The 243,793-nt window shown below is 44.8% G+C and overlaps 2 protein-coding genes and 2 long non-coding RNA genes across 7 annotated transcripts; 2 read left to right on the top strand and 2 right to left on the bottom strand.

Annotated features, from left to right (window-relative positions):
* Positions 1 to 6,573: 6,573 nt before the first annotated feature.
* LOC146766238 (uncharacterized) lies at positions 6,574 to 12,398 on the bottom strand. The gene is made up of 3 exons (XR_014958112.1): positions 12,279 to 12,398; positions 10,742 to 10,888; positions 6,574 to 10,644 (listed from the first exon to the last, which is right to left on the bottom strand). It is a non-coding gene; the product is annotated as an uncharacterized LOC146766238 (long non-coding RNA).
* On the top strand, positions 10,547 to 23,554 carry LOC146766237 (uncharacterized). Its single transcript, XR_014958111.1, has 4 exons — positions 10,547 to 10,664; positions 10,773 to 12,781; positions 14,259 to 14,431; positions 17,048 to 23,554. It is a non-coding gene; the product is annotated as an uncharacterized LOC146766237 (long non-coding RNA).
* A 2,950-nt stretch (positions 23,555 to 26,504) lies between these two features.
* On the top strand, positions 26,505 to 109,909 carry SLC25A26 (solute carrier family 25 member 26). 4 transcript variants are annotated; one of them, XM_021551006.4, is made up of 10 exons: positions 26,505 to 26,606; positions 30,989 to 31,145; positions 32,690 to 32,799; positions 45,803 to 45,907; positions 47,091 to 47,138; positions 84,652 to 84,696; positions 95,548 to 95,617; positions 103,510 to 103,574; positions 104,978 to 105,051; positions 109,445 to 109,909. In XM_021551006.4, exons 1-10 carry the CDS (start codon positions 26,574 to 26,576, stop codon positions 109,539 to 109,541), a joined length of 804 nt encoding a protein of 267 aa, XP_021406681.1. In that variant the 5' UTR covers positions 26,505 to 26,573; the 3' UTR covers positions 109,542 to 109,909. The 4 variants fall into 4 exon arrangements, with proteins under 4 accessions (XP_021406681.1, XP_021406688.1, XP_085446453.1 ...); XM_021551013.4 differs by lacking the exon at positions 109,445 to 109,909 and adding an exon at positions 106,720 to 107,061; XM_085590327.1 differs by lacking the exon at positions 84,652 to 84,696.
* Positions 109,910 to 116,471: 6,562 nt separating this feature from the next.
* Positions 116,472 to 204,547, bottom strand: LRIG1 (leucine rich repeats and immunoglobulin like domains 1). Its single transcript, XM_021551253.4, has 19 exons — positions 204,033 to 204,547; positions 168,739 to 168,810; positions 163,723 to 163,797; positions 146,260 to 146,397; positions 145,103 to 145,246; positions 142,756 to 142,899; positions 141,790 to 141,933; positions 137,247 to 137,390; positions 133,479 to 133,559; positions 128,508 to 128,579; positions 127,144 to 127,215; positions 124,994 to 125,157; positions 122,767 to 123,087; positions 121,858 to 122,139; positions 120,471 to 120,890; positions 119,082 to 119,204; positions 118,335 to 118,481; positions 116,952 to 117,224; positions 116,472 to 116,813 (listed from the first exon to the last, which is right to left on the bottom strand). The coding sequence occupies exons 1-19, from the start codon at positions 204,530 to 204,532 to the stop codon at positions 116,623 to 116,625; spliced, it is 3,507 nt and encodes a 1,168-aa protein (XP_021406928.4). The 5' UTR covers positions 204,533 to 204,547; the 3' UTR covers positions 116,472 to 116,622.
* Positions 204,548 to 243,793: the final 39,246 nt, after the last annotated feature.

The following is a 243,793-nucleotide window of genomic DNA, read 5'->3' as shown; positions in this document are numbered from 1 at the left end:
GGGTGTTCAGGAAGCTGGGAGCTTAAAGGATGAGAGGGGACAGACATTGCATGGTCCACACAAAACTGGGAGGACTGGTGGTGTGCCAGATGGTTGTGCTGTCCTTCAGAGAGACCTTGGCAGGCTGGAGAAATGGGCTAACAAATGCAAAGTCCTGTGCCTGGGGAGGGACAGCCCCTGAACCAGAACAGGCTGGTGCTGCTGGGCTGGAAAGCAGCTCTGCAGGGAAGATCCTGCGCGTCCTGATGGACACCTGAGGCAGCAGAGGGACCAGAGACAAAGAAAGCCACGGGTCTCCTGGGCTGCCAGCAGGTCAAAGGAGGTGCTCCTGCCTCCCAGTTCACACTGGTGAGACACATCTGCAAGGCTGGGTCCAGCACTGGGTTCCCCACTGCAGGAGAGACGTGGGCATGCTGGAGTGAGCTCTGTGAAGGGCCATGGAGACACTGAAGGGGCTGGAGCATCTCACTGGTGGGGAGAGGCTGAGACAGCTGGGGCTACTCAGCCTGGAGAAGAGGAGCCTTGGAATCAGTGTATGCAAATACCTGGTGGAGGAAGTAAAAAAGACACAACCAGACTCTTCTCTGTGGAAGAACAATGAAATGCACTGAAATACAGGAAATTAGACTTAAAGGTAACAAACAACTTTCTTACTGAGAGCAAGGCTGAGCACTCAAATTGGCTGTCCAGAGAGGCTGTGGTTTCTCCTTCCTTGAAGGTGCTCAAAGCCCAGTGGGACACATTCCTGGGCAACCTGCTGTAGGTGACTCTGCTTTGAGCAGGGACCAGACAATCTCCAGATCTGCCTCCAGCCTCAACCACTCACTGATTCTGTGATTTTTGCTATCTCTAAGGCAAACTGCTTCCATTACTTTCAGCAGGGTAAATTTTGTCTGCAAATGTTTCTGACATTTTCTGAATTTCTACCAGAAAGTGGTGTTCACTCTTTTCTTTCAGGAGCAATAACCATCTGTCCCAAGTCCCTGAATGAAAGCTTTTACCTCTTATCTGTAGGTATGGTGGGAAAGAAACAGCAAAGACTGAAAACAGCTTATTGTTTATTAATGTTTGACTGAGTTTACATCCTTTCTGAAAGTCTGCAGCCTTGTGTATGTGAACTATTCTCTTGGATATCCTTCCTATGGGTATAAATATCTCTTTTTTTAAACTCTTCAATACATTCTTGGCCTCCATCAGAATTCCTGGGGGCAAGAAATCCCTAAAAATGTGTTATATTAATACAAAATATATTACTTTAAAAAAGTCTGAGTCCAGGTGCGATTGATTGTGCAAAGCCTTGCTTGGATTTTTCCAAAAATGTGACCTGAGGCCTAGGGCTGGAGGAGGGCTGTGATTTGATGGTTACCTGACCCCTGGCAGAAGAGTGAGATCCAGGGAGACTGACAGCAGCAGCCTCTCGTTCCAGCGTTGCTGATTTTCTGGTTTTATTTAAATTGGAAAGGGGAAAGGGCTTGGGAAGCTGCCAGTGTTAAAGCTTGAGTCACTGACAAGGTAAAATGTGCTGGAAAATACAGCCAGCTCTCCTTTCAGTCACTTTAAAGCTGGAGCTAAACCTCTCCTGCTACAGGGAGCAGGTACAGGGAGTGTGGATTGCATTGAGTCCTGGCCCTGGGAGGTTGGGAAGAGATTTGGTGTCTAACATCAGGCCCAGCCCTGCTGCAGGAGGGGATGGCAAAGGGATTGACTGCTTTGCATTGTTTAATTGTTTAATTGCCCTCAGCACTGCAATCTGCAGCACTTTGCTAAATTATGGCAAATGTTCAGCTTTATTTCTTTGTGAGAAACAGCAGCCAGTAATGAAGTGGAGCATTTAGTCAATGGTGATAAATAATTTCTTTCTTAACCAGAAAACCAGTGGGGAAAAAAGAGCCATAGCTGAGCAATCAGGGTCTTCTTCTTTTGTCTCAGATAACATCACCAACAAGAAAACAGGAGCTTTAAGAAGTCGATATCCACCCAGGAGTTGGTGCACCAGAGCAGGTTTTTCTAGACTTGACTCTGCCATCTCATGTTTAAACCTCAAGCCTATTCTCTCTCGGGCATGCATTACAAAAGAGATTTTAGCTCTCTGCCCACATCACACTTTCTTCCCTCTTGCTTGAGCCTCCTGCTCTTGGCACAGGCAGAATCTCCTACAGAAACAGATGTTTCCCTCTTGCCTGTCAAGGACACGCTGCTCTTGGGTGAGGTTTTCTGCTTGCTGGTGCTTCCAGCCCAATGGGTGAGCCATGCTCCCCTCTGGAGCTCCCTTCTCTCCCCCAGGAACCCCCTGCACCCCTGAGCAGCCCTGTGAGAAGAGACTGACAGGAACAGAAGTGTCCTGGAGCTTCTGCTGTCTGTCAGCTTGAGAGTATGACAGGGCTGGCCTGGGATGTGTTAATCCCCCTGTATCAGAGACTGATTTGGCTCCCTGTAAATGCTTTGGCTGTTTGCACTATCATGAGAATTTCCACAAACAAAGGGACCTGCTGGCACCCCCTGGCAGGGCCAGGGAAAGGGTATCAAGAAAACACAGACTGCCTGCAGAAACTTGCTCATGGCCCCACCAGCAGCTTTCGTTGTGACTGGGGACCCTCAAGGTCCAGCCTTTGCTCAGAAAACCTTAAATGTTATGTACAAATTGAAAACAGGTGAGTGAGATACCCTGTAAGCCCTTGCTGGCTGCACAGCAGCAATTTTGAGTTCTGTTAAGAACAGACCAAATATCTAGGGATGCTGCTGGCTGTGCCTCTATCCTGGGTGTTTACTCATTAGTTCTTTGTGTGCTCTCCCCTGCAAGGCACTGCTATCAGTGTTTGGAGAGAGGCTGCACACCAGTTACTGCACTGCTTCCTCTGCTCTGTGCCTCATTAGTTGTAGCTCTTGGCATGTTGATAAAGCATTATCTCCCAGATAAGCTGAACACACTGCCTGGTTGTCTCGACTTGTGCAGTAGCACTTGGCCTCTGCCTCTGTGGGAAACAGTGGAGAGGGCACACGATTAAATTACCTCCTTGCAGGTACTGCCCCTGTAGCAGCACCACAAGCACTGATGGCTGAGAGGGGATTTGAAGATGAGCACCTGAAAGTGTCCAGGTGTCCCCTTGCCAGCTGGGGACAAATGTTCAGTGTCCTGGACTGGCAGCTCAGCAAGGGACAGCAACAGCCCTGGCTAACAGAGAGCTGTTCTGGGCTGGGAAACAAACACCAGCTGGGGAGGGTCATGCTGCAGAGGACACCAAACAAAGGACCCCTCTATACCTGATTTCTTGGGACCTGGGGGAATTTGGTGCTCTCTGGGCCACCCAACCACTCTGCCTTTCTGCAGCTCTTTGCCACTACTTTTGGGCTTACCCAATATCCAAGGAGTGGGAGCACCTGGGCTCTTGGTGCAGTCCAGAGCACATCATGAGGGAAGCTGAGGCTGACCAAGGTTTGAAACTACTCTTGGTATGTGTGTGCCAGTAAAGCAGCACGAATCATTGCCTACGAGCCCTCCATGTGTTTTCTCTGCTGCTCCTGCACTGGTTTCCCAGGGCAAACACCAACACAAAACATGTGGGACCTTTTCTGCAAGCCTCTCAGTGATGCATGGCTGTCAGCAGAAGAATTAATACAGCAGAAGAAGCTGCACAACCATCTGTAGCACTGACAGAAGCCAGGCTTGATCCATGAGAGCACTGTATGTTTTCAGCAAGGATCAGAAAACCAGCTTAGCAAGAAGCAAAACAAAAGAGCTCATCATTTAGTACCCTCATCTTTCCACTCTTTCCCAGGATATGTATCTGGACCCTGTAAGGTTCTACGTTTTATTTTATTCAGCTGTTTAGAGGATGAAATATCTGAGATCCCTACTGCAATGAGGCAAATGAGACAAATTCACAGGTAGTGCCACTGCAAAGGGCCCAACACACCCTCAGGCCTCAGAGCAATCCATGTTTGGTGATGTCTGCAGATGGCTGAAGTGGCTCATCTCCTCCCCAGCAGAAGTGTTTTATGCTCTCCATAGGCGGAAAAAAAAAGGAGAATAACTGCATAAATTACCACTGGAAGCAATCTCTTCCCTGACATTCTTCCCTCAGCTCAGCTCCTAAAGGACCAGTATATACTGACTCTAATCAGGCTCGTCTGCTCGTGTCAGGAATTTCAACAAGAAGGAGAGGAGATTTCTGCCTCCCAACCAGCAGAAAGCCTCCTGCAGCAGAGATTGCTCCCAGGAGGCTCAGGCCCTTTCCCTTCATTGATCAGAGGGAAAAGTCACTCCCAGGCATTACCCACTAACTTTGGCCTTTGTTTTGAGCAGTATAAGATTCCAACTCCCTCCAGCTTATATTTTAACAAGGCTGATTTTCAGCTGGGAGATGCCTGGTGCTGCCTGGATGTTGTCCTGCTTCTCCCATTGCCCAGGCTGGGTTGAGTGTGACCATCTTCATGTAACACCAGCCAGTGTAACCACAGCAAATGGCAGAGCTCCCCTATTCTCAGTGCAGGGAAGGAGGACCATGAAAATGCTCTTTACAAGTTTCCTGTCCTAATCCAGCGAAAAATCGCTCTCATTGTTCACTGAAGTTATGGAATTGCAGGGGTTTGTACTTTCCTTTAAAGAGCTTGCAAGCCCTGCAGAGGCAGTGCCTGTGTTCTGTGTTTTAGCACCTGCAAAAACCACTCAGATCAGCAACTTGCCAGAGCTACAGAATACATAAACCTGGTATTTTTGCATCTGTTTAGTATGGGCTGTTAGTGGGAACCAGCTGAGTAGGTTCATGTCGTTTTTGCAGGAGAAAGCAGATGACACAAAATCCCTGTCCTTGTATTTTTAAGAGAAGGCCAAGAGAAGCCACTTCTCTCTCTTGCATAAAACATTCAACAGTGCCCAACTCATTATTTGGCACATTTTTTTTATAAGTTTCTAGAAGCAATGAGTGCCCCTGGGAAAAACTGCAGCCTACCAGCCCTGAGATGCTCATTTGGATTGAGCTGTCCCCTCCCACAGCTTCAGCTGCAGTGGGACCAAGCAACCCCTTCAGACTGGGGGTGCATTTAGAACTGCTTTCCTTCCTATCACCTGGTACTTCCCAGCACTCCCAAAAGCCTTGAAGATCTGGGAGCTGGGATGAAGCAGAAAAGATGAAATATTGAAATATTGAAGTATTGAGTTGTTAAATGTTGTCTGAACGTCTGGATCATGCCACTCGCAACCTCACTTGGAGTGAGAATATGATATTAAATTGTGAGAATACTGAATTAAATTGTCTCCTTTTTCTACTTGGGCACCACCTGCTGGCATGTAATTAAATTAGCATCATCAGCCAGATATTAAACTCTGCAGTCCCTGAGAGTATGCCAGGTTTTTTTCAGATTATTAAGCAAGGCAGAGAGGAGAGTTTTTTAATCACCTTTTTCACACCCCATACCAGCACTTAGTTACTGTAAATATAACTCCTTGTAAATCCCTCATCTTTAAGTCTGTGTTGGAGAGTTCTTATGGTGAATGTCTGCGGGCACAACTTGCTCTTGGCAGCAGGGATAGCCAGGGATGTGCATGGCACAGGCATAGCACATCTCAGCTCTCAGCACTTCTCAATCCACCTGCTGAGCACCCCTGGACCTGCCAAAAACACAGACAGGACCAACATGGGACTGGAAGGGCAATCAAAGAATGGCTTGGGCTGGAAAGAATCTTAAAGCCCATCTTGTTCCACCTCCTGCCATGGCAGGGACGTCTTCCACTATCCCAGGGTGCTCCAAGCCCTGTCCAACCTGGCCTGGGGCACTGCCAGGGATGGGGCAGCCACAGCTGCTCTGGGCACCCTGTGCCAGGGCCTTACATTCCTATAACCCCAAAATATGAAATCATGGGACTGAGAAATACCAGCACACCTTCCCCAGGCATCCCAGAGGGAGCCACAGGATGAGAATGTCCCAGGGAGCAGATCCCAGCATGGGAGAGCTGCAAAAGGAATACCAGGAGAAAGTGGTCATTCCTAGGAGCTCAGGTTTCTGGGAGTTTTAACTTCATGTCTGACACAGATTCCTCTTCCTTTGCAATGTTTTATGCAGGAACAGGAATAATCCTCATGCTCAGCAGTGAGAGCCCATTCAGGCCTGGCAGCATGGAGCTTATCTGCAGTCTTGAGCAGTGGTTTGCATCAGCTGCTGCTCTGCTCTTGGCAAAACATTCCCTGCAGCCAGGGCTGGTTTTGCACAGGTACAAGTGACTTCCTACCAGCTTCTTGCAGCTGCAAAATGGTGAGTCAGGGCAAAGGAGAGCACAGTCAGAGAGTGAACACAGGGACATATTCTCAACATGGGGATCAGCAACTCCTCCTCTTCAGGAAGTCATGCATGCTGCTGTCCTTGCAAGAAGGAACAGACAAGTTTTCTGGCTGGTGACTCTCCCCAGGAGTGCAAAAAAGGGAAAGGGCAGCCAACAGAGCCAGCTTCTTTTCCCTAGGCACCCAAAATCCTGTTGTGGTGCATTTATTGGTGGTGGGGGAAGAGATGACACGTAGTACCCAGTGCTCATCCTAAGATACTTCCTACTCAGCTTTTGGCTGAGAGCTTCACAGCTGGTTCCCAACATGCTGTTCTGTTTTTCCACATTGAGGGGAAAAAGGATAACCAGGACTTGGATCTGGAAGGCTGAGGGGAAATGAGAAGTGACATCCAAATTCCTCATTGCTTGCAAGATGTGTGTACACCACAGGAGGAAACAAGCCAAGAAGAAATCAAATTAAAAACTGCTTGTGAGAAATTATGCTGAGAGTGAAAAAGCTCCAAATTATCATTTTTGCTGCAATCTGCTGTTGAAGGCTTGTGGTCTCACAGGACCTTTGGAGCAATGGGACAGCAGTGTCAGGTGGCTCTGCAAAGGGTAGGGAAAGCCCTGTGAGACATATGGGAGCATTTATATATCCTCTGCCTTTAGCTGGCTGCAGAAATGTGTGATTTTTTATAGATGGGGAGGCTTTTGGGAACCTCAGCCTTGCTGCAGGGCAGATATTTGTCCATTTTCTTGGCCATGAGCTCAGGGAGACAAGAACAGCTCACTGAAGCCAACATGGGTGTGAAGCTCCCCTGGACTTAAGGAACAGGTTCCCATTGGGATGAGGCAATCTCAAAACTTTATCCCAGTGTAAAATCCAGCTTGCCTGAGCAGCCACCTCCCATTTCCTCCACATGGGATGCACATACAGAGCACAAGAACAATAATGCTGAGAGGAGAGTGCACGGCCAAGCACACCCCTGCCATGTTCCAGCCCCTTTAAGAGGCCCCTGGATGAAATGCAGCCCTTACCCCAAGCAGGAGAAGCCCCTGGGAGAACAAGAGTGGTGGAAAAGCAACTTTTGGGACCTGAGTTGCTGGTGTGGGATGTTCCTGGGGTAGCCATGGAGGGAAAGGCCATCCTGGACCTGACCTGAACTTTTCAATCCTGATACCCTGGCCAGCTTACTAAGGACACAGGGCTCTCAGCAGGGCTTTATTCATTAGCTCATTTACTCATTAACTCATTGGTAAAGAGCTTGAACAAAAGCCCTGCTTTCAGATAGCACCATGGTGCTTATAAGCCTCTGCAGAGGAGAGAGGCCCATGGCAGTGAAGTCTTCCAAATACAGAACTGTCCCTTGGGGGCTGCACAGGGATGTGACCTGCTCCCCAGGAAAAGCCCTCCTGGCACCAGGGGATGGGAGATGAAATCTAGTGAGAAGGATGAGAAAGGAGGGTAACCAGGAGACAGCAGAGTCACTCGTTTCCCTCTGCTGAAATGTCTGCTGGCATAGGGATCATTACAGAGCCACACATCTGGTAAGGAGACGTGCAGGTGAACATCATTGCCAGTTTAAAGATGGCAAAAGAAGGCTCAGTGCTGGCATCTACCACCACTGTATGTTACCTTTTCCAGCAGCATCTTTCTCAGGAGCCTTCTGAGAAGGCAGAGGACATGGTCCAAAGCCTCTAGATAAGAAATAAGGATGCCCAGTTTAAATTGAATTTCTGTTATTAAAGAATACAATTCACTCAGAAGGTAACTGCAAAAAAATTATCATTTCCTGGAGGATTTGTTGAGAGAAATAGCAGCTTAAGGCAACCAAAGTAGAAATGCTTCCTCCTTTATCAGGCAAGGGAACAGAAATCCAGGCATTTAAAGCAACTTCTGAGAAGGACCCTACAACATGTAGGATGTGTAGAGCTGCAGGTGGGATTCATACAGAAGGGACCTGAGGCTGATGACAGGATTTTCTGACAGTCATGCCTCTCTGCTTTTACTTGGCAGCCCTGTGCCTGCTTTGTGACATTCAGAGCTGTTTCAGGTCCTCACATGGGTGTACTTGGTAGAGCTGCAATTTCTCTGCTTCATTCTCCCAAGGGGGAGTGATGCAGCTCCTGGTGGCACCAGGCAGTGGCCCTTGGAGGGGAACAAAACCTCTGCCACCTGCAAGCCTGCCTTGCTTTGTCCATAATGACCAGCACAGGCAGGAGTTGAACATGCCTCCAAGGCAGCACACGAGAAATAAATAACCAGACAACAGTGAACAGGACTTTAAAAATGGTTTGTGAGCACTAAGACTTTCCCATATAGGCTCAGTCCAAAAACTTCTCATACAAATTTCAGTGAGGGTTTTACCCTAGTGAAAATACAGTGAAAGGCTCTTTTTTATATGTTTTTTAAAGTCTGTGCAATCAAAAAGCTCTTTGAAGCTCAGAAATTGTAGACGTTTTCTAAAAACATCTGCTTCTCCTTTTCTGCTGTACTTTTCCTCAATGCAAAATGAAACCAATCAAATTCTTGTTATGGAGGGGGAGGCAGGATGGTCCTGTGCTGACAGCCAGGGTTATGGGCTGGGACTGCCTCTACTGGGAGGGCTTGGTGGCACCTGCACAAAGCAGCAGTGCTGGGTTTCCTAAAGCCAGGCTCTGCTTCCCCTCTGTGATGTGTGGGATTTGAGCCAGCATGCTCAGGCAGCGTGGCTGCAGTTGCTTCTCCAGCTCCTTGCTGTTCCCAGCCATGGAGCTCAGCTCCCCAGCCTCTCCTGAAGGGCTGCATGGAGAATTCTTTCTGCATGGCTGATGCTGGAGGACACATTTGCCTGCTGCTTCCCAAAGCTCTGTCTCAGGGAGCTTTTCCTTTGGTTCAGCTCCATCTGTGATGGAAAGGAGAGCTTGATGGATGGCAGTGTGGCCACAGAGAGCCCAAGGAGCTGCCACACCATCCCCATGCCCCTAGCAAGGGAAGAACATGCTGGCTAGCCCACAGCCATCACATAGATCACTGTGAGTTTACTGTGTTCAAGCAAGCTGGAGAGAACAGCTGTGGATTTGTAATTTAAAAGCATTTTAATGGGAGGAAGCTCATTTTTCCTTGCAAAAGCAGAAGCTCAAGGAAATATTACAAACTGTGAGCATTACTTTCTGCTTCTTTCACAGCAGGTCTGAGCCATCTCATCTGGTGCATTAAGAAAAAATTATTTTAGATTTTCTAAAAAAAAAAAAATACAACTCAAACAAACCAGGAATGATGGTGCAGCTACCTTGCTGCTTCTCTCTGGAGATAATTGCTTAATAGGAATATCTCAGTGCGTCAAAGAAAAATATAATAACCAGGCCCTTTAGGTCTTCTCCCCAGCTGTTACCTACAAGGCCCCACAGCTGCTGCCAGTAATTTTTAGCACCCTGGCTCCTGATATGCCACAGTTCAAAAATATCATCTCCACAAGCAGCCTCATTGTGTAAGAAAACAGTCTATACTAAGCTGAAGTTGATTCCACACTGACAGCCAGGGTTGCAGGTTTGTGTTCCAGGAGAATCTGAGTTGATCCAGCCTCAGTGGCAGCCAGGGCTGGCACCCACCTGCAGGTGAGGGGCAGCTTTTGTGCAGGTACCTTTCTGCTGAAAGCCTAGCAAGCACAGGCAGCAGGGATCAAACATGCAAGGGGAGAGAGCTCAGGGTTCCTCAGGTGTGGTTTTTCCACCTGAACCCCTGGGCTGAGCAGCAGGTGAAGTGGAAGGAACAAGCATCCAGGACAAAAGCACATCTTCAAGAGGAAGCACATTTAAGCAGAGGATAAATTGGAATGATGTAATTCTGGAAAACCTGCTCAGAGGCAGTTCTAGGGCAGGTGAGGGGATCTCTCACTGTGGCCCTGTGTTCCCATAATTGCCCAGGGCAAAGCTGGTTTTTCAATCAGCATCAATCAGCCTTTCCTCAGGACCCATACCCCTGCACTGCATGTGACTCCTGGGCTGAGGACTATTAGAAGGGCAGGGGCAGCCACAATATCACTCCTTTGCTTCCTCAGCCCTTTTGTCTTTCTGATGTCCAGTCCCAGCTTTCAGTGATTCTGATTTTTTCAATGGCATCCCAATTTCTGCTCTTCTCAAGACAACTTCAAATAGCTCTTAATCAGATCTCCAACTGCTGCAGCTGCTGGCTGCAGACTCTGTGTTTCTCCAAGGGACTCATTCTCATCCTGCTGTGCCAGAGAGGGCACTAAAAGCAGAGCAGAGCTCCTGGTCCATCCCCTGGTGTGATCCTGGGCTCTGTGCTGAGGTTTTTCCTCACACTGGAAGTGGGAGCTGGAGACTCCTTACCCTGGATGTCTGATGAGAGGCAGCATTGATGTGCAGCATCTGCAGCCTAAAAACTATTTGGGAAAATTAAATGGTAGGAGGTGGGACATTCAGTGTAAAATTCTGTGCTCAGCTTAAGGCTGAAACTCAGTTTGTTCTCTATTAACTTACCTGATTTCTTCCCTCCCCATTACCCTGACAGGTCCATCAGAACAGTGCAGCTGAGTAGGTTTCTGTATGGAGACATGAGGAGGCAGGATTGGGCTTTCAAAATGGGTACAATTGATGCAGCAAGCAAGAAGTTTGGGGAAAAGAGACCTAGAAGTAAACCAGGAAGATTTTAGGATAAAGATTCAACCTCCTCAAACCACACAGACCCAGAAACACAAGGGAAATAATTTTTCACGTCAAAGAACTAGAATGATGTAAAGCAAACTGCAGCGAAGCGTGAGCTGCATCTAGCGGCCGAGGAGAACAGTGCTTGGTTTGGAGGAGCGGGCCAGCCTGGCAAGAGGAGTAACAGCCAGCCAGGAATGGAACAAATATTTCTGCCCTTGCTGCTCCCAACAGCAATCCTCCTGCCTGAGGAAAAGCAGCTCACACTGAACACAGCTCAGCATTCTGAGCTGCACCCGTGCTGGAGGTGCCACAGGTGCCTCCTGACCCAGGTTTGCAGCATCCCGCAGAGCCTGGAGGGGATCCCGGTGGGATCAGCTGTGATGAAACCAGGCTGGTGCTGCTGCACCACTCCAAACGGAGCAGCGTGGGCAGGAGATTCGAGCAGAAAGGCAGGAAATGCAGAGCAGGCAGTTTCATGCCTTAGTGAAGACACCCAAGAGCTGCCAGCGTAGGCTGAGCCAGTCCCTGCAGCTTCACATTCTGCTCAGGGCTGTGCAATCCCTCATGCACAGTATTAGGATCCTCTGCATCTCCTCCTCTGGATTTTGACAGTGTACTGATAACTCAATTTGAAAGCCAAGGTGTTTCCTTGACACAGGACTGCCTCTGAACGGAAGGCAGAGTACATCAACCCAGGGCACGATTCATTACCCTCAGCTCAGAATGTATAACATGTCAGGGATAAAGCTGTGAAGTTTTGATTTATACAGGCTAATCAAGCAGAAAGCTATTAACCGAGGGGCAATGGATTATTAAATAAAATGACAGGAGAAACACTGACAAAACACCTAGTTCTGACTCTTGGAACATATTGCTCTTCTTATCTGTCCAAAGTCTTAGCTGTGAAAGTTAAAACAATCTCTCCAGCTCAGATACAATTTTAAATACATTGAAGACTGGGTCCAGCATCTATTTAAGCATTTAGAGCGTGGCAAGTAATTTGAAACTCTGAATAATATCACTGAAGGGCTTTCTCAGAGTACTCAGTGAGTTCAAAGACCAAGACCTGGACACCACCTGCTGCAAAACTTTCAGTAAATTGCCCTTGACTGACAGCAGGGTCAGTTTTGGGGACACAGCCCGGAGGGATGTGGCACAGCACATGACAGAGTACAAGAACAATACCTATGGTCTTAAATACAATGCTCCTACTCGAGCAGGTTGCTAACGAAGCAGAGATGGGTTGATGTCCTACAGCATTTCTCAGGACAAATTTGACCATAAAGCAAAAAAATCTCCCACCATCCTGCTCTTGCTAATTCAGCCTATTTTCTCCTATGACCCTCCCCAGGTTTCCCTTTCCTTCTACCTGGGTCAGACTGTTTTTCTAACTCACTGCCAATAACCAGCTGACTTTGGAGATACTTTCTTCTCTCCTATCCCAGCCCCCTCTGAAAAAAGAAAAAGACACAACTTCTCTGTAATATTCTCCCATCTGCCTTTTTAAGGGATTGTCACTCCCAGGCATGTCAGTGATTGACTGATTCTCAGATGATTCAGGCTTCAGCTGAAGAAGGGAGGGATCACTGATCCATCAAATGTAAAGCTGAGCACAGTTACCCAAAGAGTGTTTACCAGGCTGGGCTACAGCAAGTTCTGCTCCAGGCCAAAAGGTTTCTCTGTTGAGAAGTGCTGCTGTATGGTGCTCTTGGAGCACTGCAATAGGATGGGCTGGAAAGAAATAGTTGCATTTTCACTTTATGTTTGCTCTCAAAGATCAAGGTACAGCAAAGTTCTGTAAAATCACTTCTAATCTTGCAGTGATTAGCCTTCAGGATGAAGGAGTGGTGCACTGATTTTTCCTCTTGCACAGTAAGTGGATCTTAAGCCTTTCCAAGTATTTTCCTTAGTTGAAAGAGTTCTAATGTTCTAATCTGCTGCTACCAACCAAGCCCACAATTTAAGTTCTGGCTTGTGTTTTGTTGTTCATATAAGACAATTCTGTTCCCTCATTTTCATGGATGTCTAAATACAAAGACAAACACAAAAACTGATCCTAGTGACTTTGGAGTCACCCTGAATGTTTGGTATCCCAGACTTTCTGCAAGGTGTTCAAGACTCTGAAAAAACCCATCTAGCACATTTTCCTGTGCCCAGGGAAGTAGTTTCCCCTTAGTATAGTGACTGGATTCTTGCTCCCTTTGTTTCACAGAGGGGTTCTGCTGTCACAGGTACATTAGTGCTCTGTCTCCCCTTTATATCTATTTTCTTAATCAGCCTGAGATCTCCTGTTGGTTTTAAGCTCTGAAATAATCTCCTGGCATGCCTAGCCTGAGTGGCTGTGTGGCTTCTGGGGACTTTGGGAACCACAGAAGGGGGGGTTTGTTTGTGTGTGTATTAATAAGGGCACTAACAGGTGGAAGGAGAGAGAAAGGACATGATGAACTCTACTGATATCACTCCCGTGCTGATAGAAACAGTCTGTGAATGGTCACTCAGCTTCTAGTTGGTGGGTATCTGTGGCAAGAGAGAATGTTGGTGACAAATGTCTCAAATAAGCTTTTCTCTTAAATCAATAAAACTACTTTCCTTTGAAAGGGATTCCTTGGCTGCTGCCACACAGTTCACATTGAGAGAGAAAAGAGCCATGGGTTTAGATGTCAACAATGTCATTTTAATGTTAGAGGGAAGGACTTGCCTCCATGTCAGTCCTGATCACATTGTTGGCAAGACCAGAGTGAGGTGTGCCATTGGTTGTGACTGTCTTTGCTGGGGAAAGTCTCTTCAGTGCTGGCTGATGAGAGAGTTTTGCTGCTCTCTGACACTGCTGCAGTCTTGGGCTGGCAATTGGCACCTTCAGGCCTGTGGGGAGACACTGAGATCTGCCCCAGTTTCCTGCCAAATGTCTGTCCCTGGCTCCAGTACAGGGGATTTTTACCTGTCCCTCGCTGCAGAGGGCTCTGCAACCCAGCAACTTTTGCTCTACCCCTTCATCTCCATAGCAGGAACTGTTTAGCTTTCATCCTGGAGTAACAAAATGTACTTTGGTCCAAATAATTAAGCAGTTTTAATTTTCAAATGGCTTTATCAGAGAAGGACCATTAGATGTTCTGGGGATTACACCTGGGGTATCTGAGCTGCAGACGTTTGAGATTTCTTCACAGTCCACTGGAGAGCATGTTTTAAATGTGCTGAAAATGAAAGGCTAGTGCTCTAAAAAGGGTTCAAGAGGATTGATATATTCAGCCTGAGGATGTCAAGACAACATTTTGTCAATAATTTGAAGAAAGAAGGTGCCATTATGGCTGCAGTATCAAAAGCAATGTAATGGCTCTTTTTTTGCAATCAGCAGGTTAAAGGCTTGTCTGGACTGCAGTGTTTCAGTGGAAGATGTGTATAATGAGCCTGGTGTGGTGCAGTCTGTCACAGCCCATTCAGTGTCTGCAGCGAAGCAGAGCTGCCTCAGCGGTCCCCAATGCAGTATTCTTCTGGCTCAAAATGCTGTTGCAGCACATTGAAACTGTAAGTGGGGGAATGAGAGGATTGTAAAGCATATTTAAGCACAGGTGTTTTCATAGGTGAAAGGGGGAACTTCTTGAAATTGTTTTGGAAAGTGAAATAAAAGTCAAAAGCTGGAAAAAGGCTTTATTAAAAAAAAAAAAAAAAGCATTTAGGGTTTCATGGCTTCCCATTCCCAGCCAGAACAGACTCCTCTTACTCCTCTTCCCCTTCAGGCAGTTTTGTAGGGGGTGCAATTCACTTGGTAGCTCTTTGGACTTGCTTTTCCAGGTTGGGCACAGCAGGCAAAGACTGTAGTTTAATTAGGCTGATATTGCTGAAGTCACCTGCCCCTTGCTGAAGGAGACTGGGCAGAAAACTGTGAGGCTGGGGTTCCAAGGAAGCTTTTGATGCAGGAAACCTATTTTAGAGGAAAGCTACCTCTTCTGGCATCCTGGAGAGGTTCTAAATATGCTCACTACACCCTACCCGGAAATGTGAAGTGTCCTCAAGTGTGGCTGGTCCAGCAGAGCTCTCATGATCCTCTCCCATGAAAGCTAAAGATGCTCCTAAGGCAGTAAGAGATGCCCTGTGTGGCACTGAGGCTCCACACTTCATCTGTGCCAGTTTTGCTGAATATCCCTGGTGTGCTACAAGAGCATCAATGTGATTTTCAATTTTATTGGATTTTTGAGAGAAAAGTATGGAAACCAAACACATCACTTAAGTCTTGTGAGAGCTATTACTAAATCAGCTCACGAATTTTTTCCCCAGGATTGTGTGCCTAGCTGAATTTTCTATTACAATTCAAGAGGAAAAGGAAGCTGGCATTGTGTGGCCTTCAGTCTCTCTTCTGTTTGTACGTGTGTCTAGGGAGATGAATTATTTATGATAATGTAATTATAGAAGTGAACAAACAAGCGTGTTGTGCGTTTTTCCCCCAGAGAAGCTGCAGTCTGTGACGGGGACACTAGATGGTAGTGTCAGCCCAGGAACAGTCCAGTGATGTCTGACAATGCTGTGACACTAAATCCTCGCTCTTTCTGTGAGGTTTGCTCCTTGCAACACGAAATTTGAGGAGAATAGTTGGGGTGATGTGGTAACATTATTCTGACCCAAACTTTTTGCAGTTAGAGTTGAAATCTGTAAACTATTTCAAACTGTTTTCCAGAAAATGAGATCATGATTCTGATAATATTTCAGTTAATCATTACTGCTCTACCTGAAAATCAGTGAAATCTCTATTTCTGGTGGTATGAGCACAAATTCTGATCAAAATGAAACCCAGGCCCTTGATATCTCAATCACTGACACCAGTGATGTTAAGGAAGATTCACAGACATGTTCCTGCTTGCTTTGTTCAGTTATATTTTAGTGTGAGGTTAATAAAAAGTGCACATGAGATGTGAAAATCACCATTTTTAATTATTAGATATCATAGATTGACTGAAAAAATTGTCTAATTTGGACTGGGAATAGAATACAAGGATAAATCAGGTATATGTTACTCCTACTGTGACCAATTTCAACAAATTGCAAACTAGTATTGATTTCTATACATAAACTATGAACAAAAAAGAATTACAAAACTTCTCAGCAGCCTAATTCAACCAAAATAGAATGGCATTTGGGATAGGGATGCTCTGCTGATGAAAATAAATAGCAATAAAATAGTTTCTCACTTGTAATTTTTATCTAATATCCCATCAGCTTTGTAATCCTTTGCAAGTGTCATCCAATGCAGTACCTCCAATGCAGAAATGTGCAGAATTAATAAAGAAGATGCCTGGATGTGGAATAACTCATCTTTCTGAAAGGTTTTGGTTTGATGGATGATATTCCATTGATGAAACCATAAAATCTATTAATTCAAAAAGTGAGTCTTATTCTTGAGTTCCAGCAAAAGAAGGCCCCAGATTCATACCATGAATTTATCTTTATCCCAACATGCATCTTCAGCTGTGAAACTGTGTGGTTGTGTCACAGCACTTCTAACAGGAATGGCTATGGAGCTGCAAACATGTGGATTAGAATAAAATCTGGTTTAATACTTTGCTTTAAACAACCTTTAAACACCTGAAGGAGAGGAAGGGAGTAGTGGGTGTGAATTGCCTGGCTGCACATAAAAGGAACACCGGGAGGGCTATGTATAGGGGTGACTGGATTGCTGTGAAATAAATGGGCATGGCAAAAAGCCAAAATATAACAAATATTCACCAGAATATTTGCTATAAACATCCAGAAGATATGGGTTTTTCTGGAGATCCTTTCTGTTCTGTTGTCCTGTTCCTCAAATGATACTGTCCCAGCATATGATAAAAATTAATATTTTTTAAGGAAAGTGGAAGGAGAAAGGGTTTCTCACTAACAGGTCAGTCATCACTTGGCACTGAACAATCTTCCTTTCCGATGATTTGTTTGCTCCCCTGGTTTAGATGGAATGGGTGGATGGGAGAGCCCACAGGGATGGACATTGTCAGAGCACTCCCTGTGTGATCCATCCATAAAAACACAACTTCCCAGTGCCGTCCCAGTGCCACTCCACCCCTGTGGAGCTGGTGTTGGGTCTCTGAATGCATCTGCTCAACTCTTCCACATTTTGATTGAAATTGGGAGTTCTGATCCCTCTTCCCTTGACAGGTCCTGTGTCTCTCTCAGGTTCAGCAGGAAGTAAAACCCAGCAGGATGTTCCTTGCCTTCTTGAAGAACTCTTCGAAGTGTTGGACTCTCTTTTTTCAAAGGAATTTTGAGCAATCTGTAACTCCTTCATTAACCTACTCTACTGACCTGAGAATTTCCTACTAGGCAAGTGCCACTGTAATTTTTAGGCTCAAAACAAGTTTGTTGTATTGGTTCTGCATAGATGTATGCCCTTGCCAAGGGTGGGAGGATGTTTCTTTCAGTCAGAAGAGGGTATTTCAAGTTCAACACAGACTTTGTCAGTGTGGAGCTCAAATTTTTATCTACTTGTGCCCAGTCGTAAGCAAGAGCAGCTCTATCTCTTCCATGAGAAATATTTCTATTTGACTGGTATCATAGTTTGAAAAGAAACTAAATTGAAAAGCAGGTGCTACATAAAAAGTTCAGGAAGACTTTCTGTATCTTCAGATCAAGATGAACTTAGATAAACTTAGATTATTAAAAACACAAGCAGCATTTATCTTCCTCTTTTGACTTTCAAATTAACCTAAACTCACATAACCAAATCTGATGGGAGTTTATTTTCAGCTGTAGAGTTCACCACAGACTTAAAAGACTAAACCCAGAATCAAAACTGTATATTGTGGACTGCTTCTGCTGCAAAAGCTTCCAGAGCAAAAGCCTACTTTGGTGAAAGGGGGTTGTAAACTAAGAGAACAGTTAGAAATGCAGAATTGGATGTTTCTCATTCAAATGCAATAAGGATTTGGATCCTTTCTCATTCCCTTTGAAATGCTATTTACCTACATCAGAGTTTAATAAGGTTAATATGTTAGATGCTCCCCCAGTGTAAATTCTATCAGTGGGAAGAATACTGCCTGAATAAAGTCCTCCAGCTCTATTCATTTGCTTTCAATGTGTCAAATTAATTTTGCCACATGGGTAATAAAAGCTGTGCTTCTGTGTATTTCTGTAAACATTGTACAATTTAGAAAGTGTTTATGATTTCTTTCAACAATGAAACTTAAACTGCGCGCAGTCCAATACTGGTGAGTAATTTCAGAAGTGACTGAGGCATGTAATTGAGTTTGTCAGTGTAATTGTATTTTGGAATAAATAGTGGTGTGTTTTTTTCAGTTGTTAGCGAGTCTCGTATTTAGTGTGCTGATTAATTCTATTAGAGGAGTTAATTAGACTGAGGAGGTGGGGGTAAGGATGGATACAAATCACTTTCAAGCTCTGCATTTAACTCAGAGGTGATTATTCTGTGCACAGAGAAATGCCTCCTCTCCCTGTTCTGGACTCACGTGTGTGATTAGAGCTCATCAGTGCAGCCCCATGCCTGTGACAAGGACAGACAATGAGTGTGGATGCAATTCTCTCTCCTTTCAAGTATGAACTTCCAAATTAAGGCACTGCAGGTTACAGGGATGACCAGACTTAAAAATAATAATTTCCTGTGCATACTCTGGAATAATAAAATAATTACAGTAACTGTATTTCTGGCACAGCCTCCTCATATTGTTTCCTGTAAAGAATAAAAGGCAATAAGAAATAAACAGGCTTCACTTAAAGGCACTCTCTGGCTTTGCAGGGTTCAGAAGAGCTTGGGCTCCAGTCTTGACATGGGAGTTTCAGAAAGGGAGGATGGAGAATTAAAACAGCCTCCTCCAAAGTCAAAATATGCAAAATAAATATACACACAATAGATTTTTAAGCAGCAGTTGGTGTGTAATTTTTTAATTACCTGGAATATTTCCAATCAAACACAAGATACTGTCACAAGAGCATTAAAATAGGCCTTGAGGCATCAACTGAGCTGCAGAAAAAGTCAAGGCCCTTTATAAACCAAATGTACATGTTGGAAAATGGTGTAATTTTCTAGAAAACAATCTGTCTCAATAGGCATGAAGGAAGGACACTGTCAAACGAAACAGTGGTCAGGAGCACACAAAAGCCAGCATTTGGCACATTTGCAAGGAATTGTGATGCTGTGTCAGGGAGCTGTTCCCAGGCTGCCTGGTCAGGCCATTACAGCACTGTCAGTAAAATCACCTCTTATCTCCCAACTCCTTCCACGCAGATAAAGCAGCTGTGGTCAGGGCATATTTTAGTAAGATTCAGAGTGGTAACATCTGGCAAATTCACATGTCACGCACTGCTCCTTGCCCACGTACAGAGCCCCTGTTCCCAGAGCTTTTTGTTTCCCTTAGATAAAATGGCTTTTCTGCAGCAGAACCTGAGCCAGAGGTTATCAGCTGGGAATGGCAACGCCTCTCACAATGGCACCGCAGGCAGGGACCATCAGGGACTTTCAGCAATGGGAAACCTCACATGGGAAGCCAGCTCTGATAATCCTGCTGAGAGGAGAAGAGCTGGTGAGTTTCTCTCTACAAAACAGAAGGAAAAGGAAAAGGGCCCTGGAAAGTCACAGGAAGGTAAATAAAAACTTCTTGTCAGCAGGCTCCTTCCGCTGGTCCTGGGAAGGACATCTCGGCTGCCTCTCACCAAAGGGCTGTGCTCCACAACGTCAAAGAAAACAAGGAAGGGGGTCAGGATCTCTTTGAGATCTCAGCTTGCTGGAGACACTGGAAAGTCTTCTGGACAGAGTTAGAGTAGCTGTAAAGGCCACTCACCTGTACCAATAAAGCTGTTTAGTTTGGGTTTGATGGTGTGTATGGACAGCCTGACAGATGCAGCTGGGTGTGGACAGAGACCCACTCCCTGATCTTCTGGAGCTGCTGTTTCACACCTCTCCAGGGGCTTTGCTTTGGGTCTGACTTGCAGTTAACAGGAAAGGGAAAGGGAAAACTGAAGTTAGACAACCTTCCTCCCCATTGCTGACCTCCTCTTTAGGAGCTGTCATCCCCATCCAGCCCACTCCTGTCCCCAGCTCTTTAGAAGGGAATATGGAGCAGGATTTCATGTGGTCTTACAAGAGAGCAGTGTGGAGTGATGGCAAAAAGGGATGTGCAGGAGTTCTGGGACAGTCAATGTGCCCCAACAGCTATGGGAGCCTGTGCTCCCTCCAGCCCTCTGCTCCCTGTCCCTACCCTGTCACCCATGTCCTTTGGTTTCTTTGTCCTTCTCTGAGTAGCCTAAGAAGATTGAGAAACTCTTTTTTTTTAATTAGATTATATTAAAAAGGAATTATATCAAGTACAGAGTGCCAATCACACAGCTCATTTTTCTTAAAGCAAGCTGTATTATTTTTACAGTTTATGTTAAAAAGATAACTGTAGTTTGCATGCCAATGTTCAGCTGTTCAAATAAACCCCTTAGCTCCTTTCTTTAGTGACATCTCCCAACAGGGGGATTGTTTCAGCCATGATGGCTGCTCTATATGTCCACTCCAAGCACTTTCCATCCACTCCCTGGGATATGGAGATAGGATTTAGCTGATAAAAACTCCAAGCTAACAGCTGTCAAAGAACTAATTTTTAAAAAATACTGCTCCATGTCTGTCCAGAAATAATTGCAGTTTGTTTCAGCCAGAAGGCTGATGGAGTTGAGCAGTGGAGGTGAGGGTCACCCTTGAGCTGAAGCCACAAACCTCTCCCAGGAGTCAGGGCCACCATCTCTGCAAAGCACTGCTGGGCCACAACATTGCCATGGAGGACTCATCCAAACCCATGGAACAGGGAGGAAAAAGTAAAGAAAATCCTCTTCTGCTTGAGTCTTTTCTTACAAAAGTCCATCCAAATAGCCCAGGGGTCATGCTGAGCTTGCACCAGGACGGCCTTGATCTTGTACTGGTCCATACTGGTTGGGAGGGGAGGGAAAGCAGGTCCAGCACTAATGTTGCATCCACACTTCTCCTAGGAGGGATAACCCACCTCATGTTTCACTAACTGCAGCAACAACCTTTGGAAGAGACCAGGCCTGTTAATACTCTTTTTTTTCCTAAATCACCAGAATGACTGAAGCAAAGCAGTGGCTGAAGGAACCATGTTTCCTGGTTCCACCCACTCTATGGGACTATCAGGGAGGCTCCTCTGGGGTAATTTGGAAATGCACAATTATTTGGGCAGCTTAGAGCCATTCTGTTGTAAACTTTTTCCTTAGCTCTGCTTCCAGACTCAACTAAGTCATTGCATTGGCCCACAAAATGAGTTGAGAACAGATGTGAGTAATTCCTGTGTCAGGGGGTTGGATTATAACCACAACTACAGGCATAATTAAGATTTTCCTTCATTTCTCTTATGAGCTAAAATGGAAATATTAGATTAACTCAGCTGTGCTGTAAGACTAACTGCAGAGGGTCTGAAAGACATGTTCATGTGTAAAGGTCACTGCATTGCCACTGGATCATTATTTTACTTACTGTACCCAGTAGTTAAAATGTGTGTTTTCTGTCTTTTCCCAGGCCTTTCATCTTCAATTGTCCAGGCAGCCAATAAGGCATAATAAATGAGGAGCATCCAAAAGCTGTACATCTTAAGGCTTTCTATCATTATGCAAAATCTATATCATCATTAATCACTTTTTTTCTCAATGAATTAGGGGACTCGTGTTTCTGCTGCTAAGTACTCAAAAGAGTTATTAAATTTATGGCTGTCTGGTTCCCCCATCTGTTTCCATAAAAATTTACTGCAATTATTATTTCAGCAGAATTTCTAAACCCCGCCAGACTTAAGAATAGGGAATACTACTGTAAGCATGAGGGGGAGCTAATGGCATATGAGTGGCAAAAATCACCTAAAATCCAGATTAAACCAGATTTGCCTGTATTTTGCATGAGGGTTAAGGCAAGAAAATGAAGACTGACAAAATTAGGAGAGCTGGAAAAAATCCTGCCCATCCAGGTCCACAGATGTCCACTGCTGGCTAAGTATTAGGAAAATATTTAGTTAATTTTAATTTTTCTGAAGGAGGCAGATCCAGAATCATGTGGGCAGAGGTTTGCAGCAAAGCTGCTGAGCATACAGAGAGGCCGTGGGGCACTGGGGTGACAGCTGGAGGCAAGTACCAGTCCTGGAAGGAATTACTGGGAACAGGACTCTGCTTCCTCATGCCAGGTGTCAGGGGGCCTCTGACAGGATTTTACTACACCAAAGCTGTGGCCAGGAGCATTACTGCCCTATCCCTGGCAGAAATAAGCTGCAGAATATAAACCTGTGCTGCTGCAAGAGTCTGGAAGGAACCCTCACCTTAGAGTGTGCACACCAGGTGTTGAAGGAGGCTGGTGACAAGGCTGACTCCTGAAGAAGGACTGGGGTCACACCTTTCTGGTGCCTGGAGCCACGCTGCTCTCCTGCACAGGAAGAACGCTTTGCTCTGCATGAATTTCATGTCTGTGGGTGTTTGTAATAAAATGGGACAAACAACATTTTTATGGTCAAAGGGCTGTGTTTTATTCCTCACTGCCACGATATGCTGTGGTGCATCACAGCCTCTTGGGTGCTGTATATGGTCATACCACTGAAGTCCCCCTTCAGATGGCATTCCTGGCCCCATTATGCACCTGCTTATTATCCAGTTAGGGGGATCCCTGAGTCTTTATTTTGACTGTATTTATGCCAGGATAAATTTTTTCAGCTGATAAATTTCCATCTGCTTTTATGAACAGTGGGATGGGCTTTTCCTTCTCAGGAAGGAAAAGTTGTTGGGTGTTGCCCAAGCTAAAGCAAAAACGATGATCCAAGAAGGATTGACTGACTGGAAGGGGTTGGCTCTGGTGTGCCTGGATTGCCCAGAAGAAAGATAATGAAGAGAATGAGAAGAGCAATTGCTTCAATAAATAAACTGGAACATGTGTGAGACCAATACCACTGGGGGCTGATATATGCCAATAAGTCTGTTTTTAACATCTGCTCTTCAGCAGCCTTAATATGTTATGACCAGATCAATAAATCTGCTGCTGCTGCTGTCAGATATCCAACAGCAGCCAGAGAGTGGGGAGGAAATACACATAAAGAATATAACATGTTTACATATTCACAGGTCCACACATACAGGCATTTCTGTGCAGGTGCATTGTTGTACTAGTGGAAGGATTAATGTGAAATCAATGCAAAATGGTGCTTTAGTAGCCCTGATAAAGAGAAGCCATGAGTGGCTGATACTCACTGCCTGCAATCTCTTGTTCTGCAGAACATAAGCTGAGGGTTGCTGTGTTGCTGTCAGCTCATATCCCACCCAGTGCACCCAGAGATGCAGTATGCTCCTTACCCTACCACAATTAAAAGGCTCTTTATCTTTACCAAGAGATAAAAAAGGTGCTGGAAAGGCTGAGGGAAGCAGGTGAGGTGGAGTAGGCATAATGGCAATTTTAAAAAGCATTCTTACCAACCTGCAGTCATGGGCAAGGAAGGGCAGAGAAAGAAGAGCAGGGGACAAAACAGAAGATGAAAGGAGGGGCTAAGCAAAAAAAATTTGGCTAGCAAGCTGCTGTGATGCTGGCAGAGCCTACACTTGCAGCAGGATGAACACAAGTGTTTGTTGTCTCCTCTGCTTCAGGGTATTGCCCCTGCAGTGCCTGGGACAAACCACAAACCCCATGTGGCTGCTCCTCAGCCTCCCCAGCTTGCCCTCCAGCCCCTGAGCTCCAGCCACAGCTGGACTCAGGCCTGGGAGAAGCTGAAAATAGGGCTGACCACGAACATCTGCAGTTCAGGTGCAGCCAGGCACTACCTGTGCAAGGTTCTGCTGGGCCCATCTTCTTCCCTCACAGCAGAGCGATGCTGGAGAGCACCCACAGCATTTTCTTGCAGGGAAGAAAGGATGCGAGAAACCAGATCTCCTTCTTCACTCAATTTACTTCTCAAGCCCGGGGGGAGTCCACTGAAGGACTTGGCACAAAGATTGATGTCTGGCCTATGGCATTAAGCAGAACTTGTTCATTTAAGACAGGACAGTGTTTTGGAAGAATAGAAGGTTGTGACCTCTCTGATGCAGCAGCAGTTCTCCTGACAGAAGGTGATAAATAAAGGAGTCAGTGCCACAGAGTGTGTCTGAAAGCTTTGCAATGTGAAGAATGCTTGCTGTGACCCCAAGAACCTTTACATCAAGAAACCTCCTGGGCACATGGGGGTAAAAAGGTCTTGTTTTAAGTGCTGCCATGGCTGGGTTCTGGGGGATAGCAGTGAGTCCAAAAGCCCGCTTCATTTAGTGCAGATGTCTGATTTTTTCCCTTAATATGGCTCCAATGTGCTTTATTTAATGACAGACATGGACCTGGAAAGTGAGGAACTTTCAGCTTTTGAGTTTATTTAGCCACTCAACAGAAAACCATCTGGAAATGGTAGACTTAAGATTATTTTTGTTTCTGTGTAAATAGCAGGGTTCTTTCAGAAAGCCAGGTGTTCTGATGGGTGTTACTGTAATAACTGCTCACAGTGCAATCATCCCTATATTACAGCTGGAATATGGAACTGTGGCTGCTTCTTCCAGAAACCAGGAACAAAGATTTTGTAGAGTCACAGAATAGTTTGGGTTGGAAGAGACTTTAAATATCTAGTTCTAACCCCTGTGCCATGGGAGTTTTCAGGGATTAATTCCTAGGACTGCAAACTGGCCTGCCTTAGACTTCAGGTGGTCAGACATCCATACTGGGGACAGGTGCCAAAGGACACCACTTGTTTATCAATCCTGGTATGAAACAAGCAAGTGTTTCTTAATAAGCACAATACAGCCCAAACTCAAGTAGTGATAACTCACCAGACTACCATAAAAATTGTGAGTTAGAGACAGAAAACTAAGGAGCTGCCTTAAAAACCCAAGGAGGCTGAGAAATGCAACAAGCTTGTGTTCTTTATAGTTTTGCCTGTAGAGCTTTGAGCTTTTCACTCAAAATTAAAATGAAGATCAAATAAGATGAAGGCTGCTCTACCATCACCTGTCTCTGGGGACTGAGGCAGCTCAGAAAAGAAATCACAGGGTTGAAGGAGAATTTGCTGGAGCTGGCAGTGTCACTTTCATGCCAGTCAGGGTGCTTGCTGTGGCAGATGTTACAACTCAGGTCTGCACAGTGCTTGCCACCTGCAAACACCCTAAGCAGCCTGATGGAAAGGAGCTGAGCTGGATGTGAGGCATCATCAGATTCTCAAGCATCCAAAACTCCAAAACTCCACATCCAAAACTCATCCCAAGAGACGTGCTTGCAGCCAAGGAAATCTTGGAATTGGAGCCTTCCTGAATTTTCTGGTTCTGCACACACTGAAGTGCTCTCCAACATTCAGCCTTTCTTCCTCCTCTAGAATCACATTTCCAGTAATTCCAAGTGTGGTTTCCTGCTGGGTGAGGATTGCGTGAGGGCTCTGTGCCAAAATCCTCTCTGCAACTTTTGGAACCTCTGATTAATTGGATGCCTTTTGTAGAAAGGGGGAGAGCCAGTGGGACACGAACACAAAATGCGAAAGGGTTTGGGATGCGGGTGAAAAATGGCATTTTCCATGGCAGGAGAGCCAGCAGAGCTCTTGGGAAGAGGCAGCAGTGATGCCCCTGGCCAGGAGGGATTATTGCTTTTGCTGTGAAGTGTCCTGGCTGTTCATTCCTGGTTGGAATTCCTGAATATTCCTGGTTGGAACATCCCTGGGGGAACACCCCATGGATGGTGTGAGAACCAGCACACCAGGCTCTGTGCTGCAGACCATGGGTACATTTTAGGAGCTCTCTAAACACATAAAAACTTGAGTTTCTAAAGGAAATATTCTTTATTCCCCACAGAGCGCAAGGTGGAAGCTCCCACAAATGGAGCACTCCAAGGGGTAAAATGTTACATCTATTATATAATAAAATTTCATGAAGCCACCTGAGATATATTCTCCTCCTGCCTCATGCACATTTATTTGTGTAACATGATCTTACGCAAAGCCGGAAACACAAACTTTTATTGTAGAAGTTATCTGACGTCATCAGTTACACAAAAGGCAGAAAATTCATCCTGGACACAGAAAATTCAGCTCGAAGGCATCAACATCAACTGAGGAAAAACTCAATTTCAGGATTTCAGAACTCTTTTTCCCTCAGGATTTCAGCAATTTTCCCCTCAGGATTTCAGGACTCTTTTTCCCTCAGGACTTCATTACTTTTTTTTCCCCCTCAGGATTTCAGGACTCTTTTTCCCCTCAGGATTTCATTACTTTTTTTCCCCCTCTGGATTTCATTACTTTTTTCCCCCCTCTGGATTTCAGGACTCTTTTTCCCTCAGGTTTTTTCCTTCAGGATTTCAGGACTGCTTTTCCCTCAGGATTCCATGACTCTTTTTCCCTCAGAATTATTATTTTTTTTTTCCAGGGCACATGAAAAAACTGCTTTGCAAACAGATCCCATGCACCTCAGGGGCTGCAGGAAGACCCGAATGCGGCTGTGCCGGCGTTGCGCGGCAAACCGCCACCGAGCACGGACTAACTAATTAAATGAATTGATTAATTAACGGCTCGGCGCTAATTGCTGCTCGCTGTGCGCATGCGCCGGGCCCCGCGCCGGCGCGGCCGCGCCCACGTGACCGCGGGCCGGGGCGGCAATATGGCTGCGGCCAGGAGCGGGCGTGGGGCGGGCGCGGCGCGGCCCCGCTGAGCCCGGCATGGAGCCCCGGGACTCCTGGGCGGCCTTGGCGGTGAGTGAGCGGGCCCAAAATATGTCGTTTTACCCGGTGTGCAAGAGCCCGGTCCGCAAACGGAGTAGAGGTATTTTTAGGGAATAAAAATTATATGTATGTATATTTTATATATATATATATATATACACACTATATATATATATATATATATATATATATATATATATATATATATATACACACACACACACTATATATATATATCCACACACTATATATATATATATTTATACCTATATATATTATATATATGTTATATATTTATAAAATATACATATTTATATTGTGTATATATACATCTATACATTGATACATATATATTTTTATATATACACGTATTTATTTTTATGTATATATGCACATATATATCTTATATATGTGTATATATATTAAGAATATATACATTTTTCTATATACTATGTATTATATATATGATATATTATATATAAAATATATAATATAAAATATGTATAATATATGATATATGTAATATGTGATAGATAATATGTATAATATGATATATGAAATATATCATATAATATATAATATCTAATACTATATATAATATATTACATATATAACATATATAACTATATAAATAGTATATGTATAATGTATACTATATATATTATCTATAATATGTATAATACATACTATATATATATATATATATATTATATAAATGTATATCTATTTTTTCTTTGTGCAGAAAAGGTCGCTGGCTCACAAATCCACAAAAATCCAGCCGTGCCACCACCAAAAGTTGTTACTATTTCTGCCCTTTACTCAATAAAAGCATTAATGTTCATTGGTTACACGTTGCACAGGTTTTCTTATTAATTAGTTTTGTATCTTCTGTTGGTTAATGATTCTGTGGCTTGCCATGGTAATTAATTTGCAGGCTCAGTCTTTCTCATCCTTTTGGCTGCTGGGTTTCCTTGGTTGGCAGCTGTGATGTTTCCCTGCTGGAATTACCTTTTCCCCAGTGGGAGCTGATTCTGAGGACTGCCTGTATGAATTTCTTCCTTTTCTCTGGGGCTTTGCCAAATGTCCTCATGGCCCATAAATTAAATTCTGCATCCTTTGTGTCAGCCATCAGTGGTGCATCCTTCTTCCCAGTGTTTCTTACTCTCCCTCTAGGTCTGACATGATTGAAACATATGCAGCCCTGAACTTCAGCAATTCTACTGACAAGTATTTTGGCTTTCTAACACATGGACATAGTGAAAAACGCCAGTCACTTGGTTTTAGAATTTTTAAAAGTTTATTAATAATAAAATGGTTATAAAAATAGTAAGACAGAGTAATAAAAATTTAGAGTTAGGACAGTTACAAGACAATAAAAAGCAAAGAATTACAGATGTCTGGGTGTTTTTGGGCACTAAGCTGCCAAAAACATGCCTTGAACAAAGGAATAACCCTTAAAAGCAATAGGCTGTTGCATATTTGTATACCTCATACATAATGCATAAATTCCTTGCAAATTAAGAATTTTTCTGGTTTTTGTCAACTTCTTCCCCTTAATCCTGGTGGTTCCATAAAGACAGAGAGAAGGTGGAAGAATGTCTTTTCCAGTAAGGAGGCCGTAACTCTTTATGTGCCCTTTCACTGTTATCTCTGTGCAAAGAGTTTCTTGATTATGTCACCTCTTTCTTGAGCTAGTTAAAAAGTATCTTACATAACATAGTTTCTATTTTAACATCATGTTATAACCTAAAAATATATTTAACACACTACTTCAGAGAATTAATACAGCATAACTTTCTAACATTACACATATAATATTCATTGTAATATTTGCAAAAAGCCAACCATAAAATATTAATTTTTCACAGGCATCACAGAGAGCCTGTTGGTTCCTCTGTTTCAACAATTAAATCTCCTTTGTTGTTGATCAGGCTTGAAAGTTACAAGGCTTTAACATTAAAGAACAATCTTTCATAGTAAAAATTTTATATATTCAACGTTTTGCCAATGGCCTGCCTGAGCAATACAGGGTGGTGAGCTGAGCTGAGGGGTGGCCACAGTTTGTGGCTTCAGCAGTCACGGGGAGCCCCTGACCCTGTCTGGGAAGCATCCCACCCTAAAATCTGCTTTTCCAGCTGTGGTCTCAGCAAGGGGGTGAAGCCCAGTAACCACAGCTGGGGACTCCCTTGGAAACACCCAGTGCTCGCTGTGGGTTCTGTGTGGAAAATCAGGGATGTGGTGCCTTGGGCTGGTGTGGGGAAAGCTGCAGGAGAGGAGAGTTCAGCTGCCTGCCCCCAGTGCTCTGAGGCAGATGGAAGTGAGCACTGGGGTCGTGGTTCCATGTGCTGGTTTTGCTTGATCATTGTGATGGAGTTTATAGGGTCATTGAATATCCTGGGCTGGAAGGGACCCACAAGGATCATCCATCCATTCCTGCTCCTGGCCCTGCCCAGGACATACCAACAATCCCAGCCTGTGCCCAGGAGCATTGCCCAAACTCTCCTGGAGCTCTGGAAGCCTTGGGACCGTGCCCATTCCCTGGGCAGTGCCAGCACCCTCTGGGGTAGAACCTTGCCCTGATCCCCACCCCAACCTCCCCTGGCACAGCTCCAGCTGTTCCTGGGTCCTGTCCCTGATCAGAGAGCAGAGCTTGGAGCTGCTCCTCCACTTCCCTTGTGAGGAAGCTGCAGAGCCCTGTGAGGTCTGATCCTCCTCCAGCTCCTGGTGAAGGTTCTTTTGATAACCCTGATTACTGCAGCTGGGGAGGAATTGTGTCCTAGGTGCCTTATGAACCAAAAGCCATTTCTCTTTTCTGCAGTTGCTGCAAACACACAGCTATTGTCACCCACTGGCAGGTGCTCTGTTAGCTACCTCATGAATTTAAATGACGTTTAAGATACAGAACTTTGAGAACTTAAAGAAGCAATTAGTAACTTTTGATTCATGATTTAACAGATGGCCAGATTTAATCTGATTTAATCTGATCAACGCTATTTTGAGCAGATAAGGATTTTGATGAAAAAGAGTGAAGAAGAATCAATGCATTCAAAATAGCCAACTAGATTAAAAGAGTAATTAACTTATTGATTAAACCTTTAGTGGTAGATAGTGAACACCTCTCTGAATCCTCTGTTACCCTGAAAAAAAATATCAGAGTAACACACATGTGATTTGTTTTCAGGCAGAGTTAAAAATATGTGCAGTTGTTTTTTGGGTGCTCATCTATATAAGGTAGGCTTCAAACTGTGTTTTCTGAATAATGTCTCATAATGGATTAATTTAGCTATTGATGGTGGATTTTTAATCAGTTTTTCTGTTTATTTCAACCTTTTCCTCATGTTTTTGCAAAATAATTATTTTCTGCAATCAGCCATGTTATGGGGTAATTAAAAAAAAACCAAAAAGCCCAGTCATCTAGAAGTACAGACAATGGAAAAAGATTGAGCCCTAGTTGAATCAATTTTTTAGGGTTTTGTTTTATGATTTCTTTGGATAAAATCCTTCCCCTTTTCTTTATGACTTTGAAAACTCCTTTATTTAATATGATTTCCAGTACCTTAAGGGAGCCTACAAGAAAGTTGGAGAGAGCACCTGGTGACAGGACAACGGGGAATGTCTTCAAACTAACAGAGAGTAGGTTTAGATTAGATATTAGAGAAAAACTATTTACTCAGGGGGTGGTGAGGCCCTGGCACAGGTTACCAAGAGAAGCTGTGGCTGCCCCATCTCTGGAAGTGTTCAAGGCCAGGTTGGACAGGGCTTGGAGCAACCTGGGATACTGGAAGGTGTCCCTGCCATGACAGGGGGCTGGAACTAGATCTTTAAGGTCTCTTCCAATCTATACCTTTCAATTATTTGACCATTTTTTTTTCTTTCTATAGGCTTTTATAAAAATAAAAAAAGAAAAGTTTACTTTAGGCTTTGTTTGACAAAGGCAATGAGGGAATGTGAGCACTTTGAATGAAGATGTTTGCTGGAAAAATGAGAATGTGCTTTCTAGAGATGCCTAAGGTGGGGAGCAGAATTGCTCCAGTCTTTTCCTGATTTAATCAGACAGCTGCTGGAGGTGTTGGTCATTTTCTGCTGTCTCTTCATAAGTGACATCCACTGTCTGGCTTTTCTGTGGAATGGGGAAGTGTTGTATTGCTTTGTTTGGACTATTTAAAACACTGATATTGTTTTGAGAATGCCTTAAAAATGGTTTAGAAGTTGTAATATCTATTACTTTCTTTTGTTGAACCCTCCTTGTTACAGCTGTGGAAGCTGTTGAGTTGTAAGGCAATAATTTTATAAACTGACCTCAGGGAGGATACAGTCAGCAGTGCTTTGGCTTGCACATGCCTCAGTTACTCACCCAAGCACCACTTATGTGGGAATATTAATGCACTTTTCTCCATGGTTTTGTCTTGTAGGCTGGTGGAGTTGCTGGTGTGTGTGTTGACTTGATCCTTTTTCCCCTGGATACTGTAAAAACAAGACTTCAGAGTCCTCAAGGATTTAGGAAAGCTGGTGGTTTTCGTGGCATCTATGCTGGCGTTCCTTCCACTGCAATAGGATCCTTTCCAAATGGTAAATTTTCTTTGGATGATACTTTGTCTTCTTTAGTTAGTAATTTATGTCACATAGGACATTTGTCTCTGTGACTTCCTCTCCAATGGATGTTGGATTCTGTAAGTCCATGTCCAGCTGTGAAGAGCACTTTCTAGAATTTCAGCATTGAGCAAGCTTGAGCAAGACTGGAGTGAAGGCTGCTGCAGGTTTGCTCTGAAAAGCAACTCTAATTCCTTGGAAGCATTCCTGGATATAAGCCTGTCCTTACTTACAGGAGCACACTGAAGCATTTCTGGGTGCTGAGGAGGGCTTGAGTCTTGCTTCTCCTGGACCCTAGTGTCATGACCCACTCTTTCTTGGCACTGGAAATGAATGGAACTTCAAAGTGCTTGAGCACTGCAGGTGTTTGAGTTAATTGCCCTGGAGATGCTCTGCTCATCTCCCTGAAACAGCAACTGCTTAAATTGTAAAGATATCAGAATACTTTTGAAACTAAGGCTTTACAAAAGTAGATACTTTTAGTCCCTGCAGAGAAAAGGCATCTGAAATTCCTGATGCCTTTGTCCATTTTGTCTTTGTAGGTAGGGATGAAAAAAGAGCAATCTGTGCTGTCGGATGTAAATGTTAGGAGAACTTTGCTGACAAATCCACTGACACCTTCAGATGTTTGATGTCCTTCATAAGGTGATATAAAAAAATTCAGTTCTTTATCTTGGCTGCTCTGTTATCTCCTTTTGAGGTGATAAGCATCTTTTGATTAGCAGAAGGCAATTCACATGGCCCTTCTCTACAATTAAAATCTGTTCCCCCGCAAGACATGTCATTTTTTTCAGTATTTACATCTCCAAAATCTGCACTGTAGTTTTATCTTTCCAACGTATGACTGAGAACTGAAATTATCTTTAGGAAAAGGAATAACCCTTAAGGTGTAAGTGCCTTTGTAGTTGACGGTTGCAGTGAATAAACACAGCTCAAGTTGCTGTGCTCAGTTTAGTTTTGTGCATTTCTTGTTCACTGCACAGAACTTTTACAAATCCTTTAGAAGCTTGAAAAAAATTTTATGGAGCTAAATTCAAAATATTTAACTGACAATAGTTAGGAAGAAGTTACTAATTAACTGCTACTGAAACAGTTTTGCACATTGAAGGATAACAGAATCAATTTATGTATTATCAATTTAGGCTTTTTGGGGTTGTTTTTCTTTTCAATAATCAACTGATTTGTTTATTTTTCCCTTCCTCCCCTCCTCAAGAAAAGGACCATTCATTCAATTCAACCAAGAGACAGCCCTTCTATCTATGGATATGGAAGATACCAGTTTTTCAAAGTGTGCTGGACATCCACAGCTAATTAAATCTTTCTGTAGGTCACTACTAAATGTGGCCTGGAGTCCTGAGACCTTCAATATTAATGGGAGGTTTGCCAGGGTAGCCAGAAACGTAAACTTCTGAAGGGATTTTCTCACAGATTCTGTTGATACTGTTGTACTATTTTGATGTAAAAATATTACAGCCCAGTGGTGGTGGAACAGTGCAATGATTGCATGTATTCTTGAATTTCAGCTGCTGCTTTTTTTATCACCTATGAGAATGTGAAATCCATGCTGCCCCATGGATCTTCCTCTTACTTGGCCCCTGCAACACACATGGTGGCTGCCTCCCTTGGGGAAGTGGTAAGAAGGAAATTCATCTATTGTGTGTCCAGGGGAGGGGAGGAAGCCATTCAGTTGTGGAAACTCGGGTTTGGTGTCATATCTTGTGACAGTTCTTACAGCAGCCTGGTTTGTCACTGTTGGCACAGTGTCTGGGGCTGGGTGTTGAGCTCTAAACACCCCATGCTCTTCCTGCCAGCCCTGGCCACCTCTGCTCTCCTGGTTTTGGCACAGCACTGATAAAATGGGCTGCAGATTGTCTCTACAGGTTTGAGGTAAGGAAATGGGCTGTATGGAAAACAAACAGTCTTTTCTGGCTCTTTTGTAACTTAAGCTTAGCTGATGGCATGGTGCAGAAAAATCTGTTGTGTTTGTGGTTCAACTGTCTGCTTTTATTAACTGACTTTTTAATTTTCTTTCCTGTGGGGGCTTAGCTTAGCTAAGCCACCAGGAGAGTGGAGATGCCATTTATTCAGCTGAACACCAGGTGCCTCACTACTACAGCAGCACAGCCTGGCTATTCCCCATGGGAAGCAGCTCAGCTCTCCCTGCTCTCTGTGGAATCAGCTTTGACATCCAAGTAATATTCTTCTGTGGAAAATGTTACTGATTAGATTGAATGAGATTTAGCCAGGAAACTTAATTTAACATACCAACTACATGAAGACAGATGAGTGCAGCACCTATAACCACTCTGGTAGGGGTAGATAGGAGGTGATAGAGGTAGGACTGGGTGGGATTTCTTTGTGTTGCTGCCTCAGGTGGATTCTTTCTGAGCTTGGTTAGAGCCTGTGCCATCAGGTTGTAACTTCTAACTTAAGGCCATGCACAGAACTTATTTCCATGAAGATTCTCTAAAGGCTATTAAAAATCAGCATGAGGTTGTTTACCACCAATGCACAGCCCTAAAACTCCTTGTTTGCCTGATGTGTCTTGGAACAGCAGATCCAGGAGGTGTTTTGAGCTTCTCAAGTGCTGTTGCAGAATCAAGCAAAATGGCAATGAGGCTCATCAAGAGGTGCCAACACTTTGCAATAAAATCCACCAGAAGAAAAAGTCTCTTCTTTGTGGAATAGTTTATTCATGGTACACTCCCTGTGCCTGTGAGAATCCTGTGAGAAAATTGCAACCCAGTAATTGAATCTGCAGTAGCCAAAGCCCAGTTGGCTACAGATGACTCTTTCCAACAGAACCTGTTGCCATTTGTTCCCTGTGCTGGTCTGTGACCTTTACAGCTCAGGCACTTGCTGGATTTGTGTTGGGGCTGGTAGAGGTGGTGGAGCACAGGTAAATGAGCTGCTCAGGGCTGTCTCACGTGCTCTGGCTGCTCTGAGGCCAGAGAAATGTGTAATGGTAGGCACTGAAATGGCAGAGTGGCTTTATGGTGTGAGAATTACAATGCTGTAACAGCCATTTTCCACCCCATTTTCCTGTTTTTGATAGCTTTACTTCTCCTCTTGGAGTGATGGGTGTGAGGAGAGAACTAAGCTCTAAAATAACTGATACTTGATATTTAGAGATAGATATTTAGAGATTTGCTACAACAAATCTGTAATAAAATACCACAAAGCAAGACCTTCTCATATATGTTTTATGTGAAGTGTTAGTTGAGCAACAGAAATATATAAACTAGTCCAGATTGCATCAGAGAGAAAGTTATAATTACAGTTTTATTGATTAGTCATTAAGTTTCAATCAGGGCATAACCACTGGGACTATTATTTTGTCAGTAATTTTTTTGATAATATGTACTTTTTTCCATTTTATACTTCATGATTTAAATTGCTTTTAAATGTGAAGCATTAAGCTAAAGACTGTCATATTAGGATTCTTAATGCATATCTTTGCATTTCCACACTGTTTTTTTACAAAACAGAGAAATTAAAATTTAGAGCAAGAAAGTGTTGATGCATTTCTAGGTTTGCTGTTCCTTCACTGGTGAGTATAAATGAGTCAGATACCTTCTTGTGCATCAATAAAATGTGAGTTTGTGCAAATCTTAAACGTGTGTGTGCTGACTGATTTGTGTTTTGAATGTGATCTGTTAAAAATAATAAAATAGGTAAAGAGGAAGAGATAAAAATGTTGCTTCAAGATATGATAGAATACATGTGAGAAATTGGTCAAATGGGAACTTCTAGTTTTTTAAAACAGCCACTTTTCTGTATTGTTTACAGGCTGTGGAAATTTACAGGAGAAACAGTCCCCAGGAACTGGTTTGGTCCATTTTTCCAGTTCCAGGCTGGGAGAGACAAAGCCAAGCAATAAAAAGGCAGGAGTAGTAGCAGTGTTTGTTGGTTTGTTTTTTTTTTTTTCCTTTTAGGCAGGAGGAATATAGAAAGTTAATCTCATCTCCCAGAGTGAGATAAAGTACATGCACAATCTGACACTGCTAAGCATAATTATTTCTTCCTACAACTGAATCTCGCTGTATAGAGACTCTAACTATCCCATGATATATTAAAAACTGCTTACAAAAGCACATCCAAAACTCTAGAGGGCAGATACATGTTGTATCATCTCATCAAGGAAGGAGAAGGTTGAAGGATACATGAGTTTTCAATGGGGGAAAAGCCCTTATTATACCACTTGTGTAACTGAAATCTGGAGATAGAAAACACACTTACTGCATCCAGGACTTTGGAATTTTTCATCTTGACTCTGCTTTGCCCTGTATGTTTAGTCTGCCTGTATCTTTAGAGTGAGCTGCCAAATGTGCTTGGAAAACATGATATCATAGGGAGTGGAAAGGAAAACCAGATGTTCTGGAATTTTACTTTTAATATTCTAAGGTGGTACAAGTAACTCTGAGAAGGAGCAGCATTTTTAAGCTCCTAGTGCCTATTTTCAGTAGTAACCAGGTGTGTCTTGCAGGCCCAGAGTTAACTGTACAGATTTTTTAATGTCAGTTTAATATGAGTGTGTATATTAATTACAAGCAACTTTCCTGCATAGAAGTTCCCCCTCTGAGCCTCTCCCACCAAGCTCCTGCAAATGTGATTTTATGGGACAAGTTTAAGATTGTTCCTGTTTGACCAATGAGGTTTCACTCAGGAGTGCCGAATTCAGCACAGCTAATTTGGATTCAGCACAGATAATTTTACATCCCTTTTCCATGGAGATGAGAATAAAGTTGTTTGGCTCACATTCCAGAGAAGGGAGCTGACAACAGCCCATTCCCATCTAATATTTAGATATTGTTATGGTTACAATATGAGCTTTGCAGGATATTAGTGAAAGTTTTGGGTTGTTGCCTGTACATTGTGGGTTCACTCTTATCTTTCTGACCTTTTGTTCTCGATTAGCTATTTTGGATGACATTGTCTTTCTTTTTTTTTCCCCTACTTTGCAAGACAGCAAACTACCTTGACTTCCAGAGAGGAAGTGTAGGGGAGGACTGAGGGCCAGCATGGGAGGGAGATGTCCTATTCTTTTGGCAGCTGCTGGGAATGACCCTGGCTCTGGATCTTCACCAGCTGAGGTCACTGAGCTGCTTTTGTCCTTGTGCAAGTTTTTAGAGTACTTCAGGATTAAAATTTTCCATTTTCAAATCTGGAGATTTGAAAAGCTCAAAAATTTGTCACTTCAATGGGGAGAGGGGATCATGTGACTCCACAGGGCAAGGTGAGGACAGGTATTTCAAGGTGAAATTCCAAGTTCACTTGGAATTCCAGTGTGTTACCACTTGAGTGACTTCTGTGATAACAGCAAAGTGTGTGGTTCATCTATGATTAGCATCTGACCCTTCAAATTAATAACTTTGGAATTTTTTTATCTGCTGTTGGGTTGTATCAAATAGGAAAACTTCTTAATGCAGGAATTATCTTTCTGGGGATTTAATTTACCCTTTTCTTCTAGTATGAACTTGTTATTAGAAGAAGCAAGCTCAAATCAAGCAAGTTTACAGTTTTGGAAATCATTATTCTGTAAAATGACATTTGAAGTGTGCTTTTAATTCCTACAAAAGAGGAACATGTATGTTCTACCTTACTTTATGCTTGTGGGGTTTTTTTTCTATATAAAGAGGGGCATTCTAGACATGGTGGACAACACTGTTGTCTGCCTCTGTCCACAAATCACCCACTTCATCCCTCTGCCCTGGCAGTGTTGCTTGGAACAGTTAACTAGTTTCAGTTTAAGAGAAGAGTGGGAATCTCCAAAAGTATATTGGTGTGAATTCCAGGAGAGTAACTGGCTAGGTCAGAGAAGAAAGTTGTTATTAATGCCTGTTCCGAGGAAAAGGCAGAAGCATGAGTCAGACAAATCTGCAGAGTAATGGAATGAAAATCTCCAGCAGGGTAATTGGCCAGGGCTTTACAGCATGGTAAGCTCTGGAAGATCAACTTGCAGGAGCCCAATCTGACAGAAACAAGGCAGCCACTCACATCAGACATTAAGTTAAGATTTTAGGTATTTCAAACTCTAAAACTTGCAGTGTTGGAAGATGTGACTTTTCAGTTCAACAGGAAAGTTGGACACTCTAGGGAGAGCTGATTTTATTTCAGCAAAGAAGCAATAAAGTACTTATGTCTAGACTTTGGGCTAATGTCTTTGAATATTCTAGCTCTTTTCTAAAAACTGAGCTAATAAATGGACAAAACTTCGTTTTGTTCTTTGCATCCTATCTCGTCTTAAGCAGTGTGGCATGTGCTGGCAGATTATAAGTAGTGTGCAAATGACAGCAGTCAAAGTGTGATAGGACCTTTTCCACAATACTGAAACTTTTTTTTTTCTATTTTCACTGATCAGTGCCAGTCATTTTAGCTGTGAGTGTGCCTTTTGTGCTGTGCAAATCTGGCTGCACACAGGCTTTGAGATAGGGAGTACTCTGACCCTGGCAAGATGAGCAGTGGTGGGGAGTACAGCAATGTAGGTGGTCTTCTGAATTAATCGTGGTGGGGTTTGAAATATTCTTAAATTAATCTATGTGAGGTCAGGTCTGCAATACAGATGCTGTGGGATTTTTGCCAAATCCTCATGCAGAAGTAATGGTTAGGAGATGTTGGGAAGGTGAGACTGCTGCCTTTGAGAGGTAGTGGAGAAAGAACAGAGAACGGATGGAAACTCAGAGCAGAGGTTGGGAATTGGTTGTAAATAAAGATGAATGGGGACATGAATCCACAAATGCTGCCAACAAATTCATCATGCAATTAGATGCTGAAACAGCTAATTAAGAACTGTCAAATCCCTAGCTAGCCACCCACACTGAACTTCTCTTGTATGCTCCATGCTAACTGCATCTTCTTCATCAGCTGCTCTCCCCACCCTGCTTTGTGTTACCTGCTAGGTTCAGGGCTTAGAGAACATGCTGCTTTCAGTACAGCTTGATGGTTGTCATGTCTTTTGATCACAGGGCTGATAATCAGTTGATTTAAAAGTATTTGTAGCTCAGAGTATCTTCAGAGGAAAGAAAATTTGGATTAAAAAGTTGTAAGTGAGAAGTAAATAATTTAAAAATATTTCCTGATGGATTGCCTGACTTACTGTGCAAGTCAGTTTTGGAAATGTTTGAGACACTTTGGAATAAACTTACCTTAACCAATGTTCTATGCAGAGTTTGTCAGGGATAAGTCTGAATAGCTCCATATGTGGACAAGCCCGTAATTCTTCAAGTGAAAAGGCTGAAGGAAAGAGTAAGGGATCAATTAAAGGAAAAATACTTAATAAAATACAATGTAGTTGAAATTTCCATGTTCTGGGCCAGTGTAACCCCAAGAGAGTGAGCAAATTGCAAAATACTAGTCTTCTTTCAACAGGAGACTTAATGTGTTTTCAGAAAATACTGCCTGTGTTCTCTTGCCTGGAATCTCATTACTGTCTGTCCTCCTGTAACACAGCCTGACCCCACTTGGCTGCTTGGAAACAGTTTTATGCTGGATGGGATGCACCACACCACTTTTGCTGAAAGAACGGTTTGGCTGCTGGATTTAATGAGTTCTTAAGCCTTTTAAAATAAATTTAACAGACTTTCATGCTGAAAGTGTTGCTGGAATAGATCGGATCATGCAGATGGTTCTGTACATTGATTGACTTAAGGCTCTTTTTTTTCTTAGGTTTTAAAGATTTCTGTCTTTAGATACGGTAGTAATTTATGATTCAAGCATCCACCAGGTTAAGGAAGATTTTTTTCAACTTATTCAGCTGCCTGATTTTACTGCTTGAGTTTAAACCAACTGCTTGTGATTACACTGGGGAAATTCAAAATCTCTGGGATGCAGTTTGTGCTGGAGTACAAGAGGTGTGTAACATCAGGCTACTTCTGGTAGGTTTTAGGTCTAGTTTTAAAAAGGAAACAAAACTCTACATTGCTTAAATGTTAAAAGACCAATGTTAAAAGATTTATGCAAAGCACATAAACTTTCAAAACATCTGCAGTGAGAAGTACTTCTGCAAAGAAGTTTTTAGTATCAGCCCTGTCAGATTCACAAACTTTATCTGTTCTCTGCCTGTCAGCTGATGTAACTGGAGTAAGATTTCTCCTTTCTGTGAGCAGAGCTTGGCACAAATTCCCACTGCTGGAGGACAAAAGCTTTCTGAGGTGTATCTGACATGGCTAAAGGAAAGGTAGGCAGGGAACCCACAGCAGGGTTTGCTGGGAATGGATTTGGGCAATTGAAGAGCCATGTGTGGGGAAGGAAATCTGAGAGGGGCAGAAGTCCAATAGCCCAGAGAGGGTTCCAGAAATGATGGATGAGGAGCCAGCTGGGGATTTCAGGCAGCTGAGGTGGAAAGGCTCAGCCAAGATGGCCATTGTGAAGGAACAAGTGTGTGGTGGTGTAGATGATGGCTCTGAAGCAGGAAGGAGGCAGCTCTGGAAAGGAATAAAACAGAGCTGTCATAGATTTGAAAATGACAGGATGAAATAAATCTGCAAAACAGCTCTGCAGATTCCAGGTAAAGCCATCTAAGGTGGGAACATGGAAGAAGTTGAAAGTGTTTGTGCAGAAACACCAGTTTTCCAAATGCTTGTGACATTTGGTCCCTGTGAATGGTCTCATCTCTGAAATAATATGTTGTTAAGCTCTGGGAGGTGCTGAGATCTGAGGGATCTTGCTGGGTGAGATTGTTCTTTGAAGAAATGTTCCCTACCAGCATACAGGGGAACTGCAGTTAAATTAATGAAGACCTTGTTGTGTCAGTCAGAGGAAAAGATGGGACAAAGACCTTGGCATTGTCTAAACTTTCCCAACCAGAGCCCATTAGTCAAAACTTGTTCTCTCCATGGGGTTTAAATTAGGAGTGGAGTCACCTGTTGATGACCCCAGCAGCTTTACACAGGACTGGGTTTCACTGTGCTGGAAGGGCACTCTGTGCTGTGGGGAGGAAATTAAGATTTAGCATATTCTGAGGCTTTGTGCTGAAGGTGAGCACTTTCCCTGGGGCTGGCATTTAAAGAGAGTGGACAGTACATGTAGGGGACAGTTTCTGTCATCCCTGGAGGCAATTCCCTCATTAAAACAGGAGTTAACACTTCAATTCTGGGTTCTCTGTGCTCTAGCAGCTAACACAGCCTGCTGACAAGCACATATAGAAGGACTTGTTCACAACTGCAGTTGTGACCCACAGTGAATTACTGACCAGACAAACTTGTATTTTTGTTCTGTCTTTCTCAAAAGGGCAGCAATTATTTAGATGAAGGTTTATTGGTGGTTGAAATGTTTTGGGTCTGTGATTGCAGCAGTTCAGATGCTCTGTCCAAGGAATATATGAAACCATATATATGAATATGAGGATATTTCGTGTTCCTCCTCTTTTCTGCTCGTTTTCCTGGTGGTGGGGAGGGTGAGGCAGTTCATCTTCCATCTGCAGCTCACAGCTTATGTTCCCTGCTAGCTGTTTCCAACCCTAGAGCTGTGACCACAGTTAGAAGCAGTTATTTGGAGGATGAAATACTTTGCTAATCTCATAATATTGCATTCGTTTTTCCCTTTGTTGAAGAGGGGCATCCCAGGGAGAGCTGAAGAACCAAGCATAAATTTACAGAGTTTGGAGAGGCATGGAAAACTGCAGTGCTGAATTCAAGTTTTGTTGAGGGCCTTTGATATGAACCAAGAGGGAAATTTCCCCTTTATTCTCCAGATCCAGAGGAAATCGGTGCAATTTAAAATTTTTAAATTTTAAACTTGCCTATTATTTTAATAATTCAGTTATCTGAGAAAGGGAAAAGGACGTTTTTCATGTTTCAGATTAAAAATAGTACCTTCCTACTTAGAAGGGGGCATTTGACATAGAAACTGAGATGTTCAGATTATGACATATTAACCTATTTTTAGAAGCAGCATTTTTTTAATATTTAAAAAACCCCTTGAAACAGAACACACAGAAAATCAGCAACAAAGCAAACTTGAGCTCCAAGGTAGCTTTTGTCTGCAGCAGTATAGTCAGGGCTAAAGCAGGTTACACTTAAAAACCCAAAAAATCCCAATTTATTGCTGCTTCTCTTTGAACAGGATCTTAGAGTTGTTCTATTTTTCTTGCTTATTTTACATTCTGTTCAGCAAGCAATCCTTCTGACCTTCAGAAATGGGGTGAGAGATTAGGATAACATATGTCTTTTGATAAATCATAGCATCTTTGTTGTTGTCATTTTTGTGCAGCAGCTTTTCCTCCCTAATGGGTTAGTGATTATTTTGCACAGGTATTGTGAGGTTTAGCCTAAAGTTTCTGCTCTCTGGATGCAAAATTTTATGGTGTCATAAATAATATTATTTGATTAAGAATCAATTTATGCAAATGACATTTAAGAGAAACTGCCCCAGGCATATTCCTTTAGTTTTGTGATAAGTATTGAAATAATATGGGGAACATCAATTAAAGCTTCCCAGCCTACCCGGGCAGATAAAGTCCCTAAAATTAATATCCTGTTTGAGAAATTTAAATATCGAAATCCTTTAGAAAGGTTTTTAAATGGTTTAAAGCTGAAACAAAATACAAGATTTCTGGAGCTTTCTCCATGTTTCTCTACTTAATTTTCAATTAAGTAGAGAATTTAATAATTTAGCTATGCAAGGCAGAGTTTTGCTCGGAGTCACTGAGTGCAGGTTCCTAAATCACAAATTCCAGAATAGGGCTTTGTCCTGAGTACCCTTCTCCTGCTGTGGAGCAGAATGGCTGGCTAATTAATAAGTGGGAAAATATTTGGTCTTGATGCTCAGTTAAGCCCAGGTTAGTGCAGAGAACAGTCCAGCTCATTAGCCAGGAGCTCATCCTGCCAGAAATGGGGCTCGCTCTTCAGCAGGCTCTTACAGCAGGGCTAATATGTCTCTTGATAAAGATAACAAGTGCTCAGACTTGATGGCTGGGGGAGCTTTTGGGAGTGTGAGTCAGACCATCAGCTGTTATGGTCTGACCATCAGAATTTATGGGCAATTCTGACCATCAGAAATTATGGCACCTGCTCTGTCCTCTTCCAAATATTCCTGGGTACAACTCGTGCACAGTTAGTGGTCAAACTGTAGTGGAGGTGCCTAAAAGCAAAATGTGTGTGTTATCTTTGATTCTCTACCAAACCCTACAAATCCAGCCAGGGGGAAAACACTTTTCCTGGAGTACAAAGGGTGGAAGGAAAAGGCTGTTAATCCAAATAAGATATGTTAATATTTGGATCATAATATGGCACTGAAGACTAGGAGTTGTATTCTTTTCTGAAGATGTTGGCATTGTCCCTTTGCCCTGAGCCTCTGTGTAAGCAGAACTATGCCCCTTTTGTTCTTTTTTATTATATAAAGAAAAGTGCTGGATATTGTGCTGAATTAGATGAATCTGCCCGATTCTGAACAGCTGCTCCAACTTTAGGTGGGATTGGCCCCATGCAGAAGTTCCAATTTTAAGATCAGGTGTTTCCAGTAAACTTAGTGAGCCCATAGGAAAGGCTTTGGGCAGGTTCCTGGTGCTATTTACAGCAGATCTGATTTTCTGTTTGCTACAGCCACATTTATACTGAAACAAACTGTTTCAATTGGTATGTATATATATATATATGTATATGTAAAGTTTCTTGGCACTTTGGAGACTTTATTTGCACTGGTCATTCTTCAGAACAACCAGGACAGTCTGGTTCCAACATAAATCCCACCAGGAGATGGCAGCGTTGGTTCGTGCAAGGGGTACCCAAAAGTTAAAACGCTTTTCCCTCGACTGACAGTGGAAAGGAATTACCTTAATTTAATTAGAACATACACGGTCTTAGCAATACATAGATAAATGTTAATGAAATACACCTGTTTTTAGCTTTTGTTCCTGACTGGCTAATGCAAGTCAGTAAATTAAAATTAAATTTAAAATGCACTTAGGTTTTTGTCTGGGTGCTGGAGTCACCCTCTGACCCAGTAAATGATTTGAGACAAGGATTTTGAAATTCAGTACCCAGTTGCTCAGAAGTGATCATAGCATTAAAAAGATGGAAAGGTAATAGGTGCTAATATTGTAATTTCTGCACACCTGCTCTGTAAACTATTAACAGCTTTGCTTGTAGCTGTAAAATCAGGTCTTCCTATAGCTTAAATTTGAAAATTCTTGAGCCTTTTGTTTCAGTATTATTGTCTTCCTGCCCTTGTGGTATATATAGATGTTCATTGACAGTGTGCTGCCTGACCTGGTAAATAAAGAAGGAGCTTATAGGGCAGCACCTGAACTTTCCCAGGATCCTGATTCAGTCTTTTTGCTCCCATCAAAAGATGGGAATAGCCCCTGGCTCACTGGGAAAATGAGTGTGGCCCCTGTCAATGGGGTGCTGTTGTCTGATGCCCTAATGTCAGCTGGGGTGGCTGTGAGCCCACTGCTGGACCCTCTCTCTGGCTGGCTCTGGATGTTCAGCACAGAGCTCATTTGTCACAAGGTCACCCCCAAATCCAGCAGGATGCACCAGGAACACCCTGAGCCTGGTGGCTGTATTGTGCTCCTCTGTGCCAAGCAACAGGCTACATCTGTGTGAACTCCAGGAGATTAAAAAGCAGTTTCTCCCTGGGACCTTGGTGATTAGGGAGCTGATTGTTATTGAGCTGTGTTATTGTCAGTGTTCCATGTCTGTTAATCCTGTGGTGGATGCAGGTGGAAGTGTGAGTGTGGGACCTCACCCTTCCTGCGCCAACTGCTCAAAGCTTTCACATCTGAAAATTAAAGTGTGGACTCTCAGTGCAGTGTTGCCATACTGGTGCTGCTTGAACAGCCTTGCCCCAGAAAGCACAGCCTGGAGAGGTGCATTGTGTTCTCTCACCTTGGGCAGGATTACCTGGAGGGTGCTGCAGTGATGGGATCTGAGTGTGAGAGAGTTGAGATTCTTCTGCACCCGCCAGCCAGGCTGGTACTTTTTTAATAAGATACATGTGAACTTAATCTTGCATACTTCCCTTCAGAGCCCTGCTCTCCACATCAAAAGCCTGCTGGGGTTGTTGTTGATAGGTGCATGTGTAGGAACAAACAAGGTAGCACTCTGTAAGTTCAGGAGCACAGTGGAAATGTCACCGTGCAGTTCTGATGTTGGCAGCTGCACCTCGTGGCTTTTTGAATACCAGAAGTGCCCTGTGGAACCAATCTGACAGCACTGCCCAGGTGACATGAGCCTTTATTTCCTTTCAGAACAGCACAGTGTAATCATTGTTTTTGTTCTTGTGCAGCCACAGACTCCCTTGGAAGCGCAAATTCAAATGGAAGAAACATCAAAGCTAATTTGAAATGAATGCACCCCAAGTAGTCGGGGGAAATGGAGACATTACTTTGTAGCCACCCTTCTCCTGCCAAAACTGCAGCACCCCAGATGTCAGGAAGCCACGCTGAGCTCTTTGTCTGGTCTTGATTGACTAGATTGTTTTCATCCCAGCCTTTTTAAAGCTTTCCTCCTGCCTCCATATTTTTAAGGAATAAAAAGCTAATATAAGGACACGGAGTGTTATGAAGCATGAAGTTCTATAAATATTTATGCTGAACTATCAAAAAAACTTGACAGTTCTTATTTTCTTGACAGATTGGGGTCACTTGTTATTTTTGACCCTGAGAATTGAAGAGCACATGGAGTTAGATCTGTTTGTAATGACTTTTGGATATTGTTGTCCAGTAAACTTGTATGAATGTAACAAGATAACAGATTTTTTTCTTGGTATCTTTGTGAAAATGAAACTTAAACCTTGTACTGTTTTACCCACAAATGACCACTCAAGTTACTGTGTTTGTGCAATCTCCAGTGAATTCCTGTACTTTCTTTGGCACACATGGATTTCCCACTTAGCTGCTTGGTTTGCCACTTCAGATGGACAGCTTTCACCTGGGCTGCTCTGCACTTGAAGTGCTCTGTGATCACCTTTGTGTCTGGGAACTACAGTGTGTTCCTGAGCCCAGCACAGGGTGGTCTCAAGGCAGGCAAAAATCTGGCAAAGCCCTGTGGGATCTGCAGTGTTTTGTCACCTGTCCCATCACTGCTTTAAATATCCCTGGAGCCAACTGCAGACAAACTCTGCCTAAAATTTTAAGTGCTGATGAATAGGCATTTTCTAGAGAGATGAGAGGCTCGTAACTCCCACACTTCAGGATCCTCATTCTGTGAAACGATGTGCACACAAGCTTAACCCCTACCTCAAGCCAAAGCGGCAGGTGAATATTTAAAATCCAAGCCTGGCTTTTTTCAGCAAAGCTGGAGCTTTTTGACAGCAGCCACGTTATTACATCCAGCTGCAGAGTCCAGTAAATTCATTTTGCAGGAAGGGATCAATCCAGTGCTTTACCTTGAATGAAGCATGGTGTGTATTTTAAGGTAAACCTTGGAATATGTTGTGTCTAAAGCTGACCAGAATGGCTCCCACTATCAGTCACTAGAGGGCACAAAGGAATTACCAAAGAAAGAAGTTTGTTGGTCTTACAGTCCTGAATCTCCACTTTAAATCTGTGAAAGTGTGGGGGGAACAGTCCTGTGGAAAGGGAACAGTCAGTTCCTGTGACTGCCAAAAGACAGTGTGGATTCAAATTTTGGTTTTATCAATGCTTTTATCAACTCAAATCTACTGCTGCTTTCAAAGTTCAGGTTCTTTCGCAGGTTGCCTGTCTCATACGGGTTCCATCCGAGGTTGTCAAGCAACGGGCTCAGGTTTCTCCTTCCTCGAGCACTCTCCGGATTCTCTCCCACACCTTGTACCACGAGGTGAGTCCAGAGCAAAATTCCTCAAAATTTTCATCCTTCCCACTCAGTGCCATACACATCCAGAAGCATCCCTACAACTTTATTGCAGTTCTGTGCTTTCCCAGCACTTTTCCATCTAGTCTCATGTTATGATCAAGGAAACCAAGCCCCCACCTCCCCCGGGGCATGCTCCAAGCAACTCTTTTTTTCTCCTCCTTTTATATGGGATACCTACATTTAAAGATGAGGGGGAAAAAACTAAAAAAAAGGGATTTAGCTTCCAGATTCCAAAGCTCTGCTTGTATTTATGCAAACAGTCCTTGTCTAGGGCAGCAGCACATCGAGTCTGTGTGTAGTTTGCTGAATGGTTCCCAGTTTTTGAAGCAGGCTTTAGAGGGGATGTCCAAAAGGCACCATTTCAGAGAGGCTCTGCAGGAGCCAGGAGGAATTCTGGAAATGAGTGCTCATCCAGTATTACTTACTTTTGAAAAATAAGGGCCTTTGTCTTCTTTTCAGGAGTTATATTGATCCCTCCTGTGAAACCCTGTTCATGTCTGTTTTAGCAGAGTTTCACAAGGGGGGATTTTCAAGCTGTGTTCCATAAGAGAAAGCAGCTCCTGAAAACAGTGTGAGGAAAAATATTATAATACATTTTCTGAGTGTAAAACCCAGGGAAAGGAAGACATAAATATGACCTTCAAATGATCCACTTGATTTTTATTTGCTTTCAAATGGAAACTGTTGTGATAACCCTGCACAAGAGGGTCACTAGAACTTCTTTCTCTGACTTGATTATGCTTTAAAAGCTGATTCTGTCAAAACCATATGTTTTTCCTTTTCCATATAGCTGGCCAGAGAACCATAAGCCTTGCCAAATACTTAAGTGCCCTATAATAATAAACAACATAATTTTATATACACTTATTTTATATAAGTTTTAATTGTCTTGAGTATTTTCAGTTGGTTAAAAACATAAAAACATTTGTCTTGATAAAGGCTCTGAATCAAGGCTAAAGAGGTGAAAATAAAACCCTCTGGCACTGTAAATAATCAAATACAGTATACAGTGTTATAATCACTACAGTCAATTTGAAGCTGAGGTGTGACACTTTAAGGCTGTAATGCTTGCCTCATAATCACCAATAAATTGTGGTCTTTGACAAACTCATTCCCCTGGATGATGCTTTCTTTTGTTGCTTTACAGGGCATTCAAGGACTTTATCGGGGTTATAAAAGCACCGTACTAAGAGAGGTAAAACACTTGTCTTTTTCTCTTTTAGCTTTTTTTAAATTGCTTCCTTTGCCTCAGTTTTCTAACAAGAGACAATAGTACAATTGAGATTAGTTGCTCTAACCTTAAGCTCTAAATCCCAGCATATTTCATTCTAGGTAAGTTACCAGCCTGTAATTTAAATAGAACACTGATAATGAGCACTAAGAAAACCTTGGATACATGGAAAAATTAATTTGCCATCCTCTCTCCCAGTTCTGTTGCTGCTGAATTGAAAAAGGATGGAAAGGTATATGTTAACATGAGAAAACCATAAACTAAAGTACTGGAAACTTTCTCAAGTCTTGTGATTGCATCATGTGAACTATATATGCCAACAATGGTGAACTGGTGGCATCAGGCCAAGTTTAGCACAGACAGATTTAGGCTTTCTTTAAATATATTCGTCAGCAGATGCCAAGGGATTGTTTGTCATCTGTATATAAAGAGGATTGTGCTCTCTCTATTTTTTTCTTATTTTTTAATGCGTGAAAGAAATGCATTTAGTCTGTAGATTTGATATGGCATTACTTAACTCTGAATCAGAAGTATTTCACTGTTAGGAAAAAAAATAGGGCTAAAAATATTTTGGCCCACTCAGATAATAGTTCCTAAAGTAAAATCTTGTCATAAATGTACTGTGAATTCCAGGATTAGTGTCATGGAAGTGCTTGATAGGCTGTGTTAACTGGGGGAAGTTTATAAAATAAGTAGAAAAACCTACTGATAAACTCCCTGTTTAAAATTATTTCAGTATCAGATCCCAAGAGATCATCTTTTGACAAAACAGAAGTTGCACGATGTGCATGTACCTGAAATAGAGAGACCAACTGGTTCCTAGGAAAACATAAAATCACAGGAAGGTTTGGGTTGGAAATGACCATAAAACCCATCTTGTTCCACCCTCACCTTCCAGTATCCCAGGTTGCCCCAGGCCCCAATGTCCAGCCTGGCCTTGGATGCTTCCAGGGATGGAGCAGCCACAGCTTCTCTGGGCACCCTGTGCCAGGGGCTCCCCACCCTCCCAGGCAGGAATTCTCTCCTGGCATGTGGCTGGACACAGCCACTGGTGTCCAGGAAGGGCTTTCCATGGCTCATTTTTGATCTGGTGTGTGGGTTTGTCTTCTTATCTAACTCAAGTGAATAAAAGTTAAGTTTGGATACTTAAAGGTGCGTTTGGATCTTCCCTCTTTTGTTTCAAGCACAGGCTCGGATCTGTGGTCTGTGTTGTCATTGGTAATAAAGCCAGTTGCAGAGGCTTTTTAATCTTCATTCAGTAGCTCTGCTTTTTAAAGCCTTTCTTCATGCTGAAAACAGTTTTCAGGACAGTTATGTTGGCCAGCTCTTGTCACAAGCACAGAATAAAGATGGATATTACCTAAAACAAGAAACATCAAACTTGGTGTTCCTTAAAGTTCCTGACAAATGCCAATGCACTGCAGTTTATTGTAACAGTTTGAAGAGTTAAAAAAATTAGTTATTTGTGCAAAGATGACACCTGCTTCTCTGAAATGTAACCCCCACCACAGCTTTGTCCTGTACTTATTTTCTGGCTCACTAAACGTGTTATTCACTCAGATTTCATTTGCTGACGAGCATAAAAGGTGAATGAATACGAATAATTTTGATTTCTCAGAGGGGTTCTGAATAAATGAATAAATTTAGATGCCATTGAGTACAGATTTTGCATACTAACAGGTAGATAAAGCACATGGTTGCTACTGTGTGGTATTCTCCTTAAAATTTGTTTTGACATATGTCAGGGTGGTAATTAATTTGCAGACCATATTCGTGGCACAGTGTGTGACCCTGCTGAGATAACTTTGTTTACTCAAAATGGCAACACTTTGTTGGAAATTTAATGGGAGTCCTCTTCATTATGTGTATTCATAAAAGATCCTTCAGAACTGATTTCAGTTGAAGTATTGCTTTTTGGAAGAATCTGTCCAATAGAATGAGAAATAAATTATTACTAAATGAAATGTGCTTTCTCTTAAAAATGAAGCAAATCATAGGTGATGTTTAAAAAGTAAAAGAAAAAATCTTTGAATTTAACACTGTTAAGATTGTTGCATTTTTCTGACACTAAATTTTGTAAAGCAATGTCCACTCGAATAACAGCTTTTTGCACCTTCAGCTGGAGCTGTTGTAAGTCTGACGTTTAATATTGGTATTTTTCTTCTCTTTGAGTACACTTCTTCCTTTAGGATCTTTATTTTCAGATAAAAATCTATATTACTTCATTATTAGGCACATCTTGATAGCTACATAGCATGTATCAGGTGGTACTTAATTCCAGCTGACTTTCATACTTACAAGGTTTGTTTACATGCTTTGGTTCTCTACCTACACAAACCCCTGTGTTTAGTTATAATGGGGTGGGAATTTTTGGATAGAGGGTCTTCAATACATTAATTTTCATTAAAAAAAATGGAAGAGTCTGGGAATATTGATGCCTTTCAGATTATTATATTCTTGCATTGGCAAAATTCTTGAGCTGGAGTTTAAGAAAGATTCATTTTAGCTTTTACATTGGGATAAAATTTTGTGTATTATAGCAAGAAGATTTCTGGACAGGGATCTGCTTGCCAATTGATTGAATTTCAGTGAAAATAAGTCTGTTTATAAATGGAGTGTGGTGTGGAAGCCTCATCTTGCTTAATACAGAAGATCTCTTCAGGACAGCCTTACTCTGCTCCATGTAATTGGCTTCAGATGCTCTGCTGGTGCAAGGTTTCATCCTTCAGTTTTGATTCTCACTCTGACTTATCTCCTTTATCTTCTCAGAATGCTTTCTGAGCAGTTGGATATTAGAAGGGAAGGAAGATGGCTAAATGCATAATGCTTTTGGAAATAACTTTGAGTGAACCTCCAGGCTTGAAAGTTTTGGCTGTGACTCTTTTCACCTTTTTGGTGCCTCTTCTCTCACATCTCTGTTACATTTTGGTCTTTACATCTTCCTTTGATGAACTAATCCTAAAATGGAAAGGGAGGTGAGGTACAGTGCATCATTCTGTTGGCAGCAGAAGCCTGAAAGAGACATCTGTGCTCCAAGAGGAAGGCTTTTGTAATAAAGCACAAAGTGGGAGTATGGTTATTAGGTTGCTCAATGAGACTTTGAATAAATGGCAGAAATCAGAGGCTGTGAAATGATGTGGAATTCCCATGATGTCATTTCCAAAGCAAATCCAAGTGAGAATTGCCCCTTCCAATGGCTGTAGTGTACCAGTGTGCAGCACTGTGGAAACTGGATCATGCTACTAAGATCAATCAATGAACAGGTAAATTTATTCACGTTTTCCACAACAGAGAAAAGTTAACTGGTAAAATTTCCAGCCATCTCATAATAAGGCAGGAGCAGACTATAAATCCACTGCAAATCCTTTAGAATTCCTAAATGGGAATGGACTTCTGCTGCTGAGATCTTATATAGGCAAATGGAGCCAGATTTTTAATTCCTGCATAATTCATTTTATTAAGTATGACCAAGTAGAACATCTGTTAAAATTCCATAATGTTCAGTTCATGGGAAAAAGAAAGAAACCCCTGAGTTCCCACTGGAGCTCTTCCATTTCCGTTCCTGTTACAGGACTCCAGCAGATGGCTTAGAGGACGTTATTGTCAATGAGGGGACAGCACAAAAGAAAAGGAAACTCCAGTTCCCCTCTGTACAGTGAGTTCCTTCACTGGCATGTCAGTGTGCAGGTTGCAGCTTCACAGTAAATCTGGTGTCCCTTCTGTCCTGAATTACCATGGTTTGGAAGTGAGTGAGTCCAGAGTGGGTGTTCTGTGTGCTTTTAATCCAGTTTGTCACTTGTGAAAATATTGCAGATGGCCTGGCCTCTAGCTTGGAAGTAGATCCAAAAGGAGCTAAATTCATATTAAATTTTCTTGAAGACAAAGGGGATGGAGAATGACTGGCTGTCTGTAACTCACAGATGCCTTGGAAGGAGACAGAGAGTCACTTTCAGATGTCAGTCTTGGCTGTGCAGGTAGCCCTGGCTGAACCTGTCCTCTTAGACTTTTCTGAGGCAATTCAAACTCTGCTTGTGTTGAGTTCAGGTGGAGGTGGCAGTGATGCTTTAATTGTTGATGTTGTTTCAGATCTCAGAGCTGAGTTTGGAAGGAAACCCCTGACAAACCTGACCCCACCTGGGGACCACACACTCTTAGCTTTAGGTGAGGTAGCCCAGTTGTCACCTTGGGCAGTCCCAGTTCTTTGTGCTAGAACAGCTGTGGGTTGGTTTGGGGTTTGTGGGTTTGTGTTTTTCCCTTCAGTATGTGCAAGGCAGAGCCCTGAGTGGATAAAGGCACTGCTGCTGTCTTGGGAGGGAGGGAGAGAATAACTTTGGGAGGAGAGGGAGGCCAGTTCAAAGTGGGCTGTGGCAGCAGTGTGACCAACAGCAGCAAATTGCAGAGAGCCAAGCTGAAATAACAGGAGGGGGTACTGCTTGTTGTATGTGTTCCACAGAACTGCTGTCCTTTTACAAGGTGTGTCTCAAAAGGGCTGTGGAGGACCTGCAGTGCAGCCTTTGCAGATGAAGACAGAAGTAAAAAACAAGCAAAAAAACCCAACAAAAATCCCCACAAACAAACAAACAAAAACACAACAAAAAACCCTCTAAAATATCTTACTGCCTGGGAGAGGGAAACTAAAGCAGCTAGCAGCAAAATGGGCCTTAAAGGCACACCTGCTTGAGTTTCCCTGATTTTAAAGGGTTGGTGAACAAAGGATGCTGAGGAGGTTTGTATAAAAATTTAAAACCCAGCTGAGATATGTTGACCCTGTTGACTGAGGGTTGGAGGGGATTTCTGAGAGCTGAGCTCAATAGGGCACTCTGCAAACAGGGAGTTTGTTTATCCATTTAAGGTAGTTTTGCATGCTTTTCTTTTGTTAGGACATCTTTATATAAATATCCTGTTCTCTGAGCTGTTAGAGAGGTTTTTTTTTTTTTAAGTTTATCTCTGTTGCTGTAGGACAGAAAGAATGTTATTAATACATTCTTTCACTTGCACAATTAAAACTTTGATCTTTTGTCATTCTCTGTGTATTACAGAGCAGATGTCGATAGAAATAGGCAAACAGGACACTATCTTAATACAATATTTGGAAAAATAAACATCCTCCTTAGTGAAATATGTGCAGTATCTGTCTTTTGTTACCTTCTGGAAAACCAAGCTGGCTTTATGTTATTTTGTGAGTCTAGATAGGTTAGGTTTAACCAGGAATTTGCCAGGCAGGAGCTGTAACACTGGTTTTTGACTTTTATTGAGCAGCCAGCATTTCTTTGGCTTGGGTGTTTCTGTATAGAGCATCAGCAGTCTCATGAAAGGCATAGGGGCTGTAAAATGGATTAAAGAGCTTTGTGGAAAACTGCAGCACTTACGTGACTTCAGGATTAATGGGAGGAAGTTGAAAAATAAATCCCTGCTTCCCACTCTAACATCATTTTCTCTTGGAAAGCCCATCACTGGAGATGTATCAGCTCTTCTATCACTTGCATCGTCCTAGGTATCAATATTCAGGTGATTTTCATTTTGAGGGGTCTTTGAGGGTTAAAGGAAATTCTTGAGGGGTGGGAGCAGGAGACAAGTTGGTGCTCTGGGATAAGGCCTCAGGCACACCCTAGTTTGTGACCTGGAACAGCAGTAAATGGGTAAAATGAATAATTCTGCTGCTATAGATTGTGCTCATTACCTTCTCCCTGCAAATGCTGGAATAGTACTTGGAGATGAAAATGGAGATCTCACAAAGCAGTTGTAGATGACTTTTACAGACTACAAAATAACCCTGGTTTTCCTAATTTACCAGTTGTGGGAAATAGGTTTTGTGACACGCCTGAATGGTGCACAGAATCCTAAAGCAAATTCCTTGACGTTTGGATGGAAGGCATGAGATTTTTTTGGCCTTTTTTTGGTCAAGGATGTTTACAACCAAGATGTCCTGCTCGAACACTCTCTTGCTCAGGCCAGGTGCAGTATCCATAGAGTGGCCAGAAGCAGAATTCAGCATCCTTGGTGCTATGGATGTGCTGTTTGCCAGTGGAGCACACAGGCACTGCATCTCTCTGACATCAGTGGGTATATTCAGATGAAAAGAATTCCATATATGCAGAGTATTCCTGTATTTTGAAAGCTTCAGCCCTGCAGCTGGGGTCTTTGAACAGAAAACCACTTGGAAAGCCACGTGCACTCGAAGCATGGTGTGTGATTTGATAATGCAGATTCTTTCCAGCTCAATGTGGGTGCAAGCAGAGTCTTGCAGGAAGCGTGTCCTGCTCCAGGCTTCCAACAAAGATACCATTTCCATACATTCCCAAAGCAGCTTACTAAAGTGTTTCTGCAAATGCAGCATTCATGGTGTAGGAATGTGTTTTGTGGGTGGGTAGCAGCACTGTGGGCAATAAGTTGGGAAGAAAATAATAGTATGAAGAAAAAGTTCTGTTTTTCTTTGTGCTGTGATATTTTTGTTTCTTTCGTTGATTTGTTTTTGTCTTTTAAATGACCTAGGAACTCTATTTGCTACACTGATTGCTTTGATTTCTACATGTTTCACAATGGTTTGAATTTTTGGCTGAGTGGTGGCTTTTAGTTTTAATTCCTCAGCTGCATTCCAACATGGACAACTCTATTTTGTCTCTCTAAATACTTTCTGTAGGTCTCAGTTCCTGTTTTGCTAACCTGTAGAGTAATCCTGCTGATGGCTGGAGGGTTGCTGGGCCACATTTGGTGAAGGCCACATTTTGTTGCTGGGTGAAGCAGCTTCTGCATGGGTGTGCTGAAGTGGGCAATTTTCTAACCCCAGAAAGATATATATGTGTAGGGCATATATTTATATAAAATATGTACAAATATGCACATGGATAGTTCTCTATGTAAAATATGCTATTGCTTTTAATGATTTCTTGTCCAAAGATCTTGGACTCTCTGAAGCAACTAGTCCTGTAAATGTGTGCAATTGGTCTGGAACAGCAAGCAATTTAGCAATTTCCTGAAAGTACAGGACTGTTTTTCAAGGATGAAATTTTTGCCTGAAGGAGACCAAAACATGATTTTACAGTGGAAGACTTCCACTTGCAGGATCACGCTACTGTCAATATTAATAGCACTTACCTGGTTTTTCATACTTAGGGTACTATTTTCTGGTTTCTCTCCACCTGCTAAAAACAGAAGCACGGTTAAAGGAATCAGAAATCGGATACTTGAATCTATACCCAAAGATTATGGTGAAAGTGTGAAAAAGAAACCAGATCTATGTAATTCATCAGTTTTGCTAAGGAGTGGAAGAATGTCTAGAGAAACACTTGTGAGAGAGTGCCACAAGAACAATTCTTCCAAGTGTTTAAGACACATCATATTTCAGCTATTTTGAAAAGCTACCTGCTTATTACCTAGCAGAAAATAGGAATTGATCCCACTGTTTCGAGTGCTGCAGAAGTGCCCCTCTAAGGAGAAAATACTGAAAGCCATACCTCGCTTCAGGATATTTTAAGGGCCAGAATTGGCTGATTTCTGCGGATGGAATAAATGAAACAGCTTTCTTAGCGCGGTCAAAGGGAAATCTCGGCGGTGCGGTAGGAGTTCACCCTTGCAGTGAACATTTTGGGCAGGAAAAGGGAAATCGGTGAATTCCCGCGGCTGTGCACTCCCCGCGCTCGGCCAGCAGGGGGCAGCAGCGGCCGGGCGGATTTTGGGGTGAAATCCGCGGATTTGGGGATCGATGCTTTCAGCCCGCCCCGCGCCCCCTGCAAAGGCTACCCAGCATCTGAGATGTTGCCGCTTTGATGCTGGGAACTAGCCCTGCTGAATTTCTGCTTAGCTTGGGAATGATTTTATGGGCTCCTATTTTTTTTTTTTTAGCTTTGACGAGGTTTTTATTTAATATAAATTATATAAGGTCTGTAGCCCTCTCCATGTATTCTTACCCCATGGGATAATGTCTGTGTGCCATGAAGAAGAGAAAGGAGGATGTCTGATCCCAAAAGACTTCATGGGCTGTGTAATCATCTATTTCAAATTTTACCTCAGCATTGCTTTCTGTTAGTATTCTGCATTTCTTTAGCTTATCGCTTTCTAAGAAAAATACAACTAAATTTATAATCTTCGGGGTAATGTGGTGTGTGCCTTAATTTGAAAATCTCACATCACTTCTTAGTGATAATATATTTGGAAATGCAACTATATTGCATTGCATATTGTGGGAGGTGGAGCAGGGTGGTAACATGATATTAATAATTTTTATAGAAACTTAGGTAAAACAGGCCTGGTGTGTGCACTGCAGATGGAAATAATGCTATTAAAGCAGGCTCTTATCTCACTTTTATTTTTCTGTTAATTTTATGGAAGCCAATAAAGCATACACTCTGCACATTTTCTTGCTTTGTTGGTTGAATATGTAAAAATTGTGTTCTTGCTTTTCAAAGCCAGCAGGTCTAGAGTTTGGCCTGAGTGTTTTGGCATGACTCTGCAGTGCTGGGGTTCCTCTGCCAGATCTGGCTATCCCAGGCTTGAATCTTTCCCAGTTAAAGGCTGCTAGTGATGCACAATATGTGACGTGGGTAGATTTCTGTCCTGAGGAGACTGAGGCACCTCGATGCTCCTTCAGACAGAGCAAAGCCCCAGAACAGAGGGAATCATAAGCCAGGATACTGCCCCAGCCAGTACATTGTATTTTGTGTTTGCATTTGGCATTGTACAGTCTCTCAATGTAAAAGAGAGGGGCAAATAAAGAAGGTTCCATGAGCATCAGAATAAATAATATGCTCATACCTCAGTGGAAGTTTATCTGCTCCCTTCTTGCTTTTCCTGATATGAAAATGTGAAGTGCAATAAAACATCTTAGGAGGCTTATGAAATACAAGACCATAAGGCACTTAACTGAATCTTGTCTTGCTGACTTTAATGTACTGAATGCCAATTAAAGCAAAATTTAGCCCATTATTAATTTTGCTGCTGGCTACATACCTCAAAAGTTTTAGGTGGATGTTTCTTAGCCCAGCATTTTGCCTCCTGGCCTGTGCAGCTGTGCTGCTGATATCTTTTCTATTTCTGGAAATGACCCATGCAGCTGGGTCAGTTTGTTTTAGCCTCACTCCTTGTTGCTGAAGTGGAATAGCACATTTCCCCTAACTGCATGAAATCCAGGGTAGACAATCTTGATAAATATGATTAATGGGCCTCTCTGCTTTGCTGTGCAGCTGAAGGCTTCCTGAGATTCTGTGTCAGCTGGGCAGCAGCTCCCCAAACCAACCCTTACATAGAAAGGTTCAATTGTATCTCAGTGTCTCAGGTTCAATTATATTGTTGAAGGTATTCCCTGATTTTGCTGTAGGAAAGTCTTTGCTATTGAAATATAGTAATAAGAGATGGAAGATGTATCATTGTCAGGAAAAGCAGTTCATAAAGTATGGCTGAGTTTGGATTTCTTAACTCAGTCCTGTTGCCCAGAGGTTTGTTTGTTATGGTTCCCAAGACAAAATTTAAATCTGGGGTTAGTGAGGTGTTGAATTCTTTGTTCAGCAGGACAGGAACTATTACAGGAGACAGTGACAAGTGGTGGCAGCTTTGAGTCAGTTCTAACCTGTCAATACTTGGCATATATTTCTAAGTTACTGTTATGTTTATCTCCCATAATGTGACTTAAATAGGCTATTCATAGAATTTGACAGAAGATGCTTTCTGAAGTATTGTCAGAAGGAAAACCAAATTAGTATCATATTATCTTGGTGAAAAAGGTTACCTAGAGACTCCAGCAGTTACACAACTACTCCTTCACAAATGAAATTAATATGGGGTGAAAAATCCCCATAAAATAAAATGTGTGATTGATATTAAGGATCACTGAGCTTGCACCTCTCTGTTAATCAGGAAGCATCAAATTTGTGAGGGTGTTCTGCAAATTAGCCTTAAAATTCAGAGCCCCTGCATGTGGGAATTGCTGGCTGCAGCACAGGCTGGATCCATCCAGCTTTCCTGATGACTGCTCTGCCATTGTAATTGCAGCACAGCAGCACTCTCAATAATTGAGTACAAGACTTAATAGCAAATAATCCTCTTGAAGTTGTTCCCCCTACATTGCAATCAGAGGAGAGCTTTGTTAAGGCATTAATGAACAAATTAGCTACTAAATACTAGTAATAACCTATTTCCCAAAGATTGCTTTTTAATTATAGCCTAAGCTGCGTGATTCCTGAAATCACTTCTTTGGCAAACCAGTGTTTGTGATAATTTCCAGCCACAGTAAGTAATTGCCAAAAAAAGTAGTTTTTAAGTCTTCAATGATATCTGAACAGACTTTGCTTTTATATTCCTGCCTGCAGAAATACTTTATCAGTGTTTCTTTTCACTGCTGCTGGTATTTCAATTTAAATGTATTAGGCTGTGCTCTGAAATTATTGTTTTACTTCCATGTACAATATGTGGCTTCATTAGATTTTTAGATAGTGTAGATATTTTCTCACTTAACCATTACAAGAAACCTTTCCTGTGACGGAGGTGGAATTAACCACTTTATTTTTTTTAATGCATTCGTTAATGCAAACTATTTGCTTTGCTAATCTGTGTCGCAGTAACTAATTAGAAAAGTAAATTATGTTTTGGCTTTGGCAAGAGGGGTTGTTTTTGTTTTATTGATTGTTTTTCCCCCCTCAGATTGTCATTCCACTTCCCTTCAAACCTGACTTTTTTGTAAGGGAGCACAGAAAATTGGCACGTGTTAAGCTTGATAATTAGTTCAATATAGTGACCAATTCTGTGAATTACGAGTTCAAAGCAACACATGGACATGGATGAAATCAGATTTTGGCATTTCTCACTTAGTTGTTTCAGGACACTGCTGGAGCTTCTTTGATCTGTAAATAACAACTGTGGTTCAGTGTCTTGCTTAAAATACATCAAACGCATTCATGACTTTTGCTTTTACATGTAGATCTGTCTTCTAGTTCCAGTTTTGGAGCAGACTAATAAAGCTGTTCATGTTTTGAGATTTCCTAGAGAAAGCTACTGAAGATAGCTCAACTCTTTCTTTATATTTTAAGAAAAGCAGCAAAGACTTCTCTGGTGTGATGTGCACCCCAAACTACATCAACAGATGCTTTGTGAAGTCAAAAGTGACCATTTCCTGTGGTGCAGATCCTCTACAGCCTGCTGGCAATGCTTGTCTTCCTCTCTTCTTTCAGCTAAAACAAGTGAACCAAGGGTTTATTTTCTCTGTGCCATGTGGTAATCCCATTTCCCTGCTGTATCTTGTATAGATCAGTGTTTTTGCTAGTTCTGAGCTTTTTTTGGGAGTTGAACTGTGCTGTGCCAGCTAGCAGACAAGCAGCTGGAGATGACCAGGCAGGCTCCATTTGCTACTCCTGAAAGATACACAGAGGTGCTGCTTAGTTCAGTAAGAGTCACTGCCTTGCTGTAGTTGGGTAACTGCACTGCCCCGGGCTTTTTACTGGTGGCAAAAGAGCTGTGTGATTTCTTGGTAGCAAAGGAATGTGGGGAATTGTGGCTTCTTGGTGTTTTGCCATCAGCTTTCCAGCTGACAAACTCCGTTCCTCTAATTTGACTCCCAGTGCTTGGCTTAGAAAAATTCAGCATTCAGGGATGGTGCAGTGGGGTTTTTCTGCTCCAGAGCTCTGTAATTGCTCGAGTTCCACACAAAGTGGAGTAATGAGGGGTTTGGAGTCTGCTGAGGTACAAAGTTCTTTTCCTATACAACCCTTAATACACAGATCAGTGAAAATTCAGTGCGACCCTCCAGCTCCCCTCAAAAATCATAAGCCTGAAACTTAGCTGAAAGTCAAGCTTCTTGTCTAAGCACCCCTGTCCCTTTTCTGGGGTCTTTCTGGTTATAATCCCTGGATATCTCACACGTGGAGCTTTTATTTCTGTGGTGGCAGGAGACAAAACCCAAGCACAGGCAGGTTACTTTTTGCCTGCCTCGTGTTCTGTGCAGTATCTTGTCTCTCCTTGGGAGCAGCTGTGAATCCTCAGGGCAGGCAGGAGGTGGGAAAGGTGCCCTGCTGTGCTCGGGCTCACAGCTGGCAGCTGTTGCAAGACAAGCATTCACCCTCCCTTCAGTGAGTCCTGTTCTAACCAGCACCCCTGACAAAATGACTGTAGAAATAGGTACTACCAATCCTAAACTTCCACATTAACTCTTTTAAATGCAGCTGGCTTAGAGTCTCCTTACATCAATAACTGATATTTTATGGGGGAGGCAGCTTATTTTTACTATAAGGGAAAACAAATTATCCTTCCTAATGATTCCCCATCTCTTTCCCTTCAACACTGTGCTCCAAAACACACTTATTTATTTCTGTATCCTGCCTTGCAAAGCATCATCTTACACAGAAAAACTTTGAATCGCTGAGAACCAATCATGCTCCCATCACTGTTCTCCTGCTGACTTCCCTCCAGTAGAGCTGTGGGCTGACAAGTTGGGTCAAAATACAAGCCCTGCATGGCAGAGGCTTCTGCAGGGTGGCTGCATGATGTTCTCTTACCTCTGTTGCAAAATCTTTTGAAAATCACAGCTCATTGTCCAGAAATAATAACCAGAAGAGCATCTAACAAAGCTGTGGGCAGAGAAGATGTTTCAGAATGAAATTCTCACCATGGAAATTCTTGGCAGCTTTGGCAGAGCTTCATCCCACAGCTGTCCTGCTCGTGGCAGAGGTTTTCACTCCTGTATCAGGCAGGTAAAAATGTACACATCCAAAACCCCCTGAGTTATGTAGGTATAGTGTGATATTCCCCAAAGTATTTGCCTTTTTAGTGCTCTGAAAAATATGCACCTTTTCTGAGTGCTTACACTCTGTCCTAAAGTGATAAGTAGAAATTCCATTTTGGATTCACAGCTCTGTCACCTATGCTTTCTTACTGTTTTTTCATTTTGCTCGAGTCTGGATGTGTGTTTAATTTGTTCATTTTGAATTTTAGATGATTGAGAGATGCCTATTCTGAATATTTAATGGTACTAACTGTTATTTTGAGGGCATGTAGTGTCTGAAGGAATGCAATTATAAACTAAGCCCAGGAATTTCTGTGGCAGGTCAGGCACTTCTGGCCTCAGCTGTCATTGACTGGAAGAAGAATAAAGCTCACAGTGCCTCTGCAGATCACTGAAGCATCCCCTTCCCTGATGTTGTGATACAGGTCATACACTCTGTTGAGAGACAATATGAATGTGCCTGATGGGTAAAAGTTCTCTGGGTAAACTTGGATGTTACTGTTTCTTCTCACCTTTTATGATCCACGTCTCTCAGATGGATGAGAATATGTGAAGTATGAGCTGCTTTGAAAAAACAGAAATGTGTATACATCTAACAACCATGGGAAAAATGTCTGAGGTGTGAACTGGATGCTGTGGTGAAGTTTCAAACACCAGCCAACAAAAGAGCCCTGATGTGTTTGTTTTCATTCCTGTACTTTTGAGAGCCTATTTCATGATTGTTGATGCTTGTTTCAGAATTTTAGGAGGGAGTTTGAGGAAGGCAGGGTAGCTGTATGACTTAAGAGGCTGGTGAACCACCACGGCCTCTGTGTCTGAGAGCAAACTCACCCTGCCTTAGTAGTCCAGATGCCTGTGAAGGAAAATAAATTAGGAAAAACAGCAATTAGAGAAGAATTTTGAAGGCAGTTAAATCTTAATTCTTCAGGTTGGCAAATCACGGGGAGAGAATTCTGCCCAAGTTCCCACTGGGCTGTGCCTTGTTCAGAGGGGTGAAAGGCAAGATGCAGAAGATCTTCAGTTCTTTGTTTTACTCTAATATTTGTGTCAATGTGTGGCAGGTGAACATAAGTTGTGAGTTGGAATTTATCTGGGCATTAAGTTAACCTCTGACTCACCCCAGCAGTGGTACAGCATTACAGATGTAGCCTTCAAGGAAGGATGAACAAATTTCCTAAGCCATTGGGCACAAACAAAACCTTCAAAATCAGCCAAGAATACCTCCTTGTTCCACTGTTGTGTCACCCCTCATGCTCTGGGATGTATTTATTGTGGGTAATGCTAGGAAAATTCAATCTGTCCGTTTGTGCTCACAGTGACTCAAGGTACCTCTCCTTGTTTTGTCCAGCTCCTGTTTAGTTCTGTGTCCTAGAAAAGATTTCCAGACCACCAAGTGTGATGAATCTCAGCTCAGCCTATGAATATCAGTGGTTTGACAAATTAACCTCTTTTGTTAATATACTTCAGCAGAAGGGAGCATAAGGAAGGGAATGCAAAATCATGGTTTTCTTGACAGTCCCAGCTGTTTGGGAATCAACTAATTCAGGCCACAGGAATCTTGTGCATTACTGAGTGACCTGAAAAAAATGTGTCCTCTCATCTTTGATTTTATATTACCTTCATGCTTTCCCAAACCCCATCAGACACACAGAGCTCCCACTAACAGTGAGGAAGGAGCTTAGAACTTCCAGAAAAATTAAGCTGAAATATGTGAGTTGGAAATGGATCTTGTGTGTGTAAGGGAATTGGTCTTATTTCTTTTCCTAACAAAACAATTTCCTTTCTCTGGATTTCCCCCATGTTTTGGATTTAGAAGGGGAGCAGAGCTGAGTAGTAGTGGAAGGAAGAGACCAATCAAGGATCCTTTAGGAACTTTGTCCCAAGAAGCTTGCTGGAAGATCCTTCATGGGTTGTGAGGCAGACACTGAACCATGGGACTTCTTGCTGAGGTTCATGTTTGACCTCTCAGTCCCCTTGGAAGTGATGGTCTTGAAAGAAGATGGCCTAGAATGACTTAATGTATTTATTTTCCAAAGGCCCGTGAATTGCCAACATAGGGAATACTTTTACTGTAACAAAATACTGTGTATTTAAAGAGAATGCCTTCCTTTTCAGGAGAAATGTGACCTTGATTAAATTATTTCTATTTTTAATCAACTTTAAGGTCTCTGAACCTCTGAAGTTCTCAGCAGCTGTTCCTCAGATGTCTCATGGCCTCTTGGCCTCACAGATTTCCCCATCTCCTTGGGAGCACTGAGGACTCTGAACAGCCACAGCTAACATTTTGTGGCCAAGAACGACTCAGTGGTGCCCTGAGCTCAGGAAAGCATTCTGTAAATGGTCTCCAGAGCTTCCCCACAGAGGCTGTGTGTTAGAGAACCCTTCTAAAGGGCACTTCAGCCTCAGTAGTTGTACACTGATCCCCAAACACTGCATCTTCTTTCTGCTGCCAGACTTTCTTTTGTGCATGATGTTTCCTCTGAGAGCAGAATGCAGGCAGAATCCCTTTGCCTCTTGCTTTGCTCTTTCATCCAACACCACAAACCAGAGGTTTAAAGCAGCTTCACCATTTATTTACACAGGTCTGCAGCAGCCTTTTGTTTTCTTTGTTTCAGCTGTGGTTTTCCCCTCCGCTGTGTTTTGTTCTGTATTCCGTAGGAAACTCTGGAATTTTGTTTAGCTGCCTGCATGCAGCCTCCCTGTGCATCCAGCTCATCACCTGCACGTGGTGCAGTTCAGGACCAGCATCCTGCTCCCAAAGCCATGCTCCCTTTTCTTTACTGGAGTAGCTCTGCGAGCAGCACAGCCACAGTTTCCCATGCATCTGTACCCACAGCACCTCTGCTTCCCTGCTGTGCTGCCTCAAGCTCTGCTTTTTTGGCCCCAAAACTCCCCCTTCCAGCCCTGAGCTGTTGGTTGAGCAGCTGGTGCCAGGGGCTGGGCACTGCCCCAGGTGCAGGTTGCCAGCCCATTGATTGCCTGGCCAGCAGCACCCACAGCTGCTGACTCCTTCTGCAGTCTTTCCTGCAAAGTGGAGTTGCCAAACTGAGTCTCTTGGCTCAACCAAGATGCCTACAGATGGGTTTGAGGCGTTTCTTTGATGTTCACATAAGTTTTAGGAGCTCTGTGTTTGCTGCTGCCCTATTTGCCTAAAATCAGATGATGAGTTCAAAAGCTGAGGAGGAGGGAAGAAGAGGGGAATTCGTGCAGCACTTCAATAGCAAAGCAGTCTAAAAATGGAGCTCTGTACACTCAGAGACAAGCTGTCTCTGTCCCCATTGAATGGCTCCTGTTCCATTACTTACTGGTACAGCAGTGAAATAATTCATTTTAGGGTGACATGATAAGCATATAGTAGAGATAGAAACCTTAGTACTGATTAAGTATTATTATCCCAGTGATTAACTAAGTTTACCATTGTGTGGTTGCAGCTGATGGAAAGCAAAACCCAACAAGGCCAGTGAAATTAGGATCAGGACCATGTAATAATAGTATTACTAATTGGCAAGGGCATTGGGTTTTACTGTATGAATCAAATATTGCCATTTATTGTGTGTCAGGTATCCATTGAAAATACGTGGGCTGCAGTCCAAATACCTGTGGAGATTAACAAGTTGAAGTTTAGTTCAGGGCACTCCTGGCACCACTGAGGTATGAAAAATGAGGAATTCTTGCTGGTGCAAAATGTCCTCAGACTTCATCTATGCAGATGTCCTTTCAGGAATTGTTATAGATAGTCTGTGACCAAACTGTGATGCACATCTGAGGCCCCACTTTCTTTTTCCTGCTAAATATGAGACTTTAATTGAAGATTTAGTTATGGAATTCTGTCTGTATGAGCAGAATTCCATAGTTTATTATAGTGAAATGCCTGAAATATCAAGGCAAAAAAAAAAAAGTCTATAAAGGAGGATCAGGGAGTTTAAAACCAAGATATTAGAATTGCATAGTGTTGTGTGAGCATTGGGTTATTGCCTTTTAACCACTGAGAATCAGATTTGCAAATGATGTGTGCTTGCAGAGGTGGAGTCTTTCCATTGTTGGTTTATCTACAATTAATTGTATCCATGCCAGATAACGGTCACAGGTACTTGAATGGGATTAGAAATCTTCTTTTTTTTAAGAGGTATCTGGTACTTTGCTGCTTTTAAGCTTTAGCAGTCAGTGGGGTTTTATGTAAATCTTTCAATGTCATTTCCACCACTGGTGATCTTATTTCTGACTGCAAGCACAACTTTTTAATTCTGTCAAAGGTGTTTCTGTAATTAAATTTATAGTGCAGCTTAATAACAGTTCAGAGAACATAAAGCTCCCAATGTGTTTTAGTTCTATTTGAAAATGGATACCTAGGCTAGAGTTTGGACCAGAGACAGTAAAACTGGATAGTGATTTGAGACCCTAAAGTTTTTCTGTTCGATCACACCCTGACATTTCGTGGCACTGGGTTGGAAAAGATTTTTGTACAAGCAGGTTTTGAAGTGTTTTAATACATTGAGAAAAAAAAAAAATCACAATGAAACAGAACTGTTGGCATTTCTGTGTATCAAAAGCTGTTCTGCTCTCCAAGCTCCTGTTAACTTAAGTGTGAACTGCTTGACTGAGATGTTTGCAAGGTCAGGCTGCTTTCAGGCATGGAGATGGAAGATATCCTGGTTTCCTTACTTGATGCAGAATGTTGAATTATTAGGAAGTTTCCAGTACCTTGTCTCTCTCCTTCTTGTATTTTTCCATGAGAATAATCAGGAGATAAAAGAAGTTTGTTGCTCAGCAAAGAAATTATTAAACAGTCCTTTGACTATTTAAAAGAAATTACAGCATTAGAAAATCCTGTTGACCAAAAGTATTTTTCAGGTTTTAGGAACTAAAGTATCATTAATATGGACATAGTCTAAATGCCCAGATGCCACAGCTTGAATAAACTTTTTGATCAAGGATGCAGGTGTATTTTTGGATGAAAGAATGCAGCATTGAGCATTGCTTCCTTTTTTAGCCTGAGCTTTACCCCAATATATCCTTTAATGCCTGTGCTCAGACTAACAGAAAACCTTTGATTACCAGTGCCTATAAAGAGCAGATGGTATCTTCTGACTGTGTTTTAATATGAGTATGGATTGAGGCTGTGCATATTTTAAATCAACTGTGTCTGTAAACTCCATTCATTGTTACCTGTGCTTTGAAGAACTTCAGATATTTAATATGGCTACAGACATCCCATAAATTCTTATTCACCCCACCTGCTTCCATGTGCAAAGTTCCTGCTGTTACAAGTAGAGCTTTGATGAATATTTCGATTGCAGTATAAAGTTCTTTCCTTCAAAGATATGGATTTTCCTCATGGAAAAAGCTTCGTTTCTGTTCAGAAACACAAGGAGAAAAGGACTGTCTTATGCCTGCAGCTCTCTGGCATTGCAAGTAGGATGGGAATGAATAGTTATTCCTAGAGCTGTAAAAAACAGCCAGTAAAGGCTCCTATTACCCCAAAAGATTGGTCAAAAAAAACCCCAAACTTAGTCTGTGCTTTAGATTTTTGGTACTAAAGCCATCTCTCCATAGCTCTGTGTTTGTGACATGCTTGTTAATCTTGTGACCTTCCCTCCCTGCTGTCCTCCACCTTTCCAACCATCCATCAAAAGTCCCAGTTACAGGAACCTGGCTGGGCTTTCTTTGTTTTCCCTCTCCAGGAATCAGCTATTTAGAAGGAGATAAGAGTTTTACATATGCAGCTGTGTGAAAACTACAGCACCCTTTTCTGAAAGGGGATGTTTTACTGCCAGCTAGAGGTTTTAATACCAGCTAGAATTCAGCTTTACAGCATTACATCAACAGGAGCAAGGTGGGAACACAAGTGGCAGCTGAGGGCTGAGGTTTCATTAGTGATTTTGAATGTTTTTCCTGTCTTTGTAAAGCTGCAGGGTTCTTGGGACAGCTGTGTGCCCCATATCTGGCCAGGAGGTTTATAGAATTTTAGATTCATCAGTTATCATCTTCCTTGTCTTTCTTCACAAATGACCTCTTTGTGAGGCTCTCCAGTAGAGAGCTGTTTGATCAGAGTTGACTTTGTGAGGTCTCCCTTACAACTTCCTGGCAGACATCATAATTTAATGGGTTAATTTTATCCTGGAGCATTTGGGTTCCATGGAAAATCTCTGGTATGTGTGTACATACACCCCTGTAAGAGGAAAGCTGAGATCTTGCACCTATTAAAGATGTTTGTGCTGCAGTGCAGGATCTGACCTTTTACCATCCTGACAGAGGGCTCAACAAGAAACCTGGATCACGTATTTGCTGTTTTAGGCTTCAAAACCAAACTGGAAATTTGCAGACATAATATGAATATTCTCTGTGTTTCTGGCAAATAAGATCCACAGGTGAGATATATTCTTAAAGAAAATGCTTATCCAGAAGGTTTTTTCCTTCAAGGAATTTTATGCTTCTGAGTTATTGTGAACAGAAAGGGGTTGTGTTCTCAGGTGGACTTCATGTGTGTTCTCATTGCACATCTGAGCTGGCACATTATGTTTGGGTCCTTCAGCCACTGCTGGAATATGAATAATCCACAGAAACCTGATCAAAAGCAAAGCCTTACTGTTAACTGACTGTCCTCTCAGCAAAAGGTCATCTTTGAGCTGGTGACCTTCTAGTCCAATGGGCAAGATGAAGGGCTACCATTTTTCCCAGATGTCAGATCCAGAGAGATTGAGTGCTTTGCTTGAGGTTATGCTGTGAACTTCCTATGCAGTTTGGGAATTCTCCTCATTGGCAGAGCAGTTTCAGAAATGAAATACCATCCTGCTGCCTCACTTAAGGGTTTTTGTTGTGGACTAACAGTTGAGCACACACGTGGCATTTTGCAGGGCGCTGAGGGTGAAGCTGTCACACTGGCTGGCTCTGCTAATGATCTCCTCTGAAATTCAGTGTACATGCGTGGGGACTTCTCTCCTGCCTTCTTTTAAATCCCAGAATAACAAAGCCCTGTAGCTCAGGCTCCTGCTCCACAGAGTGCCTCAGACTACACTTGCACAGACTCTTAGGACTGTACTTGTTTCCCACAATTTTCTGCGTGTTTGTCTCTAAACGAACCATGAAATGATTCAGTGCCTGCATGTGGTTTTAATAACAAGCGCATGTGGGCAAATGAGAAAATACAGAATGTTTGACTGGAAGTTTCCAGCACACACCATGGGTTAAAATCGAAGTAGGTTTGTTGTCAGAGTTGGTTAATTACTTTGGGTTAGATGATATTTTAGATGATATGTTTCTCTCTAACCTTGTAACAACTGTTGAGTGGTTGAAGACTCTGCTTAATTAAGGGCAGATTTGGAGCAATAATCTCCAGCTTGATCTTTACTGGGATCTGATTGTTTTTCTGGGAAGTTTGTGTCACGTTGTTGGTTTTTCGGCTTTTTTGTTTGGCTGCTGCTGTTGATGGGTTTTGGGGGTTTTGGCTTTTTGAGAGAGAAAGAAAGTGCAGCAAGTAGCTTTCTGATTGTGTTTAGCTGAGAGTTGTGTCAAAGGCTTATGCTTCCACATCTTGAACACTACAACTTTTATAGATCCATCATGGCTACAGGTACTCTTTTCAGAGTCCAGAGCAATCCTCCCTTTGCCACATATTCTCAGCTTTGCAAAATGCTTGTGAAAAGACTTTGTGTCCCTCATTATTACTTTGTTAGAGTGAAATAAATTCTGAGATTTTTGAACTCTTCTGTTCTCTTTTCCCACCTCACACATGTTCATCTGTGATGTTCCCTCTTCCATGCTTTACTGAAGGGAGATTTACATCCCACTGCCTTGAGATCAGAAGAAATTTGTTGCCATCAAACAAGAGGATCTTCTCAGACTGTTCTGAATTTCTGTTCCCAGACTTGAAGGGTTAATATTGGTTTAGACTTAAACAGATTTTTCTAACAATCTGACTTAAGCTTGCTGATGAAAAGCACAGTGAGAATTGCCTTTGGCAGTCTTTGATGTCCTTGTGCAGGAAAGGGGGGGAAGAGCAATGAAAAAGCACACGAAGGTAAAATGATAAATAAAGACAAGTACTTGAAAATTTTCTGCAAGCAGGAGAAGAAAAATCTGTTCCTATGCTCCTGATGAGGAGGTGAAGAAGTAATGACTTAAATTGCTCTGGGGAACTATCCAACAAAGCAGCACCTGAGCTGATCATCTGTGCAGTCCATCCATCAGGAGAGGCTGCTAAAGCAGGTTAGACAGCCTGGCTGGGAAGAGGCCCTGCCCTTGGTCAATGGCCTTCAGATCTTATTTTCTCTATCAGACTGTAATTTCTGTGAAAGGCAGGTGCAGTTGTAAGAGAAAAAGAAATGCCAGGAGCAGAGCAATTCCTCCTCTGACAGCTGCACTTTAGGTGTTGTGTCGAATAAGAGATTTAGGTAAAACAGGTGGATAAAGACCTTAGAGTTTGTTAAATTCCATGTTTCTCCACTTGTGTTACTGGGAGAATTGTTTTTTCTCTGGAAGTTTTTTTCACTGTCTTCAGTGTCAAACTCCCTGTGGGCATGGAGGTCCCTGAACTTGGTGCATAGGTGTGTATGCCTTAGTTTCTTCCCAGGCATCTTGGAGCACCAAATCTGCTTGCAAAGAGGAGCTGCATGAGTGTAGGTCTGCTGGAAGCTCAGCTCAGTGTAGAGCTTAGAAATGACAGCACAAAAACTGTGGTAAAATTTGCTGTAAATCCTTCAACCTTTCTGCCTTACTGTGGTTGTGGATCCCACCCCAGGCAGTCTGTGCCATTTCTCACCAAGCAAGGGCTGTAGCATCCAGGCAAATACTTGCATGTTGCAGAAGGGAAATGCACTTCTCTGAGGCACAAACATCCCAAGGTGCAGCAGATGATAACACCTGTATGCAGTTATTTTATCTCTGGGCTCATCGGGCCTTAGGAGCGGAGCCATATCTTAAAGGAGCTGTCACAGCAATCCTTGTTTGCCCCCAAGGTGTCTCCTGAAGTGCTCCTGCAGGTAATTAATCACCTAATAAAACATATTCTTTGACAGTAGGTGGAATTTGGAAATTAATTTGCACCCCTTAAATGAGGCTCCTAAAACTATAATTATCACGAAAGAGAGAAACTAGCTGTGTCAGGTGTGTAAATGATTTATTTATCAATAATTAACTGTCACCATAGTGGCACTTAGCTTGCAGTGTCTGTCTACATTTCTTTAAGGTGAATTAAGCAATGGCATTTGTCTTCCTTCCCATATTTGCAGGTCTTAGGGCAAATCTTCAGTTTTTTGTGAAGTGTTTGGTACAAAAGTGACCTGTAACAATATTATAGCTGCCTCTCCAATGTTCTCTTTATTGTGTGATCACATTTTGCTGCCCCATCAATCCCTGCTGGATGCCTTATCCACTGAAGAGCCTCTGGCCTCACCAGAACTTGTGGAGCCCAGCTGGCCATTTGGATTTCTCATTATCTCTCCAAATGGTGGATTTTGTGAGTTGGATGCTGGTAGCAACAGGAAATAGAAAAGGAAGTTTTAACCCATTGGCTGGACTGCATATGGAATAAGTTACCTGGAATAAGAGGAAATCCAAGATATCTGATTCTCTCTCTCTTTTTTTTTCATTTTTTGTGATAGAGCTTTAAAGATGTAGGTTGTGAGAGAGCAATCTAAAAAAAAAATCCAGATAAATGTGAGAATAGTAACATTTTAAAAGCAAATAGGTTACAAAAATATTTACCCTCAAATATACCCTTTCAAAAATGTGTTACCAAACTGTCTGACTGTACACTAGAGCATCTGAAGACTTATTTTAGCTGCTTGTGCAAAGGTGACGTGGACTTCACTGCAGCCTTCCCTGCAAAATTGCCACTAACAACTGTTCTAGTTGCTCCAGCTGAAATGTATTTGTTGCTGACAGTGTAATTGGCTGGCTTCAAAGGCCATACAGTGCATGTCATCTGTGGGACATGGAAGAAAATGGTCTCATTATTGCATATTAATCCTACATTATTGGTGCATTTATTTCTGGAAAAGTCCAAGAGGATTTCTATTCATTTGTGTCAGACTGGCTTCTCTAATGCACAGCTCCAGGGAAGGGCCCTGCCTCATTATTTCCCCCACACTTATTTGCTTGAACTTGAGTTGACTTGAAAAACGTGTGAGGGTGCTCAGCATCACTAGCTTGATTCAAAAGTTCTGCAGACAGTGAGATTTCTTGAGAAAAAAATGGAGCAAGGGTGCAGTCATTTACTGTGCCCTTCTGATTTACATTTTAGCTGTGCCATTTCCTGCACCAGGAGTGACTTCTGCTGCAAAGCAGAAAACACAAATAAAAGAGGGTGCCATTAAAAAAAAAAAAAAGTCCCTGTGGTGTGATTAGATTGGCAATGCCATATTGTATCTGTGAGAAATGACAGATTGCAAACAACTTGTGTGAGCAAAAAATAGTTGTGATGCTGACTCCTCACTGAGGGGTGTGAGTTGGAATAATGCTCTGCAAAACCCTTGCAGTTTAAACTAACATATTTCTTCTTTTAAGTTTTACCAAAGGTATTTGTGCTGTATTGCAGAGGTTTTTGGAAGTGTGCTGGAAATATTTTTCAAGCAAACCAAGTGGCAAAAATTAAACGCTCAGGAATGCAGCTGAAGGGGCAGTCCAAGCACCCTGAGCATGTCCTGGTTTGCTTGAAATATGGTTGCCCTTTCCAGGCACTCAATTCATCTTGAGGCCAATTTTAACAGTGCTCAGTGCAGAAATGGCTGTTACAACATGCCCTGAACCAGCTCTGGTTCAGCTTGTGTAAATTCTACATGTGGGGTGCTTTTGGAGCTGACAGGTGGAATTTTATTGTGATCCTGTTTAACTATTCTACCACAGGAAAGGCTTTTGGAATTTATCTTACTGAGTTGCTCTGTGTTGCAAGGCAAAAGAATGAGATTTTTACTTTTGTTGTTGTTTTTTTTTTTCAATCACATCTTGTAAAGGCTCTTGTTCAGGGTAGTATCTCCCCAGTATTCAGCTGTGCTTCCCAGCTGGTCTGTGGGCACAAACCATCATGTCAGGGTCTTTTCTGTCTACAGGAAATTTCCAACATAACAGGCTCTTTTCACCATGTCCATCAGTGTTTCAGAATGAATTTGGGAACCTTCTTTCCACCTCAGATTAGTCCTGGGCCTATGACAATGATAATGGAAATTCCATGCCCATGGCAAGGGGATTGGAGTGAGGTGATCTTTAAGATCATTTCCAACCCAAACTTTCTATGGGTCTATGACTTCCAGACAAACTCAGGTCATTCACTGGCATCAGATCAGCTGAGTTTCTAAAATTGCATGTGAGAACACAGAATCTGCACAGTTCTGCAGGTTTCATAATTCTTTTCATGATCCCGAAGCCCACTGCCAGCACATGGTGATACTATTTAAAGAAAGGTGTTAATGGAATCATATCCTTTGATTGAAAGCCACAGTTGATTTTTGCTCTTGTATGAGTTCTGCAGATTTTGGTTGTTTTGTCTGAAGTGGTCTATTAGCACTCAGCCTGAGATAAAAATTGCTTTTTAAGTGAAGAAAGGATTTTGGCATGAGTCAGAAAATCCCAGGGAAGATAAATGAAAAGTGTAATTAAAATGCCTTAAGGTTGAAACATTACGGGAATTGTAATGTATAGCTTGGTAATCTCATTAGAAAAAATCCTGGTTTAAGTCACCTGGTTATATTATATGCTGCTAACACCAGTCTGCTCCTTTTCAGCCCAAAAAGTTGCAAAATTATACTGTAAAAGCCACTTGCTTTGACATCAGCAAAGCAAGTGTACTAGGCAGTAGCATGGCTTTCCTTCCTTTTCTCTTTGGTTCTTAATTTGCTTGGTAATTTTTCTTTGCTGCACTGCCTGGTGCCCAATTCCATGAGTCCAAGCTGCTCTGCAACTTCTGGGACACCATATCTTTGATCAGGATCCATATTTTTTATTTCAGATGCTGCTTCACAGTTGTGTTGAACTAATTTAGGCAGATATATCCCAGCCAGGCTCAGGGTGGAAGGAGCATTATCAGTGCATTATGGGGACTGAGTAGCACCCAGAATAAGGCACCCAATCCATTCACGAGGCTGCAGGAATAGAAACAAATCTAGAAACCTAAGGGTAGGTTTCCCAACAAGTTTCTACCCTATTGTCCAGTGAAAAGGTAAAATTTCAGGAGATTCCTCATGGCTAGAGAACATCTGACTAGTTTTCCAAGCAATATTTTTGCATTCAATTTTCTTTCCTCTCAAGTAATGCCTGTTAGCATGAAAATTATTTAATTGCTGACTGCTTCTCAGCTGGAAAACAATATATGTAAACAATATATATGTAAATCCCCTTGATTTTGTCAAAATCCTGTGCCTACCCACACAACTTGAGCCATTGCACTGTGAGTTTTGTGAAGGTACCTGTGACAGCAGGGAACTGGCAAATCTGCTGTGATGGGCATTTGACATGGCTGCAAAGCCAGTGAGGAAAAGAAATCATCTCAGTCAAACCTTCTGGGTGCAGAGTGGCTTTTAAATGAATTTAAGCTGTGAGAGCAGCATTTCCCATCCCGTGGCATTTCCCATCGCGTTCCCTCTGGAGGCCATGCTGCAGTGGGCGTGCAGCTTGGCTTTCTCCTTCTGGTGTCAATGTTTTCCACAGAAGGAGGTTTCTTAAAGGGAGCATCAGTGCAGCAGATGCTGTGCTCAGATCTGCTGTGTGAGAGAGGAGCAGTGGTGGGATCTGATCCCATCGTGGGGCCCTGGCGAGGCACTGCTTGGCTGTGATGCTGCAGCTTCTTGGTGGAGCTCCAGTTGTGTTGTTCCCTTGGCTTGTCCTCTCTTGGGTGTTTGAGGTCACTTTGAGCTCCTCACTGTATATCTAAAGGAACACACAGAAAAGATTAGACTGTTAGCTGGCTTTTCTCATCAGTCACCATGTTGGTTGCAGCCCCAAATTAGCAGAACACTTTGTTCAGGCATCAGTTGTACAAAACACTTTGGACCAGCTCCAGCTCTGGAAGAGCTTTTAGATTAATGGGAAGTTGGGAGTGTGAAGAAGAGCATGGAGTTTTGAGAATTTGTGTTTGGTATTTAACATCTTTAAAGGTTTATCTTGTTCCCATTCAGCAACAGTGAAGGCTGTTGTCATGGTTAACCCCAGCTGGCAGCTCATCCCCACATGGCCACCAGTGGGATGGGGGAAGGACTGGAAGAGAGAAATTGAGAAAAACTTGTCAATGAAGATACAGAGAGTTGAACAGGTAAAGCAAAAGCCAAGCAAAGCACAAGGAATTAATTCACTGCAAGGACAGGCAGGTGATCAGCCATCCCCAGGACAGCAGGGACATCACACCTAATGGGGACTTGGAAGACAAATGCCATCCTCTGAACATCCCCCCTTCCTCCTCCTTCCCCAGCAGGACACCACATGGTCTGGGATGTCCCTTGGGTTGGTTGGGGTCAGCTGTGTGTCCCCTAACTCCTTGTGCACCCCCAGCCCACTCTCTGGTGCAGGAAGGGCCTTGTCCAGCAATAACTAAAACATCCCTGAGTTATCAACACCTTTTCCAGCACTAATCCAAAACACAGCCCCATACTGGCTGCTGTGAGGAAAATTAGCTCTAGCACAGCTAAGCATGTGCTTAAGTGCTTTGCCAAACGTGGAGGGGATGATTTATACTGGCAAAGTGGAAACTTGGTAGCATCTCCTTTGGAGATCACAGCTCCAAGCAGGGTTTCATAGAAGAAGCATGAGCTGCTCTCATGCTCTGCAGTTCAGTTCCTTCAGGCCCTGCTGATAGCCCAAAGCTACTCCTGGGCTGTGTGAACAGGACTGCAGGATGAGCAAATGAAGAAAATAAGGGTTTCTGTGTGCTGGGATGTTCCAGTTGTTTAATTGTCTCGCCCACCAAAGCACCCTTGTTCCCCTTGATCTTATTCCCAGGATTTGTAGCCTGGCACACTTTCCTCCCATCCAGGCTGGGTAACCAAGTGTGAGAATTTGTTCTGGTTTAGCTTTATGGTTAAACCTTGTGCTTCTGAGAGATTCTCGAGGCAGACAGAAATGAGGTGCCTGTATAAAGTCATGCAAAGGAGCTCAAAGGCTTATGATGAAAGCATCTTCTCCTTAACTGGATTAAAACAAATCATTGAGAGTCGTGGCTTTTATTTCCACAGTTCCTATACTGGTGATGCCATTGTACAAGGAGGGTTTAGGCTCTTTTGAAGCAGCCTAAAGAGGTTCCTGAGAGCAAAGCCTCCCTGCTCTGTGCACGCTGGATTTCTGCGTGCAGCCAGCCTCGCTGAGGTTTTTCCCAGCTTGCTGACAGGCAGGAAGCTGGGGGATGCAGGCTTTCCCAGGGGCTGCATTGCCATGGATGAGGCTGCACGTCCACACCTGGGAGGGCAGCGAGTCCCAGGTGGCCCAGCAGTGTCCAACCAGACATCCTACAGCTGCTACCTTGGGGTGGGGGTGGAAGAAATGCTCCATTAGGAGCAGAGCAACTCTCCAGCTGCATCAGCAGGGAGGTCTGCTGGGTCCAGGGGGCTTCCTGTTTAAATAGTTACAGAGTCTGCAGAATTGGTTAAACTGTCAGAAAAGAATTATAGAGGGTAAAAAAAAAAAAAAAATAATAAAGGAACCATCCTTCCTGTATCTGTACGTGCATTGTCTAACTGCTCCTTTGGGATCAACCAAACGCTTGCTGGGATTTTTCAGTTCACTGTAATGAGTTTTAGATTAGGTCTTTTGCAATATAGAATCAGATTAAAGTTTGTGGAATTGTAGCTGCAGTGCAGGAAAGTTTTAATATGTAAAAGTTAAGGGAAATCTTTGTTGTAAGGTAGTAGGTAATTTCACTTCTGCAAGATCATGTCCTGTGGTTGAGGAAATGCAATGCAACTGTTTATTAAAACAGCTGAAAAGGGCACCCACAGAAGGAAACTTGGCAAAGCCCCACTTTGTGAGATGCAAAGTTCTGAATCTGAAGGAAAATACCTTTACATGCACAGTATTTCCTAAATTTGATGTTAGTCTGCATTCTTTCTCTCTGCCACATGATGGAGATAATGGTGTAAGATACACAAACTGCTGCACAGCCTTGCCCTTCAGGGAAAGAAGTTTCAGCTTGGTTTATAGTAGTTGTTCCATTAATGTTGGCTTTGCACTAGCATTGATGGGGTGGTTTTCTCAATAGTATCCATGAAGTTTTTTGCTTAAAACAATGTTTGCTCACTTGTTCTTCTTGGTACAGTTTGGGTTTTTCCTTTTTTCCTCCACAAGGGCAAAGAAGCAGGAATTGTCTTACCAAATAACCAAGGGTAGTGATGCAGCAAAATACTGAAGTCTGTATTTGGCAAAACATTAAAAAAAAAAAAAAGCTTGGTTAGCTTACATTAATTCTGTTGGGACTTAAAATTGTACTTAAAAGTTAATGGTTTGGGCTCAGATATCATTAAGGCTGTTGTGTATTTCTGTAAAAGCAAGGAATTTGCAGCAGTTCCTGTTAAACAAGTTTTAAAAAAGGAGATCCTAGAGCCTGCTCTCACCACGAGTGCGATCTGTGCATCCTGGTAGAATCCAGATCAGTTGATTTTTGTGTTGTGCTGTAGAACCTTTGCATCTACCCTTTCCTCTTTTCTCCATCTTTAACATCAGTCCTGATCCGGAAGCTGTCAAAGCCACATATGCCAAATTCCCAGTTATTTCCATGGCCTTTGGATCAGGCCAATATGCAAAGGCAGAGATGGATTTCCTCTTGGAAATTTTTTTTAGTGATACTCAGAAAACTCCTGGAAAGAGATTTTTATGGTGAGAGCTGCTGTATGATATTTGTAATCATAATGTAGTAATAAGACATTTGTAGCAAAAGTAGTATAGGCTGAGATACATCCAAGATGGGAGAAACACATGTTTCTTCCCAGTCTTTTTTTTTATTTTATTTTTTCTTGTGGCTGTTACTCTGAGGACAAGAGTTCCTTTGCTGATGTCAGTGCAATTACAGCTGCACTGTTTTCCATTTTTTTAGACTGAATACTTGTTGGATGAAGCAATACTCTCACTCCTCTCCACAGATCCACCTGCCTTGTGAATCCAACATGCTGTCTTTGATTCGAATCCTGGGTTCAGCTTTGGGCCCCTCACTACAAGAAAGACATTGAGGGGCTGCAGCATATCCAGAGAAGGGAAAGGAGCTGGGGAAGGTCTGGAGCACAGGGAGTGGCTGAAGGAGCTGGGGGTGCTCAGCCTGGAGGAAAGGAGGCTCAGGTGGGACCTTCTCACTCTCTTCAACCCCCTGGAAGGAGAAGCCAGGTTGGGATCAGTCTCTTCTCCCAGGTAACAACTGCCAGGGTGTGGGAATCCAGGGCTTCCCTCTGGCTGCCCTGGCAGGTCTGGGACCCTGGCAGGGGTCAGGAACCCCCCTGGACAGAGCCCCCAGAGACACTGGCTGTGATCTCTGCCCATGGAAAAGAGTTTTCCATCTTACAGGATGAATTACAAGCTCTGAGTGTTTGATATAAGTAATAATTAAGTGTGGCACGGGTGCAAAAGTAAAATTTTAGGATTCTATATAAGGGGTTCAAAGGGGACAAGCTGGAGGAAATTGGGTGTGCCTTGTCCTTTTTCTCCTTCTTCATGCCCTCCATGTCTCACTGTGGTGTTGGCATTTTTCTGTTGGTTCAGGCTGGGGACACACTGTCCAACGTAGGTGACAGATATTGGCACGTTCTTGTAAATGCAGCCCAGGGAGTTTCTGGTATTTAATGTTTGTCACATCCCACTGAGGGCAGAGCCCCACACGCTGCCCTGCAGGACAGAGCTGGGCAGGGCAGCAGAACATGTGAGAGATAAACAGAATAAACAACCTGGAAACCAGCACAGACCAATTATGGCTTCTGCTTTGGTAGCAGGGCAGAAAGACAGAGACTTTCTACAATCTTGGGATCATCAATAACACAGATCCCAACACCAGGGGGAGAATAAAAGGCCTCAAGCTGCACCAGGGGAGGTTCAGATTGAAGAGTAGGAAAAATGTATTTACTGGAAGAGTTGTCAAGCATTGGAAGAGGCTGCCCAGGGAAATGGCTGAGTTGCCATCCCTGGAGGGATTCAAAAGCATGTAGATGTGGCACTTGGGCATGTGGTTTAGTCATGTGCTTGGCAGTGCTGGTTAACAGTTGGACTCAGTGGTCACAGAGGTCTTCTCCAACCTAAATGATTCTATGATTTTGTGAATCTATGCTGTTTGATGAATTCCTTGTGCTTAGGTTCTTATATAACCTCCAAAATTCTCACTTGAGGAATCATTCAGCTCTGATACTGCAAATCCTCAGTCAGTGCCCACTAACAAATGGTTTTTCTTTGATTAGAGTGACCAAGTTTGTATTTAGAGGCTGTTCCTTGATAGGTACCTCCCACAAGGCATTTAAAAAATTATATTTACATTTAAATGTGCCATATATGTAAAATACCCATTAAAATGCTCTCAGAGTCAGGGAACTGACATGCTGCCCAGACTGTGTGAGTGTGCACCTACGGGTCGATGTAATAACTCCTCCAAATGTTGGGAGTTTTTCCTCAGAAGACTTCTTCCAGAAATGCTGCTCTCCATGCTCGTGGGTTCTGCTCCTGTTTCTTTCATGAGAACAAAGATTAGTCCTTCATGCTCCTAAACTCAATGCATGTGCATGACTTAAAGGCATTACCTACCAATAAATGGGAGATTAGCTGCGGCTTGTGTATTTCCTGATCAGTTCAGGTTTTTTCAGATGGCTCGTTGTTATCCCGTTTCCTTTAACGATGGGACACTTTAATGAGTTTGCCATCTGACATACATCTGCTTCCTGTTAAACAATACCTTCATTCTTCTGGAGCTGCTAAACTCATCTTTTATCCTACAAGATTTTTATCTGAGCCCTGCAAACAGCATGTACGAATTGGTGTCAGCATGTTCATTTACTTGCTGAGAGGTTTTCTTAATATGTTGTTGAAAATTAATAGCAAAAGAGGCATCTACTTTAATGCTTGTTTGTTGGAAAATGGGAGAACATGGATGTTATTTGTGTAATTAGGGGCTGGTCAGTCCAGCTCATGTTTGAAATCCAATAAAATCGACTTTTGTGGCTGACAGTATACAATCTCTAATAATTACTCTGTTCTCCCAGCAGAGTAAGAAAGGGCTGGTTCAAGAAGGGGTTGGGGGTGGGATTTGAGGCTGTTAATGTTGTTTCTTTGAGAAAAGAGCCTTCAGTAGCTCACTGATGGTCTGTCTCACGCGTGTGCAAAGTTAGGGCTCTGTGATCATCAGCATCTCTTAAATCAATCCAGCCTGCATTGAATTTGTGCATCTGCCTCAGCGCCTCCCTTTTTCCCATGTTTTGGAAACATGCAGTCGTGCTGGATCTCTGACTATGTCTTTCCCCTTCACTGGTCAATATTATCCCTGAAGAAAAACTTTTTTTTTTCTTTATTTTTCTTTGCTTTTTTAATCACAGAACCTTTTTTTCCTGGAGGGAAAACTGAATTTGCCTTTTACTTATCTTTACTACATAATATGCCATATATGTTGCTTTTATAATGACTGTGTGATGTTATTTGAGAGGAAATGTCAATGTGAAGTTCTGCCACACAGGTCCAAAGGACATCTGTGAGAATGGCTTGTAACCAAATTAAGCAACCCTGTGGGGCACATAATGTTTTGTCTAGGAAAGGAATTTAATTCCAACCATTCACATATGCCAGGTGACAAGTGGAAATACTTTGGGGTTAGAGCTGGGGAAACGTAGGAAGCAAGGTGCAAATATTTATTTGAGAGTTAGCAGATGCCTGAACTAGAAAAATAACTATAATTCAGGAATTTTATATTTCTTCCCCTTTCTAGCTTGCAGTTTTCTCCCAGGGTTAATGTTATTTGCTTGAAAATGAAGGAATTGCTGATTAATTCAGATGGCTGCTGGTGCATGAGCTGAAACTTTTGTTTTAATTGCACACTTGGCATTGTTGAGATTGATGTTTCTACCACCCTAAACGCCATTCCTTTGCCTCTGGCAGTGCTGCAGAGCTGGTGTTCAACACTGAAGGGCTGTGAAAAGTTGTTTGTTGCAACTGGATAGTTTTCCCTGTGATTGCTGAGCTTCCCATGGGGTTCCACCTCTCTGGCTTCCTGCAGCCCTACAGGAAGGTGCTGTGTGTGAACTTGGTCCTTCACTGTTTTCCTTAAGGAGTTGAAGCCAAAACCTCTCCCCTGGTCATTGCTATGCCAACGTTGTTAAACTTGCCTGAAAAGCTTTGTTTGTTTTTGCATCAGTGTTTATTAACAAAGCCCTCCATCATTTGTTTAACATATAAACTTGTCTGTTCTTTCACCACTCTCCCAACCTTCCATCTCACAGAGCTTCAGGAACACAGCTTTGACAGTCTTTCATTCATGTTAAGATTACAAATTATCTTTTTAAAATTCAGTTTCCTCATGGAGTCTGCAGTTTTTCAAGGAGGGCCTGGGAGACAATATTAATTGAAGCTTTGCAAGAAAGTAAGTCTGTTTTATCAGCTCTAGGGTATCCCATTGATGATGGGTCTTAAACACCTTCACCTTCAGTCAGTAGAAAAGCTGTGAAACCTCCAAATCTTGATGGTAGCTATTGCTGTGACCTCTGACCAGAGGCCAGGCTTGCCTCATTTCATGCTGTCTTTTCAAAGCCCATCCTGGGGAAAGTATATTTATAGCTGGAACATCAGTTTGTCCTAATCCAGATGTATTGGGCAAGTGTGTGAAGAATTTTAGGAGGGCAAGACACTGAACCAAATTTTCTGGGATTATTAACAGAGATGTTTAACCTCAGTGGGCTGACAGGGTTGTTTTATTCTGCTTTAACCTGAACCTATTAAAAAACCCTTCTATCCTTTATAAAGAAGCTAGAAAAAAAGGAATTGTTAAAGGGACTTAGGTAAATGGAAGATTGTTCTCCTGAAATTTGCTGTGTATGCATTCTTAGAAAACACTATATTTTTGCTATTCAGAAGTGGGTTATTAGACTTTTATTTGCAATTACAATGGAGAAGGCACAATTTGGCACAGCAGCTCAGCAGTCCCCATAAATACAGACTTGGACAGTGATGGCCCCTCTGTCCTTGTCACAGTGAGTGCAGGTGACAGGGGGGTTGCAAGTTTGAGCTGCCCCTCGAGGATGAAATAGGTTCTCCCTGAAGTGAGCAGATGTTCTTGCTGCTGGCCTTTGTGATATTCATACTCTCAAAATCCTCTTTAGAAATGTTTGCTTCTCTCCCATTGCTGTTAATGTAGGGAACAGTGGGGGTGTGGGTGAGAGCAGTTTCTGGGATGGAGGTGCATTTTCAGGGACACTGAGACAGCTCCTACAAGGTGAGCCTGTTCCTCCTCTGGCTGTTTATGCCAATCTCTCCTCCAGTATTTACTCTAACGTTTATAAAAATAGATAAGTCTTCTGGAGAGCAAAGCCTGCTGAACTGGGGACAGGGAAAACCTGAATAAACAAACATGTGCCACAGATTAGTAAGAACATCTGTAGGTTTTATATTGTTTTGAGAACGCATACCACAGTTTTTCAATTCTTAGGCTTTTCTAGTTGCTCCTTTTCTTTCTGTCTCTCTCTTTTCTTCTTTTTAAATATATTGCTAATAAAGGTTGGAGGTAGGAAGCACAGCTGGACTCTGCATGACATGCCACTGTTTAATTTCTAGCTCGGAGGATGAGAAGAAGAGTAGTTTTATTGTATCCTAGAAGAGAATAAAGCCACATGCAAATTCCAGCCATGGACATCTGTTTCCTCTTTGTGTGAAAGAATTCTCATATTTGGAAGGGAATCCCAGTTCTGAAGGGGCTGATGAGGTTTTTGGTTTTTTCTTTTGGTTCTTTCCCCCGTTCTTTGCCCCTCCTTCAGCTTGCTGCCCTTGCTCTGGCTGCTGTTTTCCTCGGGACAATGTCAGCTTGCAATTTGCCATCAGATATCAAAAGGGTGAACTTTGAGTGTTATATATACACAATACTTTAAAGTGTTGTGTTGTAGTTACAAAGAGCATTATTGAGTTCCTCCTTAAATTTCTTTTATTTAATTAAACACTGTTTGGTGGGAGGACTTTTGCTCTGTCATCAATCTTCAGTACTTACAGGTTGGTATTTTTCTTTAGAAGTGAGATGTATCTGCTGCTCTGGCGGGGAAGTGCAGCTATTTCTAAAAGTAACTTGTTAAACAGAATAACTTAAAATACTTTGTATCAGGGGAATTCAGTAGATGTGTAGAAATAAGCATCTGCAAACTTCATTACCTTAAGTTAGGCATCAGGTGCTAAGGACTGCAGGGACTAGAGTAAATGATAATTTCACTAACCTATAAAACATTTTAGAATAATTATTTGCAGCTGTCTGGGGACTTTAAATTTGCCTTTTGTGTGTGTTTAAGGGTTGACACTGATGAGCAAACAGCATGGTTATATAACATTAGGCCAGACATGAGAACTGGTACTCTCTGTCTATTTTATATTAATGTCGAATGAGGGGTTGGTGGAGCTTGCCAGGGTTTCATATTTGCTGGCAGCAAGTTACCCACATGTGTGGACCACATTTTTATTGTTGCCTTAGCCTATTTCAGGCAGAAATATCTCTCCCTAACAGGGTGTGATTCTGTTCATTGCTGAAGAGCTTTTCTTTTAAGGAGCAAAATGCAAAAAGGAATGAAATGCTGTAAGTGTTCAAATTAAGAAGTGTCCCCAGACTGCAGGATTTTGTCACGTCTGCCGTGGTGGAAGAATAAAGGGCAATAAGCCTTTAGAAAAGGATTTTTCAGGGTGGGATGAGCTACCCTCGCAGAGCTATTTCTTTTTGCATATATTAATGCTACTTTTGGGTGTGGGCTGTTTAGTCTGGGCTCTTAGGGAGACGAGGCTTATGCAAGCAGGGTGTTTGCACACATGGACACACAGCAGCCTGCGCAGCCCTTGCACACCGTGGCCACGGAAATGTGGCGCAAGGGCAGAGGCTGCGAAGATAAACAGGAGCTCTGATAACTTTCTTGAAAATATGTGTGTGAAGGGAGGATAAAGGTGATTAAAGGGTTTGAAGGAAGGCTTTCAGTAGCAGCTGAACTTTCAACAAGGGCTGTGGAATAGATCTCGAGAATAAATGTGATGGAGGTCCCCGTCACGGGAAGATTGCCGAAGGCGGCTTGGAAATGATTTGGCTTCAGAGAATCTGATGACAAAACCCAAATCCGCAGGAAGACAGACTCCCTTTCATTCCAATACCCATGAAATTGCTTGCGTGGGTTTTGTTTTTAAATCAGGATGTCAGGATCCAATGGGTGAGTGTAATAAATGTAGGACATCTCCTTAGGATCTTCTTAGTGCAGCAAAGATGCTGCTGCTCTGCTTGGTGGCAGTGGTGCTTCCTATTTTGCTTGGGTTTTGCAAGTTTTTAAACTCTAGTAAAGCGTGACTTAGGAGTGTTTGAATGTTTAAACCCTTATCCTGCAGTCCTCCCAGAGAGGAGGGAGCCCAGTGGCTGTGCAGGTCACCCTGACATGCATCTGAAATCTGCATCCCATGGGGAATGCATCCCATGCATTCCCTTTTCCCCATGGGGAAAAGGGAAACTCACAATCCCCATCCAGCCTGGGCTGCCCCTGAGCAGGACACAGAAAGCAAACACCACTAACACTTTTTCAAACAGCACTTTGAGCAAATTTCCCCTTTGATTGAAATGCTTCAAGCTAAGCAATATAAAGGGGATTATGTCACAAGCTTCCCTTGTTGTCTTATTAACAGCTGCTTAATTTTACCACTCATTCATGAGCATAAAAAAGCAAAACTTGGAGGCTGTATTTGAAAGCTTGTTTTGTTTGGTGTACAGCTGGATACAAAGCATTTCCTTTTTTCTTTTTTAACAAATTTGAAGCAAATGTATTGGTTATTGTTACATATTTCTCCCTATTTTTTTGGTCTAGATGATAGAAGATTATGTTGCTTTTCATTTTACATTGCAGAGAAATCATTCCATATAATTTCAGTTCAACAATGCTGCAGTAGCACGTGGGTGTGTATATATCTTCTCATAAATATATTACCACATATCAGTGCCAAAGAGCTGGGCTTTTTCACCCAGTATTAAAAATGAAATTTAATTGCTACACTAGAGTTTCAAGACTCTGATAAATAAGAGCCATGTCTGACCTTTATTGTGGGGCTCTGAGATGCCACCAGGGATATTGCTCGTTGTCCAAGATGACAAACTTCCTCTGAGATTTCAGTTTGTCAGCTCAGTGTACAGCAGTGACATTGATTTCTTCTCACTGCCATTTCCTGCCTGAATAGATAACAAATTTTCTGTGGCAGGTGTCTGTCAAGTTTAGTTTTGCCTGGCAGATTAACTTAATAGACTCATTTATTAATCATTACTTGCAGCACAGGGAAGCAGACAATACTCTTTGTCTCCTGTGATGTTGAATGGATGTTCCATTTCAGATTCCTTTGTGTAGTCTGAATTTGGGTTTAATAAGCCATTCATATCTCTAGTGAACATTTTTAACCTGACATCACTCAGAGCAAAGCTATCTGCATTAAATAAGCATGATCCATTTTGAGTGTCGACTCCTTTTCATGGCAAAAGATGTGTAAGTGCTTTCTGAGACTAAATAATTTGATATATGAACTGCCAAATCAGCCTAAACAAGGGGGGAAATTAAGAAAGATAAAAGTAGAAGAAAACAGGTAATTGGAGGAAGATTTGAGCCTGGGGTTGACTGGCTAACAAAGTGGAGGAGATAATGCAGCTTTAGAAAGGGGCAAAGCAGACCTGCAGATACAGCTGTAGGGCAAACCTAGGACAGGCCAGTGCTTTCCTGGAGACCCTTCTCTCTTCTCAAGGAATACCTTGGGACAGATATTCAGCCTGGAGATAGAAAGGCAGAGTTGGTACCAGAGGTAGATATTAGACAGGACTTCTCTGAGTGGTGAAGGACAAGGAAGAATTTAGTGGAGGGCTTTGCCGAGGAGAAATACCATAGAAGGCATAACCTTGGGAAGTGATGTCTCTTGTTGCACAGTGTTTCAGTGTGCTCACAATGCAAACTGACTGAGGAGCTGTGAAGGACATGGAAATGCACTCCTGGGACAGGTGGCAGCAGGAATGAGCCTGGACAGAGACACGGAGGTCCCAGTGACAGGAGAACCCCGTGTCACAGGCCACGGGAAGCACCAAGCTTCTCCCTTTTAGCTGGGTTGTGGTAGCTCCTCACAACCTGCTTGTGGTTCTCAAGGGAGCTGGCTCCTGGGAGATCATGGGACAAGTTCAGGAAGGTTTTTGCAGCCGATGCCCAAGTGCAGAGCCCTGGTTGCAGCACAAGAGCTCAGCATCTGTGAGAGTCTGCACTGCTGAGGATGTTTTTTGCCAAGCTGTGTTCCTGGCCTTGGGAACGTGTTTCTTGAACCATCCTCATGGCTTTCTTGGCTGGCTGACAAACCAAGAATGTCCCTGCACTAGATCACACTGCTTATTGCACTTCTAGGCCACCCTGTAACAATACATTAACCTCTCAGCAGGGAATGTGATAAACAAAGTAAAACTGCTTTAGTGAAACCAGTCATTTAATGGCAGCATACATAAAGTGTCCGTAAAGATTTGTAAGTGTAATAAGCTGCAGTTCACTGAGAGAACAATAACTGTTCCTAATTTAGCCAGTTGAGGAACATGCTAACCCAATTTACTTTTGTAACATTATGTTGTTGTTGTTTTTTTTTTTTTTTCTTTTCCCACCTCTCCAGATTCCTTTCTCTCTGGTACAGTTTCCCCTCTGGGAGTCCTTAAAGGTAAGTTCTCTTTTAGTGGTGGAAATATAAGTTATACATTTTGCAAGGGCTTCCCATGGTAACTTATGTAACTGCATTATTGTGATTATGGGTATCTTCAAGAATCAGAAATTATATTCCAATTTACCTGTGCCTGTGAAGATCATATGCCTGAATATCTGAAAAATAACAGGGAATATCTAACCACTGATCTATGGCATGCAGGCTAGATTTTACTCCCAGCATGCCGGAAATTTTATCTTTGGCTCTAACTTTTTTTACTGCTAAGAAAGAGTGGGAACCACCTTATGTTGTGTGATTTTTTACATTTATTTTAATTTTTTTAGTGTTTTTCTCTTCATGGTAAAAGAAAATTGCCAATGAAAAAAACTTTCCGCCTGGTTTTGTAAACTTCACTGAAAAGATATTTTGATTGGCTGCATATACTTTATTTTAAGGTCATTTAAAGAAGGTGTCAATGGGTGATGTTTTAACAGTGCAGTTGTTACCATGGTCAGAGTCAGGATCTAGGGTTTTAAGTGGAGGATTGGATTTGAATAATTTCTCCATCCCTCTGTATTTCCTTGAACTCACTGCAAAAGATGAAGTGTTTTTCAAGTACTTGGAGGTCATGGGGTGGAAGCACAGAGAATTATTCCAGATCATTAAAAACATTGCAGCAAAATATATTTATGAAAGAGGAGCTGGAGAGAGAAACTTTCTTCTTGGTAGGGGAGCTGGACTTCTGAGCAAGCTCAGCACAGAGACCCAAAGTGGGTCCTTGTGTGTTGGATTGGGACAATCCAATGCGTGTTTGTCCTCTTGCTGTGTGTCTGTAGCTGGGGCTGTTTGGGGGGGACAAGCCCACAGAGTGAATATTTGCATGTAGAGGCTTTAGGGAATTCAATTTAAAGGTGAATCCACAGGCAGGAGGAGCATGAAAATCATCAGGAGCTTTTGCAGAACTGAGCTGTGCTCGTGGAGGATTCTGTGGGTATTTCGTGAGCTGCTGTGGGGTCTGGGCATCATCCCACTGCTCAGGGGAGCTTGGGCTGCCTTATTAGGAATCTGCTTCCCTGCCAGTGTCCAGGAATGGCTTTCTGTAAACTCTTCAGCAGTGGTACTGGCCCAACCTGCTAGTGGTTAGTGCAGCAGCCGTGGCTGGGAGCAAGAGGTGGCAGTGCTTTAAGGGTAAAAGTGTGGTGTTCATGCCAAAACCACAGAAACCAGCAACATCATGTGGCTGTTTGCAGAATGTAAAGTTGTTTTAACTAATGTCCACGTAGCTGTGACAGTAAAATGTATTGTTTACATTACAGGCTTTAAAGAAGACAGTTTGAATTTAGCTAACTACAGGAGTGAGTCACTCAGGATGAGGCATCATGTTTAATCTAAGGAGGTCAGTGCAGAGCTGAAGAGAAACAAAACTTGTGTCAGTTTGTTCCACAAACCTGTTGCATTATATTCTTCTGATGTGAAGTCGAGAGTAGAAAACTGCAAAAATTAGTCTGGCATACTCAGTCACTTTGGCTCAGCACAGGGAGAGAGCTCAAGGCTTGTCATATCAAAGCCAGGCAGTGAAAGCAGAATACATTTTGTTTATCTGAGGGAAGCTCTTAAAAATTGTCCTGACAGTATAACAAAGGACAAAAATCATTATGGTCCCATCAAGAGGATGGATGTGGCCAGTAACATCACTGGAGTATGGTGGAGGGTGTAGGGCTCCTCACGGGTGCACAAAGGGAGCATGAACAGACAGTAATTACAAAGAAATAGAAATGCAAAGGACAAGAGAAAAGTGGCACAAAGCCTGAACAGAAAAGAGTTATTGAGATGATGCCTGAGGGACTGTTCTGCACTGGATTAATGGGATTACTTGAGAAAGTAACTGTGGGAGCAGTTGTGTATGATGTGTGTGGGCCATCCCACTGAGGAGAGTAGAACAAGAGCTGTGGCTGTGTCATTTTTAAAACCATTTGTGTGAAGTGAAATAAGCTGATGGAAGTTAGACTCAGTCCTGATTCCCTGAACAAGCTAATCACCATAAAAATGAAAAAAATCTTTCCACTGTGAAAGGACAGTTAGAGAGGCACATGGAAGAAGAAGAGAGGTTCCTTTTCCTTCAGATATGTGCTGACTGCAGCCAGCAGCAGGGTGTTAAGCTTAAAGAAGCCTAAAGAGGCTTGTCAGAGGTGGCAAATGGTGTGTTTCTACATCCCATTTTCTCTATCTGCTTTACTCCAAGCTGCTCTGGTTATTCCTTATGCTTTATCACAGAGTTTACATGCACAGTTTTCTCCTGTCTGTGCATGTGCACCAGCTGTCCCCTGTGAGAGCAAACCTGCATGCCATGCACTGAACTCTGAAAAGAAGAGAGAGCATTGTATAGATTGCTGAGCTATAAGGTTACGTTGGCTGTGGGTGCTGGCAAAGGGAGGATTGCAGTAATTAGCAAGAAACAGATACTGCTTCAAATCCAAGCATTACTGATCCTGACTCAGGTGAACACACAATTTAGGAAGGGGCAATAGTCTCCTTCCTTAGTTCACAGTGACTCAAGAAACAACAGTAAAGAAATTATGGTGCTTTTAATTGAAAAAAAAGGGTTTTTTAAATTTATTATTTTTTTTATTTAGGTAACATCCACTGCTATAAGATGTGCTTAATGTCCTTTCTCTTGCCAAGTCCATTTTTCCATATTTTGTTTGAGGCACAGATTATTGCTATAAACCAAAAGAGAGAAGGAAACTGCTATGGTGTATCAGATTTCAGGATTTTCTAATCCCTATCTAGGGTGAGTTAGTGTAGCTCTTTTCTATCTCTTAGTCCAAGCCATACAGGCTGAATTCTTCTCAGAGTTCAGGGAAAGAAAGGATGTTACAAATTTTATTCACTTTCTGCCACACCCATCCTCAGAAGAGCACCATGGTTGAATATTACTGTGACAGTTTGATCAGATTTAGGTTCTTTTACATGGGGTTAATGCTTCTGATCCCATCTCAAAGCCAAGTGTCCCTGAAGAAAGGCAACAGAGCATAGATGTGGTGTGCTTCCCAAATACCAGCCAAGCACAGAGCCTTCCATATTAGTTCAGGTTTTGGAACCAATGTTGTAAGACTGTTGTATATGTTGTATACTGCCCTGGAATTTCCAGGGTGCCTCAGTAAGTTGCTTTGGAAATACTATATGTGTGTTCCTTACTGTGGGAATTTCACATTGTGGGCTGTGTATTTGGCATGAAATTGTTGTGGGTTACAGGAGCCTGGTGCAGCTCCTGTGTTCACCCTGCTGCCAGGGCTGTGCAGGCTCTGCTCCTCTGGCCCTGAGGACCCCATCCCTCTGCCTTGTCTTTTATTCTCTTCTGTTCAGACATTTTATTCAGCGCTTAAAATCATCATATCCGAGTTCCTACCAGCAGCACATCAGTGATTTATCATTTGTTTCATGTTTTAATCCTTCTCTTTTAGAACTAACTGAAAAAAAACCAAACTTTCAGTTCTGCTGGGGGGCTCTTAGAGAAATAAAGGGCATCAGGTATTTTGGTTTTTTTCAATAACATATCATTTTAAAACCCTACAGAAAATTAAGAGCCTCTGGTTAGGTTTGAGTCCAGAAACATTTTGTCAAAAATGCCTGTTTCTTAATGCTCAGTGGAAATGGTCAGATCCCTTGAAGTGCAGTGCTGTAAGATAAACCCTTCTCAGGTGAAACAAGACTCAGTCCTCTTGGGTTTTATATTTCTGCATCTTGGCTGCACTTCAGAGTCTCTGAGGGTTACTCAAATGCAGCTGTACAGGGAGAATGGTCTCTTTATAGACCAAATGTATTGTATGTCTGGAGAAAAGGCTCTGGTAACCAGCGAGGAGGGAAGGAGCAGGCAGGACAGGAGGACATAGGTCTCAAATGAGTGGACTTGAAAAACAAAGGGGTTTTTGTTTAGGTGGTGGGTTTTTTTAAGGAAAACAAACCTGCTATGCTGGGAGGGTTTTGTCTCTCTCATTGGACAGGTCTGACTCTTAAGATGAGACACTTGGACATTGCTAAGAGTGTGGAACATCAGGGCCAGCCAGTCCTGTCCCTACAAACCCAACCTTTCTGGGAGGGCAGGCACACACTGTGCTGCTCTGCTGGCCCAGGAGCTTCAAAGAAAGATCAAAATCTTCAAGTGACCACGCTCAAGGTGATGTGTGACTCTTCTGGCACTCAGCAGGGCCAGGATTTCCCTCTTTGTCTCACTGCTGAGCAAAATTTAGAGCTCTTAGACTTTCTGCAATTCTAGCGAGCCCACAAGTTTTTTTGTCACTGGTTTTAGCAATAAAATAAGTTTCCCAAATCTGTAGGTTTCACAAATTAAAAGGTGTTATACAAAAAGGGAATGGGGAGAGTCCAGCCATTCCTCTGTGAGGCTGAGAAAATGGGTTGGGTCAGAAGAGGAATTCCATGGGCTGGTTCTGAGCTGGTTTCTGGGCATTTGGGATGAGGTCCTTTGTTTTCTGTTCAGGTGCAGGTGTCACTGTAGGCACGAGGCACGTGTGTGAAGGGGATTGTGCATGTGAACTGAACCATAGGTCTAGAGGACAATGGCACATGTGCTCATTTGCTTGGTTCTCTTGGTTCCTCTCTGCAGAGAACTCAGCTACAGGGGCTGGGATAGGCAATATAGAGTGTGAACTGATTTTAGGGTCAGATCAGCCTCGCTCTTGGCCATCAGTGCAGATAGATTCTGAGATACATCTTGAAGCTTGCTGTGCAATGACTGCTTGATGGCTTTCTGTGGAGGGTCAACACTCTAACCTTGGTTGAAGCTCATTGCACCTGATTTTTAATGTTAATAAGAATGAAAAGTTTACAGAATACTTCTGCCCAACAGCTGGGGTTCTCAGCAGTAATACCTGTTTATAACTCCACCATTGAATCAATAAACCACATGCTATTTCCCTCCTAAAATTTACAGTCAGATCTGTTGCTGCTTAACAGGGCAAGTAGAAAATAGAGGCATATAGCCAAACTGGGCCTTAAATGGATCTCTACAGGTAGGTGACTGTTCTCCTTTTTTCCTGGAGAAGCAGTCTAGTATTTCTTTCCTCTGTGCTCAGCTGCATGTAAGTCAAGAGTAAATGAAAGCCAGGCCCAGCTTTAAAGTCATTTCCTCACAGGCAGTGCAGTAAGTGTTCTACCATACCTCGCTCCCTCTTGGGCTTGATTTTGGGATTAATCCTGCTGGTTAAATAACACTGTCTGCCATTTGCTTAGGTGCTGAAGCAGGAGAACAGCTTTGCTCGGGGTGTTGGGGGCGGGATGTAACGTGTCCATGCCATGAGCAGCGCGGCTGCATTTTTCTCACAAAGGAACAATGCACCCAACAGCTGTTGAGCAAACAGCCCTGGCTTTATTGCTGCCACAATAAGTGTCATTCACGCCGTCCTGGGGCACAGCCCGAGGAATGCTGCACACCATCTGCACCAAAGGGAGAGAAACAAATGCAACCCTTGCTCACAGCACTGCAGGCACGTTTGGGAAAAGTCAGATGGCCTCAGATCATCAATACAGCATTTCAACAGAGCAGAGGAAAACAGGCTCACACAGTCTATAGATACAGAGCCAGATTGTGATGCTCTTGGTCATGCCCAGGCCACAAGTGGTTCTCTAGAAGTTGCTAAGCTTGCCAGTGACATCTGGGGATATTTGAATATCAAAGATTTGATTTGGACACTGAAATTGCTCAAGAATCTTAGCAGATTTCTGCAATTCTTCCATGTAATTTATTCACATGCCCCTACGAAGCACAGATCTATTAGGTAAGAGCAGTGCAGGTGCTCAAGAAAAACCCTGCTGGCTTTAAAGTGATTTTTCAGAAGTGCATTTTCCCTCCCTATATGTCCCTTTGTGCCATGGAAACTGAGTGTAGCTGTTCTGCCTTGCCATGGGAACGCTGTTTCGAAGAACATTTCCTTTAACCAGGCTTTTAGCACATCCATTTTGATTTACATCCAAATGGGTCACAGACATCAATGCAGTATTATATGGGCAGAAAAAGGGAATGAAATGCTTTTAACATGAAAAATATGCTCTTGCATATAGGCCAGCTTTTGTTCTCTTTCAATTTATCTAGGATTTGGGTGGGTTTAATTCTAGGACTGAATTCAGTACTGGCATAAGTGAGCACAACTCCATTAGTGCAAATGGAGTCTCAGCATTTATGTCAACAGTGAACTTAGATCATTGAATTTTTCCCATGTTTGGGCTTGCATGTTTCCTGCAAGATAATATACACATGTACTTGCCCATATGCTGCACATATGCACATAAAAATCCACTGAGGAGGACATTTGGCTCTTTGCTCCACGTTGACTTTATGTATAGAAACAGCAGTCAACTTGTGAAGTTTTTGCTTCTCCTGTAGCTAATGTGCCATGCATCTATAAGGGTCAGCCATGCAGAATGCCACGTTGTGAGTAAAACCCCTAGCAGGAAAGGCAAACATAAAAATTGCTTTTCTTTCCTCAGTCTGCAGGACCTCACATGCACACAGATCCGTGTGATTCATTTGTACTGATTTTTTTCTCCCCTGTTACCATGAAGTTGGACACTGTTGTGAACAGAGGGATACACAGAGATACTATAGATACTTATCATTGGAATGAATTGTAATATTTATTCAGCTGCAGGCCTCAAGTGTAATGTATGCCTTGAGTTCTGCTGGCTTGAAGAATAGCAAGGCCAAGGCAGAGATGTTTTATTCTCTGCAATGCCTCCTGCAGCATTGGTGGTGTTGGGCTGGTCATCAGGTTTGAGAGATGTGGAAGTATTGCATTTTCCTGGATTACCAAAGTGTAGATGTCCTGAATATAGACCATGACCTGGCTGTGTTGGGAACACAAAGCTGACAGCTGATTTTTGCCACAAACTCCTCCTATAAATGTGTGGCAAAGGTGACAGGCATGCACAGGTAAGAGTTGTGTGCACTGCTCAATGGTTATTGCTCATCTGGAGGCCAGGTGCCCTAAGCACTGAGGAGTCTATATTTGTGGGCACTAAATACTTCCCCCCCAGTATTTAAAAGCAGAGGTAATATTTTCCTTATTTGTTGTTTTTTTTTTAATTAGATTGAAGGGCCTTTGGTATATCTTGAGAGTGACTTTTCCAATGCTCACTCTGCTCAACAAAATGGGATGTCCTTGTTTTCTCAGCATCAAAAGAGCTAAATAACATTTGTGGTGAGAATTAGGGGACACTGGCCTATGGAGCAGGATGAAATGGGATCTCTAGGAAGAAAAGTAGGGCTCTGCCCATGTATAAAACTTGACCCTTCTCTGTGAACATTATCCCTGTGGATAATTGGAAATATGCAGTTGGGTTTCCCACTGTGTGCCATCCCCTGAGGCCACACCCTCTGTATTACTTTACATGCTGCAGCAATGCACAGCGAGATTTACATATATATCACAGAAAAGTGTTTACAAAAAAAATTACCATGTGATTGAGCTGGGAAGCTGCAGAGGGCCCCAACTGTATGAGTTTCCATGCACTTCAGCCAGAAGATTTATTTCCAATTTGTTATTCATAAGGGAAGAGAGAGAGAGATTGGGATGGGGTCCTTTGAAGTGGAAAACAAAGTCTTCTATTCAGCCTTCAGCTTAATAGAATACACATGACACAGGCTTGGCATGGCGGCTGCTTTCATGTAACGTGCTCCTTGTCATTTTGCTTCCCTAGGCTGTGAATGCTAGTGGGAATGGGAATTGCCCTGGAAAAGTCAGGTTATCCCCTGCAGCCTTCTGCTGGTGTGAGCAGGTAGAAGCCTTTTTGGTGGTGGCAGTGGGGGACCCAGGCTGAGCCAACTGCTGCAGTCGTGTTGGGGCTGTGCTTCATCTTGCAGGAGCACGTGGAGAGAGAGCAGTGTTGTTGGAGCTTCTGCAGGCATTACATGGCCACTTCTGCCCTGTTTTGGAGCCTCTCAGCTGTGCCCCTTGGGCTCTGAGCTCTGCCTGACCTGAGCTCTCACCATTATCCCCCTGAGTGGAAGGCTCTTCTGCTTCTGTGCAGCACCTAGGATGGCAGAGCGTGCCCTAAGCACTGTACCACTGCAATAACCAGCAGTTTTGTTCAAAGTCAGTGTTTTAGGGAGATATGTATAAGGATCCTCTGTTTCTTTCCAGGAACAAGGCCCTGGTTTTATATTAATCTACACACCCCTAACAGCTTCTGTGCTTTGCCCTGTTGTAATGGTATTAAAAACCTGCTCAAAGGGCAAGTGTTTCTAAAGAACTTACAGGCTGACTTGCCACAAAGCCTGTCAATCAGCTGGTCCATGGACTATGAGAGAAAACATGTGTGACCTCCAGCACGTCATTCTGGCCCACAGCATCGTGTGGTTAGAAGGAATTTGGACTGGAGTCTTGCTGGTCCTCTTGGCCCTGTGACACTTGTTCCTCTTGGCTTCCTCCAGGATCATGTCCTCGTGCCCTGCTTCCCTCTTGCTCTTCTGCATGTTCAGGTTTGGAGCTCTGAGTGAATCACCGAAACTGGAGATGGAAAGAAACACATGAAGTCATCTCATCCTGCCCTTGCCAGTGCAGGATTATTCCCCACAGTTCAGTGCTGAGTGCCTTCTCCAATCTATTTTTAAATGACTCAAAGGAGAGGGCTTTCCTCTCCTCCCTGGGGAGGCTGGCTCCTCGGTACGGTAGACCTCACTGTTGGGGAATTTGCTTCCTGTTCTCCAGCCTCGATTCTCCTTTTCCCTAATTTAATTGAACTGTTCCTGGCTCCACCCTTCTAAAGCATTTTCCATATTGCATGACTGTTGCAAATACCTGTTGTCAATTTGCAGGCATAATGGATGGGAATTCATTGCTGCTTGCCTTGCTTGGCAGAGGCTCTTTGTGCAGAGCTGCCCTGGGCAGCCAGCCTTTATCAGAAACTAGATTTTAGAGCTACATGCCAAGAAATCAGAACGACCTTTTCCTTCTTCTTTGGACAATGACATTAACATAAAACCCCATCATGACTGAGAATGGCTTCTGGCAAAGCCATGAATGTCTGTGTTCATGGGCTGGTTTTCCTCTTAGTCCTCCAGCAGCTCTTCCACAGCACATTTTTACATGGCAGCAGTAACTGTTCTGAGTTCTTGGGTTTAGCTGGAGATGTACAGATGTTTGGAGAACGTTTAATAAAAAAATACAATAATTCTGTTTTTACCAAAAGAAAGCTGCGGCTCCAGCAGCTCAGTTTTTAAGCCCTGGATTTCAGTTCAAGGTTTATTAAGCACCTGAAGTGTTTTGCAGATGGGTGCTGAAGGTGGGATTTAGGCTTTGACAATACCCAGATACTCTGGAAGGTAGTTTGTCTATGGGAGCATGTCCTTCTTCTATCAGGACTGAGTTGCAAGAGAACTGCGTGTCCGAAGACTGTGAGTTATTCCAGAAAAGCATATTATGGTTTTGAAGAATAATGAATCTCCATTTATTTATTTATGAAATGAAAATCAGTTTCTGCTGTGGGTGACAGTAGAATAGCAGCCCATACCAAAAACACCAGGAAAAGAATGGCTAGCATTAGAGAGGCTGGAAGCCCTTTAGTGCTTTCGTACAGCAGAGCTGCAGCTATTTAGCTGTGGCAGGGTACCAAACAACATTGTGGCTGGCCATTGTTGCTTGAACAGTTTGATTTTTAAAACATTCAACTGAAATACAACTGCCAGCCAAGCTGGAAGAAGCGAGTCACGAGGACAGCATGTTAAATGAAGAGTCAGCAAAGGAGAGCAGAGTCCTGCTCCAGTGGAAAGTGCAGACCAGGACTGCAGACCAGGAGCCCAAGAGCAATAATCTCAGCCTAGCACTGCTATCCAGTTGCTTTTGAGAACATTTTATAGAACAGAAGTAATATGACTTTAAAAAGAAGGAGAATGCCACAGCTATGAAATAAAAGTGCTGATTTCTCAGCGGTGGGCCTCAGAAGGGCCGTGGATCCCATCCCTTTTTGCTCAGTACTGATCCTCACATCATAAAGCAGAACCCTCTCCTCCAGAGAGCTTCCAGTGTGAAGTGTTCCAGGAGATGAGAAAGGGGTGATGGGGCAGGGTGCAGGGGGGGAGAGCACAGTGTAGCTGCCAAGGAAAGCCTCTCCCAGCAGACACTGGCCTTTGCTGCTGATACTCACTGGGCTCATCAAATTGTGACTTGAGAGGTGGGTTTGGAAGGCATTGTTCTTTTTGGGACTTTAAATGTGTGTTTAAATGCTGCTGTGAGGAAATGGATGGGAGCAGGGTGTGTGGGAGCCATGGAGAGGAGGGTGTGTGGTCCCTAAGAACGCCAAGTGAAAAACAGAGACACACCTGCTTTGGGATGTAATGGGAGTGATAAGATTAATTCCTTAATGATGGGGGTTTTTGGGGAGTGTAAGGGGAAGGGTTGCTTTAAGAAATGCAGGGGAGCAAACAGGACTTGTATCTCATGGAAGTGGGAGCTGTTCATTTTAAAAGGAAGCCTTTTGTACATCTGGGCCGAGCTGATATTGGTTCTTGCACGCCGCCCTCACGCTCAGTGTTTTGCTTTGTGCTGTTTTATCTGCCAAAATGAAAATAAATTCACAAAATATTTGCAAAGTTGCATGGCCACAGGCTTAAATACATACATATGAATTCCCTGAAAGCAATTTGCTTCAAGCCCTCCTCAGTTCCAGACGTCTTTCTCACTCCATCTGCTTGTTCAAGTACACAAGTTCCTTGGGAAAAATCACTTATTACATCACTCAAAAATGCCACAAAAATAGCTTTTCACTTAAGTTCCCATCCTCAGAGTTAACTCACATGGGGATCAGATAGATTCAAACATTTAATAACTTTTTATTTTCCTTTCTCTTTAAACACAGGATCTCTGGTCATGGAAGCAGGGTCACGTGGTGGATTCTTGGCAGTCAGCAGTCTGTGGAGCTTTTGCAGGTGCAAAGGATTATATGTTATACTGGGAAAGACTAAAGAAGAAAGGGAAAAATGTGCAAATCTATTAAGTATAGCAGAACAGCATTCCTTTGTAATTCAAGTTTGTTTAGAAGAAAATGGATCCAGTTGTTGTTTGGAAATCAGAAAGTCAGCAAAGGAAAGAGAAAAAAAAAAAAAGACTTAACGAGGGTGTCTGTTTGAAAGACAACCAATTTGTTTTTGACAAATTTCTGTTATTTAAAATCTGTGGGCCTGTCAGTCAGGCTTTGTGATTATTTCAAAGTTGATTTGTAAAATCCTCATCCAGGAGAAACTTCTCTTGGGTGGGGGTTTGTGCAGCTGTTCGCTCCGAGCACTTCCCCAGGGGCTGAAGTGATTGCAGAGGCCGTGATTCACCATTCCTGTGACAGCTCTGACAGCCACCTAGATTAACTGGAGGCAGGAGAGCAGAGGGCCAGCGCTGCTCAGCCTGGAGGCAAAAGCCTTCCGCAGCAAAAAAAACCCAGAGGATGAAACATCTGGGCAATCTCCAGACACTACAACAAGAATAAAGGGTGGCAGAATACAATACTGCACTATTTATTACCAAACAAGCCAGAAGTTAATTGAATTCTTCAGTAGGCTTCTTGCTTGATTTTAGCCTACTGTACTTGCTTCCAAAAAAACAAAGAGGGAAAAGAAATCAATTAATGACTCATCAGTATAGCTGACAAGTTTGAGGGAGGAGCGATTCAGCTGTCTTAATAGAAAAAACAGATTAATAGTAAAGGAATGGATAGCCAGAGCTTTTTCCCCAAGGAGCTAAAATACATTTTGAGATTCCAAACCAGTAACAGAATATGTGGAAAAAATAAATCCCGTTTAAAGAGAAATGACAGCATTTCTTGAAATAGAGATTATCAAAAGCAAAGCTTGTTCTTTGATAATTTACAAACTCGGAGCCATTACATTGTATGTAATAAGTTCTGTTAGGGGAAATGAAGTATTAATAGCAGCAGAATTCCAGCAGAGACTGAGGCTTCATTTTGGAGGGCACTGAAACTGGAGGCAGCGTGGCTGGAGCTGCACAGAGTTAAGCAGATCGGGTGTGTGAGCAATGAGGGAATGGTTGAGGTAGAACTGATTCCATTTTGGGGCCAAGGGAATATTTTAGGTGACCTCTTGTAGTCTTGTCCAGCTGTATTTTTTCTGTTTATGCTGATGGGAAGGGAGTTTTATTCTGCTTAAGATCCTGCTGCTGGATTTTACACCGACTTCATCAATCAGTGCTAACAAAGTAACAGCGAATGAAGCGGGTCGTTCATTTTTGTTTTGAAACAAATCAAACTAACAGACTAAAAATGCTTTAAAATGCAATCTGTATGTCTGCAGGTGTGATGGTGATCATTAATTTACCACTGTTGATTTCTTTACAGTTAGATTGATACAAAAACTGTGTTCAGGCATGTTCAGAGAGCTGGAAAGGTTATCTGATTAACCCAAAGCCTTGCAGAGTAATTTCCTGAGGTCAAATTTGGTGCCTCAGTTGGGAATTTAGTGCAGTGCCTCCAGTTCCTTCTCTGTATGTCCTGATTCTGACCAGTTGTGCTTGGACTTGGTACTATTTAATGGATGTTCAGCAGTGTCTGCTCCTTGTCTAGCAGAAGGAGCCTCCAGAGGCACAGCTGTGCATGGACATGTGCTCACTGTCCTTTGGCACATGCTGGGGACATCCACACTTTGTGCTGGAGGAGACACCAGGTCCTGGAGACCCCAGCACAGAGACTTCCAGGTCCATGTGGTGGTAGATGAGACCACCTAGGCTCTATTCCCCAAGCACAAATCTTTGCAGACTAGGAGTCTTATTTTGTAGATCATGTTGTAATTGGTGAGGATAAATATTCTCTGTCTTACCTTCCTCCAGCCAGCTTTTTCTTCTCTGTTGTCTCCCTATTATTTCTTTTTCACCAGCAGCATTGTAATCTTCCTTTCTCATGTGTCCTTTGAGGATTTGCTTCAAAACTCAGGAGGTTGAGCTCTTTTGGGATCAGAACCTTCCCTTCTGTCTCCATTGTCTCCCTCTGAGACAATGGTAACAAGCTGGCTCTGATATCGATCTATTCTGGTACAGCATCCATTCTATTTCACTGAAAATATTTAGCCTTCTTGCTGAGGGGAGGCAGTGGAAAAATAATCTCCTGCATTCTGAACAATGGATTCCAGAGTTAAAAATTATTACTACCTACATGAAGCTTCAGATGAGGGAAGAAAAGGCCAACCAAACTCTTTATCCCTTTCTTTGCATCCCAAAACGAAAACAAATATAAAACCTCACCAGTACCCTGTGAATAAAACAAGATGGATGTGTGCATAGAAGTGATTTTAAGTCACTCTGTTATTATCCTTAAAAGGAGAATGTTGTCCAAAAAACAACCTTTGCACACAGATATGCCCTCAAATGCCACCGTGGTGGTGGTGGGATGGTGAAATCACACAGACAGGCTTTTCTCCTGTGTTCTTTGCTTGAATTCAATACTTTCTAAAAATATGTTAGAGGTCCTGAGGGGCAGGGTAATAAGCTGAAAGAAACTGAAAGAAAAGTCCTGTTTAGCTTCCCTTTATGGCACACACACACATATGTGTGTGTCTGTATGAGTTGGTTATAACTATTTGATGAAGGCAGAACCAAGAGCAACAATCTGTTGAATTCCATCCCCAGTGCCTGTGAAATGGCAGCAGTTTCAGCCCTCATATGTAAAATGGATGTATGTGATCCATGGGCTTTTAATGGAAATGTAATAGGCATGAACATAAATATTAGAGATTCAGAATCCTCTCTGACTCATCTGTTAATAATGTAATCCCTCAAGGCCTTGTCCAGCTTTATCATCATCTTTGGTGTGTTAACAGAGATGTTTGGAGTATTTGGGGAGTGGGAAAAGGTGATACATGAGCAGCTGGTGGGGAAGAACCCAAGGGTATATCTAAATGAGATTTTAAGCTTGGGGTTGTGTTTGAACCAGACCTTGCCTCATGTCTGAACTGTTTGGACACCACCCCAGATCTGGGCAGGGCATGGAGGCAGAGGAGGGAGGCATGTCCCCACACAGGCATGATTCTGGTTTCACCCCATGCTTAAGTCTTCTCTGGGCTTAGACTGCCTGGCTGGAGCAGCCCAGCCCTGCAGTGCAGCCAGGCAGGCTGTCCCAGGAGAGTTCTGGGTTTCCTGTGTTCTCCATGCAGGTGGGACAGTGGCAAGGAAATCCTGCTATTGGGTATTAGCTGTTGGAAAAGTACTGCCCTGGAGCAGCGAGGTGATCCCCAGCTTGTCAGAGAACCTGAATATCCATTTAATGTGGCTGAAAATTGCCCCATTAAGATGCATTCTTTCTCACTGCCATAAGAAAAAATGTGGTTTAACATTAATAATTAATGTTCTGTGGTAACAAAGTCACCAAGAATGGAGGTGCAAGTCCAGTGAGTCATAATGCACTAAGGAGAGCTTTTTGCACATTAACAGGGAGGATTTCCCATCACTTTTGTTTTGATCTAATCAGCTCTGACAAGATTACACACTGTGTCTAAAAGCCTCTTTAACTCTATAGCTCTGAATAAATTTTTGAGTAGTTCTCAAGATTTCCCTGCAGAGTCTGCTTGGAACATGCTGCTAGCCCTGAATTGGTTAAATCTCTGGAGGGAGCAGTGCTTTGTCCTGGTATTTCTGCTGACATCCAAAGAGGTTCTTGGATCACTTTGCTCTGCTATGGGCAGGTGTCGTTCCCACGCTGATAAAGGACCAGAATAAACTTCCTCTTAAAAAATTCAAATGATACCAATAAAATAAAAGTTCAGATAAGAACTTATTGATTGAAGAATTCTGAAAAATTGGAAATCAGTCAGTGTAAAAGGAAGCTATGAGGTTTAGCACTGGAGCTGAGCCACTCAGTTTTTCAACCCATGTCTCGGTTTTGAGACAAATTTCAGGAGAAAATATCCTGGAATGAATGTTTCCTCTAAAGAGAAGGGCTCCAATAATCCCTTTTTGCCAATGAGAGACATGAATACCAGGGTGAAAGTGAAAAAACCCCTGTTTATTAAGAAAAAGCAAGGTCCTGGGTAACCTCCAGGTGTCAGTACAGAAAATAATAATGAAGAAAGCCAATAGTACAGTTTGACCTGAATAATTTTTCTTTTCCTAAAATGGGCTAATCACAACAAGGAACAAATTCCTGTCTCTTGAAATGAGCTTGACCTACAGTACAGGGCTGGTATTGCAGAAGGGAGAGCAGAATTCTGGCCATATGACAGGAACTCAAACTCAGGGAGAACCCTGCAGAAAAGGTGAGGAGAAGTTAAAATGGTACAGAAAAGCAAGATGCCAAAACTGAAGGAGAACTTGTCTTCCTCCCTTTATAGGATCTTATTTGAGGATTGTGTCTAAGTACCTGAGAAACATTTTCCTGTAGCAGCAAATTCTACAGGCTGTGAGAACCTAGGGTTGTGTATTGTTCCCAGCTGAAGTATTTCCCTCAGTTCTGATGCTTTTATTTGTGTGTGACAGCTAAAATGGTAGAAAACGCCAGCAGCAACCTAGGGGAATGTTTTAGGTCTTCAAGTCTTTTTAATTCTTATTGCCAAATAAAGGTAAATCATTCTCTGCAGATGTCTGTCACCAGCACTTCCATCAAGGACTGGTCACTGGGAAAGTGTGAGTAGCAGGGGGATTTTCTGTTTAACACCCTGACTTGGTAAAGTGTGAATATACAGTGACCATTGTAACTTCTTGGGAGATGGGTGATGAATTTTCCACTGCTGCATGAAGGTTTATTTTCCCAACAGAGGAATTTGTCACTCTGCTAGAAGTATTAATGAGCCAAGAGCCTTCTCTCATGTGAAAATCCATCTTTAGCCTACTTGCTGAGCCCAAGTCATCCCCAGCTCTGTCTAGGGCAAGGGAGGAAGGAGCCTTCTCCAAGAGCGAGTTGGTGAGTGAGCCTGGACACAGACTGACTGCAAAGGTGCCGTTTCCTCCATCAGCTCTGCAGAGAAATCAGCATGATGTAGGAGTGGGAGGCTCCATGTGTTTGGGCCTTTCTTGTCCACATGATACTCTGATGCTTTTCCTGGCTGATGATTAGTGGAGCAGACTCCAGCCTCATGTGGCAGCTCTTGGTGAGTTCAGTGACAGCTGGAACTGAATGATTATTAAATAATTAAGTGATTTAAAGATCTGTTGGGCCCTATTGTGGATATTAGTGCAGTGCACAGCCCTCCTATTTTCAATTAATAGACTGGCTTTAACAGTTTGTGTCTGTTGTATCAATCTGGTGATTGGAAGCAGTCAAATTTTAAGTTCCTTTATTCTCTTCCTATATACCTGTGTACTAAGTTTAAGAGGTCACTCTAAAATTATCTTGGACACTTAGAGTTAAGGCTGGAGAACATTCATTTTGTCAGAATCTCTGCCTTCAATAAAAAGCAGTCCCCAAAAAATGCTAGCTTTAATCTCATGTTTTTGTCAAGCATATACAAACTTGCTTTTAATTTAGCCGCTATCCTGCTGCTTGTTGTGCTTATGAAGCATTTTATTGTTGCTGTTGCCATTCAGAACTGATTGGTAAATCTGTACCAAATACTTCCCAGTGATGGAAAAAGAAACATTGAAATGTTAATAACGAAAGAGTAGGGAAGATCCAGATGTCAGTTGGGGAAAGAATGAAAACCAATCAGCCTTGATTAAACTTTTCAGATAAGAATTTGGGAACATCATGCCAGGATAAATTGTGTTTGTTCTAACCACTCTATCAGCCAAGACTGAAGCTGCTGCCAATAAGAAACTCTCAGGAATAAATGCATAAAAAAAGTTACAGGGATCTGATAAGGGACGTAAGTTAGTCTGATTAAAGTGTTGCCATCAGAGCTGGGTGATGCTTTAAGATTTTTTTGCTTGATACAGGCCTGACAACCACATGGTTCACTGTTTAATTTTAGCTTGGTCTGTGGGCAAAGGAAGGGCTTCTACATCCAGACTTGTAAAGCCACTATTTTCCATGGAGATTATTTTTACCATTCTAAAAATACATTGCTGACATGAGTGCCGAAGTTTCTACCCGGACCATTCTCAAAGCCTTTTGGTCACTTACGCAAAAACTGGCTCACAATAAAAAGATTTTCTGACCTTAAAGAAGGGCCAAGAATGGACTGGAATTTATTTTAACTTGCTCATAGTTTCTGCCTTGACTCCTTGAATACAGCCCATTTTTCTGCTTTTTAGTGAGGTATCACTGCTAGAAAGCTTCCGGCAGAGTGAACCACGTGGGCCAACCTTATGGGAGTGCAAGCTGCTCCTAAAACCAGGCATTTTGGGCTGCTCACTAACTCAACTTTCCTGCTATTCTTGTGTGAGATCCAGGGGACTGCACATGTGCCTTACTGCATCTCCTGAACTCTCATGGGACATTCCTTAATTAACTGTAAGAAGTCAAGTAGGGTGCCAGCTGGCCCAGCCTCCTCTGTCATAAAACAGGGGTTGAATATGTTCAAGTTAAGGTGGTTGAGAAAGAGAGATACAGGTAAAGCCAACAGGGTTGGTTTTTTTTTTTTTTCCATTACTTTACAGATTTTAGAAGAAATGCTCTTTCCCTTCTCCCATCCCAAGAAAAGAGAGATCAATTTTTCTACATTCCATAAAACTTGGAACAGAAATAGATTATTTTTAGCTTATTCCCTGGGTACTGTGTAGGCTTCAGTCTTTGGAGTCACTTTGTTCCCAGCTGTAGCAGATAAAGGATTTATACAAGCTCCAGAGAAAAGAAAAAAATTAGGAGGAAGAAGAAAGATTTCAGAACAAGCCTCTTGCTCTCTTTTCTCCCCCCTTTCTTCCCCTTTCATTCTTCACTTACTGCTGCTCCTGCATTTTAGAAATTTCCTTCACTTTGGCTCTTCCTCAGTATGAATTGCTCTCTTGAAATATTTTGAACAGATGAAGGAAAGATTAGAATTGATTTTAGGATGTGGAAATCCTGGGAGGAAAAGCAGCAGAGCTGGTCCCTAGATAGCAAAAGAGGCCAGGCTATAGTCACAGGGTTAAAATACAGAGCCAGACTCACAGATTTCGGGGTGAGACATGCAGATGGATAAGCTGAAGATTTCTGGCTTTCAGGAGGAAATCCACAGCTGAGCTGGCTGTGGCAAGTGACAGTAATGAGCTCCAAGGGTGAAGTTAGGGAGTGAGTAGAGAATAAAAATGCCTCTGAGGGTAAGATGGCACTTGTGACAGCAGACTTCTGACAATGTCCTAAGACCCTTGGGTAGCTTCACATTGTTGTTATCCAAAGTGGAGCTGATTTAAACTGTTGGAGATGAGCTCCATCCCAAACACTGACTTGTCTTTTTTTCCTTGGAACAGTCCCAGATCCAGTCTGTGTGTGTCTAGTGTGTAGCCCAAGCATATGTGTTTCAGATGCAGAGCATGATTCTGTCCTTCCAGCATTTAAATGGTCAGACTTTAATTCTCTGTGCAGAACACAGCGTGATTGCTTTATTTTCCCATCTCTGCAAATGAGTAAGCAGGTTTTTTTCCTTCCAAACTTGCTGTAGATGTTGGAAGTGGAATCTGTTATCCTTACAACCTTCCTATGTTCATATATGTACAGAGTCCAGAACAAGAAGACAGTAATGTCCCTGGGGGTGTTTGGATTTACAGTTAAGCAGCAGAGAGCTGTTTCTAAAGTCAATACACAGAAACAAAATGTCTGTGTACAGACCTTGTACCTGGGCTCTGTCGTGAGGGAATGTGCTGTAGGCATTAATAACAGAGCAGTGTTGACCACAACCCTGGGAATTATAGGCAGTGTGGCATTCATATTCACACAACAATGTCTCACTTGTGCTTGGTATTTTAATTTTCTCAGGTGGATTTGCAGCTGCAGTCACCACACCGCTCGACGTAGCAAAGACAAGAATTATGTTGGCAAAGGTAAGAGGGAGGGAGGCAGGCCACCAGACAGGCCAGGGAATGGCCTGGGCATTCCAGGGTTTCTGTAGGGTCATTACAGAATGAAATCTAGCACCTATTAATAATCATTTCTGCTCCTGTCTAGGAGGCAGGAGTAGATGTGAACAGGCATCGCATGCAGAATTAATGAAATTGTTGTGTTCCTTTTCTTGAATGCTTCTCTGGTCCTTTCCCAAAGGAGATGTCTGAAACAAACCTGGGCTTGTGCTCAGCTTCCAGAGTCTCATGCAGTGTCTTTAGGAGAAAAGCCTTGCAGAGTGAGAGTTAACCCAAAGTTAAACTGCCCATCAGGGATTTATTCCACCGTTCTGATAATTCAGAACGTGTGTATGTCTTTTCTGAGGAGGGCTTGGTACTGGATTTTCTGTTGTAAGATGTTAAACTATAGAGATTGTGATGGCCAACATCTGCCAACCAGGCAGAAGGAAGACTGCTTGTAAGATCAGCAAGTTTAATAAGTTTAGAAATTGCTAGTGAGTCTGGTGTTCCCATCATCATCTCACTGACCCAGGGCAGAGCTGACAGCCACCAAGCTAAGAGCCCTCAGCAGGTGGATGTTCCTAAAGCCTTTCCCAGCTCTGAAAAGAGCTGTTGTGTCGGTGAAGGATGGGCATTCTGGAGTTTCTGTGGGTGTTTTTACCCTCACTTCTCTCAGTTTGGGGTGTTGCTTGTTGCTAACAGCTGAGTCACATGTGCTGTGTTATCTGTCATTGCTGGGTTGTGTCTGCTGCAGCTTCTTTGTCTTTGGGTAGTGTTGGTGATAAACCTGTAAAAACTGGGTTTCCTTTATCTCTGCCTCTCTCCTGAGCAACCAGGTAAAGAAATGAGGGTGCTTTGAGACCACTCAGTTTCTATCAGTCCTTTCACATTAAGAATTCACACATGGAATTTAAGTGTCTCTAGTCCTTCAGTTTGTCCTCTGTTTTGCACTCAAGACAATTTTCACATGCAATATACTATTCAGAGTGGTTTTTTTGTGTTGTTTTTTGTTTGTTTGTTTGTTTGTTTGTCTTTTAAATCTAAAGGAGCTGCAAAGTCACTTGGTGCTTTGAGAGTGTGTTTTTATTAAGGTCTAACTGCAGTGCCAGCTGCTGGATATAGAGCTGAGTGTTGTGCAGAAGGGACTGGCTGCCCAGTTCTGAACTGACCAGCTCTGGGACCTTGATTGTTTTGTTCTTCTGTGCCTCTGCTTCACTGTCTGCCCTTTTTGTCATTCCTGGAGATGAGGAGCTTGTGCCTGTGCCTGGGGTAAGGAGGTTATTCAGATGTCTGTAATTCCTGTCATGTAGCACTAACCAGGCACAGGAGCTCAGTGAATAACTAAACCTCTGCCAACATTTTCAATCTCTCTCTCTGTGGTGCAGGCTGGTTCCAGCAATGCCAGTGGGAATGTTCTGGCTGCCCTTGGTGGCATCTGGAGGACACAAGGCCTGTCAGGGTAAGGACGTGCTGCACCTCAGGGGTTGTGCTGTGTGTTTTAGGGGGTGTGAGAGGATGGGGTGGGATCTGTTTCTGTTTAAATACTGGCATACAGAAAAGCCTTTTGATTGCTGCACACCTGGGCAGGGAGCAACAGTCAGGTAGCCAAGAACAAATCCCTCAGGGAGGTTGAGTGTCCTCACCTTAGCCCTGGCTGGGGGCAGTGTCCAGGGAAGAGTACAGAAAAGAGGGCATTGTTGGGAGTATGCCCAACCTCCAAGCCCAGCTCCAGGTGTCAGAGGCAAGGGTGATTTTTTTTTAATATATATTTGTGTTATAATATATATATATTTGTGTTAATAACCCATGATGGACTTTTCCCTGTAGATATTTGTGATTTGTATCCCTTTAAATTCAGGCACATCTCGTGGCAGTTTCAGCAGTGTCATTTGAGGTGCCAGGGAAGGTCAGCATAGGCCCCACAAGCCCCTTATGGACAGTTTTTCCTCCTCCTGGCTATTTCTTGCAGATGTGAAAGCACCAGCAAGGTCTCCTCTGTTCCTTTCAATTCCCCATTCTTGTTGTGAAGCTCAGTGTGAGCAGGCAGTGCCAGTGTGGTGCCAGCAGTGGGGACAAGCTGAAGCAGAGGGAGGAGCTGCAAGCTTTGAATCTCCTCTTAGGTCTGGCCTTGAGCACGTGCCCCCAGATTTTTGCAGTGTGCAAAAGTGCAAGTTTGAGCCAGGTTTGAGTACAAAGAGTAGGTCTGAGCAGCCACAGAGCAGCTCTCCAGGGCTTTCTGCTGTAGCCAGAGTGGAGAAATGTTCTGGGCTTTCCTCTGACCAGCTGAGGAAGTCTTTGGTGATGTCCATCCAGTCTCTTAAGTGCCTCCCTTTGTCCAGTCCTGAGACAGAGGATTGCTCTCCTGACCTTGGAGCAGTGTGGAACAGAGTCTTCTGCTGGTGTTTCTAGAACATTTTGAATGTGTCAAAATTATTACTGATTTTTACTGACACCACCCTATCCTCTTTGAGTGTGTGTCTTACACCAGTAGTTGGCCTCTGAAAGTAAATATATGTTTTAACTTCTTCAGTCCATGAAGTTCAGCCTGTGCTTCCTTCAGCAGGGCTCATGTCTCACCCGTTTTTGGGCTGGAAGAGAAACAGAGGGATTTTTGGAAGGTTGGGACTTTTCCCTGTAGTTTTCCCTAGATTTTTAACCCTCCCACTCTTTCAGGGCACTGTTCTAACCTTTGTTGCCCAAAGCACTGTGCAGAACACAGCTTTGCAGGGGACAGCTTTCTCTGAACATCTGATCTCTGCTTGCCCAGCTAATAAAAGTTCAACCTTCTTTCTACACATGTGGGAAATAATTCAAAACAAATTGCAGGAAGTTCCTGAACACTGATTCCAGGAAGGCATCCAGCTGTGCCCCCTGGCAGCTCTCGGGGATGGGCTGTCTCAGGTTTGCCCCTTGGAGGGGACAAGTGATGTGGCAGGGGGTGACTTTGGGCCCTGCATGGCTTGGTGGACTCTGTAGCCATGTTTTGAAAGGGACTGGGAGAAGTGAGGCCATGTCTGCTGCTGGTGGAAGCTGAGCTCTGAAGGGTGTGAAGAGGCATGGATTTGACTGAGGAAACTCCCCCCAGCCAAGAGCAGAAAGTAAAAATGTATATTTGTGCTCTTTTCAGGGTGTTTCAGCAGTGCCCTTTTCTAAACAGCCCAGAATTAAACTCTGCTCAAAGATAGCACCAGTGGACTAGGACCAAAGAGAACACAATTCAGCTGAAATCAAAACAATAAGAGATCTGGAGAAAAAGTAACGTGTAAAGGAGGCCAAGCTGCGTCAGCTGCGAGGAAAAGGAAGAAAGTCTTGGGAAAAATAAACGCAGAGGCTGCCATGCCTGCTGCCAATTATAAATCTATTAATCAAAACCAATAAAAGTGTCGGGCTTTTTTGGCCAGTTACAACATGACATGATTAATGGCTCCTCTAATAAATCTCGTACTTGAAGAGGAGGAATTTTGAGGGCAGAAAGACGCATTGCTTATTGCCACCTTATTAAATCCAGAGCACAGGGCTCAGCTTCCTGGTCTGCACCTAGTAAATCCCTCTGCTTCATGCCAAGAAATTCCACATCCCTTTCTGTCAAGGGAGAGCCAGGACTGGCAGGGGTTGGGATAGGGATGGGGTGAGTGGATCTGTGAACCTCTTTGCTCTTGTCAGAGGAGTAGAGGAATCATTCATGGGAAAGGGAGTTTGCATCTTGTCTGATGGCTTTTCACACAAGGATATAGTGGTGTTTGAAAGCCATGGATGAAGCTTCACAATTTATTGGTGAGAAACATGAGGGTTTTTGGAGTGCTGATGCTGGTGAGGTGCCCTGTGTAGAGCTGGGGATGGAGCTGGTGGTGTTACACCAGGTGTCCTCCCATGAGCTTCCTAGCCTGAGTAGAATTGGCACATGTGAGGTACTGATTTAATTTTGAAATAACAATCCCTCGACATAGTTTAGTTTTATTTGTTGAAGTGTGGGTTATGAATCTTGATTTCAGTGGAAAAATACCAGAAGGGCACATGCCTCAGCAGTAACAGCACATGCACAGAGAAAGCCTCTGTTGCTGGGCAGCCCTCGAGGAGAGGAGAGCAGAGAGAATTCTCTTTGGGGAGTAGAGAAGGGTCCCATCTCTGGGGGAATTTTGCCTGGCAGCCCAGCAGAGCAGAGAAAGCCTCCAGCACTGGGCTGCAAGATACACCCAGTGCTTTTTTCAGCACTGGCCCCTCTGTGCTGTGCCCAAGCTCTGCATTGCCTTGCCCTGTTTTCCAGGGAAGTGGTAGAATCAGCATCCCTGGAAGTGTTCAAAGCATGTAACTGTGGTGCTTGGGGACATGGGTTAGTGGTGGGCTTGGTCATTTTGGGCTTGTCCTTTTTCAACCTAAATGATTCAGTGATCCAAAGGGTAACTGCAGAGTCCTGTTAGGAATTGAGGAGTGGCAGAGTGCCAGGTGAAGTCTGCAGACAGCGACCAAATCCAGCTAGACAGCAGACCTCTGCCCACCAGAGTGGTTTCAGAAATAAACCAAATTTACCTCATCTGCTGCTGGAGGCAGGCATAGCCCAGCAGAGACCAGTTTGGTCAGACCTGCCACAGAGCTCTGCTCTTTGGATCTGGGACCTCCCTGCAGCTGCTGAGCTCTGCCCTCACGCTGAAAGGGAGCCCATGGGGGAAGCCTGGATTGGAGAAGCCACGGGTGGCAGGTGGGAACAGGAAACCAGGAGAAGCAGGGCCAGGATTCTTGGAAGTGCTGGTCAGTAATAGGGGTTGCCAGGGATGCAGCCTCTGGGTAACTCAGTTATGGGCCCCTGTTGGTGTAATAGCTGTGTCTCGAGTGGGCTGTTCTGGAAACGAATGTCTGCCCCTGCTCCCGTAATGAGGCTCCCTAATCCAGCAGGAGAGGGATGCTGTGTGCTGCTCCCTAGGATTTGCCCTATCAGTGCTCTGTCCATACATGCCTTGTACAAATTACTCTGTTTTAAAGCTGTCATTATGGTAATAGGCCCAATTGCTGTCTAGTAAAGCCATAAAATGTTTCCATCTGCCCGTGTGTGCTCCAGGCTGCTTAGCAGAGCTCATTACTGCCAGAGGTTTCCCTGTGCAGCCAGCTCCTGAGCAGCCAGGTCTCACCAGGAATCACAGCGTGTCCCACCCTCTCAGCAGGGACCCTGCAGTGCTTGGGAAGGCCAGGGACAGCATCCCTGTGGAGCTCAGCCAGGCTGCGTGCCACAGATCTGGAAGGGGGGTGGGATGCCAAACAGATTCGAGGTTACTCCTTGCTTGCCACAAAGGAAGCCTGTAACCCTCTGGGAGGGTACACTGGCCTGTCCTGAGGTTGTTAAACCAGCTGTGAGTTTAGATGTATCAAGGAATTGGCTTTGCACGAGATGAAGATCAGGCACCTAAAAAGGGTGGCAGCTGAAGGTGCCACAAATGGAGCATTTCTGCTCCCTCAGGGCTGTTGTGTGTTCCTGGGAATGAGCCACTGCAGTGAGCAGGGCTGGCTCTGCAAGGGGCAGCCCCTGGCCCGAGAGGCTGTGGGGAGCAGTGGAGGACGGGGGGACAGGGTGTTCCCACCTCTCTGCAGCTCTTTGTGGCCATGTGCCCACGTTCCACGTGCCTGAGCTCCCCATTCCAGTGGTCCACAGTGGCCTCTGCCTTTTCCTTCTGCACCCGAGAGTGGAGAAGGGTTAAAAACCACAAGCCTTGGGAGTGCTGTGTTAGGGAAGCCCAGACAGATTCCTGCAGTGAGTAGCAGGGTGGGATTTAAGAAGGCAGCAGGAGAGGGTTTTTCTTGGCTGTGCTGTGCGAAGCCCCTGCATCCGCTCCCCGCTCAAAGCGCCTTTCCCCTGCCCTCAGCTTGTTCGCAGGTGTCGTCCCACGGATGGCAGCCATCAGCCTGGGAGGCTTCATCTTCCTGGGCACATACGAGAAGACTCGGCAGCTGCTGCTCTGAGCCAGCCTGGCCCATCCTGCCGGGGGAGAAGCCACCGAGGAGGAGGAGGAGGAGGAGGAGCTGGGCTGGGAGCAGAGCCTTCCTCCCGCACCCCTCACAGCAGCTGTCCTGCAGGCTGAGAGCCACTCTCCCTGCTAGAAAAAAGCAAATCCCCCAATAATCCAGTTTCCCAAACATGAAATTTTCCCGCATGGGAAATGGGTGAGGTAATTTTGGAAGAGTCGTGCCAAAAAAGTAATGTTTGGGGGGTAAACAGCTAATTACGGTGGCTGCAAAAGGCATTATTAGAACTCCTGCAGGGAAAGTGTTTTGGAAAGCTCTGGCTTGGGGGCTGAGTGGGGATGCTGAAATAAAGCAAGTTTTCATCATTCAGTGGCACCTGCCTCATAACAGGGGAGGGGAAGGGGCTGATAGAGTTACAGCCTGCTGCCCTCCAACAGCACCGAAAGGATCCTGGCTTGGGAGAACTCTTTGTAAAAGACAATCATCCATTTGTTTCTGATTCGAGCTGTGTTTGTGGAAGTTTATATTCCTGTTTATACCTACAGGTGCTCAGCAAGCATTCCTGTGTGGGAGCCAGTGCAGCTTTATTAATCACACTCATATTTCTCCAGTAAAAGCACAGGCTTGTATTATTTTACAGCTGTGCGTGTGCAAAGACACGGAGCTCTGCCTTCTTCTGGTCTTCATCCCTCAGCAGCTGAAGGATGGAAGTGCTGAAGCCTGTGGGGGAGAAGCTGGGAGGGCAAGGCAGGGAGAACGTCAGAGTTCTGCTGCTGCAGGGGAGGATCCTGAGGGCTCTCGGGGGTCTGCTGGCAGGCAAAACTCTGCTGCTGTTCTCATGTAGGAAACAGAAGCTGCAGCAGCCAGAATGGTGTGAGGATGAGTGTGATGGAACGACCTCATTGGAATTACTCAATGTTATCACCAGGCTCGGTGCTGGGGGTTTACAGCACCAGCTTGGCTGATGCTGAGGGGTGGCTGGGGAGGTTTAGCTGTGGAGGGTGTTTTTGGGGCAGGCAAAGCCAAGGGGCTGTGCTGGGTGGTTGTTTCCTGTGTGGGAATGGTGCCACAGGGCCCTGGGATGAGCTGTGCCAGGTCACTCGTCCTGCTGGCATCCTCCCTGTCATCCCAACACTGATGTGCTGCCCCAGGGTGCTGTAGTTTACCTGTGAGGCTGTTCCCATCCTGAGGACAATGTACAGGTGTTTGGAGTCCAGGGAGAGGGAGAACAAATGCCAGACCAGGTCAGTGGGACACAGTGACACCAGAGCCCCTGCCCAGAGTGCCTACAGCACAGGCTGGATGTTTTATTACAATGCTATATTGTAAATGCAGGCAAACCCAGTGGGAATGTCTGACTCAGTTCAGAAGGCTGAATGATTTCTTTATTATAACTATGCTAAAATACATTAATATACTATATAAAGGAAGATACTAAAACTGCATACCTACTTGTTCTAACTACTATAGCTGACTAACTCACAACTCCTGACCCTTTTAAGAGTCCAACCACAGGTGGGTTGGATTGGCCATCAGCTCAAACAATCCTCACCTGAATCCAACCAAGCACTCACTCCAGGTAAACAATTCTCCAAACACATTACACGTGGGAAAACAAGGAGCAGAAATAGAAATTGTTTTCTCTTTCTTTCCTCTGTGCATCTCTATGAAAAATCCTGAGAGAAATGTGTTTGCCACACTGCTATCCATGACAGAGTAGTAAAACTTTTTAGAGGCCAAAACTTAGAAAATAATTGGCAGACAAGTAAAACATACAGAACAAAGGACATCATTCTTAAAAATAATCTTCAATTAAAATGGGGAATTCAGCCAAGTCCCGTGTTGGCTGGTTGGTAACACTACTCATTACCATGGCTTGGTGAAGCTGTGCTTCCTGCCACTTTGAGGCTGTCTCTTTTGACATTCTATATATACATATATCACATTCAATTTTAGGGGCTGGGAAGGGAGGAAGATTTATTACTCTGTCTCAAAAACCTATCGAATTTTCTATTGAAGCTCTTTAAACATGGTGAGGGGGTTAGCACTGCAGTTGATGCTTTTAATTATTTGAGCTGTAAATAATCATCTTTATGTCATTGGGTCCAAATGGTGCAATTTTTTGTTGTTTTTATTTAATATTGCAGAATCAGTTTTTGTCATCACCTTTTTTTTTTTTAATTAAAATAAAAAAACCCAACCAAAACCCAGCCAAGCAGCTAAATTGTTTTAGCCAAGCTAATGTGGGAGGGGACAGACCTCAAGTGATTGTCCTTCCTCTGTGCCAGTGGCACAGCTCTGCACCACAAGAAGGCCAAAGGTACCTGGGGATCAGGTAAGTGACAGCAGGTGGCCAGGACTGCTCTGCATGCACCAGTTTGCCTCATATGGATGAAAAGGACATTTTTAGTTTTGGGAATGTGGGGAGAAAAAATAGACCAAAAAATGCATGGATTCCCCTATGAATGTTTGCCTTAAGTTTTGGCAATGTTTTCTTTCAAGTTTACCAAAATTCAATGTAGCCCATTACTAGGATAAAGTGGGATAACAAATTTTATACCAGGCACCAGCCTCTTAAAACCTCTCTCAATTTAAAAAAAGTTTTAACTCCTAGATGTGTTAAGGAGCTTTGAGTATTCTCAGACAACCTGCTTTATACCCAAAGCGATAATTTCAAGGGCGAATTAGTTTCAATTTTTAAAAAATCAACAGAAGCTGAATTGAGATTTTTAGTTAAAGCAGGAATTCAGGCTTATGTCCAAAGCTACCTCTGGAATTTCCACCCAGGGTGGGGTTGGGGTTTGGGAATACCAGAGGTGTTCACAACTGCAGCTGGGTCTGGTGCTGTCCTGGCCCTGTTTTTACTTGCACACACACACACACACACACACACACCCCTCATCTGTTCTGTTCTCTGCCAAGATAGGGGGACTTGCCAGATACTAAAGCAAGCTGATGTACTGGAAATGTATTTCTTACAAGTTCTGTATTGTATTTTTCAATCCAGCCCCAAATTCCACCCCATCCACATGCCAGGCTGTCAGAGCCTCACGCTGTTCCCCAGGATCTCATGGCCCAATTTCAAGAGCAGGTACTTTGGCAGTTTATCTCCATTTTCATAAGAGAAAGACAGAAAAGAGATATAGCAATGGATTAGAATTTTATTTAATTTTCAACTGAAACTCCCAAAAGTTCACTCTCAACAGATCAGCCGCAATATTATAAATGAACCTTTATTAAAGACATTTCAATGCCGTTTGTTAGACACTTCAATATCTTACATGTTTTTCAATGTACAACATTGTACCAAATTCTCTAATAAATAAATAAATTTGTACACAAAAGTAATACTTCCTCTTTCACATTGCCTCTTAGAAGCAGCAAATTCACATATTTAGTGGAAGTCATAACATTAGGCAGTTAACTTTATTCAGAAACATTATTTTCAATGTTAACATGGTAAATATGCATTTGTATGTGCACTGGTGATGACATTTCTGCCAGCAAAACGAGCCCATCGAATCATTCCCATCTTCCCCATGTCCCTGGTTCCATGAGTTAGTTCTGGAGCACTTTTCCCTTCAGCAAAGGGAAAACTGTGCTCGGTTTGTAATTTTCTGACATCCATTTCCTCTGCTCTGAATAAACTTGGCACTCAACATAATTCGCCACCTGTCTCAAAGTGCAAACGTGTCAATAGTCAGGGACTGGGACAGACAGGTACTGGCTGAATTATGCCTGGCTTCATCCAGGGGCAGCTGCTGCTCTCCCTGACCCTCAGGTCCTTCCCTTACAGGAGCTGGTGGCTCCTCAAGCTAAGGCTGGGTAGGACCAGCTTGTAATAAAACCAAGGGGCAGCTTGGAGCCACTCCCTGAAACCCCACAGGTGCAGCAGCACCGGGGCAGATCCCTCAGTGATGGATCTAAAGTGAACATTGAGGTGTTTCTGCCCTTGTCTCTGCTGCTTGTTCTGAACCAGTCCTGGCAAAGGTGGATTCCCAGACTTGGCCCCAGTGGAACTGGTATTTGAGTTGCTCCTAAGGAAAAAAGTAACAACGCCCCCTCCCACCCATGATAAACCTGCCCCAAAGTAGTCATCACCAGAGTTAGCAACCTCATGTTAGCAGAACTCAAATCACAAAGAACTGGGAGTCCTCCATCCACAGGTACCAACAAACACCAACAGAAAGCAACCTGTCTATAAATAAACAGCATCATTGTGAAGTCAGAAGTGACAAAGATCTCTTTGACTGAGGTGGGCATTTCTTTATACTCACCCCCATTAATGGATGGACTTAAAAGACCACATAAAAACATCTGGGACATTTCCACTTAAATGTCTATTCAACCATGAATCCACAGTTTTCCTTATAAAACAAGTGTATTTCCAACTAGCCCAGAACTCCTACACAAGGCACCATAACTCACTTGAAGGTGATATTCTCATCTACAGAGTCTGGCTGTTCAACTACAAAGTGTAATATTGTGTTGCAGGAAAAAAAAAAAAAAAAAGTATTGGATGAATTAGTGATACAGCTGTCCCCTTAGGAGTATAGTTTAGTTTTGTTGTCAAAACAGCTCTATGGTTTCAAACCCCCCCGGAACAGATGTGGTTTTTGGGTGTGAAAATACATTATACTGGCACAGGTTATTTATTCTAAGCAGGGCAAGGCTGGATTGCTGCACACACCTCAGACAGGTAGAGCTGGGTCCCTTTGGGAGGGGAAGGGCCTGTGGTGAGGGCTGTGGTTCTCAGTGCTGTGCACACATGGCAGGTAAAACCTCTGTGATGACGTGTTTGAGAGGTGCACTGTTATGAGACCACCCCTGGTTTACTGCACAAGTTATTTATTTTGGTAACAACTTCTTCCCAGTCAAAACAGCCTTTTCCTCTGGTTGTTTTGGGGCTCTGCACTGTTGAAGAGTTATTTAGTGCCTCCTGTGTGGTCCACTCTAAAGTCTCACACAGTCACAGTTCAAATACTAATTTTTATAAAGTTTTGAAAAAATAATGGAATTTTAAGTTCTTCCACCAACAGGAAAATATCAGGTTGCTATGTAATTGCTCATTGCTTTTTTTCTTTATAAATTTCATTTGACACAGTTAAAGATCTCTGTTATTAAAGGTGTTAAGTACAATAAATTTCTACGGGAAAGGAAATTCGTGCTAGGTAATCCAATTGAATTACAGAAAATCTTTGGTTGGAAGGGGTAGAATCACAGGATTAACTAAGTTGGAAGAGACCTTTGAGATGATCAAGTCCAACCTATGGCCTAACACCACCTAATCATCTAAACCATGGCTAAGTGCCAGATCCAATCTTTTTCTGAACATGTCCAGGCACGGTGACTCCACTGTCTCCCTGGGCAGCCTATTCCAATGTCCAATCACTTTCTGTGAGGCAATTTTTTCCTAATGTCCAGCCTAAACTTCCCCTGGCACAGCTTAAGGCTGTGTCCTCTTGTCCTGTCACTGGCTGCCTGGGAGAAGAGCCCAACCCCACCTGGCCACAGCCACATTTCAGGAGTTGTAGAGAGTGACAAGGTCACCCCTGAGTCTCCTTTTCTCCAGGCTGAGCACCCCCAGCTCCCTCAGCCATTCCTCACAGAGTTTGTGTTCCCAGCCCCTCTCCAGCCTCGTTGGCTCCTCTGGACACATTCCAGCATCTCAATGTTCCCAAACTGAGGGGCCAGAACTGGACACAGCACTCGAGGTGGGACCTCACCAGTGCTGAGCAGAGGGGCAGAATGAGCTCCCTGTTCCTGCTGGCCACCCTGTTCCTGATCCAGGCCAGGATGTCACTGGCCTTTTGGCCACCAGGGCTCATGTTCAGTCAGTGCCCCCAGGTCCCTTTCTGCCTGGCCACTGTCCAGCCACTGTCCCCAGCCTGTACCACAGGGGTTGTTGTGGCCAAAGAGCAGAACCCGGCACTTGGATTTGTTGAACTTCATGTTGTTGGATTTAGCCCATCTATCCAGCCTGTCCTGACCTTAAAGATGATCTTGTTCCAGCCCCCTGCCATGGGCAGGGAGATCTTTCATTACTCCAGGTTGCTCAGAGGTCCATCCAGTCTGGACACCTACAGGGATGGGACATCTGCAGCTTCTCTGGCAACCTATACCAGTGCCTCACCACCCTCACAGCAAAGAATTTCAATTTCTTCTGTATCTAACCTAAATTTCCCCTTTTTCACTTTGAACTCATTACTTCTTACACTGAGGGCACCAGAACTGTGTGCAGAACCCCAGGTGGGGCCTCACCTGAGTGGAGCAGAGGAGAAGAATCTGCTGCCCACCACGCTCTGGATGCAGGCCAGGACATGGTTGGATTTCTGGGCTGTGAGCACACATGGGCAGGGCACGTCCAGCCTCTGACCCACCAACACTCCCAAGTCCCTCTCCACAGGGCTGTTCCTGGTCACTTTTCCACCCAACCAGTACCTGGGATTTCCCCAACCCTGATGTACATGGTGTAAAGGAACTTCCACTGAAAAGAGGACAATCCCTTTGGAACAGTCTGGCTTTTACAAGTTTTGTTTATGCATTTAAGGCACCAGAATTATTTCTCTCACAAAGTTTAACAGCAACCTGATACTGAAAACAATATTGCCAAAATTGTAAAATTTCACTCAGTTTTCCATGCACTAAAGATTAAAATAGCCTCTGTAAAAGATATATATATTTTTTATATATATATTTATATATGAAAACTCTTATGTACAGTTGTATCAAATACTTTTCTCTTTACACAATAATCCCTTGCATTTATGTGCTTCATATGCAAGTTGACTTTTGAACACTTCATACTTCTCAGGGAAGTTTTAAACTATGTACAATCAGATGACGCTCGAACAGGAGTTTGTTCCCCATACAAGCTTGTTTCTCATACCTCAGTTGGTTGCCTTTGCCAGGCCATCAGTTCAAGATTCGAGGTAGAAGTAAGTAGCCTATATACTCTGTGCAAAAAAAAAAAAAAAAAAATTAAAAAAGTAATAGTGTGTTTGTTGATTTGCATGTGGCAGTCAGTCTGTGCTCTCAGTCCAGAGCCCTGTTGGGCAGCTTGGGCTCTTGAGTGGAGTCACGGGGCTTGGGCTGTGGTGCTGTTGTGCAGGAGAGCCTGCTCCACCTCTGCTTCCCTCTGCAGATCCAGTAGTGCTGGGGATATTTCAGGAAGCACGTTCAGCTGCTTTAATGACCCTCCTGCAGGTGAAGCTCTCACCAGATTCAGGTTGTTAAGCTCTGAAGGCTTTGCTGCTGCTTGTGAAGAGCCTGCAAAACCCCAAAGGAGCAGCATGGTTAGGTGATGCTCCCTAGAGGTATTTCCCAACCCTAATAAATCTATTCTATGCTCAAACCATCACAGGGTGGTGGCCCCAGGGCCAGAGGTGACCCCGAGGAAGGACATACCGTGCGTGTCCGCGAGCAGCGCGCCGGCCGTGCCCTCCGCCCTTATCCTGTCGTGGTTGCTGGGGTACAGGGTCCCGTTGCAGGGCTGAGCATGAAGAAGGCTGGTGCCTGCACCCCTCTTCCTGTGGTGCTCCCTGCTGCTCAGTGCGTTGGGGTGGGTGTTTTGGGTGTTCTCCACAGTCCTCAGGCTCTCCGAGTCCTTGGGGTAGATGTGGACGTTCACGCTGTCCGTGCTGCCGCTGCACTCCGTGCACACCACGGGCAGCCCGTAGCCTTTGGGGGGAAAAGGGAAAATTAACAAGGTGAGAGGAGCAGCTGGAAGTGGTCAGCACTGGAGCACACAAGTCATGGCAGGAAAGGGCAGTTCTGTGTAGTTCACTGGGGGAATCTCTCACTAAATAAAGTGGGCACCTTATGGTATTGCACACCTGCCATCTGTAGCCACCATCACTCAAGGTAGTTCCAGTTAACAGCTTTAGTTAGTTAGGGATTCTTTTTCACTCCAAAGTACTTGTAACTTTCCTTTTTTTTTTCTTCTTTTTTTTTTTTTTTAATAAACTATGCATTTATTTCCTTTTCCAGACTTTCTAATCAGGGTAGAAGTGCAAAGTGGAACTTTACTGTAGCTGCTTTAAAATACCAAGTTACCTTTGTTATTTTTGTGCTGCTGCTCTACAGGGAGCAGCATCAGCTTGCACTGTTATCTCAACATATGTTATTACTGGTAGTGAGAACAACAGATGAGCAGAATTCAAAGCAGCAAGGAGTTTGTAAATGTTGAAAGTTAATTTCCTTAGTGCACTCAACAACTTTCCATTATTAAACTTTACATTCGTTTCTTCTGGAGAGAAAATTTGTTTAATTGGTTGATTTTCTGTGGCTTTTACAATACAGTGTGAGAACAGAAAGCACATCTAAAAATAGAAAAGTATGAGTGGAACACCATAGAAATTGGCAAAGAGCAGAGGCAGGTGTAGTGCCCAAAAAAACCTTTAAATTTTCAAAATAAATTAAAAAGCTGAGTTTTGAAGTCAACAGCCCTTTTAAATGAGCATGAAAAAAATTTAACACTTTCATTTTGAAAGTGCTCTCATAATTTAAGAATATTTCAAATCAAAATTCCCATCAGCCAGCTGCACAGAATGGCAATTAGGAGCTTTACTCTGCCTCTTTCTAATGGTTCCTCCAAGTCCAACTATCCAAGCTTGAGAGAGGATCAAAGCAAGCAGGAGAAAGTAAATTTTCTGTGCTTGCACCTGAGAATCATTCTGAGCTTTTTTTTTCTCTGAAGGTAACAATTTCTTGTGTAAATGCTGTCTGACTTGGAGGGTTTTGTGATCTGTACAAACACGAAATGCCTTCCCAGATTAATGGGTTTTGTACCTGTCTTATCTGGAACAAGCATTCCATCGGCCATGTCCTCAGTTTTCCAAGTGTCTTTATTATAGCTGATACACAGCTTGGGCTGTCTACAACCTACAGCAGGAGCTTCAACATCTGGACACCTTCCAACATCAGCCTGACACATCCCTGTAACAAACAAACCATCTGGGTAAAGATCACAGCCATCTGCTCACAGTTAAATGACTTGTTGGTCTTACTTACACTGGAAAAGGGAGAAAAAAATAGAAATAAAGATAACAGATAATTTTCAGCCAACATTTAACAGAAAAAATGCTGCACAATCTCAGGAGGATCTTAGTTCAGAACTCTCAACTTCTCCTTCCTAATGTGCTGTGTTTAAATAGTGTAAAACCCCAACATTTAATTTCAAAGCCTGAAGGCAGGGACAGGCAATGTTAATGTATTTTCTGGTATGACTGTGGGTAACACTGCTGCCAAAAAAAGAATCCAAAATTAGCAAAAAAACAGTCCTTAGGGCTTGACTGAGCAGTTTCTGAGGCAGTCAGGAACACTTTCTGAGGCTTGTAGGAACACTTACACCTGGGAGAGGAGAGCTCTGTGAAGTCAAACACAGATCCCTGCTCTGCATAAATGCAGTAGTTACATTATAAAGATCTCTCAGATAACTCAGAACAAACACAAACACAGAAGCACTCCAGGCTGAGATTTCTACCTCCCATATCAAGTTGAGATGCAGCATTAGAGGATAATTAAACCATTTCTCACCGTTGCTGTCAATGTGCCCGTTGGGCTGCTGGGTGTCCACTCCGATGGCCACGTCCTGGCGCTCCGACAGAGTCCCCTGGGAGGACAAGTAGCTTGGCACATCAGGAGGCACAATAGTCTCATCTAGAGCAATGGGAGAATGGAAAAATCAATTCCCAGGCAGGATTTTCAAAGTAAATTCACATTTTCAAGGGGGATTTGGGACCAGATCTAGAACCAGTTATTTTCTGTAGGTGCACTGGAAACTGAACTGCCTAAATATTCCCTTCCCCTCAGAAGCCTCACTGCTGATTTTTCAAAGTTTAAAGCTGTGGGAGAGAGTGCTGATAAACAGAGTGTTTGCACAGTGACATGGTCAGTACCTAGTAGGTGGGGTAGAACTATTTGTTCAAAGTAAATCCTTCTCTTTCCCCTGAAATTCAGTCCCTCCTTTGACTTTTACTTCTGCCTCCTGAAGTGAGGAGGAAAAGTATTCTGCAGAACAGGGTGTTTGATTCTCTTAAGCAGGAAATAAGTCTTAAACCTCTTGGCTTTCTCAGTTTTCTATCAGGCAATTTCAGTTTCCCTTGCCACACAAAACCAAGTGAAACTCAATTATATCGAGCACGAAGCCTTGGATTTTGAGGACTAAAAAAAGGAGTTATAAAATAATCCCACTCATACATCACACTGCTAATAGGCTATTCAAGACTTCCTACCTAGCCCATATCCTTAAAAATCCTTTTGTACTCTATCTAAAGCTAAGCATAATGTGGGAAAGCTGGAAATTCCAAGCAGGCTGGGAAAGTCTTAGGCTGATTCTTCCATACTTCTCTTCTGTTCAGAGGTTGCATAAGGAGGGCAGGAGACTTTATTCTCACTGCAACACTTATTTCAGCACCAAATTATCCCCTCTGAGTATCAGGAGAAAGCAATAAATGCTAATTCTTCCTCTAAAAAATAACAGATACCCCCCAGTTCATCAGGGGTAGCTCTTATATGCAACATGGAATAAGTGAGTCCAGCTCCCAAGTCTAATTTTTCAAGTTTTGACTTTGAAGTCTTTGAAAATACAGATTTCAAAAAGTAAGACAGGTTCCCAGCATCATGGACATCATCTAGATATCCCAAAAGTTATCATTTCTGGTCATGGAAAACCAAAGTAGCAAAGCAATGGCTGGAACTAGTGCCAAATGGAAAAGACCTTCCTGAAGAGCAAGCCAAGGGGAGAAATGCAGCTCTGAACATGCTTCAGCAGCAAGTGAAAGCTGGTTCCAGCCCTGTGAGCCAAGAGAACCAGGGAGATAAGCCAGCTGCAGTTCCAGTGGACTGTGGGGCTCCCTGACGAGCAGGCTCAGCCTCGGTGGCAGCACGAAAGGTTAGAGGGGGGGCTCAGGACACGGCAGCTACCTGTGTTGGTGACACTGTACTCCTCACTCTTCTTCCTGGTCTGGTAGATGATGCAGACCCAGACCAGGGAGGTGAGCACGATGCTGCAGACCACGGCGATGGTGATGATGCCCACGGTGGTGCGGTCCTTGCGGCAGCCCAGCGCCTGCAGGATGCTGACGTGGCTGTGCGCGCGCTCCGTGCCCAGCGTGTTGGACATCTCGCACGTGTACTTCCCCGCGTCCTCCAGCACCACGTTCCTCACGATCAGCAGCTGGTTGCCCGAGGTGAAGTGGTGCCTTTCTGTCACCACCAGGGGCTGGTCACCTTTCAGCCAGGTGATGCGGGGCGGGGGGCTCCCTGTGGCTTTGCACTGGAGAGCCACGGTCTCGCCGACGGACACCACGTGATCTTCCAGCGGGTGGACCAAGGATGGTGTCTCTGCAGGACAGCAAACACAGAAATGAATGTTTAGGGACAGCGTAACAACAGATTTAACAGCACTGGATGTTCCTCGTGTTCCTGCTGACACAGCAATGCTCCAAGCAGGCACGTGCTCAGGAATATGGCAGCTGCACACAACAGATCTAACAACCACAGCCAAGGCCCCACTTCCCACAACCAACTGGTGTTAAGTCTTCCCATCAAGAAACTTCTGAGGATGTGGGCCAACAGCTGAAATGTGAATTATTTCACAGAGCAAGAGAGATGAAGTGCAATTTCCCTTTGCAGTAATTTTCCCAGACAGCAAACAGGCTGGTTGGAGTGGCTTCCTCAGCACAAAAGGAGATGCGACTTACAGCTCCTTCTCTTACTTAACAGGTATTTTTCATTAGTGAACTACAGTGTAAAAGAATGAAACAAGACTAAGCAGACCATTTGACTCTTGTCTCTCTTCCATCTGCAACTGGTAAAGAGTTTGAATGGCCATCCCTCCCAGTTCCCACTTGCACTCAGCCTCCTGGGGCACTGGTAGTCCTTTTTGGGACTACCTAAAAACAGAGGCCAGACAAAATTAAGGGAATAAAAGCTGTTATATTTATTGAAAGGCCTTCAGGTTCATTTATGGCAGATGAAGCACCCCCAGGGGTTACACCTAAAAATGGATGATGGGTCATGGGTTTTCACTCTTCTATACGTTTGGTCCATTTGCATATTGGGGGTTCATCTTACAATTACATCTTCTGGTAATGAAGTAATTTATCCCAAGTTTGCTTCCCCCCACAACTGACTATTGTTTGGGGCCTGAGACAGTGAGGTGTTCTGATTCCCAGACCTGCAGAGGAATTGCTTTGTCTGACCAAAATGGGAGAACATTTTCTAACACTCTATACGGAGTTTAGAGTCATACACTAAAGAACTGCAGGATTACAAATAGATGAGAAACGGATGCTAAAGGCCACCTTACCCAGCACGGTGAGGGTGGCATTGGCGAGCACGGAGCCCGCCGAGTTCTGGGCGGTGCAGCTGTAGACGCCCATGTCCTCGATCTTGACGTCGGTGATGAAGAAGACGTCGTCGTCGGGCATGACGTGCATGCGGCGCTCGCGGGCCGCGGGGAAGTCGGTGCCGCCGTCCTTCTGCCAGGCGATCTGCGGCGTGGGGTGGCCCTCGGCCGCGCACTCCAGGCGCGCCGTCGTCCCCGTCCGGCTCGTGATGTCGTGGGGGGTTTTGATAAACGACGGCAGCACTGAGAAAGGGAAAGCAGGAAAAGGGTATGAGCGATTCCATAGGGAGGCACCATCTTCTGGGCAGTCCTGTCTTCCTTGCCACAGAGGGGATTAAGGTGACAGTCGCCCACGGGCAAGAAGATCCCAACGTGCTTCCGCAGGGTATCTCTGAACTGCTGGGGACTGACCCCGTGTTTCTACAGAGCACACCTGTGCAGAGTCCATGACACCCCCAACTCAGATCATTAGAGCTGGGACCAAAGCTAATTTTCTTCTGTGAAAACCTTGAGAAAAAAATCTGTTATCTCTCCTACAGAGAACTTCCAACTGCTACATCCTTCTTTGCATCCCTTTGCATTTTCGTTTTCATTGGGCAAAGAATCTACCCGAGCAGCCAAAGAGCAGCAGCTTGAGCTGCTAAGAACATGCACGCTGAAGTGCTTGGCTGGATGGCAGCAACACAAAACGGTGTGTGCTCCTCACAGGGCATTTCCCAGCACCCACTGAGATACAAACAGCTGCCGTGCAGAGAGGTGAAGAGCTCACCATCAGGAATGGACCCTCGGGAGCAACTGAGCGAGTGCCAAGGAATTGTACCACGTAGGAGCTCAGGCTGAGGAGAGGAAGAGCAAGCAGCGGCCACTCACCGTTAACGGTGAGGCGGGCCTTGTTGGAGTAGGTGGAGCCGAAGTGGTTGGTGATGACGCACTGGTAGCGGCCCTCGTGCGCGAAGGTGACGTGCCGCAGGTGCAGGATGGTGGTGCACTCCATCACCTCCCCGTCCTTGGCCCGCACGTGCGCGAAGTTCTCGATCTCGGCGTTGTGCAGCATCTCGTTGTCCTTCTTCCAGGCAAACACCATGGGGGAGCTGCTGCTGCTGGCGGCCAGGCAGGTGAAGCGGATGTCCTTGCCGAGGACAGCCACCGTCGTCTCGGGCTGGATGATGATCTGTGGCTTGGGGAAATCATCTGGGAGGGAACAGCAGCAATAGTCAGTGCTGGAATCCGAGGGGAGGCTGGAGCAAGCCAAAAGGTAAAATGAGAAATAAGCAGGTGTGCCACACACAGCTCCACTGAGTCGTTGGTTTATGTGGGATTGCTGTTCCTCTGGTTCCTTCGATGGGCTGAGATGGTCACCAAGTGACCTCAGACACCTACCAGACACCCAGCTCCTTCACCAACTGAATCTGAGAAAGATACTGTGGTCTGAGTATCTTTTTTCAGATTGTCCTTCCATATACAATCCATGCATGAAGAGCATGACTGAACTTAAGACCTCACCTCCAGACCTGTATTGGCATGAAATAGGAGGGGAGAAAGGAGCTGCAAGTGTTACCTCCAGGGAAAAATACCCACAGGAGGTTTTGGTGAGGTGGGGATAGGTCTCTTCTCCCAGGCAATAAGAGGCAATGGCTTCAAGTTGTGCCAGGAGAGGTTTAGATTACCTAATAGGAAACATTTCTTCACTTTCAAATGGGCTGAATGGCTGCCCAGGGAGCAGGGAGGCGGTGGGGTCACCATCCCTGGAGGTATTTAAAAGATGTGTGAATGTGGCACTCAGGGCCATGGTTTAGTGGTGTGTTTGGCTGTAGTAAATTCACGGTAAGTAAGTTAAAATAAAAGATTTTAGAGGTCTTTTCCACCCTAAAGGACTCCCTGACTCCATGCAGCCCATGCTGTCAAAGCAGAAGCAGCTGTATTTGCCTGTCACCCAGCCGGGGTGGAAAGCTTTGCACACTCTCTCTCTGCCCTGAAGACTGTTGGTTTTAGCAAGGTTCCAAGGAGATTCATTTATTAGGTTTCTACAAATAGTGTAATTTAATATTTGACTAAGGTTTAATTAAACAGCCAGGCCTCTGGAACCAGGACTACTAGTGCCTGGAGGACTTGGCAGGCACTGGGAAGCAAAGCTGCTTTTGCTTTGTGATGTTGCTGTGGGGATGGAGCTTTCAGGATCTCTTCTTCCAGATGAGCACAGCAAGCCTCCCTGCCAGCCTGCTCAGACAGAGGCCACCTAGGCAGAGCTTGTCACTGGGGGATCAGGGGGGACACTGGAACAAAGCTTCTGCTCCGTGTTCAGTGCAAGTCATGCATTCAGCTCAGTTCAATAGTGTTTGCAAAAGCTCATTTTTCCTTCAAACAGCCATGTGCAGCTCCACCCAGGATCCTCACTGGTTGGCTCCACTGCACAGGGTTTGGCTCCCAAACCAGGCCTTTCTTTTCCCCAAAACCTGGATGCCTGAGCAGCACTGATTTGGCCTCTTCTAATGATTTAAATTTCTTTTTCTTTATGAGAAAGGTAGCAGATGTTTATGTGTGCTGGTATTAACTCAAGATGCTTTGAAACCATAGCTCATGTGCAGAGTCAACTGCAGTATTTGGGTGGGCCTTACTGGCCCCAAAGAAAGCAGCTGTGATGGAAAGAATCTCCTCTGGGTTTTTTTTTTTAAATCTTTGTTGTCTCCAAGAGGGAGAAAAGATGGGTGAAGAAGACAAATCCACAGAAGAGCTCAGAACACTGCAGAAGGAAAAAAATTACAGCTGCAGTCCTGATATAATCAAACTGAGAGGACTGGGGAAGTGTCTGTGCAGCCCCATCTGGAAGTAGAGCAGGCCTTAGTCCCTTTTGATTTAATACTCAGGGAACCCTGTAAGGAATACTCTGGACACAAGCAATGCACTGTGTGGTTTTAGTGGGAAATAAATTGTAGCCAATGACAAATTTTTTAAATGCAGGCTTGGGCTTCCTTTGATCCCACTGAATAACAAAACAAAACAGAAACCCTCTCATAATAACATGCTGGTACTCAAAGAAAATGTTTCCCAAGTGACTGCTACCCTTCGTACAACCTCAAAACACGCAGGCAAGACTTACCACACACAAAACTCTCTGGCTGGATGGCAAAAATGCTCTTGCTTTTCAGTGACTCAGGATGGGCACAGGTGGCCACCACAAAGGACTGCAGCTCCTTCTCCACCAACCACTGGGGCAGCCACTTCAGCTGGCAGTCACAGAGGAAGCTGTCGCTGTTAATGTGGCTGCAGGGAAACAAAACCATTCTGCTATGAGTCCTGCACGGAGGGAAGGCTGGGAAGTTCACAGCCCTTTCATGTTAAACACATTCCTCCTGCCCCCCAGCATGGGTGGAAGGAAGAAAAAGGACTGCAGGGATGTCCTCAAGGTGCTAAAGGTTACAGGCATGACACATTTAGACAGCATTTCATCTCCACACAGAGAAACCCCCTCCTGTACTCAGTGACACTCTGCAGCACCTTATAATTATTAACCATGGTGGGGACCAAATTCAGCTGACCAGAGAGAGAGAGAGGACACCCAGCTCCCACTGTAAGACCTCGAGTTCCCTCCATGGCAGAGCAGTAAGCAGGGAGACTCTGACTTCCATAAAATGACCCTGGAGTTGTGTTTACTGATTAACAGAAGCAGCAGAGGAGAAATTACCAAAGATATTTGTGTAAACCCCACAGAAACAGTAACTAGTCTGGAAAACAAAACACATAAACATTTCTCAGCATCCTGAGTTCCAACCCCCACCATTTTAAGATTTTGTAATTCTCTGATCCAACACTAGCTTAGCACCTTCTGTTAGGAAAAGAGGTGTGAAAAAGGGGCAAAGAAAAAGGGAGATTTGGGATTAATGTGGGTTCTTTTTAATATTCTGGGCCAAATTATGGTTCAGCATAGCTCTAAGGCCAGTGAAGAACGGTACATTTACACAAACAGTGCATTCATACTTAGGCCTGGTTTGCAAAACTCAGTCTGATCCTTGGAATTGAATGTGAGGATGTCTCAGAGACTGGAAAATGCCCCAGAGAGAGCTCCTGTCCTGCAATCCTACAAGCTATGCAACAGCAGGCTATCAAGAGCACAGCAAAATCCCAATTCCAGCACTGCATTATAAAATGTGAATCTCCTGCTAATTTTCTACCCAATACCTCAGGAAATCCTGAAGTTTGAAATGAGCATGGAAGGGAAGAAGAAAGAAATTGAATGGAGAGAGAGGGAATATAGGAATTTGATTTTTCAAAGCTGTGCACTTTTCTGTTCTTCAAAGATGTGTGGCCTCTAACATGTATGATGGCATAAAACCCTCCTGGCTACTTGGAACAGGTCAAGAGATCCTTTAGCACAATGCATTCTGCATGTAAATGTCCCTATCTGAACTTCTCAAATTTATAAACATTCCTTCACAATATCTGGGATCACTATCTCTTCCTAATAAGATCAATCTTTCATTTAAATTTTGTTTCAAGTGCCAGTGCAGAAGATAAAGTTTTTAAACAGACACCCAGTGTTTATCTCCTCACTCCCAGTCACTGGTATCAAGTGTCACTGCCAGCAGTGACCATCTGAGTCCCATTTCCAGTGTCAGGACCAGGAGCCTGCACCTGCCCAAATACCAAATAAATGATTTTGTGTTCCGCAGACACTGCACTACTCCGGGGCACAGCAACACACTGACAGTGGATTAAATATTTATGGGGAAGAAGAGAAAAGGAAACCAGGCAAGACTGGAAACAGTGTCTGATAACAGTGCAGAGCCCCAGCCTGGAGCACAAGCAGCAGCTCTGATAACACATCCGTATTTTTACACCAGAAGGCTGAATGACAAGTGGATGCAGTTCAAATGGTGCTTATCACTGCAGTATCAGTCCTGTGTGTGAACCCTAAACACAGGAACAGCAAGGGAGCACATGGGCCACTGGGAATTAAATCCATGGTGCTGTGAGCAGGAGAGCTGGCTAACAGGACCAGGGCTGGACTTCCTGAATGGAGATGAATAATTGCACAGGCACAAACCTGCTGGAAGAACTTGTTCTGATGATCTAATTTCACTCACTATTACATGCAATGACAGCTCCTCATGTGTAAAAATACCCCACAGAGGAGGAGGCAGGGGAGGGGGGAATGAATGGGTGGTAATGTGGGTAACACCTGTGCTGCTGCTCAGCCCAGGGCCAGCAGGATCCCTCCTGCCTAAGGGGGTGAGCAGGGCAATCACTCACAGCTGCCGCAGGCTCCTCATCCTGGCAAAGGCATCGGCTTGGATGGAGCGGATGGCATTGTCCCCGAGGTTCCTGCAGGAACAACCACAGGCAGTGTCAACAGGAGAGATGCCATGGCTGGGACACAGCCCTCCACATTGATCTGAGCAATGACTCCAGTAGCAGGTGATTTGGTGGCTCCTTGTTAAGGTCTCCTGCGCTTACAGCACATAGAAATGTTCCTCCAAACACCTCTGTATTAATGAAGTATTGCTGATCAATAGCCAGCCAACAAAAATTAACTGAATCACTAAGTTGTTCCCTACCCCATCTTCTCACTACACTTTCTCAGTCTGAGCAACCTCCATCATCCATAGCTCAGAAATTCCTCAGCCCCCTCAATAACCAAAGATAGTCAGGAATGTGGTACCCCAGGCTAGACCTTCAGCAAACATAAAAGAAAGCAAATACTTGCAATAAGCAGCATCTGAGGAATTATTTGGAAATGGCTTGGAGAGGATGCTGTTTTGTTTAAAAAAACATCCCAGTGTTTCCAAATGAAGGGGTCAAAGGTTTCCCTCACAACTATTACTAATTAAAAGAATAATTTGTTTTCTGAAAAAGCACAGTGTCAGACTTAGGGCTGAAGTTTACCAAGTGACATGTAGGGCAGACAAGCACTGCTTAAAGAGGACAATCTCAGTAGAGCATTAAAGGCACCTTTATTTGGGAATGTACTCCCAGTCAGGCAGCCCACATCTTTCAGTGTGCTCATGATAGACATAACATTTCATACAATCAACAGCCAATAAAACATGTAGAGCACAGTCACATATACTTTAACTTGTCTTAATCCAAGAAAGGAGGTTATTCATGAATCACTGCTGGAATCATCAGCCTTGGGACACCAAAAAAAAAAAAAAAATTTAGACAGAGGCAGCCAAAATTTTCTTCTTGCAAATGGCTCTAAGGGGGTTGTGCTGAATGGGATGTTCAGTGGGGATGCACTGAAACCAGTCATCTGTAACATGTGTCACTGCCAGAGCCCGGCTTTAGGAGGAAGCTGGGGCAAAGGAGGAGACAGCAATGAAAAGAGGCTGGTGTGGCATAGCACTAACAGCCTACAGAGCAGTCATGTGCAAGTCAAGGTGATACTCTCAAAAATTAAGAGCATGCAAATTTCCCATATGTTCTATAACTTTGTTCCTGGCACAAAAAAAGGCCAAAGTTGAGGCGGACTTATAATGAGAAGGAAGCAGGTGGCCCCCACAAATGGACTGGCTTCTCAGTTTACAAAGACACTATTAAATTGCTAGCAGATTTCTCAAGCAGCTACTTTTGGCAGACCCCCCTTCCCAAACTCTGAGGCATGGTGGGTTACTCACAGGTGCTCCAGAGCCTCCAACCCTGAGAACGCTTTCTTGGCCACCGACTTGATCTTGTTTCCAAACAGAGTTCTGCAGTTTCCAAACATCCAGTGCCAGATAAACAGAAAGAAAATGGGGAGAGGGGGGCAAAAAAAAAAAAAAAAAAAGAAAGAACACAATTAGTGTGGTCTTATCTGATATACACACTCAGTGTAAGTCCCAGGAAATCTGAACTGCACAGAGATTAAGAGGGCTGAAGCACACTCACTTTCCTGCTCCTGAAATGAAATCCTTTTATCTGTATTTGAATTTAATAGTGATGACAGCGCAAAGGGAATGTGCCATATCATGTAAAAAGGCAGGTTTGCTCCCATGCTTGGGAACCAGCTTGCTGAGTAACAGAAGGTGCCCTCTGTTCTTCGCAGGCTGGCTGTGGACAGGATTAAATGCAGTGACAGTTTAACAAGATATTGGTCTCTCCCCACAAACTTTTCATTTCTGACTTCTTCCCAGACAGGAAAAAAGAATGTTGATTTATTCACTGGTGCCTGGCCCGAGCAGCTACCAGCACACAGAGCTGAGGGCTGCCCCTGGGCTGCACATTCACACAGCAGCTGACTGCAGGCACTGCTCATTCCCTCCTTGTAAATACAACAGCAAAGCAACATTGTGCAGCAGATCGTAGCCAAGGGATCATTTCAAGGAGCAAAAAAGCAGAACAGGTAATGTCCAGAGCTGAGCAGTGAGCTTGCTTGCATCTGTGAGTAGAGAGCATTCCTCTGAATCAGCAGTGGCATGAGGGGACTATCACCAGAAAACAGCCAGCTGGAGAGATCCCAGCCCAGCTGTCATCTCCAGAGCAACAGTTCTCCATAAATATTGACCAGTGCTGATGGCCAGGGGCAGGGTTTGTGCCAAATGGATAGTCCCCCCACCTGTTTTAATAAAACATCAACCAGTGTCATTAATTAGGAACTGCTTTCCTTCCCCAGGCTCCCTCTAAGGTTTATCCTCCAGGTGCATCAGTTATCACCACATGGTGTCCAGGGCAAGCCATCACCCACACCTCAGGTGAAAAAAGGGCATGTCTGGACCTGTATTTGGGGTTTTCATTCAAGAGCTGTCCTTCAGTATAGGGCATCTGCATCCCAAAAAGATTTACAACTATGATGGTCGCACTGCTTGCTTACTGGCCAGGGAAAGGAGTACAAGATGGAGCATGTGCAGCTATTCCATGAGCAAATACATTTCCAAGAACTTCTCAAGGCTTTCCACAAAGCACTTTTCAAATGTCAGGATAATTTGGTTCTATATTGGCTCCAGGAAAGCCCAGTTTCAAATACCCCCAGCACCAAAGGATGTGTGCAATCACGTGTGCCATCATTTGGTAAAAGGGATGTTGCATTAATGAAGGCTTTGAAAAATCCATTAGAATGATTAATGCAGTAAATAATTTACTGGTCAAATGGCTGCATCCATAAATGCTGATTTCTTCAGCCATATTCCTAATAAATGTGTTGTAAGGACAAGGTAAGGATAAAATAAGGACTAAAGGAAATGGCCTCAAGCTGTGTCAGGGGAGGTTTAGATTAGATTTTAAGACAAATTTCTTTAGACTAAGGGTTTTAAGCATTGGGAAGACTGCCCAGGGAAGAGGCAGAGTCACCATCCTTGGAATTGTTCAAAAACCTTGTGAATGTGGCACTTCAGGACATGGTTTAATGATGAACATGGTAATGGTGCTAGGTTAATGGTTCGACTTGGTGATCCTAAAGATCTTTTCCAACCTTTATGATTCTAATGGAAGTGAGATGGGCAACTGCTGCTGAAAAAAAATTATGCTGAGCTTGGGTTTGACAGCTGCAGATTTCTATTATTGTTCAGTGGATTTTGGTCTTTGAAAATCAGAGATACTGCTGATATCTGTTTAGTTATCTGTGCAGAGATAAGGAGTACATCTGGGTTAGGCAATACACAAGTACAGCACTTGTGTAGGTGCACACAGCTTGATGCCTGGACATGAGAAATACCTGACACACAGAACTAGTCAGGCCTCAGCAAACTCATTACTCCTTGCAACTAATTTCAATTAAGTGCCTCTACAAATCTGAGAGTTTGAACCTAGAGGCCCCCATCAAAGGGCTGTGGAATACTGGAATGTGAAGGCAGCAGAACACAGCCACAATTTGCCATCCCACTGCTGGCCTAAACCTCCTCCACAGGACAGAGCCAAGCACAAGCTCTCCTGGAGATTGCACCAGTGTAATTACATGCCAAGCACACAATTAATTGCAGCCTTTTCTCCTCCAGCCAGTTTTGCACCTGCAGGAAGATCTCGCTGAGTGAGCCATCAAAAAGCCGGTCACATTTAGCAGCTTGAATAATTAGGAGCCTCCTTGTTCCACAGTGATTCCACCGGTGCTTTTTATGCTTCAGTGCTTCTCAACTCTCTCTTTCTTCAAACAACATTTTAATTTAGGCCTGTGCTCTCCATCCTGGAGAGCTTCATATATAATTCAGAGAAGGCTAAAGTGACTGGCCTCTCCATCTCTGTTTAACACCTTCATGTCAGCGAACAACCCTCTCTGTGCTGAATCCTTTCAGAGGCTAATCTGTGCCAGATCAAAGGGGAACAGCTTTTAAGGCAATCTCCACAGAGCTGAGGTGATTATTAATTCATTGGAAGGTCTCCTCTGAAGTGCCCATTTATTTTTTGTATGCTAATGCATTTAAAGGGTTGACGGTTTAAACATGGGCCCTAAATCACACAGTGAAATGTTTGCTGAAAGGGCTGATCTTTTATTTACAAAAAAATCCTGATACTCACTTCAGCCTTAGAAATCGCCAGTTTGGGATTTATGTGCTGATAAGCTAAAACAGCTCTGAGGAGATCCCTTTAAAAGTGACCACTCACAAGTATTCTCAAAATGCCTCCAGGAACAATAATAAAATAATTTCATGTTCTGAGCATTTTTTAGCCTGACAGTGAACAATCCCAACAAGCTGTCTGTCCCACTGCAGCTCACTCTGTTAAGTAATCAAACCACTCCTGTCTGCCCCAAACCAACCTGATCCACACGTTCTTCCACGCTAAGGAATGTGCTGCAATCCCCTGCACAAACCTTCCCTGCACATATCCCTCAGCCAGACTCAGCTGGCCCAGGTCCACGTGCAGTGACAGGCATCAGTCAACAAAGAAAAGAAAAATATAAACCAAACTTCCTTAGCCTTGCACAAGCCCTTAGTGCATCCTTGGCTACTGGCAGCCCAAGCCAGCTATCTTTTGGAGGTGGTCCTTCTGCTGGGTGATAAACATCACATCAGGCCACAGCATTTCACAGGGGAGAGCAGTAGCTGCTCGGCCCAGAGCTCCCAGCACAAAACCCCACAGGCTGCCCCTGCTCCCTTCCTTCCTCCTCCTGCTCCTTGCTGCTCCTCCTGGCCTCTGCCTGACCCCCACAGCTCATCAGGGCTCACTGCTCCTGCTTTCCAAGTCAAGCCTTTTGCTGAACTCTTTCCTTCCATGCTGTCCCCTCTGGATTTTTCACCACTCTCCTGTTACCTGCACCCAGAATTTTTAACATATCCTGTTGGAGGGATGTACCACCAGGACAGCTCTGTCTGCTCCCTTCCACCACCTTCTCTCCCCTGTCAAAGCAGCACTACACACTCAATCCTTACAGCCTGCAAAGCCCACTGGACAAAGTCTCTGCTCCCATCACCCTTCCAGCTGCTCACATGGTTTCTTCTGACAAACCAAACATTTCAGTCAGGCAGCCAAGGACTCTTCTACCCACCACATCTGCTGCTCTGCCTCTTTTCTGGCAGTCATGGGAAGATTCCCTGACTCTGCATGCACAGCAATTCTTACTGACTTCTCTCTCACCCCCACGCTACTTCTGCTTCCCTGCCTGGCTCCTGCTGTCCTTAAATCCTCCTCTGCCTTCTGCCCCACTTCACTTTCAGCTGCAACTTGGTCCCCTCCATGTGGGCCCAGCGACTCCCCTCAGCAACAATCAAATGCCACCTCTGTCTGTGATTTCAGATTTGTCTCCTCTGAGCACTACATCTCCACAAACCCTGCCACGGCTCGTCCCACTCCCCGAGGAGCCTCTAATGAGAGCGTGACAAAATCCCGCCCGCCAGGACTCATTCCAGCCATCTGCTCTCCATCGAGGTACTTTTACTGCACCTCTGGCTGTGCCACCCCAGCATCAGAGACAGCAGCATGGGGGGGTGCTGAGAACTTCAACAAAGGCAAGAGGTAATGATTAGAGACTCTTGATTTGTCACAAGCCATCAGAGACTCCTCTGACAGGGCTGATTTATGTCACCCGTTTCAAATGGAGCAGGGATTGTACAGAGCAATGTGAAAATCCCTGCGAAGGCCAAGCAAGCCATAAACATTTGCAAGGCGCATGCTTGCCTTGGGATTCTTTTTATCTCTTTAAGAGCCTGTGCCCCATGGTGCCTTTTATTGTCACTGCACATGGAACTGAGCCCAAAAGATCACTCTCAGAAAGAGTATCCCACAGAAACGAATCCTGTTTCAATCCTCTGTTGTAACAGGAAGTGGGGTGATTTTTCTCTTCTGTTTATTGTTATTTGCTGCATCAATCAGTGCCTCACTGAAGATTGCAAGGGGTCCTTTTTGTTGCTTGTTTGCTTTTAGAAGTGAGGAATGGTTGTGCTGAATTTTATACATGAAAACAGCTTAAATTCCTCTCTGTGTCTGAACTGCAGTATGTGGCACAGTCTGTTCACCATTCAGAAAGGAAATAATTGTCTCATACCTGCTTAAAAACGTCAGTGCTTGAAAACCACATTTGCACTCTTGCAGTGAGCCTGCAAAACTACCACAGCTCAGATTTTCTGTTGTTTCTCTGTCTTTTTCCAAGGTGAGGGAGTTTGCATAAAAAGGGACAGACCCAACCCCACACAGGCACACAACTAAAGTGGCTTGCAGAATTCAAGCCCAGGGATACTCACAGCTTGCTCAGGTTTTCCAGGCCTGTAAAGGCTCCATTGGTATCTTCTATTGTGCCTGAGATGTCGTTGTGGTCCAGTTCCCTGGGGAGAGGACAAGAGAGAGCTCAGAATCAGCACCTGAGTCCCAGTGTTGCTGTTACAAACAAGTGGAGGAGGCTGGAGAGTGCCACATGAGAGCTTCCCATTTTCTCCTGACAGTTACCATGAAATGCAGAGTCCTGCAGCAAAGCAGCACCAATCACTTCTGCACTGACACACGGTGGGATGGTGCATCCCACAAAGAGCTCTGCTCCTAGCTGAAACCCTCTGAGACAGCTACTTTTCACCAAGTAGGTTCCTGTCCTTTTCTAGCTCTGTGCATCCAAACAGGAGGAGGAAAATGAAAATAAAGTGCACCAATTAAACTGAAAGAAATAGCTGTCCTTAAATGCTACTCTCATGAAATAACATCACTTTGGGTATTCCAGTGTATACATGTGTTTGTCTATAGCTGAATCTTAGGAAGATAATTTGGTGTATTTTCTACAAAGCTGCATTTTTTCTGGCAATGAACTTGAAAACTCAACAAAGGAAAGTGCCAGCATCACTACACCAGCCTAACTCTGTATAACCATTTAAAAAAAACCAAGAGAATTCCTTTTTCAGAGTTAGCTTCTTTTGGCTTTCAAATTGACCATCAATTACAAGAGTCAAAGAGGTCTGAAGAAAAACAAGCACACAGAACAAACACAGAGATCCACAAAAGCTGTTTAAACAGACTGTTTAAAAATCCTTCCCTCCCAGCTTTTAAATCCAACTAGCAATGAATACCCAGCAACACAGACAGAAATTCATCATTTCCAATGTTAAGTAAAAAGAAAGAAAAACTAAATAGGCTTTGTTGGTTTTGTTACATCACTCTGATTTAAAACCTGGCAAAACACAGCACCAAAGCAAACTTCACCATCCAGATAACCCCTGAGCCCTCAGGTACTCCTTTCGCACCTTTTGAAGATGATTATCAGAACGTTTCCAGATAAAAAAATATTAAGACCAAATAAAGAAAAACCAATTCCCCCTGCATTTTGCAACACTCCAGACACAGGCAACACAGTGTGGCATCTGGGCAGCACAAATACACAGTAACTCACAGGAAGGGAAAACAAATTTAAAAGGAAGCCCCAGTTTCAATATGGGAATGGTTTTCCCTCAGCTGTCTCAGTCTTTGCTCCTTTCTCTGCTTTAGGGTGAACTAAAGATGTGAAGGAAGATGGCCAAAAGCCACAATTCCTGTTTCTCAACTGGCTTAAGCCTGAGATCTGAATCTCATGACCCTGGAGAGCCCTGGCCTGAGCCAGCATCACTGTGGATGCCAGGGTGATCTGTGGGTTACTCTGTGCCAAAGGCATGGACAAAAACTCAACATCCCCGTGGGGTGTGGGCACACAGAATGCTGTGGTGGCCAGAGCGATGAGCCCAGGAGAATGCTTTGATGTGCTGGCATTTCCAGCACCATCCTAGTGGGATAGGAGCAAATACATCCTCCTGGAGTTCAGTTTCTACATTTTCCCTAGGCTTGCCAAGCCGATGTCCCTTGTTCTGTTTGTTTTTTAAGGGAAAATCCCTTCTCAGACATTTCTCCTCTTCGGTTTCACCACGGGCTACTGTTCTTTGGAGCAGCAAACCCTTTCCCATGGCAGAGGCAGACAAGTGGGGACAGCCTGTAGGAGCTCTGACACACACTTTTATTAATTGACTGCCACACATTGTGTTTTCTTGAAAAAGGGAAAGAAAATGGTATTGCTTGTTCATCCAGTGGCAACTCAAAGGTTTAGTGTTAGAAAGGAGGAATAAAAACCTTTTTAACAAATGAGTGAAAATAGAGAGAGGGAGAAAAAAAGAGTGGGGTGTTTTGGCCCAGCTCTCTTTGTATTCCAACTCCTCTCCCAGCCCCTGTTGCCAATTTCCTATTCTTTCTGGCTGGCTGAGCTTGAATGCTCGAAGCCTTGTTAATCATTGTGCTCAGAGGTCTCTTGGCCTGACCTCTATTTGAATAGCTCCACATTTCAGCAGTTTCACACCCACCAAAGGCTCCCCAACAATAGCCCATAATTAAAGCATGCTCAGCTCTTTTTCACCAGGTGCAGGACCCAATAGGCCTTCCTCTTTATTAAATTAGAGCTCGCTCACACACTCCCTCTCCACCTCCCCCCTCTGCCCTGGACATAAAAGAGGCTCCACATTCACTGCAGAGCAAAGAGAAGGACCAGCTTCCCTTCCCCTCCATTTTTCTTTGGAAACCTTTAGTTCCGGTCCTGACAGCTGCCTCAGAGGTCCCTTTCTGAATGCCCAGTGGCTGAAAGGCTTTGGCTTAAGTTTAAAAAAAGCAAACAAAACCCAAACTCACTTTCCAGTCACTTCCTTCACTATGAACTTCAATAAAGAAAAGAGTACGATTCAAAAAGTACTGTAAAGAGGGGAGATTTTTCTGTTCCCATTTCCTTTTAATGACTCGGGCCACAATGGGCTTCTGAAGAGGAATAAAAGTATCAAAGTGTGTTTTTTTCTTTTGAAGGAAGAATTAAATCAGTTTGCTGAACCCAACCAGCCTGGGAACGTGTCTGGTGCTGTCACAAGGACTGTGAGAACTCTGTGGTGTGCCAGATGAAGGTGCTGAGCCTGCAGCTCCCAGAGAGAGGAGGAGAGCAGCCAGCAACCCTGCAGGTTCCAGAAAGGAGACAGAGGCAACACAGCTGCAGGAAGGGAACTGGATCCCCCATCTGCTGATGTTCATAACACAAGCCCAGATGTATTTCAGTCTGACACAGCTCTCAACAGTGTACAATGGTACAATGCTACAGCTGCACCCCACAGGAGGCCACACGGATGTGTCCAATGGACTCTGCCACTCCTAAAACCTTACAAGTTGGTATTTGGACTAGAAAAGCTCATTTCCAGTATCCCATCTCCAGGTATTATATTGTGGCAGTGGTTTTAAAATAAAAGTCTGTGCTAAATGGCCACAGCCAGCACTGGATGGATCATTTCTGCAGTGCAGTACTAGGGCACATGAAATGTTGCTCTTGGCGACTTTTTGGTTTTTCAGGGTTTACCATGAAAATCAGAGCACAAAATGTTTCATGGGCCCAATTGCATTAAAGACTTCTGCTTACTTGCATGGTACCTGCAAAAGCTTCTTATTTCTGTGACTGGACTGAAGGCTGGGTGAAGCTTCATGTGTGATTACACTTCTGGTACAGTCAAATCTCAAGCCTAACCTCTACATTGTTTTGCCATTGGGTTTTTTCTCTTCTCAACATCATATTATGATAATCACAATTTTATATTTAATCATAATTTTATACTTAATATTCAGCTTTTTAAAAAGTGTTTGTGGTAGCACATTTCTCTCTGTACACCTCTATGAAAAATCCTGAGAGAGAGAAATGTGCTGTCACAAGTGCTCAATAGCACATTTAAGAGGATATTCAAATTTCTACTGTTGTCAATGTAAGGAATCATTCTCTGTTCCTTACTGAGTGCAGAATGACCCAAAAGAAACTAAGCTTTTCTAAGAATTTCAATTAAAGTCAATGTGATAGCAAGAGAAATACTGCTATTAGCTGCAGGAATGAGACCTCAGGGATTTTTGATCAGCTGAGGTGGCTTCAGGAACCTGAAACTGCCAGACATGGGCACCCAAAGCATCTTCAGAGCAGAACCACCTGGCAGAACACAAACTGTGGAGGGAACGTGGGTGTGGTCTGACAAAAGCTGTGTGCAACTTACAGGACACGCAGGTTTTTGAGTCCCCTGAAAGCTCCTTCTGCAATATGATGGATGGAGTTGTGGCTCAGCCGCAGCACGTGCAGTCCCCCAAGGTCTGCCAGGCTCCCCTCGTCCAGCCTTGTTAGGTTGTTGTAGGAGAGTATCCTGAGGGGAAAAAAATGCAACAGCAGCTCTTGTCAATCCATTCGGTATTTTCCAAACTCCTCCGTGCCAAGCAGTGCCTGCCTCCCACACCCACCCAGGGGATGTATTGGGTGGGTGGGAAAATAAGATTGCAGGTATTGCCCCAGGACACCCTTGGGAAAGCCTGGGTGACTCCAAGGAGCAGGAGGCAGCTGGTGTGGAATCCCCAGCGATGGGGAAATTTTCTGTGCAGGCTACAGGGAGAGGACAGCCCCAGGAGTGACTGAGAGCACACACACTCTGCCAGCCCCAGCAGGGAGGGCTCCTCCTGCTCCCTTTGCAGCTGGGTGAGGCTCAGAGCACCAGCCCTGTGTCCCCACAGGTAGAGGCAAGGCTCAGGTGGCTGTGCTCAATCCTCACTCCCTGTGAGGCTCACAGGGAACAGCAGGGGAGAACAGCCCTGCTCCCCACGCCCTGCGAGGTGCAGAGTGATGTCACACAGATGGATTTTGGATTTCACACACGCTCTTGGCAGGGTCCAGACTTCTGTGCTCAGGAGGTGTCTTATCATTCTGCACTTGTGCACAGCCAGCCCCAGGCTCTGGGTGTGGGTGCCTCAGCTCCACCCCAGTCCAGAGCCAAAAGCATTTCACCACGAGGCAATTGAATACTTCCTTTCACCCACAGAGAGGAGGTGTCTTGTAAACCAGCCACCTTTCCTTCCTCCCACTCCTCTTTGTCAAGGAGCACAGTTTGCCTTAAATCCTCTCCACTTACAAGAGACTATTGGAGGGTTGGTTTTCTCCCTTGCTTTCCATCTATCTCTTCCCCTTGCCTGCATTATCTCTGGTCTGGGAGATTTTTTTTAAGCACTGCTCCTGCTGCAGTTTGGAAGCTGGCAGGAAGGCAGCTGCTCTCCTCTCCCAGCAAGGTGCAGATGAGGCTTTGGAGATGTGACACTGAGGGAGAGCCTTGGGAAGCTGCTGCAGCCCTCTCACACTCTGTGCAAACACCTTCTATCCAGTATGAAGCCCTGCAGTGGAAGGCCAGCCTGGATTCTCAAATGAGGCACCTCTCAGAGTAGCAGCAGGCACCAGATTTTCACAACCACCTTCTTAGTGACCTGGGAGTACAACTCACTTCAAAAGATGTGAGGGGTTGTGCTGCTCAGCTTTTGAAAAAGTGAAACAGCTTTGAACAAGCACTGAAATTCCTCACTGTACAGAGGATAAAAAAAAATTCACTGAGTTCCAAACCTCCAAATTCCTCTTCTAGTACTGCCTGTTAATGAGTCTGCTTAAAAATGTGTCTAGAACTTGCATGAAACTCACTGCAAAGCCAAAACCCAAATCCAAACAGACACATACTCCAAAGCACTGAGAGTGTCATTTACTTGGCAAAGGTGCTGTCTTTTAGCTGTATGAGTGGGCAGAGGGCAAGCTCTGGAAAAAATTCAGCAAAGATTAATGAGTTTGTAGGTATGGGACAACATACTTTCATTCCTAAAGAAGCTATAGTGTTAGTTATGAAAAACTGGCATCTGGTCAAAATTATGTTCTCACCTGCTATTAAAGAATTTGGCTTAAAAAAAAAAAGAAAAAAATCTGTTCAAAAGTAATCCTAAACCTGGCTGAGAAAATAAATAGTTCTTTTTGACTGCACACATTAAGAGTTCCTGCCACAACTGGTGAAGGCATGTTCCCTCTGTTTGTTTGGATGTCACCCCAAGATGGACAGACAGCAGCAGGACAGGGAAACTCTCAATGGTATCACAAATGGAAGGTTTCAGGAGCTCTTGCACTTGGCAGTGGCTTCTTCAGCATGCCAGGGCTCTGCTTCCTGCCACAGGCCCAATTTGCAGAACATCAGGTTTCCCCCCTCAGCTCAGCAGAGTGGATTATGTGGTTGAGAGAAGCCAGCAGATCTCTGCTGTTTCCCCAAGTCTGGCATCTCTACCAGTGAGAGAGAAATCACTGGCATGAATAAATGGCAGCGTTTGTCTACACAGCCCTTCCAGCCTGGCCAGAAGAAGATTTTGAGCACCATGACAGAATTGGTGCAGAAATGGGTTAACCAGAACTCTGTTGTGCAACTGGAGCTGCTGCTGCCAGCCTGCTCTGGACCAGGAACATCTAACACACTTCACTCCACTGACCAAGCTGCAGGTAAAAAAGGGAAGGAAAACCCAGCAGCCAAGTCTCCATTTACCTCTGATGAAATCCTCTGCTCCCCCTGTGGTTTTTTTCCATGATGCTGGTGCTCTAGCACCTGACTGGTGAATACAATCAGCCCTTTCTCATGCTCAGAACAAGGCAAGAGCTTTCTTTCCTTGTCAGCTTTTACATCAGAACAGAGCCTTGGGTTCACGTTTTGTCCCAGCAACTGAATGAGAGATAACTCCTCCTTCAGATTATCAACTCCCTCCTTAGAAGACTTTGAAATTCATTCAATGTTTTCAGGTAACTGAAACCCAGCAGGTTTAGCAACAGTGGAGGTGAGCAAGGATCTTCCAATCAGGAATGAAACACACACAAAGTGCACGAGTCAGTCTAGATTATCTACAGCTTCCTTTCCTCACCCTTGCATTTCAGCACAGACCTCTCCTACAGGTACTCTCTGGCTGTGGGAGTTTCAGCTTGGAGATCTGATGGCTCCCTGCAGCAGCCTTACCCTAAAGGCAACACCTGAAAGAGTTTGTAGTGCTGTGCAGGGCTGTGCCACCACCCACAAAATGGCTTTTCCCATCCCAGCCACGGAGTGCCTGGCCTCAAACTGCAGCAAATCCTGCCTGTCAGCTCAGGCACACCCAGTGGCTCACACCACCCGGCATTTTCCAAATCTACCCCATCCTGCACCCAAATTTCTGTAATTACTGCTCCTCAGTCAGGACAGCTCACTGTTAGAACTGCTTGTTGGATGAGATCCTAACCCATACCTGAGAAAAAGGACTTGGCAACCTCTAGTCTAAACCTTGAGGGCCTGCAAGACAGTGTCATGTAGAGAAGACAAGCTTAGCTCTCCCCTAAAAGGGTTCTGACATTAGCCCTGTGAGGTGCAGCTGGGCCTGACCCATCCCAGCTAACCCAGGCTGAAATAAAGCTCAGCACAGGCACCAGAAAGCTCTCAGAGCTGTGCAGTGCAGAGATCTGCATTTGGCTGTTCCAAGGATTCAACTGTGAGTGCCTTGGCAAGGCAAGTTCCCCTTTTTTTGATGCTTCAGATTTTAACAGAACAAAGGCAGAGCATGGTTCCAGTTCTGATCTGCTGCCTTGAAGATTTCTCCATTAACACTGCATTAATCTAGCAAAATTATCATGTGAGGATCTACACATGAAGGAACTGCAGCTGCCCACTGAATTGTGCAAGGCATGGGCAGTTCTGCAGCAATTTGAAAAATTAGGTAACGAAACAATTATGTGTGCATTTCATTAAAACAAAAAATAAAGTACTTCCTTGTGCGCCCAGAAAAAATAACTAACATCGGAACAAAAAATTTGGGTTCAACAGAAGACCACAGGGCTAGCATGTTAATTCTAAGTGTAAAGAAATTACACGTGTCATGTCCACCCATCTCTGAATTCACTGGGTGGGCAGACACCAACCCCTAGTGTGAGAGCAGAGTGAGGCCTCTGGGAGCAGGAATTTGCTCTTTGGTGGACAGGAGACTCCCTAACAAAGTTTAACATTTCCCTGCAGCAAGCAGAATGAATTCCAGTTCCACTGACCATGTGTCAAGTTCACCAAAGTAAAAGGCAAAGCTTTTCACAGTGCCACCGAGGGGATGGCAGCTACTTCTGTAAATACTGCAAGCATCCCCGTGTGTGTCACTTCAAAAAGGCATTAAAAGCAGTGCCACAGACCCAAAAGACACCCTTGTGGGGCTGCCCTCAGCAGCAAGGCTTTCCTTCATCTGTCAGGCTGTATTCCCAGCACCTTAGGAGAGCAAAGCCCATGTATTTACTTTTCAACAACTCAACTCTGCAGGAAGGATAAAGTGTAAACAGGAGAAACAAGGAAAACTGCCTTGAAAGGGCCAAAATCTCTGCTGGTTGAAAACATGACTGTTCTTTGTAAATACAGAGGATAAAGCAAAGCTTCCTTCAGGCTGTACAGTTATTATATGGCATGTTACAAGCCTTGTAACTCGCTAGGTAAAAACATTGGCAAGCCACAGCTCACAAACTATCCAGGTCTTTGGCACTGTGCACTTTTAGCAGGTTTTAGCCTTTGTTTCTGGTACAAATGTGTTTTAACCAGGTGCTCTGAAGGTCATAACATCATAAATAACAAAGGCATCACTTAGGAGCCTGCAGATCCTGCATTTCTACAGGCTGATACAGTGGGAGCTCTAAGCCTTGAGAAAATTCCTTACTCCCCTCTCTCCTGCCAACATTATACAACACCACAGAAACCAACTTACAGCTCATGCAGCTTCTGGCAGAAGCTCCAGCCATCAGGGTTGATGCGGGATATGGAGTTGTTGCTGAGGTGAAGCTGATGCAGAGAGGAAAGGCCATAGAGAGAACCACTGTTCACTTCTGTCAGGCTGTTATATTCCAGATGGCTATGGAGAAAAAGCAGAAGGAATTGACAGATAAGCAGCACTGGTCAAATGCTGAAACAATTTCCAAAAATAACTGGGATTTTAGCCATTCCTACACACCTTCCTAACATACCCACGTGGACACATGCATGCGTGGGTATTTCTTGTCAAACAAAGACAGAAATTCAAAGACAACACAAAGGAAATGCCCAGAAGGAGATGCGACTTCAAAGAAAAGCTCCACTGCAAGTAAACTGGGCTTAAAGCATCCCATTCAAGTTGGTATTTGCAGAGTCTCAATTGTGTGGCAGCAGCACCCAGAAACATGCTGCCCTCATCACCTGGGACCTCGCAAACACACCTGGAGGCCAGGTGTGTTGGAAACTTCAGGTATTTCTCTGCAATGACTAATCAATTTATTCTCTGTTATGGAAAGAAAACATCACCAAGAATGGCCAGCTTGGTTTCTAGGTATCCCATGAGGTGGATAATACTGTCTGCAACACAGATTTTCCATCAACCAATCAAAGAAAATTTGCAGAATCCAGATATTTAAAGACCAATCGAGATAAAAGCTGAATGTTCAAACTGTCAAACTTTCAAAGCAATAGTTCCACAGCTTAAAAAACAGTGCTGTTTTTATTGAACACCTGTTGAAGCAGTGAGTATTTGTAAACTGTGGGTCAGCTAAAGAGAAGCTGCTGCAGCAGTTCTGGGCATGCAGGACAAAGAAAGAATCACAAGAAGTGGCACAGGTGTCCGCAGGTCACTGCTAAAATACCAAGAAGGATGTGACAGCAGCTGAAGGTGTTTAAGGAAAAAGAGCCCATTTCTCCAACTTACAGAACTTGCATTTTGGCCAGACCCCAGAAAGCCCCGTCAGTCAATTTGCTGATGTTGTTGCGCTGGAGTTTCAGGACTTCCAAGCTGTCCAGTCCCTGGAACGTCAGGCCTTCAATCAGGCGGATGCGATTTCGGTTCAGCTCCCTAAAATCACCAAGGCCATACAAGTTTATTAAACCCCAGTCCTTTCTCACAAAGTCATTGTGCAGCACACAATGGGGACAGCAATGCCAGCAGCTCCTGTGTCAGTGGTTCCCAGGAGACAGCAGAAGAGCACCGGAAAGTTTCAATCCCAGAGCTATCCAGGGAAGGCAGCTGGGTGTGATCTCTTAAACAAACTCAGCCCGGGACAGACTTTCACTACAGAGAAATTACAGAGTGCAGCAATTCCTCTTCATCCCTCCTCTCTCTGCATTTCTTTTAAACCATTAATCCTTCTCATCACTTTCCACGCTCCATCCTCCCTCAAGCACAGACACCATTTGAACCAATGCTGTCAAACATCAGCATTAATTCCCTTACAAGCCATTGTTTTTATAGGACCTGTAATTGCCCAGTAAAAATGTGCTCTGAAACATGCAGGTGCCCCAAAAGTGTGGGCCCAAGAGGAAACTTTATGGCCAAGTCTGAAAGGAAAGCTTTCAGTTCCCCTGAAAAATGTCCCTTTTTTTTTTTCCCCTACTATCAGAAACTAATAAAGAGTGAAATAAGTGTTTCCAATAACAATGCAGTCTTAGTATTTGTGTATAGAAAGGTTTCCAGCCTGGTTGATTACATTTCTTTTGAGTTCTCCTGGGTGGGGAAGGACCCCTAAATTTTGGCAATATCTTTTTTTCTGAATAGAAATGTGAATATCATCACAGCACACTTTACCAAGATATATCAGTCTTATGGATTGCTTGACCCTGACATACCAGGTGAAAATCCAGTTCTGTAAAATCAGTGAAGAACTTCAACACAATGCAGTAAAAGCTGAAGCTAAAGCTTTTAAAACGGATACTTTTCCACACATGCAAGATTAAGCTGAGGATTGTTCCCTATTCAGTGTTTGTGTTGAGGAAAATGGTGGAGGTAACAACATCCAAACTTGTTTTGGAAAAGATGAAGAAGCCATAGAGACTTTAAGCTTACTTTTCAACTGCTGAAAAAAACAATGTTGAACTTGTGCTCAGATTGAGAATAATTAAGGTCAAGTAAGCAATAAAGATTTTGCAGGCCTAAAGTCCCTTGTGGTACTGCACTTCCTGGGCTATTAGTGAAACAGGCTTTGCCAGAAAAAAACTGTACACAAATCTACAACACACCAATCTGGATAACTTGCAATTCATTCATGTTTATCTGTAGAGTTAAACAACCAGCTCTGAGGCAGTCATTAAGAGCACCAATTACTCCATCTCTCAGTGCAAACCACGTTCCTAAACAGACTGAGTTGTTTTCATTACAGTTCTGCACATGATGCAGTCAAACACAGTGAATTAGAAGCCCTCACTTAATGGACAGCAACTTCCAACTGAGAGGCAACAGACTTTTCATATTGTAGCCCCCTATGCCATCCCAAACTGGTATAAATCCTGCATGTATGCAGACACAAATGCACACCCACGCCTTGGGCACACCCAGGCTTGAGAATTTCTCTCTCAGTCCAGAGGCTGACCTTGGAGGTGTGAGTTCTAACAGCATTTGTGGACTTTATGTTAACAGACAGAGGTGGACCTTTTGCCTATCAAATTTGATGGCTGGGTCCATTTCTCCAACCGCAGTAGAAGGGAAAAGCTCATCCATTAGTGTTACTTTTTTACACATAAAGCATGTTTATAGCTGCAGATGTCTGCGTGTCCCCATGCAGGCAGAACAACTGTGTGTGTGTGTTAACTCATCTGAGCTGCAATTTTCTCTGCCCAAGTATCACCTCACAGTTTAACAACCTTCCCTCCTTGCTTTTTTATTGCTACATAAAGATACCTGTGTGGCCTTGAAACACTGACATGGCAGCTGGGCTCTGTCAATCTCAATAGAAACATCTTGCAAACCTCTCTTGCACCACAGACACCAGCAGCTTACAAGTGAATGGGTTTGTCTTACTCTTTGAGGTGCAAAAGATGCTGATGTCTGCTGCAGCATTCATCCCTCCCTACCTGATCCAAATAATGACCTGAAAAGCCAAGAGTTACAAGACAAAAAGGACCCTCTCTCAGTGTGTCTTCCTAGGAGCTGGCAGAGGATTCCTGCATAGTGGATTCTACATTTTACACACGGTAGCTGAGGACGGGTGACACGTGGTGTGCATGGATCATTTTATCTCCATGAAGTGTGGCTGAGCTTAATTAAAGTGGACATTTGTACTCACAGTTGTATTAGCCTGGGCAGCCTGAAGGCCTTGACAGGAAGCTGGGTGATCCTGTTTTTACTCAGACGAAGTGTCAGCAGGGACCTTGACAGGCTGTCAAAAGCACCAGGCTCCAGGGTGCTGATTCTGTTGCTCCCCAGGAAGCTGCAATAAATCACAGCAGAAAAATGAATGCTTCTGTCAGAAATTACCTTTTATCAGTGTTTAGTTGGTCTCCAGACAGGCTGGTGAAACTAAAGAGATGGCTCCCAACTGAATTTCTGGCTGCACACAGGGCACAGGGAGCCTGTGTGAATGTGGAGAATTGCTGGGCACTTCCAAAGAGCTCCCTGACATCCTCCTACTTGAACAAGGCAATCAGAAGTGGAAGCCAGAAACTGGAGACTACTCCAGTGCAGGATGATGCTATTCATTCCCTATTTTCTCCTCAGTATCTGTCCCAGAGGTCTTTTTTATTAGGATCTTTGTCTCAGCCACAGGGGGCTCACAGGGACATCAGTCACAACACCACTCTCTTATACCCTCTTGCAACCAGGAACACGAATTTGGGTGTAAACTTTAATGCAGGCAGACTATTTGTCTTCAAATATATATTGAAGATATATATAAATGTAGATGTATATGTATATGTATATGCATATGTATATGTATATGTATATGTATATCTCTTCAAAGGTACCTAAAATACAGATTATTTCATGTTTCTTGGAATAGGCAAACATCCTGTTGGGAGTGTGTTACTCTGCTTGATCCCATTTTCTTCAAATAATCAGAGACATTTCTGTTCTAATATTCAGACAGCCACTTAAATGATGAAATAGTTGTTCTGGCTCCACTCTTCTAGATGCATACGGGTTTGCTGTAAGTTGTAAAGACACCTACACATGAAGGACATAGGATACCTGAAAGATAACTTTTCTCTGCAACACAATTCATAATAATCTGCATTCTTTATAGGTCCATCAGAAACCAAACAGCACTCAAAAAAATAACCTGACAATAGTGACAACGTGCTGCCTTCTAACTCTCCTTTGCACTTAAAATCCTGACAAATAACCCCATACTTCTTATGTTCATGACTTCTTTTTCTAAAGGTTGGGGCCCTTTTCTCTGCTGTGGTAACTCAACAAAAGCAGTTCCCAACAAGAAGAACTCACAGCTCCTTTATGTGAAGTCCCTGTGGGAAGCAGCCGTTTCGGATTTCCGTGATGTCATTGAAACTCAGGTCCAACGTTTCCAGGGTAACGTAGGGCTGCAGTTGACTGCCTTCAATGCTGCGGATCCTGTTGTGATGCCTGAAAGAGTCAGGAGGAGAAAAAGGGGCTGTTTAGTTCTCTTAGAAAAACAGAAAGAATACCCGAGGCTGCAGCAGGCTCCCAGGCTGGCCCTGAGTTTGTACACTCAGAGTTGTGGTGACTTTTTAACAGCTGAGGGGAAATCCCTTCCAGAGAGACATTCCCTAATCCCCTCACTGCCCCTCTGGCCAGAGCCAGCTCACAGGTATCTGCAGCCTTCCTGACACTTTTTACCTTCCCCAGAGCTATTGACTCCACTTATCAGCTTTTTCTCCCATTAATCTGGGCTTTCCTACATGCCTGCACTCCCAAACTGGATTTGTTACATGCAAGGACTATAGGGCTGTTCCTGAACCCCAAAGGTGAGGAGTGCAGATCAGTGGCTTAGCCAACATGACAAGGCTTTATCCAGAGAATGTGATTTTCAGAGAAGGAAACAAATAAGTAAATACAAACTCAACAAAAGTTACATAACATTCTTAATTTCTACGGATTCTTCTGAAAATTCCCAGCTTTGCATTGTGTTTCAATGATTATAACACATTGAAATAAGAAGTCTTGCAAATGTTCTTGCTGGCATTTCTTATCTTTTGCTACTTTTGTCCCGCTGCACCAGCTGCAGGATCAGACACTGCACTGATCACCTGTGTTTGGTCCTGACAGGACAGCCTGAAGGATTCAACCTAAGGTTTTTCTTTAGAGAAAGTCCTACCAACTTCCCTCAGTTTGCTTCCACAGCCAGCAAACAGTTAAATACCTTTAGAACTCATCTGTACTCAAGAAGGTCTAAGTAAAAATCACCCCCTCACTGAGTCCTTTCTCTGACTCCTTCCTGGCCTGAGTCAGTAGAGAACAATAATCAATTAAAAAAATACATTGTGCATTAGTCACAAGAGGCAGAGCACATGCCTGATGTGAATTTAGACCAGTCACTGATATTCCTGGCAAGGCTGTGAGTGAGGCACTCCAAACAGAGAGGCTCACCAGACACTTGGGAACTTGCTGAATAATAAGAGATAGTAGAGAGAGTTCAGACAAGTCCTGTGCCTCAATCCATCCAGATACCTACTGGGTGAGCAGAGGAGGGAAAAGCAGCCAGTGAAAGCACTCCTGAGTGCAAGTCCCAGCTCCCCTGACAAAGCATCAGCCCTTTGAAACAAAAACAGGGATGTCTGACACAGCTTTTCAGGCAGTGAAGCTTTCAGCTCTTCAGGAGCCCATCTTCTCCAGCTTCACCCCCACTTCAGCTCTGCCAGGGGTTCAGACAAGCCCTCTTGGGAGAAAACCTCCTCCCTTTGACAGAAAATGCCAGCAGCACATGGCAAGGGACCTGCTCCCCACACCATGATCTGCCCTTCACCCTCCCTGTTATTAAAACCAGATTGTTTCACCACAACCTTTGCTGGTGTCCACAACAGGAAGAGTGTAAAATCTGCAACCCCAGAACAATTTGCTTTTGGGAGACTCACCCTTTAAACAGCCAGCACATGGCCCTTGCTTAACGCTAGGGAAACAGGCACAGAAACACTGCTTTGACTGAAGAGTTTAAATGATAATTAATTCAGTGCAAGCTCAGAAAACATGAAGGACAAATTTTACAGCACTATAGCAGTGTGCTGCTAATACAATGCAACAAGTTGTCAAGGAAAATCAAAGGAAAGCAATAATTTATGTCTCCAAACTGGTTATTCCATGGGTTACTGGCACACAGGTCTCCACAACCACAACTGTTTCAAAGGTAATGACATGGCTGCTATCCAAAGGACCAATATTCATTTACAGCTGGTAATAAAGTCTGAATTTTCACATCCATGCATGTGGTAGGACAGTGGTACACTGAATTTATAGTATAGCGAGACCAAAATACAGGAAAAATCACTATATCCATAATGTGACCTTCATTAACTAAAAACATGGGCAAGAGGAATTTCTTTCCCCCTAGGACTAGTTTGGTGGTTGTTTGGTTTTTTTTTTTCAATTAACTTGATTATTAGAATCACAAGGTTCAGAAATTTTTAATCTTTTTTCCTCCTCAAAAGAAGAGCACCCATTAAATGTGCATCTAAGCCTGATTCAGGAAAGTACCTCAACAGAGACATAACTGAAGGCAAAGCACGAGCACATTTTCTGGAGCTCTCCTGAAGCAGGGGCTGCGAGTTCAGCTCTGATCTCATCTAAGCTGTGATGGCTGAGATGAATCTGGCTGTAAATTAACAGGAAATGAAGGCTTGTACAAACGAACGTGGAGAATCTATAAATCACCTGACAATCCCTACACAGGGCAGCTAAGTCTGCAAGGGACCGAGAGCACAGAGTGAATTTGGACATGAAATGCTCTTCAGAAGCCAATGGGTTTATTGTGTTTTTTGTGGGGTTTTTCTGTTTGTTTGTTTGTTTTTTGGGGTTTTTTTTTGAGTATTAATATTTTTGTGCTTTGGTTGCTCAACATATATCCACTCTGCCCACCTACCAGATCTCCCAACCCGTCCCAGAAGACAGGCTTGAAGAAGGGAAGAAAAGGACAGGAAAGAACTATTTTGTTTGAGCCATGTTCGCAGTTTCCAGGTGACTCCTGTCTGTTCTCCTCTCGCTTTTCGTGCGCTGCAGCTGGCAGATGAGATGCATACATTATTTTACACAGGCAGAAAAACGGGCTCCTTTCTCTCCCTCTCCTTCAAACATGGGCTGACTCCAAATGTTAACTCTCAGCTCCAAACACCATCCAGGGCCAGTCCCAGCTGGGGAATGTCAGACAGTTTGCTGCACAGCACTGCACCCTCTCACAGCACTGCACTTCAAACAAAGCCTGCGACTTTTCCTATAGACAGCATGTGATCTGAAGGCAACAGAGCCCAAACCTTTTCCTAGCTTGATTACAATTTGGTTTTCATTCTTTTGGTAAGGGCCCAAATGTGATTTAACCCTTCCTGTTGCTACTTGGATCCTCTCAGCTCTCCTGCCTTTGTTCCCCTCTTCATCGCAAGGGAGTTTTGCAAAGAAGAAAAAAAAAAAAGACCAGTGACGTTATGAATTTGCCTCTCCCCTTTATCACTGACTGGAAAAGGGCTGGATTTCTCCCAAACACTTCACACTGGGTTGGCTTCAAATGTAACAGATCAGATTTTAGTACCAATTGCCAAAACCAGGCGTTTAAGCACAAATCATTGGTGCTTGCACAACCAACACCTCCAGGTATCCTTTCCTCTCCCCACTCCTTAGGTATCACAGCCTGGAAACAGCCTCCCCTGCCTCACTCCAGCCAGTGTTACCTCAAGAGTATACAATGACAGGGCTTCAATTTGAGATTGTGCAATTAGAGCCTGGAGTGGGAGCCAAGTTTCTTGGTTTCTATTCCCAGCTCTGGCACCAGCTCATCTGCCTTGGGCAAGTTCCTTAACCCCTCTCTACCTCTGGCTTTCCAGTGTGCATGGAAAAGGACTATGCAGCTAGGATGATGCAGCCTTTGCTGAGGACTAAAAACCTGGAGTGAAAGCAGCTCCAGCGAAAAAGAAATCAAAGGAACTAAGGAGCCCATCCAAGTCCGTTTAGGTTTGTTTATGAATAAGGGAGGATCTGGCTAAAACAACTGAACTTCCAAGTTCGTACCCAACGTCATTCCCAGAGACACCTCATCTGCGGCGAGCGCAGACCTGGAACTGGAACACCTCCGTGCCAAGCTAAGGTAACTGGAAGTCAGCAGCATCACTTCTACACTCTCTGTACACATGGCACTTGCTCAGGAATGCCTTCACCCTCGGGTCAGCACAGCTCCAGCCCCAGAGGGAGAGGAGAGCTGGGTGGATCCACCCTTTGGCCCTTCAGTCTAACCCCTGAACCCCGCTCCAACAGCCCCAGGTAGCGCAGCCCTGCACTTTGCACCACCTTGGACAGACCCTTTGGGCTTCCAGGAGATTTGGATCAACCTCAGCCAGCTCCTTGCTGAACCAAGTGAGGAGCACATGAAAAAACAAACGCTCTCTGCTCCTCCGGGCTGAGAAAAACAAGCAGAATTCCAGCAAAGCCAAAGCCTGTTTGGGTTTGCTCCGAGTCAGGAGGGAGCTGAAGGGGGTGGAAGGAAAATAACAGGTGGCGCAAAGTCAAAGGCTTGCAGCATTTCCAGGAATCTCAGCTTGTATTTTAGAGGTAAAGTTACACTTTAATCCTGGTGCGTTTCCTCATTCGAAGCGTCTTTGTGAATATTTATTTGATAAACAGGCTGTGAAATGTTTTCCACCAGACCTAATAGGGGAAGAATTCACCTTCCTCTTTGCAGCAAGCAAGGAGACCACCACTCAGTTTAATTTGTACCTTAGCTTCAAACTCCCCGTGTGAAATGGATGCAGAGAGCAGCACAAAAACGTTCCTTTGTTGTTTGAGCCACATTCACTCCCCCCAGCAGCTGCCTCAGAAAATCAAAGCAAGACCCTCAGACAGGAATGCACGAGGGGCTTTGCTGGGCTGATTTAAATACAATCAGCACAAAACCTCCTGCTTTAGACAAAGCTTGAATTAAGGCTGCCATAGCTGCAGTGTGAAGCGAGGCTAAAGGCAGGGAGCAGTCACATGCCTGGCCTTCATGTAGTGTCAGCTTACAGATCTGGCCCGGCTCACCAGAGAAAAAGGAAAGCTGTAATACAGCAAACCTATTAAACCAGCACCTGTTATAGGCATCAAAAATAAAACCGAGCTTCTAAAGAGGGGCTCTGCACCTCGGGCAGGGTTCTATTAATATGCCAGCACATTTTCAAAACCAGCGTACAAGGGAGATCACACGACTAGAAAGTTTTTAAAAAGTTCAGGGTTTGGTTAGTATTTCCATCCTGATAAAGTATTGAAGAAACAAAATGCTGGAGCCAGAAAGAGTTATGGGGTTTGGTACGGAAGGACAGGCAAGGTTTGGTGTCACAGACTGGCTGTGCAAAGAGAGGGAGATCAAAGGCAGCGTAACCAGAGATGGATCACACACACTGTGACTAACACAAGCCTGGAACTACCTGCCCTCCTCCTCCTCAGCTCAGAGGAGATGGACATCCAGTCCTGATCCTTCTAGAAACACTGAACAAGATCAAAGACATGGGTTCCTAAGTTTTCACCTTACATGATTTGCTATTTGATTTTAGCCTGTCACTCACTACACAAACACAAAAAATAACAAATAAAATCATGGTTTCAGAGTAGAGCGCAAATAATAAATAAAATCATGGTTTCTGAGTCATTTTCCTAACAAGGCAAGAAGGGTAACTAACTGATAATCTGGAAAATTAATTTGTGCTTACAACAGCAGCAACATGAATGTTCCTGCTTTTCCTGGTCACCTTCTTACATTCAATAACTGAAGACCTCCAAAGCGATTTTTGTTAACATATAGAAAGAAGGAAGGGGAAGAATGTCATTGGGACCTGCACATCAGCTTTGCCTGAATTTCGAACAATTTATCAGTGTAGAACTTCTTGTGTGGTTTTAACATTTTACTTCCAAAGACTTCTGTCAGAAAACTTCTTCTTATCTACTGTAACATGTGAAATGTCAGCCTTGGAGTAGAGTGAAGCCATCTCTGCAGCTGAAGTAAACATGCAGGTGACATGTTGGAAGTCTGTGCCACACCATTCCCTAGTTCTTCACATGAGACCTTCCCAGAAAAACTGAACTGCCTGACGTGCATGAGCCCTCACACTTCCCAAGTGCTCTGGAAAGCCCCACTAGTTGTCTGACACTTTGTGTTGTCACATCAGCCTTTCCAGAATAATCCATCAGGCACAAGATTTTGTACTGCCACAAGAATGTATATTTTTATCCAACACAAAAACTGTATTTGCTTATGGGAACTGCCCCACTGCCCTCTCAGAGTTAGGCTGCATGGGTAGCTGTTTGGACAGGAAGCAGGGATGCATGGAAGCAGCCCCCACTTTTCTCAGATGCTCTGAATCACTCCTTCCCTGAGGAATCCTGGCAGATTCCCAGGCTGTCACAGATACAGCTCTGTTTGTTCAGGTGCTGGCTGCACACACAAGAGCAGAGCAGTGGCAGGCCAGGCAGCCACTGCATTTTAGGGTCAGCCACACAAAACTAACCGACCCAAAAACCAAGAAACACCACCCCCAAAAAGCCCAAAACAACAACAAAAAAACAACCACCAAACCCCAAACCACTAAAAAAACACTTGCATAATTTTTTATGACTATTCAAACTTTCCCTTAAAGGTTTGCATTCTCTACCTAAGACCACAAGTCAGGATCTTCCCTCTCCCTAGCACTCCCTTCAGAAAAAGGTCTAACATGAAGCAAACAATATCCATGACCATTTTATACTGTTTTCACTTAAAATCATATAAAGGAACAATGCACAAAACAAGCAGATGGAGCTATACCAACAATATTTGACTACAGCAGAAAATCTGAAGATAATTTATTCATCTGCTGTACATCAGCTTCAAACCAGATATATTCCAGAGGACTTTTGTTTATCAGGTCATGTTCTCACCCTGTTTTGTGGTTTAGGATGGAGAAGCATGAAGCAAACTACCCCCAGCTACACACAGCTGGGACAAGACAAGAAGGGTTAAAAGACAACCTGGGTTTTGGGGTTTTTCTGAAGATGGAGTGGATGGGGGGAAAATGGAACCTTTCACAGGGAAGTGACTGTGTCACTATTCCAGGTCATGGATGTTTGGAGACAGAAATCAGTCTGGGAGAGGAGATTTGCTAATTCACCCCTTTGGGCCTGGGAGCAGCAGCCACCTGCAGAGGGCTGTGCTATGAACTCTGCTCCCACAGGCAAACTCTTACTCACAAATAGTTCCAGTGCAGTCAACAGGACTATTCATGTGAGCCCAGTGTGACCCAGGGGCTATGTTTTCACTGGCTATTATTAAAGACTACTACTCTGTGGCCACTCACAGCACCAAGCTCATCTGCCTCTCACACTGATGGACTGCAACCACTGACCCTGCTGCACTCCCAGTGCCCTCAGAGCATCCTCGTGCCTGGGGTACCCAAGCATGGGCAGATGTTATCCTGCTGCCAGGCACACTCCCACAGCTCTTTCACAAGGCAGCCACATGAGTAAGAGGCAGGGATCAAGCATTCTCTTCAGAATCTTTCCTACAGCTGATGAACAGTCATTAATGGCTTTTGTTGGGTTAAGTATGAACTGCATGAAGGAAAACTCTTCTCTTATTATAACCAAAACCACCACATACCCTTAGATAAATATTCTCTTTGAGTATTTCTGAACTAGCACTGTTTATGTAAGCTTTCTGACTTCTTACATGACCTTACACTGTGTGCTAGATCCACTGGGGTAAGTCATGTCATTTTTCAGGGCTCTCTCCCTCACTTTGATTTGCATTTCTTTTCACTGGACTTTGATTTGCCAGCATATGATTTTGGCTATTTTTTGCAACATACAACTTCCTAAGCTTTCAGCATTTCATTCCTTTAAGAGAACAAAATGTTTGAGACAGGCAGGATTAGAATTTGGTCATCTTTAAAACAGAGGCTGTCTTATCTCTTCAGCAGATTACACCATCCTGCTGTGACATCAAAGCAAATAAAGATTCCTGAAGACAAGATAGTCTCTGTTACAGGCACAGTCCCCTCATCAGCAACTGGGTGGTTCTAAGAGGACCAGCTCTCTTCTGGTTACACTGGATGTTTCATCAAGATTGTGCTCTGCAGAGGCTTTTAAAATTATGTATTCACAAGGGGCACAGATCCATTAAACAGTGCAAAGCATCTCTCACTGCCTGGCACAGCTCCCCTGTAATGAGCCTCCCTGAACTTTCATGAACCTGACCCCAAACCACCTCAGGATGATCTGCAGAGCCCTGAGCACACACCTCAATGGAGGATGCACCTGCAAGGGTTGGGGCCAGGTGAGTTCAGCAGGGGCTGCCCAACCTGTGATGCAGTTTGGCCAAAGGCACAGGGAGGGACAGGGTCTCTAAGCTGGTTTTGAAAGGGGCAGTCTGCAAGCACTCACAGCTCTAGGAGCTTTTCACCCCCTGCTCCAGCTCCCTGTCCAAACCACTGCTCCCATCACTTCTCACATTCCTTGACCTCCATCTGGAGCAAGCACTGAGAAAGGCTGCAAAGGAGAGGAGAGGCTCTTCTGAGTGCTGAACTCTGCTAAGGAGGAGAATTGTCCTATGGGAATAGAAGGAAAAGAGTCATATAAGGTAAATGGCAGTTTTCACACAGGAATGCAGGAAACCACAGGGCTCTGCACCAGCTGTCTGAACGGGGTCGTGGTGCTCAGCAGAGCCTCTTTGAAGGAAGGGCTGCATCAATATTTGAAAGGGGTCATTCAGTTGCTGGCAGATGACAGTCAGGTCAGTGTTTCCATGCTCTACATCTCATATCTTTGGTCTGCTACTCTTTTGCTTCTCCCCCAAGGGCTTTCCTCTGCCACTGATACATGCCTGCCAAACTCAATTTTCTATCACAAATTAAATGCATAAGCAACCCTTTGAAGCCAAGAAAGAGACTAGCTTCACCCCACCAGCTCTGATGAGCTCCTGCCCTCCACAGCCCCACACCTGCACAGTGCCCATGTCAGGGCTGCTGCCTAAGCCCCCAACTTATCATTGCCTCAAAGATGAGTCAGGTTTGTGATAAGGAAGAATAGAAACCCAAAAATCAGATCCAGCCCAGATGTCAACTGAATTAGCAGAGAGCAGGGGCTGGAGCAGAGACAGCAGCTTCCTTTCATTTCATTGCATGCAAGTTTTGTGCCTCTAATCAACAAGGATGGCATTTCCATTTGAAAGCCAAGAATATCCAAAAGCACAGGGCATGGAGGCACTTTCATCCTTAAATCCTGATACTGATTTTAGCTTCTCTTTGTGTAATACATGGTCAAAGTAAATAAGATCCACCACAGCCTGGAGAGCACATGTGTTTTGTGGGTGGTTTTGTTTTGCTTTTGTCTCTCCACGGGTGTGAGGAGGGGAAAATAACACAAGGGGAGAAACAATTCAAGCGCAAAACAAATGCAATGGCTCTGCCTATGATGATGCTGCAATTTTAACCCCAATTTTAACTGCAAGCAGACTTCTTGATAGCATGGACTGTCTGTGTCTCTAAGCCACAATGTGACACAGGGGCTTTTTCCTCCTTTGACAGTAACACAATGAAAACAAGTGGATTTAACTACACTGATGATAAGGGAGGTAAAGAAAGGACAACACACTTGAATACATCTTCCACACCATCAAACTCTCTGTCTCATGGAACTTGCAGCAGAAGCAGCTAAAAGACCTGCCTCTTGGAAAAGGCAGCATTTGAAGAAACACATTTTTGACTGGCCAGTCAAACTCCTGTTAACACTTGAGAGATGTAGATAGGCTGGCGTTCTGTCTGCTCCAACATGACACACACTTGTGCTCTGTTGAAAGGGCTTATCTGTCCTGTCAGCAAGGTCACAGGAACAGGGATTGCCTCTGGGCAGACTTCACTGAGCTCTGCTCGGCTCACACTGCTCAGCCTGCAGGAAGGAAGAGTTCCTGTGTGGAAAAGCAGTGGTCAAGGTAGCAAAGGCCTGCTCTTCACAAGAACAGGCACTCTGCTGCTAAAGAAGCTCATCAAGTAGGAAGGGTGGCTTTGGGAAACCCCAGAACAAGGTGTTTCTGCACCCAGGGAAGAGGAAATTTGGGGTTTAGAGTAGAACTGCCTCTGTGCTAAGCCAAGCTGGTGTAAAACAGGCTGTTCAAGCTTCCCTGGTAAAGACCTTGTAAAGTCAAGTGTAAGCATTCACCACCACTTAGCCAGTAAGTTATTCAAGCTTCTAGAGTAAGACCGTTTACATCTTCAGTTCCTATTTTGAAAAAGATGACTGCTCTCTCAAGGAAACAACCTTGATAGCAAAAATATCTTGGTGAAAATCACCAAAAAAATCACCAGGGCACCTGCAGGATTACAGAAAGTCCAATCCCTTGGCCCGATTGCTCATGCTAATCACCACCCTGTTCAGCAACTGCTTGCACAGTGTGTGATCTGCAGCAGATGGACTGGACAGGAAACAATATTTAAGTCTAAAATCCATGAGGCATTTCTAGATTCATTCTTTTGTCATCAACTCTTAATTCTACCTGTCCCCAACTCATTTTATCTGCTCAGATCTCACCACAGTTGTCTCTTCACTCCGACAGCCCTGCACTCCAGTTTCATTTTCCAGCTACCTTTGCTATTTTCCCTGATGTGCAATTGAATATTAAATGGTTTGACAGGCAGAACATGTACTCACCCAACCACTTATTCCCAATCAATATTCACGTGGAATTCCTGTTAACAAGCAGGAGTTATGCACACAAACATAAGGGAGCATGGCCTCTCAAGTGATCACTTCATCTGAAGGTGTGACAGATCACTTTCTCATCTATCTTAACCAGCAATCACATTTTCCACGCTGCACACCCCCAGCAGGGCTGCTTTTGCAAGATAATCACTATTGACATGATCTCCATTGTTAACTTCTGCAATTAATTGGGGAATTTGACATGGGTTAAAAATAAAGAGAAAATCCAGCACATAGCTGGCTTTTATTCAGTTAGAAGTAAGCTTTCTGCAGACTTTTTTGCTAATCTCTTCCAACCTTAACCTAAAAGGATCACATTCAAGTAAACAGTTTCTTGACCCTACACTATTTTACCCCAAAATAATTCAACCTGCTTTTACTGTAGCTTCAACTTCACTTTTACTCACCTCTGAGCAAACTTAATTGCCACTGCCAGCAGTTTTTAGGCAGGAAATTCCAATATGCTAAAAAACCTTTCAACTCAGCAGGTTATTTATATTTGAAACCTGCTTGGTCTGTGAAGACTAACAAAGGAATTGCTTTTGTAGATGTGTGCTTTATTTGCCATATGCCATTAAATGAGACAGTCACATCCACCACAGATATTAATAGTAGCAATTTTGGGCTATTCTAAGGCTCAAATATGAAGCTATTTCTCATACTGACCTTAACAAAAGATCATGGTTGCAAATGACACTAACAACTGATCTAGGCTTGATCTGCAGAGGGACAGAACTTGGAAGCCACTTTGTGTATTGTACATAAAATATGCACCTGCCTTTGGAGATGCTTTACATCCAGGAGTTCCATCTGCCCTGAGGCAGAGGGAGGAAGCATATCCACCCAAGGGGGAATTTATTTTGGGGTAGAATGAATATGTGGGTCATGCACAAAAAGATCCTCTTCCACTATTCCAACTCCTAACCTTGTGCTCTGTCCCACAAGACCACTGGTGTCCTCTCCTCCCTCCAGACAAACACTAGCCCAGCATGGCCTGCAAAGCCCCACACAGATGCCAGGACAGATCTGGCCTAGCCCAAAGCAATTCTCTACTCACAGAAGAAGCTGCCACAGCTACACAAAATGCTTGTTATTAAATACATAATAGAGCAGCCTCCAGGGGTAAGTGGTATTTCATGAGCCGCCACTGACTTTCACTATCTTTATCCTCTGGCCAATTTTTACACTCCACTCTATGTGCCCAGATTATTTTCTGATGCTCTTTTGTTGAGTCTGATAACTGTGTGCTTTACTAAAAGAAATTATTACTCATTTCCCTGGAATAGCCTCAGATCCTTTGCCATTTCTATGCACTCATGTTATATCTAAAAGCTCAAAGAGGACATGCAAATGACTAGAACAGTTCCAACAGCCCAAAAGAGAACTAATACAGCATCTCTTCTGGTGCTTGGGAGTGCATGATTAATGAGAGTTTCCTCCACTGGGAAAGCCTCCTGCAGTCTTTGACCTCAAAAACTTGCAGACTTTACACACCAGAGCCTTACTATGAACTCTGAGCAAAACAAACTTAAGAGGTGAGTTTCAGAATATCTTATGCCTGTACACAGCTGCACACTGACCAGCCTGTCAGCATTCTTTCTCTTTTCCCTTTCCCTATTAGTATTTTACATATTCAAACCCAGAAACTCATTAGTACAGCCTGTAGTGTGGACTAAACTCTCAGAAAGCAAGTCTGTCCATCTCCAAGGGGAATTGCCTAAGCAAACACTGGAGAGAACTGGTCCTTGCAGACTTCACACCTCGTAGGTGATGCAGGCAGGGGCTGGGGCTGAATCTGCTCCCACTTATGTATCTGCAACACTTGAGCTCAGCTCCCAGAGAAAGTTTTCTTGGGGCCAATACTGAGGAAGAGTGGAAGGCAGCGTGGTTCCCCAAGCTGCCCAAGGCACGTCCTGCACACAGGCAGAGCCCTGGCTCCAGGCAGACCCCGCGCACGGCTGCCTCTGACTCATCTGCGCGTTGTGCTTGTGAGCACAAAACCTCTTGCTGCGACCCAGATGGAATTAACAGAGCAGTCTCCTTATTTCTAATTGTTAGATCATCCCTTTTTAACTCCAGCAAAGATGACTTGCAGATTAAACCTCTTGGGGGTCAAGGCAGTTGTTCTGTTTGTACAGCAATTAGCACAGCAGGATCCCAGGCCACAAATGGCCTCCAAGGCTACGTCTGCACTGTCTGTTAGCTCAAGCCTCATTCCTCCTGCAAGCCAAACTTCCCAGCTCTCAACACCGCCTACACAGAGGTTTTTACTCTGGCCTAGCCAGGAACACGAAGTGAGCTCACACCTCGTGTAGAGACCAGCTCAGGCTTGAGCTGCGCTCCACGAACAGCACAGACGCAGCAGCTCTGAGCTCTTCCCTCAGCAGGGTCACCCCGAGAGGCTGCCATGGACTGAGCTGCAGTTCTGGTGCTCAACAGAGTCTGCAACATCTTAACTCGGAAAGTAAAGATGAAGTGAAGTCACAGATCTCAAGCCCACCACCCCAGCTCCCAGGAAATCTCGCAGAAAGGAAGGTGTATTTGTGAGATCCCACTCCGAGCAGCAGAGGACAGGCTGCTTGCATTGTTTCACCTTTGTCTTGGGTGAAAGTAAAACAGCAGCTCAAAGAATCTAATGGACCACGTGGGTTTTCAAAAAGAGATTCTGCAAAAAACCCATCTAACAACACAAGTGAAACTGTGCAAACAGCAACAGCTGCTTTCACAAGCTTTCACCATGAAAGAATGATGCAACAGCTCAATAGTGCAATCCTGATTCTGCCATGTTATGGACTTCAAGACCAGTCAGCTTTAATCCAGTACAAAGGTCTAATGCGCATCAAAGAAAAAAATCAAAGTTAGACAAGAAATAAGGGTCACAATCTTAACAATTTGGCTAATTTAACTAGAATTATAATGAAATCCCCAGCATTTAAGAGGAAAAGCTCTACAAGAAACCATGCAAGTCAAATGGAAGAGACTGGCTGAAATCTTTGACCTGTCTTACCTGACATCCAGCTGGAATAGCATTGAGTATCCTCCTTTCCATGAGGATCATGCTCTCCCAAGCAGCACCTGAGCTCATCAGCCCTTTTCCAAGCAATCCTAGCATGTTCCCTGCCACTCCCAATTTTCAATTCTCCACATATTTAGTTTTCAAATTTTACATTATATATTTTGCCTGGGGCACAGCAGATCACTTACCCTTCTCCTACTAGCTCTCTGTTTAATTACAGTTTAATGTGAATTGATCTTTACATTAACGAGTCTGTAAAGAAGATTGATTTTCTTCAAGAGACTTTTCTGCTCAGTTTGGCAGCAGAGTAGTCCTATTGATTTCACTTTCCCCAGTAAATACACTGCAGTGTCACTGCATCTTCTTGTGAATCAGCTAATCCTATTTCACACTCTTTTGCTCTAAAAATCCCTGTTCTGAATTCCTTGTTATCTGTGCTTATTCAGAGCAAGATGATGGGGCCAAAGCATCTCAAACAGCTCTGCCTGTTGCTAACACACAGCTGACTGCTGTGGGTCACTGTCCCCTTTGTTCCTAAAGGGCTGGAGGCTTAAAAGACTTACAGTGAAAGAAATGAAAGTTATTTTTAAGTGTTTAATCTCTTAACTTCCTTAATTCCCAGCCAGCTAAGGATGTGGCAGAGTATGGTCTGTTTACCACACTTGCTTCTGAGGTCTGGTTAGCACTCTCCACCGAGCCCTACAGCTGCCCAACAGGCTGTGGCAGAGGATGCTGACTGAATCAGGCTCAGAGCCAGGGCAGAGGATGAGGATCCACCTCCATCATCCTGTCCAAACACCCCAAAACCCCTCCAGGATGCAGTTACTCACATGCAGGTGATGAAGACAGGCCCCAGAGTCAGGGTTGAGCTTGTGCCTGCTCTGGGGTTTGTAGGAAACCCATAATAACAGACCAGTGCAGGGCTGATTGCAGCTCCTTTAACCTGGCAAGCGTAAGAGTTCTTTCATGCAAGTTAGTGAGGAAGTTGGATATAAACAGATTAAGTTCTGCAAATAAATGGTTTCTTCCATCATCCCTTTCCCCACCAGATCAGGTAACATGGTCTGCTTGAGAGCCTTCAGAGTTAACACACTGTAGCTGCACTGGGATGGGAAATCCTCAGCCAAGGGCATGTCAGTGAAAACATCCTGCCATCAACTCCCAAATGTCCAAGTCTAGGAACTGTAACTAAATTACAAATGCTGTGGGAATTTCAGGCAAGGTTCTCCTCTCAGCTATTCCGATGTAATTTCGGACTGAATCCAGATTTGGTCTCTCCCCCTCCCAGCTGAATTTCCTGGCTTTTGTTTGCACTAACAGATGTTTGCATTTAATGTCTGTCTTTATTTGGTAACCCGTACATAGATTATTTTTCCCTTCTGTTCTATTAAAAGCCTTATCAAGTCCCTTATGTTTGCTCTTGCTGAAATGAACGACTTTGGCAATATTTTCAGCATGCAAGGCAAACAAACTGATTCTTCGAGGAATAACTAAACTGAACCAAACTTCATGGCAGTATGTCAGGACAAAGCATTTTTGATACATATGTTATGTCTGCATCCATCTGCAGCCTGGGACATCCAAAGGCTTGCAGAAAGCTTTGAGAATTCTCTCTTCAACAGATTCTCACATATATACTTAACTGGCCTTTGGTCCTCACACATGTGGGGGTCAGGCAAGTTTTGGGTGATGGAGACAGGTAAGGAAAACCTCAAAAGCAGGAATGTAAAGCAAAGCTCATTAAAAAAAAAAGAAAAAAAAAAAAAGAAAAAAAAAAGAAAAAAAAAAGAAAAAAAGGCAAAACCCCAAAAAAAACCCACACAACCACCAAACTTTATGGGAAATTTGACTTTGGCAGTATTGTTTCTCCTAGCCCCAAAAGGAGAAAAAGTGTGCTCTCCTGTTTAGGAAGAGTAGGAGACGAAATAACTCATTTAGAAGGGATGTTTTGAGTGACAAATATACAACCCTAGCTTTTATAATACATTAACAGTCCTTTGGAAATACTTAACCACATGCAATATACAAAACCTACTTCAGAGGTTTGTGAGGTAAACACACTTCACACATTTCTAAACACTGAAAAAAAAAGGAAATGTATTTATTTTTCTTTAGCATTAAGAATACACTGTAACACTATACACTTAAACACAAACCAGTTTCTCAGTACACAAGTCTTCATTATGAGTCTTCACCCTGGGTTTGGTTTGGCAGCCTCCCCAGTTATTACTCCACAGATTGGAAGGCCAGAAGAAACCAGTATGACCATATAATCTGATTCCTTACATCACACAAGGCTCAACAACTTTACCCACCAATTTGCCTATCAAGCCCATTAACCTAGGGTTGAACTAAAGGCCCATCTTTTAGGAAACCAACCAATTGATTAAATAAAGACTCCCAAAGATGGAGAAAACATCACTTCCTCAGCAAATCATTCCAATGTGAGTCAGCAACATTGATTGCAGCAGGTACTTTAAAACATCATTCAGGTTATTTTTAGCTCTGATAAAAATTAAAAGGCAATGCAAGGGGGAAAAGAAGTGGCATTCTCTAATACAAGCTAAACAAAGAGACCCTTCTTGCAGAAGTATGGCAGCAGCATTACAAACGCTGCTATCAGAGTTATTTATGTGTAGCAGCTGAGGAGAGCAATTCAGATTTCTGGAAAGTGATACTAAGCAGATTTGTTCAGAATCCCATCCTTTTATCATTTGGCTTTGTAGCTTCTCCTTCCTTCTGCACCACTCTGAAATTTCAGAGGAGCTGTAAATCTACTGCCTTCCACAAGTCATTATTCCTCCTTTCCAAACTGCTTATTTCATTTCAGGAATAAAAAACCCAAAGCTCCAGCAATTTGGTTCTTTGCCAACAGCTAAATTAATAGCAAAAATAACAACAGGGGCTTGTGGAACTCAGAGCATTTATAGACTACATGAGAAAGAGAAGCCAGTCTGGGGGGCCTAAGACTATATCCCTGGATGGCAAATTCTATGCAAGCTTTCCATCCATAAATCAGATTTCTGGAGGTCTTTTTCAAACCCTGGTGCACAGCACAAACGTGGCAGCACAGTAACCAACAGATAAAGACTGCCTCAGAGTAAGTCAGAGCCTTTCGAGCAAGAGAGGCCAATCAGCTGGTGGTGTGGTCATGGGTACTTTCCACCACAAGAAACACCAAATCCATGGAGAACAGATACCTGCCTGCAGATGCACTGGAAGCCACCACCTGAACTGCTCCAGCACTTTGCTAGAGTCCCTGTTAGCTATAAACACTTCCCAGAAACCTGGGAGGTATCATGCATACCTCAGCAAAACTCCTCAGTGCACATTACAGGCAGACACATGCAAAAATCATTTCCACACTCTTTAGGTACTAAATAGTTTGATATTTTAATATTTTATTCCCTTCAGCAGCATCATTGACACAAGAGCCTTGGTGGCCAATACCCAAGAGCTCTCAGGTGTCTAATGCTTCTGTGGTCATCTAAACCACCAAAGATGGAACTTCAAACTTTCTGCAGATCATGCTTTACAATCACTGCTCTCTCAAAAGAAAATGTTAAAAAGAAGTTGAAAGAAATCATAAAAACAGGTCTGCAATGAGTTCCCTAAAAGATTAAGATATGAATACTCTCTGGCTTTAAGAGGAAAGCAAAAATGGTCAGAACAGAGCCAGGGAAAAAAAAAAGAATAAAGAAAATGTAAAATTTAATAGCACAAGTATGACCTAATGTTTGAAACCCAAAGGCAGATGAGGAAAAAAAAGCTTTTTCCACCTGTGGAATTTACTGACATAAGTTACCAATGACCATAAGCACAACCCACAACCTCACACAAATCGCACTACTCCACGTGACGTTTCTTAATTAAGGTTAATTCATTCTTAAATTTCTTAGCAAGCCAAAAACCAAAATCTTGAGTCAGCAGGAATGAGTGTGACACCATGAAACTCTCAGAGGCAGCTGCACCCTCCCCACAGAGACCCAGGGCTGGAGGAGGTGGCAGTGACTTACAGGTGCAGGGAGCGGACGCTGGAAGCAGCAGGTCCCAGCGAGGGAATGGCACTCAGCTCGTTGTGCTCCAGCCTCCTGCAAAAAACAGAAATTGAGGGTTGAAGGCAAGCTGTGCACAGGTATGCAGGGGAGGGCTGACACTGGGGCAGAAGCTTCCATCTGAAAGAGTTTTTCTGCACCTCTGATGGCCACACGTTACTCTTTAATACATGAGAGCCACCACCACTGGTTCCACTGCTCTCTACAAGAATAAGGATTTTTCCCCCCCTGCCACCCACTCCAGGCTGGAAAGCATCATGCCACTGTGGTAGGCACATTTTTCTCTCTTTCAGGATTTTTTCATAGAAGAGTACAGAGGAAAGAAAGAGAAAACAATTTCTATTTCTGCTCTTTGTTTTCCCATGTGGAATGTGTTTGAAGAATTGTTTACTTGGGGTGATTGCTTGGTTGGATTCTGGTAAGGATTGTTTGAGCCTGATGGCCAATCCAACCCACCTGGGGCTGGACTATGGAGAGAGGGGCACGAGTTGGGAGTTAGTTAGATATGGTAGTTAGAAAAAGTAAGTATGTAGTTTTAGTATCTCCTTTCAATAGTATATTAATGTATTATAGTATAGTTATAATAAAAAATCATTCAGTCTTTCGGAGTCAGACATCATAATTTCTTCCCACCAGGTTCACCTACATTTACAATAGCCACGGCCCCCACCAGCCTGTGTTTCCAGAGCCAAACCTGAGACAGGAGACTTTTGCCCCTGAAGGCCATGTGTGCCACTGGCTCAGGACAGGAATTTCACCCCTTCCCCAAGCAGCAGCCCCTGCTCACACCAGGTCAGGGCCTGGGGGCTCAACCTAAGTCCATACCAGCTCTGGAAATCCCAGAGGGATTTCCCCACAAAAAAAAAAAACAGCACAGCAGTGCTGGGCACAGAAATGTCACCAGGCACAGAAATGTCACCAGGCACAGGAGCTCTGCTCCAGCAGCTGGGAGCACAGAGGCAGCCCAGGCCACCCGCTCCTGCAGCCACCAGCACAGAAATGTCCCTGCCAGGACCTAATGCTTCAAGTGTTTCTGTGACTGAAAACAGATCCTTGCCATGTGTCTGGCTCTTCCTTGCTTTAAAGAGCCCTTGTTTGTACGGTGAATTAGCCAATTAATTACTGTAACAGTCGCTTGTCTGGCTGCTTAAAATTACCTAATTTCTCAGTCTCCTTGCCCACCCCCCCACTCTCGCTGCAGAGATCACAGCCAAGCCCTGGCCAGGCTCCCCAGGACCCCCAAAAAGCCCTGCTGCCATCACTGCTGCTCCAGGCACAGCCTCTGGTCCCTGCAGGCCTCCCAAGCGCTCCCCTTCTGCAGGGAATCCTGACAAGATCACAATTTGGGTGCAAAGCACAGCATCCCAGAGCTGCACAGCCAAGGGCTGCATGAGTAGGGGCAATCCTAAATTACATTTTTTTTTTTTTTTCCCTTCTCCTTTCCTATTTTTGGCAGGTGGGAGAGGGCAGTGGCACATTTATCCCAGAACTTCCCTTCTGGCTCCTCTGAGAGGAGGCAAGATATTTGATTTCACAAGGAGTTCCAAGCACTGCTGGGATAAAAGCTTTCCTCTGCCTCTGACATTATACCCATGCCTTAAAATGTAAGGGAAAAAAAGCCAGATGCATTGCAATTCAGCAAGGAACTCCACTCTGCAACTAAAAGCTCATTGTTGCTCATATTACAACATGGTCTGGAGCTTCCAAAGGTACAAAGCAAGCTGGAAAGAGCATTAAAATTCTTATTTGAGCACGTTTTCATTAACATCTAACTAAGCATCTTCTGGAGAAGGAGCCTGTGTCAGCTCTGGTTAAGCAGCTCTGACACCAACCAGCATCTAACAAGTGGTCAAACCCTCCTCTGACATAAGTGTGATGTTCATGTATCAGCCTCCTGTCAGAAGTCAGTCAGAAGTGGTTCTCCCACCTCATTTTCTCTCTTGGCTCAAAGGCACCATTTGCTGACACAGAGGAGGCAGCCAAGCTCTGTATTTGCCTGGGATTTCCCACTCATCTTCCCTTTTTCCCTATGTAAAGGAATTGAAAAAGAAAAGTAAAAAAAAAAAAGAGAGGGGGAAAAAAATACCCTCAAAACAGAACAGCTGGGCTCAACAACTTTAAAACCGTTCAGTCTCCTTCCCCAGCCCTCACCTTTGACGACACAAACCCTCTGGATGCTGAAGCAGAGGAGGAGGGGGGGCCACCCGTATAAAATATTTACAGTCAGTTGCCAGGCTGGTGTCAAGCTGAAATGGAGCCTGCTCAAAAATAGCACAGCTCTCCAGAGCTTTCAGTGAAAGGCACTTTAGAAAATAAAAGGTGAGTTGTTTGGAGAGGAATTTTAGCGTGGTTACTACTTTCTTTGCTACCAATGAGCCTGGAAAGCCTGAGAGCCATGAAACCACCAGTCTGGTGGATTCCATGATCCATATGACCTGAGGAAACCCCAGAAAGGAGCACAGGGTCTACCCCACAGCAGCACCCTCCATCCATCCTTCCTACCAAGGAATGAGGATGGATGGACACCAGGGGATTGTCATCAGATGAAGCCACCAAAAGGGATGAAAGAAAGATCAAAAAAAAGGAAGATTGTCCTGAAGGAAAATAATGTCCCAGTTCAGCCCCTACCCTGAACCTCCACCAGTTATTTCAGATCAAGTGGGATCACAGGGGTTTGCATCACTAAATTTCATCCTACACAGACTTAAAACTTTTCTAAAAGCTTCTCATAACTGCCACCAAAACAAAGCACACAAACAACTGCCTTAACTCAGGGAAAAGTGTAGGTAAATTCTGCTATGGCTTTATCACACTCTCAGTAAAGCAAAGCAGAGAATCGAAGATAAGGTATGAAGTTTAAGTCTTTTAGTCTGCAGATATTTTCTTTAAATCGAGGGCAAACAAAATGTTTTCAAAATACACCACACTAATTATTCACATGGAGAGACACACACAGAGTTTTAAGCCTTGTGTAATGCTCAGACAACACGTTTGAAGCACCATGGGAGGTTCAGGTCTTATCAATGCATCTATTATTTGGGGCAATCTCTTTCCCTGAGGGTGCCTTGGTTTGCCCAGCACAGCATGCACAGAGAAACACTGACTTGCTCTCCAGACATGCCACAGCATGATGCTTATTTCATGAATGTTTGTAAAGTGCTTTAAAAAAACCCTCAGACAGAAGATGCTCTGGCAATACAGATGTGGTTCTCCTTGTGAAATGAAGTTTATTTCAGTGGTCTGTGGTTTAGCTGTTATTCAAAAGCAACTAAGATTAGTAGATAGGGCTTTTAATAGAGCTTCTCCCTCACACTTCCCAGAGCCTGCCTTCCAGGCTCTGCTCCAGACCTCTGCCTCCCCTCCAGTCTCCCATTTCTGACTGCTCCCTTTCCCTCCTACTCACTCTTCTGCTCTCTCCCTATTCCCTAACCCTGTCCTTCTGACACAGCAAGCAGCTCTTATCTACCCATTATATTGTGGCTGCATTATTTATCTCCCAGAAACCCTGACACCTTTTTAGAGCATGCCCTGCTCTTACACATGCAGTACTTTGCTCAAGGGAATTCCTACCTGAGGAATCAGAAGCCACACACCCCGTGCTCCCTGAAGTCACACACCTTCAGGCACTTCCATGAATAAAAGCTATTGCTAAGCCACAGTCATGTTAGGATAATTCTAACGTCTCATGGTATCAAGGCTGCAATTCTCTTCTTTAAGCACTGAGCAATTTAAGGCTTTCCACAGTGAAAAGAGCAGTTGAGAAAACAGATCCTACAGGCAGTGTTCTGCTGACCCACATCACTTTCTCTCTAAAGATCATGCAGAGCTGATTTCAGAGCACTGCAGTCACTTCTGATGTACATTCCTCACTTACTCATGATTCCCAGCAAGTCCCTACTATTCATGTAAACAGAGGAGCCAGGGGCCATCAGGCCAGGAGAGAGATGCTACTTTAAGCTCCACAGTCCAATCCAGCAGACCATCAGTCAGGGAGAATTTCACTTTTTGCCTAATTAAGAATCACAGGATCTGGTCCCTCCATGAGTCCCAACACTTAATGAAAACAGAGGACAAGAGCAAATACTTGACAGAGCACAGTATTGTTTCTGAAAGGAAATCTTTTTTTCAGTTTCCCATGAGGCACCACTAGCTCTTCAAACAGAGCCCAAACCTCAAGTATGCCAGCGATTCACCAGGCAAACACGAGCTCATTACCTCAGCCCACCGCCTGCAACTTCAGCCACTTTTGTTTTTTAAACCCCAAAATTCAGAACTCCGGGAATCCCTGTGAAGGGCTGACAGTGCAGCCCCTCTCTGAGTGGAACTGCTGAGCCTTCACAGAGATCAGGAGCTTGGAAAACCTGCAGTTCACCGAAATAGGTTTGTTTTACCAGCAAGGAGGGTCTGGCACAGCCACTCAGACCTCCCCCAGCTCCTTCTTTCCCCACCAGAGCAGAAGACAGCTCTGCTGGTTTATCCTCTTCTAGCAAGACGTCCAACAGAATTTGTTCTGATTCCAAAAGGAGCACGAATGTCTGAGAGAGGAGGAGGCACAGTTAAATGCTTTGTTACACTACACCTTTGTTTCCTGCGAGATTTGGGCTAGGTTGGCATCAGGTATCACAATCCAGGCTGCTGTGCCTTGCTTCAGGGTTATGCTTTCAGCAAGGAGCTCTGTGTGTGTGTTCAGGTGTGCTGAACTGCTGCCTCCAAGCATTGCACAACACCCAGGGAGGCAAACTCCAATGATTTCCAATAACAGCTCTGCTGTTTTAATTGGGATGTTGTGTTCTGCTCATTGATTAGTTCAAAAAAAAGCAGCCCAGATACAATATTGGGAAAAAACTCCACACCGAGTCAGACCTGCTCATTCAACTTAGCTAAGGAAGGTACTGTCTTAGGAAATGAGATATAATTTCCTCACAGCCCACAAGCAGCCCTGCCAAATACAATTAAAACCTTTGAAGGAATACTTACACTTCCTGCAGGTTCAACAGCTCTGCAAAGACAGAAGGATCAATCTCTGCCAACTTGTTGTAGCTCAGGTTTCTGTTAAAATAAAAGACAAAGGGATCAGCAAAATACAGTCACCCTGCTCAGCAAAACAAAGTCATCTTAATTATTCTGGATTGCACTGGGAGGGTTTGGGGTTTGGTTTTTTTTTTTTTAAAGAGAACTTAAATGGGAGAGCAGCACTCTTCTGCTGAATACACAAGTAAGTTTAGTTCCATGACAAAAATGTTATCTAGCTCTCCCCAAGCTTCTTCCTCTTTTGCAGTAGATTAGTGTGGTTTTAATTTGTCTTCATATTACACAATTACATTTATTATTCTACTATTGATTATTTCCAACCACAAAACTAATCACAGATGAATAGAATGTTTCCTGACAAATTAAAGTCTGAACTGAAACAATCAACAAACCTTCCACTAAATATTTTATAGCTATAGTCACACAGGGTATTTTTTATACCACTGCGTTACACACAAAATACACACACAGAGGTATGCACACTATGTGTAAACATAGAATATATTCTATATTTTGTAACAAGATGATATAATTAGTCTATCACTAAATGTTTGGGTTTTTTTTAATCAGTAAATACAGCTTTCAAGCCACATAGCAGTACACACTTTGGTCCTCAACAACCCTAGCCAACACTTTCCAACTATCCAACAGCCCAAATCTAAACCTAAATCATATTCTAGCACCAATGGATAACAAATGGGTTGTGTTGTATTATCTGAAAGCAGCCTGGTGGGAGAGCAGCTCTGCCTCACAGGACATCTCTGATTGGAAACACATCCAGAGCTCAACATGCTGCAGGAAGGAACACACTGCAAGGATTGCTAGGGACAGCAAACAGGCAAAATAATGCAAGTGCCAACTCCAGAAATCACAAGCAAGAGCTTTGCCATGCTCTGCTGTAGCACCACACAGCAGTCTTCCCTCCAAGATGTGCACTCTCAGCACACCACACAGGACAGGTCAAACCTGAAGCTAGGGACTAACCAGATCAATTAAGACCAAGTGACTAATGATGAAGAAAGTAACAAGTGTTTAATTACAATTTTGTATGCAGTGCTGGCATGTTTCTGTGAGTGTGTAATCTAAAGAGGGAGGAGGCAAATTGATGGGTGGTAGCAGAAAAGCAACCACAGTAAATTGTAAGGAAATTGTGAGGGGGACTTCTTTAATTTTACGTTGCTCCACACCCTGCTCTCGGATATTACCCTGGGTAAAATTCACCCCTTGTGCCTCCTCTGCAGGGAGGCTACACCCTCTTACTGCACCTCTGAACACAACCCAAAAGATTCAAGGCCTGATTTTAGATAAACCCTCAAACATTGAGCTGCTTATTCAAACCACCAAGCCAGTCTGACTAGAAAACTGGCCAATCTCCATGGTTTGGGTTTTTCTTTGCTTTAAAACTGTGCCCACAGAAAGCAAGCAGGTCTGCAACCCAAACAGGTAAACAGGATCTAAGTCACCGAGGCACCTCCTGAACTTCTACCAGTGCTCCATGACCCAAGAGCTGAGGCACACACAAAGGAAAAGCAGCTGCCAGAAGGGCAGTGATGGAAAATATCTCCTGAAGTGCTCACACCAGCACACTGCACTCTGTGGCAATGCACAGACAAATCCAGGCTCACAGCAGCCCTACAAATACCAAGACTTGAAAGACTGCAAAGCTTACCAACTTTGTGTGATTAGCAGGAAGTGATAAACACCTCTTTCAAGCTAAAAAGCAGATATTGATCACCTGCCCTCTTGCAATGCATTTATGGGAAGCCCTCAAAGCGTTCCCTTACACAAGGGAATAATTTGATGTCTCTCACATCACACCATTTCCCATAATTTCAGCTGAAGGCAGCTCCTCGCATCTTGCCCAAAATGTTCAATTTTTTGTCAACACCTGCTGTGGAAGAATGCTCTACAAATCAACAACACAGGCTGGCTGGCTCTTAACAGAGCCTAGAACTGAAGCTATACAGGAGTGTAAAACCTAACCAAGCATCTCAGTTTAAAATATGCTGTCCTGTAAGCCCCTACTGTCTTTTAAAACACTCAAGAGACCTTTAAATCAATACCAGCCTACAGCAGATATCCATTTCACTATGAACTCAAAGGCATTTATCTAAATAAAAGTCAAACTGCAGTTTAAACTCAGAGTGTGTTTGAAAGCCAAGTCTATATTCATAGCACAATTATGAATTAAAGTGCAATTTGCCCACAGATTACATTACTACCTTTTTTTTTTTTTTTAACCACACAGTAAGATCAGGTCGGAGCTTGTCCCTGCCTGATCTACAGGCAAAAAGAGAAAATACAACAGGTAACACCACAATACAGGCTCAGCACAATAAAACAGATACACAGAAATATGAGTGACAAACTAAAAGGGGGAAATACAGCCAGACACGATAGTGCATGAATCCATCCGTTTTCATGTATTTCTGTGCCCTTTACTGCAGCCAAACTTCACATTTTTCAAGTATTTCTCCTCAACACATTCCTCTGCAATAGACTAAGAGGCTGTTTTATGGAGCAAGAAACAAGAACACATGCACCAGATCTGATCATCCCTGCACTTGCCAGAGGGACCAGATCCCTGGCTTAGCGCCTGTGCTCAAGCACTGAGTGACATGGACACGAACCTCCAAAATTCACAAGTGAAAAGACAAAGATCTTCACAAATTAAAGGATTTCACAGCCACAGTTTAACATCGCCCAGAGCGACTTTCTGACTATTGCTGCTGCCATTCAGGACATTTGAACATCAAAGTCACTGCACAAGTCACTGGCTCTTCAGATAGCAGACAGATTTTGCTGCACCACCACCAGAAAGACTTTCCAACAGCTGCTGCAGAAATGCAGGTGAACTCCAGCCCCTTGCACACCAAAGTCCTCAGTTCTCCCCACACTACTCACCCCAACCACACCACGTATCCTCACTAAATGTAGACTATACTGCTCAAAAATCAGTGGGGAAATGAAAGCTAAAAACACAGTCAGTACAAAACAAACAGGAGACTTGAAATTACATAGATACGCCATGAAAAAGTTTACCGAGTTTCTGGCACTGGCTATACTTTAACTTATATTAATATACCTAAGAATTTCTAGCCTGCAGCATTAGCAATCAAAGGATGTGTTTCTCAGAACTGATCCCCTCACTAGGCAGTATGTGGCATGCCAGTCACAGCATTTAAGTGAGAGAAAGAATTAACTCCAATAGATAGATCATTGGGACTGGGAGTCAGGAAACCTCTGTCTATTCCTGGCTCTCTTAATCTCCTGCTGTGTGACCGGGTCATGTCACATCACCTCTCCAGAGCTTTTGTTTCCACAGCCACCCTTTGTCTGTCTTGTCTATTTAGACTGTAAATAAAATTGAGGTAGGTATTGTCTTGGTTTGCCTGATGCTGATGAAATGAGGCCTCAGTCTTGGTTGGGCTCCAGTAATGCAAATAAAGAAGGGAGCTCAAAACTTGAGGTCATGGGTGCACATAATGTTCTACCAGCCCTAAATGTGGGTCCCAAATGTCCAGCAGTGAACAAAGCACTACAGGGGCTTTAATGTCCCCACCAGGCTGGCCTCTCTGAGCTGAGCAGACCATCAGTGGAGCAGGAGATGCCAAGCCTGGGGGCACAGCTGTCCCAACACTGAAAGCTGTCCCATTTGCTGTTCTCTGTAGCACAGAATGCATTCCTTCTCAAGGAGCCCTTGGGGTGATGCCACAAAGTCACCCAATGGATCACCAAACCAATGTTTCTGCCATCAGTTTTCCAAAATGTGTTCCTCAGGGAAAGAGAGCCATCAACTCCCAACACCAAAACCCTGTCCTTTCCCAAATCAGCACCTGCCCAACCCTCTCTCATGCTGGGCACCTCTTCAAAGCCAGTTTATAAAGCATCACCTACAGTGTTTTATGGCAGTTCCAAGAGCCCATGTCTTTGGTGCATGTTCTGCCCATTTCCTGCCCCCTGCATGTGAGGTTAGCTGAGCCCAAATGTGGAACAGCCCACAAACTGCTCAGTGCCCTGGGCCTGCTTCTCTGCATGGCCATGTGCTTCTGTTGAATTACTCATGGAAGGATATTTTGATCCCTCCAAGGCAACTGTGGAAAGAAAACAGAAGTCAACTAATATCAATTCAAGAGCCTGAGCTGTGAGTTCAGGGAAGCATCCTACAGAGGTTAGAAGTTATACAGCTGGCAGAGAAGAAAGAGCAGAACCACCAACCTGAGCGGCCCCTAACATTCAGATTGTTTTTTTATACCAGCTTCTATTGAAAAGGAAAAGCTGGTAAGTGTTTTTAAACTTTATTCTGATTTACTGGCATGAAAAGTGCTCTGCATATAATTTACCCGTTACAGACTTCAAGTCTTCCTTGTATTGGCTAATCCAACAATGTAGGTTTTTCCCCTCCTGTCACTAAGATGCCCATGATCAGGAACTGAGAGCCTGTTAAATCAATATGGGAAGGGCCCTGTTCTGTCTTTTCAGCCATTCCAGACTCCGAGTAAGAAAGCAGTTTGCCTTCAGTTGGCATTGTGAAAGTGGCACTGAGGATCACTGAACACCACAGAGACTGAAGGGACAGTCTTGTTAAATAACTGGGTATGTTCAAACTACCTCCCAAAAGAAGTAATGCTGTCACAAAAAGTCCTGCTGGCCACTGAGAGGGATCAGTCAGTTGCCTGATTTGTGAGAGGCCAGCCCTGCCCCCTTGGGCAAGGCACAGGGTAGATCAGGAGTTTATGTTCAAGTTTTGGCTCTGCTTTGGGACCTTGACCAGTGCAGAGAAAGCCACCTACCTCTCTGTTGAAAACAGAAGTGCCTGTCTGGCTCACCAGACAAAGGAACAGACAGGCATGGCTCCTGGTCTCTCCTCACCACCATGATGGCTCAATTCTGTTCTGCAAGGTGAAAGTTTCCAACCCTTGCATCAAAACCATTTATCTGTCAGCGCAGAAGATTATGTCAAAAGTGTTTCTGCACCTTCTGATGACAGGCATTGGAGAAAAGGAGGATGGCTTGAAATTCTGTCACTGCCAACTGTGGCTTTCATTGAACACTTTGTCAAGCGTTGTCATAACACAACTTTTCACTGCTCCTGCACAAAAGGGAGCCGAGGGCCCAGAACAATTGAGCCCTGCAGTAGAAATTCCTCTGGCTCATCTGTCGAAAGATAGCTGCCTAGTCTGCAGCTTCCTGAATAGGCACCATCCTCTCCCCTCATGTTTGTAGATGGCTTTACAGCGCTGGAATGGAGGCCCCATGCACACTTGAGTGGGTATGAAAAGCATGGCTGCAGCTGAATTAGCTTGGGGATGGGGCCAGGGGAGCAAAAGAGAGAGCACACTGCCCATGCTGAAAGTGTACAGCTGTGCAGGAAGGACACTTAAATGTCTCTTTTAAACAAGCTTGTGAGGTGCCAGAGAGATGGCAGTGTCCTTGTAAGCAATGACAGGTGAGCATTAATGCTGAAACACAAAGCCATCAGAGATTGCATGGATTCAGGTGGTTGTATGGACAGTCAGGACAGAAAGAAATAGCTTTAGTCCATTTTTGATTCCTGTGCACAGGACAGGTCTGAAGTGTACTCTCACGAAGCAAGAGCAGCCAAACAGCAACTGCAGCCTCTTCTCATTAGACCTGTGCTCCAGTCCCTTCCTCTGGACATGCTCCAGCACCTCCCTGTGTGTCCTGTAGTGAGGAGCCCAGAACTGAGCCCAGGATTCAATGCACAGCCTCACCAGTTCTGAAGATGATCACTGGTCCAGTCCTGCTGGCCACACAAGCCAGGGTGCCACTGGCCTTCTTGGTCACCCAGGCACTCACCAGCTCATGTTCACACAGCTGTCAAGCAGCACCTCCTGGTCCTCTTTCACCAGGCAGCTTTGCAGCCACTGTGCCCCAAGCTGAGCCCTTGTCATTTCTGTTCTAGGGTGCCCTGAGTACAGTGTGCTGCCTAAAGTGCAAAGCATCCAGCTTACAAGAAACTCTGAAATGGAGCCCAGAAATGGCCCACGACAAGCAAGGGAAAGAGCTGCCTCCTAGAAGGAGGTAAGAGCACCAAAACACAGGGCACCAGTGAGGTGGATGCTCCAGATTGCTGCTCAAAGTGCTTTGGAGAGAGGGGGACTCTGCAGGACATGGAGAGGCTACACAGCACCCACAGGGGGGAAGCTGTGCCCCACCACTGAGAGGTTCTGTTAGTGATGTGCTCACTCAGGCTTTACTTATATCCTTGTTCAAATTAGCAGCAGCAGCATCATATTGGCTTGGGTTAACAGCCTGCTCGTATAAGGGGCTTTATGTGCAGGAGGGAGTCAACTTAAGGGCAGCCCTCAAGACATAATATGAGCTAATTTGACAGTGAAGACAAACTTTGAGAGGTCATCCAGACACCAAAAAAACTGCACCATGAATCACTCTCAGTCATGACCAACGATACCGTCTAAAGGAAATTCCTGTAGCATGATCCCCAAAGAATTGATACCACACGGATCCCAGCAGATGCATGCAGCCATTAATGCAAAGAACACTAATTAAAACCACATCACTGAGAAGTATTGTGCCTGACTACAATTTAATTTAGCATGTGGTTGGTATGGTTACAGAAACTTGGGAATGATCTTACCTTCAAGTGACTTTCTGGGACACTTTCAGCCTTGGCCCTTCCTCCTGCTCTGCCACTCTGCACTCACAGATCACACATCTGGCTTCACAGAGGTGCCTGGAGAACACCCACCACAGTTGGTCAGCTCACACAGGGCTGTAAATGTAAATATCTCTACCACTGTGGCCTGCCAGACTCCAGCAGGCAGCAGAGGATGAGCAGGCACAGTCTCAGGGCTGAGGGAAGGCAGGGTCCTCTGCAGGAGCACTGGGTAACACTGCAAGGCTGCTGGGGCTTCCACATCTCCTACAGCAGAATTTTTACAGGCTCCTTTGTCTCTTTCAACAGGGCAGTGTCAGGTTATTTTAGGCCCTGTCTGGCTTGTACAAATGTGTTTTGACAAAACCTAGGATCCCATTTCCTCTTATTTTAATAACCTTAGCAAAACTCAAGTATGAGTTCTTGCCTTCTTTTTACTTTTCTTGAAAGATCATCTCCTCCAAATACCCCCATTTTCTTCCTTGAGCCAGAAGGCTTAGATGCAATTTAATCTACATAATCACACATATATGCAGATACTCCATAACACATGTAGACATCACCTGGGTAATTCAGGTACTCATGGACCTCCTGCTATGACTCTTCACCATCAGGAGACACAAGCACGCTCATTTCACCAGAGCTTGGTCCAGGCCCACTCAACAAGTTTCCTCAGTATTTCAATTGCTCCACATTCCAAAAAAAAAGTGAAGTGAGATTTCAAGAAGTGGAGTAATTTGAAAGGCAGCCGGTGGTCCCAGTGGCAGAGCCAGGGCTGTGAGCCCCTGTCCCCTCTGTTCCTGGGGACACGTACAGCCCTTCCCAGCAGCTTCTCAGGGACTCAAACCCACAGGGGACAGCAGGGCAAAGGAAGCACAGGTGAGAAGTATTCAACAATGCTTTTTCTGCTTCTGAGAAGAGCACTAGGCACAGGCACACAGCCACTGAGGCTGCAAACCCTCCTGTTGGGGCCACACGTTCCTCTGCCCAGTCAAAGGCAGCATTGTGTGCAGGGAACAGGGGATGCTGCAGGGGTTGGGGCAGGCAGGATTTAATTGCAGCAACCTTTCTCTGTATTTGCCTCTTCTATTAAGCTGCAATGCCTGAAGGAGAAGGATCCTCTCCAAAACACACTGAGGCATCACCTCCAAGGACTGCATCAAAGCAAAAACACATTTCAAAGGGGGCATGAGTATCTAAATAAGAATAACTGTATTTAATTTCATGTAAAGCAATCCTGCCGTGCCACCTGTGACAGGTAAGCAGTTGGAAGGAAAAGCAGGATGTGGAGGGTTTTTTAACCCACAAACAAAACTCCACCCATCACCTGCTTTGACACCCATAGGGTTTGTTCTGGGTTTACTGCTTTAATTAAAGTGCTAACTACTGCCATGAGAAAGACATAGCCCTAAAACAAAAAGCCTGCAAATTGGTTGCTTAACTGTATATGACCAAACTCACCTTCTTCTAATTTGATAATAAATTTCTTTCTTGGTGATTTTGCAACCACAAAGCAAAGCAGACTGTCTCTTAAACCACTGGAGCAAGGGCTGCATAGCCCAGCTCAAACAAAATACTCACCAAACAAATTGCTCCTACTTCCATCACTGCTGTTTTTCCTTGGTAAATCAATAAAGGCCATGACTTCTTTACTAACATTTCCAATTAAGGTTCCCCACTGTGTATTCAACATATTAAACCAATTTATTGAGGATTAATAACTATGTCATCACCTAGTCATATCTACCTTAGAACTGCTCAGCCTCCATTCACAATAACAAGCTACATTGATAAATCAGCATTAAGTGCTATTTACACTTTCAAAAATGGCTCCTTTTGCAAAGCAAATATTTTCTTCTGAAAGTTGTGCAACTCTTCACAAGTACTCAGAGCAGATAAAACATGTTAAACCTTGGGCTTTTTCAGATGTTTGGGAAGACCCACAGCAGCACTGACTGCTAGCAATCAAACCCTCCCACCACATGACTTTGCAAAATCCAGCTATGGGTTAGAAGCTGAGTGCAGAGAGAAGAGAGAGTGATAATTCAGAAATTCTTCAAACATTGTTCAACATTGCCATGATTTTCGAAAACTTCCAAGGTCAACCATTCAGTAATATTGAATAATCTGTATTTCAAGTTTTCTCAAAGAACACAGAATTTCTCAAGGAACACAGAATTGTAATGCACTCTGCTCTCTTTGGGGGATTCAAACGCTTTCAATCCCATTTGCAAATGTTCCTGGTAAGCTCAGAGACCTTTACCAGCCAAAATATTTTTCCACTGCTCCCACACCGCTTTTTAATCAGAAATATTAATTTAGCAAATGCACAACCTGGCAAAACAGGTTGCCACTATCTGCCACTACCCAGCAGCACCACATCTGCATTAGTGCATGCCAGGGGATCCCTGAGGAAGAAATTTCAGCCCACAGCTGGAATTACCCTTTTGCAGAGCCCACCCTGAGTGAGATTTGGCCATGCCTGGCCCAGTGACAGCACTGGGCATGGTCAATCATTAATGGTGGGGACGGGGCACACAACCCTCTGCCACTGTGTTTGCTCAGCCACTCTCTCCTGCCTTTTATTAATAGTTAATCAGGAAGGACTGATCTCCGCCCCAAAACATGCTTGCTTAGAAGTGGCACCAAGGAATATTTGTGCATTGGTTAAAACTAGTCAGGCAAAGAGTTGGGGGAAGAAAGTTTTTAAAAAAAGCAGTGTGCAGATTTCTCCTGTGGCCCAGGCATGGGGGCTGACTCCAGCTTCTCGTGCACCTGATGCAGCTTTTCCACCCACACTGAGAGGCTGCATCACCTCCTGCTCTCACAGCAATGGCACAGAAGTGTTTTGAGAGGCTTTTCCCAGAAAAAGAAGCACTGCTGTGCTGTTTGCCACAGTACACAGCTGTTTCACTGGTGGCTGCTCCTCCCCAGCCACCCAGTGCATGTGCTGTGCTGTCACCAGGAAACTCTCAGCAGATGGACTCAGGTGAAGCCTCCTCAGATGTTCTGCACAGTTTAATGTGCCCAGGGACCAGAGGCAGCACAGCCCACCCAGCCAGGACAGAGGCAGTGGTCAGCCCTGCCGCTCTCCTCCCCCTGCAGCAGTGACTGATCTCACAGAACACCCAGGCACCTCTGCACAGAGCAAATAAAGCCCACAGAACACCCAAGCACCTCTGCAGCTCTGCACAGAGCAAATAAAGCCCTCTCTGATCAGCCTGAGTGCAATTACAGCACTGGACTCCTTGCCATGCCCACCATAAACTTACTGAGTTTGACATCTACCAGAGCAAGGACATTCCTGGCACTTTCCAATGCCATGGGCTGAAACGGAGAGGTTGGCCAAATCCAACCATCTTGTGTGTGGAAAGGAATGATGTATATAACCTCAAAGCATCTCAAGGACTAGTTACCCATGGGCTGTCTGTGGCTGGCAGCACTGCATGGTGTGGGGCCAGCTCTAATCCCCCAGAGGTGTGAGGAACACATGGCAGACAGCTCTCCATTTCCAGTTTAAAAATAGTTCTTCTCTGTAATAAAGAACAGCATTTTAAGGGCAAAACCTGAAGATTTTAAGCTAAAAAAAAAAAATCCCTAAACTGGCCATCCTAGCTGGAGGTGTATGGTTTACAAGCATCCATCCCCTTTCCTTTCGAGTAATCAATGTTCCAATCATTATGCACTTCCACTCCAAGCACTTTCGTACTGCCAACAAAGCACCAAGCAATTTAATGGATTTCTGCCCCCAAATTGGAAGCTGTACCACATCCAACTGATTCAATTTGTTCAGCCTTAGAGGAAGCCCCGGGAACAAAATGCTAGAAATAAAACCACATGCACTGATAACATTACAGAAATAGATACACCAAGAAGCAAATGTTCTGTCTCTTTTATCTGACCTCCAACTTGGTTTAATTGACCTTCAAGATGGAAAAACTGCATCTAAAACAAGCCATTTCCACTTAGATCAAGAGTAATACAAGAGTGAGTGTGTAACTGTGTGTGTGACTGTGCTTTATAAAAAGTACTTTCCTACCTCGATGTTAACATAAGGGTCAGCTGTCAGAACAAGCATTCAGACTTTTTTGGCATAACTCCTGTATTGGTTTTTGCCACTGGGACAGCAGCAATGTCAAAGCAGATGGAGCTGAAGCTGAAGCCTCTGTCCAAGGAATACCATAAAATCACTGAGGGAACAGTTGAACCCATTGCTGCTTTACATGCCAGCCTTAATGTTCCTTACATACAGCAGAATCTCAGTGTGCATTCATATTTAAATAACTTACACGTGTACATGACCTTCATGTGCATTTACAGACACAAAGGCAGTTCTGAACACAAGCACATACCCATGCATGTGGCAGTACAATTACAGTAATGTACACAGCTAGAAAGCCTTTATCAGGGGAGTTTGGGACAGCTGTACAACTTATGATTAAGTTGTGAAGAGTGCTAGTAAAATATCTTTATTGCATTCTGCCCCAGCATATAATGTCACATCTTTTACAGAATAACTATTTTTAAAACCTTTGAGAGCTTTACAGCTTTCATTGGTGTTTTTCAGCTCCTTCCACTTACAAAGCCAGATTTCTGTATTAGTGTAACTCAGACTGCAGAAAGTCTCAGAAAAAGTTGTAGGCGATTGAATTTTAGAAAGTCCTTCAAATGAGCTTGCTCTTCCCCAAGTCTGGTATCTCAGAACTTTGCAGCATTAAAAGTCAGTCCTTATTTCCATTGGCTGCAGTTTTTTGCTCTTTGGATCTCAAACTTTCAGGAGTCCTGGGCAAGTGGGGCTCCAGGCAGAGCCAAGGGGAAGCAGCCTCTCACGAGCCCACGTTTGCTCCTGCTCCCCACCTCAGTGCTGGGGCCACTGCAGCTGAGTTTGAACCCTGCATCAGCATCAGTCAGGCACCAAAGCTCTCTTTCAGATCAGAAGGGTATTTTTTCATCTACTTCAAAGGGCTCTGATGTACTTTGCTGGATGGATGCCTTGATTTATTATTCAATGAACTCCCTTGGATTTGCAGTTTCTCAGCTAAAGGCATCACAGCTAATTCAAAGAGAATGTAGATGTTTAAGGTTCAGTCAAAGAACAAACTTTCCCTTCTATAGATTTTTATCCTTTCCACATTGCAGAGGGGAGGGGAACATTTCCCAATTCTTTTGCTATGGGAAACAATAAAGACCCACTCTCCCTGCAAAATTGCTAGACTCAGAAGATACTTGGATAAACTAATTTTTTAATTTTTTAACTATTATTATTGGAATCACACGGCTCCTCTTGGCATTTCAGATAAGACTTTTTGTTATAAATATCTTAGTTTCTGCACACCAGAGGATATGTATTTGTCACAGGAGCTCCAGTACCAGCTCCAAGGACAGGGAATCCCTTAATCTGAAGGGATGCTGCAGTCAAGCAACAAATTCTGCAGGAAGATGTTAAAAGGCAGACAGGTCCCCTCTTGCTTTGAGCCCACCTCATTCAGGCATAATCCAAAATGGATGCCATCTTAAACTTACCTAATGGCCTCTCAAATATTTTTTTTAAAAGTCCCATAATAAAATTCCTTGTGGGTGGCCACCTGGCTGCCCTGAAAATAGAAAAGCTAACGCTGCAATTTGGCCAGGAACAGAAATACCCTTTCCTTCTGATGAGGGGTCCCTGTGAGCCCAGGCACCGTGCCAGGGGCTCACCACTCACTACACAACCTGCAGCTCTCACAGGGCTAAGGGCTCCTTGGCTTCACACCAACCCCTGCTCCAAAATGGGATTAATTTGGGAAAAACAAATGCAGAAAGTGCTCCCAAGGTTTGTTACTGCACAGTGAGGGACACAGGTGCACTCATTGCTTGGAGAATTCAAACCATGTTTTTTTGAGAGTAGATAGATTAATGTCTGATGTCTATGAAAATAGTAAGAAATGTCACTATTTCAAGGAAATCAGAGAAAGAATAGTTAGGGCTTATGGAAAGCACTCCTGCTTCAAGCACAGAGAGCACTGGGAAAAAGAAGTGCAGCAATTCACATGAAAAGATGAAGAAATCCCAATATGAACCATGATGGAGAAGCCAAAGCACCCCACAAGAGGGGACATGGGAGGGATGGAAGTGGGCAAGCCCAAGGAGACCAGAGGGTGACAGCACCTCCATAGCTGAAAAACCATGGGAAAGAACCCCAGTGCAATTCTCACCACATCTGTGCAGCCACAAAGAACACACAGCTGCAGCAAGCTGCCAGGCTGTGACCTGCCTGAAGGAGAAAAACTTCCTCAGTGCTTCCCAAAACTGGGCACTGCCAGGGGCAGGACCCTGGGTCAGACATCAGTGTGGGAACACATGCTGTGCACACTCCCTATTCCCAGCCTGGCCAGACTTCAGCAATGCCACATTACATTAAAAAACCCCACATTTTCCTCAATTTGTCACAGCAAGTGAGGTATGAAATAAAAAAAACAAACTTTCCAGATCTTCCAAACCCGCCAAGTCTTTGCAAACCAATCAAAATTGTGTAAAAATAAATTGCAGTGCATTTTATAGGGGAAAATAACTCTACTGCAACTGGAAACACATAATCTTGCTTTTCTCTAACAAAATCTACAGGAAATGGCTCTGCAAAAGTTAACTAAGTGATACTGGACTTTCTCCAGAGTGTTGTATAGGAAGTAACTGCGAAAATGACTGCCCAATTTAACCTTTTGTCCAGACTGCACAACAGAGCCACACCACAGAGCTATCTGGCTGATGTTAACAATCCTCTGGTGTATTCTCTAGAACTGCAGCACAGAGAGCAGGTTATCTCACACAGGCTCACCCTTGCCACAGCACAAAGCCCAGGCAGCCAACTGCTGATGGAAAACAGCGTTTTACAATTTTCCCTTTCTTGGCCAGCAATCGGTTTTTATTTTGTTTTTTAAAGATGCAAAAAGCAGAGCAGATGTCTGCACGCCCTGCATTCAGAGCTGTGCCAGGCTGACAGTGCTGACATGCCAAAGGTGTCCCATCCCTCTGCACATCTGCCAGACATCCATCCCTTTCGTAGAGCTCTCATCATGTGATATCAGAGTATTTGTGGGTGAAGCCTTTTTTTAGCACCCATCACTAACACTCACTGAGCTTCTCTCCCTTTATTCACCACCTCCATCACCCCAGAAACGGCTGCAGAAAGTGCCAGGGAGGGATCTTTTGCTCCCAAGGCACCTCAGGGACAGCACATCTGCCAAGAAACCTGGTGTCAATATTTGCCTGGAGCTCTGCAATCACACAACTCCACAAGCTGAGCCAAGCTGCCCTCCCCATCCTTTCTCCCCCCACCATTCACATGGCTCCAGAGTGGAGAAGGTGCTGCTGCTAACACAGGAAACAAGTCTGGTTTTAAGCTTTTGTTTCTTTTAGTTGAAAAGGAGAAACTACAGCTTTATATATGCATGCATACATACACACACATCTACTAAATCCCCAACATTTCATTCTTCACTTTCCATTAAATACACTGTATTGGGGGTGAAAAAAAAAAATAAGAAGAAACCAAAGACTTTTCCATATCCCCACAAAGCTTGGGTCCTGTATAATTGCTTTAACCAGGACAGAGCTTCTAGAGCTGCAGAATACTGCTTGATCACATTAGCCAGCAGGAAACCATTTCATGCTCTTTTTTTCAGCAAATTTGACACCACCACCAAAGTTGCTCCAAGACACATAAAAAAAACCACACCAAAAAACCACACCCATACAAGAGAGAGCCAAAAAATAAGTCTAGAGCAAGGGAGGCTCACAATAAATTGCCCCCCATGGAATGACAATGAATTCAATATACTGAAACAGCCACTGGGAGGGAAGCCAATACACAGGAATATTGCAATCAGCCTTGGGAATTAGCTCTAGTAGGTTGTTTCTTTTTCTTTTCCTGCAGCCCCACACTTACGTCAAGTCACGTGAATACAATTACATAAACTGTACCTTTTCCATGAACACCTTCACTGTGATAAAGGTTCTCATTTTGCTCCACATAAAAACACTCTCCACAGGTTTATAAGCTTTAATTGCTATGAGAACCCATAAAAAGTGCCCAAATAAGTCTATTTAATGGTTACACATTAACCATCATACACCTCCAGGCTTGTGTTATCCATCTATTTGCTAAATCAATAAACTGCTCGTAGGCAAACTTTTGAAAAACATTGCTGCTGCTGAAAATGTTCAGTTTCTGTTTACTAATAACTTCATAAAATGAATTGAAAACTCCTACCCCGTATCTGAAATTTTCTGCTTCATTCTTGTAGGGAAAAAAGCAAGCTAGTTTTCAGCAAAGACTCAACCTCAAATATCTCACTGGTGTTTGAATTTGGATGTTGGCCCAAAAGGCGATGTAAGAGCAGTACAAATCCAGGCTGGGAAGGGCTTGGGTCAAGAGAAATACGTGAGTGTGTGTGCCTGCAGAAACAGCTCCTCTGAACCTGAGAAGAACAAGTCTCTAGGAACTGCAATAAGCTTGGACAGCCAGGAGCAGGGAAGCTGTTCACATCAGCAGGACAAACAGGAAGCCTTAGGACAGCAAACACCCAAAAAAACTTATGGGCAATTAAAATTCAGGGCATTGCACTCGATGGAGTCACCCCTCTAGCCTCACCCGCCGCAGGGTGCAGACACACTGGTGGTGTCTGCAGCTCCTGAGCATGGGTGCAACAGCACCAAATGAATTCAGCCTTATCACAACAGCCCCTGAACCAGCCCCTTCAGGAAATCCCTGCAGGGCTACCTGAAAAAGCTCTCTTGCAATGCCCCACACACCACGGTGGAGGAGGGCAAGCAGCATTTCACTCTGCTGCCCTGTACCTAAGGGGACACCAGGCACCTGATGTGGCCCGACTAGTTATGGCAATAAATGATGTTTATTAACATCATTTAATGATGTTTATTAACACTAACACTGACAGATGTGCTGGTGTGCCATCACCCACCTCTCAGACCCGTGCAGATGACAGCAGGGCCACGAGGCCAACCCCAGCACCTCCTGCCTCCTCCAGGACTGGGAGAGAGCAAGCGAGACTGGGCCAAGCAGCCTGACTGCCATTAGGTGTTGATCAAATCCAACTATTTCATCAAGCTTCTGGTATGCCCAGCCAGCCTCAACAGTCTCTGCACTCTGCTGTGAAGTCTCTGGGATATTTATGAAAAGCTGGCAAATGGCTCCTTAGACCCCTTCCCCCTTAGTAAGTAAACTCAGTCTGAAATCCAGAGGTGCACTCTGAAATCCCAGTGTGGCTTTCTTGTCCAAGCACTCCCCAAGTACTCTCAGCATGGGCACCAGAGCCCACTCTGTGACTTGGATCCCTATGGAGAAGGGACCATCCTGTGGATGAGATCTTGAGCAGCTTGTTCTAGTGCGTGGCTTCCCTGCACGGGCCACAGGCACGGGTACTAAATGGGTTTTAAGGCCCTTCCAACCCAAGCCTTTCTGTGGTTTCAACAATTCCATGCCTCTGGAGATGGATAACACACCACTCTTTCCCTAAGCACGTCCCCTTCTCCCACAGCAGCCCCAGCCCATCTGCAGAGCCCCTTCCAGGGGGCAGACAGACAGCGGGCACTTCGCACCTCCCCACCATAAACCTGCCCCGAGCAATTACCCAGCCCTGATCCAGCTGGGAACACATTGCTGCCTCTTTTATGGACCAGAGCTGCCAGGGCAGCTGGCCCCAGCTCTGCACGGAGAGAAGCCAAAGGCCTCCAACAGCAGAGGAAATGCAAACACAGGGGGCTCACACTACCTGCCCCCCCTGCCTGTACCCATCTTAAAAATTAATCCCAATTGTAAAAGCTGGAGTGCAGCCTGTATTTCAGGCTGAATAATAAGACGAGGCCCTTATAAATGAGGAATCACTTACTATTCAGAGGGAGGGGAAATTATAAAGGTTATTTAAATTAAAAACAAACCACACCAACAAATAAACCTCAGTGTCTTTCTCCCCCAGCCCCATGCTGGCTGCCTGCTCTGCACATGTTATCTGCAAACTGCAGGGAAAACCGTGCCCTGCTCTGTCTCTGCTGTTTCACAATCTGCTCGCTCTGAACCTTACACCACGACAGGAATTAAACAAACATTTCCTCCTTCTTCGGGATTTCCCCCCTGCCCCATCTACAGCTGGGCTCCAAAGTCCAGCTGAGCAGCAGGCACGGGATTGAGGGGGAATGGCCAGCTCTGGGAGGTCAGCACACTGCCCACCACCTCCCACAGCATCCAGGGGCTGGCTGCTGCTGATGGAGCAGAGATGCCTTGCACTGGGAAAAGCAGGAGGAAAGTTGGGATGGGCAGGTGTCCATTGAAGCTTCCCCCAAAAAACAGCCCAGAAAACAGGAGAGGGTCTCTGTGAAACCCTGAGCATCCATCCCACTGCACCACTAAGGGAGAATGAATGCACCAAAGCCACCAAATCTCCCCATCACTCATTTCTGCATCATCAGTGAGGGGAGCTTGTTTGTAGCTCAGAAAAAAAGATGTCTGTGGATGTCTGTCCTCTTCCCCAATAAGTTTAAAAGTGGAATAAGACCAGAGGGCTGGGAAGGGTAAGGGAGCTCGTGCCAGGCTGCAGAACCAGGGGCAGGCAAGGGAGGGAGAGCAGCCAAGGACCAGCACAAAGCTTTCACCCTTGGATGGCCTGGGCCCATCACTGCAGAAAAGAGGAGCCCCCCACACTCCCAAAATACACCACAGCCAAGGTGGGAAAGCAGGGCAGTAATAAAATACAATCTAGAGATAACAGGAACACTCTGCAGAAGTCAATAAAAACCTCAGTCAACCCTGGAGACACAAACCCTCAGAAAATCAGACTTCTTGTGCACATTTTCATGCATATTACTGGGGTTACAGCAGAAAAATTCCATGAGAAGTGTTCTCTTAATTTGTCCATGCTACCAAACAGGTTTGTGTTACAAATCTGGAGTTTATCTTCCTTGGAAAACTCTGGTCATAGCAGGGAACCAGCAAAATGAGAGCATGATTTAAACCAAGAGGCTAAACACTGGGGAACAAAGTCAGGTTGGTTGAATTTTTCTGTGGTTGCTGCTATTTAATGGCAATGCCTCATTAAAATGTGGGATAAAGGAAGCTTTTGTTAATGACCTCCTCTTCCCCTCCCTCACGTACCTTCCCCTCAGGGTTTTGAGATCACATACAAAACACATCCCCAAGCTCCTCAAGGGATTTCTTTTTTTTCCCAGCAAAGCTAAGGCTGACAAGACTTGACATTCTTGAAATGTTTAAATGGGGGAAGAGAGAGAAACAACATTTTTTCAAACCCACTTTATGCATCAGAGACAAGCAAAAATTGGCCCAGGGCCAAAAGAAACCCCAAAAAAATTTCAAAAATATTTGCAAGATCATCTTAAATACTCCCAACGCTCCTGACAGGAAAGTCCCCAGCTGCACAGGGGACCCAAATCCCCACACTGAATACTGAAAATTCCTGCAGGGAGCTGTGGAGCAGGGAGACAGAATGGACAAGCCACCACACAGAGCTGCCAGTCTGTCCCCAAGCCCTCCATGGGGACAATGCCACCACCAGGATCACCCACAGCAGCACTCAGGCTCTGTGGGGAAGCCTCTATGGGAGGCTTCAAGCTGGTGGGGAGCCCTAAAAAAACCCCAAAACTCACATCCCTGGGACTTGGTAATGAGCTTGGGATTTAAAAACCAGGCTAATGAAGAGGCAAGAGCCAAGATAACAAATTTCTGCCAAATACCAGGACAAGCACATTGCTATCAGTAGCCATTATAGTAATTAATTCACACACCAACCTATTTTGTAGCTTTTTCCAGGCTAGGATTTCACTTTCCTGATGCTGCAGGACAGAACTGGGCAAAGGAAAGGGTGCAGATGGAGCACTACAGCTTGCAATAAAACCACTGAGGGTGATACAAACCAGATGTGGATGGTAACCCCATGTGTTGGAGAGGTGTTACAGCTCCATACGTCAGACACAGCACGTCAAACACTCCAGAGCAAGCACCCACAGCGCCAAAACACACTCAGGAGTGGGGAGCATTCCAAGGGGTACAGAATGGGTTAACAGGAACTCCACTGGCCAATTATCCTTCCTCTGGCCAATTATCCTTCCTCGGTTTACTAGCACAGAAATTAGGGCATCAAAGAGGACCACAGTGCTCCACTTGTGCAGTAAACTGCTTTCACCAACATCACTTCACACTTTCTAGAGTGCAAAGTTCGTGCTGATATTGTTGGCTTTCTTGCTGCCTGCTTTTTGGCACAGTCCCTCCTCCTTGGCTGTTCATTAATATGTAATCAGTACATTAAAGGCTTCATTCCACAGGCCCAGCCAGGCTGCAGCAGCCTTTTCCAGCAAGTGCTGTCTTGTGCAGGACAGACGTGCAAATGCATTTAGGTGCTCCCAAACAGTCAAAATTAAAACCCTAAGCCCTATATTCCCACCAATTGCTGTTTTACAGAACAAGGAATTATCACCATCAGTGCCAAGAGTGTCCAGAGAAAACCTGGAAATGACACAATTTACACTCATTATGCTTTATTCCTCTATGAACTGGTTACACTGCTGATGTTTTGCACCATTTACAGACTGACTGATCGTAGCTTCACTGGCAGTAAGAAAGTTTCCACTATTTGCATTTTGAATGATGAATCACTGAGATGCTGTGAACAGTCTTCCAAAAAATACCACCTGTTTTTTCAGCTCCACTGATCTTCCAGATTTTAGCAGGAAGCAGGACAGCCCTACTTCATTTACCATCACTGTGGCTGCATGGAAAACCATGTCACCATAGATCAAAATAACTCCTGCTCTCTTGGAAGCATTTTCTGAAGGACTCTGCTCCCCACATGCCTCACTCCTACCAGCCCCATCACCGAGCAACACTCATTTCAACCAGGAAACCAACTCAGCTCCAAGTTCCCCTGTAGTTCTCTACAAAAACAACCCATCAGCTGCTGGCTAACAAGCTCCTCAATTAAACACCTTGTATTTCCTTCACAGCCTCCTCTTCTCCTGCCCCTAGGCTTGACTGTTTCAGCCTCTGGTCCAGCCCATCCCCTCCTGCCCACCCAGCATCACCTCCTGCCCTGCTGTCCAAACAGGCACAGAAAACTTACCCCAGCCTTCCATAATACATTATTAAATCCTGTCTTATTTTTCTTCCCTAGGAGACTAAACATAGGCTCTTAGCTCAATATAAAACTAAGTACATGCTCAAAACAGATCAAACACAGTTTAATTGCAAGGAGTACCAGAAAAAGCACTCTGGCCATTTTAAGCCACACTAATAAGTTTTTTGTCCCAGTTTTTCAAGAGTTGCTTATTATGGAGATGAGCCCAACTGGAAAATCAAAATCAAGAATCCCTGAACTCTGCAGGAAGGATTATCTGAGTTTGGGGCCATATCTGCACTGAATGCAGCACAGCCAAATAACATTTTTCCATTACTTTTTATCAGTATTGCTTCATGTTCTCCCCATGAGCCCCAGCTCCCATCAGAATTCCTCCAGACAGCCCCCAGTCCTATAAATTAGGAATCTGGACTTACATTAGTGGGATTACAGGAGAACAGACAAATGTGCACATGCTGGATGGAAAGGGGACGACACAGCACTTTCAAACTGGAGAGTATTTTTCATTTATAAATAGTTTACATTTTTTGGATCCAGGGGCGGACAACCCGCTCAGTCTGTACTGAAACCGAAGAAATATCATGTGTGAGCACTAACCACAGTGTAGCAAAGATAATAAACAACAGACAGGCAGCCATATGCAACGAGACTGGTGTTTTTGGTAGGGGAGGTAAATTAAAAGGAGAAGAAACACCAACTCCAGCAGCATAATCACAGTTAGAGGACCTATTAAATTCCAGAGGGACCCTATTGTCCAAATCTGGCTGCAGGAGTAACCTCCAGCAGGGACTCAGCTGCCTGCACCCCACTGTACTAATTAATGCTTTTAGGTCTAAGACCATCATCGTGGCACAAGGGAAGGCCAAACCCGGGTACTTGCAGCAAGGAGGGACAAAATGATGCCCAAAATGATGGTCACACCTAACACAACATGGAGCAGCACACGAGTCCTGGGGCAATACTCTGGGGGTTAATGAGCACAAGCACAGTTCAGATTCTGCTCCAAGACAGACCTGGTGCACTCCTCTAAATTTATACAGGAAATAACAAGAAGAAACAGGAACCTAAAACACCCTGTGCACCTTGCAATCGGGTACCATGTTTGCAAATGTAATCTTACGTGGTATGAAAACAACAGCTTGTACTCAGCACTGGGCAAGCAAGGGCTGCTACGGGCAAAGGTTTGCTGGGCTCTTGTGGAATTCCGGCTTCCAAAACTTCACCATGAGAACTGACTGAGCTGGGCTGCAAACCTCCTACACCAGCCTCTGCTGTCTCAGCAAATAAAGCTGAAATGAGTGCAGACATCTGTATTATCCATGCTTTTACAAATGTTTTCGGTATTACGTTAAACAATATCCTTATATCCCACAGAAGAGACGAGTCTTAAAAGGAAGCGGGACGACTCTGCTTGCCAAGCTGAGAAACCTGGACTTGGAGCATCTCTATTGAAATCAGCCTGCCAAGACCAATTTGATGTGTTTTATTACTGCAAGGAATTCCACAAATATGCTGGCAACTTTTGAGCATCAGTACGGGTTCCTAGGTAGGAAAAAACCTCCTTAAAAAGATGCATTTTCCAGATTTTGCAAACATTTACCAGATGTAAATCCATGGGGGCAATTCATCTGCCATGACAAGTGTGTGGACATCAAATCTAGCAGAAGAGGCTGAGCACCCACCTCTGCTGTGAGTGAAAGTCAACAGCCAGATACGCCTGGCTGAGCAAAGGTTTGTTTTCAATTATATTTCAAATTCTTCTAACAATAACTGTGTGGCGTCTGGCACCAACACATCTGAGCCTTTGAAGTGGTTCTTGACTTCAACTGGAAAAAGGAGGAGGGCAAAAAAGGAAATCAATCAGCAATTTCAGTCTGAGTCAAACCTCTTCTCTGAAGAGATGATGTTAATACCAAAATCCCCCAGCACCATGAATGTGTCCACAAAAACAACAAACAACAAGAAAACTAAAACAAAACCCATACTTGGGTCAAAATAGCAATGGGTCTGCTTTGGGATTTCACCTTTAGAAACGAGGTTAAGTGATACACAACACAGTGGTCCCACACACAGGAGTCTTCCTGCCTCCCAATCCCCTTCCTGGTCACTCATGGTCATGCCTCTAAGAAAGAGCTGATGGCAAGAGATATCCAGTGCATAAAACAAATGTTTGGAGCATCCATAACAGACCATGACAGCACCATGGACTGCAGAGCACAAACTATGGGGTGCTGATGGCCACACAACAAAATCACCTCAAGAAGAACATTCAGAGAAGAACATTCCCAGGAGCCTTAAGTAGGTTTGCAGTGCCTGCAGGTACAAGAGTTACCACACATACACTTACTTCCCCTTCTTTTAAGTCCACTTTTAAGCATTCAAAAACTCCTTTTCAGATTTAAATGACACTAAGGTCACTAGGGAAGTCAAGAACAGGGAAAACCTCAGTTTTAAACTCTGTATCTTTTTTATCTTGTTTATTCAAATAAGCACAGCTGTGGTTTAAGAACAACAAGGTGGCAGAGTGCAGCAGCTCTCGAGACTGGGAATGGTGGCTTTGGTCAAAATTATGCTAATTTAAAGAGGGATAAAAATGCCTTATTCATTTTTCCTAAGCCACGTCCAAGTCCTACCAACTCTTTCTTACGTCAGGCAGTTTCTGGAAATATTTTCTGGCTCAAAACATTTGCAGAATTTCAAGAATTTGCTCCACAAATCTTGAGGCTGCTTTGTTCAGGAATGCTGACATGAGGGCAAAGGGAAACCAAAACTTTCCTTGAATTCTGCAGAAAACTTTAAACCCTGCCTAAGATGAAAAAATGCAAGAGTCAAAACTCTGAAGGAAGTGTGGGTTTTCTGTTGCATTTCAAATATCACCCTGAACCCATTCTTCCAAGAGGGGAACATGGCTGTGCCAGGACAGCAAGGCTGATGGCCTCCATGTGCTCCCCTCAAAGCAGGGCTGGAGTCAGGAGTGATAAATAAATAAAATAGGCTTCAGATCAAGTTTTCTTAGCCTTTACAGAGATGATCATGCTGAGAAAAAGCTCTGGGCACTCTCTTCTCCCAGACAGGATCCAACCACATCCCAATGTCCCCCCATCCACAGGCACCAAAGGACAAGCCACACCTGGACTTTTGTTTTCATGGCTTCTGGGACAGTACTTGACTTGTCCTCTGGAAATACCCATTGCATTCCACAAAACTGAGAAAACTAAGTCTCTAGCTTAAACGTAAAGCCTAATGTTTATAAGGTTACATTAGGTGAGATGGATTTGCTCTGCCTTAATAACAGGGCTATTTTCAGGCTGAGGAGTCTTGCCAAAGCAAGGACCAGCTCCTGCCTGCATCAGCTTGGCATTTATTCTTGCCCTGCTTCCCCCAACAAGTCCCCATAGGCACCATAAGGTGAGGGCTGGAGGGATGATTTCAACTGAGGGAGACCAGTGCTGTGGCACTGGGCTAAATGCAGAGCAAGGGTGGAAAACAACCACAGTGGCAGGCTGGGCACGGGTCAAAAAGCCACATACTGCCCCAAAACACCATCAAGTATTACACACAGAGATAGTTCCTTGGCTTGAAAGCCCTCGGTGGAAGTGGCCATTCCATTCCAGTGTGAATGGTGAAGGAGCCAGGAACTGAAGGCTTGGCTTGAAGAAGACTGTTGTCCAAACAGTCTTGAAGAAGGCTTGAAGAACTGAGTGAGACGTGCTGGAGGGCCTGGCTGGTCCCTGCTGGCTTCACCCCTGCCTCTGCCCCCATAGACCAGACATAAAGAGGCATCCTGAACCCCCTCCCAACACCATAGGAATGCCAAAAGAAGGACCAGCTCTCCTCTTCCACATTTGGCACAGTCAGGTGGCTCCAAAGCCTCCCAAACAAGTCAAGAGGAATTCTGCATTTCAAACCTAAAAAGCAGGAAAACCATCAGAAGGCTTTTCAGTTATGACAAGACTAAAATCTCCCCAAAGTATTTCAATGCACACTTTCAATTCACTCCCAATCAGAGTCATATGAGGGTGTTGCTGCTATTGTCTATCACACAGCCGTGTTCAGGAAACTGATTTCCCAGAGGATTGGCAATCTCCCTGCCAGCAGCTGCCATCATCCCAGGGAGCCTGCAGGGATGGGATGGTAGGTAGGTGGTGATCCAAAGGGAGATCTGGGAAATGATGCACCCCTTCAATGGCAAGAGAGTCTGTTTATAACCAGCAGTCAGAATTACTCAGGAAACCATAGAGGAAGCAATTGCAACTTGTTGGACAGGGAAACTTCCTCATTTTGTTCAAAATGCACAGACACGTAAGTCTGTGCTGAGCTCCTCTTCTTTTAACCATGCATCTCAGAAAAAAAAAAAAAAGGCAACATTAATTAACACAGCCCCAAGTGTTCAGCTGACACCTCATCCTCCCCCAGAAGGGTGGATTTGTGTTTTGTTAACTTGAAAAAAAAAACGATCTGTAACAAACCTAAATGGCTTAATGGTGCACAGCCCGTTCCCCACACGCTGGCATTATGCTTGCACAAAGAGTGCTTCAAGCCCTGCCTTTCAGCTATTCCCAGCTGGAGAGAGAAGCAAACAAAGTAAACAGCAGGACACGGAGCCTGGGCAGCCTGAGCACACCATGCTTATCACACACAGAGGGATGCAGCACAGTCCCAGTGTCCCTGCCAGCTGAAAGGACAGCTCAGGCTCTTGTGAAGCAGACCACAAAGTGGTAACACTTGAGACAAGTGCTAGGAACCACGAGAGGAAAACTGCAGCCAAGAGCCCGTGCTGTGATGTGGCATCTCCCAAGGATGCTGCCCAGCTCTGCCTTCTGCCCCCAGGGGCTGCAAATCCCAGACCCCTTGAGTGGCCAGGGAGGGCAGGAGCCCCAGGCAGCACCCTGAGGGATGCAGGCACCCAGGGCCACTCCTTCTCACCCACAGCTGACAGCCCCATGCCCAGCAGGCTGTGAAGGCACTTTCTTCCTGGAAATTCTGCTTCAAGAGGAGCAGCAAGTCACCAAAATCAATTCCCAGCTGTGGCCGTGGCAGTCACAAGAGCCTGCTGCTTTGGCTGAGATGCTCTTCCAACTGCACTGGTGACATCGCTTCAGACACAGCAAAAACCATGCTGGTCCACCCCAAAGAGGCCAGGATTTGGGTGCTTTTTCCATGGCAGCAATCCTCTGTTCACAGGAACAATGCAAGGAGTAACCCAGCACCAAATCCTCTGCTCCTGGCTCTGGATATAACACCAGCCAGACTCTGAACATCTTCACCAACCTGGTAACGGAGGTAGGCACAGCTCTCAGAGCTGGGACTCTGCCATCTCCTGCAGGGATGGTTAAGCAGCACTGCTCTCTTCCACAGAGATTCCTTGATTTCTCATACAGGGTCACCTCACACTGCTGCCCTTGCCTCAGTGGGGATACAGCCACTCTCCTCAGCCTGCTGCCTATGGGAGAGGCAGGCATTCCGAATTTGAGTTCACCCCTTAAAAGTTGGCCAACAGCATCAAAAGCTCTGGGGGAAGAGAACAGACACATGGACCATTGTACAGCCTCCTTTCTCAGGAAACCTGGGTAAACAGCAGTACCTGACTCAGATTATTGCACCAAGGAGGAGCAAATCCAGCTGTTTGAAGTAGACAGAATAAGCCAAACACATCCTGTTAGATCTGTACAAGTTTCTGTCCCAGGAGATTAACTCAAAGACCAGTAAGTGTCTCTGCTGGTAAGGTCAGCAAGGATGAAACCAGAGCTCCTGGAAAAGCTTCAGCTCACCCAGGAGTCAGAAGCCAAGTAACTTCACTGGGGAGCTGGACTTGGCCTCACAGAGATCAACAGCAGGAAAAACTGAAAACTGCAGGATCTGAAGGGATCCCACTGCATCCTTCTGGGATGGAGGGACAGGCTGCCAGCTCCTTGTCCAGCAGGCAAAACAAATCATAACTCTGGATAAAAGTGCTCAGAAGCTCTGCAGACCTCCTCTCAAACCAGAGAACTCGCAGAGCAAAGGTGGAGTCTGCCTAGGTACCCATTCTAATATTATTTTCTAACCTACTGTAACAGAAAAAGTTGATTAGCCACTCTCTTATGAACAGCCATTCAAATCCCTTAATTTAATCAACCTTAACAGCTTTTGGGTGGTCACCACCTCAATAACAAAGGTTGGAAAGTGGGAGAGGAGATACACAAGAGGTTTACAACCATGTGAAACAAAGATGGCACAACACTCACAAATCCTTCCAATTCACAGAAGTCTAAAAAAACCACACTATCCTTTATTGATTTATATGCAAAATGCATGCAATACTCCAAAAGAATCCAAAGGTGTTCAAAAGCCAGGAATTCTGACTTGGATTACTTTTTTTAAGGAGGAAAAAGAATGAACAGAGATGTTTATAGACCAACAGACAGGAACAGCACAAAAATACACTTAGGAAAGAAAAAGCACAAACTATTATGACACCTTTCAAAATAAAACATCACATGGTTGTTTAAATCTCCTAAAACAGGAGAAGTTTCCCCATATTGCCAAAACAAATGAAATACAAGTGTGGATGTGACTCTGCTGCAGTTCAGGAGGGGACAAAGGTTTACAGTGAGTTACATGGACAAACAGAGCATGGGATGCTCTCCTGGCTCCCAGCAAGGCCAGACCACAGTCAGCAAAACTTCCAGCACCAGCCAGCTGCCCTGTGCCACAGCACCTGGCATTTCTGCCCATGCCTCTCCCACCACCAGGCAGATGGGTAAGCAGTGAAGTAACTGGGGCATGAGAGAAGCAGAACATCCAGGATCAATATACACCTCCTCAGCCTTTGCAAATTACAGAGAGGTCATTGCCAACACCAGCCATGGACACATCCCTGCCATATCCCTCCATTATCTCATTCCCCTGAGGCTGCAAATTCCCCTGAGAAAGGAAGAAATCCCATGGCTCCATGCAGCTTCCAGCTCCAACTCAAAGCAACCACCTTGTGATGGGAAACAACCAAATTTGGGCTGCCTGCCCACAGACTGGGCTGCTGCAGAAGAGCTCATCCTGTCCAGTCTGCTGGAGGACATTTTTTAAACCTGTGCTAAAGGACTGTTTCTGGTACTTTTCCACAACTCTGAAACCTGGGTGGATGGCAGAGCCACAGCAAAAAGGCAGCAAAGGGTGCCTGGGGCTGCTCCCCAGGCAGCAGCAGAGCTCCAGGCTCCCCCTGCACACAGCACAGCAAGCAGAGGCACCGGTGTTTGGACAACTGGAACACATTTAGGGGGCAATTTTTCACAGGGCCTCCAGCCAGGCCATTTCCTACAATCACGGTTTTATTACCCAGGACACAATCCATAGACCAGCAGCTTCCCCCTCCTCCCCCAAATCTCCCACCACCCTACTCCTATACAGACACACACCCACATCACCACACCTCAGGGGAGCACCTACACACACAGGACACCTCCAGCCCTGCATCCATACACACAGCTACAAATCAACATCCATCAAACCCGTCACCTCCAACTGAATGCCATCCAGCAATTCAGCCCCAGTCCCCATCTGCACTGGGGAGCAGCCCAGCAGTGCCACACAGGCTGCACGTCCTCCCTGCTGGACAGCCATCACTTCTTAGGAGTATTTTTTAGATGACAGGTAACATAGAAAACTTGTGTTTATATTGGCGTGCAGCAGGCTAAAACACATTATAAAGTGAAGTTATAAAGCAGCCTGAACACCAGCTAGGCAAAGTATATTTGGAATTTACAGGTCAGTATTTTGGAGAGAGGCTTGTGAGTAGCTAGAGTTGATGGTAAACTCTCCAGAGCAGAGGAGCATTCACAGCATTGAAAGACAACAGGGTTCTATCCTGGAAAGTGCCCATCCCAAAATCACAGGCTTTGGGTAACCAGAGAAACATGTAAGTGGTGAGGACGAATCTCTGTCCCTGTGTGTGTGGGCAAGTGGGAAGCTGCACTACCCAGACTTGGCATTCTCAATTTCTCATTTCCTCCTTGCACCTGAAGGTTTGTCTGCCTTCCTATAGGGAGAAAAAAAAAACGAAAAATTGGAGGTCTAGGAAAAGCATTTCAGTTCAGGATTCCACACCCAAATTGCCACAGAACTCAGTAGGGTGTGTTCTCTAATCTGAAAGGACTCCTCTAAAAACAGGCACCTTCCAAGGGGAAACTTCTGCAATATGCAACCAAGTAAAGTTGAGTAGGATTGACAAGAATTATATTTAATTCTTGAATTAAATATTGAATTAAATATAAAGAATTATATTAGCACCTCTGCTAATTTGAAAAAATAATGAGACTGCCCCAACAGGTCCAAACAAAGACGCCAAAGGAAAATTCACACAAAGAACTGCCCCATTATGAACAGCAACATAAACCCTACCCAAACTCTGCCTCCCACCCTGGAAAGAAAAAAAAAAATAAAAAACACTAATTCTCTTGCACATAAAGCTTTTACTTCCAGAACAAGGCTTTAGGCAGATAATGCATTTTCAAATGTGTATAACACTTTAAGAATCTGTAGCTCCATATCAAATTGTTCAATAGTTAAGTCTCCTATACTTTTCCTCCTGAAATCCACACAGAGCCACTGTGGGAAGCTACAAAACTGCCATGGCAGGTGCAAATAACCAACCATTCTGTCTGCACATCCAGCATGGTTAATAAAAGCTACACAGATGGCTGCAGTTTGAAGCCTGTCCTTCAATTCTTAATCAAACTGAAAATGGAACCACGTGGAAGTGAACCATGCTCCTGGAATTGGATGTGACACATCATCATGTCTTGAGAGGTGTCCCCAAAATAGCAGGGCCTGCTTCTAGACATCTCCAAAATTATATGGTTGTGGCCTGAGAGACAACGTGCTGAAAACATAATGAGGGAGTGTAACATATTACATATGTTGTGGTCCTGCTCTGAAGCCAGAGGCTGGGGCTGTAGGACTTGGGCTGCAGCACAGGACTTGGTTAACTATTAATGGATGACTCAGTTACAACAATAATAGGTATTTCATGTGGTGCATTAGCACAACGGCACCCAGGTCCTTGACTTAGGCCTCTATCCATGCTAGGAAACAACAAAAAAAAAAATTGTAGTACATCATTTAATAGCTGGATGTACCAGGAAACAGGTATTTTTTCCAGGGTGTGCAGGAAGAAACCCTTTGTTTCTACTCCTTTCTTCACATGCCACCAAAAAACCAGCAAGGGAGAGCTGTCAGGGGGTGCCCAGGTTTGCATGAAACCAGACCAAGGTGCTTTATTTATTTATTGAGTTACTGTTATTCACCAAAGCTAAATTCTGTGTTAAATCACTCCCCTCACCCTGCATGAGGTGCTAATTCCTGCCCAGCCCAGGTCCCGCAGAGTTGATCAACCTGAAGCCCGGATTTTCTACAGATGGCTCTCCCAAGCAACATTAGTCTAAATTATCTCTGCTGCATTCATCCACATGACCCCATCCAGCTCCACACTGCAAGACAAGGGAGTCACACTGGGTAATTAGGTTAGCAGCACAAAATGATTGTGTTAAAAGCTGATGAGCTGAGCTAACTCAATCCAAGGTGTCTGGCAGGGCAGCACACGAGATCAATTAAAAGCCCTGCAGCCCTAATTGAGAGTTTCTGGGTGCAGCTAACATACCAGTCAGGGCCAATACACAAATCAGGGGCAATACACAAATCCTGAGCAGAGCTGGCTACTGAGGAATGAGAGCCATCATCCCAATTTGCAGCCACTCAAACTTCAAGACAAAACCCGGGTCCCTCTTGGATGGATCAAAGCGCTCGGAAGCCAAAGGCAGGAGCTGCTGGGGCATGCCCAGGGTGGCACTCAGCAGTCCCCAGCTGCCCTGCACACCGGTGGGAGATGCTCCTACATTCATGAGCCCAGGTGCAAACACAGAAGGGCATTTCAGGGACAGTTCTTGGGGGATTTGCCTCAACATGAAACCACCTTGAGCCCTTCCAGCAGGCTCTTCTGAAGCTGCAGTCTGGGACCATCCTTCCAGTGCTCTCGGACTTCCCTGCACCGAGGCTCACACACCAAATAAAGCCCCACTTCCAAGCACTTCTGCATCTGCCTAAATCCCATCAGAGACAGGATTCCAGCAGCAGCTTAAGCAGGGAAGTGAAATCTCACCCATGCTCAAGGAAGTGTTTAAGTACCTGAAGTGCTTTGTTGAAGTGTCTGGGGTCCCAAACATATTAGTTTACCACCTTTAGCTTCTTGATGCCAACAAGTGAATGGATAAGACAATCAACCTCACATCTGCTCCTTAAATTCCAAGTAGGAAATTCTGCAAAGCTCAGCCACCCCCAAACCTTACATCCAGAAGACTGTAGAGCACTTTGCACAAGCAAAGAAAAGAAATATTAAGCTGTACCTAACACATAAGAGTTTATTTTTCTGGAGAACACTTGATGGTGTGTTCGTTTTTTTATTATTTTTTTTTTTTCCTACTGCCTACTGAGACGCAGCTTCCCTTGTCCTGGGAATTTTCCCTCTGCAGCTCCTCCTCCCCCAGCTCCCAGACCATCCATTCTCCCCTTTTCAAACTGCACCCATTGTAAATGGCATTGAATATTAACACAGCCCATTGAGCACTTGCTTCTTTTGTATGGGACCCCTGCGTTTCAAATTGCAGTCACTGCAGAGAGGAAAAGTCTCAAAGTGATTAAATGCCGTGAAGTTTCTCAAAAGGAGAGAGGAATATGCAGAGGAGGTCCTAGAGCTTTTCACTAGAAGCCAGGGGCTTCTGCGTGAGCCAGAAGGGCTTCTTAAGTGGGGGTATTTTTTATTTTGTTACCAGTCTCGTATTTACTGTTAACCCTAGTCCGATGAGCCAGTTTCTGCTCAGTGTGGGATGGAGAGGAGAAGCTCAGGCAGCAGATGCAGAGGGCTTGCTGTTAACTGCTGCCCTCCTGTAGGAACTGATAAATAAATACTGCGGCGTGCTGAGGGTGGTCAGCGAATCCACCGACACATGTTCGCACAGGAAGGGTGGATTTACTTGCAAGCACGTGTATTTATTTGTGCTAAAGCAGGAGGCCCGCAGAGGCACAGCTTTGCGAGGAGGGGCTCTGCTGTTGCCCACCGGGGCCAAGCTGCAGCGCAGGAGCTGCGATCCCGAGGGGTGCAGAGCCATCCTGGGGCTGGGATGTCCCAGCAGGACCACTGGCAAGGACCAGGGAGCACCGGAGCTGGCTGTCACTGCAAGCCACGCAGGAGTTCTTCCACAAGCACCGCCAGCTCCCAGCAGTGTCCCACCTGAGCAGGAAAACCTCCCTGGAGCACCACCCAAGCTGGCTTCGCAGGATGTCTTTGGGTTTCCACTGTTGCCCCAGGAGGAGGGAGAGGGACCAGCCACCTGCACCAAGCCACATCCCTGTCCCAAGCCATCCTTCCCGGTGCTGCAGCCCCCCCGGGCAGCCAGCACACGCTGAGAGCTCCACAGCTGTGCGGGAGCCCAGGGTGACCATGACTTAATCTTTGTTCCATTATTTCAGCAGGCCTGGAAGCAGGACGTGCAGGAGAGGTACTGCCAGCAGCACTCCCCTCTCACTGTCAGCAGGAGAGGCCCCCACACCACCTCCAGCATCTGCAGGAGCAGACTTACTCCAGAGCCCCAGAGCAAGTAATGCCCTTTCCCAAAATCCCATGCAACCAGCATCAGCCCCTTACCAAGCAAGCAAAGAAACTACTCTAACATGTGAAAGCAAAACTACGGGACCTGACACATGAAAACCCCAGTTTAGCAAGAAATTTATAGGTAATTTTGAGCACAAATATTAAGTTCCATTTAATAAAATCTTTGTGTGTATGCACTTGAGCCCAGAAAGAGACTGCTCCTGACTCTTAGCTCAAATGCACTTCCAGACCCTGAAACCACTGACAGGCACCCACAGGACTTTAAAAAGCATTCAGACACTTTGCCCTGATCTCTCCAGAGAGCAGCAGCATCGTGCAAAGAGCCAACACACAGGCAGCTGGTGCCTCGGGGCAACTTATCCATATAGCCAAGCCCTGGAGCCTTCCTGGGAAACAGAGAGCAGCTCTTAGCCCAGCTCTCATGGGTACCTGGGGATGCTGCCTGCTCCCAGACATGCCAGGCACATGCACATTGACCCAGAGGCAGAAGGGTCCCATGCACAGATGGTCAACATCCCCTAAAATATCCCCTACTCACTTGGATCAAAAACGCACAATACTTCTGCTTAAAATAAAAACTTTATTTCCTACAGAGTATGCTAGCAATAAATTAACTATCCAACCATAGCCTCATTGTCCCTAAATCTTCTCAGCAAAAACTGTACCTAAAATACTGTTAATCACTAAATAGAAAAAGGAAAAAACCCGCAGTCATACACGATGCCTAAAGGAAATAGCTCTTCTGTCACTCCTCAAAAATCAAGATGCATGGAGAGACAGAAGCAGAGGACGCAGTGGATGTACCACATCACCAGTACTACTGAAACCCTGGCTTTTTTGGGGCAGGAAGCATTCTGAACTTAAGCTTAGCCCTAAACTTTATGCCACATGGAACACTCTACTGTAAAAACAAACTTCAGACTTAAACACCACAAGATGCAAAGCACCTCCAAAGGAAGGCACTGCAAAGGAGCTCTGTGCACCCTTCCCAGGATCAGGAACTGCATCTGGGTGCTGCTGCGAGGACAGGATGGGTCACGGCAGTGTTGCAACGTGCCCTGTGCAGCAAGTCAAGAACACTTATATAACTGGTACACAGTGCTGAGCTGCCTGTTGCTTTTAAGAAAAAAAAAAAAAAATCCAAAAAAACCCACAACAAAAACAACCCTGAAAAACATCCATGCCACACTGCATTAAATGTGAGTGACTGCAGCCCCTCTGCGTATCAGCTATTCCTTCTGAAAGCTTGGGAGAAAAATTGCAACTCCGAGCTCTGCTGCCAGCAGAGAAATAACAATAGTTTCAAAAAGCCCCGGCGCTTTTCCTCGGTACTGATAGTCCTGTTGACAAAATACGCGGCGTGATTAAGTCTGTTCCAGAACCCTCCCCGGCTGCCGAGCCGCATTTCCAACCCGACAAACAAAAGCTTTATCTCCAACACACTGAAAACCGACTCCAAGCACTGCCTCAGCATTGTGGCACTCGTTAGGAAAAAAGATAAACTGCTAAAGAGGGATTGTTCAATAGAGCCTTAATGAAGTTAAAGCACTGCCACCAGAGTCACTGGAAACTGGATTTTATCTCGTCTCCTATTAGCGATGGAACATGCCCAAGCTTATCACCCCGGGGACCAAACTCCTCCGGCGGGACACAGCCTGCCCAGCAGGGACGGAGATGAGGGATGCACAGCTCCAACATCCCTGGCTCTGCCCAATCTATGGCTGGAGAACCCGCACCCCCCGGGCTGCACTCCCGCATCAGCCATGGACCACTCCAGACCTTCACGTTTGCCTTCTTTTTCTTTAAAAGAATACGTTAAAAAAAAAAAAAAATCAAAAATCCAAAAAGAAACTGAGATACTTGCATAGAGGTAACTTTTCGTTAGCACATGGTGCTTTTATAGAGAGCATTAAACCAGTAAATTACTGAGTTATCAACCCTCTGCACAAAAAATGAACATTTACGATCCCACTAAGCCTGAAAAACATGCTTCATCCTTGTGCTTCTAAACTGAAATAGGTAATTTTAAGTGCTTTTTAGTAATTAGAAACAGTATTACTCTAAAAACAAAAGTACTTGCAACGACTTATTTTTACACTAGCTACGGAGAGGAAAAAAGCCTTAATGTTGTATTTTCAGATACAAAAGCCATCATTTAACCAACTCCTGGTTAACTTTGTAATATACAAAGTTACAAACCGCATTCTAAAACATCAACAGCCCACTGGTTCATAGCAAAAGATTTATACATGCTTTTACTTCACCAGTAAAATTTGAACTGAACACAAGTCACTCCAAAACCTGCTCCATTTGAAAAAGACACTCCTGGGTATTAGCACTCCGGAGGAAAAAAACACAAAAATAAATTTGTTCTGTCTGAGTTATTAACGCACTTCCTTGCCCAAACAAAGATACACTGTCCTATTTTAAGAGTTGCATGGGAATGCTGGAATTATTAAAAGCTTGCTCTGAAAGGTGAGGGAAAGATCCTTCAGAGCAACAGGTGAATGGGATGAGTCAGGGCTTTAATGCAGAGGCCACGCGTTCCTCTCAGTATGAGACATGATAACTTAATGTAAAACCAGGCATTTCTGCAGCTAAAAGTGAATACCACCAGGAGAACCAGGCAAACCTCTAATAATTCTTTTCAATAAGGAGCTGGATGATCTCCAGCAATACTTCAGTGACCGTCCTCTCTCCTGGCAGGGCTGAGGGTTATCTATTACAGCCAGGGGTTTTAGATTCGATAATTTATTAATCTGTTCAAACAGCAGAAAGGCCCCGCAACAGAAGCGCTGTTCCCTCTCCTTTTCTGGACACTGATTTCCCGAAGTTAACTAACAGTTCAGGGCGCTTATTTTCACAAGTTTGTGAGCGCACACACATATTCTAGTCCTCTTGGACTGCTCAACGACTCGACCTGTCAATGCCAAGCACACATTCCCCCCCGAATCTCCTCAGCATCAAGTTCTGATCTTTTATTTCAGCTTCCACGAGCCCAGAGCGGCGGTCACACAACGGGAAACTCGCTGCGCTTCCCGGGAAATGCCAGTGACACCGTCCTGCGCTCGGACACGAACCTGAGCGCTTCGAAACACCCTCCCAGGGATAAAAAACATCGCACGGTGCTGCAGCAACCACCAGGTGCGGGGCTGTAAGCTCAGCTGCCCCCCAGGACATCCGATACCCGCAGCTCGGAAACCTCGCTGCACACGCAGTACGGAGGGAGCGCAGCCAGCCGCGCCGCCTTGCCCGGAAAACACCTGGATTTCACCGAAACTCCCCAGAAGCTTCGACTCTCTTCCGATCCCCCGGATTTCACAGCCTAGAAAGTTGGCAGCATTAAAAGCCAGAGAAGAGCGGGAGCGGGCGCGGCCGCGGCGCTGGGGTCCGGATTCGGGCAGCCGGGCGCGGATGGACGGACGGACAGACGGATGGATGGAGCATGCCCTAATAAGGATTCGGAAGCCCAAGCTGGCCGTTATCTCCAGCAGATCCCATCAATAAGAGACACCAAAGCCGCTCCCGGCCCCCTTTCCTCCGGAGGTCAGCCCCGAACGGGACAGAGATACGGGGAGCCCCAGCTTTTCACCGGGAATCAGCACCGCTCCCGCCGCCTCCATGCCCCCCATCCCCGGGTGCGTGCCGGAGGCAACACCGCATCCCGGGACCGGCTCCGCACCGCGCAGCGCCGCCCCACTTAAATAAACCAGCCGTGCTTTCGCGGGGATTTCTGTCTGAAGTTGACAACAAGCCAAAGAGCGGTGCTTCGGCCGCCCGAACCCCTCGCCCCGTCCCCGCGGAGGCCCCCGGTACTCACAGGTGGCGCGGCCAGCGGGGCAGGTCCCGGGGCAGGGCGGGCATTGCCAGCCCGCCGCAGCTCAGCGCGTCCCCGCCGCAGGCGCAGCCCGCGGGGCAGCCGCCGGCGGCCGAGCGCAGCAGCCCCAGCAGCAGCAGCGCCGCCGCCGCCCGTGACGGCAGCGCCATTTTGTATCCGGCACCGGGGAACGGCCGCGGCGGGAGGAGGCGGCGGGAGCGCTCACGCCGCGGGCGCTCAGCGCCGCTCCGCCGCCCGCAGCATCGCCCGGGCCGCCGGCCCCGCGGGGCGCTACGGCACCGGCATCCACCGGGCACTGCCGGGCGGGTCGAGTCCGCGTCCCCGCCGCGGGAAGCGCCTCCTGCTGCTCCCCCCGCTCCGCGCCGCACGGCTCGGCGGGCGCCGGCCGGTCCCGCTGCGCTCCCGCGGGCTCGGAGCCGCCGCCGCTGCCGCCCGGCCCGAGCGCCGCTCGCCGCGGACCCACGTTGGCGACACCGCAACATGTAGCCGCGCCGCCCCCCGCGCGCCCGCCCATTGGCTGCCGGGCGGCCCCCGCCGCGCCGCCATTGGCCAGCAGCTCCCCCCTCCGCGGCGCCTCGCCGTTCCATTGGTGGACGCGGCCCGTCAATCACGGGCGCGGGGCCCGCCTCCCTTTCCCACTCCAGGTGTGAACGCGGGCGGCCGCGCCCCCCCGCGCTGCTCCTCTTAAAGGGGCCGCGCCCGCCGCTCGGCCCGCGCTCCCAAACCGTCCGTCCCGCAACCCCGGCAATCTGCGGGAACGCCAGGGCTCCGCGCTCCCAAACCATCGGTCCCGCAATCCCGGCAATCTGCGGGAGCAGCAGAGCCTGCGGACATCCCGGGCTGTCCCTCCCGCACGCCACGAAGCGGCCGTGGGGCTGCGCTCCGCACGGCCACGCGTGTCCCGCCACGACGCGGTGGCAGGAGCGGATGAGTTCCCGAGGCGTGTCCCAGAGCACACCCGGGCACAGACTGCACGGCCCCAATGTGCTTTTTGCGTGGGGAAGCCCCGCACAGGGCAGGTGTAGAGGGCACCTCGGGCACGGCTCATTTTGGGCAGGACCGCACCGAGAGGATGCTCCCGAGCTCAGTGGAGAGCATCCAACCGGTTTGGGTCAAGTTTGGATGTGACACAACACAGCATTTAGGGAAGGAAGCGCTTGGAGTGTCCAGCGCGCCCACGGCGGGCGGGAGTGTCATTTAACCCCTTACAGCAGGAGTTACTTGGGCAGAAGGGGATTTTTTAGGGAGAGAAATGCATATCGCAGGGCAATCCTGCTTCTGCTACCTTTGGTTAAATTTGCAACCTTCCCCCTGCCGTATTTCTTTCCTGTAACAGCATCCTGCAGTGCAGGATGCTCCAATCATGGTGCTCATCGTATGCAATTCTTCCCAAAAAAAAAAAAAAAAGCTGCACAAGGGCAATGGCATTTGGGGCTGCTCAGAGTGGGATCTAAGATGTAACAACTCATAAAAGGCATCAAAGCTGGATAAGGGTCACCTAGAGAATAGGATCAGCTGAACAAAATAAACAGGTATGATGTTGAATTTGCTGTTAAACCCAGCCAAAGAAACTCCATTTGGCCCACTGGTTGTGAAAGTCCCATGTCAAAGCCTCAGTGTCTCTTCCCCATGCAGGATGTGGAGTTTTGGCAGCCTCACGAGTCTCATGAGGATGATAAGGGCACGTCTGCTCTCCATACCCTGACTAAGAACCAGCAGCAAGGAAGGGCAGCACACCGGATCATTATCAGCAACTGACAGAAGAGGAAGGCAGGTGACAAAGTCAGCCTTTAGAGTGATGAACAATTTGGCTTTTGAATGCCTGGGCTTCAGCATTCCTGCCTGTAGTCCCAAAACTGGCAAAAAAAAAAAATCTTGTAAGGTCATTCTCAACCATCAGCATCAGTGATCACAGTGATAAAATGCTGCCTTGATGATGTGAGGGAAGGTGTGAGAGGAGACACGTTTTTGGGAAGCTATCACTCTGTGTGAGGACATTCTCACCTCCTGCCTATTCTCCTTCTAGATTTCTTTCAAATGGGTCAGTGGAACCATGACAACAATCAAATCTTCTGCTGGACCCAAAAGCACTTTTATGGAGAGGATTTCTCCTGCTCAGTAGGGATGGTATCCTAGAAATAAAGAGACCTTTTGCTTCTTTTAAAGTGTTTTCAGATTTGACAGCCAGACTTTTCAATTAACTTTAAAAATTCATATCAATATTTTTCAATATTAGGGCAAGAGGGTAATTACGGAGTTTTCCATGGAGAGAAAGAGAGAGAGAGAGATCCAAAAGCTTTAGATAACCTTTATAAAACAGAAAGCTAGAAGCAACTCTTCTAGAACCTGGGTCCAATCACCTCAGCTTGCACAAAATATCCTTGCAGAGAGAATAAGGGCAGCTGGAAGGAAATGAGACTCTTAGTTGTGCTCTCCCTCATCCCCAAGTCAATGCCGGTGCTGGAGTCTGTGTGCAGCATGGAGGATGTTTCTTCCTCAAACCTCATTAAATCTAATTAAATAGCTTATAAAAGTATTTATGAAAACAAATTTTAGAATGGCAAAGGCATGCCAACACGGAAGATACTTCTAATTCTGCCGGTGTCTTTTTGTGGATTTGGAGTTGGTTCAGAAGTGCACACTTGGAAGGTAATTGCTGACAGCATGCAGAATCCATCAAGCTATAATTAACACTCTACTATTATTCTAATTGCCTCACTCAAGCTTCTGTGTTTTTTAATTGTAGAGCAATTTGCCAATAGAGAATTTAATTGCAATACATATTTTATACATTTTGGGACAAAGTACCATTATTTCCACTTCAGCAAAAATGTTCCTCAGTTTTTAATAGCTTGCTTTATTCCTTTCTGGGATTTTTCAGGGGTTTTTTTTCACCTATACAGGAATTTGATTGCAACCTCTTGTGAAATTAGCAATGATATAATATCCAGGAGTGCCTGGAGGCTTCGGTTTGGATCATGACTCTATTAAGCTAGGAACTGTACATACATGTATCAGACACAGCCCTGAGGAGCTTGAAATCTAAACAGAGAAGACAAACTGAGGTGAGAACAGAAGCATTACCCCACTTTACAGCTGGGGAAGCAGCCCCAGATGATTCACCTGAGGTGACCCCACACTCCTGGGGCACAGCCAGGAACTCACACGAGCCCCGGGCTCAGGGCACCCTTCATCTTCAACGTGAGCTGAGCTTCTGTCTCCTGGTTCCTGCAAAATGTTCTCTCTGGTTTGATTTGCAAGCTAGGCTTTCCAATTAACTTCTAACCACCCAGGACCTGCAGTTGCTTTTCACAGATTAATTGGCTTTCAGAGCAAGACCCAGCGTTGAGGAGCCCTGGTGATCTGCAGGGCACCCCAGAGGTGTCACACTGGATGGACAACAATGGCAATGCTGTCAGGCCTTGGGAAGGATGTGTTTGACTTCTCCTGGGGCAGGCTGAAGGTTGGAGGCAGTAAAATAGAAAATGATGGACCTTTGCTCTTTTTGACCATCCTTGCATCTGACATTTTTCATTTACTCCTCCATTCATTGTTGTAAATGCAGGTGAACCCAGTAGAAAGAAATGATGATGTCTGACTCAATTCAGAAGGCTGAATGATTTCTTTATTATAACTATAATACATTAATATACTATTTAAAGGAGATACTAAAAGCTACTACCTACTTTCTTTAACTACCATATCTAACTCGCAACCCTCTCTGGAGAGTCCAGCCCCAGGTAGGTTGGATTGGCCATCAGGCTCAAACAATCCTCACCAGAATCCAACCAAGCAGTCACCCCAGGTAAACAATTCTCCAAACACATTCCACATAGGAAAACAAGGAGCAGAAATAGAAATTGTTTTCTCTTTCTCTCCTCTGTGGTACTTTATGAAAAAAATTTGCAAGAGAGAAGAATGTGCCTGCCACAATTCACTTCTATTTGCAGGGCTACAAATCCATCTGTAACAACATTTGTCTTCTCCTAATAACTTTCATGATGGCTTTACACCCAACACCAGTGGTGTTGAGGTTTGCAAAATGACTGCTGCCGTGGCTACAGTGCCTTGTATTGCCAACCTGGGTGCACTGAGCTTACAATCAATATTATCGTGATGCCAAATGCTTAAAAAGTTTTCAGCGGGTGTGACAGAGTCACAGTCATTATTCAGCACAGCAACAGCCACATTAATATATCTCTTTGGTATTAGCTGCTCATGATTTGGCTCCTGCCATCCCAGTTGCAAGAGATGGCTTCTCTGGTGTAACCAGATCAACCACAGCATCAGCATTCCAGAGGTTTATTAGTTGTTCTGGTTACACCAGACCTGCAAGGACAATTTTATGGCTTGCTGCCACCCAAAGCTGGTGTCTTGTCTCTTGGATGCCAACCCCACTCCTCAGAGCTTGTTTTGTTGGTACAACCTGCAAGATGCATGACGTGATCCACAAGAGCCTGGAAGCAATGCCTGGTGATAACATCACTTCTCACTGCTTAAATGGGTGAAGCCAATTCAGCTTAGCAGCATATGACAGTGAGAATTAAAGGAAGAGATGATCAAGTCAAGCTTCAGTATAGGGTCACTAACAGTGCTGACATGAAAGTTTACCTTGGCCTCAAACTCTGAAATTTACCTTGCAATGACACAGAAACCTTTTCTTCTCTTGAAATTAGAGGCTGGTGCTTGAACTCTGGTCCTCCAGGAACATAAGGTCTTTGATCAAGACCAGATCATGCTTCCTTAATGTGAAAGTTCACTCAAGTAGCTGCTGTCATTTCATTTTTCACAGGCAATGAGTTAAATTGCTTTCTCAGCCCAGGACTGACACAGGCAGTTAGTAAAAAATGGTGCAAATAAGTAGATCCAATTAACTACATCCAAGTTGTGACACAACTTTGCCACCTCCAATTGCTTTTTATCCCACACTGGAGGACTTCTCATAAAGCTGTTGTATAAATGTATGTGTATTTATCTCATCTTTCTAAAGGCAGACTATCAAAATAGCTTGAGTGCAATTTCTCGTCAAGAGAGAAAGAGACAGCACTAGAATATTGCCTGCCATATGGATGGGCAAAATATATTATAAGACTGAGGTTTTGAATGTAAACCTGGAGATTACACTCAATTGCTTAAAAGCTTTTTTTTTTTTTTCTGCCTTTGGTAGACAAGGCAATGGACTGACTCCAAGTGCAGGAAGAAAGCTGGTAGACCTGAACACTGTCTGCTTGGATTTCAGCATAACATTACACTAATCACACTTGAACTCCAAAACACAGAGTTTTCCCTGAGCCCAGAGAATGATTTGGCCCCGTTGTGAGCCTGGCAGGTTTTGGGCTTTACTCTTCAGATCTGGACTTGGACTCAGATCTGTGCCAAGACTCCAACAGCAAGAGCAGAGCAGCTCCCAGCAGTGACTAGTGCTAGCAGTGTTTATGCTATGAGGAGCTCTATTAACTGGCATAACAACCATAATTACATGGTGCAACTCCTGCTCCTTGCTCTCACCTCTAGGCTGAGAGGGAAGTGTGAAGTTCTTGCAGCCCCAGAGGAATGTGGTAGATGAAAAGATGCAAGTGGAGCAAGGAAGACTGGAATCCTGCTGCAGATAAAATTTGAATCACCTGCCCCTGCTCAGAGAATAATAGAAAAGAGAATTAGAAATATTGGAGGAGGAGTTTAGTACCTTTCAGATAGGGATGCTTTAAATCAAGACTATTTCTTCACTCTGGATAAGCCTCTAGAAAGGGCTAGAGACTCCATGTGCAGCTGAAAAGCAGTAGATGCTTTATTTCACTGTAAGCTCTTGCCTCTGTGTAAGTGGGAAAATGAGCCACAAGCTTGCTTAATAAAAGTAGTGGGGTCCAAAGTGTTTCCAGAGTAAAGTTTTTATTTCCTTGCTGATGGCTGTTGTCTTGACTTCCAGTGACTTTCATGGCAAAAAAAAAGTAACTCACCCTGCCCTAGAACAACCCTGACCTCTCTGTGGGCTCAGATGAGGAAAAACCCACATGGAGTAAATGCAGAGTACCCTCTGAAAAAAACTGCCAAGCTGAGTATTTATATTAATAATTAATAAACATTTAAATATATAATTAATGAACATATTTATTTGATAGCTCACTGCCCAGCCTTTATTCTGCAGATGAAGGGCACCACCAGCAGGGGTGGTCTCTGCCTGGCAGGGTTTTCAAGGGAAGCTTAGCTGAGGGTTGCACAAGTTGGGGCTGTTCTCCGAGGTCCAGATCCCATATAACAATCAAGGGAAGATGATTGCAGAATGTCCACAGCAGCCAGACTCTGGAAGCATCTGGCAAGCAAGCACTGCCTTTACAGGTCAGAGCTAGTTTTTCCCAACTTGTGTCCTTGATCTTTATCCATACTGGAAGTGGGGCAAGATACCTTGTGACAACTTCTATTGGGACTCAATTACTCTGTGATTACTATGGGCTGTTACTACCAAACTGTCTTTTGTTGCTTCATCTGGCTGGAAGATATTAAGATTTGTCCACTGCTTCATCATACTTTGATCCCTTGTTTAGGAAAGAAATCTGTTTCCTTGCTTCAGTGCCTCATTCTTGGCTAGGGATTGAGCTGCAGGCTGATATTTCTGTTTGGCCCTTGAAGCCAGCTATTAACCACACTCCTCATCCTGCTGGTACCACCCAGGAGTGCATCAATACTGCAATACAAATGGCACAGCATCGTTATGTGAAGGACAAAATATGTGGCAGAGCCTTGCTGTGGCTTAGAGGCTCTGAGAAGAAGCTCTCAAAATATCTTAGACATCTGCCATGTGTAAAATCTCATGATTGTTCTTCAGATTTTTCTGTGGATACATCAGCCTCTCCTCCACTCCTCTCTTGGTCTCACTGTGCCAACACATGTGTTCTTACCAGCAGTTTGTGACACAAGGCTTGTTTTCCTCCACAGTTATTCTATTTGTTCAGTACCTGGGGTATTATTCTCTGATTTGAGACACCCTAAATCACTGCCATAGTGCAACAGTTGGCATGCCAAGAAGGATTATGACTTCATGTGGGAATAAGGAAGAGCAGATCAAGGCTTAGTAGACAGAGATCCCAGTTTATGCCAATACCATAACTAATTAGAAACAGGGGAAGCAAATAGACGAAAAATGTCTCAAACTTCTCTCAGAGTCTGCCATGGCACATGAATGAGTCTCTGGCAGCACCACTGCAGTAGCTGGACAGCTTTGTCCACAGATCCAGTGATGGATGTTTGGAATCTGTGCATAAGCTCAGTGTGTGACACCCATTTCTCAGCACACGCCTTCATCTCCCACAAGATGTGAGTGACCATGGGAAGTTCCAGGGATGCAGAACAACTGTTTCCATTGCATCCCAGGGGGATTGCATTCCTTTGGCTTAAGGACACTGCTTCCATCAGCTCTGCAGAAAGGCACACTGATGAAGAGCTCCCTCAGAAATAAGGAGATTGAATCCCTTACCAGCCTGTGATCTGAGGAAGCACTGAGTGAAGAGGCACAAGTTGCCTTATGCTCCCTGCCACCCAAATTTGAAAAAGAAAATACCCTCAAAACCAAAATACTCCAGCATAATGTGATTTATCTCTTGGGTTAGAAGAAACTACATAGAACGTTTAGCCTCACACCTCTGCTGCTTCAGAGAGGAGCCAAATTCAGCTAGGATTTATTTTGTTCTTGACCTTTTCATGTTTTTCTCCAAGAGTCTACATTATTCCTTTCCATCCCACTTGGCCAAAGCATCTCCGTTCTGGTTACCCTAGGCAACACTTTCTTTTGGATGATCCAAAATCAGACCCCTTGAAGGCAAGGCAGACCAGCCAACCCCCTCTGGTCCTCACAGAGCTATGGCAGCATCATTCTGCTCCTGGGGCACAGAGAGGGAGCTGTCCCTGAGCACAACTTAGGGAACAACCAACATCCAACAGAACCCCCAGGCAAGAGGGTGGAAGAAGAAAACAAAAAATGCCACTCTAACCTTCCACTTACTCCCACAGTGATGAGGTTTTCTGTCACTGACTCCAGCTGGTAGCAAAGCAGTAAATAGCCACGTTCCTGTGCACAGGCTTGCTGAGAGGAGGAAGGGGAGCTGAACTCCTTCCCTTCTGCTACATCGCCACCACCTGATGCTGCACAAGCCCTTAGCTACACAAACCACCCCTCTGAACCAGAGCTGTCTGCAGCAGAGGTGATCTATGTGCTCTCCAACATTTATAGGGTGCAGGGTGTCTTTGCTTGGGTCCCTGGATGGGCTACACCTGTGGGGAGAAAAACCACCTATGGGCTGTCAACCTCCTAGGCACCACCTGCACTGCCCCAAGCCTTATCCCTCAAGGGAACCCTGAGGTGAAGTGGCAGGTGGTGAGAGACTTTTTTTTTTTCTCCATTAAGATCTTGCTGGCTATTTTGCCAGAAATACCAGAGTTAGGCTTCAGGTGACTTCTTGTTTTTAGCCCTAGGACTTGTCCTTTTCTTGGGAGAATGGAATGCACCTGGGGTGTGCCGGCGCTCACCTCTAGGTCAGGGGTGGCTCCGTGTGGTGGAAAAAATTCTCCTCCAACCCATGCTTCCAAAGAAAGGCTCAGCAGTCTCTGTTGTTCAGTCTCAAGACAGTTTATTATTGTATGTTATCTAAAAGATTTTCTTCTGGGGCTGCTGTGGTTTGCTCAGCAGCTCAGGCAGAGGCACACACACACCCTGACATCCTCTCTGACCCCGACTGCTTCTTCTCTCCCTGCCCAGGGCTGCTGCTGTCTTTTATATGGTACATTACGTGTTACATGTTTACAGTTTTCCCCAATGCCTATTACCTATATTAAATGGTGATTTTCTATCTTTTATATGGTACATTACGTGTTACATGTTTACAGTTTTTCCCCAATGCCCATTACCTATATTAAATGGTGCTTTTCTATTCTAAACCAATCTGTGAGTGCCAACATCACCAAGAACAGGGAGGTAAGGAAGAAGAAAGAGGGAGGACAGGGCAGGCCCAAATCCCTGTTAAATCCATCTTAAAACCTCTGGCCCCCATGTACAAGACCTAAAAGCCCCCTGTACAGCACTCAAAAATTCTTCCCTTTACTTTGTGACTACTTCTACTCTAATATCTAAACTTTTGTGACTTCTTCTTCTTCCTGTAAGGCTGGTAAATCATTCCATGGTTCAAATCCAAAATCACAGCTGTTTCCAGCTGCCTGCCAGGGTCTCAAATGCTTCTGACCTTGACCCGGAACATCCAAAATTGTCTGAGGGACATTTTGAGTTCCGATAGGGTGTGCTGGATATTTTTGAGTGTATGGTGAAGCCTTGTGATACTTGGACTATCTGTCGTGGTCCCAAGTTACAATGTGAAGGGTAGGTGAAAGTGATTTGCTTCTCTTGTTAAATGCTATTTTATCAAGTGCCATCTTGTTTTGGGCTGTTTGCCTCCAGTTTGACTAATTATTGTTGAATAGCATTATTTGAACTGGTGCTTCTGTGTGAGGTGTTTCCTTGGGACTTCAGGTGCCTCCTGTGCTTCTGTACAGAGCCCACACTTGGATGTGGTCAGGAGGAGCTGCTGGTTCTACACTTGGAGCATTTTCGGATTGGTTCCATCAGGACTGATGGTTTTCTTTGCCTGAGGGCTTTGAGGCTTGGACAGTAGTTCTCCCAAATGCCTTCCAGAGTGCAAGGAGGGGTGTGTGTGTACCACGACACTCATAGGCAGCACCTCACCTCACCTGGCTCGTCTCCGAGATGCCCAGATCGTGTAGGCTGGGACAGCTTCCTTACCCATGGCAGCCTCCAGGTGACTGCATCCTCCCACAGATGATCCATCCATTGATAAAAGTTGGATCTCTGTGTTAACACAAGGCAGCACCTTGGAAAACCCATTAATCACAGCAAGGCTGGGTGGCTGCTGAGGGCGCACCTGCGAGGCTGCAGCCTTGGGAAACAGCGTTGGAGCAATCTGCAGGGCTCTGACAGAGTGCCTGGGAGTTTTTCCCATTACATCACTACTGGGGCCAGCACAAAGGCTATCTGGGTTGCTCAAGGAAGTGTGTTGTGGAAAACAATTCTACTTTGATGACTGATCCAGGCATTTATTTAGGCAAAGCTGAAGCAGTTGCATTGGCTCATTTGATCTATGCTGCTAATGGGAGACAACTCAGTGCATGCTTTTGTTATACTTGCTCTTGCTTGCAGAAGTTCTTGAGGATTTTTTTTTGATGAACAGAGCTATCAATCCCTTCACATGGCAATCATGCCAGTGTCACAACCTTAATTATCACTCAAATTTTCCAGATGGGATTTTTTCCAAAATCTGGCTTGGAAGAATTTGCCCAGGTTTAAGGAAGTCACTAAACATGATACTGAAAGCCTAGAAAAGCATCTGTTTGTTACAAGAAAATAAAAGACAGGATGCAGTGTGTGCAGGCACGGGGTGAAAATAAAACAATTACTTGATTTCTAGTTGCATGCTTTGCTTTTACATCAGGAATGTGTCAGTAGCCCCTTGTGTCCTTTTGCAGCATGCTGGTTCCCTGAGAGCGAAGGAAATAAATCTGTTACATGAATCACACTGATCTCTGGGGCTGTGGCTGGAGCACCTTGCAAAACATTTACTTTTTAAAAAAATATTCATTCTCTGTTAACATTTCTCACATGTTAGTGGCTGTTATTAAAGGTTTGATAAATGGTTTGAATGAAAGACTTGCAGAAATGGCCAAGTGACCCCTTTGAAATTTTGTTTACTCTCTATCTAGATATTAATTAAGTAAAATAAACTGACCTTCTGAAAAAAAATCCAAAAGAACAAGTGGGGCTTTCAACAACATTATATATGAAAACAAAAGGTGAAACTTGGGGGGAGAAGCTGACAAATGGATGTTTTGCTTTTCTCAGGTTTATATCACATGCTAAAACATGGTGTTACTGCTGGATTTTTGTGTCATAGGAGTTTTATCCGGTTTTAAATCTCTTCTAAGGGTTAATGTTTCCCACCCTCAAAACTGTAGGAGAGGAAGGGGCTTTCAGCTCCTTATTATAGAGAAATTCTCAAAATTCTCCTCATTTTAGAGAAAGGCAAATAGCAAGGCATAATTGGTTGAAATTTCAAGAACCCACAATGAGGAGAAATCTTCTCCACCCTTCATTAAGGTAAAGTCACAGGAAATCAATCTTTCTTTCTAACCTGCTCTTTGAAAGTCTCAGTAAGACTTGTCCATAAATGTTTCTTGCATAAAAGGTAATTCTGGTCCAACTCTGCACTCAGAGCACCACTCACTACACCAGCACTGCCAGGGCACCTCCAATGGGAGTGAGCTCTGTTCCTTCTCTTTCTGCAACAGCTCAAACAAGCAGTGGGCATTGACCACTTTCAGAGTTTCCAAAACCAGGAGGGCAGCCCAGGGCATAGCTCCAGCCAGGACTCCCTTGAATGCCTCTCCTAAAACCCTGCACGCCCTAATGGGGAGGGTCATAAAAGGGGAGTTGGGACAGCTGGAAGTCACGTCCTTGGGATAATGGGGTGTGCAGATTTGCATTGTGGTGTTTTTGATCCATGCTGAGTGTCAGCTCGTAAGGGTGCTGACAGAGCCCATGCTGAGAGTCCCCTCCACAATGTCCCTCATCAGAGCAGTCCTTCCCATCCTCTGCCTTCTCTGTTAGATCATTTGTCTGCTTTATGGGCTCCAGGAATGGCACATCACCATCTCTTCCTAGTTCTTGCAATTAATTTTCCACAAACGTTTATAGGGTGTGTTTATTTTATTTATTTATTTATTTATTTTTGCAGAAGGGGCTTTTTACTTAGCTTTAAGGTGACCTCAAAAGCCTGCTGCAGTGTGAGGCTGGAGGAAGGCAGAGCTGTGTGCGTGCCTGGTGCACCAGGCATGCACCAGACCCTGCAGCTACTCATTCCTTCTCATGCAGGCAGCTGAGAGCGTGACAATAGCACTTGGATATCATCCCATTTCCTCCCCCTTAAACCTGAGTGCTGTCTTCCAGGTGTTACAGACGTTTTTGAAGTCAAAGCACTTGCCAACTCCAATTAAACTTGTGGTTTGCAGACAAATTGGGAGCCGGCCGGAGAGGAAGCTGGCGGGAGAGCAGCTTTGTACATATACGGGGTTCCAGGACATCTGAGTTTCCAAAAATTTTATAGAAATAGTCATCAGGGCAGAGATGAGACCATAGTGATCTGCCTCTGGTGAGAAAGGTGTAAATGCACAGCTGCATAGTCTGCAGTGAAGGACCTGCTGTGGTTGGGTAGGGGGAGCTCCTGTTAGAGGCTAAAAATTGGAGAATTCAGATTTCATTTGCCCATCTCGTGGTCCCAAAGCCCAGTCTCAGTGCCACCTCTCTGGCTGTCCTGCTGGGGCACCAGGGGCTGGAGGCAGATTCTGCATGGGCATTTTTTACAATGAGAGTGGTAAACCACCGGCACAGGTTGCACAGAGAGGTGGTGGATACACCATCCTTGGAAACATCCAAGGGCAGGGTGGACAGGGCTCTGAGCAACCAGATCTGCTTGCAGATATCCTTGCTTGTTGCAGGGGGCTTGGACTAGATTGACTTTAAAGGTCCCTTCCAACCCAACTATTTCTTTTTTTTTTTTTTTTTTTTTTGCAGGGGGAGGGGGTGGTAACCTCTACATTTTCCCTCCTTCCCTCTCTATTTTGTCTTCTACAAACTTCAATCCTTCCTTCTCCCTTATTCACTCCCATATTTCCCATTTATTCCCTGCAAGACCTGGTCAGAAAAGGGCTGATTTACTCTCACCTCTTTGCAAATGATTTCTGGACATTTGAGGTGTCCTTTTATGCAGTGTTAATCAAGTTAAGAGGTAGCTTGGGTCCATTTGTAATTAATTTCTTTAAAATGGAGTGGGAAAGAATTTTCCCAAACTGGGAATATTTCAGACAGCCTTTGAACAGTGTTTTTCAGGTTACATAGTGACCATGTTCAAACACTTGGGTTTTGTTTGGGGACAAGGGAGAAGTTATTCTGATCCTTTTCCTACTTGCAATGTAAGGAACAGACACATTTTAAACAGCAACATAAAAAAGACCTTCAGTTTTGGCACTCACTTGGAATGGGACACTTCACCTGGATTTAAGAAATGGATCATAATGGCCTCAAAATTAAACATTTCCTGCAAAAATGTTCATTGTGAATTTTTTTTTTTCCGTGGGAAAATATTATATAGTGAGGAAACTGCTCATTAGTTCTAGCATTTGATACTATTGGAGAAGTCTTTTGCAGTTGTTAAAAAAATTGCTTTCTTTTTTTTTCATTCACTCTGCCAGCCAAAGTGGAATCTGAGCCTAAAGTCAGACACAAAACCAGGAGGAAGCAGTTTGTTAGACTAGGGGTGAGTTTTGCATCTCACTGTCCTGGCTTTAGTGATCTTTCCAACCTGGCTGGCAGCATTGCAGAAGCACCCAGAGAAAATGTGTGCCTGGTGTTGCAATGCTTCCCCCAGGGTCCAGGTTCAGCTCTGGGGGATTTCCAGCCCTCTTGCTGCAGTTACTTGCAGTTTTCTGCCTGCAAGCACCACAAGCAGCTCCCCAAGGTGTGTGTGTGCCTCGCCTTGTGCCATACCCTGTGGGATTTTGCTTGCTGCACCCTGTCTGCCAGGCACAACTTTCATTTACTGCCCCTGCCAGACCTGAAAAACTCCATGCTGTGCCTCTGAAAGGCTCAGAGTGAGCTGGGCTATGGCAGAAGAGAGGTGCTGGACTGCTGTGGTGAACGTGAGGATAAAGAGGATTGGGGAATAGTGCCAAATGACCCTTTAAAAAATGCTTTCTACTGCAAATGTAGGGATTTGTATGTTCCTTGTAGGAACATACAGGTTTCTAGTCCAGGCACCACTGGGGCATTCCAGAGGTCAGAGCTGGAGCCCTCCAGGGAGGTGTGGGGCTCTGATGGCTGGAAGCAAACCCACATCCACAGTTCTTCCCACCAGCAAGACTTTTCCTTAGCCATTCCCAGTGTGGCTGACCATGTGGTGTCCCAGGGGGTCAGACAGCATTTGGGTTTGCAAAATCAGTTGCTTTGAGTGTCCCTCAGTGCCTCATCCTGTGAGCAAGAGCTGTGCCCTGCTTTTGCCCAGCAGCCCAGAAGGATGTGCAGGACTTGGAGGGTGAGGCTGGCTCCTCCTGGAAGCATCTCTCCTCCAGCAGCCTTCTTCCTGACCAGGTTTCTGTTTTTCCTCTCGGCTGTTTCTCCATCCTCCACCTCCCCCTGCCTCCATCTGGTTTCTATCTGGACTAAACAGATGTTTTTTCACTTCTTAAATGTCCTGTACACTCACCTCGCCGATGTCTAACAGGGGCTGTTCATTCTTCTTTCCCCAGGTGTAAAACTTGAAAAACTGGAGGGGCTGGGGGAGAAGCAGCTTCTCTTAATACCTTGCTGTGCATTTAGTGCTGGTGGAGGGATGAGTTAAACCTTTCCAATTACTCACCTTGCAGCCTAGAACCCTCGTACTCCTTCCAGGTCCCCTTTCCATTGCTAGTGTATACAGAGGATCAGACCTGTGATTTATGCCAGAGCAGTGTGTATAATATTCTCACTTTCATATTATAAATGTTTAGCAAATCCACAAGGTATCAAAAGAACTTGTGGAGGAGATTTGCTACGAAGGGCTGGTGGATAAACCTTTTGGACTTGGCTGGAAGGCACACATACACAGTTTATTGCTTCCCTCTGCTGCAGAGTGACAATAGGTTAAATGTAGACTTTTCCTTAAAATAAAAGTTCCTTGCTTGGCAATTCAATCAAGTGGTATCTGTCATGCTGAGGTCTCCTGAAGGATTTATTCCCATTTTAAGTAATGTTTTGGAGGTGCAGGCTCCACATGGAATACATTAGGCAGCAGGGAGGTTTGCTGGCATGCCCGTGGGGCTGGGAAGGTACGTGTGCTGTGGGCACAGGGGCTCATCTGTGGGGATCTGCTTTCCCCTCACCCTCTTTCTCTCTTTTTCCCCTTACATGGCTCTGAAGGTCTTTGAGGGAGGGTTTTCCCAGCCTTCCCAGGGAGGAAGCCGAAGCATCTGAGCCTATTGCCAGAGGGGCAGGCAGGAGGAGCACCCCAAGTCCTTCTGAAAGAGGAACCCAGCAGCTCTCCCAGTGACTGTGGGGCAGAAATCCCAACGCTGATCCCAGCTCAGGTCCTTGGGACAGTGTTGGCACAGCAGTCCCTGGCCCCTGCAGGCCTTGCTGGGGTTGCAGAGGTGGTCTCTGAGCTGCTTTGAGCTCCAGAGATGGTGTCAGCCACTGCTGGTGCCTCTTTCTGCTCAGCTCCCACATGGGGCACTGAGGTGAACAGCCATTTTTTTTTTCTGGAAAAAAAAACCCTGCTGCTATCTGTGATGGAAGCTAAATGACCAAGTAAAATAATTGGAAGCTGCTCTCTTCCTGGCTTTTTTTTTTTTTGGGTTTTTGTTTTTTGGGTTTTTTTTTTTTTTTTTTTTTTTTTTTTTTTTTTTTTTGTTGCCTGGACTCTTACTCCAGTGAAAACAGCAACCAGAGATAGGGTGAGCAATCAAGTGCCTGCCCGGTGTCACAGCTCTCTGCCACCTCAGGAGGTGGGTGCTGGCCCCTGGCCACCCTGGCCTCTGGGTCAGGCTCTCCTGCTGTGCTGTAGGTTATGGAAACTGTCCTCCCTGGAGACCATATCTGTGAGCACTGGCATTTTCCATGCTGCCTGCCAAGGGGGGCTGTGCAGTGGAGATTAGTGACTGAACGTGAGCACAGCCTGCCCTCCTGGGGAATTTGCCTTCTGTCAGGCACGGGCTGCTGGGACAAGAGCACCCACATCATTCTCTGCAGGTGCCTAGCTGCAGAGGGCTTTTTGCTGGGACACAGATGAGCTGAGAGAGGTCCCCATGGTGTGTTTGGGCAATGGTGAGGAGCAGCAGGGAGTGGAAATTGCTTCTGCTGTGAATTTGCCCTCAAAAGTGCCCTCTAAAAGATCCATGGTCAGAGGGATGCACCCTTTCCACACAGGTGTGAGCACAGTGCTGCACTGTTAGAGGGGCACAGAGACAACCAATGGATTGCATGGATATGAAACCAACCAACTAAAAAGCAGCAACCTGAACAATGTGAGGCCATTTTAATCCAGATTTTCCTGTTATGCAGCTATGGATTTGCAGCATCGTGCACCTTGGCACTGCCTCACCATGCTATGTTAGTCACAAAGTCTGCAGTTCCCTGCTCCCTGGGACTGTGGGCACTGGGCACATTCCCTGCCACTGCTGCCAGTCCCAAAATGAGCAAACACAGCCCCATGTGCCCCAGGGGAAGCCCACAGTGTGGGGGCAAAGGGAAGAGAGGTTTCCAGTTGCTTTTATGAAAGTGCATTGTAGCGAGAGACTCACTCAGCCCTGCAGCCAGTGAGGTCCCTTTGGAGAGGGAACCCTGCTCTGGGGGGAGCTGTGACCCTCTGCTGTGTGACCCCAGCACCACTGATGGCAGCAGGTACAGAATTTAGTTTTTCCACAGAACGTGTTTCCCTAAACTTCTTTCTGACCTTGAAGTTTTCAGCCAGAGGTTTGGTATTTGGTGTTCCCCACCCCAGTGAAAGCTGAGACTCGGCGAGGAGCGCGGGGGGTGCTGCAGGCGCGTTACTAATGGGATGTGGAAGTGCCATATGCTCCTGAAAAATCACTGTCAGTGAGGCAGCACCGAGGAACCCCCTCAGAGGGGCAGGGAGGGAGAGGCAATTAATCATCCTCACCTCCTAATAAGCATGGGAGCTCCAATACCAACCAGTGCTCTCGCTGGAGGAGTAAAACTTCAAAGCCTGTGGTGCCCTGCAGATGCACAGTGCTGGGCTGGGGCTGTGTCCCACTGGGGTACAGTGTGTGTGTCTGAGAGCACTGAAAATCAGGGACAAATGTGGTAGGGGGGGGATAAAAATGTTGCCTTTGGACAGGGATGTTGTGTATTGCAGGGTTTCAGCAGAGGGGTGCAGCTCACAGCATCCCCCTGGTCTCTGTGTCTGGGGGAAACTGTGCTGCTGGAGTGTTCAGCTAGAGAACTTCCACTTCTCTTAAAATGTGAGGGGTCTATAAAGCAAGGAAGATTCTGCTCCCATGAGCACTTGGTTGTGCTGGCCTCCAGGTTCTGCGTCCTCATCAGTTCAATTGTGTGAACATGGTGCTTAATAAACACAGCCCTGAAGCTTCCAGCTGAGTTCCAGTGGAGTTTCCTCCTCTGGAAAATCAGCAGCTCCTTTTCCTTTTATCTTTAAGCTCTGGCTGGATGAAGCTGAAAGTGGTATTTGGGAAAAACCCCCGGTTTATTCAGGCTTTTCTTACTCTAACAGACTTCCCTTTGTCCCAGGCACCTCCATTTCACACACTTGCCTCCTGCAGTACCATCCTCTGGCCATAGACAGGCTTGTTCAGCCCTTTCCACTGTTTTAATTGTACACTTGGTGTCAGGCTGGAAAAGTCTTGAGCTAATCGTGTTTCAGCTCATCCCTACTTCCATTGTGTGTGGATAAAATAATACTTCCAAACCTCACAGCACTTCATAAATATCCCTGCCTGTGTGGAGAGCAGTAGGCACTTTCCAGAGCCCTGTTTGCCAGGCCATGGAGATTTTGAATATTTATTGGGAAGCTGGGCTGGATCTGTCCCTGCCCAAGTGCTGGCAGTGGCTGTTTGCTGTGGAGCAGGAGTCAGGGCAAGCCTCAGACTTCCAGAAGAGTTTATGCATGCAAGTCCATTATCTCTGGAGCAGAGGGATTTGTCCCTCACTGGCTGGCAAGGAGGCAGGCAGTGAGGTGCACAGGGATGCTGGTGCTGTGAGTGGATGAGCAATTCCACTGTGGATGCAACTCAGTGAGTAATGATGGCTTTGGGAAGAGCATGCTGGAGAAGAAACCCTTCATGTGCTTCAGGGAGTTTTTCCCTGCTTTCTACTCACTGGGTCTCCAAGAGGGACCTTGGGGGCAGCTTTGAGTTTGTCCTCCTGTGTGTGCCAACCCTGCTGGGCTCAGCCCAGGAGGCACAGACCAGCACTGGCACAGCTACTGCAGGAGCCACAGTGCTTCATGTGGGGTACCCAGAATAAAGGAGCTCAAACCGAGCTGTCCTTGGCTCGTGCTTAGCTCTGGTTAAGCAAACAGGCTTTGCAAATTCTGTGGTCTGAGCAAGCTTCCACTTGTATTTCCACATGTGGCATCGTCCCGAGCAGTAACATCAAGCAGATCCCACAGAGGCTTGTGTGTGGGAAGACCTCTGCCCAGGCAGGGACCAGCCACCCGTGTCCTCCTCCTGGCAGTGCTGTCTGGGCACAAAGTGCCTGTGCAGCCTGGAGTGGAGAGACCTGGGGGCGAACGTGTGTGGCATGTTGCTTAACCGTAAAAACCAATTCCCAGCCTGGGGGACGGCTTTTGCTGGGATTTTTTTCAGATGTCTGAGCCTGAAAATTTGTGTGTCTGCATACATGTTCTTCTCCCTCTAGTCCACTGTCAGCCCAAAAAGCCAATTTCCTTTTCTCATAAACTCTGCCTCTCTCCTGTGCCCAGGAAGGCGATGCTCTTCCAAGCAGCACTGCAAAATGGGTGGATTTGGTTTCCTACCCTGGTGTACCTGTGGGGGGAAGAATATCCACCTGATGAGCACAGTTGTGTTGTCACTCACAGGGAGGGCCCAAGAGCAGCCAAGCTGGGAGCAGCTGATGCTCTGAATGGGTTTTGGAGACCTTCCACTCACTGTGAGAAGGGACACGTGGGATTTGGGATTCTCACTCACTGTGAGAAGGGAGCACACAGGGCTCCAGTTGGGACCCAGCAGCAGCAGTTATATATCAAGTTATTCCTGGCAATTCACCATATCCTAAAAATACAGTTTCATTAAAGCTGCTTGCTGAAGCAGCTCTTGTGGCCCAGTGAAGGGAGGTAGGCTACTGAACCAGCTGCGGGTTTTTTGCGAGCTTGCTTACTGGAGTTTTGAACTCTCTTGCTCAGTTTGCCAACTGCTGTTCTTTCTGATGCTACCCAGTTGTTTTGCATGGCCTTGAAGTGGTTTCCCAGCTATTTGAACTCCCTAAATGACAATGCTTCATTATTGTCTAATGGAGAAGTGTATTCTTCTGTTTATATGTAAAGGTTCCCCTCCTTCCCCCCTACCTCCCTCAACATATGCAAAGGCACTGCAGAAACTGGAACCAGATAAAAAGAAGAAAACAGGCTTTTAAAGCAAGTTCTGAAGTGTAAAGATGTGAAGGCCACTTAGAAATCATTGCCTTGTGCTTTCTCCCACACTGTGATTCATTTGGTCCAATCCATCATTGATTCAACATGCTCATGGGCCAGAGCCTTCAAAGGCAACTGTGCATCTGCTTTAGCCATTCATCAAGGAGGAGACAAAGGAGAAGGGCAAAGGAAAATGTATTGCCAGCTCCCTTTGGTGCTGTTTAATGGGTGTGAAAGGAGGACAGTGGAGAAGCTGGGTTAATGAAAGCCAGGGTGACCGAGGAAGTGCCCCCAGGACGTATATTTTTCAGCCTAGGTATGGACCTTGCTAAATTTGATTCTGCAGAGAAACTTCAAACACTAAGCAACAGAGCCAAAATGAGGTCGACATACAGAAGAATAATCCAGTGCAGGTGGATGCTCTTCCCCAGATGTGGCCACTGAGTGGAGAGCGGCCGTGGACCATGCAGCTCTGTTGTCTTTCACTTCTCCAAGAAACAGCAAAATATTCTCAGATGATGCCCTGCTGCTCCAGAGAGCTCCCTTAGCCTGATCCCTCGAGATCTGAGGCTCCTCATTCTGCTGCAGTTCTGCCTGCAAGTGGCTTATCTTGCATGTTTGCTGCAAGGTGGTCCCTGCAGCACAGCCCTGGGCACTGGACCATGCCCAGGTGTGTGCACGATCTGGTGCAGGATCTGAGGGCACCTGAGGGATACCTGAGCTCCCTGAATCCCTGCTAACACAGGCATCTGCTCTGTGCTCTGTTCTCTGGGGGACAGGTACCACTGAGCCACCTTCTAGGCAGCAGCACCACCTCTGAGCAACCCATCTTGGTGGCAAACCCCCAAAAAATTATGATGGGCTCCAGGGGAAAGTATCTTAACATGACCTGGACAATATTTCCTTGAGGTTGCTGGTCTTGTTGCTCATGTCATCTGTGACCCTGCTGAGTTGTCTAGTGATTAAATTAGGGTTGGTTTACCTCATGTGTTTCTATTTATTTTCTTGCCTTCTCACATTGTTTCTCCTGGCCCTCCTCCACCGCCCTGTTGTCCTCCCACATTCTCTGTCCCTCCTTCTCAAGCACCCTTCCCCATGTGGAGTAGAAGAGAAAGAAAGAGATGGCTTATTTTTAGAAGCAGTTTTGAAATCTGTCTGTTCACCTTAAAAACCAGAACCTGTTGGAGCACAATACTTTTCTCATAATTCTCAGTTTGTAGGGAAAAAACAAAAGGAAAAACAAGACTATAAGCTGTGAGAGGATCACACCATCTGCCTGTACAGCCCCATGACTCTCCACACACACGTGCTCAGACGATGCCAGTGGACAACAGAGAAGAGACTTGATCTCCACCTTTCCTCATGTCCCAGTGCAGGTGGGAGGTGTGTGAGGGGTCCTTGGTGTTCCTGATGCTGAATCCAGAGTGCCACCAGCTGCTCGAGGGGGGTGAATTCACAGATGACCTGAGCTGTTCTTGTGTAACATCTTTCTCAAAGTGTGTCAGGTGTTGAGATGTGACTGTGCTCTCCCTGGCAAGGACAGCAGTTAATATTAATAGGGTATCAGATTTTTTTTTTTTCTGGGCGTCCTTGAAGCTCATCCCAAATTCCTGGGCCAGCCAACCATTTGTTAACAGAGAGGGATTATTTGTCCTTTTTTACTGTGAGCTTGTCTCGGTGGAGGAAGGTTGCTACAAGTTGCTTAGAGGAAAAAGGACATTCTGTACACCAGCCCTGGGAAGGCTCTTGGGCAACTTATTGGCTGCTATGGAGCAGCAAGTGATAGAACATGCCTGATGTTACTTATCTCAATTTTGGGGGAGGTTAAGGCCTCCTGTGTTCTCACCTGATATTATTTATCACTGATATTAAGCTCTTTTCAATCAAAGATACTTTGCCTGAAGTTTTGTGAAGATTCTTCCAAGTAGTTGAGCAACAATTTGTTCTCAGAATAAACCAATTTGCAGCTGGGGCCTGAAATGCTTTGAAGAAGATGAGTTTATACTTGCAGGCATCCTTTCTGCTTATCTTGATTTGGCCATGCAGATCTTAGTCCAGATTTATAGCTGAGTGCAGGCTTCAGCTTCAGCACGGGGAGGGAAAGCACTGTGCTTCCCAGCAACATGTGGATGGGTGAGCTCTTGTCCAAAACCCTTCTGTGGGTTAAATAGAGCTTCTGGACTTGGGTAATGCATGGTCCAGTCTGTGCTCCTTTCTCTTGTTTCCATACTGCAGGATATAGATGGAAGCTGCTATGAATTATTCATCTTTGTGCTTCTGTTCTGTAAATTGAGAGTTTGAGGTTGAAACCTCTGTTGGAAAAGTTTGGAAACTCTGGACAAAAATACTGTAGGAATTCTGTGAGGTTTTTTTTTTTGGTTTTTTTTTTTTTTTTCATTTAAGTGCATCTATCAGAGAAACCCTGCTATAACTATATTTTTGTGGTCCATTTTCCAGTACAACTGCATAGACTTCCTTTTTTTTAGTCTACATGCAGCAGGTTGGGATTTGCTTTTCCTGGCTGTCTCCCCTTCAGCCTCCCTTATTAATGCCCTTGCTTTAGCTTTTTTTGTCTTGAATTCCCTTGAGTTCAGGCCATTTTTGAGCTTTAAAACTAAGAACCAGGACATCTCTGCTAATTTGCTTGCAGCTCAAATCAAACACAGCCACTCTCTTCTCCACAAGTTCATCATTGTTACAGAAATATTGTAAATCATTCTTGTGAGTTTTCAGTTTGCTAATGAAGAAAGCAAGACAATGCCTGCTGCTAAATGAGTGTACTCATGTTAAAAGGCTCTTGATGGGAATCCGGGGCAGTGAAGTCACATAGCCGTAGTCTGGGTGTGGTCAAAATTGTGAGCAGACATCGGGTTTAGATAAAACAAAGTTCTAGCACCAGCGAGTTTTTATTGAAAGTTAGTAGCAGGGATGTTGACCTTATGTTTGGCAAAAGTAGACTACCCAAAACATGTATGCAAGGCAGATGGGGAATGAGATTTAATTAAAAAAGAAAATATTATGATATTCTGAGAACAAAGCGGTAAAATCTTCTGGCTGCGCAGGAATTTCTTTTGAGAAATGGAAGGCTCTGAAAGGCAGGGAGAGGATGGGATCTGGAAGATCCTTCCACAGTGGGAGGAAGAAGGAGATCCCAGGGTGTCTGGCTGGCAGCAGGGTTATCATCGACTCCTTGGAGCAGGCATGGCTGGAGAGCTTCCAGGCACATTTTTCCATAGGAGGGTGCCAGCTTGCTGGAGCCCAGGCATTTCAGAGAGGAGGGTTTGATTGCAGTGTGATAGTGGCAGTGGCTCCCTGCCCTGCTGGCACCCACCTGTGCTGCCCCTGAGCCCCCGGGTGCTGTGCCAGGAGCTTTGCACCCACAGAACCTCGAGGCAGCAGGTGATGCAATGGGGAGGAGGGAGTGAGCTCAGCGAGCACCAAAGGCCTTCACCCATCTGTGTTCCCATGCATCTGGATTTCCTTCTATCCCTCAGGGGTTTTTAATGAAGACTCAGAGCCTGGGACTGCTGGCTCCCAGATCCTCTGCCCTTCGTGAGGAGTGAAGCCCTTTGAAGTGCTGCTGCAGCAAGGCAGGTTTTTGGGAGCAGAGAAACCCCACAGGAGGACAGCTGTGCAGTCCTCTCCCGCTGGGAACGATGTGACCCCGGATTCCTGTGGGGTGGGATAGGGCAGCAGAAACCTCCGCTCGTTCCCCTGAGGACTTGCAACCACGCTCTGCTCGCTCTGTCCCCTCCTGCTGGCCTTCACCCCTCCAGGGACAAGGCTGCAGCTGCTTCCTGGCCCCACACGAGCAGGGGGGCAGAAAATGGGTCTGTGTGGGGCAGCTGCAGCCCACAGCAAACACAAAATCAAAGTGGGGCTTTCCTGAGGCAGGGAGTGCAGCCGCTGTGGATGGATCCCTCACCACCATGACTGATGCCTCTCTGGGGACTGGAGAAGACTGCTGAGTGGGCAGGAGATCAGGAAAGCAGGCAATTTTAGGGGCTTTTGTGTGGATTGAAGAGCCCCCAGACAGACACCTGCTTCTGTAAATATATGCCAAGGGTACCAGCTGGGTGCAAGACGTGGGAAAAGTTCTTTGGGGTCGAGTTGGTCTGAGGCTGCTGTATCAGAGCGGTGTCCCTGGGCCAGAGGGAGCTGGCAGGGGCACAGTTCTGGGTGCAGGTACAAGGGTGGTCTCCTTGCCTGGCAGAGAGGGTCTCTGGTGTGTGATGGAGACACGCCTCAGCTCAAGGGGGACGTCCCTTTCCATGGGGCTGCTCAGGTACAGCCATCGGCCCTGCTCAGAGCATCGACCTCCAAGCAGCAGGGTGGCTTCTGCCACAGGCTCAGCCCTCCAGGGAAAGATCCCCCAACCTCTGGAGACCTCCACCTCTTGAATAACCTCTGAAACCTGCAGACAGTACAGCCCACAACCCTGCTCCTCCAACAACCATCCAGCCCTACGCCTGTGCAAGCCCTGCAAGCTGCCTGCGCTGGCTCTGGGGGCCTGTGGGGACCAGGGGAAGCAGATCTGCCTGCAGCTTCCAGGCCTTCATTTGTAAATAAGCACCTAGCTGCTATGGTAATGCTTATTTAATTTAGGCTAAGCATTTCTACAGCTGTTCTGGGGGAATCATGCTGCTTTATGCTCAGTGTTAATTCTTGGCTGCTCACAGCTGCACAAGTGTATTGGCCAGGCGTGGCCCTAAGGACAGGTTCTGCTGCTGGTATGGCACAGCCGTGTAGGCTGGCCCTGCTTTGGGCTTCATGGGAGGTGCCAATTGCTCCCCAGGACCACTGCACACAGCTTACACCAGACAGCAACCAGTCCTGATCTGTGCTAGCCAAGCAGGCTGCAGATTGTAGGTTACCTAAGGCATTTTAAAAGAAAAAAGATGCTGGTACGTTTCTGTCTTTTACTTTTCCTGCCCTCTGCCCAGGCACACTGTGCCAGAATGCATGCTGGCTTTTCCTGCCTCAGTTATAGGGGATTGAATCTCCCCTTGCTCCTCATCCAGGTTTTGAATGACCAGGGTGGCTCAAGGTGCAGAAGTCAAGGGGACAGACACCAAGCACGTGGCACAGGCACCTGTGTGACCCCAGGGGTTACAAGCAGCTGGTGGGCAGGAGGGTGTCAGGGAACTGCTGGGGGTGGCCTTTGCTTTGGAGCAACCATCAGAGCAGAGCTGCTTCAGTGCTGCTGATGGGAGCCCTGTGCCAATTCCTCTTCCAACCATCCCCAAAGAGCCCACAGAACCCCCTGCTGCACCCTGCAGCACACCCACATTGGTTCCCCTGCAGCTGAAACCTCTCCCAGCCCCGGGATCCATGGACTCCAAGGCTGAGAGGCTGCCAGCCCATGCTGCTGCAGCAGGTGGGCCCTGCTGGCGAGGAGGAGCTGCAGCGAGTGCTCACAGCTCCCAGGGCTGGCTCCTTTGTGCTGTCAGCAGCTGGGAAGATGCTGCTGTTGGCCAAGTGTGATAAAAGTCTCTCTCCAGCCTCCCCCGGGCTGGGGTGGGCTGGAAAGCCTGGCTTAGTTTGCACTTGGGATGAAGGCACTCTGCAAAAAGCTCTTTTTAGGACGTGACGGGATGAAGTCAACTCTCTACTGGGGATTTTGGGGCAGGCTTTGGGGAGCAGCAGGGTGCTCTGCAGCTGGCAAGCTAGCCATGGGCTTAAGATTGCCACGGGCCCAGTGTGGTCCCAGGGGGCACAAACCTTTGTGCAGGTGAGATGGCACTGGCATAAGTGTGCTGTGGACCCCAGATGGTGGTGAGAACAACCATGCTGTGGTTTCCATCACCTGAGGTGACCCTGGGTCCAAGCCTGCCATGAACCGTGGTGGTTCCAAGCCGGCCAGGGCCCCAACCATTCTGCAGACCTCACATCAACTCAGGTGGTGAGCAAAGCTTTGCAGAGCTCCTGAGTCCATGCTTGGGCACACCATCATCTCCATCCATGGGCTTGTTTGGACCCGGCGTCATCTCAGGGGGTGCAAAGCTTGCAGAACAAACTTTGCACCCCCTGAGATGATGCTGGGTCTGTGTCATGCCAAAATAAGCCCACTCTGACAGGAGCCCGTGCGTGGATTGTCTCGCAATCTGTTTATGGCTGGGGTTTGTGTCAGAATTTAAACACTGCAGCGAGGAGTAAACGCAGCGAGCCCCACGCGGGCTTTGTTATGACATTTTGTTGCAGGCAGGAGGCAAGCTCCAGCTCCAATAACAAACACCCAGTGTTATGACACTTTTACCTTTCCAACTATTTATGCAAGCACAAATATTTTATTTTAAGGTTTCGAGACACACCGTTAACATAAAGCAGTCTCGTTCCTTTCAGGACGGCCTGGTTCTCACTCGGGGAACTGTTGTTTAATGAAAAGGTTAATTGTGTTTTATGGGGCTGCCTACCAGTCTCTGGCTTGGAAGGAGGCGAGGTGCGGCTGCTAGTGCTCGTGCCAAGTTATGGGTTGTGAATACAGACAGTTTCTGGGAAGAAAACAAAATGCATGACAAGAAGTGGCTCAGAAACCACTTGGTTTTGTGGTGCAAATCTGTTTAGGTGCTACAGAATTAATTTCAAGTGAAATGATTTCCAACAAGGCTACCCCATGACAACAGCCAGTGCAGTGGAGGATGAGAAGGGATTTCAAAGAACAAGGACTGTTTTCTGCTCAGCTGCAAACACACTCAGCCTTTCCCTTCCATAGCTGCACCATGCTAAATCCTGCAAGTATTTTCCTCTCCTGAGGTTGAATTAATTAACTTGAAATTTCTTAACAGCCCGTAATGAGTGCAGAGAGCAGAAGGAACTGAAAGTTTAATCTTGACTTGTCAGCAAATTCCTCCTCCAGCAGCTGAAGGAGCAGCAGCCATGCACTTGCATAATGCCCTGGTGTGGCCACCGGACTGTTTTGATTAAATGGATTCTGGGGGTTTAGGAAAGCTACAAATTTTATAGCTCTGGTGTTCTCTGCAAAAGTGATGTAAAACATCGTAAAGCTGCCAAACCACCACTGCGGTGCAGGGATCCGTGCTGGCCTCTTCTGCAGCGGGGACTGTCAGCCTCAGAACCTTGCTAAGAAAACAGTCCAGAGGGAATTGGCAGAACGGCGTGGGGGGAGCTTTGTGCACTGCCAACTTTTGTTCCCTCTTTCTGAACAATCAATGCCTTTCCATCCGCGCCACTTAGAAGCCACAGCTGAGTTCGGCCTGGCGTTTGGACACTGCAGAGCCAAGGGCTTCTCTGCAGCAGCATCACTGACAGCAGCAGTAATGGCATCATGCCTGAACTTCTCTTCTTCCATTTGAAGAGGTTTAAAACCTGTCTGACCCTTTATGCCTTCAGAGTGCATTGAAGATGGATCTAGGGAAAACTGACTATCTAAACAGTGGTTCCAGAGTAACTGAAAGAAGGTGCTGTTGGCCCAAAAACTTATGCAGGAAGTCATGCCCTGCCCCTTATCTACCCCATGTTTCCACCTGACAACTGCCCCAAGCAGTTATATCCAGCTCCAGCTGCTCCTGAAGGGAGAACTTTCACTTGGGTGTCTCTATAAAGGTGGCAGAAGGATGTTGTGGTCCCCAGGTCAGTCTGTGTCCCCTCAAACCGAATCCAGCTGTCAGAGCTTGCTTTGTTGAGTGGGGTGGTGACCTGGTGGCTTGCAGAAGAAACAAGCTAGGATATGTAGTCTGGCTGTAGGGCTTTGCCAGCTCCCTCTGTTGCAAAACCTCACAGGTTTGAGCTGGATGGAAGCCCTGGGAATGGTGCACTGTGAGGGTCTGTCTCTGAGCTTTTGGGGAATGCTGCCTGTTTTGGAAAATTCTGATCTATTTTCCTATGAGTTGGAGAGGTTAAATGCAGGCCCAGATTTCTTAGGGAAAAACTGAATTCCTGAAATCAATTGCATTAAAATTCCAATTACAATTGTAGCCACTCTTTCTTGAGAACAGGGACAGAGGTGTGTGTTGAGTATGACTGATGATTCTAATGGCCAAGACCTGAGTATTTCAACATCCCAGGCCCTGAAGAAGAGTCAAACTCAGAGCAGGAAGGAAGAAAATTGAGTCCTGCTCACTGCTAAGAGGCAGCAGGGAGGATGGGTGGACACAGAAACAATGCTATGGTCAGCACTGCCACCAAACTGTTCCTTTGACTCTTTCCTTCTTTTGCTCTTTTATTCTATTCCTTCTTCTTGTCCTCAGACCAAATTGTGCTGCCAACACCTTTGGGACAAAGCATTCAGTGATGGTAGGTGACTGGCATGGAGTAGGGGGTGTTCTCTGCAGCCCAGCCATGCTCCCAGGTGAGCTCTGGGACCCAGCATCATCCCAGGTCCATGGCACACTTGGACCAGCCCTGAGACAATGCTGGTCCAAGCCACACTTAGAGCCAGCATCACCTCAGATGACAACAGGACTCGTGTGAGGCAAAGTTGTGCTCTGAATGAAACTGGTGGAAAAAAATTTAGAATCCAAATACTGTTAAATGCCTCTAATATAGAAATGTAAGTTCTTTAAACCTGAAGGTTTAATTGATATTTTTTCTTCAAATAATGTACTAATGTCAAGTAATTTAAGCCATTTTACAGCAAAGGCAATTGAATAATTGCTAATGGCTTTCAGCTGAATGTATTTAAAGTCAGGCTACACATCTGAGCTGATTGAAAGACCAAGGGGCATTCCTTTCTCTTGAATTAGATAACAATGACAATTAGAAGCTGGGATTCAAAGGAAAGTTGGAATTTGAGTGTGAGTCTTGGCAAACTAAGAGGAAAAGAACTGACCTGATGAAGAAAAACTGTTGCCAACTATCCTGTGAGTGTTATCCTCTACAACTGTGCAATCCTGGAGTGATTGAGGAGAGAAAAATAAATAAAAAAAGTAAATCTGAGACTTTGCCATTAAATTTTTGAATTATCTAATGTGCATTAAGGGGTGAAATAAGAAGGGGTTTTTTCAGCCTGGTGCAAGATATCCTGGGCTGTGGCTGCACCTTTCATGCAGTGCCAGCCTGGAAAATGATCTGGATATGGGATGATGGGCACTTTGGCTGGAATATCCCTTGGGCTCATCGTGGCATGCTGAGCAGTGCAGACTGGCAGGGCAGCTCTGCCACAGGCTGTGTGTCTAGGGGTGGTCACAGCTCAGGAGAAATACTCCTAAATATTTGCACGGGTGTTCTCAGAGCAAATAAACCTCACACTTTTACAAAGAACAATTTATTGATACTGCAGACAAGCTGGAACTGCAGCCTCAAGTTGCTGTTGGGACAAGTCGTTGTTGTGTTTGTTTTCCTGCTGCTGGCTCAGGAATTTGCTGGCTTTGGGAGCTGGCAGGTGCCTGTCCTCACGTTGCTGCACGTGTGTCACCTGGCACTGAGCACTGCCACGTCTGCTGCCTGCCCTTGCTCCTGCTGTGGGGGCTCATCCTGCTGCTGGGGAAGGCATTCCAAATTTGCAGCAGGCAGATCCATGCACAGCAGCTCTAAAACTGCTCCACAGAATAATTTCAGGATGTAATTCCGTAATTCCAGCCTGGGGTCTGAGGGGTAGTTCAGGGTATTCATACCCACATCAGCTGCACTTGTCTCCTGAAGCTAGTGAAGATTTCAGCTTCAGTGACACCTTACAGTAGTGGCCTCCATGTCCCAGTGATGAAACTGGACAAATCTGTGCCTTTTGCTGTTCTCTGGGCTGGTCTTGCTCTGGTAGTTCTGGAGTCATGGGAGAAGGAAGACAGGAATTCCTCATTAGCTTTCTTCAAATAATAGAAAGTGGATTCCTTTGTCTCCTCCTTTTATGAATCCTTTTAGGGTAACTGGTTCTGGCTCTTCACTTTTTACCTCAGTGTTTGTTCTCTGTGCATCCTTCTTTGCCCTGTGCCCTCCAGGGATGGAGTGTCCTGTGGCAGAGTGGCACATCCCTGCTTGTCTCTGCCTTGCTCTCCTGGATGGAGTTTCACTGGAGTTTCAGCTGAGCCCTTCCCTGCCCCTTCTGCTGCTCTGGGTCCCTCTGTGCCCCGTGCAGAGCTGTGAGCACCTTCCAGCACTGTCTCTCTCAGCACTGAACTTCCATTGCTGCTGCTCTGTGTGCCTAGGGAGATAGTCCTGCCACTGGAACATAGCTTTGGAAGGTTTTAAACATCCTGGCCTGCCTTCTGCTGTAATCTTGCTCTTTCCTTCTGCCAGCCACCACATGTGGCATGTGGAGGTGTGATCTGTTAGCACAAACCTGCACTGAACTTTGTCAGCATCACCCAGGATGTGCTGTGGGCAGTTTTTCTGTGACTTGCAGGCCTAGGATACCTTTCTGGCAGTACAGTAGTGCTCATGAAGTGTTCTTGCAGCCTTCCATTGCAGCTCTCATGAGCTTTCCTTCTGCTTTATGGCTCCTGGCAGAAGATCCTTCCTCACTGGATCCCATCTGTTCAGTGTCCCAGTTGAAGCAACTTTTGTTCAGGTCTTCTTGCCTGCAGATTCCCTTCTGGATGCTCCTGTTCTCCATCAGATTTTGGCAGCCTTCATCCTGATGTCATTGGGGTGGCTCCTCATCTGAAGTCATGGCTACTCTTCATTTTTCTTTCCCTTGTCCTTTTACTTGCTCCCCAGGGCTCTCAAGGCGTGAGATAAGGAGAACCAAAGGGCAAACAAAGCTACCAGTGGACTTTTATCATCCTTTTTCCTTGGAAAAGGTGCTGGGTGTTGCCCTTTGCTGTTTTATTTGCTGTCACCCAACTTTCCCTGGCAGTCTGACATGGGAACAGTTAAGCAGTGTAAATAGCAAACAGGTTCACGTGCCTAAGCACTTCCAGATGCCCGAGCAGGTAATGCTTTGAAATATGTTTTAAATCAGTGCTGAGTTTTGGCCTGCAGGATAAATGCTGGCTGGTATGACACAAATAATACCAATCTTGAAAATTATCTCCAATTATCCCCACTGGTCGTAATGGTGGTAACAACTCAGGGACTGCCCCTCAGAGGGTGATTTCCTGCCAGGGTCCTGTAGAGCCCTGCAGTGACCATCACTGACTTGTACCTTGAATTACCATGACTCTGCTAATTGTCCCTGTTTCCTCAGGAGGTCTAAATACAAAACTAATTTTTAATTTATTCTTTGTTCATATATCCCTGATCAGCTCTGCTCAGTCTCTGTCCACCTGATCTGGTCCTAAGGAGCTGAGGGCTGCATGTTGAGCACTGCTTGTGCAGAGCTTTTTCCTTTGGTTGACTTTCCTCATGCAGGGATTTTGCAGCTGGTCCTGTAGCACAGAGGTGTTCTTTTCCCTCCTCTCCCTCTCATTACAAACCTCTTCTTTTGAGGAGGATGGTCCTTGATGATTTTTTGCTGCAAGAACAGCATTACAAAGCAGTAATAAATCAAGATCCTTACATATGTCCCTTACAACTCCTGTTTGTAGGCTCCAAACAGCTGAGATGGCTCCAGTACATTGAGGGACATAATTAGGACAGGTTATGTTTTGTGTCTTTTCAGGAAGAAAATTCTTGGTAATATCTCACACTTGAATATAGCTTGTAAATCAAAGCATATCAAACACCATATCAAACTGATACCAATGTGAAAATATTCTTTTTGCCTATGAAATGGTGGAGAGTGGGTGGAGGTGAAAACCTGGATTCCACTCCTGGATCCTTCAGGAGTACTTCTTGTCCTTTAGACATCTTGGCATCAAACCCTGACTCAAATCCAATGAGCTCATGAGAGACAATTTCTATAGAAATTCTCATTATCTACAGGCTCAAAAAATTCCTCTCTGTGTTTATTTTTTCCTTTTTTTTAAATAGTTTTTTTTTTCCCTGTGAAGGAGTATTTCATCTTCCACATGAGAGAAATTTATAGGCAAAAAATCTGAGGTCTGTGTGTGGGATAAACCAGTGAGCTGGACCATACACTCTAGTATTGCAAAGCAAAATCAAATTGTACTTCTAGTAACTGTTTACAAATGCTTGCTTCTTGGAAACTGTCTTCTGTATGTGAACAAGGAATTAACCTACCAGTTTAAAATTATTGTGAGAGTGATCGCTTTGCTTTGTGCTGAGTGATAACAAACATCCAACAGAATTTTAGAGCCTTTCCTTCCTCTGGCTGTTAACATCTAAAGTTTAATACTAAAATAAAACTTTAAATGAATTATTCTCTCTTAACTGCATTCTGCCTGCTCCCACTTTCTCCTGCAATAGCTGTAGGAGACCTTCCCTAATCTTTCCAATTAACTCGGTATTTCCTGCAAGGCTGACACTGAAGAGGGTAAGAAAGGAGTGTAAAGCGAGGAAAGACATCTGTCAACTATTGGAAATACTTTCCGTGTTAGAAATTGAAGGGAGCCCACACTGAAGCCAGATGATCTGAGGAGAACAATTGCAGCGTTGGCTTGACAAGAATGTGGGTGATTTGTTATAGCTGTCCTCGCAGTAGGCACCTGGTTGTCATGTTCATATGAGAATACCTTGGAGATATGCTAAACACATATCCTGTTCCAATCAGGAGTGCTGAAGGGCCAGAGCGGGCAAGGTTTGACTTGCATTTTCTGAAAGACATAAATTATAATTTGTTCCTAAATCTGCATCGTTTCAAATTCCTTCTCATTCCTCTCTGCAGTCCCATGACTATGTCAGAGCAAGCAATGAGAGTTTGTGTGTTGGGCAGACAACTAAAAATGTGTGTTTTACCAACTGTGAAGGCTCCTGGCTGACCCTTTTTGGGGGTAAGGCTGTGTGTGGAAGGGCTTTCGTGGTCTGGTTTTGACTGTGAGCTTTATATAATAGGTCAGCAGAGACCTGTTTTGATAATGCAGTAAAAATATGAAACACTTTCTGGAGAGGAGAGACCCAGTTTCTCAACTGATCTGACACAAACTTTTGGATTGTTGTTTGCTTGGTTACTTTTTGATTTACTCTGAAGTCTGAAAATGGCTCCATTGTAGCTTGAAAACGAGCTGGAACAGCTCCTGTTTGTGAGCCAGGACACGTTTTAATCAGGGAAAGGCACTGCAGATTTCCAGGGCTCTCCTACTTCTCAGCTCCTTGCCCAACCCAAAGTAAATTAATTCTAGATGCAGAGAGTAGAACTAGATTCATCCTTGTAAAAGAAAAAGCAAATTCACTGTGATAGTTTCTGCATCACTTGGTGTCCTCCTCCCTTCCCTGGTCTGATCAAAGCCCAGCTTGTCAGCAGTCCCTCCCCATCCCCATCTCAAAATGAAACCTATGAAACAGTTGAGTCATGGCCCCACTAGTCTGTCATTTCACTCTTTTGTTCTCCTGCATTTAATCTCCCTCATTGTGCCAGGCTCAAGGAAAACAGAGAAAACTTCTGTGAACAGCTGGATTAGTTTTAAGGGCAGAGAGTATCGCAAGATCAACAACTGGAAGTTTACATTTCATGAATCATAGGATTTACCAGTCACACTGGCAATGAGCCCAATAACTCTTATTCCAAAATGGCCTGCCAGTGGAGACATCAAGGGATGGGGACTGTTAGTAGCTCCTTTGTTATCTTTGTGCTTAGTCATGACACTTGAATTGGAGGAAATTAATCTCTGACACAAATTCACACCAGTCCTTCCTGAATTTGGCAGTGAAAGTTACTGTGTAGTGAGAAAATGAGAACTGTGGAGGTCACTGCTGCATGTTTAGGTCCACCAGATCAGCCTGTGCTCTGGATTTCATGCAAAAAGAACAGCCTTGCTTGAGGGTGCAAACTGATCCAGGTTTATCCCTGAAAGCACCACATCTCTGTAGCTGAGTCTTCCCCTGCTGGCTTGAACACAGAGGGACCTATTTAAAGTCAAAACCTTCTATAAAAACTGCTCAACATATTCTCCTTCAAAGGGTGAAACCTCTGTCATCTTCTGGGCATTCCTTTGAGCTGTCTCTCTCTCTCTATGGCATTCAAGAGTGATGGAGCCAGCAAGGACAAGAACTGGTGCAAGGCTTATGTCAATGTACTGTAGGTGATACTGAGCAGGGAATCTGCTCCAACCCGTGCCTGGACAGGGCTCCTGGTCCATCATGAGTGGCAGACCTGTCCAACTACATAATTTATCTCATAAATATTTCACTTCTTCCTTTGAGCGTTGCTTTCCTTCAGCCACAGTTGGTTATGCTGACCTGGACAGTTTGGTGGGACATTCTGGCCATCCCCACATCCAGCCCCTGCCTCCATCCTCAGGATTTAAACTCCTCCCTGCCTTGCACACCTCCCCAAGTCCAGCCTCATGACATATGTGCTATTTGCAGAAAATGTTTGTCAAGACCAGGTGGTTGAAAGCAAAAATGCCAACAGATCTGCCTTTTGTAACCGTGCAAGCAGCTTGTTAAAATTAGTCACAGGCTAAGCTGCAGTCCATCTGTGCTGTCAGCCTTCCAGAGAGCCCGATGGGAGCTGTGCTCCAACGCCCATCTGCAGGGCTGCACTAGTGGAATGACTGCTGCAGTCCTTCCCAAAGCCTCTTCCCCCTCCTCCAGTTCACAAACCTTTGCCCAAATTTAGCCACGAGCCTCCTTCGAAATGCATAAACACTTGTGTGTCCTGAGTTTCAGATACCGGCAGACAAAGCATCTCAAAACAAAACCTGGGAAATCTTGACACTGGTAGTTGCTTTAGAAGAATTTGTACTTGGCTGCTCTGAGAACTTTTTTATTTTTCACTTAATTGAGCAAAGACTGTGATTTCCAGGGTTCTTTGGGGAGTGAGTTACCTAGCTGTCACTGGAGGATTTACTAAATGCGTGCCCATCTCCTATTTTCTGCTTGTAAAACTGAAAATCAAAATTCCTCCCTGCTGTTGTACAGCTGTCTACAGGAAAACACTGAATCAGCTGGTAATTAATAGCTGTCCCTGGTGTTGAGCAGGAGCCATCTGCCCCCACTTTCTGTGCAGCACCCAGCACCAAGAACCTTTGGGAACTTCACTCCAGTGAACTCAGCATGTGGGGTCGAGATGGCAGAGCTGTGCCTCAAACCCTCCTCTTCCCCACTGGGGCTGCCTTTGATACAAGTCCAAAAATATGGCTTGGATTGGCTTCTTCAGACCCATCGTGCTTAACTGCTCTGTCAACATGCCCCTCTCTACAGACACATAAGCAGTTTGCATGTCTGTCCTGGAGCCAAGGGTCTTGTATTTCTTCCCATTCTAACTCTGAAGATTTTTCCTGACGTGCTGTAAACGATGCTGTCCTCGCTCTGTCCCGCATCCCCACTCCCACCTGCAGGCACCTGGCCCCAGCCTGCTCAGCTTGGGAATTGCTGCTCCTCCTCCTGAAGCACAGAAATGTGAGAGGTTTGTTCTCCCACCACCAAAACAGAGATTCTTGAGTTTGACCAAGATTTCTCCCACCACCACCACCACCACCACCACCAAACTTAACAGTCCATGCTGACTGGGGAAGAGGAGCACATTGCTCTGGCTTTGCCTGTTTCTGAGCACATTTGGTGCTGACTTCCAGGCATTTTGCACACAATTCCCTGCCTGTGTGAGAGCCCAGCGCTGTGCTGGAGGCCGTGAACACAGAACCTTTGTGCTGGGGTATTGTGCTTTTCCCGTGCGCACGCTCCGGGCTCGCACACGCCGTCTGGCCAGCCCTCCGAGCTGCCTCGCTCACATTCCACGCTTTCCTATGGAATTTGGATTCAAATGTGAAAATTCTCTGCCACACAATAAAAGTGGCATTTCCATGCCCTTTAGCACATCAGTCTTTTCTTGTGAATAGAGCCCCGAGTTCCTTGGCTTTTGCCGTATGGAACAATTGATCCCTTCAGTTCACTTGCCAACAGTAATCGGTTTCTTCTAGCTGTAAATTTTAGCCATTCTTTTTTTTTTTTCCTGCCCTTTTTGGGGGGCATAGGGGAGAATAAAATAATAAAAAGAGACAGCCATAAAGCAGGCAGCTGTTACTAGCCAGATCTTAGTCTGGGAAAGAAGCAAATCAAATATCAGCCTGGATCTTACCTGTTGTTCTTCGCCCACAGTTTTCAGGACAGGTTGCTCTACAATGGATTCCACTGCTAAGGTTCCTCCTTCCTCTGTAATGAATGGTCATGTGGAGTTTTCTTGTATTTTAACTAGAGGAATAACCAATTTGAAGTACCCTGTGGATTTTAGGATTGTTGATGAAAGTCAGGTAATAGAATATAAGTGGGCAAAGCAATAAGAAAACAATTTTTTTAGGATGGAATTTTTGTATTCATCACTTTCCTACCTGCTGTCATTATTTGTTTTCCTGTTCTCTGCCTTGCGTTGACAGGCTGTGCTTGGACATTTTAGCCAGGCTTTCCTCTTCTGTTCACTGCAGTATCTGGCCCAGGGCTCCTTGTTCTGGCTGATCACAGTGAGCTGCAGGTTTCATGCTGGGTGGCACTGGAGGGGCTCTCCAGATTACCACAGCATCCTAACACCAATCCCTGAAAAACCTCTCTCTCCTCTCCCGTCCTAGGGACCACATGTGTGTTTTTCTTTCCTTCTGTCTGCAGCTGAGGCAGAAAGGGATGGGAAATGCCAAAGAAAACAGTTCCCCTCTCCCCTCCAAAATGAGTGCTACAGAGTTTACTTTATAGGCTAAACCTAGAGTGTGTCTCGAGTAAGGGTTTATTGAAATTCATTTGTCCTGGAGGAAGATTTCCTATCCATATGGCCCAGTACAGCAGAGCTGTTTCACACTTCTCTGGTGGTTTACAGTAAACTGGGAACACCTGCCTCTGCTGGGCTTGGGAAGAGCTGTGCAGCTTAGAAATTGTTGATAAAATTGTTCTGTTAAGAGGATTTGATCTTACTGAGTTTCTTTCCTCTGCCTGCCCAGTGTTCCATGCTGCTGGTATCAAAGAAGGAGGGTGAGGGCCTCTGTTGTGACCATCTTATCAGAGGAAACACATGTCATTTAGAATCCAATCCCTTGGAATTGCAAAAGAAAACATTCTGCTGCTCTGGAAGGGAGCAACCTCCTACTTAAGACCAGCCTGTACCTCTGCAGCTGCTGCTGCCACTCCAGTGACAACCAGGGGACATTAACTAGATATGTGATGGAGCCTGGACATTCTGGGCAACCTGCAGACAACCAGAAAACTCTCCTGCAGAAAGAGCTGCTCTTTCTCCTGCAGCTGAGGATCTGCAGACATTTGCTTTCCCCCCAGCAGGACTCTGATTCCTACGAAGTTCTTCCAAAGCTGATGTCATCTGGGCAGAGTCCTGCCAGATTTTCTGACCTCTTTGACATGCTCCCAATATCCACATCCCCCTGGGACTCTGTGAGATGATGTGTGCCAAGGCCAAAGGCCGTGGGGCTGCTGGCCCTCAAGCAGGCACTTGCCTCACAGGCTGCCCCAGGAGAGCCAGCCCAAATATCCAGTTTCCCACCCCAGCCTGGCTAAATCACTCCCACTGAAACCACTTTATTTCCCTAATAACCCTCTATAACTACATTTTGATTTTGGAGAGGGTTTAGGTTCCTTTCCACCACCCCCACTGAGGACTGGAAAGAAATAGATGTATTTTAAAACCCCTCGCTTTGGCAGAACCAGCTCTTTCCAGGGCTGTCCCTGTTTGTACACCAGGTGCCAACATCCAACAGCAGTCAAACCACAATGTCACCTTGCTGCCATCAGTTCAGCATGAGACATTTAAAAAAAAAAATCTGGGGAAAATCAGGACCACCAAGGAGGTCTGTAGTCATATGTCATTAGACACTTTCTCTTGAGGAGTATCCATTTCAGTGCCTTGGTAACCACGGATCCTTTCTCCCACCTTAGACACTGTGCTGGTGTTTGTAGTAAAGCTGGATGCCCCAAGGACCCCCTGTGTGCCACCAGCCACACTGAAGAGGTGGATGGTACTGGAACACAAATGTGAGGCAGCTGGACCAGCAGGCATGGGGACAAGTCTGAAAAGCATTGCCTGAAGCTGGGCACATCCTGGAGGCATTGCATGCCAAAACATTTGGCATTTGTGTGGACATTTCATGCACTAAAGCAGAATTTGAGATGCTGTTTCAGAATCCTGTTCCAGATCTTGACAGTCTGGAGCCACCTGGGCTGAGTGATGGTTTTCCACCTTCAGGTGCATAAAATTTGGAGCATGGTCTTGAAAAAAGATGAGCTGGTTTTTTGTCCATGCCAGGTATCTGCCTGTGTGTGAGTCCTCTGACTTTGTGCAGGGTCTGGTTTGAGAAGAGACCTGCTCAGATGGATCACCAAAATGCTGCTGACACCCAGAGAAGATTAACAAACTCAGGGAAAGGCCAGAAATAATATATACAGTCCCTCCTCACATTCTTGTCATGAGCAGTCAAAATAAATAAATATACATAGCAGTCAGTCCACCACAACTGAACACAGTTGTATTATCTGCTCTATTTTCTGGTTTATTTGTTAAAGTAGAGCAGTGCACTTAATGCTCTGCACAGCTCAGAGCTGCTCTTTCACAGGCAGCAGAAATGCTTACGCATTCCAGTAGTTAAATGATGCAATATCCAGGTGGATATTTAATGGCCCATGACAAATCTGGAATGACACAGCAGACACCATAAATATCTTCACTTGAACAGATAGAACAAAACCTTTTTTATGAAGACTGTTCCAAATATTTTCCACGTGCTGGCCAAATTTTTAGAATACCCTTTAAGAACAGTCTGGGGAATCATCCCTGTCCTCCTTGCAGCTTGGTCCCTTCTGAGCTTTTCAGAATGTGGAGCCTGTGGTACTGCAAGGAATGGAGCCTTTTCCTATACAAGATAGTTCTTGGCGTTTCTTTACCCTCACAGAAAAACCTGCACAAGTTTATTCACGTGAATTTGCCCACTTTGTTCAGGGAAACTCCTCAGGTTTATGTGCCTTTATGGGTTTTTTCTTAATTCTGGAGGTTTCTTAAGCATGTGCCTGTGGGTAAGTGCTGTCTTGGCTGGGGCAATGGTTGCAGGATGTCAAGGCTGGCAGTCACCCGTGTCACCAGTGTCCCTCAGCAAGGGGATGTCCTGCAGGTATGAGGAAGACATGGACAGTGGCCAAACTGATGTCCCTGAGCACCTTCTCTGAGCCTTGTTTCCATCAGGCTCCATACAGGAGCTGCAGAGGAGCTGGCAAATCCTCAAAGAGAAGGAAACAGTTTTAAAATTAGGTTTTGGATATGTGGAGCTCTTGTGAACTGAAGCTGAAGTTGCTGAGTCATTAATTTTTCTGCTAAAGCATTTTAAAAGCCCTTAGGCTTCATTGTCATCCTTCATATTTGAGTGTATTTCAGAATTTTGAAAACAGAAAAGTTTTTTAAAAATAAGCTGGAGTTTATTTTTTTTAAAAAATAAACTCAAAAATTATGCAGATGATTTTATTTTGATTGAAGACAAACAATGTTATGTGTTGAGAGGAGAGTGCTTTCCTGAAACATTCCTTTTGGTTTTAGATTAATAGGTATATTTAACTTATTTTGTTTAATCACTTATTGACTTAAAAAAAAAATTGGTTTTCTTGACTCTGTTACTGAAACAGTCAGTGTCCTGGCATCCTCAGTTTGATGCTCAAATTATGAAGATCCTATCTCCAAGTGTGTGAAGCCCCCCAGTGCTGGCACAAACAGAAAACAATTGGGTTGTTGTCAAGTACATCTGAAAACTTGGACCTTACAAAGGCAAAAAAAGACTGTGAAGGGCAGAGCAGGGTGAGGGCTCACAATGACCATGCTGGCCACAATTGCCAGGGCAGAGCTGTGATGGTCCCAGGGACCTGCTAAAGGGATGGAAGTTGGTGAATCCCTGGAATACACCTTGAACAAAGGAAGGTTTTAGGAAGGTTTTGGCATTGCTTAACACAGGATTTGACCCCTTGACAGCCCACATTACTGATCCCAAACAGGCTATAAAGATCCAGAAGAATGTATTTACTGCTGCTGTCCTTGTTTATGGGCCTTTTTTGTGTACTTCTCTCCAAAACATTTAGAAAGCTGTAGGATTTCATGGCTGAGACCTGTGTGCTCGGAGGCAGCTGCTGAGTCCAGTGGAAACACCACTGTCCCTTAGAGACAATTTGGTATATTGTAGGTATATTTGGCCCTTTAGACAAACAGGTATTAATAAGTCTGTTAAATTCAGCAGCCCATGCTGGTATGAGGTACCTTGGAGCCATTTTTCGAGCCAGACAAGTCTGAAATGCAGCACACTCAGCTTAGTCAGCTATACAAAACTCCATGCCTGCACACACCTCCCCTCTCTAGAAACTCTCTATTTATTCTTTGAAATACTTCCTTTATTCATAAACAGTGAAGAACTTGTCAATTTGTCACGGTCTCTATGTGCCCTTCTCCTCCCTGCAGTTAAATCTTTGTTATAGGCTAACACAACTGATCTTTATCTGTTCTTAACTACTTACCCTTTCTGCTATTTTGCAGTCACTTTTACTGATACTGATGTTTATTTCTGTTTAATCTCTAGTGTCAAAGCCCTAGAAATCTCTCTTGGTCTTGAGTTATGGGATACTTGTCTCTACCACAAATTCATGGATGATGTAATCACAGCTGCATCTTGAAGTAGC

The sequence above is a fragment of the Lonchura striata genome, chromosome 12 (genome assembly GCF_050655825.1).
Source record: "Lonchura striata isolate lonStrDom1 chromosome 12, ASM5065582v1, whole genome shotgun sequence".
NCBI classification, from domain to species: Eukaryota; Metazoa; Chordata; class Aves; order Passeriformes; family Estrildidae; genus Lonchura; species Lonchura striata.
Note: the sequence above shows the minus strand (reverse complement) of the source record. Positions and strands in the feature narration are given on the sequence as shown.

Excerpts from the sequence above, each read along its gene's own strand:
- SLC25A26 (XM_021551006.4), top strand. The coding sequence starts at position 26,574 with ATGGAGCCCCGGGACTCCTGGGCGGCCTTGGCG. Across the intron at positions 26,607-30,988 it reads ACTCCTGGGCGGCCTTGGCG|GCTGGTGGAGTTGCTGGTGT; the intron begins GTGAGTGAGCGG and ends TTTGTCTTGTAG. Across the intron at positions 47,139-84,651 it reads AAAGCACCGTACTAAGAGAG|ATTCCTTTCTCTCTGGTACA; the intron begins GTAAAACACTTG and ends CCACCTCTCCAG.
- LRIG1 (XM_021551253.4), bottom strand. The coding sequence starts at position 204,532 with ATGTTGCGGTGTCGCCAACGTGGGTCCGCGGCGAGCGGCGCTCGGGCC. Across the intron at positions 168,811-204,032 it reads CCCCGCTGGCCGCGCCACCT|AAACCTGAGCTACAACAAGT; the intron begins GTGAGTACCGGG and ends TTATTTTAACAG. Across the intron at positions 120,891-121,857 it reads TGCCACCCTCACCGTGCTGG|AGACACCATCCTTGGTCCAC; the intron begins GTAAGGTGGCCT and ends GCTGTCCTGCAG.